General features: G+C 29.3%; 4 protein-coding genes across 6 annotated transcripts; 1 reads left to right on the forward strand and 3 right to left on the reverse strand.

The window, feature by feature from the left end:
* Positions 1-2,232: 2,232 nt before the first annotated feature.
* LOC132949452 (polymerase delta-interacting protein 2-like) lies at positions 2,233-4,684 on the reverse strand. Its single transcript, XM_061020347.1, is given in 9 exon segments — positions 2,233-2,402; positions 2,495-2,582; positions 2,933-3,138; positions 3,210-3,332; positions 3,334-3,374; positions 3,552-3,729; positions 3,797-3,875; positions 4,003-4,158; positions 4,474-4,684. Coding segments are annotated over 9 exon segments (945 nt in total). The 5' UTR covers positions 4,533-4,684; the 3' UTR covers positions 2,233-2,387.
* A 2,749-nt stretch (positions 4,685-7,433) lies between these two features.
* LOC132949248 (bromodomain-containing protein homolog) lies at positions 7,434-15,142 on the reverse strand. 2 transcript variants are annotated; one of them, XM_061020032.1, is made up of 18 exons: positions 14,889-15,141; positions 13,836-14,077; positions 13,554-13,774; positions 13,364-13,491; positions 13,102-13,282; positions 12,848-13,029; positions 12,629-12,770; positions 12,352-12,556; positions 11,468-11,657; positions 10,991-11,183; positions 10,699-10,817; positions 10,318-10,627; positions 9,898-10,249; positions 9,088-9,235; positions 8,842-8,957; positions 8,303-8,556; positions 8,102-8,241; positions 7,434-7,983 (listed from the first exon to the last, which is right to left on the reverse strand). In XM_061020032.1, the coding sequence occupies exons 2-18, from the start codon at positions 14,053-14,055 to the stop codon at positions 7,797-7,799; spliced, it is 3,288 nt and encodes a 1,095-aa protein (XP_060876015.1). In that variant the 5' UTR covers positions 14,056-14,077; positions 14,889-15,141; the 3' UTR covers positions 7,434-7,796. The 2 variants fall into 2 exon arrangements, with proteins under 2 accessions (XP_060876015.1, XP_060876016.1); XM_061020033.1 differs by having other exon boundaries at positions 7,815-7,983; positions 8,157-8,241; positions 14,889-15,142.
* Positions 15,143-37,362: 22,220 nt separating this feature from the next.
* On the forward strand, positions 37,363-214,863 carry LOC132949210 (orexin receptor type 2-like). The gene is made up of 8 exons (XM_061019974.1): positions 37,363-37,633; positions 62,438-62,739; positions 64,689-64,848; positions 172,015-172,162; positions 181,438-181,695; positions 183,683-183,824; positions 208,762-208,874; positions 213,539-214,863. Exons 1-8 carry the CDS (start codon positions 37,604-37,606, stop codon positions 213,712-213,714), a joined length of 1,329 nt encoding a protein of 442 aa, XP_060875957.1. The 5' UTR covers positions 37,363-37,603; the 3' UTR covers positions 213,715-214,863.
* Positions 80,354-81,847, reverse strand: LOC132948805 (uncharacterized). 2 transcript variants are annotated; one of them, XM_061019454.1, is made up of 5 exons: positions 81,257-81,847; positions 81,082-81,159; positions 80,892-81,020; positions 80,774-80,830; positions 80,354-80,697 (listed from the first exon to the last, which is right to left on the reverse strand). In XM_061019454.1, the coding sequence occupies exons 1-5, from the start codon at positions 81,312-81,314 to the stop codon at positions 80,678-80,680; spliced, it is 342 nt and encodes a 113-aa protein (XP_060875437.1). In that variant the 5' UTR covers positions 81,315-81,847; the 3' UTR covers positions 80,354-80,677. The 2 variants fall into 2 exon arrangements, with proteins under 2 accessions (XP_060875437.1, XP_060875436.1); XM_061019453.1 differs by lacking the exon at positions 81,257-81,847 and having other exon boundaries at positions 81,082-81,235.
* Positions 214,864-253,468: the final 38,605 nt, after the last annotated feature.

Consider the following 253,468-nt stretch of genomic DNA (forward strand, 5'->3'; position numbering starts at 1 on the left):
GTACCTAACCTAACCTCGCCGTGTCAGGACGAAAACCGCGGAAAGTATCCGATTCCCTCCGGTTTTCAACTCCTCGGCACGGTTTGAAGGAGGACGCACGCAGACGCGGCAATGTCGGGATTCCAGCGCAAAAACCGCGTAAAGTATCGCCATGGTGCGGTCCGCCGATACTCTCAGGTTTTGTAAATTTTACTTGAACCAGTTGAACCTATATAAGATTTCGAACAAAACGAACAGAAGAAAAGCTCCAAGTGATATCACAAATTCAAAATCACGATTTTTGATTGAATTGGCTGATTATGAGAACAATTTTTCACGTAATATATATAAGGGCAATGCTTACCGAAAAGCAGCGAGTGCTTCAGCTAAGCACGGTAAACGTATAAGTTTGGCGAGGAAGCACAAAAACTAGATGGAATTGGTGATAAAATATCCAAGAAAATGATTGAGTTTTTAGAAACTAGAAAATTGAAAAAACTGGATAATATAAGAAGTGATGAAAATTATTAATATTCCTAAGCAATCGTAGTTATTTGTTTTAATTGCTTGTAGATCAATACTTTAACTAGTTTGAGACGTTTAAGTGCTTAAGTGCTTTCCCTTTTTCACGACATATAGGTTTTTGGGTGTTGACTGTTGGGTCATCCACAAAGATTATAACAAAATTACCCATTTCCATTTGTTACTTCATTAGTAGTAGTAATTATTACTAATTAGTAAACATGAAATATGATTTTTTTTTTTTATAAGAAACAAAATATGAACCACATACGTACATAACATTTGATAGATAATTTGTGATTTTAACGAATTTTGTAAAAATTTTACTTTTAAACACTCATAAAAAAATATTGTGGATTACGTTAAACTTTTTTTTATTTATATTAATAATTAATAATTATTATTATGAGAAACTTGTTATAAATTTTTAAGTTTTCTTACAAAACAAAAAATTTAAAATTCTTCATGCTCAATCAAAATATTTTGAAAACTTAATCGTGATGTATGGACAATTGTCATATAAACATTTCGTGACAATTTAAACTTTTAAGTAGATAACAAAAAATATTTGTTTTAGAGCTTAACAAAAAACCAGTCAAAAACTGGTTTTGTGTAAAAGTTCTGTTTTTCTTAATTTTTTTTTGTTTTTTCCAACATTTTTGAAAATACTGGGATTTCTTCCAACCTCCCTCCTTAAAAAAGTAACAACTAGATTCACTTTCATACCAGATGCTACAATTTAATAGAAAGATGATGACAGACAAAAAAAAAACACATCATTGTAAAATCAATAAAATTCAGAATCTTATGACCATAGGCGTATGCATAGGTTAATGATCAACAGATATTAAAAAAATTTGGAGATATTTTATTTTGTTTTGTGTAATATGTTGCTTGATTGTATTTGACATTTTTATACATCTACAATGATCGATAAATATTTTAACTGAACAATAAAATACATATAACTATATAAGTATAGCATGAGAAAACAGATTAGGTAATTAACATTATATTTTATAATTGTAACAGTTTAAAATCAGTTAATAATTATTACAAAGAAAAAATCATAAAAAATTATGATCAGTAACCAGCATTATCAATGAACTTTATAAATAGTATTTATGATATATTAAAATATGCATAATGACCAATCCTGAAAAACATGAATAAACTATTTAAGTATGTAGAAATTATCTAGTTATATAAAACATAAGTAATTGTTTCTAAATTTGACAATTTAATCAAATAATAAGTGGGTATTATAAATATTCAAAAAAGATACTCTGTTAAAATGTATAAAATATGTTTGTAATTTAACACAACTTTGAGCTATTAAGGTCCACACACTGCAGTGGTGGCGGTAAAATTCTTTTGTTTTGGCGGTGTTGGTAAGTTATGTCCGAACACATTTTACCGCTAGCGCTACAACTACAGTGTACGAGGAACTTGATTAATTAAAATATTCAATTGTGGCTGAACTATGGTAGGCCAATAACCTGATTTGGCGATTTCAACATTCAAGAAGACCAAAAATGTATAAATTAAAATTATTTTAAATGTTGGCAACTGACAAGAATGTTTAGCTTTCTGCACATTCTGAGATGGAATTAAAACTGTGCCGATGAATCTGATAAATATGCATTTAAATGAAACAGCTGGTTTTCATACTGTGATCAGTTTACAGAATTTAGAATAAAAAAATTATATATTTATATATATATAAACAAATTGTTTTTACAAATATTTATGCAATTTATTTATTTCTTCAATGTTTGAATAACTATTACACATAGTTCAGCAATAGGTATGTGATCTTCAGGACGATTGTCCACACAGGGAAGATGAAATAGTCACCAGTGGCTTAAGAATGGATCACCCAACATTTAACGGTCTAGAAACTAATATTGAGAATTTTTTAAACAAAACTAATTTCAATAAATACAATAACTATAATCATTTGAAATTTTTCTTATACAGTATTAAATGTAACCTTATCATCTGGTTTGCTCTCTAGAGAAAATGGAGGTATTCGACAATCAAATAAATGTCCATCTTCACGTTCCATTCGAAATGTTCCCCTAAAAATAACAAAATCAATTATAAATTTTGTTTAAATACAAAGTATATTGGCATATTGTATACATTAGTAACTAGTGGTTGGTAAAATCTAAATTCTTAATACGAATTCTATTGTCTATTCAGTTGCTTAGTTAGAGATGCGGGAAAAAAAGTTGTTATGAATTTTGCAAAAAAAAATGAATACATGGTCCATGACCACTACGAATCCGGGTGATCACCCATCCGGGAACTAGTGGCAGCAGACGTAACTTACTTTTATGTGTCAATCATGTTGCATGGTTCATTGTAGCCAACGCGCAAAGTCACACATATATAATATTATATTATTAAGTTTAAATAAACAACTAACCACATGTGTCCACTAGGAGCTTGTAAGCTAACATGACTACTGTATTGAAATGCTGGTGATTTTTTCGAGAGCAGAGGTTCTTGGCCCACTACTCCTCTTCCACGTACAGTTTCTAATGTTCCAGATAAACTAAATATTCTCCAATGTCTTTCTCTAAGTTGAACGCTTTGTTCACCTAAATTTTCTAATCGTATACAATATCTCCACTAAACATAAATTAATCAACTGATTATTACTAAATAACGCACATGAATAAAAGCTTCCACATATAACTTACCCAGTACACAGAATTGGTTTGTGATTCTCTATAACCCATGTAGAATGGTATTACTGTGATCCTAACATTTTCTGTAGTTTCTTTATGAACATCTGACAACTCCAGCCAAGGATGATTTTTTTTTTTGCCACGATCTCAATGTCTCCTGTGCCCCAAATGGTGGATCTACATCGAAACAAGATTGTATAGATAATATTAAATAAATTAAAAACTTGAAATGTATTTTAAAATCATTAATTGATAGAAAGATTAACAACTCTACCAGTGTCCAGTACAAACCATAATTCAAGTTCTCAAAATAAATTTACCTATAATAACAATAATACCGTAATAATCATTTACCTTTATTAGGATTATACATGAGGAATTTATCAAAAAGTTCATGTTGTAACGGTTGTTTTTCAGTTGCTGTGTATGGAAGTATATCTTCTTGAGCTACATAATCTAGACCAGGTATCGCATACAAGCTACGACTGGTATCCTGATTTCCGAGAAAAGTAACGGCTTCTGTTTGTGCCCTCTAAAAAATATTATAAAAATAATAAGCTGTTAATGCTAATTTGGATAAGTATTTTTAACTAAATTACAATAAATGGACAATCTCTTTCATCTATCAAAGTTTGATAATATGTGTGTGTCTTTCCTTTAACATCTTTTCCTGCCGCACTAAAATAAAAAAAAATAAAAATTTATTTTAGCTTTTATCATATTATACTACAATAATAACCTAGTGGTTAGTCATACAATTGTTAGTAAATGCACAAATCTAGTTATATATTATATTAAGTATTACTTTTCTGCTTTGATGACAACATCACGGTCGTATACTCTGGCTAACCACGGAAACAATATCACCCCTCTATATCCAAATATCTGGTGAAAAAACAACTGACCAGTTTCATATTTTTCAATAGGCTTTGGTGTATTTAACTGACCCACTTCTACTAATCTAATAATAACATAACCATCCACAATATCAATTAGGAACACATTTTCTATTACAATTTATATACAAGTCACAGGCTAATATTTATCAAATTGTAGACTGCAATGACAAACTTAAGTAAAACAAAATTATTTAGTGTAAAATATTTCAAACTTTTAAAATAAAATTAGGCTTTTAAATGTATAATGCAGTCTTCAAACAAAGAGGTACTGAATTATCATTTATCATTATAGTACAGAACAATGGTATTAGTAGTGTTGTACAGTATAGTATTATGTACATATTATATATTATATATTTAAAGAAAAATTATATTACCTAACATAATAACGTTTACATAAACACAATATATTGCTTCTTCCAAAATGTTTAAACATTTTTTTTTTTTTTTTAATATAAACTAAAACACTTGGGTAATTACTAATTAGTAGTTACTAATGTTACTAAATTTATTAATTTACAAAATAAAATATTATACCTAATATACAATTTTTAGCGGATAATGGATATTATGCAGTTGTATACACATAGATAATATTATCACATAATATAATGTGATGATCACGATTTAAGATATACTTATCGTGGTAATGATATTAATATATTATCATATAAAACGGATCACTACCTTTTGTTCCATAATAATTTGTTCCAATATTGATATCACACTTTTGAGGACTTTTGTTCCACAAAATATTTGTTCTAGGTACTCATAAAGGCCTCATAATATATAGACCCATAAAGGATTAAGGTTCTACTAGATCCAGTTGATCAAGATGTATCTAAAGAACCTTCTTTATAGACGTCCTTGCTAGAACAGTACCGGATCTAGGGAATTTGACGTCCTGGGCTAGTAAAAATGCAGTGCCCTTACCCTTACGTAAGTCGTGGTATAGGCCCATAGGGTGTGCTAAGTGTCAACACAAAACAAGATGATTCAATAGGTACAAATCAAAAAGTATATTAGATTCTGAGCGAAGCGATGAATGTATTGATTTTATAATGATGTGTTTTTTTTTTTTTTTTGTGTCTGTCACAAGGACAGTAAAAATGCTTGGATTTTCTTCAACATTAACTTTTCTGATCGGAATGTGAATCTAGTTGGTACTTTGAGGGGATCAAAAGTAAACATTTCCCAGTAATTTTCAAAAACAACATGAAAAACAAAAGAAAAATTAAGGATAAACGGGAATTTTTACGCAAAATCTATTTTCGAGAAAATCGACTTTGGTTTTTGATGCAACTCTAAAACAAATGACCGTTGGTACATGAAATTTTGACTGAATGTTTATATTAGCATTTTCTATACACCATAACATTTTTCAAATATTTTGACTTATTTTGAGCTGTTTACGGACATTTTCAGTTTCCATTTATTTTAGTTTTTTTTTCTATAAATATCAATAAAATTTTATTTGTTGGTTAAAAAAGCTTGAAAATTTAAAAGAAGGATCCTAGGTTATTGTTTCAAGGCAGATAAAAAAATTTGAAAAATTCTTATATTTTTACATTTGATATTTACTCGATTTGTCATGCAATAATTTTTTATTTTGTTGTAATTGAAAAACGAATGACTGTAAATACTTGAAAATTTCACTGAATGTTTATATTATCATTTTCTATACACCATATAATTTTAAAAATAATTTGACTCTTTTTGAACTGTTTATGGACATTATCAGTTTTCAATTTTAGATTCTGAGCTTACTTACCACATTACTCACTACTCAGTAGGTACCCCTAGTAGGTACATATATTATTTTAGATTTCTATTAGCGGGAGATTGATGATCCAACAGTCTATAGTTACCTACTCCAAAAACTAAAATCGATTTTGCCGAATGCCAATTTTGCGTAAAATTCCCGTTTTCCCTTAATTTTTTTTTTTGTTTTTCCCGGTACTTTAAAAGACCACTTGGAATTTTAAATTTTGACCCCTCGAATGCACCAACTAGGTTCACTTAATTTCCCATCAAACAAATTACTGAAGTTGAAAATCGAAGCATTATTTCGACTACTTATCGTGTACATACATACAAAATTATAATTAAACATAACGCACATAGTAAAATCAATATATTCATTGCTCCGCTCAGAATCTAAAATTATTAATAATTTATAAATAAAAATTGATTTTTTATTAATTATTAGTAGGTATAATTTGTGCACGACTGGTGAGCCTAATTTTAAAAGATTTATTTATAAATCTATACCAGTCTTTATGATTATTAATTGTTAGTTGTTACTTCATTATCGATAATGATAATTCGCAATCCGCAATCAAATGATTCATGGAAGGCCGCACCGGGATAATCGGTTCATCCCGGTGTGGTGAAAATGTATAATTTTAAACTGGTTTAGCGGTTTAGACTCTAGCCTGGTGAATTTCTTAGTAAGCTGAATAAGCTGATCTTATGTTGTAAATCATGGCTGCTGACGCATAGAAGTCCGTTGGGCGGCGAGTTATCTGTTGAACTCGGTGGGCCGCGTAAAATTTGGTCCAGCTTAGTAATATATGAGTATAAGACCGAAAATATTTGAATACACCGAACTTTGAACAATAAAAATAAATATTAAATATTACGTCTTATTGAAAAATGAGCTGTTAACATTTCTAGTGCTGGATAAAATCCCAGAACTCGATGGGCTACTCGATACCTTGACTGTCCGGCGCTGGTTGTATAGAATAATATGGATAGAATTAAAGGCCCCAAGCCACCATACACGTCACATGATCAATTTAATTATGTCAATAATTATTCAACAATTATATTTTCAATAATTCAATATAATATTATAGATTAAGTTCTTTTCAATTTATGATATACATTCAGAAATACTAACTCTATTTACAGATGTATTGGCTTATGTATAAAAGAATTATACACAAGAAGTAACAACTAACAAGTTGTCACTGGTGTAGTGGTGTCGCTGTTGTCAATCGTTCATTAAACTGGGTACGACCCCAGCTGACCATATTATAATTATTATTATCATCATTATTCGGTATTAGTTCAGTTTAGCGATGGCACAGATTATGTATCTCTGATTCTGTTGCTTAATTTATTCTACATATTATGTACTTCATACCCTTTGGCGTTTATAATTTAAATAAAATAATTGCATGTAAGGGAAAATAAATGTTTTAAATACATATAAATATTAAATATACATTATATTGCTTGTAAGTTATTTAAGGAGATTATAAAAATTTGAAAGGGCTAAGCTTCCCCAATCACCATAACTATAGATTTTACTTATAAAATAATTAAACAACAATTTTGTTGAAATAAATACTAAATATTTTTTATTCATTAATTTATTAACTATTTTTTAGTTATACTACTATAGAAAAAAAAAGTAAATAAACAAATTATTATGTAAAAATCCACGGTTAACATTTTCTTGTATGCCTTTAAATATAGTCTATGGTTAAATTTTTTTAAACAAGGTTATTATTCTTATTTTATATTTTTATTACATTGCTTTTTATTGGTATATTTATTTAAAAACAATGTTAATAGTAAAATTAAAATGTCTTTTGTTATAGTAATATAAAAAGAATAATGGAAATTATGTTCTAAAATAATTAACAGTGCAACATGCACAAAACTGAAAAATTAACATAAATAATAGTGTATATTATGTTCTACTTGAACGTCTTAAATTAGAAGATGGAATTATTGGATCAGTTTTATAAACAAGAGCTTCCATATACGCTTTACGCACAGATTTGCGATCTGCTGGTTTTTTTGATTCTGTTAGCTTAATGTCATCTAGTTCTTGAGTAACACCAAGTGGCTCTAGTTTGTTACGAGGTAACCATTGCCTAGTAAAGTATATTAAAATCAATTTTAGACTTGTAGCACAGTAATAACAAACAATAACCATGATATATACAATACACATAATATATTTATTATACCTATAAACTATCATAATCTTACCATGTACGTTTTGAATCAAAAAACAATACTAAATATACAAGTTCTTTGTAATTACTTGCTAAATTTAATACTTCTGACGGAGGACTTGGAACAGGTATGCCATTATGCAAGTGTCCTGGTGGCATATTTGGGTCAATTATCTAGAAAAAAAAAAATTAGAAATACTTAAAACTTAATATATTGTATTTTATTAAGTATTACCAATGCTGGATACCATGGATACCCTCTACACTTAGCCCAAACCAATTGTAATTGTGCAAATTCATCTTTTTTTCCTCTTTTCTTTTGTTCCTTTTCTGATTCTGAATCTGATGAACTTCCCGATGAGCTACTACCATCACCATCAGTAGATGATCCACTTCCAGTAGTAGTACTAGAATTAGAACCAGATTCAGAACCTAAATAGCTTGATTCTTCATCTGATGGAGAATCATCCTCTGTATCAGTTCTCTTACCTAGTAATTTAATAGTGATTACTAAGTGATCAACAAAAAGTAAATTTAAAGCAAATATAAAAAAATGTAAGTTATAAATATTAATTTAATTTAATTCAAAGTTTATACATGTATAGAGATTGTGTATTAAAATAAAAAAATGCAATTGGATAATATAAAGTAATAAGTTCTAATAAAGTAATAACTTCAATACATTTATACTTTTAGTATATAATACTACAATGATCTCCTCTCATAATAAGCAATACACATATTATTTACAACTTATTAAAAACCACAACTCACTAGATCTGTATGCTTTGAAACTTTCAAAATTAGTTGATTGTCTTGTACGTCTAATAAGGGGAGGTGTAGTTAAAGGGTCTGTTGATGATTTCTTACGAGTAGAATTTCTAGAGGTTCTATAAAAATAAGTTAATAATAAATTATTAACTAATGATATTTTAAAATAATCTGCGTTAAGATAATAATATTGATAGTCTTAATATGAAGTCCTTATTACATAAAATAATAATTTTTAATTTTTCTTACGTGACCGGAGATGTTGATTTTGACGGAGTTTCTGGTTTTTTAAAAACAAACTGTTCACTTAGTTGATCATTTTTTTTTTTGGAATTCCTTTTTAAACATGTTTTTTCTACTTCCGTCTTTTCTTGTTCATCAACATCCTCAGTTTCATCTAATAATTATAAATAATAACATTGAACATATTATAAAATTATATTATAGATCTATTTTTGGCTCATGTGTATCACGATGATTCTGGTCTGATTTACTTACAATTATACTTAAAATCAAGTAAATTCCTAATTTTATTGTAAAGTAATAAATCAGTAAGGGGATAGTTGAATGGAAAATTAATTTTTTCTCCTAAATCCTTATATACTTATTATTTTGTTTGAAAAAAATGTGCTTCAGGAAATGTATTATTGAAATTGATTTATTTTTGATTATTAGTTGAGAGTTGATATATTTATTTGCATTTTGAGAGATGTATAATCAAGTGTTTTTTTAAAGTGATATTTTAGAATTTTATTTCATTATATAAGGGAATTTTTTGATGAATTAGAACTTTTTCATCTTTTTAACATCCTTATTTGTTTTATTAATATAATTATTTTTAAGTAATTAAGTATAATGTTGTATGAATCTGTTTTAAAAACTTAAACAAAGTAAAAGACATATGTTTTAAAATGACTTAAAAAATAAAAAAATAATATAGAAATACATGTACCTATTATGTTATTATTAATAATATCACACTGTGTGATCATAACGAAATAACTTTACTAATCAAATGTGTTGAAAAAATGTTGCTTTATTAAATAATCATAAAATTACCATTTTCACATTTTTTTCCTTCTAGTTCGATTTTAGCTCTAAGCTTGGTCAATTCTGTTTTAATCAGACGAGCTCTTTTATTTTGTCGACCACCTCTGCACTTATCGGCCAACTGCAGCAGTTTACACATACGATCATCATCACCCATAGTATTAGATGGGTTGCATATCTCTTTCAATTCATGATCAAACTCTGCGCTCTTGTCATCTTTGACTTCTTCATTTGTTTTAGCAGTACATTTTAAAGCTGTAGTTTCTTCAACTTCTTTACTGACTTCAGCTAAGGTCATTGAAATAGGATCTAGATCTAAAATCTTCAGATCTCGTTTGGCAGTTCTTAAAACTGTTCCACCCTAAACAAAAATATATATATATTATTTTAAGCATATTATAACAAAAATAAACTGAATTATAAACTCACTTGGTCTCTCATCTTTATGCCAGCTTTATAAAATATAGTTTCTTTTGAATTATATGCTAAACAGTTTGATACCATCAAGTTGAAATCATTCTCAAACCCTTCAAGGCTATTATATTCAGAATTTTTTATTTTTAATTCCATTGTTAGTAAATCCATTGGATGTTTCACAATATCTCCATAATCAGGGACTTCATTTTGATCAACAGGTTCAATAAATATTTGGCCTGTGTCTTTTACAATTAACTGCTGTAATACTGAATGTAAGAAAGCATGAAATGGCCATAGAGATTTTAGTGTATGCTGTTCACATCTTAGGAAAAAAATGTAATATTGTTAGACAAACTAACAAAATAAAATTGTTAAGGATTATTTAATACTTACACTTTGATATTTTCTTTTTTCAAACGTTCTCTTTTACGTATCAGTTCACAAAGTAAGCGAACTCTTTCTAAGTCCTGACGAAGAGCTTGCCAATATTTTAATTGTCGATATAGTTCATTCTAAAAATGTAATAAATGAATAAAATTGTAGACATATAAGGTATAAATATTTAGAATTGAGAAAAATATGTTTGTAGATATAATATAAATATATAATAATTATTAAACTAATTTTTCTTAAGACATAATTTGTATTAATAATTTTTAATTAAATATATCAGTATAGCATATACAAGATCGTCTTCATTTCCGTTTGATGCAATTGGCTCTTCGCGTCGTGATACATTAGAATGCTGACTAGTTTGTAAACGTCTTAAAAGTGGAACTCCATTCCTAAACTGCCGTTTTAATGTCCAATAAGCGATTAGTCGTTGTACAAACTGGCCTTTTTTGGGCACTGACAGTAAATTTGCTATTTCAGTAACTCTAAACAAAATTGAAGTAGTTTGAGAAGTATTATAATGTATAATGTAATAATATATTATACTCTATTTCATATAAGAGTAACCTCAGGCATCATACTTCTGCATATGGCGGTGGCAATGAGTAGGATTAATATGTGCCGAGTGCTCACAAGAGTGTCATTTTATTAATTTAACAAAAACCTAGCATACATTTTGTACATAAATTTTCAATCAGCGGAAATGAAAAAAATTGTATGCCACCCAAGGTTACTGTTACATACGTGAGACAGAGTACAGAAATATTACCTTTCGGGTGGTATCGTAGGTATGGATATGACTGGTGCAGCAGAACGTTTTTTAGCTAAAACTCGTCTGGCATTATTTAATTTTTCTCCAGGTGATTGTCGTCCTCTGTTTTCAGCTAGATAATCCACTGGTGCATGTGCATCGCAAAACGCAATTTTTTGAACTAAAACTGTACCTGGTTCAGCATCTCCTAAAAATTTTAATTAATATTTATATAAGTGGTAGTCATGTATTCGTTAAATGGTATGGGTTATGAATAATAGAGGAAAGATTAGCCAGTGCCCAGATATGATTAGAGCACTAGACACTAACAGACGAGCGAGGGCCTCTATCAGCGACAATAGCGCCCAGCTGTGTGAACGCAGTCTCCCATAACAAGTAGTGTGGCTGTATACAATGTAACCGGTGGGGCCAATGAGGGGGTAGATTGTGGCCACCTTAGCCAGACTGTTACGCATGCACTCTTCACATTATTTTATGTATTTATGCATATGTGTGAAAACACACTTCCCACGCATCAACTTGGGTGACGGCAGCAACCGTCTTTATCGAGTATTGACAGTAGTGGCAGCACCGGACACAGTATTAAACGACAATGACTATAATAGCTTATAACATATTAATATTTAAGTGACGCGCAACCATTCTAGCGTTTGTTTACCAAAAGTATTTAATGTCCAATTCCAATATAAATATTTTAAATTAAGTAAACGAGTAATTCAAAATAGTACCAATATAAAGTAAACTAATATATTTTAATTTCTGAAATTTACAAGTAAAGTGGGGCCTCACTAGCCTCACCCCCAAAACCGCCACCGATAAATATTATAATTTGCAAAATAGAAACCTTGAAAGAATTTAAAAAAAAATCAATGTACTATTACCGATATTAGAAATATCATTAGATATAGTCTCCATTTTCATATATAAGCCAGCTTGTTGAGCACATGTGACATGAAATGCGGCATAGCAACTTGATTTGTGGCATTGGATACATGCTCCTACACCACGTTGTTTACAAATATAACATGTAAGTTTCCATCTAGCAGTAGGAATTGTTTCAACGCTATCTATTGGTTCTAAAAAAACCTAAAGGACACAAATTTAGTAAGTAAATACTGTTTTAATAAATTAATCAGATCAGTTTTAAGTGTGACTTACAGTATTTGCAAACCTAACTTCTGGTATCCATAACGCACACACAACATGAGCCCATAGCCCACGATCAGTCTGTTTGAATGCACCACAATTGTTGGGGCATAATACACAGTCAACCATACACGATGGTGAGTGCAGGCATCGCCTTCATACAATAATTATGCATTTTTAACGATAAGTTATTAAATTTAATATCAAACTTATTTAAAATTTTTAACTTACCGACAAAGCCATTGTCCCTCAGGTATATATGGAACACCATAACAATCTTGATGGACAGCAAGATTGCACATATCACAAAATAGGATAACGTTTGAATTTTGGCATTCACCATCAAGACAAATAGAACAAACAGCTTCATCGTCAATGACTGCTAAACTACTATCAACTTCTTTGTTCATTTGCTGTACAAATAAATTAAATAATAAATTACTAATACCTAAAATTGTGTTCAATAATATAAACAAACCACTTACTACAAGAAAATAAGATTCTTTCTCTAAACGGTCCATTAACAGCTCAAAGGACTCAATTGATATCCCTGCTAGGCCTGAAGATTCCCTGCGTTCATTCATAATTTGCAGCCAAGCAGCATCTTCTTCATCCATATCATATTCTACCTCAGTATCCAATTCTTCAACCGACTTTTCAATGAATCTAAATAAATGAATAAATACATTTTTCAAATTTGTTTATAAAAAATATAATAATGAATAATAAATCTTATTTTTAATGAACCTTATGTATGAATTGGGCATAGATGGAGCTTGAAGTATATCGTAATTGTCAATTTCTTTAAATGCAGCTTGAGGTAAGTTTTTAACAGCTTCTTTACTTTTTGATAAAGAAGAAAGTATTGCAGCTGTCTAAAAATCAAATAATATATTTGACACTACATAATTATAAATTAGATTATATAAAGACTTACTTTGAAGGGGATTTTAATATCTTTTTTTTGTTTTAAGTAATCATCTTTTGATATTATTGGTAAATATTCATCAGCACTAAATCGTATCACTTTGTGATCAGCAACTTCAACTTCACATAAAGATTTTGATAAATGAACAGGTGTTACAGGTTCTACCACTTCAGGTTGAGATACTCTCGAAAGTGTTGTAAATGTTACTCGCCTTCCTTTCTTTTTTTTACCTACATTATTAAATTATTAGTTACAACTTACAATCATCCTTAAGAAGATTTTTGTTTATACTTTTAGCTTTACTGACGACTGGAGTAACAATAGTTTGTTTGTTTGGTGCAACTATGTCTAATGGAGGTATAGGACTCGAGTGTTGAATGTGAGCAAGGTGATATTGAAAACCAGTCATGCTTGAGTATACTTTGTCACAATCAGCTACTGGACATTCGTATGGAGGTGGCTTCAGGCTACGTAGCTGACGACAATATTGGAGTACATCAAAGTCTCCCATTTTGGTTTTTCCCCTAACACAACTGCATCAAATAGAATATGAAAATTACACAATATCTACTTACAGGCATGAGTCTATAGAAAAAAGAACAGTTTTAAAGAATTTCTCCAAGTGCCCAAATTCCAAGTTGACATTTTTTTTTTTGTACACAGTCAGCCGGTGACTTTTCATACAGCGGTGTTAAAGAAGAAGGTTAGAATGTTTCAGAGATTGAACTATTGGAGCTGCCAGAGTAATCTATGATTTATGAACAATTTAGATGAAAAACTAAGTTCTACATTTTTCCTATATTCTGTCCATCAATTAGGTACTCTTTGATTCGCAAAAAAAAAAAAAAAAATGATGGGGAAGTTCAAGACTGTGAAATAAATTACTTGAGATTTTAACTTTAAAATGTCTTGTTCAGAATTTTACTCGTTCCCGACTTATAATTACTAATTACAAATATGTTGGAACGATAAATATACCAATATGTAATGTTCTTTATACTTATGATTAAATACAAAAAAAAAATGTCTGTAATAAAAATGAGTTACTTATTAATAAGGGTAATTTATTTAGTTTAATTTTTTGTCACGTAAAAATATAATAGCTGGTAATTTTGTGTAAGATTATAAATAAAAAAAAGTTTTAGGTATTTATAACAAAAAATATGAAGTATTTTCGTTTGTCCAGTTTTCACCCAAAAAATACATGGTAAGCTTAGGCATGCCCCCAAAACCCCCTTGCTGGCATAGTAAACAAACATAAAATACAAAATATAAAGTTATATTGTTGTGTACACTAAATACTAAGTAGTATAGACATAATATTACAGTAATAAGGGAACTTACCACAAAATATTTCTAATGGTAAACCGTTGACAAATAAATCACTACATATTATACGAGCATTTAAAATCAGTATCTATAAAGTAAGATGACTAATATCATCATAATATTACGTTACACTAAAAAGTACTTTAAAAAAACGTTACAACGCGCCATATTTCCATAATAGTTATTAGCTTAATACTATTATGTTTAATATTGCGTTAAAATAACAAACATCATAATATTATCATGCATTCTACGTTCAGTACTTCAGTGTTGTTGGTTGTTATTATCATCATTATCATTTTATCAATTGAAATTGGCGGTTAAACAATGGTTGAACCAATAATTTTATTATAATCTATGGATTAAATGCATAATTAGTTACTTATGAGTTATTATAATAATTAATATTATGGCGTTGAATAATAATACCGGTTATATTATTAAAATATTACTTATCTGCTTAGATCATATACGATCATATTATGATCTAAGCTTATCTGCAAGTAGGTACCTAGCACATATATTATATACTAATACATTAGTATTTATCAGCTGTGGTACCTAGTAACTATACCATTGATAAAAGATTAACTGGTAACTACTTATTTTTTACAACTACATAACAAATACATTATGACGGGTTGGGTTCGGAAAAAAGCACCGCAAACCATAGGGCACACCTACCAGAAAACAATTATGCACAATAATGCAATGCAGAATGCTGATTATATACTAGTATAACTGTATATTAAGTATATTATAATATAATAATTGTAAAGTATAGTAAGCCATATGAATGCTATTAAATTTATTTTAATTTGCGCACATTTGAGCATTTCTTTAATTATTTCATAGAATTTATTCTTATTTACGAAGTAAGTGAAAGTTAGTAAAGGTCCCCACACTGTAGCGAAATCGGTGGCGGTGGTGGTGGCGGTTAAATGCAGCCGGACACAATTTACCGTCATACTGGCGGCACCACCAACTGGCAAGACAATAGAATTTTATGCATTGTGTGGCGACCTTAATACTCATAAAATACTTATGTTAACACCCGTTACACCCGTTACACCAGAGCTACCCGACCGCACAGACCCATCACCCATGCCACTATTCTCCCCAGTGGTAGAGCAATAACAGATTACCTTTGCAAGATAATATTTAAAAATGATTCCGAACGAAACATATGAGTAGGTATAGAACGAATAGTCAGGTCAATGGACGTTATATTAATGAAATAAATCGGAAAGTTGCGAAACTTGGCAGAAATGTTGCTTATAGTCTCCTGATTGACAATAAAAAATTCTTCACCCTTTCAATGTACGTGTCCGCCATCCTGGGTTATATATGCGATTTTAAAGTTTTTTCTCAATCATCTATAAAAATATTATTTTTTAAGCAATATTAACTCTATACAAAAATACAATATAGGTGATAAAATTTTTAACATAGTATATGATCTTATTATTTTTTCTTTGTGTTGAATAATTAATCAAATTATTTCAACCGCGCTTCTAAATATTGAGCAGCGCACGCTTTAATGGCTCAAAACACGAGTCAAAATATTTTTAGTAATTATTGATAAAATAAACACATGGTGTAAATTTGAAGTACCTATCTAAAGTTATTCGTTTTTGAATTACAACAAAATAAGAAAATCGGTAGGTAGGTACATGAGAAAACGAGTGAATTAACAATGCTGTAAAATTTGAACTTCAAACGCTCATAAAAATTGTATTTTACTTTATTGTAGACATTTTTTTTTTTGATTAAAGTAGATATTTCGAGGAATCTTGTACTACATTTTAAAATCTTAGATTTAAAAAGAAAAATGTTTATGAATTTCTAATTCATAACTTTTAGATGCTTATAAGAAAAAATTGTGACTGGATTTTTAATATGTTTTAAATTTCATTGTAACAATATATTAGGAGCCTTGTATTAAATTTTCAAGCTTTTTGACCCAATGAATACAATTTTATTGACATTTATAGAAAAAAAAAACTAAAAAAATGGAAATTTTAAAAGCCCGTTTACAGCTCAAAATATTTTGAAAATTTTACCGTGTATAGAAAATGCCAACATTCAGTGAAAATGTCATGGATCTACGGTCATTAGTTTTAGAGTTACACCAAAAACCAAAATCTGTCGAAAACCGATTTTGTGTAAATATTCTCATTTTTCCTTAATTTTTGTTAAGTTTTTCCAGGTCTTTTGAAAACAACTTAGAGTTTTCAATTTTTTTTAGCCGAATAATAAATTATTTAATATAAATTATACTAATAAAAATATTTCAGTAGTATTTGGTAAATTATTATTTATTTTTTAAGAGAAGCTTTACGTATTCGTTTTAATTAAATAAAAAAATATTATTTACAAAATTACATCACAGGAGTGGTTGCCGTGCGCATTAGCTTACGTTAGGACGTTACCTATAGAATATAGAATAGAGGTCTTAGGACTAAGCTTGAATTTTTTCGTAACTGTGCCTTTAATCTAAATTGTGACTTATTATTTTTGTCTGAAACTTGGCTAAATAGCGACATTAATAATGTTGAGCTTGGTCTTGTAGATTATAACTTATTTAGAGTGGATAGAATATCTAATTTAACTGTAAGAGGTGGTGGAGTTTTATTGGCTACTAGGAAACATCTAAATTGCAAATTATTAAATTTTGACATTATTCAATGTATTGATCAAGTGTTTGTATTACTTTCTTATAATAATATTAACATACTTCTAGGTTGCGTTTATTTCCCACCAAACTCCAAAATCGAATTATATAATAAGCATTGTGATATAATAGAAAAGTTTTTATTAAAAAACTCTATTAAAAATTTTTTAATTATTGGTGATTTTAATGTAAATGAATTTTCATTCACTGATTATACTTTATTTAGAAATCCTATATCCACTACACTTGTTAATTTTTATATCGATTACTTAAATTTAAAGCAGGTTAATAACATTACTAATAGTCACAATGGTATTCTAGACTTGATATTTTCAAACTCTACTGTTGATTCTATGCATGCCTCTAATTGTTCATTAATACCTTTAATTGATTCATATCATCCACCTTTAGAATTTATTTCTCACTTTCCAACACCAAATATTTATTTCCAAACTATTTCTCCTGTAATTTTCAATTTTAATTCCTGCAATTTTAATGACATTCATGCTTTTTTGTCTCATATAGATATTATGGATAATATAACTACCTTGAATTTAGAAAATGCTATATTGAAATTCCATGAAATAATTAATCATTCTTTTGATTTATTAGTTCCAATGATAACTTTAGATCTTAATACTGATCATAACGTTTCTTGGTCAAATTATAATTTAAGAAAAATTATTAAATTAAAAAAATTAGCGCATAAAAAATATAAAATTTCAAATTCTTTATCTGATTATTCTATTTTTTCTAATTTACGCAAGGAATGTAAACAACTATCTAAACAACTTCAATTAAATTACATACTTAAGATTGAAAATAACATTAATATTAATATAAAATCATTTTGGAAATATATTCAATCTCTCAAATCAAATAAATCCAATATTCCAATGTCAATGTTTTTTTATAATACAACTGCTCATAATATAGAAGAAATCTCTCAATTATTTGCTAATCATTTCTCCTCTGTTTACTCTAAAAATAAATTGCCTGATGATATTCTTGAATCTCTTAATGTTAATATGCATGATATAAATATTAACTCAATGTACATTTCTGAGGATGAAATTGCTGATTATTTAATATCTATTGATGATAAATCATCTACTGGTCCCGATGGTATTCCACCGATTTTCCTAAAAAAATGCTTTTCAGTGTTAGTCAAGCCATTGCACTACTTATTTAATCTCTCTTTATCAACTGGTGTTTTTCCCACCTTTTGGAAAAAATCATTTGTAACACCTATACATAAATCTGGGAGTAAGAATGATATCTGTAATTATCGGCCAATCTCTAAACTTTCTGCTATACCTAAAGTATTTGAAGCTATTATTTCTAAAAAACTGTCCAGTATATTATTAAATTATATTAGTCCCGCTCAGCATGGTTTCTTAATGAAGCACTCGATTTTCACCAATTTACTATTGTATCAAAATTTTCTAACTAATGCTTTAGATCAAGGTCTTCAAGTTGACACCATATACACTGATTTTCAGAAGGCTTTTGACAAAGTTGATCATATTTTACTTTATTATAAATTAAAATCATTTGGTATAGATGGAAACTTTCTTAAATGGCTATATTCGTACCTCACAAATAGAACTCAAGCCGTCAAAATCTCATTTCACTCATCACAAAATTTTCAGGTCTCTTCTGGTGTCCCTCAAGGTTCCCATTTAGGTCCTCTACTGTTTCTAATTTTCATTGATGATTTACCACATTATATATTAGATAACTCTAACATAGCACATATTTTATTATTTGCTGATGATGCCAAAATTTTTTGCAAGATAAATTCTGTAGCTGATCAAATAAATCTTCAATCAATATTAGATAAGTTTGTTATTTGGAGTAAAAATAATTATTTACCATTAAATATTAATAAGTGTAATGTAATTTCTTTTACCCGTAGAGCTAATCCTCTTTTGAATCAGTATATAATTAATGAGTGTTCCTTATCAAGAGTTAATTCAATCAAAGATTTGGGAATTCACTTTGATAGTGATCTTGGCTTCAAATTGAATCATAAATCAATCCTCAACAAATCATATAAGATGTTAGGTTTCTTAAATAGAAATACTAAAGAATTTAAAAATCCTAGATGCTTAAAATTACTTTATACTTCTTTAGTTAGATCTAACCTTGAATTTGGCTCCCTTGTTTGGTCGCAAAATCTAACAACATTTTACTCTGAACTTGATAATGTTCAAAACAAGTTTCTCAAAAATATTTCATATAAACTAAATCTTCCTTTCTCCAGAGACTCAATTATACCAATTCAGGTATCATTGGATCTTGATAGTCTTTCTCTGAGACGGAATCTTACAGATATAATGTTTATTTTTGACATTATTAATGGTTTTGTTCTTTGTCCTGAATTATTAGCAATGATTGGTTTCCGAATTCCTCGTCTTTATACGCGAATTCTAGATTTATTTGTTATTCCACATTATAGAACTAATAGTGGAGCCTTCTCTTTTCTACCAAGAGCTCTTAGGTTAGCCAATTTAATCTCCCACCATCTTGATTTTTTTAATTCTACTCGTGTTAATTTTAAACTAAATACTGTATTGCTTCTAAAAAAACCACATTTTATCTAATTATTATTATTACTTAATATTGTTACTTGTCGTATACATTTATTATTAGTCATTTATTTTTAATTTTAAAACATTATTTAAATTTTTGTATTTTTATTACCTACTTAATTTATATGTATTTTGATTGTTGTCATATTGTTATATTATATACTTTGTAAAGGGCTATTGCCCGTTGAATATATTCAATAAATAAATAAATAAATAAATATAGGTGGACAAAGTTTAAAACGTTATACGCTCATACTGCCTACAACTATAATGTACGATATACCTACTATATAGTACACACACATTACACAGGATATATAGGTAATATATATTATTATAATTTACAATGTAACTATAATATCAAACATGTTATTATTTATTATTATACTTTGAAACACATTATGGATGTTTAGGGGATAATGATTACTCGCCACTCGGGCTTATGTATATGAAAAGGGTGAATAAAGATACGACCTAATGGTCTGTAAGTTGGGGGTATTCAAATAATAAAATGTAATATAATCAAAGTTATTACATTTTAACGCACAAAACGTCAGTCGTTAACAAGAAATAAATACATTTCCTGAAAACATCTCGTTGTTTATATTAATGTTCAAAAAAAGTTTTGATCACGATGGAACTGTCATTCACTGTTCAGATTTAGTCGTTAAATGGCGAGCTATACTTTATGATTGGTATATAATTTAATATTAAATACATAAAATGCAACGTCAATAATTTGTTATTTAATTGGTACCCTTCATATATTGTGTTATTTCTTAAACTATATATTCTCCACCTCCTTAGACTAGGGTGGTCAGATTAAATTAAAAGAAATCCGGGACGATACATTTTAACTTGACCTAATCGTTTAATCTAACTTTTAAGGTTTTTATTTTTTATACCAACGTCAGGCAAAAAATAACGGACAAGAATTGGTACCAATTCTATTGATTTATGATTTGAACCATCAACTAAAACCGAGATAAATTTGGCAGAACGCAATTCTTTAACGATATTATCAACAATATACGGACTAATAACGTTTACAATTATTTCTCTGGTTTTTGTTTTAGCACGTGTACATTTTTTGTCATTTAATAATTGACGAATCAAATCTGAAGTGCATGTCATTGATCGGAAACTCTGATTATGAATTACCGTATGATATGCGAAAGTAGCTTCACGAGCTAACGCGAAATCATTTTTATCAGGAATTAGTTTAGAAAAGAAGTTTGAAACTTTACCAGACTGCAGTGATGCTCTGGAGGCCAATTTGTGTTTTTGACTTTTAAGGTGATCATTAATATCTGATCGTCCACCATGGCTAACAGAGAAGGTTCCTTGACAAGTTGTACACTGCACGTTAAAATCATCATTATGTTTTTGTTTTTTAATGAATGGAAATTCTTTTTGTAAATTTTCATTAAAGTGGCATAGTCTTTTTGGTGCCATAATTTAAACGAAAAGAACACAAATAAAACAAGATTAATCGAACGTCTGTCGGGCGCGAATTGAAGTGAACGAATACTGACAGACCTGACTATTTTTGACTAGTGTTAAATATAAAATGTATTAGCATGGTGTTTATAAAACTATTTGATTATAGTTATAGTAATAACATGGTATAAAATATTTCGACGACATTATAATAATTGATAACAATAAGTATTATACGTTTATAAAACCATGTATAATGTTTATAAATAGATTTCTATACAAAAATAATAATCCGAATGCTGTCATAATAAGACTCGCACCCACCATAGTACAGTATACACCAGCTGCAGAGTGCGCGGGCCATATATATTATAATATATAGTTTATTTTTATATATCCGTGGTGCGGGCCTATATGCGTATTTGTATAATTGTGTGTGATTATTATTATCAACAAATAATTTAAAACAAGTTAAATTCCGGGACATTATTATGTTGATAGCTAAATCCGGTAACAACACCTTGTCCCGAAAAACTTTTTCGGGACACCGGGACATGAGTTCCTAAACCGGTAACGTCCCGGATTTTCCGGGACGAATGGCCACCCTACCTTAGACCCTTACTGAAATCAAAAATGAATATAAACACCAAACTGCTAATTTATAAGTCATTACTCAGGCCACTATGGACCTATGGCGTTCAATTATGGGGTGCCGCTAAACCCTCAAACACCCGTACAATTCAAGCCTTTCAGTCAATATGCCTTCGACTAGTTACATCTACACCCTGGTACTTAACCAACAATAATCTCCACAAAGATCTCAAAATCCAAAATCTCAACCAATTCTCCAAACTATACTACACCAGACTCCACAACAAATTTCAACAACACACAAATCCACTAATTTCTAAATTATCAACTAACACACTCCCTGGTAACCCGCGCCGTAGACTTAAAAGGCAATGGTGTAGAGATCTTTTTTAGTAAACGAGCTAAATGAGTGCTGGAGGTCGCTACCAGGTAATACCTTCAATCCTCAAATTAATTACTTATTATTTATTATTATTTTTTTTCTCTCTCTTTTCATTGTTATTCCTGTCACTTATAGGGTGTTACCACTGGGTACCTTCCCTAATCTTATTATCATATCATTCTTACTCATCACTCATCAAACCTATTTATTATATTTGAACATATTGTATAGATTGTAGATTAATTCAAAAAAAAAAAAAAAACTATATATTATTATGTATGATTTCAATAAGAATAGAAAGTTCACTTTTTTTATGTAATATATTTGAGCATGAAATTCCTATATAGTGTAGAAAATTTGTAATATGTAGTATTGTAGCTGTAATTTTGAAGACATACATTAATTTATTATTGAAACGAAGTTTTTTATGGCACAATGCGGGGCTAGCCGGGAAAAAACGTTCCTGACGAAATACTATAATTTATAATATATTAACAGTTATTTTAGCCAAAACATCTCATTTGTATTCCATCATACTGATCGATATAGTAATGCGATAATACTTTTTAAAACAGATTTGAATTCGTTATTATGTCTACTTGAGATTGGTCAGTCCACTTTTCAAAATTTTACACCACCCCTCCCCCAAGTTCTAAAAATTTAGCTTGAATATTTTGAAATTTCGGAATTTTCAAACGTTGATTATTCGGAATTTATTCAGAATTTAAATCAGAAATCTTAAAATGTGGACTGACCGATCTCAAATAGACATTTTAACGAATTCAGATCAATTTTCTGAAATATTATCGCATTATTAGATCAATCGGTAGGACGGAACAAAAAAAAAAGCAGGAGCGGTAAGTTTTAGTGACGGTCCGCGAGATAGATTGATTATAATAATTATCTTGCATATATTGATAATATAATTATTGATGATACATCACTGCACAACGTACATTATGCATTTTTAAATATTATAATTAATAAAATATATATGTGATAAGTATACAATATATATAAGTATTGAATTGTGCGTGGGTAATATATTATTTTTTGTCACGCCTGCACCGAAAGTTTGGTTTTCGATTGTGGTTGAAGCGTTGGAAAGCGTCCTTTTTCCCTCCAGCGGGCGGTAAAGTGGGAATCCCTAATAGTGCCGGGCGGTAAAGTGGAAATCCCAAAAAGTGCTACGCACACATTTCACGCGCGACGTGCGTATACCCTGCACAAACAGTCACTGAAATCTATACCACGGTCGTCGGTTCCTTGGAAATTATAAACTTTTGGTTACATCTCATAATGATATTATAACCTCCATGCGTGACGCTTAAAATAAATAAAACCAAATCTTTTCTTTCGTGAAATAAATTGCTGTCGTATAATATTATAGTCTAGTTGTTGCATAGATCCCTGAATTACCTTTGCCGTTATCGATGAATGCAGAGGCGTGACAAAAAATAGTATGTGTGGCTCGTGCGGAAAGGCAATTTCAGTTTTGGGCTTACAATCCAGCAGAATCTACAACGAGAGATGACACCACTATCGATGCAGTATTTTCAAGATATTTGGAAAAAATTATATCACAAACATACGTATCATATTTCAGTTATCACAGGCCTGTAATTTCGATTATTGAATATGATTAATATAATAGTAATTAAATAGTAATAATAATAGTTTTCATTTTCATTTATTTTTCACAGTTACTTATTGATATTATTTACTTTTATATTTTGAATGGTTCCACTAAAATGTATTTGTAATCCATAATATTTGTTGGAAAAGAAACTTCGTTTTTACCGGGTGTCCCATGACAGCACTCACTTTTTTTATACACATTAGGTACATTTATTATAAAATTTTATAATATATTATGTATAAGTAGTAATTAAGTACTACTATTACGTTATTCTAATTTTTAATTATTTATAAGACAAAATCGGCTTGGATATTATCTACTCATAAATAAAATTACATTTTTTTTAGATATTTTAGAAACGTTTCAATTTTAAATCATATGCCTATATTACATTTGTACAAGCAGTTGGTAATTATTTCTGAGGGATATAAAAAAAAAATCATCAAATTCCATACGGATATATAAATATAAATATTATGCATTTTTCTAATATTATGGGCCTGGGAATTAGCTACACTGCACATCAAGATGGACATGTGGGATATTGAATTTACTTTCATTATAATATGTGCCATAACTTATAAGTATGTATTTGTGTGACAGTTTTAAATTAGGAATTTAATATTTATTCTATCGTCGAGGGGCATAAAATATAAATGAGATGAGAATCACAGAGTTTAAAACTTTATAGTAAACATTTCTAAAATAGGTAAGTGGCTATTTAGTTGTTGGCGTTTTTGCACAGTGTAAACACAAGTTACAAACTATACATATTACATATTTTAGTTTACGTATGTCAATAATTGTAAGTTCTAATATTATACATAATTGTTAATTGTTTTGTATGTAAAATTAATCTTTTCGATAGGTACTGAATTAAATGCTATAAGGTCGAGTACAGATAGTTCTTCTGAAAAGTTCAACTACATACTATTCTAACATTATTTTGTTTGTTTGCTGCAAAAATTTATATAATTATGAAAACGTTGCAATTATTGTGCCGTTGCTATTTGGTATATAGCCATTTTTAGATTATCGTCATTTATACTAAAGGTATATAAATAATAATAATAATAATAGTATTATTGTTCGGCTCCTTAGGGCATTATAAGTGTAATATTATGAATGTGTTGTACCTGTTGCCCGGCGACACAGTAAAATGTAATATGGCTTACGTGTAAGTGAGCATGAATGCAAAACGATAATATCGCCGACGTGTGCTATTATATTATATTATGCGCTTGTAAAATATATGTATATCAAGCACATTGTATTTAAATATAATATCGTACCGATCTCGCGGTCGGTATTGTGCCGATCGTATTTTTTTTATTCAAATGGAAAATTTCCGTCGAGTGTTAGGGTAAAATTATGTTAAAATGATTGTTCGAGCGTAATCGGACTTTTGTGTTTTTGAAAAGATTATTCACGTTACACACTCGCACACGCACAGTATATTATAATATATAGGATGATTCGCATTAGGAATGCTCCCCCGATTTTTACTTTAATGATGGATTTATATTTTAATTTTAATTTTTGGAATTTTGGAATTTACTTAAATTTACCATATTTTAAAATAAATACAAACACTTTTTTATGTCACTTAAATTATCTAAAATGCTAAAATGTAGTGATGGGTAGGTTAAGGACCTATAATAATCACTTGGTGATAGTACATAATATAACATTTATCATCATTTATGAAATTAAAAAAAAAAAAACGAATGAGCAATTTGTTTTAATCATATGAAGGCTCGAAAAGTATGTTTTTAACTTTTAAGTACTTATACAATGTTAGATATTGTTTTAAATAAATTTAGTAAAATCGTAAAGTAGGTACCTAGTAAAAAGTAGTAAAGTAGTAAGGTACTACCAAGTAGTAAAATAATAATCATATTATTATTGTCATAATTTTTTTTTATTAACTTCTAGAATCAGACTTTTTCTATTATCATTATTTAATGATTTAATTTCTGTGTTTAAGAGGGCCTCCACCGCCTTTAGGCAATAGGGCCAAGTTTCACGCTACGCAACTGCCTTGTACGTTGTGTTCCAATATTTCGTACATATATTATAAATAAATTATAGTATTATAATAATATTTATATATACATATGCTATATTATACCACTGTGAACAAAGAGGCTCAAATGGTCGGATGAATGCATTATTTATTTATTTATCAAGGAAATCCTGTTTTGTACGACGATTATAAATTCGGCAGAAATTATGATAATTACATATTTTATACAATTACATGTTAGATAATTGGACGAGTAGTTCTGAACAACGATTCCCCGGAATTCAACAATATTGTAAGTATAATAGGTTAGATTAACCTACCGGGTAACCAACCTATTATAATAAAAATGTAACTTAAATAACATTATAACTTCAGCGTTTGATTTAAACGAACCCCAGCCCTGGCTCCAGTGCTCCGGCAATAAAACATTATGTATTGTATGTATAATATACCGCCATGTGCCTGTGTATATCTACATCAGTGGCGATGAGTATACGCACTTAAGGTAGTGCATTTTTTAATCACCAACAATTTTGAGAGGTAAAATGATATTACCCAGTAAAATGAATACTATATATATTACCTATATATAGTTATGTTAGGTAGGTACCATATTAGGTATAAGTAGTTTATTATTTTACATCGATTATCGATATGTTTATAACAATATAACATTTAGTTCTAGCATAGAAAATACTCGTATTAAATATAAATAGCTTCGAGTGTAATACTTAATCCGGTGGCTGGCAGTTGTCCGAATAATGATAAAGACCGATAAGAGTGGTTGTACGGTGGTTAACCTGTGGTTACCCTGTGACCAACTTGAGGTGGTGTTGCACAGCAAGTCGGGGGATATTTTCGATTTGCGGAGCGGAGCGACGGCGCCGAGGAGCGTAGCGACGAGTGCCGCTAGCATGGCATCATTGTACGATGTTTTTTCAAATTGGTGTCACTGGAATATGCTGGTATATGCTGGTATGGTATTGTGGTATAAACTGCCTTATCATTTTTCGGACAACTGCCCCCAACCCTACTTAATCGGATGTAATACGTCATTATAATATAATATGCAAGCCAATAAGGCATGATACCAGGGTGTAAAGAAGTTGGTCTATAAATTATAGCATACCGGCTGTAATCAAACAAGTTTTTTCACACAAAAAAATGTATATATACATTATTATTTTACCACCACATTCAATTCAAAATTCTTATAATATATTATAATTTATGATCAATAATTTTAGGGTAATATGATTTAATTAGTAATATTAACTATGAGTACCTACTATAATGTATACTCGTACCATTCAAAACCAGCTACGAATTGGGATGGATTGTTTATTTTATTTTGTATTAAAATTAAAAATATTATTTCAAGTTATTCAACTCTATAATGGTAAGCCTTAAAGCCTCTATATACCTAATATACCTATATAGGTACTTTTGAACTTTGAATAAAGAGAATTATTCATTTTTCGTATAATACGCCGTGTGAAACATTCAGAAGTGCTTGCAAGTTCAAGAAAACTGACAAAAAAACCGCTTTTCTATCGTTTTATTGTAGTCAGTAGTATTATACTTAAGTATTATAACCATGGGGGGGCTCAAAAAGGGGGGCTAAGGGGTTCAAACACTCCCTATGGACACTTTATTAATATAATATATGTACTTACATATAATTATAATAATTTATTGGGAACAAATCTAGCTTAACACCCACGCTAATTTTTTTGTTCGGTGTTTTACGCATTCGTACAACTCAATATTTTACCACGCGTTTGGAAATTTTTTGTTTTACTGAACCTTTTTTTTTCAATTTGTTTTGTTTTAACGTACCTATATATAGTTTAGCATGCTGAAAACGATGTGGAAGTCTGAATTTGGCGGCCAGACTTATTTTAAAGTTATAGGCTTTTATATAGCTAATTAATTTTTTTTAAGTATATAGGTACAACCGGCGTAGTCACTCGCTAGTGCGCTCACTCGTACAATTAAAATCGAAAACATCCCTTATATAAAACCACCATGGGTGGGTGTCAGATTTATTTGTGCGTCATAATTTGTAAAAAGTTTATTTACCTAGTGGTCCAAAAAAAAAAAATAAATTTATAACGCTAAATTTAACAAAAATTTTGTTTGAAAAAAAAATTTCCAACCCCCTCCCTCCATCCAAAATTCCTGAGCACGGCTCTGATTATAACACGTATACAGATCCACCAGAGTTGATTTTATATAAAAACAGAAAACGACAAGAGGTGAATAACTAGAACACGTCGTAATATTATTTATACAATTATTTATATAATATATTTTATCTATTTTATAGGTAATAAATAAATAATAATATTTACATAGTATGTATATTTTTCTAAAAACCACTGGTGGTTTTTTTGGACAAAAAGTCCTCTGCATGCCTATGCCTACAGTACCTACACTTTATTATCGGAAGACATGTCTTGCTTTTTGTAGATAACTCAAATAACATTATTTACGGCATAACATATTATGGAATACTTGTAAAAAATAACTTGTAAACCTTCGTAGATAATTGTAATTTTACGAACACATGTTTAAAGTTTGAAGTTTTTACTACACATTTCCCCAAAAAACATTGAACACAACGACGCTGTGTGTGGCGAAAAATCGAGCTGGTCAGATATATTATTAGGTAATTATCATTATGTATCCGTTATTCTGTCACCGTGATTTGTTCAGCTAGTGTGTGGAAGACCTTTGAGCTTATTTAGGTATTATTGTATTAATGTATTATAAACTTCAAACTATTTTTTAAAAATTATTTAATACTTAAGTATTTTATTAAAATAACGTGAATTAAAAAACAAATTACGGAGGATTATAACAACATTACTGCTTTTGGCATTTTCGGTCAAACGCTATATTGTATAAATTATATTGTTCGCTCACAATCCTAACTTCATCGCCTATCTACCACCCCACTATTTTGTATATGTATTAACGCATTGTTAAGCTGAAAAAAACAAGAACTAAATTGTATGGAATTTGTACAATTTATACATTTTCTGAACGAGTGTTTACTAGAAACTATATTAATTTTTGTTCTGTACTAAATATTTTATTGGGCATTTAGGCATAATATTGTATTCTAGGAAAATATTCTAGGAAAATATGGTTAATAAACGTTACAATATTAGGCTTATTATTTATTACTAAAGAAGTAATTATTTATTATAATATAAGATGTATATTGTATATATTTGACTTTCATATAAATAAAAATGTACCCATGCATTAATTATTTAAGAATTATTTACATTTATTCTTCTGATTTTAGTTATTTTTATTAGCTATTACAATTATATATTTTATCAAGTAGTTTTTCGTATTATCGTATTCTAAGAAGAAACTCAAACTAACTTATTTTTGAAATTTAGTTATTTCTTAACTTTTAAGTGTTATATATTATTATGACACATAAAATGTATATTTAGAATTTTAAATAATATATTGTTGATCATATTATTATTTATAGATAGATTTGTCGTAGGAAAAAGGAAATGCAACTCAATTCTTTATGACAGCAAAAAGAAAAAATACGACTTATATTTAAGAGTTACTGTTTGAAATGTCACAGCCGACATCACGTGTTCCAGGTACCTTGTCTAAATAACTTTCACAATATTTTAGCATACCAAGTATAAATATTCCTAGTTTTTCATTTAACTTTTTAAACATGGAAAACTATGGAAAAATATTAATGATTTTTATTTTCATTGTAGATAATTATTAATATATAAATTCCAACTACATAATGGTTGACTAAATAATTCTCTTATAGTGTATTAAGTATAACTTATTAATCCTTACTCGTCTCTAAATAAAATACGGAAATACTTGTTTTTATGTCGCATGAAGAAAATAAATTAAATTTGAATGATTTATGATAAATTAAATAGTTATTACGTAAATGAATTTATTATTGTAAACGGATGTCGTAAAAGACACGTTACATAAATGTGTTTAAAAATTAAAGAAGCAAGTTTAATGAAGAGTTTTTATTTTATTTGTAAAAATAGCGTATTAGTTGTATACAAAGAATGTGAAATGTATGTAAAACACATAATATAGGTCGTTAAAGGCAGGCGGGAACTATATTCAAGTCTGGGATTGCAATTCATATCCTGAAAGTCTTAATTATTTTTGAATAAGATAACTAGAACAATTTGTCTTCCTACACTCGAATTTAATTTACGTATCATTGTATCAATTATTCGGAGTGTACACGATTACATGAAATATTTTAAACAACAATAAGTATATAATATATGTCAAAGAAAATATTATTTAATAAAAAGAAAATACCTCTTTTAAAAGTACTAAATAAATAATTTCAAGCACTTTTTTTTTGAATTTATAGTTGCGTTTATTATTATTTATTATAGGTAATTTTTTTAAAATTATTATTAGGTTTAAGGCTTTGACGACTGTAGGGTTGGTACAGTAGGGTTGGAACGGTTGGTTAGGAACACGTGTATGTGTGGTGTTTTTGCGCACTACGAACCAGGGTGGTCACCCATCCGAGAACTAGTGGCAGATGCCGTTGCTTACTCTCAACCACGTAGCGTGATTGATTTCAGCCACTGCATCACGCCGAGTCACACTTAGGTAATTTATAATATAAGTTTTTAATAGCTAAAGCTTAAAATTAATGTTATGTTCACAAAAAGTTTTAAATTTTTTGAAATATTTGAAAAAAAATATTATTGTCAATATGTGTTGCATTTATATTACGTTCTTGAAGAAATCAAAATTTCTCCGTTAAAATGGCTCAATAGTAAAATCCAATAGTAAAAACCTGGAATCTCTGGAATCTCTGGAATCTCTTAGACTGATTGCATAGTACAGCAAGTGCCTATATTAAGTAGTAATAGTACCTAAACTCACTTACCCATAGTGTAGTTATAATATTAAACCACTAACTAGGATCGAAATCTGACACTGCATTTAATTTATTGTGAGTTGTGACTACTGATTAGGAAAGATATTGACGACAACATTATCTGTGTTTTGTCAGAAGCTTAATAATCTATCGATTTTAAAAGGGTTTTCATAATTTAAAAATATTATTTATATATAGTAGTGGTATATTTAAATATCAAAATATTTAAAATATTTAAGAAAAACTTGCCCAAATACAGATATTTTACTTTTGCTCTTTTACTCTTGCTAAGGTGCTAAAAACTATTGAAATTTAATTTAATATTAGTTACGTATATTTCACCACTGTGTATAAATTAATTTAATTTGTATTCTTCTGCCCACACAGCAATTAATACCTATATAAATGGAATATTTATATATTTAATTCAACTAATTCTCATACTTACGTTCAAATTTATTGGTTTGAACTTGAAACCTCAAGTTAGGTTAGTACTTTATCACTATTAATTTACCTGAAATAATAATAACACTATGTTAATCATTTCAAATTCATTCAATTTAATTAACTAGGTAAGTACTATTTTTTATTCCACCTCAAGGAGTCAAAGTACTAATATAAAAAGAAAAATATCTCTTAAATTAGATTCTACTAAAAACATTTCCCATTTCATTTATGTTGTGACAAATCATAATTTTGTTTGTAAGTATTCAGACGACAATAAAAGTATTAATATTCAAGTCTTGTTAAAGTAATAAATATTATCTACTTTATTTTTACTTTATAGTTTATAGCTAGCTAAAGTAAATACCTAAACTATCACTTACCTCCAATTATTTGCAAAAAATTGGATTATTGAAAACAGCCAATACAGGAAATAAATATCTAATATACTAGTATGGTTAATTATGTTTAAAATTATAACATAATTAAAAAAAAACAATTTTAGGTACTAGACAATACACAGTTTAATAGTGGTAATACCTAATAACTTTTATAACTTATTATATTAAACGATATAATTTATAAATTATTAACCAGAACCCCCCTTATTTATAAATATATAATCTTATTCACGATCGTTAATTTCAAATCTATATTTTTTTCTGATTGGGTTCAGAATAACAAATATTTCTCAGTTAAAGGTGGATGTTGATGAAATTATAATATTTATCATTTGATAATACTGAAATTATAATGTAACGGTTGTATTGGATCTATGGAAAATTAGAATGTGTTAGGACAATCAGTTAACATGAAGTGGTGGGTTGGTGGTGGTTGAGTCGGACTGGTCAGCGATGATGACATATTGTACCTACCTATTATTTTTAACATATTATAAAATAATCAAAATTATTTTCTAAAATATAATTAGAGATTTTAAAAACGTAGATAATGTAAAATGTTTTATTTTTGAAGTTTCGTTTTAATGTTAAAGTTGAACATTTAAATATTTGTATTAACATTTATTACTAGGCAGGTAATAGATTACAAATTACAATACATTAAAATCTGTTCAAAATTGATACTATGCTTTTTGGGTTTTGTTACCTTATGCATACAATTGCTAATTGTAAAAATAAAATTAGGTTAGGTTTATCTAACTGACATACAAAGGAGCTAGTCAAGATAATTTATACATATGTGATACTTGTAAAGTAAATAAAAAATTAATTTTAGTTCAAGTAATTCATTCAATTGATTTTAAGTAGATAATTACTATCAGTTATTAAGTAGGAACATTGTTTGGTATTGAGATTTTACATTCTATATTGTAGATTAAAATATGGGTAGTAGAGGCGTGTTAACTGCGGGGGAGACGGGTCCCAAAGGGTCCATGACGATGTTAATATATTTTTAATGAGATTATAAAAAATGATTATAAAATATGTAACTTACAGCTTTGTGTTGGGAATTATGTGCCCAATAAATTTAAATTATTCACAACTTGTTTCTGTACGTATAGGTACACTATAGTATTTTATTCCGGTCAAAAATGTTTTTCCCAAGCAATATTTTGTTGCTAATTTTTTGTGTTATAAAATGTACCTAAAACACTAACACACACCCATACTATTTTAACAGTTGACTGTTTTTGGCCTTCTAAATCAGTAGTCTCTTAAAGTCATTAAAACATTCAAGTCTTAACATTAAAATAAAATTTAAAAAAGTGGGAAAGCAGTAAATTGCTCTGCTGTACAGTAGGTCATAGGTGTTGAGACATTGAGTGTACTTCGTCATTGAGTAAGTCACTGTAATGTATGTGTTAAATATGAATTCAATGATTAATAATAGCATACGAAAAACGATGATAAGCGTAGACAGTCTATATTACTTTGTATATTTTATGATTTATTTATATTGCTATTATATTAATTTATTTTACAACTACCTATGTATATTGTATATTACCCACGGCGTTCACGGCTACTTAAAAGTATAACAAAAATATTGTGAAAATGATATGGTTAATAAATAATTTAAGAAATATACTCATGTCAGGAAATTCTCAAAAATAATATTTTGAAAAAAGTTATTACGTCCTAAATTAATTTACTAAAAAAAAATTGATATTTAAAAAATTATAAAAAAAAAAATATTTAACTTAGATAAATTTTTTTACTATCAAAATTGTTCTTATAATCAGATTTACAAATTGGCTATTTTGAATTTTTCCAAAAAAATTTAAATCAAATTTAAAAGTTTTATTTTAATTGTTACAAAATAAAAATCATTTTTTTATATTATATGTATAATTTATAGTCACTCGCGCTAAGTGTCTATAAATTATATACACAAACAAAATTTGAAAATATTGATTAGAACAAAAGTTATTTCATCTGTCAGGTCTTCATATTACAAGACGTGTTACAAGTGTTACAACCTGTATAAAACCGAGATTGGTACGCGGTTATGATTTTAATATTATTATTTTACGTTCAAAGTACAAAAGCTCTCGTTCTACTTTTAACAATTTCAGGGAAAGAGGGTGGGGGTCCCAGACCCATGGAAACCCACAGTTAGGGTCTAGGGGTTAAGTATGAATTAAACCAAGTCTTATCATCTGTTTTCGTGTATAAATAATACATTTATTGGGGGAAAAAATGTCAATGGGTGAGTGTTTAAACACTGCTACGCCATCACTGGACTCTACCATACTAAATAATATTAATGTTTTTTAATTTTAGTAAATTCACATAGTAACATAATATTTTTAGCTATATTTTTAATAATTAAAAACTTCAGTTGACTCATTTGACTTTTCAGAAAAAATGTTATCATAAAAATATAACTCAATCGCGGGTTTGAATCCAAAAGGTTCTATGTGTAAATTTGAAATTTTTCAGAAAAGCCAATTTAAATGTGTTTATATATTTTTCAGCTTATAATTATTTGATTTGGACGTATAAGTTATCAAAACCTTTTAAATTAAATCAGAATTTGAATTATCTCAACAGTTATTGAGAAGAAATTTGGTAATCAAAAAATAATATAATATTTACATAGAACCTTTTGGATCCAAACCCGCGCAATATCTCTGTGCGATTGTGTAGTTCTTTTTAAATTATCTTCAAGTATATTATTTTCACTGCAATCCCCTTCATTAAGAATTGGTAAGATATTTAAAGTACTTTGTACATTTATAACTGGCAATGGAGTAATCCTTGATTTATTTACGTTGGTCAATGCCTGCAACAACAAATGATCACCTGCATAATGGTCAGACACACGAGGAACTTTGTATGCGTTTTTACCTAAAAGAAAAATTGTATCATACATAAATTCAAAATAAACTAAAAAAAAAATTACTGGTTCTGTGTAAAAATTACTGTTTTCCTTAATTTTATTTTTATTTTTCCCGGTTATTTTGAAAAGTACTAGGAATTTATTACTTTCTCCAAAAGTATCAACTAGATATTTTACCTTACAGCTTATAACCAGAAAACACTTTAAAAGTTGAAAATCGAAGTATTTTTACTGCTCCTAAAGGTTAGGTTACCTCGTTATCTCGTTGCAAATGTTAATACATTCATCACTACGTTCCTCTCGGAATCTAAATTGCAGTATATTAAATTTTTTCTTTATATATATATATATATATATATATTTCCAAAGGAAAGACAAAGGAACGAATTCTTTTTTTTTTTAGGAACAAGGAACGGAACGAATTCCTTTTAAAAAAAAGAACGAGGAACGGAACGAATTCCTTTTTATAAGTACTTGCCAAACACTGATAACAGCAAATAGAGTACTTATAGGTATAGACTATATAGTTGTATAAGAGTATACGTTTAGTTTTTAAAACTTACATACAGTCCTTAAAAGGTTTCAGCTTATATAAAATATAATTAGGTAGTGTTTATATTCAGTATGATATTTTTCATTTTTTTATATGAAATTGCCTCTTAGTAATAATAGCCAATAGGTACCTATTTAAAATTAAATATTCCAGTTTACCAGGTTGATTTAATATCTAAGTTGTAGGTATCTACTATCTACATCAAGGGTATCTAGAATACCGATAAGTCGATTTAAATTGATTTTGAATTAAGTGTTTGTAAATTGTAATGTTAATTAGAGAATTAAAGAAATTAATTTTTTTATTTTTCTAAAATAGTAAAATTAAAAGGTTCGTCATTACAAGATACCTAAGTGCCTAGTGAAAATTACTGTATATAGTTGTAATGATTTTATTTGAACACTAAAATAAATAAGTAAATATCAGTTTTTATAATAATATTAAAACTATATGTTTCTGTCTATTGCAACATTTTTAAATGTAGGTATTTTGATATGTGTAATTTGAATAATTTGCATTTGGTGTCCTTAGTATAAATATATAATATATACTATTAATTGTAATAATACAAATATTTTATAATTAAAGGTATTATTGTGTATATTATAGTATTATTAAATAATTTAATGATACCTAGTAGTCAGTACTTATATGTATTTACTATTTTTCAACATTACTACTACATAGCTATACTTCCGGATATAACTAATTAGGTATACAATGTTTATTTCGTTTCTTACGGTTATAATAAAATGACAACATTCTATCATATACCTACTATCTTATTTGGTAGGTATTAATATTATACTATATTATTATAATATACTATTGTGGGTGTTGGTGTATTCATCCCTCGTACTAAATATTACTATGATGTTTATAATATATATTATATCTATACACTATTATTCGTTTTGTGTCATGGTAATAAGACACGATATATCTGTAAATATTGAAATACCTAGTTATTGCCTTTCAAAACTATATTAGTTATTTCCCGTGGCTTCGTTCGCATATCAGTAGTTTTGTCATGATTAGTGATCAGACTTTGGTGGCCGAGGGGGCACAACAAATTTTTAAATTGTAAAACCAATTTTTTTTAGACATGAAAATACATTCATTTTTTATGTTACAAAATTCACAATGGTAGGAATATTTTTTAATTATGATCAAAAAGTATAATTATTGTCAAAACAATAAAAATACTTTTTTCCCATCCATTATACAAGGTAAACAACATACAAATTGTAAAACTATTAACTAATTAATAATAAATGTTTTGAGTTTCTGACAAAATTTAAATTATTTTAACAAGTCGTAAAATATCTAAAAACGTTTTTGAAATGTTAATCGGTAATTTGATATTTTCAGTCGATACAACCAGATGATGAACATAATATTATATGATATTTACTAATTAATAAATGCGTAACTAAAAAAATTACAATTAATTAAAATCTATTTTAGGTACTGCAGGGTACACACCGCATGACTTTTTTTTATCCTGGCATGATTTTGTTGGGGGCACAGTCTGCCGGGGGGGGGGGGGGGCAGTGCCATACGCCTATGTTAGTGATCACGAGTATGTAAGGTAAAAACAAAGTATCCTATGTCCTTTAAATTGGCTTTAGCCGTGCAAACGTAACAGACATTATAGTTATACAGGTTCATTCGCACTTAATATAATAATATTATGAGATATTCATCATTATTATGTGTCATTAATCATGATTCCTCCCTGTACCTATATTGGATAAGTGTTTTTCACTAAACAATTAATAATTATTACTATAATTATACCTAGGTACCGAAACAGTTTTAAAAAAAGCGGTTTGCATAGTGAATGCGCGCGCCGGAGCAGTTTGATACACGCGATCGGGCGCGGTGCCGTGGCGGATGGAAGTAAACAAAAACGACGGCGCGTTCGAAAATCTTCGGGGATCGTACACGTTGCCCGCGTAAAAGCGCATTCGTACGTTGCCGGCGCGCGTGCGACTACCGTCGTTGTGTCGGGTTATCCGCGATTACATGTTTGTTTTTCCAATACTATTGTGTTTATTCGTTGTGTGGTTCGAAATTCATCTTCTTCCCGACTTTTAACATTCATTAACATGTTGTCAGTCAAGATATTGTGTTGATTATTTTACATCAGCTGCTCACCCAATGGATATTAGATCGACGTATTCACTTACGGTAAGGAAAAATAAACGTATTTTAAAAAAAAAAAATTTTCCAGTCCGGCATTCTGTATAGCATGAATTAAGTTAACTTAATTACATATTTTATATACTATATATAATTTATATTTTATGTTTTTTTTCTACGATACACCATTTGCTTAAAACTTTACAACAATACAATATAATAATATACCTACATAAAATAATTATAATTAAATGGATTGGCTTTCTTTTGAAGCATTCCTATTGTGTTTAAAGTATAGAGAGATCATTCATAACAATAAAATAAATAAAATTGACTATTTTGTAAGTACACAAGTGTTTTTTATTTAACGGCTAATAAATAATTTAGAAATTCGTTAGGAAAATATAACTTTTTGGTAATCCAAATTAAATATACTTTATTAGAAACGTTTTGACATGTGCATTTTATTCTTACAGAATATAGTTAATTAATGTTATTTTATACACATTGTGTATAATAATCATAATTTGTTAATTCTAAATATTCAGTATTCGTATGACCGAATATTATTTTGAATTTATTTTATTCTTAATTATTTATGATATTTGAATAAAAATTAGTTATTTCCTTACATATTAAATTGTAAGATAGATATTGCTTGCGTAAATGCTCAACAACTAACAATTTCATCATATGTTTATTTACCTACGCCATATTATTATGTTATTAGGTACTAGTTATATCTGCATGTTCTTGATATTATAGGTACAATCATTGATTATAATATAATCAATGGTATAAGTTATACCACAGATAAGATGCATTATAGATTATACATTGTAAAATAGGATTCTTATCCGTTATAAAAAAATAATAATAATAATAGATACCTGCCAAGTAGTATTAATTAACAATCCCGTATTCATTTTAAATCTGAGATTTAGTAAAATAGTATTAGGTACCTATAGGTGCTGATTTTAAACTATTCATCAGTGTGGCAGTGTTGGGGGGAATTATTATAGAAATTACTTAGTATTAATAGGTCATTAAATTACATTATTCGTTATTTGGAGATAAAATACTGAAGTTCCTATTCACTATAGTTACTAAAAAAAAAAATGTATGTGATTATTTTATTTTTTTTAAAGAATGGAACTTCTTTACTTTTCAGTAACAAATAAAAAAAAATAAGGGAATTTATCTAATTTTTTATCACTTGTTAATCGAAAACCAACGAAAGTATAAATAGTGTACACTTATAACTGCGTAAGTATAATTTAAGCAAAAACAAAATTATTTAGAGAAGAGTTAATTAAATAAAGTACATCGCAAAATGGAAATAAATATGTTATTCAAATCATCGAAAGTTGAACTGTGACGTGTTATAATTTAAAACAATAATAACTGTACCCATTATTGACATTATTATTTTTTTTCAATTAATTACATTTTTTTTTTACATTATCGATACCTACTCGAAGCGGTAACGCCTTTATTTTCTAGTAATTACTTATTAGTTATTATTAATAATTTCCATTACATTTATACTATCAAATTTTGCTACCTATATACATTATATAATAAAAACATAAGAGCGGCGTGATTAATTTAAAGGGGGGCGGGGCATAAGGGTTAACCTAACCTAACCTATGCCCTATCATGTTTTGGGACGACGACATATATTCTAAAAATGTAACTAAAAAAATATACTGTGAGTGAGGGGGCTAAACCAAATTCCGGGGGGGCTTAGTCCTCTAGCCCCCCATTCTACAACTATATTAATAAGGTATTATAATATGAGTGGGGCTAAGTAAAATCATAATTGCATATAATCTTTAATGTTGTTGAACAGTTGTAGATAGTTTAAAGTTGTCGTAAGACGTTAGGGGCGGGAGAGGGTGGCTAATTATTTACAAAGACCAACAATATAATTTTGTATTACATTCATTTTTTTTCTTATATTGAAACAGATACTTATAATAATATTATTTTATTAAATGTGATTAATTAATGAAGATGTATTTATTTGTTTGTATTATATTTTACAATAATTTTTGCTATAATACGAGATTTAAAATCTATATTATTTAAAAGTATTAAAGTGTAGAACAATTATTATAAGTAGGTACCTATATTATCTTAATATTATAATGGTTATATTGCATTATTGCCTTATTATTTTCAGGCTTTCAGCACATTTTCCATCAATAAAACAACTGTTTTTCAATATTGGGGAATAGGGTTGGGCAGATATGTTTAAACGATTTTAAGTCTACCTATGAATTTCTCAGCCGTATTGATACGCTTCTTTGCGGAAAAGCTTCGTTAAAATGTGTGGGCATGTCCGTATGTAGCCGAACCGATTGACAGTGTTATTGCCACTAGGTATTGTAATAGCTTATATACATAATACATTTCGATAACTGCAGCTTTCGATATATATTATCTTATATCTTTTAATTTAATGTCATTTTTATTTTATTTTAAGTATTAATAACACAATATTTTGTTATAAAACGTAGGTATAATAATATAACTATCAATATTCAATTGATAATCAACAATCTTAATACAAATTATTATATAAGATACAAAAATATTTATAAAGAGGCTTAGTCTATTTCCACTAATGAATTTATGGGTATGATATGTAAAATATTTGTATAACAATTCCTTACTCTCTCGTAGGAGGGAAGTAAAGACCCTCCCCAAATGGTCAAATACAATTATGCCTATAGTATTTATTGTATAATAATAAAAATATAATACAATTTTATTTTTAACTTAAATAAATAATATCTAAATTCTAAATTACTTTTAAATAAACATAATTTAATTTGATGTATATTTTGGAGAGAGGTATTATATTATTATATACGTAAGCTAGGTATTGTATATCCACCTATTTCATCTTTTATTGTTTTTCTTTTGTTTTTGTTGTTTATATGTTTTTTAATTTCATATAAGAATATTAGAAGTCATCATAAAATCACGTACGGGGGACGGAGTGGCCGACCCGAGTTCGATTCCTCGGCCATGGGCGGGCATTTTTTTTCGGACAAGTCACGGTCTCCGGAGAACAAGTTCCGCCATCCCCCACCCGGGCATGGCAGATACCTACGGGTGCCCACTTGAAAATCTGCCAAAAAAAACTACACACACGTGTTTACAAACAAACAGTATCCTCCTCTACAAATAAAACAAACAAACAGCTAATGGCCATAGTTGCCGGGCTTAATGATCAAAAAAAAAAAATCACGTACTGACTGATATTTTGATTAAATTGTTTTTTACTCTATATTTCATTCTTTAAAATGTCTTGAACATTGGGTATTACATTTTTAAATTTTATCTAATTATTAAATAGAAACTAGATGTGTAATCAAATATAGGAGTGTGTAGGATAGCCGCTACTGAGTGCGGGACTGATAAAAATTATGGTGGTTTTCTTCACTATTTTTAAACAGTAGTTGGTAGTTTTTACATACTTAATAACACTTTGAAAATATACATATTGAAAAAATTACATTTGTAATGTGCCATCCAAAATCAAATCCGACTTAGATCATGCAATTTCACAATGTTTCACCAAAAAAAAAAATCTTTTGTTTAAGATGAAAAATTATACTAATTAGTAATTATCAAAAAAGTTTTCTAAGTTAACAGTAATTAAAAAGTTGCTATGGTAAGTTCTTTAAACATATTTATTGTATCGAGTCTTTGATTTAAAATGTTAAATTCAATTTTATAATACCTACCTTTTTAATAAATTATATACAATATACATAAATATTAATTAGTATTCACTGTAGAGAGTACATATTATATAAGTTAAATTCGTTTTTTTTAACTGAAGAGTGTTCAGTGGGACTAAAAATAAATTATTGATATATTGGGAGAAATAATGCGAGTTAAAGAGCAAAGTATTTCATGGGAGCATGTAATGTAAAATAAAAAAAATACAGCTTAAGCAAAACTAATGTGTTTAATTCAGTTTAAGTGGTTGATAATTATAAAAAATGTATATAATGTAACAAGATTAGTGTAGGTACCTAAATTCAAAAATATATTGGAAAAGTTACTAATTACTAAATACAGTTAAATCGATACTTTTAAGTATCAAACATCAATAGCTAAAAAAAGTATTATATAAGTATTATTATATTTGGTTTATGCACTATCGTCGCATAAAGTTAATAATAATTACTAAAAATAGTAGGTAAATAATTGGTTTGGAATTTTTAGGGGACGCTCTTAGTATTTAAAAAGTTCATACGCAAATTGTATAACTGTGTAAATGTTTGATTTTTATGATTTTTAAACGTTTCAAGATTAATTACAAAATATTGGCTTAGCCTTAACCAATGTAAGACTTGTAAATTCCCATTATATTATCAGAAATAGAATCAAATAATTGGCGCAATTAACATATATATTATAAAGTATTAATATACAATATATTACATAGTATAGGTATAAGGTAGGTAATACGTCTGTCATCATATTATATCAATATTTTAATAATTAATTTTATTTTTCATGCAATTATATCAATTACGATCATTATAATTAGTTGTAGTCAATTAAATATGTGAGTAAAATTATCGTAAAAGAAATTAAATGGAAGTATGTAAAGTAGTACATATTTTATTAAAATGTTCAAACATAGTTATTCATATTAATTGTTTAAGTTAAATTGTAATATACATTTATTTTTTAAAGTGAGATTCTTTATCTCCTTGAATAAACTTGATTTTTGGTGTACGGATAAATGTAAATATAAATATAAATTAAATAGAGATGACATAGTTTAAAATTTGTAATGGATTACAATTACCTATAATACCTATGAGTAATACAATGTTTATTTTATAAGATTCTTTAATTCTTATGTTTATTGCGTAATATTTGTTTTCTTTCTCAGACCCACCCGTTGCATGGATAAGCTTTCAATTAAAATCGTTTTATTTGATTTTTGATCAGTTATCTTAGAGTAAAATTACCTATTAAAAAAAATTATAGAAGATAATAGTTTTGAGGGTTTGACATGTCGGTTTTATATTTTATTATTATTTGGCTACGTATTCAAATTTAAAAATAAAAATAATATTTTGTAAATGTATATGATGTTTAAATTGTTTTGAGTAAATATTTAGACAAACCGATATGTCTACTCTCAAAAATATTATTCTCTATCATTTTTATAATGGGCGATTTTACTCTAAGATTACTCAATATCATAAACAATTATTTTGCTTAAATTCGTTTTGTCTATATTGCACAAGGGCCAGAGAGAGAAAACAAACAGTGCACTGACATCTTCTTAAATTTACTGACAGTTAAACTGTTTATACCTACTTGTATTGATAAAGTTATTCAAAATTATGTGTGTTAAACATTTTTAATGCAATTTTATTTGTATTATAAATTTAAATAAATTTAAAATTTACTTATTTTTACATTAATCCTATCATTTTGAAGGCCTATACCAAACTTTAAGTCTTCACAAATCAATATATATATCTTATATTTTCTAAGGCTTGAAACCGATTGAAAAAATTTTATTTTCGATTTTGTATACCAGTTTTTAATTTTTCCGATTTTGGTTTCTGAATGCACCAACTAGATACACTTTCCCATCGAACAAGATACTGTTGAAGAAAATCGAAGTAGTTTTACTGCCCCTAACCGTGATAACAGACACAAAAAAACATACATCATTGTAAAATCAATACATTCATCGTTCCACTGAGAATTAAAAAAAAAAACACATCATTGTAAAATCATTAATCAATACATTCATCACTCCGTTCAGAATCTAAAATATTTTCGATAAAATATCATCATGTTTTACTGTCGAAATTTTAGTTATGTTGTACCCCTGTCTTAATGTTTCCAAGTTTTAAATTATTTTGCCAATATTCTTGACTATTGAAATTTTGGTTGTGCAAACGAAACTGACTATGTTAAATTGTGATGATTATTGATTACCATCAACTAATCTTTAGCTGATGATCAGTGATCAACAAGATTATTGTATTTGACAAATTAATTTGCCTGGGAAATGTATGTACATATTATTGCATTATGTCTTAGAAATAATATTTTTGAACATTGTGGAAATCGATAAAATAATCGGTAGTATACACTTACAAACTTACTGAACAATTATAATGTACAACTATCGATAAATGAATTAATAATCTATAGGTATACTAAGGGAGGCAATTTGATGAGTAGACAGTTTGGGTGTACTTAAATTGCTTCCGAAAACACTCGAAGGCAATTCGAGTGAAAAAAGGTCATTTCCAATATTTGGGGGTCAATTCAAGGGTCACCCATTATATAACATATATATTATATTATTATATATTATACAGTAAACAGCAAACTCTCGATTATTCGTATATATATATTATATTATATATTTGTGAAAATATAAATGTAAATGTTATAATATTATAATATATTACAATTAAATGAATGTTTGCACAACGTGTACCTATTTATCTAATTTTCTTTCAATACTATTTAATATTACATAATATATATATTTTTTAGTAATATAATAATAGCATTTTTGTTTCAATATATTATATTTTGCGTATTAACCGCGGAATTATCGCTTATCCGTGGTTGCCGTGCTACTTAATCTGCGGAAAATCGAGAGTTTACTAAAGCTAAAGAGTTTGTATGTTTGAACGTGCTAATCTCAGAAACAACTGTACTGATTTCAAATAAAGTTATATCAATAGATTCCTTGAGACTAGGAGGATGCTTCAAGCTTATAATTTCAACGTCTATAGGTGCTATATATATGGGACCCAATTCCAGGGGCGGATTGGCGATTTTTTTCAGCCCGGGAAATATGAATAAAACCGGCCCTGCACCGCAAATGTAACCCCTCCTCCCAAAAAATGGTCATAATTTTACTCAAATTTAAAAATTTGTTTAGTTTCACCCCTAAATTAGTAAAGTATGTAATAGATACCTATGGCTAGTTTATAGGCTCAAATATTACTCGACCAATGTTGATGAAAGTTTCAAAGATTGTTCTTAGAGATATCAAGAAAGTTTAGGTAATGGTTTGAACTACGTTTGAAATTATACCAGGACACCAGGTGCTATATTTAAACAAACACAGGCGGATTGCCCATCATCTCGATCGAATAAGTTCCCAAAGTGAGGTACACTGATGCCGATTTTCATGTGAATTGAGGTACACCGATATAGTGCTGTATTTTATGTTTGTTCATTTTTTCTCGGAATTGGAGGTAATAATTCATTTTATAACAATCCATACTAAAAGAATTGTTTTATTTACAGATTTTAAATTTGTTTATATTATTGCAGTAGTTTTGTCCTCGAAGTCTTAATCAACAACTATGTTTAGACACTTGTATTATGATTTTTATAAATGCACTAAACATTTAGCTTAAACATTAATTATTATTTTATGAGTTATGACATATTATATGTCTTGTTTATTAACATACTAATATTAATACCCTTACAGTATTTTAAAATTTTAACCAATAAAATAAAATAAAAGTTGTTAATAAAGTATCAATCTATATTCTATATCTTCAGGATATTTATCATAAAACTAGTTAGTAAATCACATTATGCTAAATAATTTTAATATCCAAGATTTTATAAATTATAAGTTATAACTCATATAAAGTTAAAACATTTGCATACACCGGGGGGGGGGGGGGGTGCCGGGTGCCTACCTAGACACCTCCTTACATTTTGTAATTAGGGCACTAAAAGTTTAGCCCCTGAGCCAAGAGCTCGTATTTTACTTGTTGTTATATACTATATAAAAATATTATTTTTCCTAAAATATGTCATAAAAGAATGAATAGTAAATTATTCCATGTTATTATGAATATTGTAGGCCTAAAGTACAACATTTTATAATTGCATGGAAAAATCATCTTTTATAATAGAAGAAGTACCAATGTACCAAAAATTGTACCATCAAATCTAGTATTTACTGAAAAAAATAATGGCAATTTAGATTTAGTAATAATTAAATTCAATTATTTAAGTACCTGCCTAGTTAGGTGTCTGTCATTATACATTTTTTATTATAAATTGTTATTATTATTATTATTATTATATATTATATAAAAATTAATAATAAATTAAATGAATACCTAAAAATTCACAATAGTTGTCTCGTTAGGAATGGGTCCAAAAATTCTGCAGTCACCACCGGGTTTTTAATTTATATTAACTAATTAGATTATTATAAATGTATAATCACATGCCTATGGCTAAAAAGTACGCTTATTTTTTTATTCGTAAAATCATAAATTTATAACGATCTAATTAATTAATATAATTACATAAATTACACATTTTATAGACATACCTTATTATTAATTATAGATTATAGTAAACTTTTCATTGTTATTTTAGATCTTGAAAAAAACATTAAACAGTAATAAGATAGGTAGTATGTATTGAGAACAACAGTATCAAGTATATATATTGGTATCTATATTATTTTTTTCTTAATTCATGAGTCACAATGATTCACAATAAATCATCAACTGTACTGAAATGCTTTCATATCTTGGTGACGAGTTCACAATATTTCAGTTTTTTTTTTTTTATGACATCATAATCTTTCTAATAATCTATAAAAGTAATGATTTCAAAACTACTAAAAAGTTTTTTAAAATGTATGTTGATATCATTCTTTAGTTTCTTTCATGAAATGTTGTTGTCGTAGAATTATAGTCAAGTTGTTGCATAAATCCCTGCATTACCTTTGCCGTGATCGATGAATGCAGAGGCGTGACAAAAAATAGTATGTGTGGCTCGTGTGGGAAGGCAATTTCAGTCTTGGGCAAAATGCGGCCCTCGCTCACGATTGAAATCGCTCACCTCCCGCCCTTGACACACAATATAGGTACTATTTCAATTCGAACCAGTAGTTATTGAGATTAGTGCGTTAAAACAAACTCTTCAGCTTTATAATATTAGTATAGATTTTATCATTATATTAAATTATTGTACCTATTTAGTATTTAGTATATATAGTTTGAATTAGATATTTACCTACATAATATTGTATATCATATACATTATTATCCTTATTAGCTGTGCACTGCGCGTGTTGCTATAAGAACATCCATTTAAAATTTAATTTGAATATAACTCTTGGATAATTTTCTTGCACGTGCACTGATCCACTGATAACTTTTGTTATTCTGTACGATATTTAGGAAAATATTTAGAAACAATATTTGTCTGTTGTTAAATTAATTTTACATTAGTTTATTGGCAAAATGATACATTGTTTGGATTTATCGATTGCCATTTTCCCGTTCCCATTATCCGACAATTTATTGTTTTGCGATACATTCAGCGGATGCATCATATTGTGATTGTACACGCATATTGCCATATTGGTTTAGTAATTTTATTTACGTGTCTTAATATTACACGTTTGATGTGAATTGAATGTTCGGTTTTAATTTGTTGCACGAAAACAATGTAGGTAGAACATTCCGAAAAACGATAAACGTGGGCCATTTCACAAAAAAAAACCAAGCATACAACAGTAAAGTAGTTTTCTTAGGCTATATCAGATAGGGAAAGAAGAATTAATTTTTTATGTATAAATATAGACAAATGAGACAATTACATCCAATCATAATAACAATTTTATTATCTGTAACCAATGGCAACTATTTAAATACAAAAAATAATTTTTATTTGTGTGAGCCGCAACAAAATTCATGTGTCAGCCAGTGTTTGGCAAGTCCTTATAAAAAGGAATTCGTTTCGTTCCTCGTTCCTTAAAAAAAAGAATTCGTTCCTCTGTCGTTCCTTTGGAAAATAAACGAGTTCCTTTTTTAGTTCCATATAAAATAAAAATTCTTATTTAATCACTTAAGTTTTTTTTTCATATATATACATACTTCTTTCGTTTTTAATTATAATATATTATAACTACAAGTAGGTACATATTTTAAAATTCTATTTTGAGATTTTCTTCAAAATTAAATTGTTGGCTAACGTATGTCGATTGTCTTAACGTCGATACTCGATAACGATCACTAATTAGCAATATGCATTATACACATTAAAAAAATTCATCTTAATTTCAATTATTTACATAATTATCTGTGTAAATTATTGGAACTAGAAAGGAACGAACAATTTTGTTATTTTACCTTGAAAAAAAGAACTAGTTCATTTTCTCGTTCTTTTTTTATAAAAAGGAATTCGTTCATCGTGCCCTTCTTTAAAAAGGAATTCATTCCAGGAATCCGTTCCTTTTGGAACTCGTTCCTTCCAAACACTGGTATGAGCCACTCTATAGTGACCTATATGAGTTGAAATACGATGCTACAAACCCTCACCGAGTCTCAAGGAATCTATTGACATCATTTTTATTGAAAACAGTTCTGTAGTTTTTGAGTAGAGCCAGTAGAAGACGAACAAACAAACATTCATTTTTATATATTAGATGAGATTGTAAATTATGAATTTTAGACCTTGGGCCTATTAGCGTGTGTTTAAAATTATATTTTTAGAGATAATAGAATTTTGATATAGGTAATATATTAAAAATGTATACCAACGCTACAAAGAACTATGATTGTTTTCGGGTTTTAGTCGTTCTTATAATAATATTCGATGTCTTAGCAAGATTTCTGGACAAACGATGAGGTTAATTAAATTATATCATTATTATCCCATTTCTAGATCCCATTTTACTCGGATTACGTGAGTATTAAGCCTAATGATTTCCCCTAAAATATGCACATCGTCATTATAAACTAAATTAATATTTTGAGTTTAATTATTTTAGTTATAATCTGTGCGAGTCTTTTTGATAGTAAAATGCTTATGCGCTGTATACATATAAAATACCTTATACCACAACATTACAACTTTACAAATCGTCATAATTTGAATCAATATACTTGCACGAAACGCCTAATGACTAATATAATATTATCGTAACTTAAGACTTGTCAATCAATATTTTGATTTTTAATCTTAACCTTTTGTTTTCTGAGAAATTAGATATTTAAATCCTGTTTAAAGAAAATATTTTATATTATATAATATAAATAATTTAATATCATGGTTAGATCTTATATTAAACGATGGTGTTCCACAAGACAGTATTTTATCCCCTATTCTATACTCAGTTCAGGTTAAGATTGAACCACGTCGCGCAAGCAGACTGAGCCGCCGAACAGTACCTGACACCATGCGATGGCTATGCGTTCTGTGATTGGCCGATAGTCATCACCGGCCGTCGTCGATCGTCGGCGTCGGTGCTGGCCGCCGTGCATACGCTCCTACCGGTGTCTGGAATGCGTGAAAAAAATGTGTTTTGGTCGAGCGAGCGGTTCAATCTTAATCTGAACAGAGTATATAATATAACAATTATGTTTCAGACCAACCAGCCACACTTAATACGTCAGTAGCTGACTATGCTGAAGACAAAGCAATAATTTCCATCAGCAATGATCTCTCACTGCCTCTACATAATATCTGCAAAATAACCTTGTCCATATGGAAAACTGGTTTACCAAATCGAGTTTTAAAGTTAATCAAAGAAAATGTATAATATATAATACACTACCTTCACCCTCAGACAGGATCCGTGTCCTAATGTTTCTCTACATGGTACTCCCATTCTTTGCTCTCCTATACTGTTAAATATCTTAGTTTAACACTCGATCAAATACTTACTTGGGTCCACCCTATAAGAACTAAAATACTAGCTCTAAATAATTACCTATGCATGCTAACAACTGTATTATACAATAATAAATATACCTCCACGGGCATCTAACTTATAATATGGACATACGGTCTGCAGTTATGGGGTAATGCAAAAAAATCAAACATTAACAAAATTCAAGCATTTCAAAACATTGCTCTAAGAAAGTTAACAAATGCACCTCCCTACGTCTCAATTTTTTCCCTACATTTAGACCTAAAACTAAAAAAATAAATAATGAATCTAAAAGTTTCTATAAAAGATTCCACAACCACTTAAGTACTCGAATCCTCTTATCAATAATTTGGCCTCCACTGCCATACCTGGTAATTATCCAAGATCTTGCACTTTAGGCGCTTTAGTGGTGTCGTGATTTGTTATATAATACAAAATATACAAGTTCCATAAAAATAAAAATGTCTTAAAACTTATGAATATTGTAATTATTGGTTAGGTTAAGTTAAATTTTATATTATTTATTTATTTATTTTTTTTTATTGCACTTAAGCCCGGTGACTATGGCCATTAGCTGTTGTAGTGGATTATGAATTATGGTTGGTAAGGTTGGTATGGTAAGGTGTTGTAACAATTTCTAAGGTAGGCAAGCAAACACGTGTACCTATGTGTGGCAAGGTTTTTACTACTTCGAACCCAGGTGGTCGCCCATCCGGGAGCTAGTAGCAGCGGGTGCTACTTACTTTCAGTCGCATTCCGCGACTGGTAGCAGCCAACGCACCGCACCAAGCCACTAAATTCTATATTATATATATTGTATATTGTATATATAATTCTATATTAGTATTAAATTACATAATTTATTATTTGAGTAAATATAAATTTGAGCAATAATAATAATTGTACACCTATTACAATGAATCTACATGATGTTTGTACGCAATAAAGTATGCATTAATTAGGCACTTGACGTTTACACATATATATGTATTTTGCAATTAAAAAAGTAAATATATTTACATATTTTGTTTGATTTCGTTATACTCTTAAATGAGTTAATTTTTCTAAATAATGTGTGATGTTAACCGACTAAGATTTTTGTACTTAATCATGGTTTTTTATCAATTTGATACTAGGTACTTAAATAATCTTCAACTTTGATATTTTACTCATTACATCCATTGCATATTTTCATAGTCAATACCAATTTGTAAAAAAATATGAGACGTATAAAACGGCTTACGCAATACAAATTCATCATTAGAAAAGAGTAAGTTCTTAGAAAACGTGCGTAATTTTACGTATAAAGTAATGATTGGAAGATATATAATATTATGATGTACCTCAATACGCGCAGTTCGTTTTTAGGATAGCCTCAGAGTCATAACCTCATGCACTATTCGTTTTATTATAGTATTATAGTATTTTATAATATAAGTCAACACCAAAACGAGTAACGACTCAAAGAGAAAATACGTGATTTGTTCATAGTAGATTATTTTTTCCAAAGTTTTCAAATTTATATCAAACCCTTTTTACGCGACTACCTGTGGAGTGCGCGTTATAAATTGTGTACATATATAGGAACACGTCATCTGTAGGGTCGGGTTTGTTATCTTAGTTTTCTGCAAGTTTTCAATTGATTATTTTATATTGATACTTACGTGAAAGGGTTTTTATTTTTTATGGTATAATAATATCTATAGTTTTATTAAATCTATATTAAATGTATAAAGTATCACTGGTTTAGCAAATTCTCGTGGACCCTGCAGAAATGTCTCAATAATGTTATGATAAAAAGAAAAAATATAAATTTAATAGTATATTATAATTTATTGGTAATATAGTAGGTTAGGTTAGGTAATAATAAAATAGGTAATACAAATAATATATGGTTCACTCAAGATATTATAAAATGTTTTTTTGTAAATTAATTTCATTAAGTAATTTATTTATTTATTTATTTATTTTTAACATTTATTAAAAGATATACAATCTGCAATATTATTTACAATGAGCATATTAGCGGAATTTACAATGACTGTGACAGCGTGAGGGGAGTAGCTACGTGAAGTCGACGTGAAGTTTTTAAGTAATTTATTTACAATTGAATTACCCGTAATAGATACAATTATTAAATATAGGTATAGTAGGTAGGACAGGTAAGTAGTGTTTATTATTTTAATATTATACCTATTTAAATATGATATTTCATACAATTAAACAACATTTAAAACGTTTTAATAAATTCATCTAGTACATTTTACCTTTATTGAATATTGAATATTGATCGTACACAATATGAACTGCTAAGGCCAATAGTTTAAACATATTTTATTTATTTATTATTTTTTTTAAAGAAATAAAACCTCGGAAACTGTTGCAATTATATGGTCTGACAGTGGTTTAAATTATTACTTTATTACTTATTACTAGCTGACCCCGTGCACTTCGTTGACCGTTAAAAATGCCTACTCTGTGTGATTCAAACTTTGATAATTGAAAGCTTCAAGCTATCATTGCTTAGGCTCTACGTGGATCAGCCAGTCAGTCGATCAGGACACGTTTGATTATATTATATTGTAGCTAGGAAGCCCAGCGTTGCCCGTGAGACTGTCTTGTGATTATGGCATTATGCTAGTAGTATATTATCAGATAAAAGACAGATTAGATTGCGGACACCGTAGGGTGCGTACGTAAATGTAGAATTTAACTCTAAAGTATCAAAGTTTTATCAAGTTTATCGTTTTTACATAATCCAACAGATGACACCACCGGTTTATTCCTATTTTACCCCTATTTCCACCCCCTTCAAGTTTTATTTTTGCAACAAAAAATAGCCTATGCAAATAAACAAACGCTGTCTCTTTATATAATAAAGTAAGATTACATTGTATACTTATTATAAATTATAATACCTTCTTAAACTATAAAATTTTTTAAATAGATAATTGAATTATCATTATGAATAGGGTTTGGATATTGATAATATTGATTGGACTGTTGTTGGATAGTCTCCCGTGTAGATTATTGAATTATTCTACTAAACATATTTTTATAAAATGTCTAAATACATTAAATTAATTTTTTTAGTATACATAATAATATAATATTATGTACAATGTAATAGATTACTTAATTGTAGTATTATCCGGTGTGGTATCTTTGAGAAAGGGAATGAAGTAGCTCGGTCTATCTGGGCCCTATAGCTATATATAATTTGGGTGAATGCTGTACTTTAATCTTGCTGCTTCGTATGGTACCTAGTAAACTATTTTATCTGAATTTTAGGGAATATGTAATCAAATATATTTTGAAATATACCCAAATATTTTGAGTAGTAACTTTTGGGGTCACTAAACGTTAACACATTATTATGCATAAACAACCGAAAACTCGTTTGTATATACATCAAGAACCCATCAAATGACATATACTTTGACATTATTACTAGGAACAGAATATTAGTATGATACAAGAATGATGGTATATGGCTATTTATATACCTACTTTATATTTTAATTAAGTTAGTGCTTTAATACTGTAAACACGAATTTGTTTGCAATGTGTTTATATAACATAAACCGTTACAAACTTTTTCAATTTATCACAATAAATTCTGTAAAAGTTAGATATACTACTAAGTACTAGTCGTAATTATATTATTTTCCTATAAAAGTAAAATATTATAAATTTTAAATTATTAATGATTATTTTGCAATTGTTTGTTTTCTTCATATTAAATTAATTAAACGAATTTATTATACATTATATTTTATAGATTGTGTTTGTATTGATGAATGTTTAAACCTTAACATCTATATACTGTTAAGTGTGAATAAATCTGCTCACTGTTAATGAAATGGCCCAGATCCGTTATAAAAGATTTTGAAACTTCCCAAAACCACCCTAACCTTTTAATCAATAACCTGGCATTCGATAATTCACCAGAAAATTTCACTGTCAGTTGAAACGGAAGTGGTGAATGGACCATTTGTCATAAATAAATACAGTCAATATAAGTTCTATTAATGGGTGGTTTTCTTCGTTTATTAAGCTACTCATATTTATTAATATATTTTTGAACAGTTTATTTTTATCTCAATTTTTGTTTAATGTTTATTGAGTCTATTGTACAATAATGATTTGGGTCAACTGAATTTAAGATAGACCACTTATAAGACCAAAAAAATCATTGGTTTGGTGTATTGAAACGGTTTGGTTGATCTTATTTTTATTTTAACAAACCAAACATTTTAATTTTATAACACAAAACTAAAACATGTATGTACATTTATTTACAATACTGTTATTTTTTTTTCATTTGAGCAAAGGTTTCAATAATTTTGTCAAAATTAAATTTTTTTAGCCGTACAATTTTCAATACATAATATTACCAAGTTGGACAATCTGTCTGTAGCTATTGTAGACCAGAAGTAGATTTTTAATAATTTCAGTCTATTAAAAATTCCTACAGCCTATAACTTACCAATGAACACGACTCATTGGTAAGTTATAGGCGATACTGCGATAGTGTTTAATAAATTGTACACAAAGTAGAAAAATTTGGGTAGCTTGAAACTTGAAATCAAGTCATTATAAATCATATATTTTTAAACATAATTGGTAGAAATATCCACACGATCCTTATTTAAGTGATAATAAACAGAGATAAATCTATATGTGTAAAATCCAAATACCACTTAATCGCTCACTCGCTCATTGCTACATTTCAAAAACTACAAACGTACGAATCTGGTAATTTGGAAAAGTTTTTGATATTGATAAATTTAGGAAATGGTTTGAACAAGGAGAATAAACGATACTATCTTAATAATTCTTAAATCGTAAAATACTAATATTATTATACAAATTTATTTTAAAAAATAGTAGATCATAAAACTTTTTTATAATCTTATAATTTATAAGATACCTACATACTAAGAATTAAGATGGACTGTATAAGGACATATGGGGGGGGGGGGCGATAACCTCCCATCAAATACGTGCCTGATAAATGGTTGCCATTGGTGACTCGGGCGTTCAGGTACAGGTATATTAATCAAATTGTCGCGCTTATGGTCTGGAATAAAGAAATTACGTACATATATTTGGATATAAGATGTACGTAATTTCTTTCGTCGCCCAGGTGCGTGAAAACTTTATCGGCCACGACTCAGGTTTGTTATCTCGCTGCCGCGTCATCCATAATAATTATAACAAATAGTATAAGTTACAACAATGCATTTTTAAATATGTGTAATAATAATAACACGTGCGTATAAGAGATAAAAATTAATTTTTAATTTGTATAATGATTATGTATTTAAAAAAAAGTGTACCTATAATACAATGATAGGTACACAAATTAGGTAATTTATATATTTTGTTTAATCCGGACTTTCATTAATTCGGACAACCTAGAGCCCCAATTAGTCCGAATTAATGAGGTTCTGCTGTAATAACAATAATAATTTTACAAACAAAATTAAAATTAAGATGAAGACTTAATTTTTCATAACATTTTCCTCAAAAAATACCTATGGTAGGTACTTATAATGATGGTACATTTTTTATTCCAAGAACCGTCGAATTATTAGATTATTGACGTGATATATTTATAATAACTATAAATTATAAATTATTATTATTTGGGTGGCAGCGATATAACAAACCTGAGTGGCGAGGCGATACATTTTTCACATGATTGGTCAGGGATATAAAAAGTCGGTAGGTACCGAAAATAATTAACATTGATCATTTTAAAATCTAATCAGGTGACAGGTTTATTGTTGTATAATTTTTTTACATTCGTATAAAATATAATAGCATTTGGAAACCCTTTTTTTGAAATATATTTTTAATGACCAAGTATAAAATACAAAATCACTGATGATCGTAGTTATTTCAAGGTTATTAATTGTTTTAAAAATATTTGATATGTTAAAAACGGGGCCCCTTAGTTGCGTCCTGTAAAAAGGTATACACGAATTGCGTCCCAGTATATTGGTTAGATAGGTAGTAGAATTTTTATTTCGTTTACAGGGATTCTTCGTGGTTATTAACTATAAGGGAGTTTGGGCTCTGATATTATGACCTATTTTTTGACTGACGTTTTGATTTATATTATTAATCATTATTATTATTATTGACCAACATTTTGATATTGATTTTATTATATTATGGATTATATTGATTTTGATTAGATTTAAGTGATTCAACGTTTATAAATTTTTTTTATTACATTTGATAAACACATTTTTGATTATATTTATTATTTGTATTTTGTTAGTTGTCTAAGAACCCCTGATTAAAATACACGAATTGCGTCCTGGATTTTTCAGTACACAATTATTCGTGTATACCCTTTTTACGGGACGCAACTCATGTGCTCCCCTATTTATTTCAACCCCATCCTGATCAGAATGGAGTTGAAATAAATAGTATACCTACTAATGCACTTATTACTTAATATACTTGAAAAATGAAAATCGTAGTGTGATCGTGAAATAACTAATCGTTTTGTGAAAATTTGTTTTTTTATTTAAAGATACCCTCAAGTGCAGTAGCCAGTGAGATTGATACACCGTTACAAATTCACATATGACATATTACATGATACACCTACATAACTTACCTATTAATGATAATATATAATTTGTTGAGTAAATTATCAACGACAACGACAGGAAAATATTATAGACATTTCCTGAGCAATTTAAGATTGTCCCAAGGGTTTGGGTAATGTTATAAAAGTGTAAATATACTAAATATGATATTTTCTTTATACGACAATACGACACTCACAATTAATCCTTATAATTTATAAACTATAATAGCCGTGTGTCAGTTTAATTCGATTGTTCACTATTAACCCTCAAAAGTCAGTCAAAAGAACATTTATTTAATCAATTGGCCAAAATTGAATTAATTTAAATTAATCAATGCTCTTTTGCACAACTAAGCGACATCGACAGTGTATTTCCTCGATTTGGAATATTATAAAAAAATGAAATAAAATAACAATTTTCCTTCCTCGGTCAAAATTTTCACATGCTATAAATTAATTTTAGATAGCGTTTTGACGTTTACTAATTATACATAAAAAAGAAACCAATTGAATTATTCAACGAAAACATATATTTGTGCTAAATTAATACAATTTACAGTTGGTACCTATAATTATTTCAAATATTTTTGTATATACAGGATAATATATGATAATATACCTCTAACAATTTAATAATGTGTAAGTGATACAAATTATTATTTGAACATTTCATTTTACTTCGAAATTGTTGTACAATTATTTCATACATTTTATACATATCATTGGTACATCTTCGACAGAGTATCGAGATAATTAAAAAAAATATTGTTGTGGATTGTACCTATATAGTCTATATAGTATATTCTATATTATAGCAGCATCTACAATGGCACAACAACAATTATTGTTTAGAACTATACGTGCAGCACAATAATCGCCTGAAGAATTTTTTAGTACGTTTCCAAAATGAACGGCTCTTATAGGTTTGACCTCCGTGTTCGTGGTTACCACCTTGTCCGTTATTGTATCCTGCAGTTTCACATAGATGCCTGGAATCGCTACATTGAGTTCGGTCAGGGTTTTCAACTCCATCGGTACTAATTGTGGCAGACGGCACTTGGATTGCCGTTTCGAGTGTCATAAACATAATGTTTGGCATGGAAAAATAGACTTTGGTATGTCGACTTGCAGTGTAATAGCTCGCACGACTCTTGGCCACGTTCAAATCCATGTCGTTCAGTGTAATTATTGAAGATATGATAAAGGATCGGCTCCTAGGTTTGACCGTGTTCGTGGTTACCACTTGGTCCTTTATTGCAGCAACCGTATCCTGCAGATCCACACAAGTGACCGGCACCACCACATTGAGATCGGGTAGGGATTTCGACTTAGTTGGGACTGTCATGGCGGACGAAGCTTGAATTTTCGTTTCGGCAGTTTTAGGTATCATTAGCATTATATTTGGCATCAAAAAGTACGGCCTAGTTAATGCGTGGGCACGTCCCTTGTTCGAATTCATGTGATTTATTGTAATTGAAGACATCATAGTACGAAAGTTATATTAAATTATAGTTGATTCGTTACACAGAAAAAAACTCGAGATTAAAGACGAATAAATCATAGTTTAATACTAGCTCACCATTCCCTTGGATACGAGATTGATACGGAGCGTCTGTTCGTGACGTCCCGTGTCGTAAATACCAATGCGTTGTGTATTGTTATGATTCGTTTATTATATAACCAATAAGTAATGTTTACAATGATCGGGGCAAGTTATCCCGGGCCGCGCGGCAGGCTTAAGGAAGCGGCCGCGGCGGGCGGGTTCGGGCCTGAAGAGGCGCGAGCAAAACAATAGTCGGGACTTGCCTATACGTTTCGTAGAAGTAATACAATAATAGGGGAGAGTAGAAACCGTCCGTGCACGGACTCGAGCAAGTCGTGTGGGTTCGGTTCTTCCTCGCGGCGAAACTCGAATAAGCTCGCCGTAGGGGGGAACGAAGTACTACTTGTCGGCTTGCTGAATAGTCGATTGGCCAAGTTACGTCGCGAAGTCGGTTCCCGGCGTGTCTTGGTATTCGTCCAACGGTGTGACTGGACTCGATTGAACGGGTGGACTGTCAGTAATGGATCGCCGGAGTATAATTATATTATACGCTGCCGTCGGTGGGTCAATCAGGTCCTGGTGTGGCGGCTATCCGTTGTCGTCGATCGCTGGATGTACACGGTAGGCTTGGCGTCGTCGGTCCGTGAAGTGGCGCTTATTAGCCAGGTATGCCGGGTACTGTTGAGTCTCGGCGGTATCGGGCGATCACGTTAGATCGGTGCGTTCAGGGTGCGTCGTCGTGGACTGGTTAGGTCGGATCAGCTTCGCCGGTGTCGTTCAGGTCGGTGTTGCTGCTGCGTTGATAGTCTTCGGGTCTTCAGGTCTTCGGGTCTTCTATAGTGCTTGTTGACTTGTAGAAGATATGTTGAAGACTGGTGTGGTGGATGATTTGACCTTTGCTTTGCTTTGCTTTGCTTTGGGAGGGGTGGCTATGCCGTTTACTATTCCAGGCTTGTGCCTCTACTAGTGGATGGATTTTGGGGTTGATTGGTAGGTTCAGTTATGTTAGTCAGTCCAATTTAATGGGTATGGTTTGAGTAAACGTTTGGTGGTTGGAGGGGAGTGGGTTTTACCTAAGAGGCGGATATGATCGTATTCGGAAAAAGAGTTTTTGTAGAACATTGTTTTTGATTGAGAGCAAATGGAATTTTGAATAGATTTGAAGTTGGCTGATTTTAAAAGGGCCGAGTTTCTAACGATAGTGGGCATACCGGTTATCGTGCGTATGCCGATGTTTTGGACGGATTCAATACGTCTCCAATGGGAGGGGCCGATAAAGGGTGCCCAGGAAGAGCCAGCATATGTAAGTATAGGGGTCACGTAGAGTTTAAGTATGTTAAGTTTTGTTTTCAGCGGAACGGGACTGGTACGGTTAAGTAAGGGGTAAAGCATACCACGGACGCGGGTAGCTTTTTTGGTTACGTCTTGAATGTGTTGGTTGAATGTAAGTTTACGTCCAATCGTGACGCCTAAGTATTTGGCCTGTTTTGACCAGTTAACGGGTTGGTTATCGATGGTTAGAGGTGGAATGTGGGTTGTATTAGAACGCCCGAAGAGGACGCCTACTGTTTTGGTCGGGTTTATTTTGATTCGCCACCTGTGGAACCAGTTGGACGCGAGGTTGAGTTGGTGTTGTAGTTGTATGGTTGCACGTTTGGGGTTTTTGTTACTAGTGAAGAACATCGTGTCGTCAGCGAAGAGTGAGAGGTTGGCTTTAGGAGTCGTTGGAATGTCGTTAATGTACGTCAAGTATAGCGTCGGTGAGAGACAGGAGCCCTGAGGGACTCCTGCGAGTACGTGTCTGGTAGTAGAGAAGGAGTGTTCGATTTTAGTGGTAAAAGTACGGTCGGTGAGAAAGGATTGGATGATTTTTACGATTTCTAACGAGATGTTGAGTTTGGAGAGTTTGTAGAGTAGGCCTTCGTGCCAGACGCGGTCGAAGGCTTTCTCCACGTCGAGGAAGACGGAAGCAGTGTTTAAGTCGTTGTTAAAGTTTTCGCTCAGTTGGTGGGTGAGTTTGGTCAGTTGTAGTGTGGTCGAGTGTTCGGGTCTGAAGGCGAACTGTTCGGGACGGATTTTGTTTTTGAGTTTGTCTTGTAGGTGGGTGAGGATGAGTCGTTCGTAAATTTTGGACAGGGAGGAGAGGAGGGCGATTGGTCTATAGTTTTCGGGTTGTTTATGGTCTTTGCCAGGTTTGGGAATGGAGATGATGACTGCTTTTTTCCAGGCAAGGGGAAAGTAGCAGATTCTGAAGGCGCTGTTGATGATCCGAGTAAGGGACAGTATAATGTTGTTTGGTAGGAATTTAAGAGCCGTGTTGGTGATGAGGTCGTCACCTGGGGCTTTCTTTTTGCGAAGGTTGCGAATTATGTCTTGTATCTGGCCGGGAGTGGTAAAGAGGTTAGATCGGGTGATGTCAAGGCCTTGTAGGTACTGGGAGTGAGCGGTTACGTCTGGTAAGTCGGGGCCGGGGTTTGTTTGAAATTGACGTTCGAGCGAGTCGGCTATCAGCTCTGCTCGTTCGTTGGCCGGAAAAACTAGGCCGTCGGGGCCGGTTAGTGGGTGAGATGCTGGACGTTTGTGTAAGAGACATTTGTTGAGTTTGTATATTGAACCGTCTTGGTGGTCTAGTGAGTTAAGAAAGATGTCCCATTGGTCAGTGTTGTGCGTTGCGAGTAAGGTACGTATGAGAGATATTTTGGCGTTTAGTTGTCGTTTAATTGTCGGGTCGCGGTTTATTTGCCATTCGCGGCGTATACGGTTTTTGTCTTGTATTTCCAGTTTAATGTAGTCTGGTACTACAGTGGACGGGTGTTTGCGTGTCGGTACGTATACGCTGGATTCAACCGCTTGTTGGATATGTTTTGTGAGGTTTTCGATTGCCAGGTCGATAGACTCACGGTCGTTGGTCGGTTGAGTGATGATTTGACCGGTGAACTGTCCCGGTATATATACTATTTGTTTCCCTTTGTTGTCCTGTGATTGGTCGAGGATGGTTGCTTTGATAAGCAATAACCACACCTCGACCCGTTGGTGTTCGCTTTGTTAATGTGGTTCTTGTTTGTTATTTCCGTGAAATTTTCCTGTTGGTAAACTACTTATTCTAATATGTCGCGTCTATTACTTGTGTCGCATTATGTTGCCATACTGTTGTGTTTGGTGGTCCTGAAAAGGACCACTTTAATACAGTGACGGTTTATCCCGTTACAAGATTTTATATTATGCTTACTATGTCTGGAATATATTTTAATTCAAATTGAGCCAGTTAATTAAATACGAGAATATACAGAGGGATTTACCAGCATGCTTACCCTCATTTTTTCCTTTAATAATAAATGTATTCAAATTTTAATTTTAAATATGCTCATATACATAGACCATATTATTTTAAATTGTATAGATTTTTATATCATTTAAGAAGTGTCCCGTGGCGATACACACTTCTTTTTTTCAAATGAGACCAACATTTTTTACTGTTAATTGTTAGGCATATGATTTTTTTATACCTATTACTTTTACTGATTATTAAACTTTACATTACAATAATTAATATTAATCACCTGTACGTTTTATAGCTTAGTCGGCGTACAGGTCTTTCTTTAGAGTGAAATTATATTCTCCTGAATTTCAAAACTACCATCACACATATTATTGTTATAATAATAATGTTACGATTGCGCTGTGTAATGTTTGATAGGGTCGAACGATATTATACATTCCTTATCCATAAACTATCTACCATAGTTATAAATAATTGTGATACCTATTTTATTTTTGGCGTCCAAAATGTAGGTACTATAATAAGTCTATATGACACAAAGGCATACGCAGTTTTGTTAAAGGGGGCGAACTTATTTGTATTCCTTTCCCCGTATTAGGTATATGGTTAACATAATATAATACGTATATCCATACAGGATGATTGACCCCCAACTGAAAAAAAGAATTTAATTTACAATTAAAATAATAAGGTTTAGTTGATTTAGCCACTGGGAAATAAAAAAAAGCTATTTAATTCATATTAAATATAAAAATTTTTTTAAAAATACTTATTTTACCAAACCGATGTCTGCAACAAAAAATTTTTAAAAAGTATCTTTATTTTATAAAGCTTTTGGAATAAAGGCACTTTATAAATGCTGAGTGTTGCCAAAAATGTTTCTCTGAGCTAATCATAGACCTGATTGTCGAATTCCTTTGGGGTTTACTTCTTGAACGTTTAATGAAAAGTTGTAAAAAATAAGTGATAAACTTTTCTTTAAAATTTTACAATTCAATTTATTTTGACCAACAATTGTATTTAATTCTTGGTCGTTAGTCGTTAGTTATCGCATTAATTCTTTAATTTTATTTTTTTGCACCTCAGCCTAAATGATACAAATATTTTTAAATAAAATAATTTATGTAGTAAGTATATTTAGTATTTTTAATTAGGTACTTATATTATGTAATGTACCTATTAATTTTTAAGCTATAATAATAATCTGTTTTTAATGAGGAGATGAAATTGACAGTTAAATTAAAATCTATATATTTATCTCTCAATTTCTATAATTTTACAATCATCATATGTGGGATAATACATATATCCCAATTATGAATAATGATGATTTTCTGAATAGTAAAATAGCCAAATAGGTACTGTTTGTTCTCATGAGTATTCAAATTCATAATAATATATACCTAACTTATTGATCAATTAATCCGTTAAAATAAAAAATTTGAAATACTTTTTTATCTCGCAGAGGGTTTTTTTTTATGCATTTAGATAAAATATATACAGTGTTTCCATTGTTCACGTCATTCACAAAAGTATGCAAGTACGAAATTCACCATAATATTAAGCTTTGCTTATTGTCTATTTGTGTTACAGTTACATTTGGTATTTCTTTAAACAAATCACTTTATTTTACAGTCAAAGAGTATATGAGATGACCTACTTGAAAAACAATTAACCAGTTAATTCATCTGTTTGTGATATAGGCTGGATCAGACACAATGTGGGTGAGATGGACGTTGATTACAATGATCGCGTTTTTAACGACAGGCGTGGCCGAAGGACACGTCAACTTGACAATTCGACGGGAAACAACTATGTCGTCGTTTGTGAAGGATAACGACACCGAGTACGATGAAATGGCCAACTATACCGATGAGGAATATCACAATTATCTGGTCGACTACATAACACCCCGAAAATCCGAATGGGTATTTATAGTCATGCACTCTATGGTTTTCGTGGTTGGACTTATCGGAAACGCTTTAGTCTGCGTGGCCGTCTACAGGTAAGACACGTCATAATATTTCTGAGTGGATAAGAATTACAATCATAGAAAAAATATTAATGTTATTATATTACTATACTCAATTGAATTAACATTGCAAGACTGCAAGGGTATTGAAAAAAAAACTGAACGGAAATAATTTATTTCAACTGTGAGGTATGGACTGTAAAGTATATGAACAATCAAAATATTATGCCTTTTCCCAGTTGTCTTTATTTTTTTCGCCTTCTTCTTGGTTATATTATTATGTCGAATTTAAATAAAAAAAGATACCTAATGAACATTTTTCGTATTTTAATTATTAATAATAATCAGTAATGGATTTTTAACTGGTGTTGTATTAGTATTTTAATATTAGTTATCAATATTTGTCATAAATTAAATTATAGACAAAGTAATAAACACAAAATATAATAATAATTAATAACATAATGATATGTCATACATATTTATTTATTTCAAACCAAAATCTAAAAAAAACGTAGTAAACCTTTTTATATAACGTCTCACTGTTTATTTAGGTAAGTACTCGATCAAAATCTCTATTTCCTACTTACAAATAAATATTATTTTTTTTTCGACACGGCCACTTAACATTAATTTTTATTCCATAGGTACTTGCTATGTGTAGGTATTTGTAATTTATTATAAATAGGTATATAGATACACAATTTATTCTGCACTAATTTCCTTTGTCACCCCACATTAAATATTACGATGTAATTTTGGACGGAAAGTTAACTTGATCATATCATCTACAAATTATAACAAGGTTAACAAAGATCAGAGCTAGGATAGTATTATATTATTATAGTCATTCAATTGTATTGCCCTAAGCAACATTAATTCTTATAATTTTATGTTGTATTAATACTTAAATCCATGTTAATTGTACACAAACCTATTGTAAATTGTAATTTGAACATTTTTATAGTATCTGTATAATTTTTATTGTTATATCTAAGTTATAACTATATGTCCTTATCATTAAAATCGGGTAACATGAGGTAACGGGAAAACTTTCAAAAAATTAATAATATAAAAATTAATAAAAACAAAAATTTGAAATTATAATTTAGGATTAATGATAAAATGGTTATTATAAATACGTAATTTTACACTCGTGCTGGTCTCAGCAAAACTCCTAGAGAGAGTCGTATTTTTTTTTGGTATGTGAAACGATAACTTAGATGTTCTTGATAATTGATATGGTCATTAGAATCTTAGATGAAGCTTACTTGCTGATTGTATTGGCATTATACGTTAATTGTATAATTTATCATTTGCATTGCAAACGGAAATTATTCAAATATTTTAAGTATGCTTAAATTTCTATAAAACAACCATATAAATATTAAATAGACAATTGTAGTTATCGTAATAAGTACGACTTTTATTCGAAGTACCTATTTAACAAAAATCATCTAAAATAAACGTTTCAATGTTTTAGCAATATTTTAATGGAAAATCAAAAACAATTTTTGTTTGAAAATAAAATCAATAGATATTTAATAAACTATTCTACTTATATTTTAAATCAAAAAATAATTACTATTACCTACATTGTTTAGATAAAATTATTATTACATACATTTTTACCCGATAAAGTGTAAGATATGTATTTTTCATTTCAGATGCAACTTTCTATTTTTATTTTTATAATTTAGTTGTATGAAACTTAATTATTAGTATCAAATATCAATAATTGGCTCTCGGCACAACATAAATTATCTAGATTTTATTGTTGTTAAAATAGCGTTGATGAATACGTTAAAACACAATTGTACATTTATAACATACTTCAAACACATAACTTATAACTATATATACAGTGTATGTGTGGACAACAAATTATGTCTAGTTTTTTTTAAATGTTTTATCTATAATCGAATTTAAACATAATTGGTTCTTTAAATTTCTTTTGATATTATTTACGCTACATTTTTTAGGAATCGAACAATGCGAACTGTAACGAACTATTTCATCGTTAACTTGGCGGTGGCTGACTTTTTAGTGATTTTAATCTGCTTGCCGCCAACTGTGGTGTGGGATGTCACAGAAACATGGTTCATGGGCACTGTAGCTTGCAAAATGGTTTTGTACTTTCAGGTCAGTGTTTTTTATTATCATTCTCACATACCTAATTAGTTTGGTTTTGTATCAGTGGTTAGGTTGAAGATATTTTATTCGTTGGAGAAAACCGAACTATATAAATATAAAATATAAATCAACGTCGTTCTTTTATTGGTAAAACGGTATATTTTTAATGAAGAGCTTTTTAGACAATAGCATTTTAACGATAAAGCCTTGAATAAATTATAAAAAAAAATCACCGAATTTAATTAAGCTTAAGCTCTTCATACTTTGTATTTCAATTATTTGTATGCGTATTTTAGATGCATTTTGTGTTTAAATTGACACAATAGTTTGTTTATTCATTACTATCTGAAACAACGGTTCCTATCTATTTGTGTACATACTGACTTATAGAGGCATGACTGCATGAGCTTTTAAGATGATATTCGTTACAATGAGATCCATTTAAGGTTTTAGAGAATTATTTGTTTCACATTGACATAATGTATATTTTATACATACAGTAAAACTTAATTTAAATTAATTACATTATGTACAAAGTTTTAATATTTCAGTAGCGTATACCCTTTGATGTATAAGGCTTAACCATGTAGAATTATTGGACACAATTTTTATTAAAAAATGTAGTTAATGTAGTTTATTGACTAGATATTGTGTTATATAATTAATTTATTATAACAATAAACGAATTTGAAAATGTACAACTATACTTAACTATACTCTATTTCAGTGGTTTTGAACCTTATTGGATTAGCTTCCTACCTATTTTTAGTTATTATTTATTTTTGCAATCTATATAGCTATGTATCAAAAAAAAAAAAAGTAAAAAAATAAAAAGCTGGTTGATAAATATTTAGTGTTATATATGTGTAAAAACGGACAAAAATTGAAGTCATTTATTATTATTATTATTATTACGTATTTAAGTTAATTGTATTTGCTTTGCTAAAATGTATTTAAGTTAATCGTTGCTATATACAAACTTTTTTTTTTAATAAAAATTTTAAATACGTATATCGTAACCTATACTATATTATAATAGCTTGTTATAGTACCTATAATCAAGAATGATCAGTATTTAAATTTCCAATTAATGTATTTGAAAACAAATTGTATATTTATTTTTCATATAATTAATTTTTAAGTTATTAAATTATTTATAAAAATTATATAAATTGTTCATTGTTCAAGTTTGAATTTTGTCCACTAATGAAAATATAATGAAAAGAGGAATTTAACTTTTTTTGTTTTTGGCAGAAACAGCTAGGCCATGCTCAAACCTGGGAACCAGGTAATTTTGGTGGAAATCAGGTGTAGTCTCCTCCTTATTGCACCAGTATATGATGTAATTTAATTTTGGTAAATATTCTTAATTTATACTACATCTATTAGGTAGTAAATTTATTTTTGTTTGTTAGAATACTAAAAATTTGAATGATCTTAATAATACATAATACGTTAATATTTGACTGGTTATTTGTGGATTTTAACTATTACTCAACTTTTCAAAATAGGGCAAGAATCAACTTCATTATTCCTCATTATATTTTTTCACATTATGTCAATTGTGTTTTGGTTCTTTTGTTGATAATCTTCTTTAAGTAGGTACTTATAATATTATTTTCCATTGAATTAATTGTCATAATTATGTCATTTATTTGGAATACGATTTCTTTAGTTTGTTTTCAATAATATATAACATCCATGGACCATGATGACGTTATCAATGTAGTATAACTGTATAAGAACAAATATTTGATAAGTTTTATATTAGTTTTATTATTTCTATTACTCCATATTTGTTTTATTCAAATAAATTTGTTATTAAATAAATAAATAAACGATGTGCATAATATTATTATGAATATGACTTATGAGTTATTATCTCTTTATTATAAAAAAGTTTTAAAAATATTATTCAGTGATATATAATAATTGTCATAGGCCAAAAAAAATGTTCAAATAATAATTAAAAAAAATAATAATACCTAATAATATTATTATGAGTATAAAAATTAAAAAAAGCATTATAAATATCAAATATTTGAGAGGGTCGGAAAATCTATGGTTGTTGGTAATCATAACGAAAAAGGGGCGAAGATTCTTATTATCTTATATTATTACAACTAAATTCAGTTAATAGTTAGAAATATATTTGTCCTTACACCTGACGAGTGCTGGCGTAATATGCATCAATATTTTGATTAAAAAAAATGTAAAATACTTTATAATGTATATGAATGACTATATTTATATGAAATTAGTAACTATATATAATATATGGAACTTAAAATATTTAGTTATTAAAAAATTTAGAAAGTAAAAAATTTCCTATTTTTATTTTTATTTTTTCCGGCTGTTTGTTCAATACATATAGGCTCTTTAAACACATAGGGATAAGTACATAACGACAGTTTTTCATCATTTTTACCACGCCGATTATATGAATAATTAAATTTCAAGTACTTACATGCGTGTACACATTATATTATCAAACACTTCGCGAATGCACGAACATATTACTTAACCGACTAAAACAGCTTATGTTCTTGTTTAATGCTTTAATAGGTAATTGATGATTATTAGTGCGAGCATGCATTATTTGAATAATCAGACTCACGCAGATTTAGGCAGGTCCTATGAAATATACAACCAAAACTTGTTACGTGTCTTTTATGCAGAGAGAAAACTTTGAATACTGTCATAACCAATAAATTATAATAGGTCAAATTATATTATTCTGTTGATTATTTGAATATTATTAATATAGTTCACGGGGTTTCAAATAAACACAATATATTTACTCGAAAGGCATTTTCACAGAGTAAATTAGTATTATCATTGATTATTAATACGAATAATATAATATATCATAATCAATGACGGTAGGTAAGTGGCATTGTTCTTTTCAAGACAGTATGTTTCAAATTTGATTCTATAGAGTTCACTAAATGGCGGCCAAAATTTTATCCATCGCGCATATATTATCGTATACAAAAAAGTCTATAAATTTAAATAATATGTACTAACGTAAAATTAATGTACGAAAACAAATTACATACAAGACTATATCGAGTTAATTTATTTGAAAGGATCTAAAACTATATCAGAGGTTACTAAAAAAAATTGTCATATTTAAAAGCCAGCATTTAGTTCTATAATATATTAACTATAGCTGAGTATCCCGGCTTCGCCCGTGTGCAATTTTTTTTTCGGAAAATCCTATATATATATAGCATATACGCTATAGAGGTGTATCTCGGTTTGAGTGTATATTAGTTTATCTCAGTTTTAATGTACTTACCTCAGTTCATGGACTAATAGGCTTCAGTATATCTAGCTTCGTAAAATAATTTTACCTAGATGGGCAATTACAAGTCGTGAATTGGATTTAGCACTTATTGCCACATTTTTTTAACGTGGTTTAAACTACTTACTTTTTAAACTTTTTCGATATCTTTAAAAAAATCTTTGAAATTTTTTCAAATTCATTAGAGTAGTTTTTGACTATTTAAAATACACACATAGGTACATTAGGAACACAAGATATAGTTTCTTTAATCAAGGCCATGCAAACGTGACGATTTGATGCATGTCTGTACCTGATCGGCCTGAGTAACCAATGGCAACCATTTTTGCTTATATATATATAAAAACAAAATAAATACTTTTTTCTAATATTACTATTATAATCTGCAATCAATGGCAGCCATTTATAAACAAAAAAAAGTTTCAAATTCCACCGTGAATCTCAAGATCCCTGTTTGACCACCTCTTTTAAATACGAATATGCTCAACGAGGATGCTCAACAGTGTATATTACTTTTCTTGTAACCATTGATATATTAATTTAAAAAATGTCGTTTTTTATTAAATTACGTACAATAATATACGAAATTAAATTTTATATTTTATACAATTGTATATATAATTTATATCATAATATTGTCATTGTTTTTATAATATCAAGAGTTTGATTTGTATAGTGTCTACCCAAAATTTCGTAACATTGACGTATGCATTGACATTTTTAACTGAAGGGTTGGCATGAATAGAATCAAGTATAACAAAGATGTAACTAAATAATGTTTATCTACAATTTATGTTCTATGAATGTGTGCCCTACAGCAAATAGCAATTTATGACTAATGTATCTCACTTTATTCGTGTATGAATTTATTACAAAAGTTAGGAAAGGGAAATTTTTCTCAAGAGACAAAAAAATCCAAAAGATTCGTAACCTTAGGGCTTATACAAATAAAAACACTTCGTAAAAATTAAAATATTTTTGCGCCATAAGATTTTTAAAATATTCTATACATATTACATATATATACTTATAGCAAACCGAGTTTCACTGGCTTGTACCGAGACGAGAGCACAGCCGTCAGCCACACAATTGGAAATTTCTATTTATGCATTCTCTAAAGTTTGTAAGTTTTATTGTATTTCAGATTAAAAAAGAGTACAATTATGATTTAGTAAAACAGTTTCATTAACAGTTGGTGTAATAAATAAAATATTATGTAGTTTATTAAATTATCAATTCTAAGTAGAATTTACCTAAGACCTACATATTATACTGTTAATTTAAATATGTTTATTTGTAAAATGTTTAAATCAAATAAACAGATAATTTTGTCCACTGAAGTCCACTGAAGCAGAAAATGACAAAAAGTTATTTTATTTTAACTTTATATTCATATTTTAATTTATATTGTTGTTTTATTTTATTTAAGAAGACTAAGGTCTTAAGACTATAAATTATTTTACCTACTCAAATGAGTTTTATTATGTTTAATAACAACGCATATTGATGATAATTGAAAATTATTTTTTCTTGTTCAAATATATTGTTGTATTAATATTTACTAAATATTTAAAAATTAATCTTCAAAATACTGGCGAAGATTTTGGAGTGAATTGGAAAAATGAGGGGAGGGGGTGGACTTCACACGCGTATTTTAAGCTGATTAATTTTTAAATCGATAGCTTCCAAAATGATCAGCTTAATAATTTCCATAAGACCTATCGTATTTGTTTTATCCTACATAGTCATATACTTATATTGCGTCTTTTTTTTTATATAATATGACTATAGACTTCTAAAATATGATGATGATCATGTCTGATGCATAACTGCATAAGAGAGTTTTGCAGCGTTTGTGTTCAGAAAATCACATCTGTTACAAAAGAGGTATATTAAGGTCCGTCGTTAAACCGTAACTTTTGGTCAGGAATTGCAATTCAACGATGTTTGCATGACGTAAACGTTTAAGCTATTACACATGAGTACTTGACACACGAATACACATATACCTAATATCATTAAAGCACAGACTTCACGAATCAATTCACGACTATTGTAATCACGACGAATGCTTGAAACTTTCTCGTGATTATTAAGTATTTGCTTATCTTAATGAATTTGGCATAAATTCTGTAATTACATTTTTCGTATTTATAATACAGCTGACATGATTGGATAATACATTTCTTTATATAATTTATATGTTAGCGTTTAAAATATAACACGATGATTAACGTATAATAATATGGTAGTGCCTTAGGTACCTAGTGGTATTCGCAGAATTTATATTAAAAATGACTAACATTATTATGCTTGAAAAAAAATATATAGGTATCTGCAGGTATATACTATTAAATACTTCTTTCAGATAAATTAAATTGTATGATGATTCTCAATAATTATTTGATAGGATTAAGTAGGTACCTACTATTTTGTAACGTCATAAACTTATAAACATAAAGATTTTATAAAATCAAATTGATTATATTATATAATTTAATCAAAATTAATATCTTGTTTATTCATAGGTTACTAAAAAAAAAAAAATTCAACAAGTTTACTTTCACAAGTTTAATTCACGTGAATCAAGTTCCTATATATTATGTTTTCTATGATTTTTTTTTGTGTGGGTACTTATTATTTTTTACAAGAACAAGGTCCAAGTATATAGTTGATGGCTAACACAGTACACGTCATAGCAAAATATGGTAAAATAAATTGAGCTTCTTTTATAACACCATACATTATACGTCGTTACTACAACTGTTTTACATTTTTTCCCGTAAATATAATTCATTGAGTATAATATTTTTTACTATTTATATGTCTATTTTACCTTTAGAAGTATCTCTACTTTATACATTTCTTTGTTAGAAATGTTATACGAATTGGATGAGTATTACTGCAGATACTCTTGGAACAGTAATATATATAATATATATTGTTCCAAGAGTATAATTTTATTTAATTAACCTACAATTTTAGATTATAAAGTTTAAACATTTTAACTTTAAATTAATTGATTGTTAAGATTTCTACTTTTCATTTCACCAATGGCTGATTTATATAGTTATATTTCTATGTATATTTTACATATAAGTTTATTACAATGAATAATCAAATTCAATCGAAAATTAATGACATGATTGCCGAACGGAATATAAAATACGGCTTGCATTGATCAAAGCAGCATTGTATAATGATGTATTAATGCATTATACCGATTACCGAATAAACAAGTCTGAATGCGATGGAAATAAGAAATACATCAGTTAAAAGAATTCTGATCAATTTAATGTAGACTTTAATATATTGTAATAATTTCAACGCAATTTAAAATTTTATAGTTTTGTTCTTCATAAAAATAATTTACTATTAACGATTTTGAACGATTATTGAATATTGCATATAATTTAGGTATAGTGTATAATATGCTTAATATTACGTGATTGGCTTATTCAAATGTAAAATCATCAATACCTTGATAGGTAGTAACGGATTTATTTTTTCGATATTTTAAAAATAGTGTTATGACTATAAAATATATAATAATATCCACGATTAACCTTGTATTAAAATCAATTTTTCAGTTTTAAGAATACAATTTTTAAAAAAAAATGTCATAATTATTTGTTAAAATATTCAATTTAACCAAAATCCTTATAAAAACATCTGAATAATAATACACACGTTATTGTTAGAATTGTGTTTGGTTAACCTTGTTTTCAAAAGTCTGAGAATAAAAATTGTTCAGCAATAAAATAAGAAAAAATAATATCATTCAAATATTCTATATTTAGCCGAAAAAGTAGTTATATTTGTGAAAAGTTTCATCCCTGGTACCAAACTAGTAAGTGGTAATTTCGAATCTTTAGTTTTACAAATCATTCTTTGAAATAGGTACAACAAAATAATTAAAAAGTATTTCAGTAAAAATTGGCTGCGTAACACACGCTATGCTAATTGTCAAGTTTCACCTTAAAAAAAGTAAAACTTCATATCTATCAGTTTCGCACAATGTGTAGGTTACCTACCCGGTTATATTTGACTTGACAATGAGTTTTGGAATAAATATACCAGAACACAAATGTGCGGGCAAAAGACAAAATATCTATTATATTGTATTTTCACATGTTTTTTACTCACAACTTTTTGCATTCTTACATTTCTTAATTATTATGAGTTAGGTATAACTATAATTTTTTTTTTCGTAGCTTTCATTATTTTGTCATAATCTTGTTTAGCGAACTGTGCATCAGAAACATATTTGTATTTCTAATATCGCCTATATGTCAAACAAAAAGTAAAATAAATGATTAAATATTTATTTAGCAAATTGAAAATGTAGTTTTAAATTACTTGAATAGTAAACATTTACCAATTTAATAGTCTACTAGTATAATTTAATCGATACCTATAGATAAAATAAAGTAATACAATTGAATTAGGTTGGTAACTTAAAAGGTGTAAAGGTACGTTTTCCCTGCAGCCTCTGGACACGGCGGCGTCTAGCGACACTTCCGGTCCGGACATAAGTCGGCGTTTGACGCGGTCATCATGTTCCACTATTTGACGCTGAAGAGAAACCACAACTTAAAGAAACGTTTTCCTGTAGGGTCAGACAGTGGAACAGCACGGCGATTAGACACCAACTGTATGTCCCTGAACGATGTTGAAGCTAGACATCCGTGGAGAAGACGTTGCAGGAAAAACATATTATCTTTAAAGAATTTAAGATAAATACTCGAGATGGGTAGACCTAAGAAATTAGAGGAGAAATTAAAAATTGTGGATTGTCATAATTTATAATGGACGGTTAAAAGCTTTGTTAATGTTGTTATTGAATTTCGATTTTTTATAAATTGTTTCGTATTATACTGCTTACAACTATATTTTGTAAATAACGACGGGATTAATAATGAGTCATATGAATTCGTGCCATTGAATTGTTAAACAATATTATATTTAAAAGGAATTCATTTTATACACAATATGTTTCTAAATATACGAGTCCATTTTAACCAAATATTAATCATTATATACAGGGTTAATTAATTCATATACTTCTAATAGTTATTTTTAATAACGACATCAAATATAATATCTTGATGAAAAAAAAATCCAAACATAATAATGTGTATCATATTTTTATATATTTTTAAATTGGGTTTTGGGCTTATAATATTATTTTGGTGGTTGTAACAATGGTCTGTTTAATTGAATATGTAAATTACTACTAGACAATGAGCTATATGAAATCAGCAATCTAGAAGTAAATTAATTTGTATACCTATAAGGAGAAGAATGGTGTAGTGGTGTTTTTACAATTAACACTGATAACTATGTAATTATATTGGTATGGATAGAGACTCTTACATAAGTAAATTGCTTTAAAAAACAATTAAGTATATACTAAAATATGCTCTAAAAACCTTTTATGTATTGAACAATTAATTATTTTCATTTTATTTAATTATTTAAACATGGCCGTCAGTCGAAAATACATCTTTAAACTCGGTAACAAAACTTTGTTACCGGCTTCTCGTCGGTTGTTCTATGTCTTCACAAGTGTGTACACAACTACACAAGTGAACAAGAGAGACGGCTGTTGACTACACGAAGTTTTTATATAATTTATAATAACGGAATGTGGTCAATATAATATTGATCGTTATTTGTTATCGTCGGAAAATACGAGCAATATCGCGGAAAATACTATCAATTAACTTTTCTACGATAACGCGTTCAACTTGATGCCATTGGCGCGTATGCAATTGAACATCATAAATCGAAAACGTGCGTATGATATAAGTGGCGTACAATACATCACGCACAAATGCACAATATAACGAGCCTACGAGCGACGTAAGACGTTTTAAGAAGTAAAGTTTGTTGTTGAATAAATTTGATTTTAAATTACATTTTCAGTTTTCTAAAAACACTTAAAAATTAAATATTGCTAAAATATGCTCAAAAAAAGCAAGATAGTACATAAATATGCAAAATCAGCATCTAATCAGCAAAAACCTTAAAATATCCAAAATTAAATGTTGGATTTAGATTCCCAAACATGATTTTTATTTGACTGCTATTGAACCATCCAAAAAAACCATGCAAACTTGATTATAAAATACAATACCTGTATGTTATTGAAAATACAAATTATCGTTTCAATAGTGATTTAACTGATATGATTGATTTTTACATTCTTATAGAATATTATTAGTGTTGTATGATTGTATCAGTAAAAATCTAAAAACAATTTTTTTAAATAAAAATTTGCTTTTTTATTTTATGTTTGCAGTTATTTATGTTGCAATATTGAAATATATAAATCATCGTATTCATAAATCTTGAGACTATGACATACACAATTAAATGATTTCAAAAAAAAAAAACATTGCAAAAAAAGTCTGTCCAATGAATTACTTAAGGTACCTACGTTTCGTTGTAGTGAATAGACGGTCAGTGGAACAGAACGTCGGATTTTGTCGATGATGGTGGTACGGTAGTAGTTCTGACCAGGCAAATAATGTTTTTATTGTTATGATGTTTGAATGTATTTTATACTGTCATTATAAATTGGTATTAATTAAATATAATTCTATCTTCAATCTTCATACAAACACGTTATATCCAATAGGGCTGTTGATATTCAAAAACTCAATTTTTAAAAATAATACATCGTCGTGTCGTTGATAAGGAAAAACCTCCTGACATAACTAAATTTTTTAGTTGACAAAAAACGTATTTATAAATTACCTATTTACCTAACTATTATTCCATTTAACTAAAAAATACTCAAATAGTGTTCATGAAATGAAATTTGTTTACATTATTATAATAATTATGATATTTTATACAATTTTTAAATAAAAAATTTAAAAACCACAGGAGATTTGTAGGTATTCAAGGTAGGTCACTTGTTACGAATATGATATCAACATTTTCACATGTGAGGTTATGTATTTTATATTTCATTAATGATAAAATAAAGATACAATATAGGTGTTTTTTTATAATAAATCTGAATTTTTTCTAAATTCAAAGGTACAAAAACCTCAATTCGCAAACTCTGCATAGGAGGTTTTTATTCGTCAATGACGTCATTCACAACGTTTACAAAATAATTCTGCTTAAAAACTCTTATTATCGAACGATCTTTTTGAGAATCCTCGTAAACGATTTTTAAGAGATAATGGATAGCAATTAAATTACTAAAGGTATTAATATGATTCGAAATCTCCACCGGGAGCCGTTAACCATCAAATAGATTATATTTACTTTATTTTTTTGAAATAATATCCCATATTTTACTTATTTTATTTTATTTGCATACATAGTTGTAAAGATTTTCCATGTCCCTATAAATGTCACTGTAATTATTCATTGCTTAATATACTTTTATTTACCATGCCGTTTTTTAGGAAATACATTTTTATCATTTACTTTACGGTTGAAAAAGTTATTGGAACAGTGTTGTTGCCAAAAAATAAATAAACTACGGAAAAAAATTAAATAAGTTGTGGTATATTTCAGGTCAATTATTTTTATTGATTACAAGGGGATAGAAATTAAATATAATGTTGTAATTATTATAACTTAAACACAAAAAAATAACATTTTAACTTAAATTCATTACTATTAAATAATAACTATAATGAGTTAGAAATCATATGTACCTATATTTGAGCATATTTTTTGTTAAAAAGTTGTTTTCTCTTGACTTTAATCCAAAAATTGGATTTATTATTATACTACATTCATAAAGAAATATGATTTAACTAAGCGACAAACGGTAATTATCAAAATTTATTTTAAACACTCAAAAAAATATTTTCATCAATAAAATAAATAATATGTATTTACTTAATGATTTATGTATTTAGAAGCCATTTAGTAATAATTATAAAAAAAAAATTTCCCCCTATGAAATAATTTAAGTTTATCATCAATTATATTCTTTTAATATGATGGTTTAAGTACATCTATAGTACCTATTGTTATTGATTAATGTGATAAATTAATAACTCTACATATATGTCTACATGTGTACCTAATTGCAAAGTGTATAAATAAAATTAAAATACAGCATACAATTTTGTATAAAGTTTTTATATAGGTATACCTAGCCTATTATTATATTATATATTTTAATATAAGTCAATATAATGTTACAAATAATTTATTAATTTACTTAGAAAACACAATAGCTATGCATAAGAATTTTAAGTCTTTGGCGTTATTAAATGAATTAATTAATTAGTACTTCACCAATTCGTATAATATAGTTAAAATTATTTTAAGATTGCAAGAAGTAAACATTTATACATTTTATGTATTTGTTAATGTATAATAAAACGAAAGAAACCCGTCAAGTGCTATAAATTATAATATTACACTACCTACAATTAATTAAGAATTAACTTTATTCTGTAAACGGTAGAAAATTTTTAATAATAATACAATTAGGTATTAGAACTATAATAACAGCTTGATAAAAATAACATGCAGTTTTTATGATCACAATTTATACACCTTAAGTTTATATTATATCCGAGGAATACGTTCATAGTTAAAATACAACAAAATATACATTTTTGAGTTTTCAGCTGAATCACTTATATCCAATGAAAACATAACGGTGTACTGTGTATAATTATTTAACAAGTTTATGTAAATGCAACGTTTTATATTATATTATTATTATTAGACATTTTTTATATTCATGTCATCAGTAGCTGGTAGTACCTATACATACTGAACATAATTTTATTTAATTGATTGTGATATTATACCATAACACTTACTAAAAGGTAAATTGCTTGTCCAATGTGTATAGTGTGTTATCGTATACACGCAAATTGTGCAACCATTAATTCCATTTTCCGACATGATGAATCGTGTTATTAAAAAATGAACCACGAACACAAAATATTATCGAAAACGTGTATCAAATTTATATTAGTCCATAATATTGAAAACCATTTACCGACATCGAATTGCATTAACGCCATGTCAAAAAGGGTGTAACGCTTTGCATTTGTAAATATAATATAATAAACTCACTTTGGTACAGTTCTGAATAAAGCTTTGGCAGTGTGCCGGTGTTGTATATTAAGTGTAGTATGGGACAACGGACAGACTGAAATTTCCGGTGCGCAATTTTATTTTTTGTATAGTTCATTTATACGACCATATATACGATAATAGATAGTAAGTAATGTACCTGGGAATACACTGTAGGATAACCATTTTTATTTTCACAATTTTACAACATGTTAAATACAAATTTGCTCCAATAAATTACTTAAATAATAATTACAATAGGAAATTAAACAGGACAATCTATTATAACAATGAAGCTATTATTATAACTATTTCCCATGTAAATAAACATTTAGTTGTTTTAAAAATTGCATTAAAAGTTTATCAAAAGTTTTATAAAAGATTATTTAACAATTTTTTTTTAATTAGTTTATTAATATCTTCAATAAATATTGATAGTAGTATCTATATGCATGATTATATCTATAAATCATATATCTATATATATTTTTTTTTCTCAAAATTCTATATTATGCCATCTGTTTCAATTAAAACAATAAGCTTAAGTGGTAAAAATAATAAATAATGACATAGAAAAAGAAGACAGAGAGAAGAAGCCTTCCAGTGGTGATACTTCAATGTGAGACATATATACAAATAATATAATAAGTATAATCATAGGCGTGCGCAGGAATTTTTCACAGGGTGTGCAGAATTATTTTAGTAGGGGTTACTTGACCTACTACAAATCAGTAAGATAAATATTGTGTCTATATTATAATAATTAGTTTATAATAAATTTTAATTTTAAAATAAAATTACTATTAGTCTACATAGGTATTACATATTATTATTTATTACATATAAAACTAAATGTACTTAATATACAATAGTCAATAGCATTTACATTTATAATGGTAATCTTCTTTGGATTGGTGTCAGTGTTTTAAACTCATCAATAATTTCCTCCATATCTAAAGAGTTTACAATTTCTTGTTCAATAAAAATTGTTAGTAAGGCATCTAACCTTTGTTGAGCCATTGTACTGCGTAATTTATTTTTAACTATTGCCATTTTTGAAAAAGCTCTTTCACAAGAGCAACTAGTGACTGGTATGGTAGTAAATTCTTGTAAAACTTTATATATATTTTCAAAAGTTCTCATTCGGTCTGTTCCATCCTTAGTTATCCAACTCAACCACTGAGTTATTGTGCTATTATTGCTTCCTCTTGGTATGTCATCTATTTGTGTAAACAGTCTGACTTCAGAATCGAGTTGATCAAAAGATAAACTAAATGTATCAGAAATAGTTTGAATATGTTCCTTTTCTATTTCTAGTTTTAATAAGTTACCAACACTATCAATTAAATTTAATGTATCTTGACTGAAACGAACTTTGATGCCATTTAACATTTTATCAATAACACTGTTGTATACAGTTATCTTCATTTCGTCTTTTGTATTTTCAAAAAAATGCTGCGAATGATGTTCAGAATCTACTTTAGTTGATACTTTACGCCTTTTTACTTCAGGTATGGATACATCAATTTTAGTACAAGCCATTTTAGTTTCATCAAAAATTGTATTAAATGTGTTGTCTGATCTCATTGTTTGAAGAGAGTTTTGCAAGGCAGTGATTAGTGTAACTGCTGTATGTAAATCCAAGTTAGGTGATTGTAATGTGGCACTAACTTTGTTTACTAAATTTAGAATAGGGCTTAACATATACATAGCAAAAATAAATTTAAAAGTTTTCAAAGAATAAATGAGACCTTTTGTTTTGGCTCTTACATCTGGAAGATTTGTTGAGTCTGATATTTCCTCCAAAGCTTTTAATATTGCTTCATAATTATGTTTAATTGCCTCAATTGCTTCAGAACGGCATGCCCACCTTGTAGTTGACAGTGTCTTCAATGTTTTTAACTTTATATTCATTGAAGTTGAAATTTTCTCTAATATAGCATGACGTACACAACTACCTTCAATTAAATTATAAACTAATTGAATGGTACCAAAAAAATCAAATGTCACACGATTTTCTTTTCCAATGGAATCTACTAACACAAGGTTTAAGCAATGCCCATAACAATGAACATAGAAAAGTTTTGAATTCATCTCTTTACATTTAGCTTGGACGCCTGCTACATGACCAGACATTGTAGAAGCACCGTCGAAGCAAACCGATAACACATTATGCCATTCAATACCTATATTGTTCAATACATCACATAATTCCAAAAAAATAGTCTGAGCATCTCCATGTAATAATCTTCTTAAACAAAAAAATCTTTCAACTAGTCTTTTTTTCTCTGATGAATAATATCGGATAACAAAAGACATTTGCTCATTGTGACCAACATCACTAGTTTCGTCCGCGATGATTGAAACTTTTTTTCCACAAAGTTCAGTAGAAATTTTCCTACGGATAATATTACAAATTGATAAAATTAGGTCATTTTGGATATGGTTACTCGTATATAACGCATTCCGAGGCCCATTATCTAAATGATCTTTTAATACTGGATCATATTTTTTAAGCAAATTGACTAATTCTAAAAACAGCCCTTGGTGTAATTCTGAACTTTTTTCAATATGTCCACGAAATGGACGGCCACCTAATCCTAAGCATAAAGTAACATCAATAAGACGATACATTATTTGTCTGTTATGCAATTTTTGTTTCTCTTTTTGAGCAAGCTGAATTTCATTACTTTTGTCTATCAGAACATCTATTGATTTACAGTTTAAAAAATAACTCATTGAAGTAGTACTGTTTATATGGGACATGGAAAGCTGATGTGTTCTAAACTTATTAGTTCCTAAACGCCAATTATTAAAACCCAAATGTGAGAAGGTCTTATCTAATTGTCCATTATTTTTTCCATTAGAGTGTAAAAAAACTCTACAGCTGAAACAATAAGCACGATCTAGTTTAACACTGTATTCCAGCCAGCTGAAACTCTTAAACCATTCTTTATGAAATTGCCTTTGAGTGTTTGACATTTTGGTTCTTGGATAGTTTTCAAGAATTGGTTGATAAGGACCTCTTTTTATACGATCAGATAATTCAATTTTATTAGAAGGCAATGGAGTTGCTGGATCTAGAGGATGTAGGAGAGTACAATTGGGCTGGTTAGATGGTAAGAGCATACGACAATCTGAAAGTAATAGTATATATATATATTTGTAAATTATAACACAATTAAAACATTGATACAAGCTAAAACTTTAACTACATCTACATGGCACAATATTAGTAATACAGCAGTGGTTAATAGCAATGTACATTAAAAAATACATTTTACAGAATAAATTATAAATTATTATTATAAATTTGCTTATAATTATAATGTTTTAAATTATAATGTAACTAAAACATTGAATATTGGTACAACAAAAAATAATAACTGGCTACATAACACAATATTTAGGATATACAGCGGTGGTGATTAGTGATTACTGATTACTTATTAGTTACACACATTAGAACATGAACCAGGGACCTGTTAAACAACACCAAAACAATAAAATTACATTTAACATTTATTTCATAGAATTTATTAGATTGAAAGTACATACCTATATTTGAATTGTTTAAGTCTGATTCTTTCTCTATAGTATTATCTAATGTATTATCTAAAATAAAAATTGTATTTCATTGACTGTATCAGTAAAACTGTTTTCTTTAATATCTTACTTAAATCATTGACTTTTGGTGATTGATCAGACATCAACAACGAGGCATCCGGGTAGTCTGTAATTTTATCAATAGACATTGGATCATCTGGATCATTTGTAGGCGCATTAATATAAGAAAATGTATTATCTAAAATAAAAAAATTATTTTATTGACTGTATCAGTAAAACTGTTTTCTTCAATATCTTACATAAATAATTGACTTTCGGTGATTGTTCACACATCAACAACGGGTTGTCTGTATTTTTATCAATAGACATTGGATCATCTGGATCATTTGTAGGCGCATTAATATGAGAAAATGTATTATTTAAAATGAAAATTGTAATTAAATGCATTTAGTATTTTCATAAAATTTTTCTTACCTTGTTTTTCTTTATGTTTGAAAAAATTCAACAATGTATTTTGTTTTTTTGAAGCCATACCAATTATAATATAATATCAAATATTACGACTTACGATTTAAGAATTAAGATTCAGTAATTCGAATATTAATCAATAATCATAGACATGTCTATGATATTATATAATATATTATTGACGTTTTGTTATTAACATTATTTTATTAATTGAAAACCAGATAACTGATGTGATAAACACAAAAAATTGGAGGGAAACACTATCAATCAAAAATTCTTCTACCCGAATTCGTAGTTAAATCTTTGAACACGGTCATGAACATGAACATAATACCAAATAATACCACAATAGATATTAGATATAATATTATTATTAGGTATTGCGTTATCTCGATGAACGGAGTATCTATAATTATTATTCGTGTAATTACATAATAATGTTATATATTTATATACCTATGTATATATTATATAATATGATACAGAATAAATTATACCGACTCTCAATAATCAGTTTTAAATAATTAAAAACAATGTTTCATAACAAATTAAAGTATGCACACATTATTGCAGGGTGTGCAGCTGCACACCCTGCACACCCCGTGCGCACGCCTATGAGTATAATGTAGCATAATATATATATACTACATTTATTAAATACTATAATATATTAAAAACAATACAATATTCTGTTTTATAAAATATCTATATTTTTTTAATTTCTATATATTATATAATTATATTTGTAAAACACATATTTTTAGCTATTAATACATATATAACACGATAGCTTGATATTATTAATTAGAATTTTGATGTAAGTAAATTTTTTTCCTTATTTTAATATTATATAAAATGTGATAATATTTTTATTTTCGAGATATGATTTAAAATATTAAGTTATAGGTATTTTTTCTATTATAAGAAAAATATTTAATTAATTTTCGATGACAAGTATCATAAGGTACTACAAGTTTACAACCTATTCTATATTAGATTCAAAAACTTGGAAATAACTTTAGGTACTACTGTTGAAATAGAAATAGAATTTAAAACGAAATAAACTAAAAACTAATAAAAGCTATACAAATTTAGTAGGTAACGTCTTTTAAAAATCATATTTCAAATATTAGATATTATAGTCAAGATAAATATTAGTTATATTGGTTGCGCATCGAAACTTTGTATCGCAAGTGAACAATTATAAATATATAATGTAAATTTAGATTAATCAAAATATATATATTTTTTTTTTTTTGGTAGAAAACAATTTGACCTAATTTTTTTATTTTATAAATTGTTTTCACGCTTCAGATAATTATGTCCAACATCACTTTTTTACCAAGTGCAAGCCACCCATTATTATATACACGAATATTAGCAGAATAACAGTATAATGTTTATTTTCCCGAAAATGTTAATGGTCGATTACTCGAATAATAGATGTTCACTTATTTCCTATAATAATCACTGCCGTTTCAGTAAATTTAGTAAATAAATTAACGGTATTCGTTTGTAACTGGTACACCTACCTATAAATATTTACTTAACCAGCGTTCAAATATACATGTGCACATTCAACTTCGTTAAGTTCATATTTTCATGTTTTGTACTATTGCCTATAATAATGATAAATTACGGAATAACACTCAGCCAAATATGAACTATCATTGAAGTTGCAGTTGAAACATGAAGTTCACATTTTATTTATTTTATCATTTACGATTCACATTGGGTTTATTTGTTTATTATAATTATACAAACAATTGATATAAAGTTAATTTATTTATCTCGTAAGTATAATGGAAATTGTTTGGTCAATGATAACCCAAGTATATAGTATATACTTTAAAATTTTTAATTTAAAATCTCTGAAAGGTTCATGGATGTGGAAACAGTAATACAAGGGAACATTGGTACAAAGATATAAGTGTTCTTTTGTTTTGGCCTGATCTAATGATTATTTTAATTTGTAAGAGTAATATTATTGTCAATTATTTTAAATCCATAATAAATGGCAAATAGTTTTGAAGCTTATAAAGAAATCATATCGTATACGCCAACCCACGTTTATTTTTGAACTTTAAACTTTTTATTTTTATCCGAAATACTTAAAAACAGTTAGAGAATTCAAAAATAACACAACCAAAGTAATAGATATCGGAAATAACAGTACGACACCTAATTATAGAATATAGCTATTTAAAATTTTTGTGATCTGTAATTTTAATTTGTTCTTGTTTTAATTCAAAAACAGCCTTCTAATCTACGTGATAATTACACAGTATATTATTAAACATTTTTAGATTCTGAGCGAAGCGATGAATGTATTGATTCTACAATGATGTGTGTTTTTTTTTTTATTTTTGTGTCTGTCATCACCTTTTAGGACAGTAAAAGTGTTTGGATTTTCTTCAACAGTAACTTTTCTGATAGGAAAGTGAATCTAGTTGGTACTTTGGGGGGTCAAAAGTAAAAATTTCCCAGTAGTTTTCAAAAACGACGTGAAAAACAAAAGAAAAATTAAGGAAAAACGGGAATTACGCAAAATCTGTTTTTGAGAAAATCGATTTTGGTTTTTGGTGTAACTCTAAAACAAATGACCGTAGCGACATGAAATTTTGGCTGAATGTTTATATTAGCATTTTCTATACACCATAAAATTTACAAAATATTTTGACTCTTTTTGAGCTGTTTACGGCTATTGTCAGTTTTCAATTTTTTTAGTTTTTTTTTCTATAAATATCAATAAAATGTTATCTGTTGAGTAAAAAAGCTTGAAAATGTAATAGAAGGCTCCTAGGTTATTGTTTCAAAGGCAGATGAAAAAAATTAAAAATCCTTAGTCACAGTTTTTAATTATAAGCATTTAAAGTTCAAATTTTGACAAAATACGGAAAAATCACGAAAAATAGCAAATTATTTTGATGAGAATTCATAAAAATTTTTCTTTTTAAATCTAAGATTTGAAAATGTAATATAAGATTACTCATAAGTTTGTCTACCTTTATCAAAAAAAAAAATGTCTAGAAGAAACTTAAATTAAATTTTTATGAGCGTCTGAAATTTATATTTTTACAACATTTGATATTTACTCGATTTCCCATGTAACAATTTTCTTATTTTATTGTAATTAAAAAACGAATGACTGTAGATACTTGAAAATTTCACTGAATGTTTATATTAGCATTTTCTATACACCATAAAATGTTGAAAATATTTTGACTCTTTTTGAGCTGTTTACGGACATTGTCAGTTTTCAATTTTTTTAGTTTTTTTTTCTATAAATATCAATAAATTTTTATTTGTTGGGTAAAAAAACGTGAAAATTTAATATAAGGCTCCTGATATATCGTTCTAATAGCAGTTGAAAAATATTAAAAATACATAGGCACAATTTTTTTTTATAAGCATTTAAAGTTCAAATTTTGACAACATTTATCAAATTTATAATTTATTAATTATTTTGTAGTTAAAAATTTATAAATTTTTAACTTTTATGGCTAAGGATTGAAAATTTAAAACAAGGCTCCACGTAAATAGGTTATATATAAATTACTTTATTCACAATAATATCATCAAATATACTTGGTAAAATCATAGGCTGACTGACCGTTTTCGCTCAGAATCGTTTTTCTTATACAATGATATTATATCATTGAATTCAAATTTAACACCATCCATTACAGTGACCCACTTGTAACCTACCGTACAGCAGAGCGACATCCACTTATCCACCTTTTTTATCTTGATTATTTTGTATATCAAAATTAAAGAAATTTTTTTTATTCAGTAATTAGTTGTTTGGCAATACAAAGCCATTTCATTATTTCTATTATACTTCCATTCCCTATTAAAATTGCTATTTAAAAATAATTAGTGATAACAATGAGATTTTTTATTTAAATGTATTGAAATATACCTAAATCATTTATAAAATATTATATCTGGTAGTTTTAAAGTGCACATCGATCAGAGAAAAATGATTGTTAATTTAATCTGGCGTTTCTTAAAAGAAGTATGGTATGATCCATTTCTTCATATTTTTTTTTAACATTTGATTATTATTATTAAGTATTAACTATCAAAAATACACTAACTAACTAATATAGACAAAGGAGTTAGGTGGGAGAGCACTTGTAGACTTCAGTGGTTGTCTTAAAATTTGCTAATAATGATAAACCATTACATTTAAAAACGATTTCATATGGAAATCTGTTTATATAAAACTGTAAATTAGTTTGCTATTTGATTCTAATCGAAGTGAGAAATTCGTTTCACATTTATGTTCATTTTTCATTTTCTGTTAACATTATTTTGGTACAACGTTTCATCTAGTATTTACCTCAGAGTACCTCTATAGTTCGGCAATTGCGTATTCTAGAGTTTTGGTTTTTATTAGAGTTCTGCTTAAGGTTAATTTTAGAGTTCAATGATTTATCGTTGTTAGACCCTGAACCATGTCTAGATTTTTTTACGTCGTTACCCTCAAAAACAACTATGTTAATTGAAAATATACTTGTCCAAAGTACAGTAAATTTATAATCTATATGTGCTGCAATAAAAACTGACTGAGATTTTTTGCTGCGTGGAAAAGTGTTCGCCAAAAAACACTGATCTTTAACCATTTAACCCGAAACGGGTGTAACGAGACAGTTATAATCTTGTTCAAACTTAAATTATCTTTTGTATGTATATTGAATATTATCCAAGCCATTGTGTACACAGTACACTTTATTATTAATAGAAGAAAATTCAATATAAACTTCTAAATATTATTAATTAGAACTTTAATGGTCAAGACTAAGTTACCATTTGATGATAATCCCTGACACATATTCAAACAGACAAATTACCAATAAATTAAAAGCCATGTTAGTGTTCCTTACTTGATATAACTTATTTTACCGCGTTCGTTCATAGTTCGTCGGTACTCAGTAGCATTCACTTCGTATATTTATTTAATTATAACCCAATGTTAAATAATGTGTAGGAATATTTTGAGGCTGGAAAGTCAGGTTAGAGTGGAATATTCGGTATATTAAACCACGAGGCGGCAATATTGATATTAATTAGGCATTATTTATGTTAGTGTGTTGTTCTTTAAAGTTTTTGTTAATAATATCGTAAATTCTTTTGCATGTATGTAAAGAAAATTAAATTATCTTTAGTGCTTAAATTTGTGTAAGTGCCTATCTAGGAGTATATTAAATAATATTTCGTCTGTATAGATTCTATACTATATAACGTTAAACATATTATATCAGTTTTTAAACTGTCTACATCATAATGTTCAATAATATTATCGAGTAGTAGTATTACTACTAGTAGTACACTAATTTAATATACTATGACAAAAGGCATTGTAATGTTTGTAATATTGAGCTGATGTAAAGCAATATGAATTGTCTATACTTTTAATCTAATTTCATATGGGTAGGTTCATTAACGATAAACAAGTTAGGAAAATTCACTCAGCGAACGCCATAAATTCCTAGTTTGACGTATTTTAATTTTTAATGCAACGCAATAAACTATAATTTCATTCACAATGTTGAAAGAATTTGGCAAGCTTTGTAATATTCAAGTACCTATTTTTTAATATTTTTATTACGAATCTATGTATATTAAATACTCATATTTTGATATTTTTTAATATTTTTTAATATTGGCTAGAACTGTTCACTTTGAATAGAATTGTAATATAATTATTTATTTATATGAGTTAAATGTATTTCTATTTTATTGTTTTGAATAGGTAATGAATATTAATATTAAAATGAAAAAATGAATAACAACAATCGTAACTATAGTTACCATAATATATATATATAATTTATATAATATGTAGGTATTTGTAACTACCGATAGATGGACACAACGGGGATATAAGGTGTTCTAAACTTAATACTTATGTATAGAAACCTAAAACTCAATAAGCTTATAGATTTTAAAATACTAAGTTTGTTTGTTTGTAGGTACTTAATATCATATAGGTAATCGATACCAAAAACCTTTGAAACAATTTAATTGTGTTCTAAGAAATATCTTTTTAACTACCTACCTATCTGTAAGATAGTTTTTAAAACTGCAGTTAATATTTTATTACGTCAGTAAAATTATGGAAGTTCTGAAATTATATTTATGCCATGTAATGTGGCAGTAAAAAATATTTGAACCAATAAAATGGCTGATTTGTTTATACAAATGAAAAATTCCGTTAAAAATTATTGGTAGGTATATTATGTCTTATGAATTTTTCTATTATGACAATAGAACCAATAAAAAATAAGTAGTTATAATTATAGAAAAACATTTCATGTTATACATTTTATATGAGTTGTATAAACATTTAAAGTTCATAAAAATCAATTTAGCGATGTAAAATTATATTTAACAGAATTTTAGTATTGTCTCACTGCTGTGTACAAAACGTTATAAAAAAGGTGGATAAGTGGATGTCGCTCTGCTGTACAGTAGGTTACAAGTGGGTCACTGTAATGGATAGTGTTAAATTTGAATTCAATGATATAATATCATTGTATAAGAAAAACGATTCTGAGCGAAAACGGTCAGTCAGCCTATGATATTGCCAAGTATATTTGATGATATTATTGTGAATAAAGTAATTTATATATAACCTATTTACGTGGAGCCTTGTTTTAAATTTACAATCCTTAGCCATAAAAGTTAAACATTCTATACATTTTTAACTACAAAATAATTAATAAATTATAAATTTGATAAATGTTGTCAACATTTGAAATTTAAATGCTTATAAAAAAAAATTGTGCCTATGTATTTTTAATATTTTTCAACTGCTATTAGAACGATATATCAGGAGCCTTATATTAAATTTTCATGCTTTTTTACCCAACAAAAATATTTTTATTGATATTTATAGAAAAAAAAACTAAAAAAATTTTAAAAAAACTCACAATGTCCGTAAACCGCTCAAAAAGAGTCAAAATATTTTCAAAGTTGTATGGTGTATAGAAAATGCTAATATAAACATTCAGTGGAATTTTCAAGTATCTACAATCATTCGTTTTTTAATTACAATAAAATAAGAAAATTGTTACATGAGAAATCGAGTGAAAATCAAATGTTGTAAAAATATAAATTTCAGACGCTCATAAAAATTTAATTTAAGTTTCTTGTAGACATTTTTTTTTGATAAAGGAAGACAAACTTATGACTTATGAGTAATCTTATATCACATTTTAAAATTTTAGATTTAAAAAGAAAAAGGTGGATAAGTGGATGTCGCTCTGCTGTACGGTAGGTTACAAGTGGGTCACTGTAATGGATGGTGTTAAATTTGAATTCAATGATATAATATCATTGTATAAGAAAAACGATTCTGAGCGAAAACGGTCAGTCAGCCTATGATTTTACCAAGTATATTTGATGATATTATTGTGAATAAAGTAATTTATATATAACCTATTTACGTGGAGCCTTGTTTTAAATTTTCAATCCTTAGCCATAAAAGTTAAAAATTTATAAATTTTTAACTACAAAATAATTAATAAATTATAAATTTGATAAATGTTGTCAAAATTTGAACTTTAAATGCTTATAAAAAAAAATTGTGCCTATGTATTTTTAATATTTTTCAACTGCTATTAGAACGATATATCAGGAGCCTTATATTAAATTTTCACGTTTTTTTACCCAACAAATAAAAATTTATTGATATTTATAGAAAAAAAAACTAAAAAAATTGAAAACTGACAATGTCCGTAAACAGCTCAAAAAGAGTCAAAATATTTTCAACATTTTATGGTGTATAGAAAATGCTAATATAAACATTCAGTGAAATTTTCAAGTATCTACAGTCATTCGTTTTTTAATTACAATAAAATAAGAAAATTGTTACATGGGAAATCGAGTAAATATCAAATGTTGTAAAAATATAAATTTCAGACGCTCATAAAAATTTAATTTAAGTTTCTTCTAGACATTTTTTTTTTTGATAAAGGTAGACAAACTTATGAGTAATCTTATATTACATTTTCAAATCTTAGATTTAAAAAGAAAAATTTTTATGAATTCTCATCAAAATAATTTGCTATTTTTCGTGATTTTTCCGTATTTTGTCAAAATTTGAACTTCAAATGCTTATAATTAAAAACTGTGACTAAGGATTTTTAATTTTTTTCATCTGCCTTTGAAACAATAACCTAGGAGCCTTCTATTACATTTTCAAGCTTTTTTACTCAACAGATAACATTTTATTGATATTTATAGAAAAAAAAACTAAAAAAATTGAAAACTGACAATGGCCGTAAACAGCTCAAAAAGAGTCAAAATATTTTGTAAATTTTATGGTGTATAGAAAATGCTAATATAAACATTCAGCCAAAATTTCATGTCGCTACGGTCATTTGTTTTAGAGTTACACCAAAAACCAAAATCGATTTTCTCAAAAACAGATTTTGCGTAATTCCCGTTTTTCCTTAATTTTTCTTTTGTTTTTCACGTCGTTTTTGAAAACTACTGGGAAATTTTTACTTTTGACCCCCCAAAGTACCAACTAGATTCACTTTCCTATCAGAAAAGTTACTGTTGAAGAAAATCCAAGCACTTTTACTGTCCTAAAAGGTGATGACAGACAAAAAAAAAAAAAAATAAAAAATAAAAAAAAAAACACACATCATTGTAAAATCAATACATTCATCGCTTTGCTCAGAATCTAAAACGGTTGCAATAATATTATTTATTACTATAGGCATTGTTGTAATGTGTGACCTATAAATATAATAATACCGTCAGAACCATTTTTAATCGACTTTTAATGTATTTTAAAATATTATGTACACTCTCACACACACATATTAATGAATTGTTATTATTAAAATGTTTAAACTTTTATTTTTTTGGTTTGAAATTCGTATTACTTATACATTACTTATATTTGTATATATCTACTATATAGTACGAGTGTTATAAATTCGTATTAAAAAAATAAAATAATAACTCATAACTTTATTTTTGACGCAAAACCACATTGGTTGTATTCTGCACTTATACAACATAAAAATATATAAATATTAAACTACAAATATTTTAGTACTATGTCACACTTTGAAATATTGCAATTTTTCAAATCACCATTATCATTATTTATAATTTGATTCTTATTATAAATCATAAATTAATGTTCATAATATAAATTTGAAATGAAAAACATTTAAACAAGCTTGTTAATCGAATATACTTTACTTACTTATACTCTATGCTAAATAGAGTATAGTTCATGAATTTCTTTAATTCATTTTTTATTTTCAAATGAACTTGAATAGGTACTTGATGTGTTCCATTACATTAGTAAACAACTTTATTAGTTTATAATATTGTTAAGTTTTATTTATTGTTTTTATGAAAAAACTAAATAAAACATAATTAATTATATCTCAACTCAGTCTTGTATAATTAATATATATTTTTGTTATTAATTGTGCAAGTCATATTATAAAGTCGATAGATAAGTAATTCAAAATATGCTGATACAGTTATTTAATAAAACTTTTAAAATAAGTGTCAATGAGAGAGAACAATTAACAAATAATAATAACATAAAACAGGGTAAATCTATCTGCTGTACAGTAGATTTTGGAAAATGGAGATGAAGGAAAAATGATGAACGGGAAAGGCTATTCCGGAAGGAAAATATATCAAGCATAATCAGAAACCGAAGACTTCGGTGGGCTGTACATGCTTTGAAAAGCCGGAATCAACTCATAAGAATGGTCATAGATGAGAACCCAGTTAGGAAAATACGACTGGAGACACCCAGATTTAGGTGGGAAGATGTTATGAAAAAAGACGTGGAGGCACTGAATGGAGGACTGGATTGGAACGCACGAGCGGCTGATAGGGAAGGCTGTAGAATTATATATGTGATGGCATGGTCTGAATGGCCGACAAACCCAAGAAGAAGAAGTATAGTAGATTTTGAGTTTACCTGGTCATTGAATACTACCCCCCCCCCCCTGGGTAAAGCCTCTCATCGTTATAGGATGTATGATTAAAATAATAAATTATATTATGTATAATTGTTGAAATTATTGTCGTTTATATATTTTTAGTACCTGTACCATATGTTATTTGATGTCTTCACTAGGTGTTCCCCGATTCAGTGTCTGACATGTTGTGAAAGGTGTGGTGTTGAAACATCTATTTGCTTGTTTCATTTCAGGTCGAAATGATCAGTTCCTCTTTCGGAGGTATTAAATATTGTCGGTAGTTGTATTTATATAGTTGGTTTTTTGATCCAATATGATTATTCGGGGATCTGACCGTTTCGTGTACAAACCAACTACCGAGGGTCCTTTGACGTGTTCGTTTTAGAGATGACTTAGGTATATTACCTATATTTATTTATTTTTAGCTGTAGAAATTATGTAATAAGCTCATGTTCAAGGAAAAATCATGTTTACATCGTGCACTTTGAAGTTTAAATTTAAATAACTTGAACACATTTATACAATTAAGTAACAGTATGTCATGCGATTTCAACTTCAATCATTCAACTTACGTGACTTAGCGTAGTTCTATATTATACGGCCATAATTTACTCACTGTGCTATTCAACTCGACTTAATTAATTATGAATTTATGATACAGATATTATATTTACAGTTATACATAATATTAACCCGGTAACTCCCACATCTGATTTGGTATTAAATCATAAGGAATTATGTAAATAACTATTTTTTCTACAGTAAAAAAAATAAACATTTTCCCTTTTTTAAACCGCGAAATTATTTTATAAATAAAATTATTTTATGTATATTTTTTATCATTATAATAATTACAATTTTTTTTTAATTACTCGGTATAGTTGATCCTAATACTTCCATATTTGTATTATAGGTATATCTACTCTAATGTTGTAACAATATTAATATCATCGTTTTAATTAACTTATTATAATAATAATTTGGATTATTTATGTGATTTTAACCTATAAATACCAACCAATATGAAGGGTGCAGGGGAAAAACGGTAGTAGTCCATTTTTTTCGATTTTGATTTTATGGTTTGATTCGATATCAAATATGGAGTAATATCGACAGTTGAAATCGATTCAGTGAAAAAATCTTTCAGTCCATAGTTATTAAATGGAAAAGATTAGGTATACTGGTGAAGAAAGATTTTAGTTCATGCGGTTGTGGGGAAAACAGATTGAAGTCCAGTTCCGAAATATATTATTTTATTTTATCTTTTTCCTTTCTACTGTACCTACTGCAATAATAATATGACGTATTCTTGATAATTTTGTTATTTATAATAATAACAAAATTATTGTAACATGACGTATTTCCCAGTAACGCGTTTCGTATAATACACAATATACGATAATATTGCGAGATAGCATTATTATTATTAGTTTTCACATTATCTCGTTACTCAAAAAGATCGTTTTGATCTCGTGAAAATGGTTTTTCCAATTAGAGGCCACTCTTACTTGGAGTGTGACCGAAATATGAGCTTGGTAAATTGTAACTCCTTCACCGAAACACCAGATGACTGTCGAGAGGTTTTGTTAACCAGTAGAACAAAACCTTCGCCCTTCACTGTAATTGATTGTGAAAAAGATATAATATTCCAAAACTGGACGGAGCACTTGCAATCACACTATTCCAAAAAAAAGTTTTGTTTTGATAAAGTAGAATCTTCGTACAGTACAATGTTACATTTTATTAATCGAACATATTATTATAATACTTGATAATACAAAATTGAATATGATTTAAATGGATCTGACGATGATAATAATACTTATATGTATAGAGAAATACTCAATTATATTAAGTATTCAAATTTTTTTTTTTTTTTTTTTTTTTTTTTTTTTCAAGTATTCAAATGACATTTTAATTCGTCTAGGTATTTTATATAAGTTTAATTATAAATGCAAAACACATTATTAACAGAGTGGTAATTTGTATACACAATTTTTATTACGAATCAAATTGTTGAGTAAATTTGTTTTGGTGTTTATTATATTGGTGAAACACGTTTGAACACTTTTACCCTGCCGTTTATCCGAAATCCGCAAAATGTCAGAAGACAGTTTTTTTTTCTAAAACAGTAACACGTTTAAGCACTAAAAGATAAAAGACCTACTTATTGTACTACTTATTATTTAGAGTATATATTATATACCTATATACTAAATATATGTGTATAAGCTATTCTATATATAAATATAAATGACAAATTGTTACTAAATATCTTGTTATGTAAATTGCAACTAAATTTTAAACATAAAAATATGTTAAAACACCATGACATAATAAATACAAATAATTCACTTGGAACTTAGAAGTCAGAAAATAAAAAAAATATATATGAGAACATTGTGTTTATATAATGAACATTATAGGTAAGTACATATAAAAACAGTCGTAAAACTATTTTTGTTAGTTAACTATAACAATGAATAATATTACAGAATCATATTCGTAGAACAATACTCAAGGGAATAGCGGAATACCTATAAGGTGTAAAGACAAAATGTAATAGTTAAATCGAATTAAAAAAAAAATGATATATATATATAAAATAAAAGATTGTAGATTGTAGATTGAAATTATATGTATAATACATATAATTTGTAATTTGATGGGAATAATTCCTTTATAATATTTTCACTGCATCTGTTCTGATATAGTAATAACTAATAAGTAATATTTATAAAATTAATACTTTTGAAGTTGATACTGAATTACATAGATGATTAAATCCCTACAAATTCACTGGGGTAAAAATAATATAGATTCAAAAACCGCATTCATACTGATGCTGTATTCAATTTAATAAAATAAAGTGAATAAAAAAAAACACAAATTTTGACTAAAATATTATGTATGTTATGTACATGTGTATTACATTTGAAAAATCACCTTGTTCCTAAAATATATAATACAATCACTGTACCTAATATAGTATTATAATGATATATGTATTATGTTATGTATAATACCTATATGATATAATATGAATATACCATATTATTGATTAAAAATACTAGTATTTATAATCAATGGTTATACCTATATTCCGATCATTATCTTGAACTTTTACAGTATGCAATTTGGTTGGAAGGTCAGTCGTTATAATCATAAATAGTTGAGTTACATATTTTTTATCGTAGTTTTTTCAAGGCGCATTTCACCAAAGACCCATACCTTTATTATTTCAATACGCTCGAAGACACTTACTCTCCATTCAGTAAGGAAAAAATAACTCACAAATTAAATACTATATAAAAATAAAAACTGGTCAAACGTGAATAGTTATTGGAATCTGTCGATTATTGATCAAATTGAAATAGCTCAGCATTTTAATAATTTATAATACAAACAAAAATATTATATATTTTGTAATTTAAACGCATAATTGCATTGTATTATATATCTTAGTTTGGCTCTTTTGTAACTTTAAAATAGGCAATTTATGATCCACAAAATAAAAATAGACGCAAATAAGGAATAATCATCGAAATACTGCAAAGGTCAGGTCAAAGAGACAATGTATGGTTTTCAAATCAAGTGTACACCAAGATGTGTTTATTATTTGTTAATTTTTAAATAATAAAACCAAACGATTAATGGTAATAATAATATCGGCCTTATATTTGGAAAATGCATATTGAGAGTTGTACCTATATAGTTAAACCATAGTTAAACCAAACAATAGTGTTATTGGTATGTATGCATAATAATATAAGTTACCATGTCTGCAGCGAGTAGGCCACTGTTTCTCTAAAAAAAATATAATAATTAAAGCCATAAATAATTTACCTATATATTTCTAGACTGGAAACTTTACACAAACACTATAACATACTACTATAATTTGGTTTGTAAACTTGGCCAATAACCATGGATATATCGATAGTGGATACCTATTTTATAATGTTTTCGCAATTTTGTTGTGTTCCTATTGTTTTGTTACCTAATGAAAGCTAAATAAATGTATAATGCCAACATGCAATTGGTAAACATTTAAAATTAACAAAAACTGTTTTATTTATTTTTATAGGTGACCAAAGGCGAGTTACAAGTCCCGTATTTTATGCAAGTTTGAGCGCCAGCTTATTATTCTCGTGTAGATAGGATAGACAAAGGTTAAAACATTTTACAAATAAATGTATTGGAAGAAGTCAACCAATAAATAAGCCAACCTGTTTTCCAGATATAACGTCTACCAAATGGGGTTACATAAAAATAAAGAAATGTTGTTTATCATTGCCAATCTTTACCAGATATCTGTGAGGCCATAAATAGTAACACTCTATAGGCGTTCCGAATTCCAATTGATACGTTAGAACCACTATACAAAGAAAACAAACCAATAAAATAGATTTATGAGCGAATTGTAGGTAAGCGGTGAAAAGAGCTATCAAAATTAAGAACAGTGTTTAAAATGGATGTTTACGTTGTTTCGATTTTGGAACGTTTAAAAAAAAGTATCCCCGTTTAATTAGACTGAAAACAATAAATCCCGCCAATACTTTGAGTCATTAAAATTGTTATTTAAATATTGTTATTTTATCTCTGGACTGTTTAAACACGATTAGGTTAATGATTATTGTTTTTATTTTATTTTTAGAAAAAACAATTATTAATATTATACCTATATTACAATATTATTAAAAATTGATTTTTAATTAATTATTGTTTAATAATTTTAATTTTGTAAAGTTAGTTGGGAATGTTTTCGTTTATACGATGTGGCTTAACGTAGCCATATAAAACATTGTGAAACACTTCTGTGAAGTTACCGCGAACAACTATGGAATTTGATTACAATATGTACGATGTACCAACTACCTCACCTATATATCATCTAGATTTAAAGCGAGCTACCTAGTACATAGATTACCGTTAATAACATTTACCAGATAAACCCAGCTTACTGATCAATATGCAACATACATACATATAAATTCGTGTATTGTTAGGCCAATAGATTTATGATAAGTACAATTCGGTCAGTGAAAATTAGGTAATTTATGTAAAATTAAAATAAGTCCGTAAGTCGAAGATTAACGACTCATTGCATACGAAAAACGATTCTGAGCTAAAACGGTCTGTCAGCCAATGTTTTTAAGTATATTTTATTTTGCTATTTGTAATTTATTTTTGTATTAGTAATACGCGTGGGGGGTAAGATGAACTAATATTTGCCAACAACAAATCATATACATTAAATAATAATTATCAATTATTAATTATTGTAATATTACCTACGGTTAATAATGACGTATAACTGTATAAGTCAATTATATATTATATAATTCTGATACCTTAGAATGACATGATTATATGAATATGTTTCTCGTAGCTTAAAATTTTATATTGTGTATAGTAAATAATAGTATTCGTTACACGAAAAGTTTCAATTCCTTTCAAATAATATATTTTGTTCTAATCCCAAATACCTAGAATCGTTATTTTTCGTTTTAATATCAAATTTTATCAACATTTGAATTTCAACTGTCTATACAAAACCAAGGTGCATATATATTTTTGAGATACTTATGTTTTTGTAAGAACAACTTATGATAACTAACCAACCGTGAATCAAAATGTTAAGCCTTAGTTTTTGATATTTTTTTTTCTGTTTGTAGGGGGGGAGGAATACGGTTGGAACGGTTGGTTGAAACACGTTTGTATGTGTGGCAAGGATTTGTAGCTAAAAATTCTGGGTGGTCACCCATCCGAGAGCTAGCAACACCGGCCGATACGTACACTCAGAGTGTTTCCGCAGTTGAGTGTACGGACCGCACCGCACCAAGTCACTTTTGATATTTTTAAGTTGCTGTAAGAAAAACTTATGTGGGATTTTGTATTTCATTTTCAAGCTTTATTCTCCAGTACAAAAAATATGTTAACCTACAAAAACTGAAAGTCAGAAAAAAGGTATTTGTAGGAAAGCATTCAATACAGTACATACCTAATATAGTATTTTAAATTTACTCAAAATGTTACTTACTTGAAAATGTATTTTAATACCAATACTCAATTTATTTACAATACTGTCTGCAAGTGTGCAACAATATTGAAATAACTATAAAAATATGTATTATGATAAGGCATAGATGTAGCCATGTAGGTTATGGTAATTGATAAGATACCTTTATGAATAAAGATTTCGGATGCTGTGCTTCTATAAAAAAAATATAAGAAATGAATTAAAAATAATGTAACAGACATTTTTAAGAATGATTAAAATGCATTAAAAAGGTTACTAAATTTATGTCTACATTTTTAACAGTTTTTCAAATATAGTATAAACATATAATATAGGTAATTAATGATATAATACATTATTATTTCTAGGTGCATAGGTAATTGTTTTCTAGTTTTACTGATTAGTTATTACTTATTGCCTATTGGTATTACATATGACGATGATTAATCGATTCTGAGTGAAGCTTGAAATTTATTGATGACAGAATATGTAAGTACCTACTTGTATAGGGAATATGAAGGATAATTTACCTTCAAAATTTGATAATATTATTTATGTTTTTAAAGCATTTTCGTATATATTTCCTTTCTGTAATACACATCTAGTTTTATTTTTATTTTGTTCTTTTAAATAATCAAACTATTAAATATTAAGATATCTATAATATTATAAATTATAATCTTAAATTATGACCCCGTGTTTGTATAAAAAATATAGTTTAAATACAAGATTTTTTTGTTTAAGATGTACCTATAGTTGTAGAAATTGTAGATACAGATTATAATATACATTATTTAGTCGACTTATTATACTTGAAAATTATTGTGATTAGTTTTTTTTATTCCACTGAATAATGCCACAGTGACTATCCTAGAAAATATATGTGTTTCCGGGGAACCTACCTGCACTCTAAAAACTATTTCATGGGAGTTTAACCAATAAAAGCTGTTTTTGTGCTAACAAAATTACCATTTAAACGATCGCCTAAATGCCAACATTAATTCCGTACGTGTTCTACAATTGTTGGTATAACATCACAAGCATGGACCATAAGTTAGCCACCAATGGCTAAATGCAATAATATAATAATACATAATTAATACTTAATATATAGAGTGTACGTATATTATCAGCAAGAAGATTTTACAGTCTATAATGTTATTAAAAATCGTAAAATACTCCAGACACGCCTATTGTGGCTTTTATGTTGGCTTAAGATTTGTATAAGTTTTGTATCAAAAATTGCGATCAAACAAAGCTTAGTAAAATAAATGAAACGAATAAAATTAATATATTTACATTATACGCCTATATTCCATATCAGCGTTTCTCAACCTGTGGTACTCATACCAGTAGTGCAGGTACTCGGAAAGCTCATAGGTGGAACTCGAAGAAAATCTCCCTTTATAAAAAAAAATGCAACGGAATATGGGTCATTATTTACATTAAATATTATTTAGTTTATTTGATATCAATAATAATATAAATACCTAATAATTTTACGTATTTCATTTTCTTTTTGTGCATTAAATGCTTATATTGTCATAAGTGTGTAGTTCCTAATAAAATAAAATTCCATACATGTAAAATGACGTAGGTATACATTTCTGATACTAATAAAAAAAAAAGGTTATTTGGTCAAGTACTCAAGTGGTACATGAAAATGTTCAAACTGTGTTGGTGGTATGCGGATATACGAAGGCTGAAAACCTCTGTTCTATCTTCTATATAAATTATAAACTAATGATTGCGGAAGGAACCTACCATAATTTTTATAGGAAAATATAATAGCTTTATTTTTAAAATCAATGATTATTCTGAATAATTTATGTGGTTCATATGAATCTCGGTGGTACAATTACTACTCCTTTCTATTGCTGCATAAGGCGTATAAATCGTTCTGATCCATAGCCATTATTTTCGTTTTTTTCAAAAATCGTTTGATTACATCTGTGTTGTTGACTCTTGACTATAGTGTACGGTGTACATAATTTATATATGTGTTTGTATAGATACATACACAGGATGATTTTTTTTAACAGCCGACACTCGTTATTTGAAACACTAGAAACATTAATGTTTTTTTTTACACAACTTTAAGTAATTTCAAAACAATTTTTTTGACGTAATAATTATAATTTTTTGTTACCATTTTGTATCGTTTTGTGTTTAAATGACAACATACATTTTTAATTTTCTAATCTAATGCTGAATATTTTTCTTAGAATTTCGATTTAATAAAACTATATTTTAAATGAGTATGTACTAGGTAGTTGGGTAATTATTATTGCTAGTATTTTATGTTCTGACGAGAACTACTGTGGAGTGTTGTGTTAGAGTGGTCCCCCCCAAAAAAAATGTTGGGCTATTACTCCACTCATTAAAACTTAGAATACTTATAACTTGTATAATAGTTAAATGTAATAAGTTATAATCAATTAAATACTCGTTTAAAATTCGATTTTTACACATTAACATTCTCAGAAAAATACCTCTGCTTCGGAATATAAAATTAAACATGCATGTTGTTATTCGAAAAGTAAAAACATAAAAAAATGATACAAAAATGATTGGTAGAATATATAACTTTTTTTCAAAAATGTCGTTTTTTTATGATTATTCAAATTATTTTTTAAAAATATTTTCAAAAACGTCAATATATTATCTGGAGATAATTTTTATCAAAAGTCTATAAAAATTAATTTTAATCGAGTTATACATGGTTAAATTTTTTTTTGGGTTTTGTGCTATTTACTTTTTGTATAAGAGCAAGTGAGACAAAATATATTTAATAACTATATGATATATTCGTATTTAATTTCCTATAGGATTAACGTAACCTTAGTTTATTTCGAATGAAAAAAATGGTGAAGTGTATGTAAATCAATCGATGAATTATTATAATATGCAACTAAAACTGAAAACCACAATACTATACTATACCAGTGGATAATAATTGTTATTTGTTTTCAATGGATAAAATATGTATATAATCTAGGTACTAGTTAACAACTTACTGTTGGTGACCTTGTTGTTATTCTGGATTTATTTTAATATTGTTTAGAGACGTCTATAATATTATACTATGGCCACTAGGTATTTCAATATTATTATGCTATACCTACTTAATAATGACCATTACGACGACGAATAAAATAATATAACTAGAATTAAAATCGACTGCATAAGATTTTGGATAATCTTCAGTTGTGTACCTACGTCAAAAATCACGAAGGTTAGGCTACGGTGATAAATAATAACCAAGCGAGTTGTGCGAAAATGACGTTCACACCATATACCTAATATAATACAGTATAGTACAGTTATATACTTATACATATATAATATACATAGTAGTATAATATTATAATATTATAACTATGCCATAAACAAACGCACAGTGGTGACCTTAAAATAAATATGATTTGTTCGATTGAGTAGGTATATATTATTTATTAAGTAAGTTCCTGCGTCTTATCCGAATAACTGCACAGTATATAATATTTCTAATCCTAACATTGTTCGGAAAACTATGCTCGTTTTATTTTTCAAGAGCTTTATTACGATAGTCTTTTAACAACACGTCGACACACACGTCTGAACTGACGTAAACGCCTCCATCACGTAATGGTTTGAATTTCAAAAATAATTCTAAGATTGTACTGCGGATGTAGCTTGGCTTTTAATTTCACTTGAAGCATTTTATAAATCGTATAGTGTACAAATGTAGGTATTTGGGACCTAGCCTAACCAAACTTCTTTATGCGTATTTCGTTGTTTTTTCTCGTGTATCCGAATTTTAAGTCTTAATTGCAAAACAAAACGAAAAAGCAGTTAGTAGGTACACTGAAGACTGAAATGTGCGCGCGTAAGGAGGTTTTTAATTCAAAAGTATTATTTAAGTAATTTTTTTTGTGTAATTGCTTTTTGAGCTGTCCCAGGTGGCTGAACACACAAAGAACTTCTAGAAAATTTTACGTTGTCGGAAACACGGAAGATCAAATTAGTTTTCGAACGCTAAAATATTAGATTGTTTTGGATATGATATCTCTGAAACCGCGTACAATGATGACAATTTGGGACAGGGATCGATGAGTTACAAAACAAATATTCTCAACAATATTCAAATTTAGATTAATTAATTATTAACGACATACGGATTATGCGGCCGCTATGTAATTTATATGGTAATCAATTCGTATGAGTAAAATATATTTTCTTTAAATTCGATAAACTAAGGTACTAGCACCATGACTGGTTACTGTCGTCGGGTCATTGTGGACTAGTTCAGTTGATGGTTTATCGCGCTGTGTGTATAATACATACAAGGTATAGCTAGGTACAGTCAAAACAATTCAGACTACGATTTCAAACAATATTTATATATTAACAACGTCGATGATATTAACAATATCATTGACGAAATACGACAAAATACTATGGATGACATAATATAGACACACGTGATTTCGGAGTGTTGTGGTGGCATACTGTGGGCATACCTACCTCTGAGCAACGGTAATATCTGAACACTTTGCAGAGTTAAGTAACGACAAGCAGCCGATGAGCTTTAAATAACGATTTTACTTAAACTATGGTATTAATTCTTCATAGCTCACTTATATAAATACATGCTTTAAATTCTGGCTAAATTTAGAATTTAAAACAACGATAATGGTCACGTTGCATAAAAACATAGAATAATACATATAATATTGTAACCGATGCGCATTAAGTATTTATGACTTAACTACGATAAAGTAGTAACTATAGGTAATCGTATAAACTATATAAACACACAACGCTTATAGGAGATAATTATTATATGCATGTAATATAATAACACTACCAACTAACTTATTATGGGATCACAAATTTCTTAAAGTACTACTCCGTAATGGGATTTCTTGAATTATATCGGATACAATATCAACAGATAATGTACAAATATTTATAAAATCTTTTTGTGGATTTGTATTGTGTGTATAAAACTTTACCGGGCGTGTGTGTTATAGGTGTACCTATCTAATAAACCTAATTTTAACCTAATGCGTCTCGATGTGAATTCACTGGAAATAATGTCAAAACTTTCTATTTCTAACGAAAGTTTTGGCCAGAGCTACTAGTATTTTAGAAGTAAAAGTTAATGTGTAATGCGAAAATTATATTTGGATGTTCTGCTGTGCAGTGACGTGCACAGCAACCTGTAGCCGTTTAGCACGAAGCAAAATAAATTATCAATTCAATTTTGATTTCGAAAAAATATGGTCATATTATGTAGTCGGTGCCTATGCTAATAGTATTTCAATTGCAAAAATTTAATATACACAATTATTAAATAATATGAGATATGAGTTCACTGTTGTTTATAAATGAACGATTTGATAATTATTGACTATTAATTGATTACAAATCCGCTTATCAGTTATAAAATATCAAACAAAATGTCGCTTGTAAATTACCTATTCCTATAACTCAGTTTTTACAGATTTTAGACAAAACCAATAATTAGGTATAGTATTCTTAATTTAAATTTGGGTGAACCAAAAATTGGTTTAAAGTTTAAATTAATTTAAACGATGGTGTTATATTTACCTATACTTATAGTAATAATTTAGTATACACATGATATATCAACAATATTAGGTAATTGACAAGCCCAAATATGATGAGCTGCCATCCTTTATTTATATTTTATTCATAGTTTTAAACATTAATTGAATTTCGTTAATAAATTAATGTTCGTGTAATGGATATTGTTCAAACACTTAAATAAGGCGTACAATTCAAAATAAATATTATTAGTTCCTTAGTTATAATTTAATATTATTATGGATTTATAAAGAAATACACTGTTTATTGATGTACAAATATCCAATATGTAAAGCAACTTAAATGTAAGTATTGTAATCACTGCAAAATCTTAATGATAAGAAGTACCAGCGTACAGCCACTAGAGTCTAGAAGGGGTTTCTAAGTACCTATAATTTGATTAGTTTTAAAACCAATCAAAACATCGTTAAAAGTAAGTAATATATTAAAAAGTTATATCATTGTACATATTAGGAATTCGGATGATAAACTTAACCACTGTTTAAACAAATTCATGAGATTACTTTATCATTGTATTTCCTTAAATACAATATAAATTTTAGTTATTTGAGTTTTTATACTATGTATTAACAATTTTACTATGCAATTTAATTTTATGGCAGATATCTTACGGATAAAGAATTAAAATGAAAAACCTACATGAAAACTATGCTTTTTATATATATTGGACATTGGTTTACTATAACACTATAACGATTATTATTAAGATTAATGTTCCATATACATTTTTATTACTTTCATACGTTTCTTTACGATCATCGATTAATTTAATATGTTAATAATTTATATTAGTATTGTATTAAACCACTTGTAATCAAACATTTTTTATAGTATATTTAACGTATCATAGAACTATTAATTTATGGAAAGATCCATTTTAGTCCAGCTAATATTATTATTGTTATATTACCCATTAATGTTTTAAAAATGTGGTCATATTTGATTCACTTATAGTTGATTAATCGTATTATGAAACACATTTAAACTCCGTTACAAGTAATTAAAAAAAAAAAGAAATTTTTTTTTTAATTATATAATACCACTTACATGATATATAGGTATGATTTACTGTGCATAAAGTACCTATATAGGTAGATTATCAAGACAATTTTAAACGAATAAAAAAATAATATATATATATTGCTATATTTATTCTCACTAAGTTAAATTTTTCTATTTATCAGTTTGGTCAAAGATTCTAATCATATTTAATTCCATTTAATGGAATTCAGATTATTTTTTGCGTGCATATTTTATGAAATATACAATACATATTATAAACAAGTACCTATAGATAATATTAGCGAAATATGTGAGAACACAGATTAAAAATACAGTAATCAATAAGTAATTAGGTAGGTACTTGAAAAACGTATTTCGACAACAACTCTATCGTATTGTTTTATATTTCCAAAATAGTGTTTCGTAGCGGGAAAAAAGTTAATAAATATTATGTTAGTATGAGCACCGCGGACGGATAATAATATTGTGTGGATTAAACACAAATTAAAGTTGAAATTTAATAAATAATGAGGTCATTTTTAGAATGAATTTTATCTTTATGTAATGCGCGCATGGTAAAATACAAAATGAATTGAAATAATGAATTTTGACTTCATATCAATTGTATTACCTATAGAATATTACCTATAGCTATATTGCCTATGTGTACTGTGTGCTCGCTTTAAGTCAATAACAATAACAACGTTACATGTGATATGTATTTTGTCGGAACTGTCTGATTGGGTTTTAGATGATTCGAACGAAAGTCAACCGTTCAGGACTGTTGTGTGTGCGCGCGAGTGAGAAGATCGGGGGCGCGTTAGTTTGTGAATAAAATCTAAAATTGGATTTGACGTTTCCAGTTCGAACTTTTATTGGTTAAATTATTTGTACACGCTGTTGGATGGAAACCGATTGTTCGGTCTATTATGTTTTCGGTACGGAGACATGTAACGGACCTAATAGGATATTCACCCAACGATATTATACCATTTCTGTTGTGTGCATTGCGTTTATCGCATTATATTTCATTGATCCATTTATACAATTATCATACGCCAGACCATAATATTCTATAGTGTTCTACTGTATAGATCACGCTGCGTAAGTCGTACAACGAGTATTATGTGTTAAATAAACTATATGCGCAACAATAATAATATTATTTCCGAAACAATTATGTTCACTTTGATCCGCAGCTATCATGTATATTGACATGGAAACGAAAACTTTATCGGTAAAACTTTATTGTTGTAAGGCGCCTAATGCAATCGGACAAAAGCGGCTCACTTCGTTGTGTAACGATAATTTAAACCACCTCAGTTGTTTAAAATAAAATTAACTCGAATGGATTCTGGAAGAAATAAGAAACAGACAGATATTATAATAATATTATTTACACCACTGTTATACCGTTTCATCTTTAAAATTTTCATTTTTTAGATTCTGAGCGAAGCGATGAATGTATTGATTTTACAATGATGTGTGTTTTTTTTTAAATTTTTTTTGTGTCTGTCATCACCTTTTAGGGCTGTAAAAGTGCTTGGATTTTCTTAAACTTGGAGGATCAAAAGTAAAAATTTCTCAGTAGTTTTCAAACGCGACGTGAAAAACAAAAGAAAAATTAAGGAAAAACGGGAATTTTTACGCAAAATCTGTTTTAGAGAAAATCGATTTTGGTTTTTTGCAACTTTAAAACAAATTACCGTACGTACATGACATTTTTACTGAATGTTTATATTAGCATTTTCTATACACCATAACATTTTCCAAATATTTTGACTTATTTTGAGCTGTTTACGGACATTTTCAGTTTCCATTTTTTTAAGTTTTTTTTTCTATAAATATCAATAAAATTTTATTTGTTCGGTAAAAAAGCTTGAAAATTTAATAGAAGGCTCCTAGGTTATTGTTTCAAAGGCAGATGAAAAAAAAAATTAAAAATCATTAGTCACAGTTTTTATTTATAAGCATTTTAAAGAAATCTTGACAAAATACGGAAAAATCACGAAAATTAGCAAATTATTTTGAGTTGAGAATTCATAAAATTTTTTCTTTTTAAATTTAAGATTTGAAAATGTAATACAAGATTATCCATAAGTTTGTCTACCTTTATCAAAAAAAAATGTTTACAAGAAAGTCAAATTAAATTTTTATGAGCGTTTGAAATTCATATTTTTACAACATTTGATATTCACTCGATATCTCACGTAACGATTTTCTTATATTGTTGTAATTAAAAAACGTATGACATTTAGATACTAGAAATTTTCACTGAATGTTTATATTAGCATTTTTTATACACGATAAAATTTTGAAAATAATTTGACTATTTTTGAGCTGTTTACGGACATATTGTCAGTTTTAAATTTTTTTAGTTTTTTTTTCTATAAATATCAATAAAATTTTATTTGTAGGGTAAAAAAGCGTGAAAATATAATATAAGTCTCTTGATATAACGTTCTAATAGCAGTTGAAAAATATTAAAAATACATAGGCACAATTTTTTTTTATAAGCATTTAAAGTTCAAATCTTGACAAAATGTATCAAATTTATAATTTGATAATTATTTTGTATTTAAAAATTTATAAAATGTTCAATTTTTATAGCTAAGGATTGAAAATGTAAAACAAGGATCCACGTAAATAGGTTTTTATAAATTACTTTATTCACAATAATATCATCAAATATACTTGGTAACATCACAGGCTGACTGATCGTTTTCGCTCAGAATCGTTTTTCTTATACAATGATATTATGTCATTGAATTCAAATTTAACACCATCCATTACAGCGACCCACTTGTAACCTACTGTACAGCAGAGCGACATCCACTTACCCACTTTTTTTTTAAATTGAAAACAAAATGGTCTACAACTTTAGTAAGTACCTATACTTTAATCGTAATAGAGCAATATATGACGTAGAACTATAACAACTAAACTCTTGTAATAATCATGATGCTACTGTATTCAAATGTATTATTTTAATACGAACTAGAAATAAATCTCAATTATAGGTCCGTAGGTTTATGATAAACCCATCAAACCATTTTCCGTTTATCATACGTATAATACCTTCGTGATTCTTTTTCTTAGGTCTGCGGTAATTTATATAAATGTTTTGTACATTTAATTTTATTTGATAAATATTAGTTTAAAATTATTTTCATACCTTATATACCATGATGTCCATATTATAATATCGATTGAATAAATCTGAAATAAAATATTATTTATACGTTTATGAGCATAAAATGCTTAACTCGCATAACAAAACGTTTCAAAAATCTAACTTTTGATAATCAGAATAGATTTGATTTGCTTCTTTGGACGTTTCATCGCAAAAAATAAATTGAAATTCTAAAATGTCAACTTTCCCATTGCATAAACGTGCATGACTTTTACGGTTCTTACTCCTTGGTCATATAGTGATCATAATTTATTTTTTCTTTTATGCGGTTTCTTCGAATATGATATCTATCCATCGAAGACGGATATTACACAGGATAATCGGTTGTACAAAAATTACATTTCGTTCATGTATATATATATATATATATATATATATATATATGCACATATGCGTCCTATCATTTTAAAAATCAACAATTGCCGTTTTCATTGATATGATATGGTAAATGATATGAAAAATCCAAATAGATCATAAAAAAAAAATATCTAAAAATTATCAAACATGCCATAAAAAAAATAAAAAAATAATTTTCAATGATTCCCAGACTGTCATGTGATTTGATTTTGTACTTTATTTTATCTAACCGAAAACATTTTATGAACCACTGTCTAAGAGTTATGCAATTATCTATAACTTGGTAACTGGTAAGTTTTGGTCCGATTTTTTTTTCATTTTTTTTTTCATTTTTATTGAGTATAGGATCTTTCTTCATAAGGTGGGAATACCAGTTAAATAATTTATGAAATATAGTCAGCACAGAGCAGATGCGTTAGATTTTTATGGTCAGCAGTGAAAGGGTTAAGATCCCTAATTTCATATTATTTTATATATTATATTATAAATAATTAAAGAAAAATCTGATGTTTTCCCAATCAATAAATATATGTAAATATTAAGCTCTTTGTGATAAAACTGTGTTCTGTACACGTAAACGTGTCGCGGTAATCACAATAGATACTAGAGGTATTTACTTCCAAATTGTTACTGCATTTTACGGAATGTTAAGTATTCGCCGATTATAATATAATAGTTGCATAACATAATATATTTAGTATTCCTGCGTTTGTATATTCTCCGCATATTACAATAACATATTTATTATAATATATTATTCTATTTTGTTCCGACCAATATAATAATATTATATTACAATAATACGGTCGGGCGAGCTTACGCATTGACGACGTGTCGTATCACCGTGCCATAAATCAGTTTAATGTTTTGTTTAAACCGCACCGAATAAACACGTCCAGGCATTGGTGAGCGCACGGGTGCAGCGGCGAATGCTGCTTTCGCTGCACCTGACAATTTATTTTGGATTTAGTGGGCTGGTCGATATTTATTTAAAAGGTACACATAGAATGAATAATTTTAAACATATTAAGTTTATAATTCAATTAAAATATAAGTGTTCAATGTTATTGAAATGAAAAAATGATAATACTATTTTATCAATGCAAGTCTAAACATAGATGGGTATTATTGGAGAAATTCGACGTACACACTAGATTACAGTCTACAGATACAGACACAACCACAATGACAATTATAGTACATTAACCATTTGTGTTTATATAGATTATTATAATATTATGAACTTGTAAAATATTAAATGTTAACACAGCGGTGCTAAACAGAATTCCGGGGGGGGGGGGGGGGGGTAGGCTATATAAAGGAAATAAGTGGGCTGCTTATTGTTCTTTAGGGCTGGTTAAAAATGTATGCTGCGCCAAAACCCTGCACGCGCCTATGCGTCCAGATGGATGCGTCGGCTGAAATTCGGCTCACACGTGTGCGCGATCTTGAGCATTGCGGTTTTTCGTCTGTTTTTCGACACGCATTTTGTACAAAACAATACGTCCTGCAGCCACAGAACACACGCCGCGCCGTGCCCACACACACAATGCGCGTACAGGGTTTAGTGGTCGTAACGCATTTGTAAAAATACTCTCGGCAAACCTTCGAGTTTAACACCTAACCCTTGTTTTGTTAAAAAACCAACAAAAAAACCATACGCGATTAATGCGGGTCCGGGCACAATGCGCGCGTTTTTAAAAATATTTTTTAACGAGCTTTTTTTTTACGTGCCTTAATCGTTTTTGATTTCGGGAACTGTTGTTGTTGTTGTTTGTTTATTTATTAAGTACGCGCGTGTTCAACTGCGCAACACGAACGGGGATAATGGGTGTGTAGGTTTACCTTTACCTATACCTACCTTTAAAAATTAAATCCGGGCATTCGCGACGACGAATACAAAATAGAAACTTATACCATATATAATATATATTATTATCATCGTTGACATTCCGTTTCCGATGAACGCGATCGCGCAGACGGCCGAATTTCGTGAGCAGATCGCGTTTCACGTACACGACGACTGCATCCGTACATTTATTATTATATCGACTGGTCTCGTCGACGGATGAACGTTTGTTATGCGTTTATGTTAGAGCGCACTCGTTGCCTCCTATAGTCTATGTATGCACGGAGACGATTATTTATTCGGTAATACTGTTCAACACAATTGCTGTTCATAATCGTTTCTATTGTTGGCTGTCGGGTAAATAAACACCGCGCCAATCGCAATGTCGTTTACCGAACGACATTCTAAGTCGCTTGTGTTTAGTGACAAAACGGTCGTATGACTGAAAATTAATCAAAATTGTTTACAAATACACAAATAATAAGATTGAGTAGGTACTCGATTTGTATCACGCGCGAGATTAAAATAATAATATCGACTTGCTTTTTTGTTTTTATTTATTTCAAACATCGACTCCGCATACCTTTACAGCCAATCGTAAAGCTTTATAGTCTGTAGTGAAACGTTAAAATCTCTGAACGAAATCCTTATATGCTCGCTGTATAGGTATTTTATGTATTTTTGTTTTTTTTTTATTAAAGCTGCACTCCACTGTTATATTATTATACAAATCTTTTTGAAGGTTTTGGATCCTCTGAATCGGATGATCAGATACGAACGCTGATACATTGAAACTGTGTATACGTATATTATTATAATGTATTTTATATCTCTTGCACAGGTATATTATCATCGCTTTCATCCGAATATACAATATGTATCTACATATTATATACCTACCACTGCGGTGGATTCCACTATCGATTTTCTTGTCAGGCAAAAGACTGAAGAAAAAAGTATTATAAATATTCATAGGATTCAATGGTTGTGATTGATTCGTGAAAGGCTTACCCCGTTTTATAAATACAACGTTCATATAATAGGTACCTTTTTTTAACAGAAATTGTTTCTTTAGTCTTAAATAATACTATAAATATTTAACTTATCAATTGCCAAATCAGTATATAGTAAAAGAAAACTAAGTAAAGACTAAGGAGCAATTAATAATTATATTTAGCGAAGAGCGGGGCAATGCTTTACACCCCTATCACGGGACTGCCTCTGCGCTGTGCAGTTAATACGATTAATGATCATTAATAGAGTCTCGAGACTCTGGGAAATCCAACAAAATGTTTTAAACGATAACTTTACTCATCAGCAATATTAAAACGATGTAATACAGATGGTAATATTTTTAATAAAATACATATCCAAACAGATTATATACGCATGCGCATAGTTTTAAAACAAAAGTGTTTAATTTTAATGTATATATTATGCAATATCGAAGATACTTGTAATGTGGAAACTTTGTCGGATTCATTATATAAAATGTGTATTATATAACAGGGACAGGGTCATCTACATTTGTGTCACTATAAGTCAGTGCCCAATAGTTTTGGGTTGGGATTATATCGTGTTCTACTTGTATAAAACGCTCAGGGAATTTGTAACTCAGAATTTTGACAACTCAGTATTATAATATAATAATATAATATAATAAACGTATTTACTATTTACCGGTTGAAAATCAGGACTTTATCTCATCAACGATCTAATTTTATTTAGGTGTTTTTATTTTTTTTTTTAGGTTTTTACCTATTCTGTAGGGACTTTTAATATAAAAAAATGCGAAGCAGAACATTATTTTGACCTACCTATTACACAATTTTAAACATCTAGAAGGATAAGCAATGACATAATATTATAATATCTTTTGATAAATATTAATTCATCTCAAGTTATATTCTTATTTCTTATATTTGTTTTAGGTAATCGTTATTTTTAATTTCACTCACAATAAAAAATAATGATTACCTAAAATAGATATAAGAAATAAGAATATTCAATATAACTAGAGATGAATTAATATTTATCACCATTGGAGTATACATCGGCTTGTTTATAATAATGTGAGGTATTATTATGTTGATATTTGTCGATGCTATAGGTATACATGACGTCGATAACAAAGTTATAGGCATGCTTGTTAATTGTTATAGTCGCACATCGATTATCTGGTCCGAATCAATACAACCGTCAAACTGATCAAAGTATTAAAATGTATAGTATTACGTAGGTAAAATCATGGCTAAATATTTAGGTATGATCGCAACTTTGTGATACCCCCACACCGACCCCATCGCCAAGCCCAATTCATAAAAGCAGGATCGTCGCAAGCAACCACGGTCATGCGCTACTTTAGGGCGGCAAAATTAAACAAATATCGGTAGGTAAAGAAGAGCGGCGTGGCATCACGATTTTCGGTTTAGGGCGGAAAATATCTTACGGCGGGCTTGCATAAAAGTATACAAATTATTCGTAAATTATATGCGAGTCTTCTATAATTATAAGATACCCGCGCCCACACTTTCACACGAACCGGTCGCTTCATAAAATATATAGTTATTCACGCCGCCACCGAGTCTGCAGACGTGTTATCCATTAAGCAGCTGATGCACCGCACACGTTTGATGTAATAATAATATAATACGCGGTATAACTATATTATTACAGCATAATAAAGACGTCACAGTCGATGAACATTGTACGAACATCACGTCGTGTTCGTCGTGATAATATACGGCCGCGTGCAGTGCCATGTAGGCCATACGAGCAGGCTAATAATTTAGCTCTCCTGAATATTGTTACACATCTCGATATTAACAATAATAATAATATATATTATACAAAGTGCCTACACAGGTATATTGTACGTGTAATATCGAATGACCATTGTTGGATAAATGTTATAGTGTTATTGCGACAAAACAGCTGCTTTCGGCGTTGCCTAGACCCGCAAAGAACCGGATTACTGGACTAACAGGATACACCCGAAAACCAACACACGGTAACTGCGGTATAATATTAAATATAATTGTATTATTATAGCATGACCGACCGCACAGCTAGTACACGGCCAGGACTCGGGGGGGGGGGGGGGGGGGGGTCTTTACAATATTGTGCGCGACAAAAAAGGCGGAGATTATGTTAAGTCCTTGTACACAATTCCCGTACCAATTGTTTCACTCGGGATTTTATGACCATACGCTTAAGTGCACAGGTAGTTTATTTTTTGGTTTTAGACTTCCTCTGACACATATTATAAAATATTTTTATCATAACTTTCTGCGAACTCTTTTTCGGATATAATATTATGATGTAGGTACCCGACATGGCCGAAAAGTTCTGTGTGTAGCGTGGCTTTGACGTCTCTATTATTATTATAAAGAAGCGGTATTTATTTTATATTATATAATATACTATATTGCACTCTCATATCTCGGTCAATTAATCTAATTTTTTAAGTGAAATGTGTTTCATGACATTTTTAATTTTTTTTAAAACGGAGTTTTTCTTGGGGTTTTTTATTCAATGTTTTCTGTGACGATTTAGTAATTTTACCATGAATTCTGATACATAATTTTTTATGGCAACTTCGACTATGATGTATCATTTTATTTTTTTTTTAGTAAAAATATAATGCAACATTTAAATCTGTACATAGTACTACAAATTGGCTGACATATATAATTATAGACACAGTCACACAGTCACACAGATAACAAAGATGAGTGAGGTTGTTCAGTTATAGGACCCAATTTAGTGTTTATTATATATATTTTATTGTTATTTTTTTTTCTTAGTGCAGGATCAATAAGATCATGACACCGATGTCTTTTGAGACGACGAGGAGGGATGTCAACTGTAATAGAGTATTACTCTGATGTGAAGATTAGTGGATTTGGGTGGTGGGATAATCTGGAATAGTGGTTTTTTGTGGGCTTTTGCTAAATGATCGATAGTCTCAATACTTAGGTCCTATATATTTATAATGTGTTCAGAAACGAACCAAGGAGCAGAGTGATTTGATGTAGGTAGTCTTATTGATTGGGAAGGCTGTATTGTTTTTAATTGGGTAGGTTTGGCAAAATCCCATAGAATATAAATTTAAAGTTTAAATTAATGGGGATAAATCTCTTTCACTATTCACTACTTTTGTTTGAACATAAACACTTTAAAATAAAATTATATTGCTTCAATACTATATGTATACAATATAAGACAAAATTGTCGAAAAATATTTGGTTTCTAACAATGATACTAAAAAAATAGGTTATAATAAAAAAAAATAAAAATCCGAAACAATCCCCTAATTATAATAAATGTAGGTACCTACATTAAACTGTATATAAACATATTTGTTTGAATCTGATTGTTCGCTATTATAATAATGGTCCTATTCAAATAAAAAAACAGATCTAAAGTCTAGATGGTTGGTATATGTGTGCAATAAACAATTTTCGAAGAAATGTCAAGTTTTAACATAGAACCATTCAACTCCGCGCAGAACCATTTTGACGGTGATTTAATTGTTTTCATATTTGATATCGTAGTATACCATTATCCTGTGAATTGTTATCGACAGGTTTCCGTATCAACAATCAGGTCTCTGTGGTTTTCTGTCTATCTTTCATTTTTTTTGTATGCTCTCTGTGTTTATAGCTCGCCAAAAAAAAAACATATGTATATTTTTTGCGCGTTTATATTAACGAGGAAGTAATTTGAGTTATTGTAATAATTACGTTGTGAAATATGGTTTATACCTACTGAGACCGGTGACACTATATGTCACTACCATACATACTAACGATATGCATTATACATGCACATGTATGAAATATTTCGATAATAATAATGTATTCAGCACGTGCACCTTCATCTATATTTTTGTCACCGCGAAATTATGTATTTATCTTAAACACATTGTAACGCTGTAGTTATTATAATATCATATATTTCATAGTAAAATAATAGTATGTATATTTATGCAAATATAACAGCGCATATAATATTATACAGTGTGTCCCAAAAGTGCCGTATCACCCTAATTATCATTATCTCCGTGGCAAATCAATATATTATTATTTAAATTTTGTTTTTCAACTGTAATCAATAATAAATGTATATGGGTAAGCCATTAAATGTATAGTAGTAAAAAGCAGCCGACTGATGATTTAAAAGTTGAATGTGCATTGGCGGGTGAGCCGAATTTTTCACTATAGTGTTGAATTTGGAATCAAAATATGATTAGAAAAATAACTATATTGGTATTGTTTCAACGTGATTTAAGTTCATAAAAATCAACAGAAAAAATTGAAAAATTATATGTTGAATATACCAATTCAATAATTTATTTAAAAGCGTTAAGCATATTTGAAATGTTGTGAGCTTTTATATTGCATCTGAATAAAAAAAATATCATTGTAAAACCAATACATGTTTTACTATTTTTGTCAGAATCTAAAAAAATTGGTACATTCATAGAAAATGTGCTATGCAACGTTATGTTGTTAATCTGTATTAATCACTATAGAATTTTTCATTACACTATAAGTAAATTCTGTAAAATTGGATTTTTCCTCAAATTTGTTTTACAATTTCTGAAACGCTTGACGTATTGTGCGCAGGTTGTATTAAAAGGACGACTTCTCAATTATTTTTTATATTTTATAAAGCGCGAATGTACAGGGCACATCTTCGTAGTCAGACATTAGACAAATTATTACACTATAGTCTATTATATTATAGTGGTTATAGCGATATAATGTTTAATATTTTTCTCAATATGCTTATCTATTTGCAGTTAACTAAAATTAAAAACACAATAATTTCAGTATTATGTAGATTGTAAGTACACAACCGAGTTACGCTATAATTATTAGGTAGCACAACAATGTATAATTATTATGTAAATCTCGAAATTTGGTACTTTTATTCAATGTGATAATACTATAATAGTAATAATAATTTGTTTAACACACAAAAAATACTTTTATGATTGTTGACTGTTGAGTTATAAATGTATAAAAATAAACAAAATAACCATTGCAGATTACAGTCGAGTGCCTGAAATCATAAAATAGTTATTATTATAACGGTCGTGCACAAATTCTGATTATTTTCATATAATGAATAAACAATATACATTGTAATATATGGTACTATAATACACTTAGTTTACAAGCTAAAACTATTATTAATAATTAAACATAAATGGCGAATGGGTTATTACAATAATAACTTTGCATATTGCTTTCACTAATCACTAAATATTTAATCCAAAAACAGACATTTTCTCGAAATATGGTATCCATATTAAATTTATGATTTTATTTTTCGCTTCGAAATTGCTTTATTTGTAAAGGATTATCTAATCGTCAATAATGTTTTTTTGAAATTTACTACCTAGTTATGTTGATGGTTTATTGTATGTCTAAATTGTATCAATGGTTTTGTAGTTCTATGATTCTGATTGTATTTTTTTTCAACTTAATATAAAATACTATCGTCACATAATAACATAATATACCTAAGGCGTTATAGTTTTTAGTAAAATGGATAGTTTGCAATGTTGGATAATAACAATTTACAATAAATTGCATTTTTTCTCATTTGTATCATATTATGCTATAATAATTTTTAAATTGTTCAGTTTTTGTTAAAAATATTGTATTTTATTCAGATTATTTGCATGATACATACCTAGCAGTGAGCTTTCGAATATTTCACGGACATCCGCGGCGCGTGTTATATTTTGTAAAATTATTTTGTAGGACTACTATTTAGTATGTTATCCTTAGTTTCCATATATTAATAATTTATAAGAAAAACTTATACTAAAAAGCTTATACTAAAAACTATATAACAATTGTAATTCAATTTAGATATTAGATACATGAAAATGTTAAAAAAATCATTTGGTTACCAGTTTACTGGAAAAGATTTACTTTTTAATTTGAATACAAGAAGTTTGTATCGCCACAGGATAGTCTTAAATGGTATAAAAACGTAAATAATTAAGAATATGGTCCGTAAGTAGGTACACATTTAAAAATTCCAAAAATCAGAATTTGAGTTAAACGATTATTAAAATAAAAAATAAAAAGCGGGTAAGTGAATGTCTCTCTGCTGTACAGTGGTGAAATACAGATTTATCATTGAGTTTAAATTTAACACATTCGTTATGGATATAATAGTGATATACCCAATGACAAGGTTCACTCGACCCCTAACCTAACTATATACTGTACAGCATATATTATAGTGATTATCTACTTTTCGGTTAATTATTATTGGTTGAAATGTTTTCTGTTCAATAAAATATGACTTGCATTAAAATTCTTTCTTGTAGAAAGAAATGGGCCTCCGAAATCAACTTGCCCCGAGGTCGTGACTCTCCCTCACTTGCCCCCCTTAATCTGGAATTGAACATTATATGACCAACAACATATTATGACTAATCAATATAGTCATACGCGCACCCCGGTCCTACAGGGAAGTTCTTATGACCACACATGACCGTGTGTGTCAATTGACTAGGTATTCAGTATATTGTTGTTATCGACGTACGCAGCTGATAATATATCGTCGGAGATTTATTCCTCAATGTTTTGTTTAATGTTGTGCCGTTTTCAACGTATTTTCGTTTGCATTGTATTGCATTTTCCGGTGGTTTTGCCATTTCACTTTAGAAGTGGATTTAATTGCAACGCATTTGTGTCTAAAAACGTTCTTACACCTATACAGTAGTACAACGTTACTATTATCTAAATGGTAAATGATTGTAAGGCGATCGGTTTCGTATTCGATACACATTATTGATTACGTACAACAATAGTCGGACATAATAGTAAACGGTCCATCGATTTTGTTGTTTTTAAATACTCTGCCTGAAAAAAAAAAATAATAAGGAATGTATAATATAGATTAAATTGGTACAAATTACAAAATAAATATAGTAACAATAATGATAACAACAATAGTTTATATAATTAAATGTTTTCATCCAACTTATCTATAAAAAAATAATTTAAACACACGGAGAAAAAAAAACGTATGGAGGTTATTTAAACCCCGATGGTAAATTACCACCAGTAATCTTACCAACAACGCACAGCTTTTAAACTGCAAATGCCCACCTTGTCTCCCATTCTAAAAGAAAAATGACTCCATTGTTTAGATTTAGAACTGAACGAACGTACAAGCCTGCAGACTATCCTTATACAGCATGTATTTATTATATCGTATTATATGTGGTCCACATTTTAGGCTAAAGTAATGTAAAAATGTTTTCCACAGGTAAATAATATTATGTTATATACAGTAGATACCATTATTTTATAATGACATTCAAGGGACCAGTAAAAATTGGCCATAATAACCGATAATGTACAATTTCAATGTCTGTCAACTGATTTTTCGTTTTTAAATCCTTATTCTATTATTAATTCTCGAGCCTTCATAATTTGGTCATATATTATGTTGGAAATTGTAGTGTAATATACATAAGTCAGATTTTTTTCACCTTTTTTAAACGAAAAATTACGTTTTTTTTAAATCCTGAATTGCATTCGTTTGCTCAATTTGTTTCAATACAACACGTCATTTAAACAAAACTTAATCGGACGTTGACTACGATCGAGTACGGCAAAACTACAAAACAACGATACAATTAACTATATTTATTATATTTATTATCTTTTCCTATATTTACCTTCGATCAATATGATGCAGTCATTATAGATCAAATATTTTTCTAAAATGCCTAACCAAATCCGCACTAGCATTTTTTTTTTCTTTTGAACAAAAGTTGTATTTACAATCTGAATTTACAAGTAGTACGATAAGTAAATGGGATGTGGGTTGATTGGCGGAAGGGAGAAGTCACCCAATGGTGGCACCCCGTGGTCACACAAGAATTATATTATAAACGTCATAATAACTGATACAAATTACTACATACAATGAGTTTATTTTTTCGAGATCTTACAGTCACCATAACCTGTGTTATAAACGGTTTTTTCTGTATTAAATATTTTATATGTATTCAATTTATAAATAAACTCCAAAACGTCAAAATATGCCAACAAATGTAGGTATTTACTATTTACTAAAAAAAGTTATTATTTTTATGTTAAAAATGTTGAGAGAATTGTTGTTATGTACTTAAAAACCACACGCATTATATCGTATACGATCAACTGAAAAGTAAATATTACAATTCATATTCCAATTCGAGCACTAGACGATACACAGATGGAGTGTGTAAAAAAAAATGAGATAATACTAAGAGTTGATTTATTTATCTATAACAATTACAGTAATTTGTAGTACTTAGTAGTAGTAGGTACCCATACTAACTATATAGCTATACTGTAATTTCGAAAGCGGGTTACGCGTTCAAAACATTTCTCACAAAACTGTTTCATTAACCCTGACGTCTACGATGATCGAAATCGATTAGAACATCTTAAGCAAGTATGTAATTTCCCAAACGTATATTTTCAAGTTATGTAAATAATTATAATGAAACCATCTTCACAAATGCATACGTGCGTATGGCGTATGTGCTTATTAATATTGGATGATATTTGATTTGAAAAAAATGACAGTCGGTGCTCTGTTCAATAATATGTTATGTGCAAATGTAAACAAAAATATTTCTTTTGATGTTTAAAGTAACGCAGTGAATCTTTAATTTTACCGCATCGTACGGTGGAAATGTGTCAAACCTTCCGGACCGGCGAACACCACTTTATGCGTAGGTACCTACGACGACGGTTGTACGTGTCTACGGAAAACAAGGTAAAGTTTATTGTTGGATAGTGATCATCTTGAATTTTTAAATGCGAGACTGTTTGAACGTTGATAATTACAATTATACGGTTGGTGTAATGGTGCATGCAGATCACGCAATATATTATTTTGATAAGAAAAAAAAAACGTCCCAAAAAACAATTTAAAAAGTTAAAAAAAAAAACAAAAACTCCTGCCGGCAACTGACGGGAGCATTTTAGAAAAGGATAATTCTGGAATGTGCTCAGTATAAATAGGCAGTATATATTATTTCCACCGAAAACAAAAATACTAACTGAAAATTTAAATAATAATATAATATAAGTGTGGCGTAACGTTATGTAATATTTTTAATTTGCAGTATGGGAACAGAGATGTTCACCTTTTACTTTAAGTCATCGAGTCTGTAAAAACACAGTTGACTACACAATTATTATTTATAGTTAAAATGTTTTAATAACGCTTTGCGTACATTGCTTACAGACTTTACTCCACACTCCACAGTAGACAGTTTTGTAATAGCAAACGCGTATTCGCTGAATGGTTGGAATTGCTTTAATTGTATATTATCGGTGAACCTTTTTCATAAGTTCATGGCAACCACTACATATATACAAGACGGATCGCTCACCATTCGTCCATTGTGTTATAATATTTTATTATTATTTAAATGTGATTCTCTCAACGTATCAATAGCAATTTGGCAAACATTATTCTCATCTATTGAAATGCATTTTTAGATTCTAAAAGGAGCGGATATTGACTTTATTTCAATGTATTTTTTACTCTACAGAAATAACTTTTCACAACTTACTAATATACAGTGCTCAAAAGGTTTTTAATATTCTATTGTCGTCTCTCTGTATAATATATTAAAAATTAAAGAAGCATATGGTTTCTATTTTTATATTGTTCTTTTTACATTTCCCATTATTTTTGAACAAATGTGCAGCATTTTAATATATTTATCAATGAATTTTTTTTTAACATTTTTACGTTTTGTCGGTAGAATAGTTAATTATTTCTCTTAAATTTAACAGAGTCATAATCATTGAAATTCTATACAAAATTGATAAAACCAATGATTGTTATGAATCATTCATCATTTTGTGTATAAAAAAACATTCATTTGACTGGAAGAAATTTGACTCAATTTTCTTTTTGTATTAGTTATTATATAAGTTACACAAATGATTCTTTCTTTTCATACTTTAAGTATGAAGTATAAAATTACTGTTTTAATGTAATTTCTCGAAAAAAAAAAAAATAAAAAAAAAATATATAATATACATTTTATATAATATCAAAAGCAAGAGTTAATGATATTATATTAATATTATACTCTACTAGAAGATAAAACAGTACGTACTTAGAAAATATAATGTATTATATTGGTATCTACTATGTACAGTGTACACGTTGATAATGTTATTTAAGAAAAAAATGTAAATTTTCTTAATCTCGTTTTTTGCTTTTGAACTGCACAGCATTTTATTATGAACAGAAAAAAAGCCACTGTCAAAGTAGCTGTTTCTACTCTTAAATAGAGGACGGGGGGACTTGTCATCGGATTATCTGTCTTGCGCTGCAGTCTAGATGGTCGGTACTCGATAGTATGTAAATTTTATCGCCAAGACAAATAACAAAATATTTACCTAATAGATATTGGAATGCCAAGCAAGTAAACAAAAAAAAAAACTGATCCGATCGAATTAGAGACGCTGCTGTGGTCTGCAATTGAATAATGTATAATTTATCACAAGGTGGTTATTTTAACTGTGAACACTCATCAATATTCATTTTGACAATTAGACAAATGTTTATCACGCGATTTCTCAGGTTTTTAAAAACTGTTAAATTACGGCTTATATTTTTGTCATCGTAATCGAAACCAGAATACCATTTAATGAACATATTGTCGTATTAAATACCTATCTATCAATTAATATTAGTTAAATGTAGGGATTTAAAATTTGGATATGAAAAGTTGAAACCAATTTTTTTTATGCATTACAAACATAAAGTTATCTTTCTTAAGAACTGGATATTGATATTGTTAAGTATTCAATATCTTTAGGTAGGCACCTACATTAAAAGGTTAATAGAAAATATAAACGATTCTGATTCTCAGTGACACAAACAATTGGAAAATATTACAGGTCATATTACAGATTATAGATTACATTATTCATTATAATATCTATATCATAGGTTTATCTTTCAATAACACAAAAGCTTAACAAGGTATTGAATTTTTAAATGTATCACTCTGTATATATGTACAACTTAGCCTGGCTAGTACCGTATATTATATATTATATTATATATACACCTACATAATATGACAGAGTGATAATAATAGTAATGATATAGTTCATGACTAATAACGTTCAACCACGCCGGGTAGATAACCAAAAGCTTAGTTCAAACTTCGGGTTGATGGATGTTCATATATTTTTGTTTTTATTTTTTGGATCACTTCCGTGTAAGTCCATCCACAACTGTCAGCAGCGACAATGACGACGACTACGACGACAAGACACGCCATCGCCACAGATATTATCTTTCACGCCACGCGTATAGAGTTTTGGCGTTTGACAAAATTAATCTAACTGCACATTTTCCGTATTTCATTATGTGTGAGGTTGTTTCGTTTAAGTGTAATTGTGAAAAACGTTTACCTACCGCAAAATTATCGGCCAATGTTTTTGTTCTATTTTATGCTATGATGAGTTATTTTGTAGTACCTATCTATAGTATCTATATCACTATACGCTTTTTACAGGTCTTTTTCAATGGGCATCCAATATTTTTGATCTCGATTATTTTCAAGCCGAATACTTTTCTGTTAACGTTGATGATATAAATATTACGAGTAGAAACTCACTGCACTCAGATAATTGTAAAAGGTAAGATGTGCGGAGCAGAAGATGAGCGAAACGCGAGTGGGATGATACTTCTGCACTACTTTTATCCAAACTTGAGATATTGTAAGTTGTGACTGATAATAAATTATCTTAACTTTTTTAGAGAAATGTACCTATTACGCACGAAATAAAATATATTGCGGTTGCTATATAGGTAAGAAGAAAAAAAAAAATACTAGAATACAAATTTAATTTCTTAATGCGCCTTGGATGTTATCTCTATAGTATTATTATTTGTAATTACTTCAGATTTTATTAAAATGTCTCAAACAAAAACCACAAAAGTTAACTAAAAAGGAGTTCACGTGTCTTACAGTTGAAAAAAAATACCCCTACTGTGATAATATATGCAGCTCCTCCGTACTTAGAATTTTAAAATATTTCAACGTCCTTATATAACGAATTCGGTGTCTCCAAAGTGATATTATGCTTTTATTTTACTACATTTATATCAATAAAAATACGGTTTCGTGACGAGTTTCTTTAGTTGACAGACAGCAGTCTCTACATTGTATGATTTTCCGATTAAAACGCTCCAAGTTACGTTGCAGATAATAATTCATCGTCTCTGTATGCCTCGGGGGCACTCGAGTATACTATTATATATCATATATTTATATAAATAGGAATTTACGCGATTGGTCCGCCACGAAGAGAATTTTCTTTTTCTCTTTCCTGACGTCGTCGGTGCTGCGTACAATTGTATTTTGCATTATGTATGTATAAAGTATAATACTTTATGTGGAAGGTTTTTCATTTTTACATTGAAATTAAAAATATGTCATTTTATCTCCCAGATAGCTCAAACACTCTGTAAAATATGACCGATTGTAGTCCAAATTGGAATGCAGTGAATAGCAATTGAAATTTTATCACTGGTGTGAAAATGCGTATAATATTGTTTTAGGGGTCGGGTGTTCTGCATATAAAAATGTTTCTTGGACGCAGCTGGAAGAAGATATAAAATATAAATAATTTTTTGACCCGATAATGCATGTGTAGGTATTTTTACCATATTGCTACGAGTTTCGACAATAGTCAACGGTCAACGCTCAGCGGTAGGGTTTCCGTATACATCGAGATCCGGTGAATTGTGCACACAATCTTCGTGATCTTATTGTAATATGATTATTCATTCGTCATTTCGTGTATTATTTAGATATACTATACTAGTGGCTATAAGCCTCTTCAAGTTTTTAAGAAAATTTAAAAATTTTTTCTATGGTCTATGAAAGTTACTTCAATTACAAATTTGAATAGTCGTACAGGAACCGAAACCTAAAATAAAATCTCGAAATCAGTATGCTTAACGTCTTACAGAAGACCCTATAGTTAAACCAACTCCGTATAAACACATTATCAGCCCCCTCCTAAGGAAAAATCCTTACTACGCCACTGCGATATAAAGAAAGATAGTAGGAAGTGTTTAATCAAGATTGAATTAAAGGGGGAAGGGGTTGGTTAAAATCAACCAATAAAATATTATATCGTACCGATATTTAACCTTTTCGAAAAACTCCAGTTAACGCCTTTGCGAACTATATGACAATATATTTATTTTTTTGAGATATTAATACATTTTATGTAAACGTCATCCTGCCTAGATAAATCAAATTATCAACGAATATTTATTTTAACATCGTTTAATTTTGGTGTACATACCTAAGTGCATGTTAAGAGCAGAACGATTTTAACGATTTGTTCGACTTAGGTGGTCGACGTGTTCTTATATCCATTCCTCTACCGATTCCAATGAAATCAGTACCCTATAAATCCGTGAAGCTTTTAATATACTACTGAATCGCAAACTATATAATGGACCGACTTAAATTCAAAATTCAAAAGCAGCCGCTGCGAACGTTTCTTGACACCTCGTGAGTAAAAAAGCCGCTTAGTTTCGGAAAAGACATGGAATAAGCAATTTCCTTATGAAATATGCAAACGTGTAGTAGGTTCCATGAAAATGGGTGACAATGAATATAAAGCCAAGATTACTGCAAATTAAGTTTATTTTAAAATGTATTATGGGCTATGAAATTATATGTATATAATACCTATAATCAGTTCACGTGGTTATAGCATATAATAATATAATGTGTAGACGATTAGATTTTTTGTTAGATTTTCTTTTAGCCAATTTCCCTTTTAGTTTTCTTAAAATGACGGATAGAATTCTATTAAAATATATTATATATAATATATATAGGTGTGTGTACATGTGTAATGTGTGTGGTGTTTATTTTCAGCTTAATAATGTATACATATTTTTTTTAATCATAAATACAAGACCTTGACTGCATTGGTCATTGGCCGCTATTAGTGAGTTACGTATAGGTTTTTAGTATATTATAGAATATAATTATTTTTTTTATTCAACATCGAATTAAGTAAGTAAGTACTATAGTAACAATATATAAAAATATAAATATTAAAAGTTAAAAGTGAACTACTATGCAGTGCTGCATTTTGAAAACGCAATTTTATATTATACTTGCTGCAGTATAACCAGACTTTGCCTGGGAAAAAATGAACAAACATAAAATACGGTTCTATATTGGTCACTACGGTGTATCTCGGTTTTAGTGTACTTAAGTTCACCGGCAAATCGGCATTGGTGCAGTACTTCGGTTTGTGAATTATTCGACCGAAATTGGATATATCACTTGATATATTTTTAAACGTAGTTCAAGCTACTCTCTAAACTCTCCTGATTTATATAAGAACAATATCTGAAATTTTCGTAAAAATCAGTCCAGTAGTTTTTGAGTCTGTAAACTACGTACATAAAGACATTGCCTTGTATTGCACATTTGAATGACAGACAATAAATTATAACAATAATTGTTTTTCTTTAATTAAAAAAATTCTATAGCGATGCACATGGAAGGTCAGATGGTCTATAAAAAATTATTCGATTTTCGTGAGCAAAAAGAAATCCACGTGCAAGCCATTCCGACCAAGTGGCCATGTGCAGGCCATGTAGTGGGTCATCTGGTATATGTGCGTGGACCGATAACGTATACAGGGATACAGAGATTACCTACTGCGCCTGTACAACTTCACTCTACGGATACTTCAGCGATAAGCCAAGGAAACGCGCTTGTCAAAGTACTTACACATCGTACATCGCGTGTACGCAGTATAATACAATATAATGTGCCCATTGCTATATTATGCGTACCTACTGCTATTGTGATCGTTATCGAACATGGCCAATTGCATGTGAGTTGTGACACAGAGGTATTCGGTAAATATATACATAATAATATACATATTATATATTACGTATAGGTATAGCGTTGTACGCGTGTTTAAGTGTGAGCGAGCTCGTAGGACTTTTGGCGCGACCGCGTGTCAAAAATGAAAGTAATTCGTTAGAGAACGCCGTTTGAAAAGGGTCCAACTACTTGTATATATATATATATATATCGTATATTACATGGGCCGTGGTATGTAATATGTTATACGACTGTTGTACATAATAATATTATGTATGCCGTGCGTTTACTCGGATATTCCGGCGATCGGTTTAAATGTGTCAAATGTTTCGTCGTCGTTTCGAACGGCTAAAAAATTTTCTCACACCGCTTGAAAAAGTGAAAAACAGCTCACGTAACTTGTATATTATTATTATAAACAAACGAATTCACGTGGTCGAGGGAAAAAATCGAGTTTTTAAATTGTGTGTGACTAGAACTGCACGTGCTGAAGTTTAGAGGACGCTGTATACCTACCAACAGTCGACAATTTACCGTTTCCGCGGTATCTATTACGGGCGTGTACGACCTCGATCCGTCTTAGTGGACACAGAAAACTCAACACATATATAATTGTCAAATCAAAGAAACGAGAAATAATTTAATTTAAAAAGACTTTTTTTTTTTAATCTATACGTATTTTAGTTTTAAAGAAGGGTAGGTATAATCCGGATATGATATTGATATTGACTTATCGTCAATTGTTGTATCAAAGCATTATCAAACCATATTATGAGGCGCGTCAGCTTGGCACATCTAAATTAAAATTTCGAAGTCAAACCGTACATATTGAAAATATATTGGTCATATACAATTTCTGTTTATATGTCTAGGTAACAATTTTAATATAATATATCCGGTGGAGTTCTTGTTTGTATACGTGGCATTTCCTAAGTCCGTCCGAAAATATAAACACCACGTCACCGCGTCTCTGTTATTTAAGTGTCATCCTGCAGGTATCACAGTCATGATGCACAGTGCACGACGGCCGGAAGTAAACTGGAGAAAGTAAGTGCCAAATTGTTTTTCTCCTCGTTTCACGGCAGTATAAGTAACATTACATTTCATACAGAGGTATCATTTTAGATGCATAATTGCAGTGCACGGAACCGTTAGTTATGTGCATCGCTTTACATCATCTAGGATACGGTCATTTTGTGTGTTTTTACTAATTTTTGGATGTTTATCAAGTGCCACCGTTTTTTTTTTTACAGAATTCAACCTTCAGTCGCACTCTTTTTTACAATGTAAATCATTTAAGTATTTTATAATTTCATGACCGGGCAATTATTGTTCTTCTATACTGTTCGGTTTCTAAGAACTTTATTGAACATTTGAATATATAGCAGTTTGATTATTATTATTTTTTTTATTTTATGAGTATTTCCTCTAAAATATAATTTAGTCGGTAGTTGTACCTGTAAAACTATATTTAAATATTCTATATACTTTGAATAATCAAAATAACTTATTATAATTTTTCAAACTTATACAACACTATTTCTGGTGGATTCATTGTTTGGAAGGAACGAGAAAATGAACGAGTTCTCTTTTTTAAGGAAAAATAACAACATTTTCCGTTCCTTTCTAGTTCCAATAATTTACACAGATATGTAAATAATTGAAATTAATAAATAAAATATGTTTTTTTAAATGTGTATTATGTACATTGCCAATTAGTGATCGTTATCGAGTATTGACGTTAATCGTTACTCATTATAGACAATTTATAGTCAATAGTCATAAGTCACATTATTAATATTTCTTATAGTTATAAGTTATAATTTATAAAGAAATGAGTACCTTTTTCTTTTTTTTTTTTTTTATATTAAAAATACATAATTATAATCTCTACACATTTGGTACAATAAACAATTTTGATTAAAAATAATATAACTAGCGAGACTAACAGATATTGGGAGGGCACTCAGTAGTGACACCCGAAAATGAATACCTATATAAAATATAATTATTATTATAACAATAAACAATAAGACAGTGGACATGCTCGGCCAATAATTTAATTTTGAAGAAAATTTCAAAATATAATTATAAAATAGTAAAATATGCACCTACTTGTATTATTATAGTTAAAAATTAAAGAAGTATGCATATGAATAAAAAAAACATTAATGATTAAATAAGAATTTTTATGTTACCTATTTGTAACTAAAAAATGAACGACAAAGGATCGATTTTTTTTTTTAAGGAACAAGGAACGGAAAGAATTCCTTTTTATAAGGGACTTGATAAACACTGCTGGTGATTATATTATACTATAGAGTCAAATATAATATTATATAGTTTTGAGTTGTTTCTAAATCATATAATACGGTTTATTAATTGTAAGATTTATTTTCAGTATTATTTTATTGATCACCCCTGACGTTCAAAAGGTTCGCGATGAAACAAAATGTAATTACGATGCGACAACAGTGGAGTTGACTTAGGCGTAGACGTTACCTGCGTAGGTACATAATATATAATCTAGGTGCCTCTTATACATTGGAAATATTTTCGTTGGTATAAATTATATATACCTCTTTCGACCATATAGCGTAGTAAAAAATTTAATAAACAATATTATTATAGCTTAACTATAGGTTTCCTTTCTCACGACTAACGATGTTAACGTATCAGAAAGTAAAAACATACAGTAATGCACAATACGGTATATATATCAACATTTGATTTCAGTTAAATAATATATAGGTAACACGTCACATTACAGCAGTTGCAGTAATACATAATATCTGTATCAAAACTCAACTGGATCATGTTGGTTGTTACATTTGTTTTTGGTATACAACACTGAAATTTAATATGCAGACATGTACAACACACTATGTAAATCAATTGTAATATATCAGGAAAATGTCATACTTTAATTTCAATATATACTATAAATGTATATAGTCGCAATGATATTCAACTTCTTTTTAAATGTATTTCAAATAGGAATTTGAATGACTGAATGAAAAAGTATTTAAATATGTGGGACGTAGGTATTTAAATATGTTCTATAATGAATATGAATGTTTAAATATAAGTATACCTATACGTAAACATATTTAAATTACTTACTTGTCTATGAGAGAATATTCTTTAGTAAGATTATTTTTATTGGTTTATATTTTTTTTAAACAAAGACATCAGACACATCTTTATACAATTTAGCATACTTGGAGTTTTTCATAATATTTTGTTTAAAATATAAAAAGAGTATTTAAATACTTGACAGATACGAATGTAACTGAAACATAATAGTATTATATTATTCAATGTTAAGGATTGGCGTGAATCGAAATTATGTTATAGGTTACAATAGATTATATAGTGAAACGTCGAGTCCTGTTATAAGTCCATAGACGTTAGTATAATTATGATGTATATGTATAACATTATACAATATGATGTGAATAGATTACGCGGTCGGGTGGTTAAGAGACTCGTCGAACGATTTATCGATTGCGTATACCGTGGTCGTATTATTGCACGTACGAGATATAAAATGTACTTAAAGCCACGGCCAATGCATAGCGTATATGGAGAATGTATTATGCGTTTGAATTTAGTGATATTCCACTGAATCGGTCGTGTCGTAAAGATACCGACGTACCGTATACAATTCATTGTTGTACCTGGTGAGTTTATATTATTTTTCGACCTATGATTTTTTGCACGATAATAATATACATGATATAGGTACCTCCTACTACATAATATAATATTATGTTAGTGCGGTGAATATTACAATAATATTTTTCTGGCTGTCGCCCGTTACCTAAAAATACGGGAAAAAGTCAAAATAAAAAACCAACTTAAATACACGCCGTGGCAAAGGAATTATGCGTCTACTACTTTTCTCGAAACGAAATATATTTTATCGCCGTGTTCGCTTTAATCTAAACGGTCGTTAATTATGGGATAACGAGAAACAAGAGACAGTGTATTACTATTATTACGAATATTATATATATACAGTATAAATTAACGAGAGGGTAGAAGAATATTTTTCAAAGGACATCGTGCCTTGACTTAATGCAAACCACGTTCGTCGTATGTTCGGGTTTTTTTTCAGGATTTAATACTATAATTACTTTTATACCATAAACAGGCACACGCGTTTATTATAATATGATACGATAACCAATTTTAATCCAATATTATAATTTATAATGTTAGCCCTGGTTTGTATTTTTCTTGATATTCAGCCACTCGTTTTATTGAAAAAAAAATAGGTACTCAGCCCGCAGTGACACGGGCTAACATATTAACCTGCAGACTGGAAAATAGTGACTGATGATGAACTTATAGTAATAAATATTTGAAAAAATCGTTCTTCGATACATATTATTATAATAAATAATGTAACATAATATAATATATATTGTATATACACGACGTACCTATAGGAATTATTTCTGTTTTCGAAATAATCGTATACATATATAATATCATAATTCACATTTTTTACATATTCTCGATGTCTGTAGGTATGCACTTTGCAGCCAATACGTACTATATTATGTACATAGACTTTCATCACGGACAAATTTGATGGATTCATAAACTGTTAATATTTTAAAATATTACGATTAAGCGGACGCACACAACCTGCGCATAGTGTTTATTTAAGTTTTAACCAGGCAGAGCTCAATAAAATATTTACAGCCGATTCTGCGGTATTCTAACAAAGTACATTAAACATATTATGTAAGTTAACAACAATGTTCATCGAACAATCCTCGTTATTCTGCATCCATAATAATGTTTTAAAATAATGTTATTTCTTATATACAGAATACTTTCAATAATTTTATGAATGATTGGAATAATAGAAACCTGATGCTAATTATTAATTAGACTATAATATTATCTTTATCTTTATAAACTTGAGATACCGAGCTCGATTTACATAGGTCAAGAAAAATTGTTGACGTAACTACGTAAGTAACGAATTATATAAATATAAATTTACGGTAAATAAGAATGCTGCAAATATTATATTATGGACCAAGACACTCCGTTTCATTATAAATTTGATGAAATTGTAGATCATCATCTTCATTCTATACATATTTCAAAGATAACATATTCATGATAATGAGCTAATATAATATACCTATCAACAGCACTAGACAAATATTTAAAAAAACAAAACATTATTCCGTTGCCTACTCTAATGTGTTACGTTTATATTATTATGTGACATACAGTTAGAAGAAATTAATATGATCGCAAAGTGTTAGGATACTTCCAAAACCATTTTTGATTTTTTATATGGGACGTTGAGCTCTATAATATAATTGGTAGGTATAATCAATTTTATGTTTAGCCTTACACCAACACCGTGCACGAAAGTTTGAAAATCGGTTATAATTATATCCGTTATACCAATGGAACTGTTTATACGATGTATGGGCTACATTAGTTTTGAAAATATTAATTGTTTTAAAATGTTCTAAACTATAGCCTATAGATGTAGGATGTCTGAGATAAAAAAATAGTATTATTCTATTATAGTTAATATTTATCCGTAAATCACGTGTCATTGAAAGTATAATATGTAGTGTGTATACTATATACATATACTTTGAAATATTGAAGTAATCATACCTACAAAGAAAATTATCCCAATAATATTATACATTATTATAAAAATAATTGGTAGAATCACATACTATTATCATTGACCTTGCATGTATCACATGTATAGGCATTCAATATTAAGACGTTAAAAATACTAAATAGAACCAAAAAAAAAAAAAAAAATGGCTATACTATCTATTTGAAAATAATATTGCATCAACTATAAAACATGAAAATATGAATAAAAATAATCGACGGTGAAAATTAAAAAATTCCAAGGTTCACTGACTAGTTGCAGTAACTAAAATAAAATGAGATTTTCTGTTATGGTCCTACCGTAAAGATTTTTTCCAGTTTTTTGAACTTTTACTTTTTACTATTTATACTGTCGACAAACCCTTATGTAAACGTAATTTGAACATCATTCACGCTGCCGAATCTATGTGAATACACTAAGTATCAGTAATGACCAATGAGTTAATATTATATTGATAATATACTATCAGAGCCATGAAAATGTGTGAATATTTTAATAACGCGTTAGCCGCACAATACAGACCAGTTGGTATAATATAAATCGGATATGTTCGATCTGTGTGTGTTGGCTGTTTTGTACGTGCCTGTGTAATTATTACGCAACGCCTATTTTATTGAATTTAATCGAACATCGGCGTATTTTCGACTGTCTCAAAATTTTTGAATTGCACATCTCCAACAACACGAGTAACAACAACAGCAATATTATAATGGTTTCAAATGTTTTCCGTTTCTTGATTCCGTTGGCATTGGTATGTTCGAATACGTATTTCGTAATAATTCATCGTCAAGGTAGAAGCACGCCGCACTAATTGATGGTTTGCGCAATTAGTGGTTCTCGCGTTGCGTATACATTATCGGCTGGGTGATATTATTATTATTATTGTGCGACGAGGAAGAAGCTGCCATTAATTTTGTGCTGCAAGTCGGAAATACACACGTTGGTATGTTTTTGACAGGGTGCATACAGAAAAAAAACGAAATCTTTGTCGCAATATTTACGGATATTAAACATTTGGGCTGAGCGTGACGCGTATAATGAGCGCTTTGTAGGAATATTATATAAGTCCAATTAAAATATTTCTATTGAAAAAGTTTAAAATCGGGTTTAACAATAAAAAAAATGGATTCATCTAAAATTAATAAGTTTTACCTCTCGAATAATGATGGCACTATTGTCCCCAGAGTCTTAAACACCCGCCCCTAATGCTAAATATTTAGAAGATAATAAATACTATAACAGTGGCGTATAAACAGAGGGGGATTAACCATTAGTCATTAAACTGCTAAAATCACTATAGTGCTTGTGTATAGTACATACAAGGGAACACACATGAGAGAAGAACAATGTCATATTATGCGTATAGGACTCGTGCAACTGCAGATTAAAAAACAAAAACATTAAAGTACAATAAAAATATATACGTAAATTAATGTACACGTTTTTTTATATTTCACGTTAACTGTTTAAATACCGTCATATTTTTCCAATAAGAATGGGCCCCCAACGGCTATAAATTTCTTAGGGCATCATGCAGTTGGGCTTAAACCACCACCTGATATCATAATACTCACAAACGTACGATAATATACAATACGGACATACGGTATATAATTACGATGCGGTGTGGTTTGTGTAAAATAAATCAACTGCTTAGGTTAGGTTAGGTGTATGTATAAAGTGGATTTTCATAACATGTATATAATTATTGAGCAGCGATCCCGGTACAGAGTAGAACCAGAACGCTTAACAATATATCGTCCAAAATCCCAGGAATGTTTTCCGATGGTATCGAAGTATCCAACACAATGGTGGATAAACTTTATGTTAACTCGTAACTAGTGTTCGTAACAATTACCTGTCTCACCATAATTCTCATGCCCCACAATATTATATCACCCCGTAGTCGTTCCGGGACCAAAAATAATGTTAAAAGGCTGGGCGTTTTATTATGATGCACTTATAGTTAACCTTTTATGAAAATTATTACTAGGTGAGAAAAAACAGAACTTAATAGTACGTATTTTGTAGCTATATATACTTGTTTTTTGAGTAAAGCGTTTTGTTAAACAATAAATACTAAGTTACAGACACCACGTCACTTTAAGATAATTATAAAAAAAAAAGAAAGAAATAAGACAATTCATAATAATATACGATATCACAATATTTTCACGTGCAAGACACTATTTGTATACAAGTGTTTGTTATTTGAAATACGTGTTTAAAAAAAAAAAACAAAACAGTTATTAACAAAAAAAACTGCGAAAGTCGCTTTGTTATAACAATATAGTACCTAGATTTCGATTATACATCGTTAGTTATTGAGTAGGTTACTGTAATGGATGTGTTAAATTTTATTTCTACGATAAATCATTACATACAGGAAAACGATTCTGACCGGAGTCGGAGTGTCAGCTTCTAGGTACTCCAAAGATATTAATTTATCATTTATTATAATGACTAATGACACGTTAAACTAATATTTTCCAAAAACATCGCATATATTATACTTATACATTAGTTATTTTAATAATATTACATCATACATTGTAGCACAGCGGTGTAAATAGCTGTGTGATATAAATGTTTAAAATTAGATACCTAGTCAAAATATTTTTTTATATTTTTATTTATTTATTTGATTAAGAGGACTGGCTGGTCTATCAATGCTCAATTGTGACATAATAGTACATATATATATACATATGGTACACATGGGACATACGGATTATATGGTATATACCAATTACCGTACATTGTATAGCAGTTGAAAAATAGTTATGTATGGTAACGTAGTAGTAACGGAAATCTTCAAGTTTTTACGAATTACAATTTATAATTTTTGAATTACACTAAAATAAAAAGCATTGGAATTGTTAATTTATGTTTGAATATCTAATTTTGTAAAAATTTAAAATTCATACGCTCATAAAGAAGGGATTATGACTCTACGCGACTGCGCTAAACTTATTTTTTTATTTCCACCAAAGAAAACTTATGAGGAATCTTGTATTACTTTTTGTAGCCATTATAGATATTATAACAAATAATTTACGGTTAGGTAAATTTTCGGTATTACGCTTATTTAGCTAGTTTTGATTTATTATGTTCACGAGAATAATTAATTCCAGTACGTCTACAACACGTTTTATTTTTTTAAAAATTTGGATTTAATGAAAATCCAATGAATCCTGTGACAACAACGGCCACGGTGCAGGTTCAATTCATCTTATAATTGCTTGATATACCACGAACAAATCGCTGCAGTCCTCATATTATATTATTATTATAATATAAAAACGAAAGGGAATTTCATATAAAACGATAAATAAAGTTGTGTGCGCAGTAGTTGCCTCGACGGCTGTCATGGCGGGTGTGCAATCATTGTGGATATTACACGGTGGTTTTTACGATTACTAGTAAAATTATTTATTTATTTTAAATACGAGCTGTATACAATTTCCAACATATAAAATATTTAGGGATGGAAATCGGCGCCAGTGGGCTATGTGTGTGTGTGTGTGTGTGTGTGTGTGTGTGTGTGTGTGTGAACCTTTTATTTTAATATAATGTAGATTGAATAGTACATACCTACCTATATTATATATTTAATATTTATAATATTAGATTCTGAGTGAAGCGATGAATGTATTGATTTTACAACGATGATGATGTCGGGGCAGTAAAAACGGTTCGATTTTTTTTCCGTCTGTCAACACCATTAATATATTTATATATATATATATTTAAGCTGACGTGAATATTTACGCAACGGTGATGTCCACACAATAAGTTAAATTGAATTCACAGGCACTGCAATTGAAATGGATCAGTGTTTGACCACACATTTCCAACTCATACATTTTTCAAATAATATTATATTATTTGTATGCAAAAATGCACAATGTCTGATATATGTGTCCGAGGTCTGTGCGCGTGAAATTCAATAGTAAGTATATAGGCAGTTGGACGATTTAGTGAAACAATTGAACACTGCAGCAGTCATGGAAAGGTATATAATACTAATAGAAGTGTTCCTAAATATATTTACACTTAACGGTTTTTACATAGGTTTGGCATTGTGGGCTTTTCAATCTAATTAAGTCATCACCTAGCTGGCAAGCTGTCTAACGTCTGTCTATATGGCGGGGTTACAACAGCCATCACCCATCATGGGGATATACTGAGAATATATAAACGATCGGTATATAGTTTATTATATACCTACCTTAACGGGCTTAATTTACGTTTACATCGAAAAATAATATTTCCTCATCACCGCGTATATTGGTTACATTATATTATGTGTGTGAGGTCTAAAATATGAAATGAAAAGAATAAAGCTATGCGTCGGCGAGAAGGAAAATCCGACGGTGGCGTATATGAGGGTAATATTGAAAATAACTGTTCGTATTCATCACATTGTTCACCGAAGTAATTTCAGGTTATCGCATAATCGTGGTTTTCACACGGACTCAAACGCACACACATATATATTATACCTTAAATTCACGATACTAAGCGAACAGTGATTATAATATTACAAATAAATAAATATGTATCCATAAAATAAGATAAGGGTATTAAGTATTTGTCATCTCAAGTATTTTTTTTTTTATATTGGATTAAGGCTTTGACAACTGAGGGCCATCAGCCTGTAAGGTGGCAGGGTTGGTACGGTTAAGTTGGAACGGTTGGTACGGTTGAAAACACAAGGCAAGGTTTTTGCGCACTACGAACCCGTGTGGTCACCCACCTGGGAACTAGCGGCAGCGGCCGTTACTTACTCTCAGTCACTTTGCGTGAAAATAAAAGAATATAAGCATTGCCCATTGGTCTTCTACTTTCAGGTTCTCTATGATGGTAACTTAGAGCTTCTAATAAGGTAGGTATCTGAAATGTTTCCGTTACCATTTTTTGTATATTTATTAAATCGTTTTTCACAATAGCCTGACCAATCTGGTGTGTAGGATAATACTTGTGGAGCCTTTTGAGTTTTGGCTGCTGCTAATATCGTTTAACATAATGTACTGTAGTAGTCGGGGCTCTGTGAGATCGACTTTACTGTAAATTCGAGGTCCTGTGAGTCTGCTCTCTTTATGGTCTATCTCGAATCGTCATTGACCTAGCCAATGGTATAAAAAGTCCATATTCATCAATAGCCGGTCTATATTGACCACGTAGGAAGTTTCATAGAACCATATTACTTATTTTGTGAAATTCGTTCACAGATTTACTTGTTGTCATATGAATACATCAAGAGAAAAAAATGGTTCAACTGGTGGATTTAAAAGTACCTTTTCCTTTGGGATCGAATGCTAGGGATAGGTCATTATTTCTGATGTAATCATGTAAAAACTTCCCTTTTGCGTTACTTGTATCATATTCACAATCTTCATGATGCCTATTTAAATAAAATAAATATAATATACATGATAAGACACGGATAACAGTTGTATAGATACCTAAGAAATGAGTTATGCAAAAATAGAACAAAACATTATAATGGGTAAATTACTATAATATTACTTGTACGCGTGTACTATAATACAAAATGGAACTTTTCTCGTCGTTGGCACACCATATTTGTTATATACGACGTATACTAAAGTGGGGGGGGGGGGGGGGTGAGTTTTAATACCTAACTGTTCAATTTTGAATAATATTTTATTTTGTTTTTATTTCTAAATCGTTTGTTACTTAGATTTATTGTGACCGCACAATGAGACAGTTCTGCGTACGACATTACACGTCGCCGTCTGTCCGGTTCACGTGATCGTAATATAAATCAAACGCACGGGGCCAAAAAACGTGTAGGTCATTTTTAACGCAAACGTAATAATAACGATGGCACATCCGGCTCAAAGATTTATGTTTGCACCCGGCATGGATATTTTCCAGCCAGTATTATACACTTAGGTACAACATAAACATAACAATATATACACAATGCACATACATCACGTATGCACATAACAACAATAATATATTATAACATATTATATCCGTAACCCGTCAACTTACCTCACTGTTCAGCACAAAAAAAATCGAGGTTTTAATTTTTGTTTACTTGCTATCGGATTTACAGGCTTACAGCTGCCGCTCACTACTCCCTGTTTTGCCTCGTTTGTGTTGTTTTTGTGCGCGTCAAAATTTTAGATTTATTGAGCTTATATTTTTATGTACAACATAATAATATGCGTTTGTGAATGTTACAGATTTTTATACCATTTTATGGAGTGTCTTTTGGTGATAAAAACTACATTTTTTTCGAATAAATTCACAATTTTTACATTGATATTGTTAAAGCACATTTTTAAAGATTGTAATGCATCTGAATTCTAAATCCATGTCCGAACGACTGAACGAGTGGCGTATGCAATAATCCACAATGATGGTTGCACACCAAGTAAAACATAATAATTATATGTTCATAATATTCCGGTCTATTACTACTTATTATCGTCAGACATATTTTACAAACATAAAATGTTAGTACATTAATATTAATTACTAGGTGTATAATTCTCAAATGATCACAAATATCCTGAAGCCTATTGTCGTTCCTATAAATCTTCAACATTTTTTTAATAGTTATATAAACAACATATGAGGAATCTTTTAATACATTTTCAAAATTGTTGACTAAGCAAAAATATTTTTATCGATATTTACGAAAACAAATTTAAAATTTAAAATGCCTATAAAAAGCTCAAAATTAAAGAGCCAAAATATTTTAAAAATAATACCATATGGAAAATGTTAAGTATTTAGAACAATAATTGGTTTTTGAATTAAGTATAAGAAAATAAGAAAATCAATTTTGTTGAAAACTAGTTTTACGTGAAAAAATCCCGTTTTTCCATATTTTTTTTTTTTTTTCACGGCTACTTTGAAGAGCACTGGGAATTTTTAATTTTGACCTAAATGTACCAACTTCATTAATTTCCTTACAAGAAAATATATGGAAACTGAAAATCAATGCTTCTTTCTACTATACGTCTATACAACACGTATAGATACACAATATATATATAAATCATTGTAAAATCAATACATTCTTCGCTCCCCTAAGAATCTAAAATGTGACAGTTTGAAGTTAAAAAAGCCCGTTACAGTATATGGAAAAAATATATTTTTAACCGATAGATTGACTTTATACTGTGAATTTGTGTAGAATGTATAAAAATATCAGTAGATCAAAAAATTTCGTATACAGCAATATTTCAAATGAGATAGACATTAAAATTGGTTATCAAAAATTTTAAATAATAAAAAAAAATACAGCTTTTATTGATTAAAATTCTATTATTAAGTCTGAATTCAATTATTATTATTTATGTTCCACTCTTGTCACGGAAAATATTTCCTTAAATTATTTGAACAATGATCTTTAGATATTACAGATATTTTGTGTCAATAAACAGTGTAGCATAATTAATATTCTTTATGAAGGCTAAGGAAGCATAATATATAAAGATATGAAAAAATTTTAATTCGATCGATTCAAAGTAATCTGGTGTAATTGCATCCCATTTTGGGTTTTTGCTTGAAACAATTACAAAACTAGAAGTTCGTGGTAACAAATAATAGGTATACCCATAATATGCCGATATTATGTTTGTTTTTAATTTTTTAAATATTAAAATATACTGTGTATGTTGGATAATTGTTTAGCTACCTACTTTTTTATATGCATTACATTTTTTTTTTTACTTTTTTACATTTGAAGTCCTTTTTTAAAATATTTATACATAGCCTTAAAATTTAAATCCGAACTCTAAACTCATCAATAATAATTGTTATTATATTTATAAACGAACTTAAACTCGTTATTTAATAAGTTAATTCAAATAAATTCACATCAATTGGGTAAGTTAATACAAATTAAATTTAAAGAAAAAGGATTAAAAGTAAGAAACTATATCTTAACGTCTTTAACTTTTTTTATTCGATTATGTCCAATTAGGTTCGGACTATAATATACTATTATCTGCACAAGGCTATAAACAACAAGGTGTCGCGAAAATGTAACAATACCATTCGATCCGTTTATACAACGTGCGTGGTGGAGTTTTCCGGAAAAATCATGTGGGTACACGAATAAAATATGATTTCGCGAATTCGTAGGCACAGCCCAGCCGCGGCGTGACAGTAAATTATAATTGTGTTCAATCAACGATCAGCCGCAACAAGAGCTTTATATTAATACAACAGCTTTAAATGCTGTTTTAATGATTTTCCAATGTTGTCGACCCTTCGGATCTGAACATTTCGTCGGTCACGTGCGGTCGCTTCGCCACATGTAACGCATCTCGCTTCGATATGATTTTATATAATAATTATATTTTAAGAGTACACACTCGAAGATAATTGGAAAACGCCGTGTGTGCTATCGCCTACCGCGCTGCAACGGACACACGCCCCCTAGGTCAAGGCTGTGCCTGTCACGACTCACGAGCCTATTTACGACAGCGTAGTTGTTATTTCCGTTTCGAGTAGGTATACTACTCAACTATATACGCTCTCAATACTAAAATATTGTACAATATTGTGCACGCACACACTGGCGGATTTAGGATTTTGGTGGGTGCTACGTTGATAATATAGAGCTCCTTAGGTGCTTATCTTGAACGGCATTGGGTTAAAAACTGCAATCGTAACTGATTTTTTGCTAATACTTTACAATTAATACGTTTAGTTCTACGCGATACTTGATATCTAAGTAGTTTATAATAAAAAAAATTCAATATGCGGATCGGTGGGTGTTTCAGCTCCCAAGCACTCCCTCCCTCCTAAACCCGGCACTGCATGTACATATAATATTATATCTTATACACATAAATTATATATTATATTATATTATGTACACTCGTTGTCTAAATTATATTATTATGATAGTTGTGATTATTATTATTATTATTGTGAAAAGAAACGATAAGTACGATCTCTCGCACATAATGAAGAATATCGACTTCAAACGGTCGAATAATTTTCATATAATTTATGGTAGGAAAACGTGAGTGCCAAAGTTTAAACTCGCAACTCCTTACTCGCCATACACGTATACAGTTTTATCTTATATACCTATATATTAGGTGTATTATACAATATACATGCCTACATTCAACTAAATAATATTATGTATAATATATAATGACTATAACAGATTACCGCTGCTGGTTTTTTTATTTCGTACTTTCGTATGTGCAAATATAATCTCTCAATCAAAATCCTTACCGCAAAAAAAAAAGTAAGTTAAAGACGATAAAAACATAAATTAAACCCATAGATTTTAACCCCGGCGGAGTCGAGGAATACAGCTAACCTAATATATAAAAGTCTCGTGTCACAATGTCTGTCGTCGCAATCCTCCGAAACGGCTCAAACGATTTTAACGACATTTTTTTGTTTATTTGGTATAGGTATTAGAAGTATTTTTAACCCTTCTCACGCCCCATTTTTTAATCGCGATTTTAGTAGGATTTTGAGATTCACTGTGGGAATTTTCGTTTGAAAAATGGTTGCTATTGGTTGTGTGAGAAATAATAAGTATAGAAATTTGTATTTATTATTTGGTTGCCATTGGTTAATCGGGCAGATCAGGTGCAAGCATGCATCAAATCAAATGTTCGTTCATTGCTTACTTGATATACTGTCGCACATCGTCCGCGATCCGACGTAGTCGGATTGCCGATCAGGGAGACTAAGCTCTACCCAAAAAGAGTTAAACAATCTAAACTTTTTTAAAAACTGTAATCTATTTATGGGCAACAAACTAACAAAGTGTATGGGATCTGCTAGTATTATATAATAATATCCTAAACGACGATTGAAATTTTATATCACTTCGTTACGACTACGAGTCACCACAATTATTATTTGTTAATTTTTTGATTGCCATGGTAAATTAATTATTATTATTTAACGCGTTTAGAACTCCTTTCCCTAAACTCTAAAGCAGCACTATTTTTAAGGAAAATTTATATTTTCAGATCGAAGTCTTTACTTACACTATATAGTAGGACCAATCTTCGTTCCAAACTTAAAGCTTCCATCTATATGGAAAATGCTTTATTATTTTGATGATGATTCAGAGAGTCAGCGAGTCACTGAGTCTTAACTCTTAGGTAACAAATATTCGCCCATGTTGAAACGGCTTAATGACACATTGTTCTACATTGTCCTAAGCTATTTCGGATTAATTGATGTTTCAAATTTCAAAATCCAAGGACTCCAAAATACAGAGGTTTGAGGGTGAGAAAAACCGGATAAATTGATTTATGTAAAGGTATATACAGTATAAGTGGTTGAACTTGGCCTGACCACTACCTTGCGCTCAGATAGTAATACTACTTAGGTACAATATTATCGGTTGCGGCTATATTATCCATTATCGCATAGACGGTCTGTGGATCTCATTACAAAGTTTCTGTATTGTTCTCCCTCCGACTCGCCCACGACAAGTGGCAACCTTCGCGCACTCCAATGTCTACCACCCTCTACCCAAAATAAAATACCGCCACCCACGCCCGACATTCCGACGGTAAACTCTTCAACAAACAACAGCAGTGAAAATAATATACAAAATTCACGATGAAATAATATAACAATTGCTGGGTGCGATGGAGGTAGCTTAAATATGACAGAATATTCACCACGCCGCAACCCGTTATGGTGTATATAAATATAATATTATTATGAAGAGACATAATATGTAGGTATATGATTTCACCTCATCGTCAATGAATTCTCGAACCGTCGTATATTTATTTCATTATAATATTATCATCGTGAGATTCAATTACTTACTTGTCTAGACCAAAGATTTGTATTTTTAATAAATATATTTGTACAAAATTGATATGCCATAATATGTTTTCTAATTTATTATAATATTAATATAATATGTATCCAAGTGCAAACATTTAGATAAACAAAAAAAATTTCTTTTTTCGTAAGTTGAAAATAAATAATGTGCGAGCAACCCTATATCTATAGCTTATAGGAATTGAACAATTATTAAGCTATAAACATTCTCCAAGTTTCAAGTAATTTATTGATATAACTTTAATTGAAAACGGTTCAGTAGTTTTTGAGGCTAATAACTTCGGATGAACCAACATCCAATTTTAGTTTTAAAACAAAATTTCGCCCGTGAAAAAATCAAAAAATACAAAATTTAGATTATATAAGACGTATATCTTGGTTTTGATGTACGTACCTACACCTCAGTTCACAAATTTGCGTGACTTTGCGAACTAATTCGACTAAGATGGTGGTGGATTTGATATAGCACTTGGTATAAATTGATCGTGGTTCAAACTACTCTTCACACTTTCCGGACATCCATAGCTCATAGAAAAATTTGAAATGTTCAAAAAATCGGTGTAAAGTAGTTTTTGAGTACCTATATAATATAATAGTTACAAATATAAATTCAACTCTCATATTTGTTTTAAGATATAATTTCTTTATTCAAAACCATAAATGTGACGATTTGATTGATGTTTTTTATCTCATCTGCCAGAGTAGTTAGGTACCTAAACGAATGGCAACCATTTATAAACAACAATTTCCAAAACCTTTTTGGGCACCTCTCCGGGTTGGACTTACCGGGTCCAATTTTGAATCCAAACCATTCAAGAATCCACTCGAGCACACACAAAAAATGTCATCAAAATCGGTTGAGCCGTTTAGGAGGAGTATGACACTTACACACGGATAGATGATATATATATATATAGGTATTAAGATTATCGAAAAACTCTTTTTGTACCTTCCAAATTGTTTACTATGCACAAAAGTGCAAAACCCACGTCGGTTTTCAAATAAAGTTTGCATAGGTGTTATATATTATATGGAACCGCGATACAATCGTGTACTACGCGCTGTACCGTGTGTGCTGTGTAAAATGTCTTAGGATTAAATCTCGAAAGTCGTCATCGCCGCCCGAGATGCCGTTGTTATTGCCTAAACATATAATAATAATATTATGTAGAATCCACTTATTTATAAAATAATATATCAATGTCTATGATGTATTTGATCTGAAGTGTGTTCAGAACAAGTAGGTATACCTAAGAACTATTATAATATGCACTGGAAGGAAATGCCAGAAAATTATATTCATTGGCACATTTCACAAATTTTAGACCATCATAAAGTTGTATCCAAAGAACGTCTTCAACTCCTAGTAATGTTATTTGCACTGATGTATATAGTTTTATAATCATGATTCGATTTGTATGTCTTTCAATTTAATTTGTGTAACAACTAGTGCAAACAAGAATAGACAATTGAAACTTTAAACGGAACTTTTGATATTTGAACAGTTTAACATTTTAATACATATTATATTATATGCGTATATACATATATATACATCCCCCCTACAATTTATTTGAAACAACCTTGACCACAGCTTGTCACGGAACCGGCTTTTACCGAAACTTGAAGCCATCTACCCATGGTGAACTTAGTTGGCAGATAAAATATTGTATTGCTGTATAATATTAATAATGACATACTAGGTAATATATTATAATATAATGATAACAGCTGCGTCCGCTGTGCCTGCAGTGTGCATCTTCTGGCGGTGCAGAGGACTTACGGTCGACCGGTCGTTACATTATATTTAAACCCAGTAGGACCTGGTATATATATACGTAACTTCGCCGACACTAGTTTTTCGGTCTCCGGGCGATCCGTGGTATATATATATAATACAGGATATAGTACCTACAATATTCGATTTTGTGGCGGGGACGTCTCTTTGTCGACGATGAAAGGAGGGGGTGGTGAAAAAACAAATTACCGCACTGTCGCGACGATCCCCGAGTTAAAGCAAGAACACAGAAATTTAATAACTGCGGACGTATCGTAGCCGTCGTGTTATACAAGCGCGTCAGAATTATTCAAAAGGTTTTTGCGGGCACTCGGTGGAAAACAAACATCGGCTCAGGGAGACAGGCGTATAGTATATAGGTATATATATAATAGATACGTGTAATATAATAATAATACTAGCGGGGATGGCATCTCGAGTATTTCGTGAAACGTGAATTGCGTCGGACAGACTACAACGGGCGGGGACGCACAGAACAAAAAAATACACACGGATTTTTTATTATTTCTTTTTTGGTATATAATATCGAACAAACGAATTTCAAGGAATAATAATGTACATTTTTCGATTATTAATGTGAACAACACTGAACATCGCAGACCTCTCTTACTGGGTACGATAATGTTATTGCTATATCATTTCAGTGTTTCGCTCGAAAAATTATTTAATCGATTTAAAAAAAAATAAAAAAAGGTTGTCAGGTAAGCAACCGCTCTGCTGTGTACTGTTGTAGGTGTCAAGTGAACCTCGTAATTAAGTAGGTAACTAACGGTTGTGTTCAATCTGCATTCAATGATAAATTATTTCATACGATGAAAAACGATTATGATGGGTAACCAGAATCACACAATTATTCAAATAATAATAATACAATATTTTAACAAATAATCTTATTTTTTTATTGTTTTTCCCGATTTTTTTTAAAAATTAAGTACTCAGAAGTTTTTACCATTCATGTTTGATTCATTAAAACATAAATAAGATTTAATTTATTACCAGATACCACAAAGTTGACGATTAAGGTATTTTAAGGTATCCGTGCAAAAACGAGACAATTCCATTTTTAAAACTTTTCAAGAAACAAAAAAAACATATGGAGTTATCCGGTTTTTCTACGGAAAAAAAACCAGACAGCTCCAGTTACATTATATTCCCTATACAGGTGGTCGGATTTGTCTCATTCTTGCACAGATATACTTACTCGATATACTTACTCGTCAAATTTTTCTTAACTGAAAACAGCCAAAAACCTATTTAGGACTAAAATGGGGTTGTCTCGTTTTTGCACTGGAGAAAGTGTCTTCGGATACAAAAAAAAAATACACACATAATCGTAAAATCGATGCATTTAGCTCAGCATCTAAAAAAATCAGTTACGTTATGATATAATATTGTGTAATAATATGCGTACAAATTGTATTTTAAGATTGTATAACAAACAAAATATTTTTAAAAACATGGTCCTTTTTTGTTATTTCAAAATAATTTGAAAATGAATTAAAACAACAGCCAACATCTGGTGTTTCAAATGGATACTGCTAGTGTAAAAAAAGGTACGCAATTTGTGTTTCCGTCACTGATTGTATAAAACGGGTCGGAGGCAGTTATTAATTACTGTCACCATAATATTACAGACGTTATAGATGTTTTCTAAATAATTTTCGAAAACGTTATATGACACCAATAACTAATTAAGCCTACTAATATAATATGTACAGATAACGATCCACTTATCTCCACGATAAGAATGACGAGCGGTACAAACAGTAGGTGTCGATTGTTCATAGAGTGTACCTCGTCATTGAGTAAACCAACATTGCTAGTAATCTATTTAACTATTAATAATGAGGTAATTTAAATTAATTGTTTCCAAAAACATTGCAATATTATTGTTCTATAAATAAATGATAATTAATTATTGTAATAGCTTATATTTATGTTATAAATTATAATATATTATTATTGTTATAGTATTGCATTAGAGACTAGTACTATTATGAGTCAATACTGACTTACCATAGAACGTTGTGAATAAGTTCGTGATATAAATAGGTAATAACATATCATTATTCTAAATGTTTTGAAAAAGTCATTATGTAGGTGTATAAAATATTATAATATACGTTAAAGTTTCAAATGCCCACGAAAAATATTTGAACTTAAAATGTATATATAAAAAAATGGTGTTTATATATTTTAGATTCCGAGTGTATAGCGATAAATGTATTTATTCTACTATATATTCTACACTATAAGTATTAAAATAACAAATAGATACTGCTTATATTTTCATTATTTTTACTTTTTGTTACTGGTGAATAATTAAGAATATCGTATAATATTTAATAGTGTAATTAATTAGAGGGACTAAAGTCATAAACTAATAAATCATAATTCGTTGTCTACAACTAATAAAATAATATTATTTAATTTTGGTTTTACTAAGATATCTTGATAAAATACATCTCTGGTTAGGTGACTATATTATACAATTTTGAAATTAATTTACATTTTTATAATCAAACAACGTAAGTTAAATCAAAATGAAATGAACAAAATAACAATTCCTAGTAGGTACCATGAGTTGTATGGAAATATTTTCCGGTGCAATCATGGCAGTTATTATGGTAATAATTATATAATATATATATACTTTTAATAAATTTTACCGGAAAAAGAATTATATAAAAATACGTATATACATATATAAAAATAAAACCAGCTGCTACCTGATATTACAATTTCCATTAAAACAAAAAGTGGTTACAGAGAACGGAAATGAAAAGACTGAGGTAAATAAATATTAAATATAATAATAACAATATTCAACACCAAAGATTTTTAAATTGTTAGTTTTGTTTAGCTACACAGCGAATATGACTCGTTAAATGATCACCAACAGAACAACTATAATGCTTTTATTCATTAATTTGAGACCCAAACCGGCTCACACGCGTAAAATGTGGAATAATATTTATTACAATTAATTTTACTTTTTCTGTACAATATTATATTCGGTTAAAAGTTGTTCGTATGGTGTTTCGAGCGACTTTTCATTTCAACTTTGACGCTTACGGATTTTTTCGACAAAAGTGTTTTTGACTCATTAACACGAAACAATTAAAGGTGTGTCTGTGCGTTAGGTATGCCATTGTAAACTGTAATATATGTCTGTCTGAAAATACAACCATTGTATTTGTTTACCTCTATATTTTATAATATTCACAATGTATAATTCATAGTTCATAATATATGTATGATGATAATTATAATCTATATCATTCTGAAGATATATAAATGAATGTTTGAACTGTTATGTCATTGAAATTCTCCTAAACGGCTGGACCGATTTTTATGACATTTTTTTATGTGTGTTTGAGTGAGTCTCTGAATGGTTTAGATTCACAATTAGAGAATTAGACCCGATAGGTCCAACCCGGAAAGGTGCTCAAAATAGGGATTTTGAGATTTTAGAAATTGTTGTTTATAAATGGTTGCTATTAGTTATAGGAGAAATAATTAGTAGAATATTTTTTTTTTGTATATAAATGGTTGCCAGATGAGGTAAAATCATCCATAAAATCGTCACATTTATGGTAAGAATAAAGAAATTATATCTTAAAACAAATATAATGAGAGTTGAAATTATATTTGTAGATATTATATAGGTACTCAACAACTACTTAACCGATTTTTTAAACATTTCAAATTGTTAATATTATAATTAGAATTAGAATAAATATGGTATATACATTTTGTACAAATATATTTATTAAAAATAGGTACAAATATTTAGCGTAGACAAGGTCGGGTGGGACAGCTATATAATATATATATTTTTATTTATTATAGGGTTGCTGCTTTAGTTACAAAAAATAATATAGTTATTATGAGTGAAAATAGTTATTTTAGACCTGTTATCTTATATTTGGCGAAAACCAAGTTAGTAAAAATGGTATTCCCAACGCAAATTTTTCGACCGTTGTCTCGGCACATCATAAGCAACGTGTTAATAAAACATTCGTAATTACGCACGTACCTCGCAGGTGGTTTGCCGCAGGTGGTTTGCCTACTTGAAAATATACTGCTGGCATAATCACAAGCGTGTCTCGTGGGCAACGCCTGGCGGGATGGCTATAATATAATATAATAGAACGTGTCCCGACTGACTCCCTGACTGATCAACTTAGAGCCTAAATAATGATAGCTTAAGGCTTGCAATTTTCACTGTACCTTCGTACCACCGTGTAAGTGTACACTAAGAAAGCATCTTCCGAAATTTCCATATTAATGTGGTGCTTGTACAAGTATTTTGAGATTCAAGATGATCGATGAACATTTAGTACATTTTAAGTTTTGAACACCATACACCGAATATTAAATAATGAATTGAACAAAATTTGAATCATACAGAGTTCTTAAAGGGAAACAAAGTGTACGGGATCCAGCTAGTATAATATAAAAATGGATGTTTTTTTTGTTTGTTTGTCTTGTATAGTCAAGTTCTTAGTATATTATATACAATAATTATTTATAATGAAAAAAAAATAGTTTCAGTAAAGTACCTAATTTTAATTTTATGTTTAGCCCCACTTCTGTATTCACATCGAAATGTCCTGGGTATGCTGTTGTATACGAACAGCACAATATAACAACCAACTATAAACTAAATCATCCTAAATTAGTTTAAATATTGGTCAAGGGTTCCAAAAATGTTTGGATAAAAAACGTTTCAGTTCCGACGGTTCCATTTGGATTTCTGTTTTGTTTCGAACCAGTGTGCGACAACCGAAAGTTGCATTTTATAAAAATATGTAAGTAAATCGTCATCAAATGAGGTTTTCATTTAATTAACATTAACATGAATTCACTTATATAAAGTGTGTAAGTGAATACCGTCTGTCGGCCTATATTATATTACTAAGTATATTTTATAATATTATTGCCATTAAAATAATTTATTTTACTATTATAGTAATACAGAAGGCTAAAAATTTTAAACTTCGACCTCTCAAATGTATAGAATCGATTTATTACCAGAAACCACCCCCCTCCAATGTTGAAAATTTAAGTATTTTTTTACTACTTTTGGTTTACACAGATAAAAAAAACAACACACATTATTGTAAAATCAATACATGCATCGTTTGCTTAGAATTTAAATCCATAACAATTTAAAAATTGTTCATAATATTCTAGGAATGAGAATCAATAAACCAAAAAAACAACGCTTAACAACCAAATTTTATAAATCAAATATTAAATATTAATTTATTTAAGTAGAACTGTAATTATTTAACTTGTAACTTAAATTATAATTTATAATTGTTCTAAAATGTATTAAAATTATACCAAGTGACTATTATTGAGAGACAAAATTTGTCAAAATCGCAAAAATTTTCAAATTATTTTGTAGTTAAAAATTTATAAAATGTTCAATTTTAATAACCAAATCTTATACACTTTTTTAGGACAAGGTTTCTAATAAGTAGTTAATACTGAAACCAAATCTAAAAAAAAGGGAGAAGTAGATCTACCTACTGTAACCGCTCAAGTGTACCTCATCATTGATTAGCCTCTATAATGGATAACTTGTCAAATTCTAATTCAATGATAAATCTTTGTATACAACGAAAAACGATTCGGAGCGGAGATGGTCAAAGATTTTGATCACCAAGGATTTACCAAACAAATATTTCAATAGTATAATTGTAATTTTAATGAACGGTTGTATTTTTTTTTGTTTTATATGATTATTTTAAAAATTACCTATTTAAAATTTTAAATGTTGACTTCCCAAAAGTACCAACTTGATCCAACGCGGTTCCTATAGTTCCTACACAGAGGTTACAGTGTTATACCTATACCTACCCCATTTTTAATTGTGTATTCTATGAACTGTCATAACTTATAATATTTATATTATAAATCGAATTTTGAACAATTAGTTAATTAGTTATAAAAGTATTTGTTATTTTGATGAGTGAAAGGGAGTAGTAGAGTAACAGAGGTACCATATTATGCAAGGTGCTAGTCCACTACTCTGTTCATCTAAACTTTAAAATACGTATATAATTAATAATTTACTACTCGTTCAAAAATCGGTTTTTTTTAGAAAAATAATTTGCTTCAAGATTTACAATATGAAATGCATGTTTTCATTTAAAGATGTAAAAACTTAAAAATATATAGGTAACGACAAAAAATAGTAAAAAAAAATTTTGTTGACATTTCATGGCATTTTATTACACAAGAAAATGTTTAATACTTAAATACTTTTCAAGATAGGTGTTGACTGTTAAAATAATCAACCAGAAAAAATAGAAACATATAATATCAGCTTGAAAAACAATGTATTATATGTAGTCTCAATCAGCTTAACATAAATACATGATTTATTGTAGAATGCCAGAGGGGTAATTATATACTCGGTGGGTGTGAATAAAGAGGGGGCTTTCGGGCTTGGGTTAGCATAGCTATCTTTAAAACAATTTTAAATTAAGCCCTTAAAACAATTCAAATGAGCGATATATAGCGATACTATATTATATTAATTATACATACTTAATATCAGGGGCAGACTTAGCCGGCGGGATACCCGGAAATTTCCAGGTGGGTAGGTCCTCTGTTCAAAAATAATTAATGACTTATTAGTTATTATTATACATTTTTAATAAAATTGGTATAAATATTTTGTATTTTATTGTATCATAACGCGTGATTGTGAAATTTGTTTATATTAGGTGTTTAAGATTTTATATAGATTTTGGTTCAGCTGATAGTCCACTCCCTTCTACATCAATGCATCACTAGAAATCATTATTTATAATTAGGATGGTTTTTAAATATTAACTTCGCTATTGGATGTTTTAAAAAGAAACTAAACGAAAAAGTGATGTCGAGAAAATTAGAGAGAGAAAAAGGAAACTTAGAAAAATCAAGTTAGAGCGGTTTAAAGACCGACAAATGATTTTCATCTATTGTAATTCGGTTATCTATACTATAAACGCAAGTCCCGATTTTTTGTAACGTATACAAATCCACATGCACCGTTCAACGTAATGTCACCAAATTTTTTACTTTTATACCTGACAGTCAGGTCAGTGGCGGATCCAGAGGTAGGGCAAAGGGTGCATCTGACCCCCCCCCCCCCCAAAAAAAAAAAAATTAAGCCCTGGATCCACCACCGAGTCTGGTGAAGGTTTTAGTACCAATTTTCAAGGCTGGGCAAGTTAATGATTTTTTTAAACTCAGTTAAGTTAAGTTAATATGCACCAATAACAAAAAGTTAAAAGTTAATTTAACTATAGGTTAACTCAGTTAAGTTAAAAGTTAATACTCACTTTTTGTTAACTTTTTATTAAGTTAAAGAAAAGTTAATTTGTTTATACAACGCTAGCGTACTTAATTTTTTCCAACCCAAAACTAAATTATAGGATATAGTGTTTATACTTCATACAGTATTTCCATATAAGTTAGATTCGAATGATATTAGTTTTTAACTTTAAACAATTTACGATACATATTTTTTGACATGAAAACTAAACAGACTGAAATAGTGAAATATAATAAAATTCAAAACAAAATAAATTAACTTAACTTACTAGTTACTTCTTAAAATGAAAAATTAACTCGTTTAATTAGGATAGAAATGTAGTAAGTTAACAGTTAAGTTAATGAAAAGCCAAAAGTAATTAGGTAAGTTAAAAAGTTAAAATTAAATTAACTTTGTAACTTTACTTTAACTTATTAACTCAAGAATGTCTAGCCTTGCAACTTTTGATACTAAAAAAATAAGTATAAAGTTCTTAAAAAATTAAAAAACAAAGTTAATCTACTTACGTATAATTGCATGGGGTATTTCGGGTAATCCCGTGACCGACCTCTATAGTATCTGTATAACGTGTGGATTTCAAGCTACCTGACCTTTTTTCTTTTGTGTGTGTTATATCGACGTGTAGGTACATATGAATTGTTCCGAGAAGTAAAATTCGACAATCTAAATATACCTATACTTCTATATTCATATTATATTTACGTGCTAAATATACGCTATATGGAATCTTTGTGATGCACAGTATATTATCACAGAATAAGACAATATTATTATAGTGATATTATTGTTACATCACTGTGTTATCGTAGAGGTCGACTTACCACATCCATATGTACCTATTGGTAGTCAGAAAAAAAAGCCATGGAAAAATAATTCACGGGAAAAATTAACCACGGAAAAAAAAATCGAATAAAAATTAATAAATGTATAAAAAATTAAATTAAAGTAGGTATCAAATTATTATTATTATTTTTTTTTTTTTTGGGTAACCCGCGGCAACATAGTTCATTGGGTGTGGGGGAGGGCACTGTAGGTTTTTAAATTGGGTAGGTTGGTACACGTGTGTGTTCTGTTTTGGCAGAATTTCTAATGGGGCACCCGTAGGTTTCTGCCGTGCCCCGGGGGTGGGGGGATGGCGGCACTTGTTCTCCGGACACCGTGACTTGCCCGAAGAAAAATGCCGTCCACGGCCAAGGTATCGAACTCGGGTCGGCTGCGTTGCAGCCGACGCCTTAGTCCGCTCGGCCACTCCGTCCCCAAATTATTATTTTTAATTTTGAACATAGTTGCTCATAAAATTAAAGTTTAGGAAAAAGAATCCAATTTATTTATTTAAAAATTGTTGTTGTCAATTATACTATTAATTTTATAATAATATAAATAGTATTCTATAGTAATGATGTGTTTTTTATTTTTTTTTTTATGGATTAGGTTATCTGTCATCACCTTTTGGGACAGTAAAAGATTTACTCCTAGAATCTAGATATGTATAATGTATATTATACTTTGTACAGGGTGATTCTTTTTTAAATGTACATGTTGCAGTATGAACTACATTTATATATTGAGTTATATTATACTTACTGACATATTACTTAACCAGAAATACGGTTTGTCAGCTTAAGATATTTTAAAGTATACATTTTATATTGTTATTAATTATTATTAATACGGTAGCCGGTGAAGTTGAATTATTATTATTTGTTTATTATCATATTTGGAAAATTATTAATATATTTTTTAAAAATTTGATAATGAAAATTTCCGTTTTTCCTCGGTTATTTTTTTTGGTTTTTCCCTTGCTTTTGGAAACTTCTAGGAAATTTTAATTTTGACTTCCTTAATTCATCTACTAAATTCACTTTCCTATCAAACAAGAAACTGAAGTTGAAAATCGAACCATTTTTACTGCCACAAAAGACGATGACAAACACAAAAAAAATAAATAAAAAAACACATCATTACCCTATAGCATACTATTGCTATTATTATAAAATTAATAATATAATTGACAACAATAACAACCGACATTTTTAAATAAATGAATTGGATTATTTTCCTAAACTTTAATTTTATGACCAACTATGTTCAAAATTAAAAATAATGATTTATTACTTAAATTATATTTTTTTATACATTTATTAATTTTTATTTGACTTTATTTTCGGTGGCTTTTTTTCCTACATTCGTACCTATCATAGGCCTTCTCACTTGGGGAGGGGGAGGGATAGATCCCCCATGGTTTTTTTTGTGCCAAATCCCCCTCTCTCCCAATTGAAGAATCTTAAGTACACCACTTGTAAATATACGCTTACATGACACGGTTACGGTGGTCGCGCCACAGTGATGAATGGTGATCGCGCGCACGACGTACGTAATAGTAATAATATATATTATACATACAATATAAATTATAATATAAAAGTTTGGGTTCTGTCGCTGTGGTACAACAATACGATTGCATTTTCTTATAATATTATGGTAAATATTCACAAACAGGAACAACAACCGGAGAAAAATAGACGATTTATGTGCGGTCCGCGCGTATACGCGGCTATATAGGAGGCTGAAAAAAAAAACGCTATATGTATATTATATATGTACTATAATAGTCTATATTATGTCGAACACGATGTATGTATAAACGCTTTATAAATCAATCCATACTGTCACCACGTGTTATAAGAAAAAAAAAACGGTTTTTACATTAAATGTGGGTCAAACATCGTACAACCGTAACGCTCATAATAGGTACAACATATTTATTTGAACCGATACATTTTCAATAATCTATACGATACTATATAATACAGTAAATTATTATCATGCTATAGGTTTATGTGAAATAAAAATTTTTTTTCTTAATGGCATAAGGTAACCTAACCTAACCTACAGTGGCGTAGTCAGGGGGGATGTTCTGGGTGTTTAACCCCCCTCCCCCATTGGCAGTTTTTCCCATAATAAATGTATTATTTATAATCGAAAACTGTAGAAAACTTGGTTTATATTTATACTTACCCCCCCCCCCCCCCCTATTTCATAATCCTAGCTACGCCACCGTATACCTATGTGCGTTTAGACTTTGCTCGGACGCATGCCAGTAAACAAACAATATAAGAAAACATTACAATGATTTTGATAATTTATTTTATAATAATACATGGTATTTATTATTATTGTATAAGTGAAATGTCCACGCGCGATATCCCGAAGATTTATTTTAGTCTATTTTGAAAATCATATTTTTATAGGATGAAATAAAAAAAATGTAACAACAACATTGTAACAAAAGTACTTTAAGATTTTAACCCACTTAATAAAATAGTTTTGTCTTTTGAAAACGTGAACATCTGCAAGACAAGCTGTATACAATTGTATGATGACTAATTTGTTCGTTTATTATTTTGTTGGTAAGCTTATTTGTTTAGAAAAACATTATATTTATTTGTAAAAATATTTATGGCGAAAAGTATTATTCTATTTTTATAAATATATATCTTGATCGTAGGTGGAACTTTACACGTACTAGGTACCCAGGGTGAATGTTAAAATATCATAGACCAAGAGTGAAATATCAAGTTTAGTACTCTTATTACTTAGTCAATATCATCTTTATTTATCTTACCCCCTCCTAAAGCATTATTGATTTTCACATTCACAAGCAACTATCATAAAATAATATTAATTTGAACTATCATAACTATACAACATACCCCATTACCCAAAACATTATAAAAATTAGTTACTCACTATACGGTTCCATACGGTTGAAGGAATCAAGGAAGTCTGAAAATAAAGGAAGAGCTCTTGACTGACATGCCTAGGTTATATTATTAGTTATTACCATTATTATTCCTGTTATTATAAATGTACCTTTATATATAAATCATTAATCAATATTCATCTGACTACTCTGCTGTGATAACTGATTATAAAATAGCGCGTGTTGTATTAGCTAGTATTAGCTTTTTTCATCAGATATTTTTTCACGCCCAAGTTTTGGTTACATGATATACAATATACATGGCATAAGTCTGACGTCGTATAAACTTTAATAAAACTACGCGCATAAATCCGTAAATTATTACAAAGGATGTCAACGTCAGTTATTATAGGAACACGCACGATATAATAATATGTCATCACCTTGTCAAGCCACTATGAGCCTTATATGAAAATATTTTAGTGAAGAAAATGTTATTTATAAATGCGTGAAAAAAAAATCCTCTATTATTAATTGTCTAACAAATTAATTTGGTGAAAACGTACAATTTGTGTTACGCTCGAGACTATTGAGCTTTTTATTGTGCAGCCAACATCAAAGACGGATCCAATGGGGCCTAAAGGCTGCACTCTCCTAAGCTACATTTCTAAACAATTGTATACTGTTTAAAACAAAATTACAAAAAATTACATTATATCATCGACATTTTCTGAAAAATTTTAATCGGAAATTTATTTCTGCACTAGTTTTTGAACATAAACGTCTCGATAGAAATAAAAGTTATAATAAATTTTAAATCATTAATGATAACAGTAATAGGTTTAGCTTTTGTTGTCAATAGCAAGGGTGTTTGTATTGGTGTAAGTATAATGTATATTATAAGGTGTGTTTCGTAATAAATCGGAAAAGGAAAAATTGCTTCCCAGAAAAAAGGTCACAATCATATACTGTGTAGATAGAAGCTTGGGTATTTTTGAAACGTACATAAATTGCGTTTTGGACATTTAAAAAAAACAAACAAACCGATACATAATGGTTTTTCCAACTAATATAGTATGTATTATATTAGTTTAAAAAATCAGGAACCAAAAAGTAGACAAATATTATGAAAAAAGAATATAAGATACATAAATTATATAGGATCACGAAAAGATGATAGAATATTTCAAACAAAACAAATTCATTCAGACTTTGTGCGGGAATGCATATACATTTTTATTAGATACTTAATTATTAATTTCTAATACTACATTTTTTTTTAACCATAGAAACATAAACAGCAAAACCAATAGATATTTTCAACCTCACCAATTTTGTTAGAATTTTCATACCAGTCTCAAAAATATTGATTTTTTTTCAAAATTATCCCTATGCGTAATTTACGTATGGATAAAAAATATTGGGGCTGCAATTTACGTATAAACAAAATATTCCTGGCCGCAATTTCCGTACCACCATAAAAATATATAGCCACAATTTACATAAAAAGTTATAAAAACGGGAAGCAATTATTTACAGCGACCGGCCGATCCTAATAATTAATATAATAATAATATAATGTTCATCGAATATTATTTACACAGCATCAAAAATATTATGTTTCACATTAATTCATATCGAGTAATATAGGTATACTTCTCACATAATTATGATTTGCTTAATCCGGCTTGCAACTTGTAGCTAGCTATATGTTATTTATTTTCACTATGTCCATGTCCATTGTCCACGTTCCTGTAATTTGTCTTAGATTTGTGTCCCCATTCGAAAACAACTGTTAAATGTAGGCATGTAGCACAAATTATATTTTACTTATTCGTAGAGGATTAGGATTTAAGGGTTATAATCGTTATACTTCACCCTCGACATGACTTTGAACTTATAAGTTATAATATCGATAATACTATGATGCAAAAATTACGTGTGTTCCTGTGCAATATGTTTAGAATTAAGGCCTTGCATAATACATAGTTAATATTATATTAAATACATCACAACGAAAGACTCGTCAAAGTGTCCTTAATACCATACGCATCGAAGGTAAAGGCGTCATAAAAGATTTAATAATATGAATATTGGTTATCTTGATGGAGTAACTTCGATTAACCCATACAATGGTTTATTTGAAACTGTTAGTAATAAACCTTCATTAGTTAATGTCTGACGGGTTTGTCTGATCTGTCCTTTTGGGCAGCGATAGGCATAATGCAAAGGGGCTTATTTTAGGATCACTACCGATTACCTAATTTATTTGTTGTCACTACACAATGCTACACATGTATAGGTGAATAAAGAATTTCATTGAAAACATTTTAAATAGTTTATTATTATTTTTAAATATTTTTTTGAAAATTGCATTAAATTAAAAAAATGCAGTAGTAGTTTTTTCTTATTAATGTGTAATTTTGTAATTTTTTTATGTTAATCTACTTTTTAGATTCTGAGTGGTGCAATGAATGTATTGATTTTACAACTAAGTGTGTTATTATTATTTGTTGTGTTTGTCCATCACCTTTGGGACAGTAAAAATGCTTCAACTCTCTTCAACAGCATCTTTTCCGGTATGAAAGTGAATCTAAACAAGAATTCTCATAAATAGTTTATACTGTCAACAAAAAATCTAAAAAATATATAAACACAGTTATTTTTCACAGACAAAATATTTAATCACAATAATATCATCAAATATATTTATAGTAATATTCGTCCTGCTATCTAAACAGTTCAACACCGTTTAATCTATTATACCTACACATATATTCTTTTAAATTGTTTATTGTGTCTTAAGTACGACTTAACCTAAGTATGTCTTTTTGTCTTAACCTAAGTACCTAACCAATATATAGGTATGGGAGAGAAATACTTGAAATATTGTAGGATGGTCGATGAGCCGTCCGAATGCGGTCAATATAAAAGGAAGATTCGACGGCGACACCTCCTACTATACTTCACGTGTTAAATGGTGTAGTGAATTAGTTTGTGTATAATATGTACTTACCTAATATTATTATATAATTCACTATGGTCTATGGGTATGTGCATAGTTATATGTTTAACTGTCCTGATATCACTGAGATTGTTTTGAAATTTTATTGTATTATTGTAAAAGGGATATGTGCCATATCTGTATTTAACAATCGAAATTGGCTGGTTTTTGTACCAAATGACTCAGTTTTTTTCTTAATAATATATGCAATCAAAATTTAATTTTGATCAAAATATGGTGATTTCTTGTTGTTGCTCCAATGTCTTCATATATACATGCTTGTTAAGTAATATATACTTTAATACTATTGTAATTAAAAACTCCAACATAATTATAGGGTACACTTGACACGATCGCGAGAACTCCTTATGGAGTTTGATTGAAATTGAAGAGCGCCAATATTAGAAGCGTATACTTTGGACTTGAGAACTTTTGGTATAGTCAAAGTACGAATGAAATCTCAAAGTAGCGTAATGCTCATCACTATTTTTTTTTTGACTAATAATTTATTCTATAATATTATTAAAATGTAAGACATTATAATCTTAAGATTAAGATATAATTATAATTTCAGAATTTTTTTTCTTGGTAACGCCGGGTAGTTTGGTAAAAAATAAAAATATATTTTACAAATTCCCACAACTGCTTTAAAACATAATGTATCCCTATAGTTTTAAGACCAATATGTAATTATTACAGGCTAATGACCTCAGAAGTTGAAGTCTTTTCAACCAATAAAAAAAAAAACAATAATATAGTAAATTCAATTAATTGATTGAAATAACGTTGTAGGTACACGGCTGGTACTAGAATGTTAGATCTAGATAATGTTATTTCAAAGAAAAATGTATAACTAGATAGGATTAGCTTGACAATGAAATAAAGCAATCAGTACTAATATGAGTACTAATACAAAACAGTTAACCCTATATGGTTCATACCCGGTATCGATATTTTAATAACCCAATGTTAAATATGAATGCGTGAACATACGGCGACAAGTAAATGTATACTCGTTTGAATGGCAAAAATATATCGTACTGGCGTGGAAGATGTGTCTTGAGATTATACTGAGAGACACTGCTGCAGAGTTGTTTCCGCCATAACCCTTATATTATAAGATTATTTCAGTGTTATCCCTTCTATTTTTTTATGAGTATCAGTTGAATGAAACGTTTAGCCCGTACGATACGCCTGTCATTGGCGTGATTACAGTGGTGGATTTGGCTGTCGTATCCCACCTTGACTTTTTTTAAAAAAAAATACTGGTTCACCATATTTAAGTATGTACTTATTTAACTATAAATGTTATAATTTATAAGTAGGTATTACGTACTATAATATATTTTATAGAAATACCACAAAAAAAACCGACTCCCTAATGCTAGCTGTATATAACTAAAATAATATTATTTCGTAATAAACACTAATTGCACAAATATAATTAAATATCGCATAGCAATGCAGTTTAGCTACCAAGCGATTTTTGGAAATTATTTGATCATCATGCGTATTTCACCGAACGACGACGCAATCAGAATCGGACTTGGTTTCATATTTATAACATTTTGAAGTTATTTTGAGTATTTTACGCTTAGGTACCTACGCAGATTATTCCACGAATCTACATAAAATTTTATTAAAACTATGTAATTATATGTATGATGCATTTATACATGGAAATATATTATATAGATCACAACAGTTGCACTGAGAGGTGTGCTTATGAAATAAACCGAGATTTTTTTTTTAAGTGTGGTGGGGGTAGGGGTTAATGTTTCGACTCCCCCCCCCCCTCAACAAACATGACCAAATTACGCCATTGACGCCCGTATAGTTGTGTGTGCATTTTAGAACTGGGTTCAGGACCGTAGAATATTTGCGGAGCCCCGTAAGAACCTTGGAAAGTTTGAACGTAAGTGCGCGTATAATTTAATATAATGTGTTGTCTTATATCCCATGTAATAATGGTCACAGTAATTAATTATGGTGTGTTTTTATTGAAATATTTTATGTTGTAAATGGTTCCACTTCACTCTGGGTATGCCATTAATTTTTTTGCTTTAGTTGTTTATGTATACATTCATAAAATAATTTCAATTTCATAAAAAAAAGTGAGCAAGCAGGTATCCACTTTGCTGGTTAGCAGACTGACCTGGTATTGAGTGTATACCTCGTCATTAAGTACTGTAACTATACTACTTCACTATTATTGTACTATCGCTATGTCACATTTTAATTAAATATGATTAAATAATGACAAAATTATGATTATGATCGAAGATGCTGACATATCGTATCCTATAAGTATATTATATTAATTATGTATACACCTATTATAAATATTTATTGTACTATTAGACATTAGTAATACGGTATAAATAGGCAATAGCTTTATATAAATTTAAATGTTTTGAACATTTAATTGTGTGGGTAAGTATAGTAAAATATAATAATAGGTATAGGTACATATTTCTATTCTCTAAGAATATTTGTTAACTACAAAAAAAATAACTAAAATTGTTATTCATAGTTTAAGAATCCAATTTCGTCAAATTTTGAACTTAAAATGTTTATAAACACATTTGATAATATATTTTAGAGATTTTTGTGTTTCAGTAAGAACTACTTATAATATGGGAACCGAGTATTAAATTTTAGCCTTCGAAATAAAAGTTGAACATTTTATACATTTATACTTACAACATTTGTAAATTTTCGTAATTTAGATGAATTTTTTCAAAATAAAAAACACATTATAAAATCAAAACACTCATCTTTCCACTCAGAATATAAAATATCTCGTAGAGTAGGGTAACTCATTTTTAAATGACACTTTAATTTATTATTGTTGAATAGTTTTATTTTTCAATACCTTACATTTAACTAATATTTATGATTTTAATCAATGCCTTTTGTTACCTTATTGTAACAAAATTTAAATTGTAAATAATTTTCAAATATAAAATGTTTTTTTCCAAACATGTCAAAATAAATTAAAATTATGCTTATATAATATATTATAGGCAAACAATTACATTTTTTTTGTATGGTAGAGTTTTATTATTTTATTTTGAAAATATTAACTATATATACTATTGCAGATATATCTGCAATATAAAAATCTCAACTTAACACGAATTTATTAATAAATTGTTGTTTTTTCTGTAGGTATGTATATCATTATTTAATATATTTTTATTTTAGTTTGTAGGTATAAACGCCAATTGACTTTTTACATACCTATTGAAATAGATAATAAATAATACATAAAGATAATTATGATATAACATTAATAAAATATGTGAAATGGATATAGTTGAATGTGATATAGTTATATTTTACATATTATATTAGTTACATTAGCCATAACACTTATGCATATTATAACTAATAATTATCTTGTTAAACAATAAACATTAAACACTCAAAAATAAATACATATAATTATATAGACTTATTATGTAGGTACCGTGTATTGCAGACATTTCGTAGTTACCTATATTTTGTATTTCCCGAATTTCTCAAAAGTTGGGCTTGTGAGATAATCAATTCTATATTGCACTCATAAAACCACAAAACAGACGATGGATATAATATATTATATATATAAATGTACAGTGGTGAAATGCCATAAAACGATTTTAAATCGAATGATGTTCAAGTACTCTACGACTCTAGTGATAGAGCACATTCACTTTGAATTATGTAAGTGGAGTTTGAAAACGATAGAGTGGTTTGGTCTCTATATATATGAAATGACGATCATGAATGGATTACGAGTTACTATCTTCAGTGACCTTTATTTACACATAGGCGTGCGCAGACTTCCATTTCCGGTCGAGCCTAGAACAATTAGTGCCCTAAATAATACTTAGACAGTGTCCCCTAATCTATTTTTTAACACATCAACATACATTATAACCATTGTGAATTAATAACCGCGTTATCGGTAAGAACAAAACTAATAATAATAATGTCTCATAATATTTCGCGGCACAGCGCACATCAAAAATCTAAATATTACTATAAGCACAGTAAACACTAAATAGTAAACTACCGATTTTATTGAGGAGACAGTAGTTCACGGTCTTTCATTTGATATATAATCTTAATATTAAAGTAACTTGTTAAGACATATATGTATCTATTAACCCATTGATGTCTACATCATGTATTGTATTATACAATGTTTTTGTTGGATTAATAAAATGAGTGTATACACCATTGTGGTAGACACGAATATTTTTGATCTTATTACACTTTCACGACAAACATAATTTCCATGATCTCCACGAACATATTATTGTTCATCATTATAATTAAATATATACTCAACATTTACCATGTCCATAAAAAATGTCAGGTCAAGCCCCGTGATGCCTATGCATATACATGCCATAGTTAGGTACGTGAAATCCATTAAACCTTGTAAGTATACTGCTGTTATACGTAAACATTTTGACGCTAAGAAATTTAAATTGAAAATACAAACAAAACCAATCCAAGATCGTTCGTCTGTGTCAAATCAAACAAGGTTTGAATCATACAATAGTTGGACATTTTTACGAGCAACGAAGTGCACGGGGTCAGCTAGTTATATAATATTATAAGCCCACAGACGAAAAATGTCAACACAATATTAACATTTAAATTTTTCAATTACCTAAATGAAATATAAATAGATAAATTATCAAATCCTTTCTTTATGAACTATTAATCGATCATCATATTAATGTATGGCCTTACAGTATAGGGGACTGCTATGCTGTGTATATGTATAAAATATAATTATTTATTATACCTACCGTTGTTCATATATTTCACAACAACACATTTTGTGAATCGTTTTATGATATATAATATTATATAAAGTGTAAGCCACTGATAAATATTAATCAGTGGAAACGTATTTTAATTTTAAGCATATAAATTAAATATTTTCGTCATAATTGTTATATGTTGTTATAATCAAGGATCAGCAATTACGTTAAAAAAGTATAATAACTATTAACCACCATGATGAGTATTATATAATACATTATAATATCGTCAGCTAGGTTTCCTTATTCCTGGTAGTATTGTGAAATGCTTTGTTCCATCTTTGTGATGACTTGATTCTTATATTAATTTTTCATTAAAACTCACAACCTAATTGAAATATAATAATATATATAAAATGTATATACATTGCATTACGCCAGTAAACATCAAAGTATAGCAGTTTCTTAACGTTTATTTGATTGAATAGGGACATAGGCGCAATACTTTTAGTTTTTGACTTTGAGGGGCTATACATATTTAAATTAAACAGACCCGTGGGTGGCTCCACCCTAGTTGCGTAGCTAAATGGGAAAGGGCCCCGGGGCAGTAAATAAACTAGCCCCCCCCCCCTAACGAATATTATCTTTGTGAAAATTCAAAATATACACGTACTATTGTGGGGCCCCAGGGCATTGCCCAACTTTGACCTATGATAGCTACGCCACTACTCTGCCCCCACACTCTCTGTCTATTCAAATACCTTTAAAATACATTACCTACTTTATGTAATAATATATTTATTTCTTACCCACTTTCTTAAATTTAATATATTACAATTATACACCTAGCTATTACTAAAATGAAAAATATTTTTATTAAAATAAATTACAACATTTAAGGTACCTTCTTATATATATATTATAATTATAATTATAACCGTAGATTTGAAATTTCAAATATAAAAAAAAAACAATACTATTTAGTATTTAGTACCTATCGACTATATTCTAGATATCTAGACAAATTGAAATATTATTAGTAATGTATAGTAATGACTAATTTGTAATTTCATTATATTCTGTGGGTGGATCTGATAGTCGACATCTACTATAGAAATCACGTGAATAATGAATCGTGGTTTAAACTTTATAAAATATTTCTTTAAACAATGTTTAACTGTATTACCTAGTAGATTAGATAATCAATGAAAGATTTAATACTTAAATTAAAATACAAATTTTTGGAAGGGCTACTTTTTATATTGGTGGGGCTAAGTCCCTTCAAGTCCCCCTAATTGAATATAATAAATATCATTTAATCAATTTATAAATATGCATCTATATAATGTGTTGGCATATACATGTTAACACTGATTATATTGTATGTATATACCAATGAAATTTCATTATTATTACATTTCTCAGAACTACAATATAATAATATAATGTCGTGCCGAAAAATTGAGTAATTAATTAATTCAAAATAATTAATGAAACGTTCGTCGCGTTAAAGAATCACTCTGCACTTGGTTGGCATTTAATTATTTTTGTATTTTCAAACAATATTAAATTCTCGTCTACAACCGATTTAATTTAAACGCATTAACACTATTTTATTATAATAACGATACCGTAGTTAATTACCAGCGATGAAATGCAAAAAATGGCATTATTATGTTATACGAAAGCTCCCGTGGGTATATACGAGTCACGAGCATATTTTTCAAATCCCTTTATACACGCTTGCGCTTGCACTCACAATTTTTATTTTTTTATAGATATTCAGATCAGAATAATATACTACAACACAGACGAAATAATAAACAAACTCAATAAACTCATATTTTTATTCACGCGTATATTTTTTTATGACCATTTTAGAAACCACTTAGAACCACTTAGAACTTATAACCCTTCATAGGGTTTGCATCCCCTTAATTTAGAGATTTCAATTTATATTTCAACAAAACTATCGATCAACAACAACAACACACACAAATGGTGTAATATTTATAAGAACGGGATTTTTTTTTTTTTTTTTATAATAAAAACCTCGTTTTTTCGTCGCACGTTTTGTTATCCATAATAATATATTATAATAAACGGACGGGTGCAGAATAAATACGTGTTGCGTATGTCGAAACGGATGTCCATTAGCGCACACAAATAATTTAAACGCGTACATAATAATCGCCATGGACGTCGCACCTACCCTTTCTACCCCTCTCACTCGCCCAGCCACACGGACATCGTGCACAGTTCTCTGGAAACTGTTACAGTGCGCCTTTCGTAAAAAGCGTTACAAAATGATAATATATATAATATAAAATAATAATACCTACCATGTACAACAATAATTATTATTATCATCATCACGTGCGAGCGTGTTATATGAAGTATTATATATATATATACATATTTCACGAATTTATCAAATCGGCAAACGGTTTTGTTTCTTTTTTTATTTCGTTTTCATTCCGTTCGTTACATATTATCATATTGTTTTCGATATAAAACATACGCGCGAATAGTTTTAACTCTCCGCGTCAATGCGGACGTAAAACATAATAATAGGTACTATAATGTGTACAAAATAATATATCGTTTCGGATCGTATTACAATAACGGCGCTTGCGGTTTTCCAGATAATTCATTTCTCTATTGTTATGTGTTGCCCACAAGTGTGCACCTATGTGTATATTTAAGTACTTCACACATAAAATATTGTGGTATGTACCTACGTAAGTAGATGTGAGCTATGAACATTTCCGTGCATTGGTTGTTGCGAACTGTGTGGTGAGTAAAGAAAAATCTAAAAAAAAAAATTCCGTAGTTGTTTGAAAATCATGAAACAAACATTATTTATCAAACTAAATACGAACACGATAAGCATAACATTAATAATAAATTGCTATGTAAATATTTAAAAGCGTATTATAAATTTACAATGTTTACTTAGATGAAACAATCGTATTCAATTCTTCGAAATATTTTGAAACGCGATAAAAGTTACATTTTCTGTGCAGTTGCTGTTTTATATAAATGTGGTGACTGTTTCGAAACATTTCAATTGACATTTTAACTGTAAATAACAATTAAATAATAATATGTACACTGTACATACTACATAGGTATACACATTAATATCATATCATGATTAACAGCGTGCCAATCGCGGTTTAAGCGCATCTCAACGAAAAATTGTCTGTTCACCAATATGCCAAATAATAAGAAAAATGTATATTAATTTGTAAAACGATTGAACAAATTAATTCATTTTATCTTCTGTGCCCGTAGGAACCGTTATTAATCGACCTGCTTAGTACGTTTAAAAAAAAAGCATCCGACCTATATATATTCATCATAACAATGGACTGTGTTGTTGAAAGGATACTGCTATTTGGAACCCAGATTTTTATTGTTTCAAAACTATTTACTCGACTACTGTCTACTAAACTCCTGATACTGAAAAAAACAGAAGTAAACATTGATTTGAGTTTATGCGCATGGCGACGAATAGATGCTGTATTCATTGGATGACCATAAGTAGGAAACGATTGTTGAGCAGTAAATCATCATCAATGGTATGTGGATCTGGAATCAGATGCCAACACGCATATATTAAAAGTCCTGTAGAATTCTGGTTGGAAATAAAACTTATGTAGGAGATATGAAGCGTTATCAACAGGGAGACAGTAATAGACGAATTTTTCTCTGTATTCAATATACATAACAAACACGGTAGCGAATCTTCAGTATGGTTTTGATAGTAATACACAAATCTACAACTTAAAATGTATATGTAGATTGCATACATAGCCACAGATGAAAATCCAATTTTACGAGTGTCAGATTATTATCAAGTATATATATATATGTTATGCTTAAGCGATTTTCTAAGTCGTATGCACGAAGCGCATTGTAGGCCGTTTTACATTTAGAATAAGAAAAATTTGATATCTGAGTTCTCACTTCCGCAATCCATCAGTATATATACATTTACTTTGGCAACTATAGTTTAAAGCAAAACAACTACAGTAGTAGTTTGTTTTCGTTTAATATATATACATATAAAAGTATGTTCATAGATCGAAAAATGTGTCTAGAGAATACTTTGAAGAGGGTCGGTTTCTCGATAGTTTGTGATCGATGAAAAACTGCTCCAGTGACCATAGGAAACGTTGAAGAAATTTCTGTGGCAAACGTGGTTTAAACCGCTGTTACGGTCCGCTTAGAATCGCTTTTTAAACGCGATGATTTATGCAGGTCCTCGTGTCCGGTCTAGGTTTTTGTTTCGTACTTTATTTTTTTATACAATATAAGCCATGCGTCGCTGCTATGGTCGTAAAAAACATCTCAAAATATAAGACCCAGTCCTAAAAATTATAATATACTATTATGCTGGATAAAGGCCACCGCGAGGTGCACAGTAGTCGTGTAGGTGGATGAAAAGATTTTTTTTAGTGTGTGTGTGTGCGTATAAAATATTATATTATTATATGTTTTAACCACATATTATATGCGATCGAACCGGCATTTTATTTTCGGCGGCGGTGGCGGTGAGGTGATTTACGGTCACGTGTTGCGCGCAAAAAGGCCGGCGACTACCCTTTTTCTGCAGTGGTAATCTACACAAACTCGCCCAATATAATACAATATAACCGTCGTCCCCACATATATATGTGTACATATATAGGCTAACACGCATAAAATATAGGTATACGCAAAATATATATTACCGTCTATGCAAAACGCGTATAATTCACCGAAATATAATATTAAATATACGCCAACGTGGGGTAGCATAGGGGGGGGGGGGAGGGGTTGCATGTATGCAACAAACATTTGACGGTAAAATGTTTATATTAATACTATACGGAACGACAATAGTGTTCTAAGACCTTTTGCCTGGTCGCTCGGGACGAATCGGTAACCAAAATTCACCAAAATATGCATGAGTGGTACAAAAACGGTTTCGAGGCATAAAGACGTCGAGTTAATTTAATAATAATAATAATTTAGAGTTATTATAAGCCGGGCATGTAGTCGTTTTCGTTGCACGTACCAAAACACAGCGCTTAACGTAGCTGTATTAGGTACATATTAATTATTGTTCTCCGGTAATCCTTAAAGTCCGGTTGAAAATAATATGTATATGTAGGTACATACTTATACGCAGGAGTGCAGGACCCACGTAATAATTTAATAATTCGATTTCGTTTTCCCGGAAAATTTCAACCATTGCAAAGTTTAACCTCTGTCCTTGACAATTGAATTTAACATAATTAATTTTACAATCAAGGTGGTAATTATAACACCGTTATATTATATTATCAAATTAATATGAGTGCACTCACATGGCTATCTGTATTTAATATTAATATTATTGTTATATTATGAGTTTTTCTCGTTAAAGCCCAGCTAGTAATGTAATCTTGCCATGCGCGAATGCACGTTATAAAAACAGCAACTTGTGGTCTAAAAATATTACGATAACTTTAAACTAATAATTATTCTTAATTTTAATATTAGTATAACGTCATTATAATAATAATACTATAATATTATCATTACAAAATATATTATATAGGTAATATTACTACAGCGAGGTCGTTATATTTACTGTACAATAATAATTATATACACTGATTTGAGCTTATCTGTATTATGCACACTGTCCATATAAATGTATTATAATATCACAGATATACACTTGTGCATCGCACTATTAACTTGTATTGGATTCGTATAACGTGCAATGTAGGCATGCCGCGATTCATTGTGGTTTTCCGCAACGACTTACAATGAAGCGGCTTAGCTGTCAAATCGTAAATGAAATAGTCACACGCGTAGGACGATAAAGTTTAGTATTGAATATAAAGCCATTGTATGTACAGTGTATATTGTATAATATGTGTGTTTACGCGTTCGAAACTTGGTGGTTATATCCGCGTCCCAAATCACTTAGCTTTCAATGTCTATATATACTTATATCAGATAATATGTGTACAGTGTATACAACCATTCTTCGTGGAGGTTAGAGTTTTACGCTCGAGTTATTTATCGTTCACCGATAACACGTAGTGTACACGCTGAAGAGCTATACGGTCGAGTCGAGTAAATAATATAATATTGATATGGAAAATAATGATTTTTATTAAGAAAAAAAATATTAATACTGCGATTAAATAGTGGATAACAAATGGTACGGAATACACGAGAAGAATTACATTTTTTATTTTCACATGCAAGAAAACCAGCTTTGAAGATAAACAACTTTGTGATAAATATATTTTAAGTAGCTATAATAGTACCACGATATAGGTGAATTTAGGAGAAGTTAATATTTGAAAATGAATAATCTGATGACTGTAATCTGACAGGGATATCGATATTCATAATATGCTAGTATTACATATACAAAGTATTAAGTTATATACTGCGTGAAGCAAGCAACCGATGCACGATAAACATGCAGTTAAATTGCCTACACGGAGTGCCGTGTGAAAATAATAATAATTTTATTGCAATATTGTACTTTATCTTAGTACAATAATATGATGAACGATAAAACACTGGTTTTGTTGTTCCTTATATGAGTGATCATAATTACTGTATAATACTGTGCAGTCTAAACACTCTAAACTTATACGAATATTATCATTTATTGCAGGTTACTATTACGTGTTTAGAGTTTAAAACCTGAGAAATGTATTTGTGCGAATGGTACATATTTTATTCCGTCTAGAATAAAAAACATTAATAACTATATTTATATAGTTATAACTAATACACGATTTGTAACAAGCTGTAATATCATAATATTTTAACACTATTAAAACGATTCTGCTTATAATAAGATATAAACCTATTTTTAATCACATAATAGTTACAGACATCAAACGTGTAATTTTAGGTAATACCAATAATTAATATAATTATCGCCTATATAATATATAAAATATAAATATGTATACAAGATGAATTTTTTAACATGCCCATTGCCCCACCCCCACGTTAAATAATACTTTTATTCAAATTATGATTTTTAGAATTTTTAAGTATATTTAAATACCATATTTACAAATTCTTAATATTTTTTTGTACTGCTCATGGAGTATATTGTGGCAACACAAACTTCTATTTTTCAAATGAGCCCCCCCCCTCTCTTTTTACAATAGATTATTTAATGGGTGATTTTCTTGAAAATGTTGATGTATCTAAATCAATATTATATTAATTATAGTTTCTGAGTTATTAAAATGTTTATGCTAAGGATAATAATTCTTAAATATGTGAAGCTCTGCCGAATATTAGATTTAGTATTCGTTATATTTAGATGATTTTTACAAACTATTTATATTGATAGATCAATAGTAATTACTAACATTTTCAAGTCATCTAAATCCACATATCTACTTAACCCATTACCATTGACATATTATTATCCTTAGTACATAAAGTATATAACTCTAAAATTACTAGTTCAAATTTTGATTTAGATACATCAAAGTTCTAAAAAAAAATATCTCATCAATAATTAAAAGTGAAAAAGTTAAAAAAAGGGTTTCCTATTTGAAAAACAGACGTTTGTATTGTCACAGGATCGTCCTTAAGTTGTATGAAAAATCTAAAGTATTCGAAAATATGGTCTTCAGATGTATTTGGTTCCAAAGATAAAAATTTGAATGTATTTATAATTTAAGCATACAATAGGGGGATCATTCTTAAAAAACACTGTATATATTAGAACTCAATCGAAAAGAAAAATTTAAGAAATTTAAATATTTTTACATCATTTAAATTATAAAGGAATTGTGAAAAATGTTATATTGTAATATAATATAGTAACGCGATTATGCGAATAACTATTTTTTTATTTCATCGTAATATATCACCATTAAAGTTTAAAATCAGGCTACTACTGTTACTTGCTTACATAAAATATACATTATTTGTTTTAGCATAATATAAAATTAGGCATGTAACCAAAACGTTTAATCCTACTGCAGATATATATATATAATATACAATGAATGTTATTTAGTTCTTATAAATTATAATAGATAATAATCGCATGTATAATATTATGTGTGACGTATATTATTTGCTGATAATGTTCGAGGGAAAGACTGAAAAAGTAATATTAAATTTGGTTCGTGCTCTTAGTTATTTTATTAAAAAAAATTTAACGAAACTCGTATTTGATAAATTACGTTTATGCGACACATTATTATTATTAAAGCGTAAAGTTGGTCGATATTTCAGTCGGACCAAATATTAAAATAGTATAATATGCACATTTCAATATTTAATGAATGGGGAAGGGAGGTGGCGAATAATAATGACGATAATATTATAAAAATCATGTTAATTTATGAGGCACCTACCTACTTTTTTGAAAGATTTTTATTTTTAAATGCGTTTCCATTATTTACGCCGTGACGACCGCGCGCCTTATTGTGCAGTGTGGAATTTTATTCGCCGTAAAAACAATGACGATGATACGAAAATTTTTTTTTTATCGTATGTGTGTGTATGGGTTTTCTAACAAACCTGCGAATACCTAAGCGAATAATTTGGCAAAAATAATGAATGGTGATAAAATATGATAACATATTATATTATCAACTATAATCGTTGTTTACAATATATTGTACCTACTATACATATCCGCTGTTAACAAGTTAGATGGAATAGATGCAAATAATAATATAACGTGCGTATAATATACCAAAAGTAGAAATTACTTGATATGCTCTGCAATCACGGCCGTGATCGCTTTTTCCCGATTTCGGCCAAGAATATTGTATGCATTATGTGATGTAAATTCAAAAAGTCACCGAAATCGAAGTAATACGCCAATGTATTATTGGATGATATTAAATATTATATACTATGTAATCTTATATTTGTATAATGTTAGTGGTGACTGGTGTAGTTGGGAGCTTACCAATTGCGCTTAAAATTACCTTTTCATATACCAATTGCGCTCTAAACATTTTAGGGTTGATATACCAATTGCGCTCTAAAATGTTTAGGGTCGATAGACCAATTGCGCTTATACATTTTACACTACCTAAGGAAAACTTATTAGTCAGTTATAATTATATAATAAATTATCGACCGGAGTTATACGATTTTTACGGGGGGTTGAGATCAAGTATTTGGTGACTGAAATATAATTTATGCCGACTGTAAAAATGTCGACCCGTAATTTCTTAAAACAAACTATGTGAAGTTCCTTATTTTTGGTTTTTCTGTATAATAGGTTGTAATATTTCTGTTAATTTTATTACCTTAGCACTACTTACCGCACATGAATTAAGGGCAGCACTTAACTTATGACCTATAAGTCACGTGTTGACCCTAAGGCCTAAACTAAAATAAAATAATAGGTGGTTAAATCATAAAGTAATAAGATTTTGAGTTTAAGGTAATCATGATGTTGTATTTCACATGCGCAATTGGTATATTGACCGTAAAATATAAAGAGCGCAATTGGTGTACTAACCGTAAAATATAAGAGGCGCAATTGGTAGACTGACCCTAAAATACAAATTTTGTTTTAGGCGCAATTGGTCCATGCCCGTGTAGTTGTTCCCGGCCCGGTTTCCATTTTTCTGAATAATAAGACTTATTATTTGTACATTATATTTTATTTCCCTATTTGTAATATTGTTTTTTTCGTTTTTGTTTTTTTACACAGACCGTCTCCGTCACCGTGTCAGTAATGACGCTGACGGCGATTTCCATCGACCGTTGGTACGCCATCTGTCATCCTCTAAAGTTCAAATCTACCACCAGCCGTGCCAGAACGGCCATTATTATCATATGGATCTTGGGACTCGCCTCAGGTAATAAAATAATAAACTCTATTCGATATAAAAAGGGAGACGATGGTAGCAGGTTTAATCGGGGTGACCCGTCGTACAATACGACAGTGGTGTATAAACGAGATGATTTTTTTTATAACGTCATGACATCCATGATTGTGTCAGTCGATTTAAAAAAAAAATGTATATTCTTACATTATTAAAAAACTATGGTTGTACAATATTATATGAAAATTATATTATGAGTTATGACACGTGATTTTGTAAAAGCAATCTAATTTTCTTTTTTTTAGTCTACGTTTAATATCACTATAATCATTTTGATTTTGGATGAAGTGAGGAAGAGTGCTTAAAAGTTTCAATGTATAATAACGATCGGAAATTGAGTCTAAAAAACGTATTTCTGATGATATTTAGGTATCTTTAGTTTTCTTAAGCGGAAGGAAGAAGTTCCGGCAACAGTCAGACATATTGCATAAAATAATGACAGCAATTATTACAGTCTTAAGTATTAACCGAAGTCCCAGCTCAGAATTGAAATTTCCCATACCGATAATTTATTTTTGCTTTTAAATATTTTTCCAATACACCACTCCGATTTCTGTACGAAGTGAGTCGAATGATTAGCATTCGATTTCTATGTTATGTAGTAGGTAATAGCGGTAATACTATACCTATGTGACCATGTTTATTAAATTTTTCTATAAGCAGAATATATTTACTTTTTGAAAATTTTGACACGTAATATGTACACATAGTTATATATAAATATTGTATTACTTGTGTATTATTAACACTAGGTATACAAGTTATATAGAAAAATTGTTTTAAAAATATTAAAAAACACAAAAGTTGATAGAAAATTAGTTATTATTTTAAAAATATACAGTTCTGTAAAAATATGTAGTCTATAGAAGTATATTCTTCTTTGTAATAAAAAATTAAAAAATCATGATGTCACTTAAAAAAAAAAACAAATTAAAAAATATAAACGATAAAAAATAGTAAAAAACTTTTTAAAAATTTAAAAACTTAAAATGATGTAAAAAAAAATGTAAAAAAAACGTTTGTTGTTTTTGAAATAACGAGGGTCTTACTTTATATGTATAACCTGATATATTACACGGCTATATTGTATATTTTTGTAATAATAGTTTTTTGACGTATGGGTTGGTACGGTGCAAGAATAATATGTATTATCATGTAGTAGTGTTGAACTGTGGTAGGGTAACGTTGAAGAAGCGTGGTCGAAATTCAGTTTCTTTCAAAATGTATATATAGTGTATATGTTATCCAGAGTTTATATTATCGTTTTATTTATACGACTTACAATCACCTTGAATATTATATGGGTAGTTACATAAATAATTTTTATTCTTATTACATTTTTGTTAATGTGGACTGACTGATATCCACCATGCTGTCATCGTAAACATGTATTGTTATAAATTATAATAGAAAAAAACTAAACGAATACAATAATATGGAAATAAAAACAATTGATGTGTTTGCGTTAAATGCATAATACATACAACGATGATCAGACATCAGAGTACTCACTCGCGATTAGTTCAACACATAATTTCTTATACAGTAATAATAATGAATATACATAATTTAAAATATAAATATTTTGTAGATTTTACAGATCCTCAATTACCTACAAAATCTTTCGTGATATTGTAATAAAAAGTAATCTTTTTAATGCATTTTAAGTAATTTACAGTCATAATAAAACATGCCATTGACGTCATTCAATATTGTATAACTTTATTATAAAAACACGATAAAATATTAAAATAATGCAGATGGATCAGCTATTGTAATGCATGTTAAGGTTGAAAATTCCTAGAGATTTATGGGGGAACCGGATTGTTTTGAGAATACAAAATATAAAATTGTATATTTTTTTGCCATTTTATAATATATTATAGGGACTTAATAATTTTAAGTTATAATAATATAAAAAAAATAATTTTATTATAATAGACTATAGAGCCACGGTACCGAAATAAATATTAGCTGGTAAATATAATTGTTTCAATATTAAAAATTAATATTACTAATCTTCAACCGGATTTTCATGATGTTTGGAAGCAGTTCTGAACAAAGTATGTGTTAAGTCTTGGGTCTTACTAATTTAAATTTGGGATTTGAATGATTTAAAGATGGGATTCGAATTTATTTTTATGTAGGGATGTGACTACAACGCTGTGTAATTTTATAACCACTGAATTACTATTATTCTGAGGTATATACCCAATATGTAAGTTATAAGTGACGTGAATGTTAATACTTACGATTTACAAGTATACTAGTATACTAGTATTCATTTCAATTTTTTTTCCCATTTTTTTTTTTTTTTATTATTGAACAAAACATAATATTCACAATCTGTATTTACAAGTTATACAATAAGTAAATGTGATGGAAATTGATTTACAGGAGGGGGAAGTTGCCCATTGGCGACACCCCGAAGTTTTTCCCATTTTAACTTATTATTATATACTACATATATAAGTTACATACATGATACATCTTCCATCATTTTATATTGGCGTTTAATAAAATTACTGAATATACATATTGATATATAAGATTTCAAAAAAAAAAAAAAAAATATATGTTATTGTAAACTTAGTAGACTAAATACTGTATACCCACAAAAATACAACTAATATTGCCTACCAAACAATATATGAGTATTTAACAAATAGACATTTTTGTAAAATACCTCCACCAAACATAATTTTGATTTTAAAAGTTTGGCCTAAATCTGTTGTTAGTAATTTATTTACATATTAAATTAAAGTAGATATTTTAAATAATTAAATACCTATTTATATATTTGCGCATCGAAGAGCAGAGTGCATATTTTTCCATCTAGCATATTATTAATCATGGTTGATTTGACATTATTCAATTTAAATTTTTTTATCAACGATAATTGCACATTATAACATTCCAACGTAAATGTTCGTGAACTCACTATGCACGATTTTTTTTTGTTTTTTACTGTTTTATTTTTATTAATTATTTTTGAATGATTAAAAGAAAATTAAAATTGAATTGGTTTTTCACTTATAATTTATTTAACTATGCGTAAATGCATTTAATCATAAAATGAGGATACATAATTGAAATACGCAAATAATTATCTTCATAATTGATAGAAAGTAATTGTTTTCTTGAATTGTTCAATATAAGAGGCCATTTCTGAGATTACCTGAAATTTCCAACCCTTAAACGAGTGACGTTGACCTACAAAGTAAATATTCTATTTTTATTAATTTTTTACCTATAGGCATAATAAATTCCTAATAGTTTTTTTTTTTTTTTTAAATCTATAATTATTCTAAGTACCTACATTTTTGTATAAATCAATTTTTCTGATTTGATTTTACTTGCTGCGTATATATACGCCATTCGGTGAGTAAATCGACTGCATAATTTCGTGACGGTGGCTAACCACGTAAACGAGAAGAATACCTTTTTTTTGTAGGTTTGCTTCGTCTTCATATCCTATTGTTTTAAAAGTTTAAATTTAATAAAAGAAAAAAAGCAATAATTTACCACTAGCGAGTTATACAAAATATCCAGTGGATATACGCTGTCAGTGGGTATTTACTGTAGTCTCAAAAGTAATGAAAGAGGAAAGTTTACTGGATACCGTAATATTAATAATAACAATGGTAAAATTATTTGTATGTAAATCAATAAATTTTCAAATGTTTCCTTAATTAATTTGACACAGATAAATTTACCCGTCTCGATAATCGTCATACTTTATAGCTTAATAAATTTAAAAACATTTTCAACGGCTGAATTTTAGGGTTAATCGATCAACAGCTTGAAAAAGATTCGTTATACTCAAATCGCACATTTTTTTGGTACAACATCGTTTATAGAATGTTTTTTTCTTTCAAATATACGATACTTCTTTTCATCGTTAGTATACACAGTAAGATAAAATATAATGGGAGAAAACGTATATTTTAAATGTAAATGTAATGAAATCACCATAATATAATGTTAATAATATTTAATAGTACATTATTTCGATTGCAATCATCCATAGAGTGTGTCACCTACGATTGTTATTTATATAGAATGTAGGCACCGGTGTGTAGCCACGTACTTTTTAACTTCACATTACTACAATATACCTATAATATTAATAACACATTAACCATATATTTGTATAGTATCTATTCTGGACACAGAGATGTAATCAATAAATATAAAAATGATTGTTTCTTTGTTTTTTTTTTGTCCTCTAAAGGTTCAAAAACTACTGGACCGTTTTCAATAAATGTTGTATCTTATATCAAAAGATTCTTTGATGCTCGGAAGTTTTTTGTAGTTTATGTTTTCAACTCCTATAGATTGAGATAGGGTGGATCACATATGGACTTTGTTTTGGCACACGAAAATCGAATATTTTTCGACTATTTACAGATTACATTTTACTATTATAATTAGTAGAAATATGGCGTATAAAATATATACAAATAATTTTTAATTATATTATATTAAAATAAAATACTTGTAAACACGATTTATTACAATGATTACTTTTATTTTTTGTAATTCTGATTTGCTTTGTTAATTCTGAATATATTTTGATATACATAAAGGAGAATACCTGTAATTGGATTTATGTCAACTGAGAATACGTTGAAACTGTCTCCAGTATTTTATGTTTGCATAAAAAATATGTCCAGAACTATAAATTGAAAAATCATAAAATTAATCATTGTCATTTTGTGTTTGTATTATATTATATTTCAACTGAACCAAAACGGTAAATTATAAAAAGATAGATTAATTTTAACCCGTTGGTCGAAGTCAGGTAATACAGCTAGACGCTAGTATAATTATAACAATTCAATGTCTATTCTCAACGTGGACCTCCTTCGCTTTTTAAATTAAATTAACAACTTACACTGTATATATAAAAGTAGGCACTATCTTAGTTCAAACATATTTATACTGCATTATAATATAGATGTGTATATAACGTATGTAGGTACCGTAATTGTAAGGGCTCAGTACCAACAGTACCTTCAGTACCAACAAAAGTGCTCAGTATATGTTTAATCTGAATGAATAAAATATAACGTTTGATATAACAATATCATATTGTACATACATCGTACATGTTTAGATATAATTATCGATTTTTAATAGGAATCCGATGAAAAAAAACGTCTGATAATAACGGGATCTATGACGCTTTTTAGATCAATATAATATTGTTATTATTATTATTACAGAGCTGTCGGCCAAGTCGTAACTATACGGTTTTCGACCGGTCAGCTATATATCCGTAAAATATTAAATAATACGATGATTTCGAAGAGGAAAACGTTCGTCCCTGTAACATTATTCCGGCATATTCACGCATACCTGCAGATATTTATCGTATTAATGAATTGCCGAACCATGCGATTATAATAAATCTTAAACTAATCGTTGGACTATAATATCCATACGTTCCGTATAATCTGTTAAATTAATTACGTTGCAGATGATTGAATGGTGTTCAAATTCGTTTGAACGATTCGCGCGTGCATTTTATGTAGGTATGATAATATTGTATCTAAAAATGTATTATTCGTATACACCGCAGATGCCTGGTATATTATAGACGTAATCCACGGTGCTGATGCACATGGCGTATATCCTCCAAATGGAGTACGATACATAACATGGAATAAGTAATAACTTTAGATCGAGATAACGTGAGTTACGCAATAAAATCTATTTTATGTGTCCTCGTTTGCCCGTAAGTCATTTGTATAATTGATTTACCCGGAGTAAGTTCTCGAATGAGATGCCTGGGTATCTACAACATTGTTCCGACAGTATACCTACACACAATCATTCACAACAATCACAAGAGTTTGACAAAACTTGCACCGCTGTATTAACGGTTATAACCGCACGAACAGCGGGCAACAACGAAAGTTTAAGCTCGTAAATTTGTCCGCAAATGAATAATACGGAAAAATTAATTGTGTAAACACACTTTATGCTTCGGTAATTTATAAAAAAGAATAATACGCTTTAAGAGGATGTCAGCGCACTATTTGTTTTCTCTCCCTCACCCACGCGCAACATAGACAAAACGCATTTGCGCAGAATCGTTTTTTCTATGTTTTTAAGTAATTTCAGAGTAAAACCACCCATTACAAAAAGAAATAAAAGAATAATATTTTAGAGGGAATGACATATCGATTTTTTATATTATTGTTATTTGACTTTGTATTCAACTTTCGAAATAAACAAAAAAATGTTGTAAATTTAAATTATGTTTAAATTGTTTTGAAACAATATTTAGAGAAATCGATGTGTCATTCTCTCAAAAATATTATTTTCTATCTTCTTTTTTGTAATGAGTGATTTTACTCTAAGATTACTTAAAAACGTAGAAATAACGATTCTGCGCTAATGCATTTTGTCTATGTTGCGCGTGGGCTAGAGAGAGATAACAAATAGTGCGCTGACATCCTCTTAAACATCAGATTTCGTAAAGTTGACGAAATAAAACTATCGAAGGTTTTCATCGAGAATCGCAGAACGGCACATAAATGTTAATCAATACACTTATATTATAATAAATACGTTAACAAGGCATTTTCCATTTCGCAGAGCCTGGTTTAGTGTATTCTCCCACACCACGATTGAAAACTTTTTTATTCAGCGGTGATGGAATAATATTCGCTAGCCCCGAACATACCTATAGATAGTAAAATAATAAATACAAGATCATTTAAATGTATAATTTATGCGAGTAACTGAGGAGGAACTCAATTTTTAACATTAACATAATACCATATTTATTCAAATAAAAATAATTTGCAATTTCTTTATGGAAATATAGTCTACACCAAACAGTTGAACGATATTTATATATTTGTAACCACCACCATGTCGTAATAGTTAATATTTTTATTTTTTTTTTTAATTGGTTTTTAAGCCCGGCAACTATGGCCATTAGCTGTTTGTTTGTTTATTTGTGGGGGAGGATACTGTTGGTTGGTAAACACGTGTGTGTGTAGTTTTGGCAGATTTTCAAGTGGGCACCCGTAGGTATCTGCCATGCCCGGGTGGGGGATGGCGGCACTTGTTCTTCGGACACCGTGACTTGACCGAAGAAAAATGCCGCCCATGGCCGAGGAATCGAACTCGGGTCGACTGCGTCGCAGCCGACGCCTTAGTCCGCTTGGCCACTCCGTCCCCTAATAATAGTTAATATGTTTAATGTATTGTGTGGTGTTATTAATTGTTATAAATAAACTCATTATACTACACTGCATTTAAACATATTATAAAAAAATCCCATTCAATTTGATAATATTGGATTCACGTTATTACTCATTAGTCATTATTACATTGATAATTACTTAAATAAAGTTTTGGGTATTATATTATGAGTAAATACATATTATTGTAATAAAATAATGACAAATTATACATATAAATATTTTTGCTTTATTTTTTTTTTGGAAAAAACTAGTTATGTTTACTGTTTAGTGACTATAGTGAGAGAAAATATTTATAAAACAGCTTAAACCTGAAATGGGGTAACAAATTATAAGGGTAGAAGGTTGCTGTATAAGTATAACATATCGAGTGTACGATAAGACGCAGCATAAATCGCCTGCAAAGTCATAAAAAATACATTTAAAAATTAAATCTTTTAATACAAAACAATATATGGTTAGGTTAGGTGTTTATACTAATAAGACCTAATAAAGAACCAATCACTTTATAGGATATTTATTGAATTTTAATATTATTTTATTGCTGCAGATAAAAAATTAAAAAAATACACACAGGTATATAAATTAAGAATTCAATTTCAGTTCGTGAAATAAATTTGTGATATTAACAAGGTATGATGTTATGCAAATTACAAGCGTAATCGATAATAATTTATAACGAAATGATAATTACGTTGACGTTTTTGATAGATAGTGCCATTACAGGTACCTTTCCAAGTTCGAACTTCGTGAGTACCCTGATATTGTTAATAAAATATTAATTTTTGTACTGTAGACATTTACTTATATTCATATACGTATATGTCAAATTGTATAGATTGTACATTTTCACTATAAAATAATAATATCAAATCAAAAACACCGTATACTTAACAAAATTATACTAACGTTCAATTTAATATCCAATTAGACACCGTTACAGCTTACCTACATCAGTGTATTCAAATACCTACTATATTGTAGACAGGATGTAGTGGTCCAACAATAATTATAGGCAATAGTGTAAACTAAATTTGAAAATCATAAGAAGTAACCACTATAACAGAAACATTTCAACTATACTTAAATGTACTGAATTAATTTGTATTCAGTCCTTGTATTAACCCTAAATTACGGATACAAATAAAATATTTTTTTTTACTTTGAAATATAATTAGGAAGCACACCAAACAGCATGTATAATTATAAACAAATTATTAATTTTGTTTTTTTATGTTTGTAATTATATCACGTGTTCATACACTTTTTTCCGGTAATGGATACATTATAACTCAATTATATATATTTGGAGTCCAACATTAACCAGTAACCACTTTGAGTACCTACCTATATACATTATGAATACCAAATGACTAATGGGCCCATGTACTTGAAATACCGTGTGAACGGACCTACAAATGTATACAATATAATATTGGAACAATAAAAAATTACACTTGTCATTGTTTGTAAATACTCTCTCAGCATAGGGAGATTTTTGTTTTTTACTCATCACGCTTATTATCCCAGTACATTTTTGAGAAACATATCATTAGTTTTATATAATACATAATATGTTGAAGTGCCTACTTGTGTAACATGAGATACTTGCAGAAATAATTTACTAATTTTCTATTATTATATTTTATGATGTAGTGTTATTTTTATGGAAACTGATAAATCAAATATTCATTATTTACGCATAGATACAATTATAAATGTCCATATACAAAAATGGTTTTCTTTGAAAAAAAATATTTTATACTGATACAAAATAGTGGTTACTTACATTTTTAAATTGTATATATTTATTTATTGTGTATTGGTATAGGTACCTTATTACATTACTAGATATACAATATAAATATTATTATATTATCAACGATTATAATTTATAATGAATTTATAATGATTAATTATAGAGAAGTTAAATACTTAAATGTTAAAGTATACCGTATGTACTATATAATAATACGACAAAATAATAAAAATAGACCACGATCGTTTTAATCTGGGCTTTTCTCGCAGACGTTCCAGAGCTGTTGGTGTTGGAAGCCATCGAAAAGACGAAACGATTTTCGTCCATCTACTTGACCCAGTGCGAAGCTCTGTGGAGCCAAGAGTCTGAGACCATCTACCAGATCGCCAAGACCATCGTGCTTTACATCCTGCCCCTATTGCTCATGTCGGTCGCCTACTATCAGATTGTCCGGGTGCTGTGGAAATCCGACAACATACCCGGGCACACGGAAACTGTGCAAATGTTCAACGCCAATGCTTACAACGGTGAGTTTCGCAGTCAAACTTTTATAGAGACGTAATAGTATTATTATAGGACGAGTACCCATAAAACGATATTGCGATAGGCCGCGGAAAAACCGATCGATTTATTCTGGGCGTGTATATTGTATACCTATATTATACCCTATTACCGATATATATAATATTATAAATCGCTCATCATTTTAAAGTACCACGATTTTACGTCACAACAATAATATTGAATGAGCGAGTACCTACCTATATCGTGAAAACCCAAACTACACACATCATAATAACATTATATACGTACAGTGCAATGTATAGTTTCCGTTGTCATTCAAATCAACATAATATTTGAATATCTTTTTTATAGCAAGTCATTTTCGAAAAAAAAAAATAATAACCTTGATTAATATTATACATTCTACTTCGTTAAATTTAATGGCAACCTATTTACTCTGCAGAATAAAAATTAGATAGCATTTTTTCCTTTACCGAGAATATCGGTTTTTTTTTTTAACGATATCAATTAATTACTGATACGCCTAGAACGTTTACAGTCGTGGTCGTTTTCAAAACTGTGTAATGAAAACATCTTTCAGCTTTATGGAAATATTGAAACGCGCTTATATTATTTAATTATTATAATACTTGAATACGCTATTATTTATCGTGGAAATGGAGATGTTTTTGCATATAACAATTACTGTGTTATTGTAATATTGTAATAACAAATAAAACTTTAACACAACATTAATTAATTAAAAAAAAAAATAACCACTCGATTTATAGTTTTAAATATAGGTACTTCACTGAAACTCGTTTTATTTATTGTCATTAAAAATAATTAAGTATTCAATAAAAAATATGAACGTGTCTGGAAAACGATTTATTGCAATCGTAATACTAAACGACAATGTATAATATTTACATGGTCGAGCGCATAAAGTATTTTATAATGTTTAAAGTAAATTATTATATTTTTTAAAAGCGTGTCTACGACCCAAGCCACGGGGATCGTAGGTATACGCTTCGGCGTAGGAACTATTGAAACTTATAGGAAGCAATTATCTTTTACCCTTATAATAATTAATGGTTATCTATAGGTTTCAAAAGCGTAAGTGTAATGATAACAGTAGTTTAGGTAATCGAAAAATAGATGAACAAATTAATGTGTGCTGCAGTCGTATAATATGGTTGTCATTTTATTTTAAATTCATCAGTCTTTGCGTCATGCTTGTTATACTAACTACTTACTATAATAGTACTATACCAATATCTTATACTGTCGGGCGTCGGCCATCAGAATAATATGTTTAACTATTTAAGTATGTTTAAGTATGACATATTTGATTGGTTTTCTGTAGATACACTCAGAATGTTTCATATTTTGTATACTCCGTTCACCGAGATAAAGTGGTTGTGAACAAACCAAAACACGCGTATATCACCGCGACCATCAAAATCCCCATTCCCCACTCCAGTTGTATGCGCGGAGTAACCTCATTCTCTCGGCAAGTAGAGTACAGATTATTTAATTTAACAAAATTACCGAGTTACGCAGGTTTTTTTCGAAACTTCTTAATGCATTGTGAAAAACTACCAAGATAGAAAAAAAACTGTTTAAAATGTACAACTCGCGGTTTTTTTTTTTCAACAGAGAAAATATTATAAAGTCTCAGAAATTTTCAACGATAAAAATATTGAAAGTCTTATATCTAAGGCTCTAAGCCACGTTACATTATAAGATGCCGTTATTTATTTGTTAAGACCGCAGTCCTTTCGCAGCGCGTTTGATCGCGGTATACACGTGGTTGCCGTGTGTCACGAAATACTGTAAACCGCAATGTGAATTTCCCAAAAATGTTTGCAGATCGTAATAATCGTGCGCGTGAGCGACCGCGAATATATTATAATAAAAAAATATTAAAACTATAAGTTTTAACAAGTCAGGAAAACCACCTGAGCCAAGACGCGTACGAATTTACTCACGGGAAAGTTTATTTCACAGGGTTCAACCGGACGGCGACGGTGGGGTGTACCAGTACGATGGCTCAGATAAAAGCAAGGAGGAAAGCGGCGAAAATGTTGGTGGCAGTTGTGGTCATGTTCGCACTGTGCTTCTTTCCCGTGCACCTGATGAACTTGTTGAGGTGAAATTAATTATAAAATACTACCTACATTACCTATACAATATCATAATTATTATAATACATAATATTAGACTTACACACGTAAAGTATAATAAGAGTCATCTAACTATACACAAAAACTAAGTTACTAAAGAATTTACGCATATTTAACTTTTATTTTGTTGTGGCGTGCGTTATAATATACTATTTATAATTATTTAGTTTATTTACCTTTATGTGAAATGTATTAACGTGTACTATTAATTATTATCACTCTACAAAATTCTACTAATACCAATAATAGTTATATTGTAATAATAAATTCCATAACCGATTGGTCGTTTAAATATGAAAATAATACATTGTTTTTCTCGTGTCAGACAACATGATAATTGATACATATATTTATAACTAAACATTTAGTTGACTTACAACAAAACCGCAATAAATATATAAAACACACTGATTCATAATTAATATAATAATATAATATGTAAGTATGTCAACCATAAATTGGTTCCATGACCGCTTATTTCTATTGTATACATAGGTAGGTATATAATTAGATAATGTAGTTGTAATAATATTTTATTTATTTTATATGATAAATGCATACAAAGGTCTTTGTGTAGGTACCTACAAACAATCGTATACTGACAAACAAAGATCGGCTTTCGGATTTAATTTAAATTAAAAATTCAGATTGTTCTTAAAACGTAAATCGTAAAGTCGGTGACTTTATGAATTTCATAAAATATAATTTTGATTCTTAATTTAATTATGTTTGTCTTGTTTTGATATTGAAGTACTATTCTCTATTCGAATAAATTCTAAAGGGTTGGTTAGTTAAAAAAAAGTGGTATTTGAAATATTTAAAAGCTAAAAGTTTATAAATTTACTTTATTAACTCTAGAACACTATTATAATAGATAAATTCACCGATTCAGAACAAAAATATGCTAAATTAATTAATTTCAAAATCCACTTTTATTTATACATATTATGTTCTATAATTCAAGTTCGAAAACAAACATGTTATTGACTATTGTCTCATTATTTAACACGTGAACGACCGCATGTCAAATTGTGTATCATTCTAAAAACTGCGAGAAAATAAATTAAATTAAATTAATTTAAATATAATATAAATACAATTTTGTTTAGTAAATAGCAATTGAAAAACCAAAAATATTATCTTAAAAGTTAAAGCGAAAAACTCGAAAAACGTGTTAAATCAAACTGTATAATTCATATGATTGTTTGAAAATGCCAAGTATCAGGAAAAACTATAATTAATATAGACCGCACGTCAAGTATAGCTTTGACTTTTGACAAGGATTATTTTTAAAAAAAACCCGGTGTTAACATCCATTCGTTAACGTTTTAAAGAGTTATCTGGAACTCAAAGGTGATTAAATCAATACAAAATACAAATCAGTGATTTAATTACAAATTTGTTATTTAATAGTGATATAAAATTTTAATTTTAAATAGAACCTTTTGGTTCATAACTAAAGTGTTTGAACTTAAAACCAATAAGTCCTATTTGCATGATAATACTAATTAGTGACAAGGATAACCAAAAAGTTCTATATTTCATATTATTTATTGTGTTAATCATACTACAATATTATTAATTATTGTAAATTTAACAACAAAATAATATTGCTTTGGTATCAACTTCATAACACGTCAGAAATTTGTTTTGCTATAATTTAATTTGATTCTAAACAAAAAAGTTCCAAGTAAAAAAAATATATTAACAACAAAAAGGTTCTATCTGTAGAACTTTTTGGTTTGTAACTGACATTTTTTACGCACCTAGTCGTGTTTTTTTTTACTTTAAATTTAGCTTAGAATAAAAAACAAATTTAAGCCAGCGTATAACATCTATTAAGGGCCGTTCCTACAATGTCCGGTTAAAGTTAACCGACACTTAACCGGCCGAATTTTGCCGGTAGTAAAATCTGTTATCAGTCGGTTAGCGTTAATCGACACTTTACCGGACATTGTAAAAACGACGCTAAATTTGACAATATTTAAAAATTATTCACGACAAAAGACAATACTTTCGTAATATTATTGCTTAAAATTTAAAACTTCTCTCCTGAATTATTTGGTATTTCGAGATAATACTTTTTGGTTTTTAGACAATTATAGTTTATCTATATTGTTCTACATACGGTCAAGCGAACCGTCCAAATCGCGCTGTTCGAAAAATTACATTATGTTTCCTCTTGATTTACGTGCTTTAAATATTTAAGTCTCGCGAATTGTTGTACGGAGTAAACTTTTCGTCGGTTCTACGTTAAAATCGAATTAATATAGCGAATTGTACCTACGTTATTCTCTATATCACCGTCTTAATAATAATATAATATAAGTATTGATTTCACAATTCTATTAAAATCAACGTCATTTTAAATTGGGTACGGCTAATTGTTTCGTCAGCCACGTGACACCAAACCGTGACGATGTATTATTATATTATTACCATACTGGCATACTACTATGAGCACGAGTCTTTTTTTAGAAAAAGCCGTTCGCGAAACACATAGGATGGCCGTCCTGATTTGACTAATTAAAATGCTTTTCTCGGGACGTCGAATAATGTTTCGTCAAAGTGCCACTCGTTCTCAGAAAATCATGTATATTTCCGTGACAGTACTAAGAATTATTTAAATGATGTAATTTGCATAAAATGCGCGTATCGAAACGGCGGAATTTATTTCGAAAAGAGAAAAACGTCATGCACCGCAAAGAAAACAAATCGTAAAGGCGGCCGTTGAATATAAAAGTTATTTCCGTCTTGGATCATCGGAAATGTATACATTTGCAACTTTCAATAGTTTAAGATACAATGTTTCTATTTTATTCTTTAGAGTTGTTTTTATGAAAAATCAATACCTAATTAAAATATCCCCCTTAATACTATACAGAGTACTATATAGAACGTCTTCCCAAACAATTCAAATTGTTTTAGTTAATTAAATTAAGAATTTATTTAAATCTACTAAATATGTTAATAGATGGAGTTGGGAATTTTAGAAACCGTACATATAGATTTTTTTACTGTAACTATCAGTATTTTTTTATAAATTATTTTAATATTATCAACTACATTATATCCATACTTGATGGTAAATATAAAAAGTGGATGTCGATCTGCTGTATAGTAGGTTACAAGTGGGTCACTGCAATATTATAATGGATGGTATTAAATTTTAATTCAATGATAATATAATATCATTGTATTTGATATATTCGAAAGTCTGGGGGAAAATGTTTGAGCAAAAGAAACATTTTTGTGGATCACGAGCGAATATTAGTGAACGTTTTGAGCGGTGTGGCATATTTTGTGCAAAATTCTTGTGTGGCTATTTAAACATTTTTCCTAAAACAAAAAAAGTGTACATATTTCGTTATTGTTGATTTGTGCGGAATCAGTCAATACTATACGTATAGTCTCGAGCATCGGTCACGAGGGGAGTGTCTTGCTCTGGTCCGGAATCTCATATTTTGTTCTTAGAAGTGTGTGCGGCATCACATGAACTTAGATAACAAACCGAAACTGTGCTGTAAAGTAATTTTTTTTTTTAGTATTCAATATTCTGCATAGGTACCTACTTATGTTTTATAATATCGGAACATTATTTATAGAATTGTCCCACCACTGGTCGGTCTCGCACAACTATAATATTATGTTCACCGCGAATATACCCTCACGTGTCTTATTCTTATATCTATATGTTAAACATAATAATGTCTAAATTTGGTGCGGCGAGTATTGGTAATATTTTTACAATGAAAAATAACACAGGACTGATTGAAAATTAACAAGTTCCAAACATCTGGTATTGTCAGTTCTTAAGTTAATACCAGACACGAACACGTTTATTTTCTGATCGGTGTAACTTTTTTGGAGCTATGCATTTTCATTATAAAATAACGTTAATACACGTTGATGAACTGACGTAAGAAACACACTACAATAACGTAATTTAGGGAGTAGACAAGTTAAATGAGTAAAAACAGCTGTTATGTTAACATAAAAATCGTTAGTTGTTTTAATTTAAAAAGTAGTTGATACATTTGAACGTCGATTTTCACTTGGGATTCAATAAGTGTTGATTTTACTACGGTTCATCATAATTAAAATAGCTCTAAATGTATGGTTAAGACAAATACAGTTAAGTGATATTTTAAGATATTATAACGTAATAATAGATTAACTTTCGTCATATTTTTAATTGGGTTTTTGAATTGGTTTTAAATTGAGACTGCGTTGTTGTCGAAATAACTCCAAGAAATGGTTAGATGATTGAGATTTTTAAATGATTTTGAATTGAGACTTCGATGTGGTTAAAATAACTTCAAGATACACTACAATCGTAATTATTAAGTATAAAAAGAAAAAAACTGCGCTCTACAAGGAATCGAACCCGTAGACTATGGCTAACCCAAAGCTGGGCCAGTTAGCAACATTTTATACATTTTTAACTACAAAATAATTATTAAATTTTAAATTTTAAATTTGATAAATTTTGTCAAAATTCGAACTTTAAATTAAATTCCCATCTCAAAATAATTTGCTGATTTTCGTGATTTTTCCGTATTTTGTCAAGATTTGAACTTTAAATGCTTATAAATAAAAACTGTGAATAAGAATTTTTAATTTTTTTCATCTGCCTTTGAAATAATATACTAGGACCCTTCTATTAAATTTTCAAGCTTTTTTAACCAACAAATATAATTTTATTGATATTTATAGAAAAAAAAACTAAAAAAATAGAAACAGAAAATGTCCGTAAACAGCTCAAAATAAGTCAAAATGTTATGGTGTATAGAAAATGCTATTATAAACATTCAGTCGAAATTTCATGTACCTACAGTCATTTGTTTTAGAGTTACACCAAAAACAAAAATCGATTTTCCCGTTTTTCCTTAATTTTTCATGGCACTTTTGAAAACTACTAGGAAATTTTAATTTTGACCCCAAAGTACCAACTAGATTCACCAATTCACCTTTCCTATCAGAAAAGATAATGTTGAAAAAAATCTAAGCATTTTTACTGTCTTAAAAGTTGATAACAGACACAAAAAAAATTTAAAAAAAAAAAAAACACACATCATTGTAAAATTAATACATTCATCGTTCCACTCAGAATCTAAAATGAATACGAAATAATACGACAAGAAAAATATTTTTATCATAAAATTTTAAATTCTCAATGTTCATATTTATTATAATACATTATTATCAGGGCTATAGGTACTATTATACTAATAGTGGGCGCTTGGCAGTTTTATGGAACATTTAAATTTTAAATGAAAAAAAAAAATACAAAAGTAGGTAACTAGTTACTTATTATTTTTAACGGGTTAGATTAGATTATCTTACACATTCAATTCAACTAGTTAAGTTACAAAGTTAATATGAATTAAAACTAACTAGTTAAGTTAGAAAGTTACTTAAAAGGTAACTTTCTAACTAGTTAATGCCCCGCTTTGGGCTAACCTCTTATTACTGACTTAACGCATTAACCTACAGGAGACTAAGTGTGAATTGGGATAAAATAGGTATATCAATTAGGTAGTATAATGTTGGAAAACTAATGTACCTACACGGCTACACATTGTGTTTTTTGAAAAAAAGTAAAAACTTTCATACGTTTTAAGTACTACCTATGCCTAATACGGCCAGGGTTCAGTGTAGTACTAGGTAATAATATTTTTTTAGGGGGGAAGGACAAAGTAATAATTGTTTTCTCTAAACACTTAAAAATCTTGTGGTTTTAAATTGATTTAACAAAATGAACGTACTTTTTAAAAACAAATTATTTTTAATTTTAGTTTTAAGGTTAGGTACATTTTAATTATTCACAAATGACAAAAAAATACTTTTTAAAAAATAACACTCCGAATGTGTAATTTAACATTATTTTGGAAACAACAACAAAATGAGTTCTTAATGAATTGAACTCATAATGTAAAAAAAACATTCTCTATTTTATCAATCAAACTACCGGTATTATAAATTGTTATATTGAATATCTACAACTTCCTAAATTCAACTAATTTTGGGTGTCATTATGAATATTATTATTTCTCAACACTGTGCGAATCAACGTTTTATTGTGGTTGATATATTTTACTATATGTAGTTGATTTAACAGATACTCAACATCGTAATTTGACTGTTTGAGTTATTTAACTAGATTTAAAACTACTTTATTTTTGTTCGTGTGTGTGCAATCGTCACTTACAAAGTTAAAAGTTACCTATTATTGCGGAGAGCTGTTCTAACAGAGTAACAGACATATCGATACGGATACAATGACGGAACCGTACTTTACCCTTTGCTAAACGTAAAATATATAAATACCACGCAGGGTTCATTAAAACTTACGTTGTACACTTGTATGTATACGAACTATCGTCATGATATTAAATATGTATCATAACTTTAAACTATATTACAACGGTCGTTACATGTTACATTTGTTCGATTTAGCTCAAAAATCATAAATCACAAAAACTGCAAAAGAGTAGGTACACTTCAGAAACAAATCAAAACACATTGTCAATATACGTCGTTATCATATCACATAATATATTACGCAAATAATATATTATAATAATATTGTAATGTATAATAGTTGCTCCCTATGGTCCCTGATAATAATATACTAACGAATTATGATACTATTTTACTACTATTTTTTTACAATATCCTATGTTCTGCGATGGTACCTACCTACTTCTTTTTTCTACTTTAAATTTATTTTGTCAAAAATGTAGACTTGCGTCTAAATCGAATTTCGAACGTTAAGTTTCTGAGTTATTAATCTTTAAAATATACATAATATTAGTCTGGTTTTACATAAAATTGAAAATAGATGTAATGTGATGTTAGTTTAGTATTAATATTTATCATAATATACCTAGTAAACTATTATACTTCAACAATTTTTAAATTTTTTTTAATTCTTGTTAATTTTTTATATAGGCAGTTTTAAAATCATCATAGTTATCACCTATATCTTCTAAACTAATTAACATAAACTATTATTTTCCTTAAAATAAAATTTTAAAACTCAGAAACATTTTTTTGAATTTCGATTTATATGTATTGTTATTTCAAAAAAATCATATACCTACTCGACAATTATTATTTACAATAAAAAAGTAGTTCTTCATTTGAAACAAAATAACACTTGTACGGCCAGTAAAGCACGATTGAGCAAATACCTTTTTAGCAACACGATTGAGCATAGAATATTTTATGCGATGTTGCCACATTGAAGTGGCTGAAATTTTGAAATTTATCATTTTCACGTATTATTACACCAATATTATCATAATACCAGATTCTAGGAGTAGGTGTTTTATGGATATAAGTGAGTTATTGCAGAGTTCGCAGGTTGGTCTCGGTTCTCTTCTCATTAAGTGGACGTGCAGGGTTATATTTGTGTGGCCAATTTTTATTCGTGTCCATATCACTTGTTGTTATCTTGTACTTAACGGAGGAGTCAGGTTATGTTATATTTTGAATTATTATAATTATTTAAATAAATACTTTGTATAATAGAGTTTAAAATGGAAAATGGCAACGTAGCAGAGTTTTTTATGCTCAATCGTGTAGGTTTTCTTTTGTACTCCAATCTCCTTTGATATGCCGACAATTTGGCTCAATCGTGTCGCCAAAAAGGTGTTTTATGCCCAATCGTGTCTCAGCCATTACGGCCACAGGACACATGTTAAAAAAATATAAGTATTTGATAAATGGTCCTTAATATAACTAACAATTCCAAAAATCCAAATTTGAATAAATTCAATATTTGAGGCAAAAATTAGGTTGAGCATTGAGCATGCTTGGCGTGATTCACTCTCGTGGATGTATATAAAACCGTGGTATCAATTATCATCAAGCCATTTTATACATACATACATACATACATAGTATATTGATATACAGATGATATATGCGGGTATGGTGATAACGTTTTTTTAAAAAAAAAAAAAAAAGAACGTTACAAAAATATGATATTCACAGGCGCGGGGCTTCCAAACACCAAATCCCATCACACGAAAAGCACGAATACGCGCGTATATTACGGTATCTGTTCGTACGTAATCGGTGTTATAATAATAATACGTAGTCACTGTTTAGAGGGGGTCGGGACGTATTCCATTCGACAGATAACCGGCACCAGTTTCCGGTCCGGGACACGGAAAAAAACCGCTACCGGTGACGAGCCCGTCGATCCCGAAAACCTAATCTACCGGATTAACCGCGGCCTCGTTATTTATCGACGCCGGACGGGGCCGCGCGAATATAATATATTTTCTTACGCGCGCGCGTCGTCCGTCGTAGGCGCATACTTTTATAATACTACACTAGATAAGGAACTCGTGTACAATAATTGACATTGTTATCATTTAATTTAACATACGAAATGTATTAGGAATAACATCGTTTTTAATGGTAAAATAAAATAATAAATGTAAAATATTTATTTTTTTTAAAAACAATAACAGCTGATATGGAAATAATAAAATATAATACAACATAATACAATCATAATATTAATCTTATATTTACAATAGAAAATGCTATACAATTGTCAGCTGAACTTGGGGCTTCAACTGATGGTGGGAGTTCGCTATCTAGTAATATATAATAGAAAAACGTGGTCGACAGTCGTTGGTATATTGTCGTGGCGTAGGTGAATGTGTAGTGTGCGTGATATATGCGTAAAACGTACGTTTTATTGTCGAAAATAGGTTTAATACGTTATTATCGTTTAGGTAACGATATTGTAGACCACATCCACCCCAAAGAAACGGAATTCAATATGTTTATATATTTTATAGTAATTTAATTATTTAATGACATTTTGAAAACAAACGCACGAAAACAATTAAAATAATATATATATATTTTTTTTTATTGGTCTAGAGCCCGGCAACCATATTATGTCTTTATGGCCATTAGGAATTACTTTTGGTTAGGGTTGGAACGGTTGGTATATTTGGTTCGATTAGTTGCCAACACGTGGGTGTGTGGCAAGGTTTTTGCAACTATTAAACCGGGTGGTCACCCATCCGGGAACTAGTAGCAGTGACCGCTGCTTACCATCACTCACGTCGCGAAAGTGATTTCAGCCACCGTATCGCTCCGAGCTACATAATATATATATATATATATATAATATTTTAAATTATAATGTCTTACACTCTTATACCATGTAAGTAAACGCATAGAATTGAAAGCAATTCTATACAAAATGATGGTGTAGGCGAGTTGATTCTCTAGTTAACTTATGAAACGTATGAATTGATTTCCAGACTTCACCTTTTTTAGTGTTAACCGGAGATACCACGGAGAGGTTGAGTGACAAGTCTCTAAACATTTTAAAAGTAGGTTAAAAATACATAGGCATATTTTTTTTTATATGCATTTAAAGTTCAAATTTTGACAAAATTTATCAAATTTATAATTTAATAATTATTTTGTAGTTAAAAATTTATAAAATGTTCAACTTTTATAGCTAAGGATTGGAAATTGAAAACAAGGCTCCATGTAAATAGGTTATTTATAAATTACTTTATTCACCTTAATAACATCAAATATACTTAGTAATATCATAGGCTGACTGACCGTTTTCGCTCAGAATCGTTTTTCTTATACAATGATATTATATCATTGAATTCAAATTTAACACTATCCATTACAGTGACCCACTTGTAACCTACTGTACAGCAGAGTGACATCCACTTACCCACCTTTTTTTACTTAGTTATTAAATGTCGTCAATCAGTGTCATTTTCTTTTTCAAATACCATAGGGGACTATTCAGGGGAAGGTAAATATTTGCAACACATCGCTTTCAAAAATTGGTATCTACCAATGAGATTTTGGTTACACTCGTGCATCATTCCACTCAAATATACTTAATTTTTCCTGATTTTCTACTGATAATATACTCGTAGATCAAAAAGGGAATCAACTCGCAAACAGTCATACCTCTTACACATACATCTCGATTTAGGTAAACAGGTACCAGGGAATAAATTCGTTCGCAGCCATTAAAAATTTATACGTCTGATGAGTGAAGGTAGAATTGTGTATTATACACGGTGAGATTCTATTTCAACGATGTTTTTTTTAAAAGAACCTATATAAACTGTTCGAAATTTATTTATTTATAATTTCAATTCATTGCCCTTTTTTCACATTCACATTTGTCGGTCAATCTGCAATTCACTTTTAATTATTCTGAAGTGGAATACCTTTATGGCACAATATTAAGTACTTATTGAAGCAATATTTTTCTATTTATTACAACTTATAATTTACTCACCTATTTATGTACAATTTTGAACGCTGATAAAAAAACGATGTCCATATAATATGTATTAAACGGGACGCGAGTACATAATCGTTTGTAGAAAAGTGTTATTTGATTAAGAAATTAAGAATTTAGTTTTTATTTAAAAATCAACAGTCGATATAGAGGTTACAGTTGTTTTACAAACATGAATACAAACACTTGAGTTACATTGACAAAGAGTGGACGTAACCATGTTCGTAGGTGGGTACAAAGGGTAATTGAGCAGTTCACGTATAGTTTCTTAGTTTTTATATTGAAGATAATTGACTTATAATCAAATTTAAAAGTAACTACATTATCTATGTTCTCTCTAAACTTTTTTACAATATTTTAGTTTCAAAGCAACTTATGATAATATATAAACTGTAATATTTGACTTACTTATAAGTCATAACTCGATTTAAAATTAAAATCTCGAAAAAAATCTTTGAGAGAACAGAGCTCATAAAAGTGTAAAATTGTTTTATCATTACTTCTTTGTACCTACGTATTTTATGCTACACATTAATCACATTTTTGTATTTTTTGTTTAACCAAAATATTGGTTTTTTATTTTACTGAATGCCGCCTTGACAATTTTAGACACAATATTATAAATATAGGTAAGAACATAAAAAAAAAATCCAATTTTCAAAGGGAGGAATGGGGTGATAAATCGAATGTGGCTCTAAACGGCTCATTTGTAGTAATTTGTTCCCATTCTAGGAATTTATTTAAAACAAAATAATATTATGTTTGATCAGAAAAGCATACCATAGAATAAATCGTTACTGCAGAACGTATAATTTAATTGATTTTAGATTCTGAGCGAAGCGATGAATGTATTGATTTTACAATGATGAGTGTTTTTTTTTTTTAATTTTTTTTAATTTTTTTATTTTTTTTTTATTTTTATGTCTGTCATCACCTTTTAGGACAGTAAAAGTGCTTGGATTTTCTTCAATAGTAACTTTTCTGATAGGAAAGTGAATCTAGTTGGTACTTTGGGGGGTCAAAAGTAAAAATTTCCCAGTAGTTTTCACAAGCGACGTGAAAAACAAAAGAAAAATTAAGGAAAAACGGGAATTTTTACGCAAAATCTGTTTTCGAGAAAATCGATTTTGGTTTTTGGTGTAACTCTAAAACAAATGACCGTAGGGACATGACATTTTGACTGAATGTTTATATTAGCATTTTCTATACACCATAACATTTACAAAATATTTTGACTCTTTTTGAGCTGTTTACGGCCATTGTCAGTTTTCAATTTTTTTAGTTTTTTTTTCTATAAATATCAATACAATTTTATCTGTTGAGTAAAAAAGCTTGAAAATTTAATAGAAGGCTCCTAGGTTATTGTTTCAAAGGCAGATGAAAAAAATTAAAAATCCTTAGTCACAGTTTTTAATTATAAGCATTTAAAGTTCAAATTTTGACAAAATACGGAAAAATCACGAAAAATAGCAAATTATTTTGATGAGAATTCATAAAAATTTTTCTTTTTAAATCTAAGATTTGAAAATGTAATATAAGATTACTCATAAGTTTGTCTACCTTTATCAAAAAAAAAATGTCTAGAAGAAACTTAAATTAAATTTTTATGAGCGTCTGAAATTTATATTTTTACAACATTTGATATTTACTCGATTTCTCATGTAACAATTTTCTTATTTTATTGTAATTAAAAAACGAATGACTGTAGATACTTGAAAATTTCACTGAATGTTTATATTAGCATTTTCTATACACCATAAAATGTTGAAAATACTTTGACTCTTTTTGAGCTGTTTACGGACATTGTCAGTTTTCAATTTTTTTAGTTTTTTTTTCTATAAATATCAATAAATTTTTATTTGTTGGGTAAAAAAGCGTGAAAATTTAATATAAGGCTCCTGATATATCGTTCTAATAGCAGTTGAAAAATATTAAAAATACATAGGCACAATTTTTTTTTATAAGCATTTAAAGTTCAAATTTTGACAACATTTATCAAATTTATAATTTATTAATTATTTTGTAGTTAAAAATTTATAAATTTATAAATTTTTAACTTTTATGGCTAAGGATTGAAAATTTAAAACAAGGCTCCACGTAAATAGGTTATATATAAATTACTTTATTCACAATAATATCATCAAATATACTTGGTAAAATCATAGGCTGACTGACCGTTTTCGCTCAGAATCGTTTTTCTTATACAATGATATTATATCATTGAATTCAAATTTAACACCATCCATTACAGTGACCCACTTGTAACCTACTGTACAGCAGAGCGACATCCACTTATCCACCTTTTTTTATACGAATTTCCCTACCATTTAATGGAAGCGTATAAGGCGCGGGCGATGTTGTCCCTTCAGCATACGGTATGCCCGTAAATACGTTTCTGTCTGGCGTGATATTATTATAATTCGAAAAGTTTACCTGCAGCGGGCACGCGCATCCGTCATCGCCCACACGTAACGTACATATTGTATGTACGAAAAAGCGAAAGTAAACAGCACTATTAATGTCATTATAATATTCATCGCAGTGTTTTCAAGTTTAATTAGGACTCTCGCATATTGTATTTATCGTCCCAAAAATCGTATAATATATTATATAATATGTTTGGAGGCGAAAACCGCGTTTCGAACCTAGCTCATCATGCACACGTCATGGCGTCATTATCCGTGGGGTCATAGCAATAATAATAACGATAGTAATAATAATAATATTATGTAACAAAAACAAAATCAACCGTTTGATTAGCGTGTAACTTTTGTTTATATTATTTATGTTAGCGTTCAAATTATTGTTAAACTGGTGTAATTAAATTGTTTATGCATATTGTCTGAGTGTACGCAAACATAATGTATGGATAAATTCAAAATCAACACATTTCGAAATTAAAAGTTTTAGATTCTAATAGTGAGCTATAGCATATTTATAGGTACATAAGTACCTATACTACATAGTATATTGATTTTATAATGAAATGTTTTTTTTAGTCAGACGAATCGAAGCTTTTCAAAGTTCAAAGTCGGGAAAATTAAAGAGAGGTCCTCACTCAAATTATAATTGATTAATTAAGGTTCATGAATTCGGTCGGGGTAAACTTTGGGATTTTGGGAACTGTACATAAGCCAAGACTCGATTGAGCATAAAACACCTTTTTGGCGACACGATTGAGCCAAATTATCGGCGTATCAAAGGAAATTGGAATATAAAAGAAAACCTACACGATTGAGTATAAAAAACTCTGCAACGTTACCATTTTCCATTTTAAACTCTATTATACAAAATATTTATTTAAATAATTATAATAATTCAAAATATAACATATCAAAAAAATAACATGATTTCATAGTCAAGAATATAGTCACATTTCATAAATCTGTTTGATAATAATAATTATAATAGTTATAAAAATAATAAAATCAAAATATGCTATGGATTAAAAAAAAATACTGCATGGTTTATAAGTCAAGAACACTGATATTATTTCTATAATAATTTTGGAATTGTGTCTTAGTTTATTATCTTATATTCCCCCCCAATTTTAAGACGTCGGTACTTTATTCCTCCGGAACTAATTTATTAATCGATAACATTGTCGACAAAGCTGGGCTCAGCTAACGGCTCGCATCTTGTATTATAATAATTGGTGTAATAATACGTGAAAATAATAAATTTCAAAATTTCAGCCACTTAAATGTGGCAACATCATATAAAATATTCTATGCTCAATAGTGTTGCTAAAAAAGTATTTGCTCAATCGTGCTTTACCGCATAAGTATAAATATATACAGGTTTAATATAGTATAGTATATAGTGTATAAGGTATAACTATAGTATATAGTTATGTTAGATACGAATTCGGTATACACGAAGAGTGTTTCTGCAGTTCTTAAATGGTGTCAAACTATGTACAGTCTATGAGCACAACATATGTGATTGGTTTTGAAAAGTAAAACTATATGGGTAAGTATAAAATTAAATTCACGACTCTACGTGGATTCAAATGTTGCGTGTAGAATATTATATTGCGTTAGAGTTCACTAAAGTACCCTACCTTATGTGATAATGTAAGCTGTTTTTTTTTTTAATGTATCTGAGTATATGGTGGCATACCTAGTATAGTTTCGTGTCCAAATGTTCAATGTCCATAGAACGCAATTCAACCAAAAAAATCTTAAAATTAGTGACACTATAATATACTTATATAATATATATATATATATTTTTATTAATTCAAATTTCAAATAACATTAGCATCTAAGTCCATTAGTTCAAAATTATGTTTAAAATGTAGTATCTGTATATTATTATTATATTATATTCAGAATAAGAAAGGTACCGGGTGGCAACTGTTTTTCATCCGGCGGCGGTCAGCTGATGCTTCTCCCACCAAGTCAACCACATGGTTCGGCATTCGGAATTAAGCCACGCGCACAAGTCGGCCGCTCAGTACCTTTCTTATTATAAATAGAGTATAGGTACGCTTAACTTAAATTAAATTGTAAAATTATATTATGGTATATTATAGGTACATCAACATACTGAATCCATCATACACGTTTACAGGGTGATTGCCGACTATGTATAAAATGGCAACCAATGGTAATCGATTTAATGATTTCGTATACACCATAAAGGCATAATATTATATACATTTTTTATGTAGTTAAAGTGCCAAATAAATTATTATTTACAAATATTAGCATTATAATAATATAGTTTTGTAGTATTTGTAATTGGTATTCACAAATATCGTTACACATGCAGTATCATAAATCAATAGATACCAATAATAATAAGTGTGGCAGACATCGTGATGATGTTATCCGATATTGATAGTTATCTACGTGTGTTACAAATGGCCATCGACTAGAAGTGAATACCGTCGATTAGGGAAAAAACTGTAGGACTGTAAGTAGAATGTGACAGAATGTAAACGATTGTGAACATATTTTCGTTAATGTTAATTTCTTAATAATGACATATTATTATTCATAGCTGAATGTACCTGCTACCTATAATAGTCTATACCTACCACACGACGCGATCTGTGTGACGCTTTTCTCACGAGGGCTGTGGCAATTTTCGTGATTATATTATGTTATATTGTATGTATTACGTACTGTATATTATGTTATACTGTACGTATACGTACTGTTTATTATGATATATTGTACGTATATGTACTGTGGGACGTGAGTATGCAAATCATGGGGAGTTTTATGCAAATCACCCATTAATTATTTTGAATTTGATCGGATCGCGTCTTGCCTCCACTGTAAATCGGCACGTGTTTGCCACGAAGACAATAAACATGTACATTAAAGGTATGGAAATGTGAGTTCGGTAAATTTACTCGGTTAATATTGTACGGGTAAACGTAAATTTACATACATTTTACAGTTGTTTATTTTACCGATGAATCGAGTAATAGAGTAATAACTTTCACTTAGGCACTAATATATATAATATATAATTTAGTCTTAGAATATAATATGTTCGGATTTTATATGATTGCGAGTTTATACGAGTATACGACTATACATTCCGTACTTGCACAATATTATTTTAAGGTTTCCCGATAAACAATAATTATTAGGGATATGAAATAAAAATGAAAAAAAAATATTGATAAACATTAAACACACATAAGACCCTCCTTGCTTTGATTTAATTATTACTGAAATAGCACTTCAACTTCCTGAAAATTACATTAACCCTCGCACAGTCTCACATACATAATATACTCAAATATACGCAGTCTCTCTTACTTCATATTACAATGGAAACTTATTGTTACTTACATAGTTATTGTCTTATTTCCTAAACTTGATAAACCAGTTGAAAATTCTTTCTCATATCGCCCTATCAGCTCATAGTAATTACTACCATTTTTCTCAAATTCTAACGTCTTCACAAACGCATGATTCACATTATCAACTAAGAACAGACACTATCTGACACTCAATAAGGATTCCGTAACTCCCTTTCAACTATCCATGGTTACATCGATTAATATTGATTGCATCTGCTTCACATTAGAAAAAAAATTACCTACTACCCAATAGTGTTCTTCGATGTTGCTCAAGCTTTTGACCATGTCTGGCCTCCTATTTAAGTTAAAATACATACCAACTCCCCTTACTTCTTACTCTTTTCTTATTTTACATACATTTCACCGGTAAGGCGATAAATTCCGCATATAGGTCCATATGTAAAATTATATGTACGCAAGACGGACGCAGCTCTATCTATATCTTATAATATAATTTATAACTCTTCCGATATTTTGACCAAAAAAACCGACACACAGCACCGCGATAATAGTATTTGCATAACATTATAATATATTAGGTGTGATACAATACTCATAAAGGTGTGCTTTGTAAGCATTTATTTGGCATGTATGTTGTTTTTTTCCTCACGGGAGAATCGTACGCTGACTTGCACTATACGCTGCACGAGTGATAAAGTTTGGCTTTTGTGCACGCTCGGGGCTTAAAACGATTTGTTGACAAAACAAAAGACCAATACGCGCTGTAGGGATTAAATATTGTTATATACTAACGTCTCCAAGGTAACGGCGACTAGCTGTATACAATATATTATATATTTATATACGAACGAACGAAGGAAATAGCCGGGCACAAAGAATCGGAATTGAAATGGTAGGTAGCATTCGGATTCATATGAATTGAGTCCCAATAAAACTATGTACAACGAACTGAATCCTGTAAAATTTAAAATACACTACTAATCGAGTCCTGCATGTTTTAATAGTAAATCCCGCCAAACTTTGGAAAAAAAATGTTCCTTACCATTTTTTTTTACAGATTTAAGACTATTTGTAAGAAAAATTGTATAGGTATATATATGGTTGAGATTAGTGTTTGTTTTGTATGTCATTTTAACATCGACCGCTGCCAGGATCGTTTTAAACGATTTGCGATGGTTAGTAAATGGTATACAATAATGTAAAAAATTCAACGGAAATATTTCGAATAAAACGATAATTGTTGATAATAAAATAAATAGGTATTTTAAATAAATAGGTTCTCAGATATTATGGGCGTTTTGTACATTTGTTGTGGTACTGTGTCAATATATTATATATAATTTATTCATAATTTTATTTAATCAATGGAAATTAGTTATTCAAAATTAAAAAAAAATGAAGATACATAAATTTGTTTTATAAATCAATTTAAAACAATGTTCGAAACACGTCAAGTCCCAAAAGTTGGTTGTAATTATACATTTAGTGGGTCACGAAACGTTTTGAAAAAATGTATATTCATTGTTTGTAGTATAAAATATTTAATATTAGATATTTAGATAACTATAAAATATAATATTATAATAATATATAAAAATAAAATATATCATGTATATATATAATATATCATAATGCCAGTACCTAAATGATACAATATTTCCCATGTAACTATATTGTACATTTATTACTTTGGGTATAAATGCAGTTTAATTCCCATGTGGTTATTGAATTGTTTTATCATCATCCACGACGATTACGAGTATACCAGTGACGTTGGTATGACAACAATACGCTGCCGTACTAAAAATTATGGTAAGGATCAAAAATGAAGCAAAAAAGTGGATCATTAGTAGGTATAATATGATGTAGTATATTATAGTATGATATATGATGTAACTTGTAAGACACAACATTTAAAAATTGTTCAAAATGCGTGGTAACATATAAAGTTTGGGAACCAGTTGTATAGTAGTTTACTAAGTTATGATGTGCAAAAAACGGCTGAGTAGTGAATTGTAAAATAATATACATACAAAATTGTAAAATATGCAAAAACAAATTTTTCAATTATTTTACCAATAATAGTTTGGAAATCATATTTTTCGAGTTCTTCACACATTTATAGATACGGCTTAAAATAATTTTCTTCGTGGAGAAGACCAATTATGACAAATATATCGACTGTCAACGTCCGATGTCTTATCTATTGAAACCCAAATCAACCCATCACCAATTTTCGAACGAATACAAGAAATAGTATTTTTATAAAATGTAGAAAAATAAATTATGCGAATTGTAGACGGGTCAGGAACACATTTCCCAGTATATTTTCCTAAACATTTTTAAACGATGGATGATTTAATTTCCATAAATGTATATCAGATTCTAACATTGCTTGACATAAACCTAGAGGAAAATTTTATTGTTTATTTTGGTTTTCTAATGTATTTTTGATGAATGACTGTTTAGATTTAGCTTTTAAATTAATATTTTTTGTATGCTTGCTTGTATTTAAATGTTGTACACTTGAACTAGGTACCTGGGAAGGTAATTGTATCTATCGTCCGACCAAGATGAGATTATATAATATATTTAGTATATTTACGACAATTAGACCAATAACCCAATAATTATAGACGTTCTTTAAATAAATACCCTTTAAAATTAACAATATTATAAAAATTAAAAAATTAAAGTTTAAAATCAACAAAATTATCTAGATTCTCAAAAATCTATAAAATATGCAATTATACTATGCATTATGTTCCAAATATGCAAAAATATGTAAAAATGGTTCTATTTAATCAAGAATAAGCCAAATCGTGAACATGTCTTACAACCAATAAATTTGGACTTAAGGGAAAAAATACACACAAATGCATATACATCCTAGCCCTAATATTATATACTATTATTATTTGAGCATTCGAAGCATTATAATATGAAATATAAACATTTTATCTGATACATTCAATTATATTTTCAGTTAGTAGTAATACGTATAGGTACCTATAATATTATAATGTATACAAAACATAAAAAAACAGTTATCACGTAACTATATAAGCTGAAATATAATATAATCTTTATTTTGTTCTATAAGCTAACATCTACATAAAGAATGAAAATGATATTATACATCATTATAATAATATAATATTTGATTTATATGTTAATCTTACTGGGAATATTTTATGAGAACTTCAATTTTTAAATTTATTTCATATATGACTTATGACAAATAAATAAAAAAACAATAGTTAGCATCATCACTTCATAATGGTATGGACAAAATTCATTACTGTCCGTTTTTCCCACCAATTTTCCGTTTTTCGTAAAGATTATAATATAAGAGACCGCTCGAGTAGTGTACTTTCACACTCTGAAAATGTATGTCAACATTGTCAAGATGTCCATTAATGTTATCGTTGTGCATTGCATTTCAATTCAGATTCAAAGTCACCGTTTTCGTTCATAAATAAATTTATATTTAAGTATACCTGCTTTATTGTGGGCGCGTGTGGTCGTATTATCGAGGGATAAAAACGATTTACGTAAAAGCATATATGCTGTAGGTTTATACCTATAAGTGTATCAAGTATTATACGGCTGCAGTAGGTATGCGCATTTGACATAATTTGTTGCTGTTATCGACAGACCAACAATCAACTTGGACCGGACTCTTAATATTTTACCCGGTGGAAAAATGGCCGGCCGAAAACTCGATTTCCCGTGATCCTGTTGGACCACGTAATCGAATTTCGCCATCAAAAAAGTCGATTTAGATACCTTCACCTATATGTAGGTACTTACTTGTGACGATACTAACAGTGATTGATTTTTAAAATTCAATAACATTCCATTACATAATATTATCATATATAGTTAGGTAAACGATAAAATATAGGTATATATTCAATATTGTGATTTCGTTAACTGAAGTTATTGATTCAAATTTTAAGGTGCACCCATGATTTTTTTTTCCATAAATGTTTATGTTGTCGTGGTGTCGTGGTGTCGCGGTGGTAGAACGATTTCAAAATGGGTGCGTATAGTGTTTAATATTATGTTGAATATGTTTATGTTATTATATTTCAGTATTGTCTGAAATGGTTAAATAGCGGGAAGACCAACCTGGCGAATTTCGGCATATATTAGAGAGTGTGTATATAACGCGCTAATGGATATAATAGTATATATTTATACGCATATAATTAATTTCATTTTGCCAATTTAATTCGGTTAATTTCCCGTCAACAACGGCAGCAGGACATTATTGTTATAATATGGAGCGGAAACGTCTGCGAATATCCACCCCGTCCTATGAACAGATCAATGGCGAGTGCCATATATATAACATTATGCCAGTTTCGGTGTTTGGCGTGAGCGAGCGAGGGTGCAGGGTTCAGACGTTTAATGTACGTGGTCGGCAGGATTGAGGCAAAGAAAACTGGGACAATCGGGCATTAAGAATAATAATTATTAGAGAGGCGAAGGGATTCCACTTTGTGAAATCTAAAACCGGATATTAATTAAAAGCCTATTATACCCAACGTGATCCGTGCAAACTTCCAACTATGTATCTATGATATAGAATTAATAATACATTACGTTTTGCATTGGGAACGTACCTATTAATATTTAGACCACCTGTTCCTTTGAGGGGTAACCGTTGTTAGTAAAATAAAATTGTATCAATTATTTTATTTTTTTTTATCTAGAATGATACTATTTAATAGTTTTTATTTTTCATTTAGGGTAGGGGGGGGGAATAAACTCCCTTTAAAATCCTTCATCGAATCTATTCATTTCACGTCCAGCGTGGAAAAACACGCGATTCGGCCATCCCTCGCATTCTCTCCACCCGTTGCGATCTTAGTATCTTACACATTTCAATCTCGAAATTATATCGTGCGGACAGTCATCGTATATACAATATACTCATCACACATGCATACGGTGCATACTTTATTGGACACCGTACGTACAATATTCGGATATGCCCAGCCCGCACTATTTAAATGTTTGAAATTTTTTTGAGCTTACAATTATAGTACACCTTTGTTCTTACGATAGGTGTACTATGATACCCGCGAAAAAATTCGAGCCTCAAAATAAAACTTTCTACGGGTGGGTTTGGAACACTTTTCTCCCCCCCCCCCCTCCAACATACTCACACACATGTCCATTGTCCATGGACACCGTGCGATAGCGTACCATACGATAATACTCCACCACATGATTTTTGTTGTTGTTGTTGTTGTTGTAGTTATACCCTTTATTGCGTATATATTATATACATATATTGATATATGTATAATAATATATGTGTTATGTACTTATGTCTATAAAAGTATACATTATGATGGGTGCGTGTGTTATACATATATACATAAACTGTTATGTACATATACTTACGCTGTAGCTCGCGTGACATAACTCTTGACGGGGTCTGTGAAAAGGAGGGTCGGTGGTGAGGTCGAAGAATTATAGCGACGACATTTCGATTTGACGAGCCCATTGACTTAATATATTATTATACGACTAATAAAAACGACGAATAAAATATTCAGGACGGTTATAAAACGACGCTATTTTACTGCGTGTAATGATTGGTTAGATGATGATGAGTGTTTTTATTTCGCATGACGTCGTTTCCCCCGCCCACTGGAGCTTTTTTTTTATGTACACATGCATGTACGCCGTTGAGTTAATCCGAGATTAAATGCTGCCGATGTGCGTTTTGTTTTCGGTAAGAGCAGGGAGAAGAAAATTCAATATTATAATATATATTAACACGAAATTGGTCTTTTTCAGAAAAACGTGTGCAACACATTATTGTAAGGGCTCGTCCAATGTTGATGTGCGTGTGTACATCATGAATGTGCCAAGACCTATAAAATATTAAAAAATCATGTCATCGTGTGACAAAAATTAATAAATTACTCTTACATAGTTACATAATAAGAAACCATGTGTTACGATATATAATAATAAGTAGTATTATTACATGACATTGATACATATTTAATATTATGCTTTGCGTGTATTTTTCATTAAAATTCCATTGAAATAGCTTAACTTACCTTTTTTTACCGCACATACGTCTTATACCTATATTTTATGATGTATATTTCACTATTTCTTTGTAAAATTTGTATAACATACGACAACTCTATTATGGCACAACGATTGACTGGTGTCTGGTAAGAAAAAAATTAATAATATGTCAAGTAACAATAACACGTCTAAGACTCGATATTTAGGTATACTTTTAGTATATTGTATACGATTTAGTGTCAAATTTTGCTGATATATTTTGTTTTAATATTATTCTAATTTAATATTAATTGTAAGATATAGGTAGGTAGCCATTGCAGCAATAATTATATTGTTGTGTTTGGTAACTGGTAAGCAAATATTTTTGGGGCCGCAGATTGGAATTATATAGATTACTGCCCATTTGGGATATAAACGACGACAACCGTCCTGGGGCTTAAGAGTTCAGAATCTAGTGAGGACCCTTGATTTCGAGATTACTTTGCTTTTTTTATAGTATCCCCTGCATCAATTCCTTAGTTTTATTTTACTTCTGGACAGTAAAACTATATAATATATTATATACACCCAATGTCCCTGACCTATAACATCTTAAATACTCAGTCTAGAAAGTTTTAATATACCAGATTTGTAACACATTAGTGCATTATGCATTGGATTTATACTTGCTGTATATTGTTTACATCGGAAATGGTACTTTTACATTAAAAATGGAATTAGATTTTCTTGAAGGAAATAATACGGTGAAAAACACAATATGGTTTAACACAATTGTGTATTTATATCCCACTTTTAAATCCCACACAAAAAGGGCGTGTTTAGATGAAAAGCAATAGTTACCAGTCGTTCGATAAGTCGATTCGATGTAACGATCAACGATGTGTAATATATAATTTATGAAAATAGAAAAAATATGTTTTGCATTAACGATTTTCATAATATAGTCAAATATTACCAATAGTGAAGGGTGCCACTGTAATCATTATTATAATCATTAATAATCAACTACAAACTGCTAATTTCTTAAAAAATTTAAAAAAATACAAATCACTTAACAATTCCAAATTCAGACTTATAATTGTAACTCTGTAATATTTTAATGTTTTATCGTAGGTGCGTATTGAATTAGTTTGCAATGCATAATTTAAATAACACTTATGTTCGAATGCATTAGGTACGATAACTACGAAATAAATGGTGTATTACAGTTTTGATAAATCGTTTATTTGGATTTAAATCAAACCCAAGTAGTAGAACTATACAGTCAAGTTTCGATAACTCGAACCTCGGATTTGTTCTACCACTTGAAGTGTTTTTAGTTGTATTGTAACTTGTGTTTGAGGTATACTAATAACTCCAAAATGCATAAATCGAGTTTATTTTTATTCCTCTTGAAATCCGAGTTACTAATGCTCAATTGTATATAATTTTATAAATACAAATATATAAGAATAAGAATGTAAGGTATGTTTTAAATATCTATGACGATACCGAAAATAATACATAGTTTAATAGTTGATAATATAGTAAATGTTATTAATTATATTTTTTGACGTGTGATAAAAATATTACATAATATACGATTTACGAGTAGTACCTACCAATATTGGTGAGTAGTGACACGGTTATTTATAATACAATACAATAATACATAACTATTAGTTACTACAATATATTTATCAAAGAAACATTATTTTCGTGATATTTATTTTAATAAGACGGATGTTCGGTGAATCTGTATTCTGTATACATTTACGTACATTTAATGTGAATTGCTTTGATATAAGATATTTATTTAAAAAAGTCATAATATAATATGAAAATTAAGTTGTTACCGTTAGGATAGACTGGCTTAATATGAAATACTATAGGGCAATATGACACTTTGATATTTCGATAAGAAATACTGATATTTAAAATCCTAGGACTCTTCAATTACATGTCTTACATGTCTAATAACAAGGTTACCTGACCTATCTTAGCCCATGTTTATAACCCCTTATGTATGATTATGTTAGCTCTAACCTTAAAACAAAATTGGTATACAAAATTGTATTTTGTGTGATATACTTATTACCTACACATTTTTTTTCCAATCTAAATATTTCATTTTTAGATTTTAAATTTTGTCATACTTAAGATTGTATATCTAGTTGCATTAAAAAACTTAAATGAAATTTGTATTTCTTATAGCAAAGTTACATACCAATACCTAGTATACATTTATTAAGCTTTGTTATTTACTGTTTAATGTTATTTAACTATGTGACTTTAATACTATATAATAATATATATTGGTGTTCAGTTGTTATAATTAAAATACTGCACAGCTAGTTGAAATTATACAATGAATTTTAAAAATTTCTTTTTTTACCATAGTATGGTTGCCTATACAAACATGTGTATGTAATTTTACCTGAGCACCTGGGTAAAATTACATGGTTCATATTTTTTTTAAAGTCAACTCAATTTTTAATTTTTATAATATAATAAACGTATTATTTAACTGTATACATGTGTATAGCTATAGTATTAGTACAAATACATATATGCAGATATATTTTCTGGTGTTAACTAACAATACTATTCTTTAAATTACCATTTATAAAATATAATATACTCGCTATATACGTATTTAGTTAATACAAAAAATATGATAACTATTTGATAGCATAGTACAGGCATTAAGCTTATATCATAATAAATAATAATTTACAACAAACGTATTTCTGTCGATTAATAGATTTACGGTGGGCATTCAACAGTCGCAGGCAACAGCTCTAGTTTCAAATTTAAGTCATTGGCTGTGCTACGCCAACAGCGCAGTGAACCCGTTGATATACAATTTCATGAGCGGTAAGTTGAATTCTTGAACAAAAAAAAAATTATTTTTAAAAAAAATAGTTTATAACAGTTCATGTAATTGGAAATGGATAATATGTTTTTTTTTGTCTTTTATTTATTTATTACTTTCGATTTTCCAACGGAAACCTACTTTTAATACCTGTACTGGTTTTACATTTTGAAATGGATACCTTTTTTTTTATTAAAACTAAATCTACAATATATCGTCGGCTTCCTGCCAAAACTAGGTAACGGCATATTTCACTATTTTGAGATAATGGCGCTATCTAGTGTTAAACATTATTTTCAAAAAATTTGAAAGAGGCGTCTTAAGTGAGATTCCTACTCTAACCTGTCACAAACTTACAGTTTCTTATTTTCACTAACGGCGAAGGACATAAATATAAAGTGTTAAAAGTCATTAATGGTTTAGTGAGTTTTGGCATAAACAAGATCAATGAAATATTGAGAGCCAAAATTCACTATCGGTAAAAATAAAAATGTAAAATCACAGAATGACTGGTAGACGTGTGGTATACTGGTATAGAACTGTTAAACCCTTATACAGACCTTTTAAGTCTATGATTAACCCCCCAATATAATTGTGATAAACACCAGGTGCTTAGCACCCCCAAAATTCATATTAGCCCCCCAAATTGTTGTTGACTATAATATTATGCCATAGATATTTGAATACATTTATTTCTAAAACCTTATAATTTTCATAATCATAATACATAGGTACTTATCAGAATAATAATATAGATAAAAAGTCTATTATGCTATAAGTAATTGTTTATATTAAGATCAATGCGAAGGTGTATAAAATTAAGTTGTATGAATGTAGGGGATATGAGGGGCAAAGCCCCCCACTGATCACTTTCACCGACATACATCTAGCACCCCCATACATTTAACCCAAATTGCGCCTATGTTGGTTTGCACTATAAATAAAAGATTGTACTTCCTGGTTTGCACTTAAATTTGTTACTTTTGTAAGAGTAATATTATTATTATTTTATACTATTAACCACTAATAATTATTTTCACTACTGAGTATTGATGTCATTATGTTTAAAGTCGTACATTAAAGTTATTAAAAGGTCTTGGAAATTATTTTTATAATTATTTTATACATAAGTTGCAATTTCTTTAAAGTTGTAAATCACTTACATAAATGTATTTGTTATTTTCTTTTTATATAATTTTGTATTTTGTATTTTTTCTAATTTATGAGATATGTTATTATGACAATAATTTTAAGATAAAACATATCTATTAATAATTTATTCCATTTTTATTTATCATGATAAACACAACAATAATTGTGTTAATAATAAAAAAAATTCACACTTAAGCAAATAATTTGATAATTGACATAAGTACAATTCTAATGATGATAATCTGACTATGTCCAATAAGCAAAATATTTAATATTAAACCGATATAGATTTCTTCCAGCCAAAACAAATAGTAAAAATCATTTTCATATTCAGAAAACTCATTAACGGTTAAAATATTTACATACAATACTTTACCAATAAAAAAACAGTGTTATATTAAATATTTCGAAAAAAATCCAATATATTTTAATGCAGTAATACAAGCAGATTTTATTAAAAAAAAAAACTATGTAAATATCTTAAAAATTAAAGATTTTTAGGGGTTGAGACCAAAAATGTTCTTTTTTAAAAACTTCAAAGTCGTTTACTGAACAATTACTATTTTGCCGTTATCGAGTTTTGGTAGGAAGCCGACGATATATAAAACACTAAATATATACCTACCATAGTAGTGGACCATAAAGTGATTCAAGGATGGTGGGTGCTTTTTGATATTATGAAGCTACAAAAATAGGCAGTTCAAAGTTGTATGATCAGTACAGCCAGCTGTCATACGAGAATATAGCTGGTGCCACCTCAAAAATTAAATAAAACAAATACATTCATAATTTTTTCAACGACATATTATAGTATTATATCAATTAATATATATTTATTATTTAATCATTAAGATTTAGTACATTTATACTACCATAACTCTCAAATTAAAAAAAAAAACTTTGTTTAAAAATTACCCATTAAATCCTAACTGATACCAGTACCTATCTACAAAATTATATTATAATAATATATGACAAGTTATTTAACGGGTTCGTAAATTTGTATAATGTTCCTTTATACGTTATATAAATAGTATTGTTAAAATCTTATGCTTTAAAATATTATTTCAACAGGGACAATATTATATAGGTACTTGATCAGTTGAGTAACATATATATACAGTGTGGTGCAGGGTGGACCACCCACCCCGCTATAACATTTTAAGGTTTACAAACACTGAAAAACTGATAAACACAGTGAACCACTAAATATTTTCTGTATAATACGAAATAGTACCGAGTTCAGTTTATACTGTAGATATAAGCGAAGTACACAAAATATAAACTGCACCTGTTCAACACGGTGAGTGGCCGTTATATTCGGTAAAATACGATTGCGAACAGAATTTTAAGTAATTCGATTGAGAACGCTCAATTTATATTTTTTCCAAAATTGCCATAGGTTAGGTACCTATTTGATAATTTATAGAACGATTGAGTATGATATTTAGTACCTACTGGTCTAGATAAATAGTGAAAATAAACTTCGAAATACGTATATAAAAAGTTTAAAGACCTAGAAAAATGACTCAAGTCGATTTTTGTTCCACAATTTTTAAGCCATGAAGTTGTCGAAGATGCGTTTTGAGAGGTAATAAGCAAAGGTAGAACAAATAGTAAAAAAAGAGAATTTCTAAAAAAAATAAAAAGACGAAATGGTTAACATTAAAAAATAAATATTATAATTAGTGATACAAGATTCGGTTAATATATTAAAATATTTAGAATATTATAGGCAAAGAATATCCAGAAATGGACATAATATATTAAGTAGCTTAATACAATTTATTATTTATACAGCCGTATTTTTTATAAGATTTTAATTATTATAATTTATGAATATGATCTATGACTGAACATTTTTATTACACATTTTGATTATTTTATATAATAATATATATATTTATAATGACTTATTTTAACAGTATATATTATTATTATTTTTCGTTATACTAAGCATTTTCTGTTTAAAAAAAAAATGCAACGTGCTAAATCGCTTGGTAGTCAATTTAAGGATATGGCAACGTTGCGCGTAAATTCATTCTTAATCTATCAGATTTTTGGGTACGCATTCAATTTTTATACATTTTAAGTGTTTTTAATCGTTCAGCCAAACAATTATAACATTATAAATAGGTGGATTGCCTTTTCACGTGCACATGAGCATATGTTGCGATACGAAATGAGGATATAATATATAATATTATATGATATACTACACGTTTAATCCGACTTGGCTCGGGAAAAAATGAACAGTTGATATAAAATACTGCGTTAATCGGTGTATTTCGGTTTTAGTGTAATTCGATTCAAGACATTTTTGGGCTAGGTAAATTGGATCCGCGATAATTTGGATACATTTTTAAAGCGGTAAGTTGAGTCCCGAGTAAAAAAAACGGGGAATTGTAAATTCCACCCGATGTGAACAGGTAAAAAGAAGATCTATGGTAAATTTCGCCCGCGAAAAAATCCGAGTAAAAAAAGGTACATGTAAATTCCGCCCGTATAAAATACATATTTTTAAACTAAGCGTTTCGACCAGTACTGTTCGCTACGTGGCGTGTTATAGTATTTGGAAATTATTACAAAATGTTCGAACAATCGTACCTATCAGACGACAATCGTTAATCATTTCTATTTTACGATTTTTATTAATTATATATGACTTACATGTGGTAATTATTGATTATGATTATATTTTGACTAATATTAGGTACTATTTTTACAGTTTTTATTAATTTTATATGAACCTTGTAGTAATTATTGACTTAATATGTTAAATATATATTTATTTAAATGTTTAATCTATTAATTAATCTATGTTATTTCTCATATTATTATTATTATTAAAAACTAGGTATTTTGTAAAAACTTTATTAAGTAATAAGAACTTTTTACTCATAGGCAGGATGTGTTTATTAATTATAATTTTACCAATCCCGGGCATTTTAGCTCTTGGTAAATTTCCGAACGTGGTAAGACTATATATCTATATAAAGGCGATTGATCATGAAATAATAAAGGCAAGTGTAAACACACACAGAAAGCTCCCCTGCTGTTATTGTGTTTTGGCATGGTTACCTATTTACCTCGAAAACTATTGAATGGAAATAAAAAATAAAAACGATTTTTTAAAAATTATTCGTATTAAATAAAAGTGTGGCAAAGAAAAAAAAATACGAACATTTTAAGTGTAAATAAATTATTTGTAAATTTCATCATAGTATATTTTCAACATTTCCAAAAAAAAAAAAGTTAAAACTTTTCGGAATAATAATTGTCTTGCATTAAATGGATCACTCTGTATATTATAATAATAAAATATATTCCGAGGTCTCGTACGGTCCTGGGAGGCCACATTCCGTGGTATCATAATATAGGTGGCGAGGAGAGTAGATGATGGCTATTGGACGAGACGGTGCTGCCGCCCCAGAACTGAATCCAAATAATTATAACCGATAAGAAAATAATAATAAACTGTCGTATACTAATCATCGGGTTTTCCATTTTTCAGGCAAGTACCGTAACGAATTCAAACGGTTGTTCCTCTGCTGGGGCTCGAACAGACAGAATCGCCTGCGCCGGGGAGCACACACGTCCCGGAGTGGCACGTACATTTGCCGTTTCACGATGACCACGATGAAGGCAGACAACGTGAGCTTCGGACTGACGCCTGAAGACATTCAGTGAATATAATACTATATAATGGTGACACGACGGAGACGAGACTATACATAATAATATCATTATTATCGCTCGGAGGCAACCTATTTTTTAAAATTTTTTTTCGTCTTCTTATTTTGGCTTCGGCGATATATAATATATTGTAGGTATGTGTGTTTGTGTGTGTGTAAACATATATATTATATATAAAAATACGATTTGGGGTCAACTTAGGCCCATTTATATATTATATATGACGACGAGTTTCTATATACGTGTGCATAGAAAAAAAAAATACGTGCTGGCGAGTGCACTAGGAATTATCGATATAATATAATATATATCAGTCGTACGTGTCCGGCGGTCTACTATCATTCCCCCTCCCCCTAAATGTATACCTATCCCCTTGACAAAAGTCTGACGGCTGTTTCCTAGAGAATACAACGCATATATATATAATATATGTATTTACATTTTATTCAGGTCTTCTGCCACGATTTCAAATATAACGTTTTTAATATATTTGAGTTTTTCTATACTACATACAGGGTGATTCACCGAACAAAATCACCCCCATTTTTCCGCTTAACAATAAATTTGTCAAAATCTGATTTTTGGAACATTTTAATATACGTACCAGCTACTTTACGACTATGTGTTCAAACTCTTGAGATTTTTGTACTACTTATAACGATAGTGTTCTGTGGTGATACAAATTTCTGTTTTTAAAATGAGAACCCCCCCAATTTTTACTGTAAATTATTTAGTATATGATTTTTTTTTTTAAATTTTTATGTTATCCTTACAGGAGACTTCTTAAGTAGTACCAAAAATATCAACAATTCGAAAATGTGGTATTTATAAGTATATTATTTAGACATTGCAAAACTCATATTTGAATAACTGGATTATGCATAAAACAGTAGGACGAACATGCTCGGTGAATTACCATGTATATACTTTCAATACTATATATTATATTGTTATGATTATACTTTAATACTACCTATACAATAGAAGTATAATATACTAATATACTATACGATATTCTTTTCACGTTTATTCATAGTGTGTTGATTATTAATTTATTATTGTATAACGCGTAGGTATGTATATATTATAATAGTTAGTATATTATATTATTTTGTATTTCATAATACATAATATTAAATTAACTGTATGTTTCATTTTTTTTTCTTATTATTATAATAATAATTTGCGATATTGGCTACAATTTTCAGAACCACCTCACAGATGGCAATGTCATACATTATAATATTACATTTTATGATGCAGTATAACTCAACAGAAATCATAGAATATTACAATGTACCTATACGGTGATACGCGAGGGAGGTTAATTACAAACGCTCGAGTTCAACACTTCAGCAGTCGTAATAATATATTTCTATCCATTATAATATATTAACCACGACGTATATAACCGGTCAAATACCATGTGGCATTGTGTAATATTATATTGCTTAGATGTTGCGTACCTATATCGGTTGACGATTAATGTAAGTATGTACGGGTACCAGGTTAGCTTTCCGTGCCAAGGTAAGGGAGGGGGGAAATGTTCCCTAGGGTGTAAAATATTGAAACATTTTAAAGGGCGGCAAATCTGTAAACATGTATGTTTAATAGGGACGCAAAATATTATTTCCCCGAGGCGCCAGTTAGCACGGCACTGGTAGCCCGTGGTAGGTTCAGTGTTTCCCGAGAAACACAGTATCCAATATGATTTTTACTGACGCCGTTTCGATCAGAAGACCATTATGGGAAACACCGTGTATAATTATTGAACAGCTTGTTAGTACTAAGTCGTGTTGGAAAAGCAGACACGTCTTGTATAATATTGCCGACACCTGTTTGAACGTTTCATTCGTTATAAATATTACGCTCGCGTGACGGGTTGACTTAATTATAATATAATATTATACATTTACATTCTACGTACGGCGGCGCCTAATAAGTTATAGCTATAGTATAATATTATTATAGTCAACGGTATTGTACCGTACCTGTTTAATTTAAGTCATGTAATAATCGAATCGAATATATGATAAACGAAGACATAATTACACCTAGCTATTTATGAATATAATATTGCTGCCGCGTCAACATTTTCAAAACTATGTGCCATATAATATTATTTGTAATATTTTATTGTTGCATAGAAATGTATACTAAGTGACACGGGTGTTCACTTACCGCTTTTCTATAGGTGTATTGGTTTATTTACTACGTTTTTTGATTTATGGTGGTATCCCAACTTGTCCCCCTGGTCCCCACTGGTATTTTTGCATGAATGTAAAATGTCCACCCCTAGAAAAAATATCATATCCCTCCAGTGCAACAATGCGAAATTAAATGTTCTGGCTTTTTTTTTATTTAATACTGTAGGGTAATTATAATAATTTTTCTCCTAGAATTCGTGATTTATATAGATTATAAAAAGGACAGAAAGTCGTTTCATATTTTTCAAAACAAACAAAACAACCTAACGTCCTGCAAATTCCTCCATTCGTTTCAGCATGTTGGTCCTTGGACTAAAGTACCTACAATAATGCAGTATTATTAATTAATTCATCTCCCGAGTTTAATATAATATAATATAATACATAAGTATACAATTCACTGCTGCCTGCCACCACCGCCGTGGTGTGATTGTAATAATATACAATACCTACCTACCCCGAAACCATGATAACAATAATTTAATGTTGACGTCATGTTGTACATTATTTGACTAGCCGACAGACCCAAACATATTTATAAATAATAGATAACCAAGTACTAACTAACATACTAAACAATTAAATAATATACTATTGTAACACAATGATGTAAAATGTGCAAGCAAGCCGGTAATATAGTGATAATGCAATATTTTTACCGGACAAATATAACAGACGTTATTATTATATGTCTGTACGGTTTTCTATACCATTAGTATAGTATGATTCCCGTCCATACTCGTGTCCGGGTAACCGTTATTTTATATTGCATAATAGTTCCGCTCGCCTTACCGACCTCGCGATGAACGCGTTTTTCTAATCGATTAACATTTTTATCCATGCCCTCGCAATTTTCTGTTATAGATGATCTTCCATACAATCATACGTATTAATTAGTTTCTCAGGTGACCCGTCAAATGTATATTTTTCTAAAACCATTATATGATGTGCGTCGTCTTGGCACCCATAAATCGACAAACCCCTCCTAACATATCTCAATTTTTTGTACCCATTTGAACCCTCACTAAAAATGTTTGTACTCCTCTCCCTTTTACGCAAAACCAAATCCCCCGTCCGGGTGCTGAACGACGTCGTATTGGCACACAGCGTCTTTATTAGATACGCAGTGCTTGGTGTATTTCAATATCTTTGTTTTTCGGTTTACCTAAATGTAATAACTCATCGATGGTAGTAATTACTAGTGGTGGGTCGTTACTGCTGTGTTCGGTACAATGCAACGATTACATCGGTGGAACGAGTAGAAACGAGTACATTTATCGTTCCACGTTCGTTTCATCGGTACATTCAGTTCAAAGTTACCAACTACAAAATGGTCCCCATCAGGGTATACCGACATCGAGTCTTTACCGAATACCGATTACCGACGGTGGTCGAATAGTTACGAGTTGTCACGATTATAGACGTGTAATATAATATATTGTATGATTAATATAATATAATGTTGATATTTTTAAACAGTAATTATTAAATACTATTATTTAATTTTGAATTTTTATACATATAAATATTTTAGGCTTAGGCAAGTATCTAAATTAATTTTGGAAGTTCCAGTTTATTTATTTTATTATTATTTTTTTTTCGAGGGTAAAGTGAAGTGATTTTTTTTATATTTATATTTTATAATTATATCTGCTGAAAATAAATATGTTTTTTTTAATCGGTAATTTATTGTAATTGTACCAATTGGAATAATATTAAAACGGTGGTAATATTTGATTAGTCATTTTAAATGTATATTATATAATATATATAGTAAAATAGTGTTGTATAGTGGCCTACGAAGCATATACGTTCATAAATATCCATTGCAAAATCACGTTTTTGATATAGCATCAATCTACTCCATTAATGTATAGAACTACTTAAACTAAAACTGCTGACCAAATATGAACATTAGTTTAAGTTATTTTATTATTTTTTTTGTCTGTCATGAGCTCGAGCAAAATAAAACGCTATAGTTTTGGGAGCAACATTAACGTCTTCAAATGTATATAGAGGTTATGTAAGTGGAATCGAATACATAATGTTAATATCATACACTTATAAAGACCAATGTCTCAGTTTCATAAAAATTTTAAATGCTGTTTAATTAATACTGTTATTAAAATACAAAATTAGTTTTTTTTTTATTTATTATTTTAGTTCATTTTTTGGTACGTACGAATACCTACTATTATTAAATTACAACAAAATAACTAAAGTTTCAGTGAAGTTAAAGTTAAGTTCCACATAAGTTTTTTTTATTTTAGTTAAGTTACTACAGTTAAGTTCCATATATGTGTGTAATAAAGTTAAGTTGGAACTTAACTTTAATTTGACCGGAACTTGGCTTTTATAAAACCGGAATTTCGGTGGAACTTAACTTTAATAATACTTATATGGAATCTAAACTTAACTTTATAAAAACTTATGTGGAACTTAACTTTAATTTGACTGGAACTTAACTTTAATTTAGCTGGAACTTAACTTTAATAGGTAATACAACTTTCAAATTAAAGTTAAGTTCCACCGAAGTTCCGGTTTTATAAAAGCCAAGTTCCGGTCAAATTAAAGTTAAGTTTCGCATACGTTTTTATTAAAGTTGGGTTCCATATAAGTATTATTAAAGTTAAGTTCCACTGAAGTTCCGGTTTTATAAAAGCTAAGTTCCGGTCAAATTAAAGTTAAGTTCCAACTTAACTTTATTACACGCATATATGGAACTTAACTTTAATTTGAAGGTTTTTTTTATTAAAGGTGAGTTCCATATGAGTATTAGGAAAGTTAAGTTCCAGCCAAGTTAAAGTGTAGTTCCATATAAGTTTTTTTTACTTAAGTCAAGTTCCAGCGTAGTTAAGTCAAGTATTATTAATGTTAGGTTCCAGTCAGATAAACTTCGCTGGAACTTGACTACTTTAATAAAAACCTATTTGGAACTTACTTTTAATTTGACTGGAACTTAACTGTAATAAAACTGGAACTCCAGTGGAACTTAACTTTAATAACAAAGAATCTGAAAAACACCAAGTACTGCGTATTCAATAAATACGCTGTGTGCCAGTATGACGTCGTTACTGCACCCGGACGGGGGATTTGCTTTTACGTAAAAGGGAGAGGAGTACAAACATTTTTAGGGAGGATTCAAATGGGTACAAATTCGGTACAAAAAATTGAGGTCGGTGCGGAATCGATCGGTTGACTTCTGGTGGTTCTGGGTGTCCGAAATCGATCGGTTGACTTCTGGTGGTTCCGGGTGCCAGGACGACGTCGTTACAGCACCCGGACGGAGGATTTGGATTTGCGTAAAAGGGAGAGGGGTACAAATTTTTTTATGGAGGGTACAAATGGATGTAAATCGGGTACAAAACAATTCGATATGTTAGGGATGGTTTTGAAGATTTATGGGTGATGCCAAGACGACGCACCTCATATACGTACAATAATAAATTAGTCGGTCAATATTTTTGGACGAAATAAATTAATAATTTAATATTATCGTTTGTTTTGATAAAACGAACAACTGATGAAATAATTAAATGTTTGTATGACGCTTTTAAAATAAATTTAAAAGGATCAGTATAAAAATAAGTATGTACATTTTTTTTTAAACAGATTTTTGTTCCCAAAATGGCCTAACATAAAATAATTCAAAACAAAAAGTTCTAAATCAATAAAATATTATCACCTGACCCTTTTATCAGCTTCCAGGATCCGGAATACGTCTATATTAATTTATTATTACTTTTGGATTTTAGACGCTTGTAGCGGTATTATCTATATGTATTATGTATACCTACGGTATTTTATTATATAGAAACGTCATAAAAGGGGACGTCAAATCGCACGGACGATTTTCTACATTTTTCTGTACCCTGCGCTCGGTTTTAATCTTCGTCGTTGCTAACAGGTACGCAGACCGAAGTCGAGCTTAACTTCAGATTTTGTATTAAATATTGTACCAAACCACACCTATTATTATTATAATAAGCGACTTATGAATGAATGCATGTTGGATTTTAATAATAATATCACTACATGACGTATACCTACCGTATAATAATAAAAATCATAAAATACGATTCGTTATAACACGTACCTATATTTTTAGTTATTGAACATTATATTTTATCACGTATGCATAAATACATGCCTATATCGCGTATAAATAATAAACACAATAATATTATACGTACTCACCTACACTTGTAATATTATACACTCAGAAAAATAATTGGTCGGCATTTCTATGATAAATGTGCGCCTCTGTGTGTGTGTGTGTGTGTGTGTGTGTGTGTGTGTGTGTGTGTGTGTGTGTGTGTGTGTGTGTGTGTGTGTGTGTGTGTGTGTGTGTGTGTGTGTGTGCGTGCGTATGTGTGGGAATCGGTAATAATAAATTGACTTTACAAATAATTATCAAACCATATTTTTAAATGTATATAATGCAACACTATTATACATACATTCTAATGACATGCATGCTGGCAGTGACTTCATAAAATGTATTTTAATTTGTATTAGTTATTAATTTGCCCAAATATGTGTCCCACCTAAAAAAAAATTCACCACTCATCATGTAATTGTTTTTTTCTTTCTAGTCACTAAATTGTAAGTGGCTTTGGGTGTTAATATTTAAGGACCATTATTATTATTGTTAAAGGTTATTATATATAATTGTAATTATTATAATTATTTTTTGTTTGTGCATTAAACTTTCTCAATTATTGGTGTTTCCTAAACTAAATACCTAGTTGTTTTTGTGTTTACCTATCATAATACAATATGTTTTTAACTTTTAACAACAACTCATCAACAACACATAATTAGTAAAGCTAATAACTAACCCGTCTTACTTAAACCATTTTTTTGGCTACAAATTGTGAGGTGCATGTCCCTAGCACCCCCACTTCCGAATTTTGGATTCAAACCAAGAGCTTTCGGTTGTGCTATGTTTGTGCTGGATTGTTCTAGAATTGTTTGTGTTGCATCCCTTAGGAGTTATAAGGACAGTCGTTTCGCTAGCACCCCACAATCGTTATCCTGAAGGGTTTCAGCACAAACGATGGAATTCGAGAAAAATCCAATACAAACGTAGCACAAACGGTCATTGGTTTGAATCCAAAATTTGGAAGTGGGGGTGCCAGGGAAATGATCCTAAAATTTCGTATTTTAGTCGCGCAGTATATTAGCTAATACATATATACATTTTTTTTTATATTTCATCAATCATGGAGAAAATCAGCCTCAGGTACAAGTAATGTATAAGATATTTAAAAAAACAGTGTTTGAGGTAGGTACCTATTACTAAAAAGTAAAAGTTCGTATATTTCATAATAAATAAGTAGTTCCTAATAGGTAATAAACTCTTGGAAACCGACTACAATGCTATTTATTTCCATTACTCAATTTATAGCTGCAGTTTGAACTAAAAGTGACGGAATGATAAGTAAATAATATCATTCATATACATGTGGTTCAGAACAGATAGACATTAGATACTTGCCTGATAATATTATTATTTGTAATCGTATAATAATTAAAATGTATCTGCAGTTCTAATTGAAATGGATCTAATATGACCTGTAAACCACATTGTTTCGATTAAATAAAGATTAGTAATAATTCGAATATACGTATATATAAAAGGGCATAAAGGTTGTTCAGAAATTGTAAGAATTGATTCGTAGAAATCGAAGATTTCGATTTTTAATCCTCATAATACAGAAAAAGCATTCGATCATTCTGTGTAGGTGCTATATAGATAATATATATGAAATACACGTTTTAAAAACTTTTGATTGATTTTGGAACTTTTTTCTTTTTCTTTTGCACATTAAGCACAGTAGTTTTTGCCGACAAGTTGCACTGAAAACGATTTCACATAATATACTCCCGAAAAATAATCACACCGAATTAAATTACCGCCGACGAGCCGTCATCGTTTTTTATGTTGTTGTGACATTCACGAAAACTACAGCTGTTCGTTTGAATATAAATACAATTATAATGTAGGTAATAAAAGTATGTAACCATAGTGATCCATCATCTGCAGTTTCAAAACCTTCTGAATTTATAAAAAAAATTAATGTACGACTTTGTAGTATCATCACCGTTGAAACCACGATGGACCGAAAACTTCGTTGGCGACGGTTTCGTACATTTTTTTCTGAATATAATACGAGATTCATAATATCGTAATTCACGTAATATAATATAGATTTATAGGCATGCACACAGGGCCGGATTGGCCCGGCGAGTTACCGAGTAGACCGCGACAATTTTGGGCCGTTAAGTCATGAGGGGTCGCGCTGACTGAAAATATGTTAAAGAATTAAAAGTTGAAGAGATGGAGATTATAAAATAAAAAAAACTATGCACGGAATAAGAACGTACTCAAGAGCTGCCAGTTTGTAAGTGTGCTGGTTAAGTACGGAAACTCATTGGACCAAATTTGTCCAATCCGGCCCTGCGATGCACATTTCTTCTTTGACCATCAACTACTACAAGGCTATTATCTAGGCCCTCTAGTTCACACCATATTTATTTATATTATATTAGTAATAGTTCATATACTTTGATTTTTCAAATAGGATATTAGTTAAAATTTACAAAAAGTCAGATTGCTTCATATAGATTTTCTGGGGCAAGGCGGTTTTCACCCAAAAACGTACCCTTCCCTTTTAAACCGATTCGCTTTTCGATCAAATTCAAAAAAAGTCGATTCTCTTTTCGGCTAAAACCGTACCCTTTCCTTTTCGGCCGATTCACTTTTCGGCTAAAACAAAAAGTTCAATAATAATAAATATTATTAGCGTTAGGTCTTTATGTTATACTTATAGAAAATTATTAAATATATAAATTATTATACCTAAGTCGTGTAAAAAAATATATATTATAATATAAAATTGCCGTCACTAATTAATATCGTGTTGTCATTAATTAATATGATAGCAATGTGTATAATATAAGATATTAAACAATAAAATAATATTATATGATATTTGTAAAATTATCTATATATATATATATAAATTAATGTTTGTCTGTGTGTGTGTGTGTGTGTGTGTGTGTCCTTTATGCATTCCTAACGGCTGGACCGATGTTGATGACATTTGTTACAGAGATAGATAAAACCTCTGGGTGCAGAAGATAGGCTACATTTTGTCGCGAAAAAAGGTAAATAAGAGGTTAGACCTGGGGAAGTTCTCAAACAGGGATTTTGAGATTACTATTATTATTATTATTATATGTTGTTTATAAATTTAAAAATGTCTGGACCAACAATGCTCAGATAGGGATTTTGAGATTTCCGATGGAATTTTTGCTTATAAATGGTTGCTATGGGGTTTAAAGCTATTGTAATAATAATATATTGTTTATTTAGAGATGGAATTTTTAATGGACAACGTAGTGCACGGGAGCTGGTTGCAAATATAATTTTGAAAATTATATTTGCAATAATTTTACAAGAATTTTATAACAGTTATATATTATTTTACTTTTAGATTCTGAGCGGGGCGAAAGAATGTATTGGTTTTACAATGATGTATGTGTGTTTTTTTCTGTCTGTCAGCAACATTTCGGATAGTACCTAATAAGCATGCTTCAATTTTTGAGATCAGCATTTTTTTTGATAGAAATGTGAACCTAGTTGGTACTTTTGGGAGGTTAAAATTGAAAATTCCAAGTAGTTTTAGAAAGCGTCAAGAAAAACTACCGACAATTTACGAAAAACCGCTAAAATTAGGATTTTAATTTCTAACGATTTGTTTATCACCATAGGTAGCTACGAATAAAAAATAATAATATTATAAGGCTACTAACAGAATCATTTTTCGTATACAATGGTTTATCATTGTATTCAAATATAACACATCCATTACAACTACTGTACAGCAGAGCAGGACCCACTCATATATACACTCATTATACACTGTATAATTATAACTATTATGTTTGATAATTTGATCATATTACCTATTATAATTATTATTATTTGTTTATATATTTTGTAATACAACTTATAAGGTATACAACCAATATTTAATAGTGGCGATCCATACACTAAACAGCGGAAACGCTCAGAGTGGTATCGGCCGTTGTTGCTAGCTCCCGGATGGGTGACCACCCGGAATTTTTAGTAACAAATCCTTGCCACACATACTAACGTGTTTCAACCGACCGTTCACCCCTACAAACAACCTATAAACAAAAAATAGCAAACGGACAGTTGCCGGGCTAAAGCTCAAAAAAATAAAAATAAAAATGAAAAAATATTTAATCATTTTCTATAAGACGTATAACATAAAGATTTAAAGTATTAATATTAACTATTATTGAACTTTCTGTTTTGGCCGAAAAGAGAATCGACCTTTTTTGAATTTGGTCGAAAAGGGAAGGGTACGTTTTTGGTCAAAAACGTCGATGCCTGATTTTCTGGTATTTCTGGAAATTTCATTTTTGGCTTATCTAAAATTTGAAAAATTTTGTGCTTGGTTGTCATATTTTGTACATTGCACAATGGAGGTTCAGTCTTTACCATCGGATACCCAAGATAAATTACTTATTCTGAGCATCTTTAATTACTTGTTCCAAATGGTTTAAACTAATGAGATTCGAGCATTTGACCTGAGATTGACGGAGTGCAATATTTCTCGTAATTGGTTTTCCGTAACTTTTCTCAGTATTGTTCCATAGATAATTAATGCATTAATGCAGTATATGCATCTATATATCTGCGTATATCATCGACCATAGTGATGCAAACAGTAAGTAATTCACTATAGTTGTTGAGTTGATTGCATTCCAAGCTACTTTGTTAACTTCCTCATCACCTTTCATATTGCAATGATGCGAAAAAGGCGATCAGTTTATATATATCTATATTCTATATTATGTAAATTAAATATCTTTATATATATAATTCTACTGAACGTGTGTTGTGATTGAACTCCTCCTAAACGGTTTGACCGATTTGAATGAATTTTTTTGTATGCGTTTGGGTGACGCCCCGGATGGTTTAGATTCACAAATCATCCCCCTGGGTTCAACCAGGGGATGTGCTCAAACAGTGATTTAGATATTTACGGTGGAAATTTTTGTTTATAAATGGTTGCCATGGGTTTTAAAGCTATTATAATAATAATTATTGGTTTCCGTTAAATCAGTGTATTCATTCAATGCATTAAATTTTTTGTACGCTGTGTTTTGATATCACATGTATCGCAATCACGTAAATATTGAGCGTATTATACTCGCATATAATTATAAAGTTACGTACAAACAACACGGGGTCTGCGATCTATAGCAGGTAGATTGCCTACCTGATAATTTACTGCTACGAATAAGATTTTTTATTCCAGACAACAGAAAAGTTAAGATAAATGTTGAACACCATACACCGAATATTAAATAACGAATTGAACAAAGTTTGAGTCATATAGAGTTGGTACATTTAACGGGAAACGAAGTGCACGAGATCAGCTAGTATCTCTATATTATATTAAAAATGTTTGTATATTAATTTATCTTCCACATAATATAATTTCCATGGCAACCGCATAAATGAACTATAGTTGTTATTAATATTTCATCTTTCACATGTTTTAAATTACAGATATTAAATCTTTAGATGCAAATGAGTCGTTGGGCCCCTGGTCTTGACCCTTATTGAGGGTTTTGATGAGCGAACACTACTGTGAACACTCAAGTAATATGTATATAATCGGACATAGAGCCAAAACTGTGATAGCTAGAGCAGGATCGATTGGGCCCCGGGACACCTTACACTTAGTGGGCCCCATTTCAACATTAACTTCAAAATAATCATTACATATTAACTACTTTATATTATTGTATACTTTTTTACTATATAAAAAATATATAGGTTGTATCATATGTCATTGTACGCGGGGGGTTTTTTTTTAACAATTATGAATTGATGATATGGAATTTAATTAAAACAAAAAAAGACGTGTTTCTTTATTTTTAACAGGCATTTTTTTACAAAATTTTCAAAATGTTTAAACACGCAGTTGTACCAATAACAAAATCGATTTATTTTTTTAAAAATGGCAACCCCTATTTTTTTTTTTTTTGATGGATTATGAAAAAACTTTTTTTTTTAATATTTTGACAATCAAATGATCAACTTTGGTTCGCTAGGTTATTAACTATGGTCCTCTAAATTTTAGTTTAATATGCATTAATACTTTTAACTGAAATACCTAATTTATAAGAGCTAAATATTTTTTTCTTATAACTACCTTTTTGTATATTTAAATAGTTAAATCGGTAATCTAAAATGCTCGAAAAAAAAAAAATAAACATAAACAAAATTCTTGACAAACATAGTTAATTATTTATGGTAATTTTCCGTGGTATAAAATGGAGAATAATTGTATTTTATAATTATTAATAATACTATACCTACTTACTTAAATAATAATTTTTTTTTTTGAAAACTGTATTGGACGCGTTAAAAAAAATATTTTGGGGATAAAGATGGGCTCCCAAATTCAATGGGCCCCTGGACCCTTTGCCCTCCTCCCCATAATCCAGGCTTGAGCTAGAGACTTGATATGTTCATGATGCTTTCGAATCCCCATGTAAGGGTATACAAAAGGGTTTTGTAAAATATGCATTTAATAAAGGTATCAAAAATGTTTTTAACATAGATTGGGTTTTTGGGCTGGATAGGTACTTACATGATAACATTTTTCTGACTGATTTTTCGTTAGGTTTTCGTTGTGATGGTTACTTATTAACAAATATTTATGATTCGTAGATTTTCATTTTAGAAAAAAAATATCGAGTCGCGTGGTATGGTTTTTTGTTTATAAATGGTCGCCACTGGTTACAGATTATAATAGTACCTAATAGGTATGTAGTAGAGTTTAATATTTTGTTGTTTTTAACATTATGGTTACACGGAAAGATCGTGTAAATACATGACGTATCAAATTGTCGCGTTTATATGGCCTTGATTAAAGAAACTATAGCTTAAAACCAAATGAATGTTTGTAGCTTATATTTAATTACTCAAAAACGACTCAACTAATTTTAACGAAAATCTCAAGAGATTGTTCTTAGAAATATCAGAAAAAGTTTAGGAAGTAGTTTGAACCACGCTAAAAAATATACTTAAGTGCTAAATACAAACCACGACTTGCGGTTACCTATCTAGGTCGAATTATTTCACAAAGCGAGGTATACACCGACGCCGATTTGCCTTTTAACTGAGGTAAGTACACTAAAACTGAGATATATCTATATAGAATTATATTTTATATTATATCATTTTTTTTTGGTAGAAAACTTTTAAATCCGTATTTACAAAAACATGCTGGGTGCTGCAGTTATTCACATATTTGTTTGCATGACGAGATATTTGTTCTAAAAGCTTTCGAAAACGAACACACTGAATGTAAGCATCTACCGTGTAGTTATAACACACACATAATGTATATATACTTACATAGATGTATAACTACAATAGGTATAAAGATGCTATATATGTTTACACTTTACTGCAATATTAACAATCAAAAGAATCAGACAAGAGGAAGTAAATGCACATATTATACCTAATATTGATTAGTGCGTGGAGCTACTGCAGTATGTACATATACATCACACACCCATATATAAATATATATTATGCTTATTTTACTTAAATCCGTACCAGCGGAACAGCCATTGTCTGTTAGCATTTTCAGTTAATTCAAAATATGACGACGTAGTCAATTAAGATTTACTGTAGAAACAATGTTAGGTATACAGGCTAATTCACCAAGGATGCTCACCCCATTTTTTCTTCAATAATGCAGTTATTCAAAATCTGATTTTTTAATTTTTAAATATACTTAAAACCGTGTTTTCAAATTCTTGAGATTTTTTGTTACTATTTAATAAGTGTCCTGTGGAAATACAAACTTCTTTTTTTCAAATGAGAATTTTCCTATCCAATAATAAATTATACATTAGATTAGTTCAAAAAAATTTATTCATTTGAAAATTTGATCTTTGACTATATTTAAAAATTCCAAAAATCAGAATTTTAATAAATTTATTATTAAAGGAAAAAATGGTGGTGAGCATGCTTGGTGAATCACCCTGTATATACCTACACCATGCTCATATGATTTTAGAACATTATAATACCAATTTATTTTTAATTATTATTTTTGAAATTTGAATACAATTTTCACGTCGCAACAAATAAATTGTTGATTATCTTATTCGTTATAGTATATAATATTATATGTACAAAATCTACACAAAGGATAATATACAAATTATGTATAGATAGATACCTACAAGGCTAAAAAAATACAAATTAAATATAATATAATAGCGATTTTATACTTTATCGTACAATTTATCATAAAATATAGTAATTAAAGGTGGTCGATACTTAACAAATAAACTTTAGCTGGGGATACATACGAATTTATTATTGCATCGTAATAATTATTATTTTAATTAATCATTATAATATATTATTATAAACCGCAATATAACTAAACATTCATTAATTATTTTCTGGTGTATCATAAACTATGCGTCCGATCTTCGTATGAATAAAATTTATTAAATTCACTGTAGTGGCTGTACTGAATACAAGCACAAATTATCACAATCCGTTGAAATATAATATACATGATTCTTTTTCGTCATACACATATTATAACATTTTCGGTAGCAACTATAATTATTATAGTGTGTGATTTTTAGTCATATAATATTTTCAGTTTCCCACGGGTCGTAAGTAATGAAAATTATGAAATAGCATCCTATACATTTGCATAATAATATATTAATCGTAATATAAAATACCTACTGAAATATGTACCTTATACGTACGCCATTTTTTTTTCAATGGTTCCAAACGGTTTTCCGGCGCACGTCGACACGGCGCACAATTTGTTCGTGAACGATTTATCTGGCAAACGGGTTCTTTTTATTGTTATTTTTTTTTCCAATCATTATCGTTTAATTTTACTCTTTGTTTTTTTACGTGCGTGAACCGTCGACGATCAGGAGCAAAGGACGTGACGGGAGAACGTAAAAGGCCGATTGATTCTCTTGAATATATTATTATATTATATCATATCATCGGGCTTATATATATTATACACTATACGTATAAGATTATACGTGTCAACCATTCGTGTTCATCGAAGTACTGACGTATTATAGCAGTATATAATATACGAGTAGGTATATAAGGACGAAGACGTGGCGTACGCTGGTAACGGTGTCAAAAACAATACACATGATATAAAGTCGTGTGGATATTTGATATATTTTACAACACCTACATACCTATTATAGAAGTTGATTATTTTACCGTGAACCTGGCAATATTATGGAAAATACAAGAAATTAAATTTTTATAAGTCTAATTTTATGTATGATTACCTACTGATAGTTTTATAACTGTAAATTAATACTTTTATGTACTTATACATAATAGTACTCCATGTTCTTATTTAAAAAAAAATATAAATTAATTTAAGAATTCCTTGTACCCATTTCTTAAGGTATGCTAGGCTTAAGGTATAACTTTACGATAAAAGGATCACCCTGAATTGAAATCATATTTAGTTTTTTTTTTTTTATTTATTAATTAATTTACGGAATAAAAATTCCTTATTTAGTACAGCACACAACAATAATACAATAATTTAACATAATTAACAGTAGCAATGGCCAAAAAAAAAAAAAAAAAATACAGCAAAATTACAGGTACGATAAATATCTATAATTATTAGTAATTAGGACACAACTAAAATTACATACATGATATAACAAAATAAATAAAAAGATACTACAAGATCAATAACACCATATTAAAGTGAATTAAGAAAGGCGGGGTCCTCGTTACCCAAACGCATCATGCGGTCAATTGGTTTGTTCCTACCGTAATTGGTGCAATGGAAAGGTACTTTAAAAGGAACTCGAGACCTTGTGGAACGATGTGGAACTTTAAAGTTTACTTGTGCGAGCAGTGAAGGGGCATTTATAGAACCATCGATTAACTTTCCCAAAAAGCCTAGGTTAGCTTTAACACGTCTGTTTCCACGAATATCTATATCTACATACCTGTACATTTATCGTTATCTGTACTTCTCAAATATTATCAACCTCATTAAAATTTTAATTAAACACCCATCTTATTTTTATCCAGCTTTGTACATCGTTCGACCAGTCGCATTAGAGTACGCCGTTGCCACCTTGCGATGGGTATAAAAGGACAAGGCACAGGTCGAACCGATACCATTCACTGCCTTTTCGGCGCCGGAGCAAGACCTACTCAGGCAGACTTGCACGGCACGAAAGGTAGTCTCTCTCCCGGACTCAACGTGCGGTATATATTCAATCCATGGTGCAATAGTCAGAGTTATTCCGGCATTGTACCCGATTGATATATAAGGACCACTCATAATACAATAGTCGGAGTAATTCTGGCATTGAATTGTCTAATACCGCGCGTTCGAGTCCCAGTATAGTAAAATCATACCCTTTTTTTTTGTAATCTGTGTGTCACTTTACGAGTGATTATTTAAAACCAATATATTCTTCTTTTTCTCTTATAATATCAATCGTATTGTGTTATTTTTTTTAAACACCAAACGTTCTACGAACAAACCAAACAACGCCTGTCTGCTAAGGATGTGAGGTTAAGTGTGTGCAATACTGGAGTATAGTCATGAGAAGAATGGACAATTTTTAGCATGTATGCTGCGGACGACAAAAAGCGCCTTTGAATTCGCTCTAAGTGGCAAGAATCAACTACCACAAACGGGTCCCAGAGCACAGACGCATACTCTAGTAAGCTTCGGACTAAAGAGCAATAGACAGTCTTGAGAGATCCAGATCGATTAGTGAGAACCTACCTGGGAGCGATTTTCAAATGCCTCGAGGACAAAATTATGAAATACAATTAAGTTTGAAACGGCGGAACGCCCTGGCCGGAAGCCATATTGTTCATCAACTAGTATAGAGTCAACCGAAGGCTGAATGGATTTCAGTACTAAGTGTTCAAAGAGCTTGGCAATATGACTAAGAATCGAGATGGGCCGATAATTCACGACGTCAGATTTGTAACCAGGTTTGAACAACAGGGATGACTGAACTGATCTTTAGCATAGATGGGAAAATTCCACCGTCCATTGAGCGCCTAAAGAGTAACCATAGAGTAAAGCAGAGGACAGATCTGATGTTATACAAAAAAGTCCCAGATAAACCATCAGGGCCAACGGAGTTTACATTTTTAGTGCAGCTAACTCATTCTCGACATCATCAACACTAAAGCGGCAGTCAGAAGACAAAATATGCTGCGCAAATGGAATTACGGGCAGACTACTTATAGAGGAAGGCACATAGACTGAGTTAAAGTAAAATGAGAAAATACTAGAGATGGATTGTGGATCTGAGACACTTTGATCACTGAGGTGGACAGCGTTGGGAATACCATTGGTAGACCTTTGTTTACGCACCAAGTCCCAAAATAAACGAGGATTAAGTTTAAGCATGTTTTCAGTGTTATACAGAAACGTTTTATAGCATTTTTTATAATAATACTTATACTGAGCACTCAGGTTAGAGAACTTGTTATAGTCGACAGGGCTGTGCGATGCTTTGTATTTAGCATGCATTTTCTTCTTGGCAAAAACAATATTCTTAAGATTTTTAGAGAACCAGGATGGAAATTTAGAAGGTTTGAAAACAACTAAAGGAACAAAACTTGTAACACAGAAATGCAATGCATCGTACAATGCACTTGTAGCAGAATCAACGTCAGTTGTTGTTAAGGTTTCTAACCAGTTAAACGATGATAAAGAAAAGTTTTTTGGGGTTTTTTTCAACACCATATCTGGAAGTGGAAGGAACGTGCACACCAATAAGAGGAGGACTGATAGATGAACACGAAGATATCAGTTTTTTGGAGAGGTGCTTTAAATCATCTCGGGAGCAAGACAACCCCAAAAACGTTTGATCATTACTCCATCGGGCCAGAATACAGGATCGAGAACAATATCCAGCTTCTCCGCAGGCAGGCGCACATGGAATGAAGAGTATGATGGGTGCCTTGTAACCATTTTGTTGATGGTCACGTCTGTGTAACCATTAAACAATTCAGATTCTAGTAGGGCAGTTGTAACACATGGATCAAGCCTCGAGACAAATATATCAATATGCTTACGCATCGGCACTGATGACAGCTTGGAAGATGAGCTCTTTAGAGAACCAACAATGAATTTTGGCTTTACGGACGAAGATAGACTGGCAGTCAATTGGTTTGCGGTCTGAGTTGAACGAGTATCCGCATCCAAACTAGGGCGCACAACAACTGGTAAATTAACGGGTTGAGCACTAGATTTGGGAATTGAGGCACTAGTTGCCGCATTGAGACGGTTGAGCTTATCATGTAACTTAGAGTTACTAAGTGCCACGGATTTGAGCTCCTCGACCACGGATTGGAGAATATCATCAACATTTATTGAGTTTCCAGGCGAAAGCGTTACAGCGGGTTAGAAGTAGAAACTTTTAAAAACGTTGACATGTCATCACTTAATTTCACACCAGCAGGCAGAGATTGTGTTACAATGTAGTCGACTAGCATGCTTTTAGTCCACTTATTTAACTCGGCAGAAAGAAGATCATTGTTTTGCATCATAACGCGTTCTCGTCAACTGATGAGAAGATATGCGAATAAACAAAAGAACAAGTAAGGCGCCTTAAACAATAGTAGATAGGCCAAATAATGTGCACCCGTTGCGGACAACAACGATAGGTGGTGGCCTTGACATGTGCCGGATTCTAATTAAGAAATAGCAGCCATGGGTCGTTACTGCTTATCGAAAGTCGATAAGATTCAGCCGTAATTAGCTGATAGTATAAACTTATATTAAAATATATTACCTTTCAACGACGTATACAAATTAATAAACAAATTACTGTGAGTGAAAAATAAAGAAAAAATATTAAGCGTACTGACTCAAAAACGACACCAGTCAACGAACGCATTTTTATGGATTATGTGAACTACAGAACGCAAAAAACGGGTAATTAGTTTCGGAGGAAACATAAAAACAAGCACAGAGCGCAACACAGCTTTTAGTATTGACACATAATATTATCGGTACAAGTAAATAAAATCGTAGATATGTGACTAACACGGGCAACGACGGACTTTCCAGCTTATGTATAATATAATATAATATAATATAGAATAAACATGAAACGTTTCACCCCAGGGATTGTTCCCCAAAATAGTTATTTTATTGATAAATATTTTAAAAAATCTTTAATGCATCACAGAGGTCAGAGATTCGTAGTCATTATACTTAGTGCTTATTGGCTTACCTAAATTCAAAATCCGGGAAATTCAGTTTTGTATTTCTTAAAAATCCTAGATATAAATTAATCTTTTCAATTTTCGGCAGAACTCATAAAATTCGTGTGTATACTGTATAGATTAAAATTATTGATTTTCATTACTTAACGAAATATTGTATACCACCTAGTACCTATAATTATAAATTATCATTACATTGCCCATATATATATATATTCTTTTTTATATTAAATTACGATAGTAATAATATGTCAATATTATAATCATAACAGTTATATAATTTCGTCCATGCGTGTTAATAAGGAGAACGCTGCGAGCCATAAACCGCGATAATAATATTATAATATATTTCAGTGTAATACAATATTGATAGGTATATAATCTGTCGTGGTTGCCACACGTTCAAAGATCCGTGTAATTGCAATGATTGTGTGATTTCGATTAAATGTAATATATAGCATACCCTTAGCTCGTTAAAGCTCCTAAATAATATATATTGTACATGTTATTATTATTATTATAATTTAAACTTCGAACAGCTGCAACGGTCCGTTTTATTTATAACGAAAATAATAGTTATTCCCTCTGCGGTACAGCGCTCATCGTCCCTTATTATTGTATAAATGTGATGGACACGCACGCAGATCGTTCATATTGCTTTATGTACAAAAAAAAATATATATATACAATATACCATGTAATTATATAGACGATGAACAACAATAACTCGTATTATGATCTTATTATTATATTATATGAGGTACCTAAGTGCCTTTTATCGCGGTGTAAATATTGGACTTTCGGAGATCGTACTCGATCACGTCCGCCAATGTACAAATCCCCGTTGTATCGAATACATTGCTGTAAGTCTTAATGTGAGCGGCCACATTTCACGGCTTATACATCTTTGCACACTATTATATTTATCTGTAATATTATTTACTCGTATATAATAATATGTACTAAACAGCAATATTTTTTTACTGGAATGTGATTTTTTTTATTGAGTGTCAGTAATTTTCTTTATTTATAGCTGTTTGCAGTATTGGAAACAATATGTACATTTGTTTATTTTATTGATTTTACGATGATGTGTGATTTTTTTTGTGTGCACCTACACAATTTATAGTAGAAAAAAGGCTTGGATTTTAAACATTGGGGGATGGGGTATAGTTTCTGGTAGAAAATTGGATGTAGTTGGTACATACTTTTGAGAAGTGAAAATGGAAAATTCTAAGTATTTTCAAAATAATCGGGAAAAACAAACAAAAATTGTATAATAGAAAATCTATGTGTGTTATCGAAGTTAACGACTTACAATACTGTTATAACATAAATTAAATTCCATTTATTGATAAAAATGCATTAACGGTAGGTACATCAAATTACCTAATATAAGCTGATGAGTAAAGATTTTTAAAAGATACAATAATGTATAGTAATTAATTATTATTATTGTACATCGGAAGGAGCCGAGCTGGTTGGATGCTCAAACCCGAATTATAATGCCACTGCGTTGTAGACAATAATCATCGAATTACCCACGGTCTATTATATTAATATACATAATATTTCCCAGTACATTAACAAAACGTGTACAGACGAGTTTACATTTTTTGTACATTAAAACTATGATAAATACGTCAAAGTGTTGATGAGGACGCGACGTGGCGTCATGCGATAGGTACCGAAGTTTTTTATATAAAATATTACGACCGTTTAAGTACCCATTTCGTGCGTGTACTGTGATAATAATCGTTCTGCTTGTGGTTGGAATTATTTATACGCATTAGCCTCGATACTATAAAAAATACTAAGTATGATGACCCGATGACGGATAATAATAATATTTATAATTCGTTCGGCCTCGGGGAAACGATAACTTCCACCGTCTAGATTCATGACCATCGTTGAATTGAATAAAATTATCACTCTGAGATTTTTTTCGTATGACGGCGTTCTGCGTGAGTCCTGTACGGGATTATATATTATAATATTTTGGTTAGTGGTTACTGGTTAGTCCTGTCGGGTCACCCTCTCCGGCTTACAAAAAGTCGCAGAACCCATCGAAAATTTCCAAACTGTTTCGCTAAATAGCATTAAGTCCCATAATGTCCCAGAATCGCGATTATAAACGACAAGTTGTTCTCGCCACCTACATAAGAAAGTAAGGGGATCGCAGTACCCAATTTCCCCTCCCCACTTGCACTACTACTAGTTATTTCCTATAATAACAGTTAGCATGGTTTTAGTCAATTATTTTGCTTGAGAATATGAAATTAAATAAAGTTTAAACCTAAAAAATTATTACTAAAATGAAAAAATCAGAAAAAATAATTGTAATAACTCTATTTATATATTAGAACATTATTAAATTACCCAAATAACTATGGACTTAACCATCACAATATGAATTTTAGTAGGTACTACTTTATAAATAATCAAATACTGCACCTACTGCAATAAAAAAATAGATTTATACGGACATTCAGTAAACCCTTCAAAAACCGTTTTAGACGCATTTTAGGTAGGACATCAACAAAGAATGATATTATAATTTTCATAGATAATATAAGAATGGATAGGACATGCCTATACCAGTTTCATATGGGGCCGTGTGCTTTTTTGGGGAAGAGAGAACGTAAAGAGAGAAAGACGATATGGGGCTTTTTTTAAGGTTATGTCCAAAAACTGTTCTTACAATATTTGTCAATTTTAAATTTGTATTTTGATTGTTGTGCCTGAAAATGGAAATTGGAACACTCAAATTACTCTAAACTTTGAGTACATAATTAATTGTAATCAGAATATAGAATAATATGGATCGTTCGTTATTACTAATTAATCATTAATGTTATTTACTACCATTTATCAATTATCATATCAATATTGGCCCCATATAACATTAAAAACGTATCACTAAATTTTCTAGTGATAAGTTCTTATGTCCTATCCATTTTTATATTATCTATGATAATTTCACCATAGTAATATGCATGAAGTGTTACGGTAAAAGACGTTAAGCTAATGCAAATGTTATTTTCCAGTAAATAACGTTAATAGGTTCATTAGTATTGAATAATAATACCTATAAGGTTATTAACTGGATGTTACGTTAATTCATACCATATTATTGGTTAATTATATTTAACTTAAATTCAACGTTTTATTTTTAGACAGAGATCCATGACATTTAGCATTTCGAATAACATATTTTCCAAGCTGCCCGACAGCCGATAGGAGTACTTATTGATTTTATACATAATTTAGAGTGACATCTTCGGTAACATTGCGTGCTCATTAGTCATTTAACTGTTATAGTTTGCTATAATTATCTATGTGTTATCGTTTTTTTATCAGCTGATTTAAGTATACGCTCTGCAGCTAAACAAATTTTCTTTGCGTAGCTTTATAAATTATAGTTGAGACCTAGTGTGTTTAAATCTAAGAAAAACATTTTTGGTACCTAAAATTGCACAATTCGGAAATTTAGAATACAAATATTTAAAATGTATTCAGGGTACATAATAATTCATAAAAGTGATAACTCTTAATAGTTATTAATGTTGTGATCTTTTGCTTGTTTTACTAAACATTTATCTGATTTAAGTATTCAACCCTTTATTCCTTAATATTTCCTGACGCGTTTATCAACTAAAATAAATAAAACAATATTACAAAACAATACAATTATATTAATTATAAGTTATCACATTATAATAGGTAAGCAAACCTTGCGGCTGTTGATCATTTAATATCAGTATATCACTATCATTTTCAATGATCCTTCAGGCTGATGAAGAGCTGCCGTGTGTTAAAAACTACTTTTTGTCACTTGGTTTATGATTACTAAATCTGATATTAAAGTATTTAATTAATTTTTCATGTCAATTTCATTCATATTTCTACGTATGTGTGGAGACGTAGACTGTAGAAATAGACTGAGACAAATATACCTTATACAAGTTTCACATGGATAAAGGTTTAGCTGTAGGTAAGTAATAAAGGTATAACCAATCGTTATCGGCGATAGAATTATAACCATACAAGTATAATACCTGAACGAGAAAAAAAGAATAATATACAATATATAATTGAGTATCAGGCGGCATAAACAAGAAATATACCAATTATTGAGTCATTGACTGAGAAACGAAAAATATACTAATTGAGTCCTAGGATTATTTTTGAGTAAAATATAAAATCAACCTTACGATTTGAATATCCACCAAGTTTATCCATACATTGTTACTAATAAGTTAACCTAACATATAAGAAATTAAATTTACCTTTTTCAATTATCTACATTTATTTATTTATAAATTATAAGCAATAGTAACAACTAAATTACCTATAATTACCTATATAAACCTATACGTAATATATTACACACATTAATACAATTTAACAAAATGCACTTAAAAAAAATCATTTTCAACCAAGCATGTAGAATTTTTTGTTACAGACAGTCAGTAAAAATAGAAAGGAAGATGATTTTTTAAAGTTTGACGAGACTCAATTAGTGTGTATCTTAAATCCACCAGGGACTCAGTTCGTTTCAAACAATTGTATTGAGACTTAGTTCGTTTGTACTTTGCAGCTAATCATAGCAGGTAAATACAAACTAATTAAATTTATTAAATGACAAAGCCCTAAGGGCCTCAGATAAGAACAGACATTATAATTTATAAGCACGCTCAATGACGAGTGCCTTTTAAGTCTAATACTAACATAAATTACCACAATACCACATGATAGCTACAATTTCTAAAATATTAGACATTTTTGGGAAGCACAAAGTTCACAAAACAAAGCTTAAAATTTAAAATAAGTATTTATATAGATATATATATTTAAATAGCATTTTCCATTTTGTATGGAAATTAACATTAATTACTTCTATTATTTAGATATTTTATTTATTTACTAGGTGTCCCGCCCGGCATTGCCTGTGCCAAAGATTTGTTTCATATAAATTGTAAGTTAAATGTATATGCCATATTTCTACTAATTAATAATTATACCTAATAGAAGTATAATAATATGTAACTAATGGCCACCCTATACATCAATTTAAAAACATTTTCTATTTTCGTGAGCTGTTTTAAAAATGCATGTGTTAGCTAGGTACCTTTTAGCATTGATTATAATATAATCAATGCTTTTAGCTACCTATGTATATTGTATAGAAATTGAGAAAATATACCATAAACACCCTCCAAGTATCAACGGATTTATTGAATACAGTCCAGTAGTTTTCGAGTCTATTAACTTCAGATGAACCAACGTGGACTAAAAATATAGTGACCAAATATCATATTATAAGTGAAAATTATAATAACAGTTATATTATAATATGTAACCAGTGGCAACCATTTATGTAGAAAAAAATAATACTAATTTCGACTACTTCTATATTATAACATTTAACCACTGGTAACCATTTATAAACAGTGCTTAATAACAAATAATTTAATTTATTTTAACACAACATAGGTAGAGTAGCACTGCACGTACTATGGTTTCAAATTTATATTCTAAGTTATAAATGGATATTATATAATATGAACTTTTGATTAATTAACAATGTTTAAATAATACTACCTATATAATGTTTTTTTCATATAAATAAGGAAATATTTTAACACAGACGTTTAACGACTACATTAACAATGAAGTACAATTTTGACAATTTTATTTCAAATATTACTACTGTTAATGTAGATTTTGAAAACAGTTAACAAATAAGTAATAAAAATGGTTATGATTTATTAACATAATTTCAAATTAACTCTGTGAATACCAAAATTATCCAAAAGGTATTAATTGTTGACTATAATAAACAAAAAATCAAATAAATAAATATAAGTCTTGTAAATATATTATAACTTATAAGTGTAACATAAGTCGTAAATGTATCCATATATAATACAATATATAATTTATTATATTCTGTATTCTGGAACACAGTTGTTAAATTATTATTTGAATCTATAATCGATTAGAATGTTAGTTTAACAATTAATATAATACTTACTAGAAAAAATACTTTTTAAGAGTATTCAAATACAGATACCTGTTTTGAAAAGTATGTAAAATACACGTATTCAAGTGATTAAAAAGTAATTGAATACTTTTGCTCAAGTAGGTACTTAATGAGAATTTATCATAGCTGATCTGAGTTCCAAAAATTGAACTTTAGATTTATAGTTTTTTTAAAAATACTTGAAATCCTAACTTCATCAATATTAGTCTTATCGACTTGAAGTCTTTAAGATACAACGCAGTCAAGCCTTTTAAATTGTTTGATATGTTTTTCAAATTTGTATTATATCGAAAACGTGAATCATTCAATATTGGTCGTATCGACTTAAAGTCTTCAAGATTCAACGCAGCCAAGCCTTGAAATCAAATTTATATTCTCAAAAAAGTATCGACATTAAGAATAACAAAAGAAAATTTCACGCCAAATTAATTTTTGAATAATTTAAATTTTGAACACATTTTTGAATTTATCATGTATTAAAAACTAAAAAACCCAACCAACTGTACCAACATTCCCTACTAATTCGTATAATTAGTATACCAATATAAAAATTAATTTATGTAGGTATTCTATGAACAATTTCTATTTCCATATTCAAATATTATTGAATAATTCAAAAAAACTTCAAAATAAATATTTATAAAGGCAAATGCCTCTTTTACAAAATAAATTTAACTGTAGGATTACATATTACAAAATACAAACTAAAATGCCCAGATTCTTAAACAAAAAAAACTATTTATAATATTTAGTTCATTAATGATAAGGATTATTCAACGGTACCCGATTGTCAATGTTTAAAAAATTTGGCTAGGGATTAAATCATTAAAAAAAAAATTGAAGGAAGGTGTTGGCGCCCGCAGGCAACTGCCTTTTAGGAAACCAAAAAAATAATTTGAAAAATTTTACAGAAGAAAAATACATTTCAAAGTTCAAACTAAAATGCCCAGAATATTAAACAGAAAAAACTATTTAAATTATTTATTTCATTAAACAAGGATTATTCAAGACGTACCAGATTGTCAATGTTTAAAAAATTTGGCTAGAGGTTAAATCATAAAAAAAAAATTGAAGGAGGGTGTTGGCGCCCGCAGGCAAATGCATTTTAGGAAACCAAAAAAAAATTTTGAAAAAATTTAACTGTAGGAATACACATTACAAAGTACAAACTAAAATGCCCAGAATCTTAAACAGCAAAAACTATTCAAAATATTTAGTTCATTAAAGAATGATTATTCATAGGGCACCAAGTGATCAATTTTCAAGTCAATACAAAATATTCAACTAGAGTTACATAACTAGAAAAAAAAAATTGAAGAAGGGTGTTGGCGCCTGCAGGCAAATGGATTTTAGAAAACAAAAAAAAATTTGGAAAAAATTATACAGAAGAAAAATACATTTCATAGTTCAAACTAAAATACCCAGAATATTAAACAGAAAAAACTATTTATAATATTTATTTCATTAAACAAGGATTATTCAAGAGGTGCCAGATTGCCAATGTTTAAAATATTTGGCTTGAGGTTAAAACATAAAAAAAAATTGAAGGAGGGTGTTGGCGCCCGCAGGCAAATGCATTTTAGGAAACAAAAAAAAAATTTTGAAAAAAATTAACTGTAGGAATGCACATTACAAAGTACAAACTAAAATGCACAGATTCTTAAACAAAAAAACTATTTAAAATATTGAGTTCATTAAAGATAAGGAACAAGAGGTACCAGATTGTCAATGTTTAAAATATTTGGCTAGAGGTTAAAACATAAAAAAAAATTGAAGGAAGGTGTTGGCGCCCGCAGGCAAATGCAATTTAGGAAACCAAAAAAAAATTTTGAAAAAATTTAACAGTAGGAATACACATTACAAAGTACAAACTAAAATGCCCAGATTCTTAAACAAAAAAAACTATTTAAAATATTTAGTTCATTAAAGATAAGGATTATACAAGAGGTACCAGCTTGCCAATGATTTAAATATTTGGCTAGAGGTTAAATCATAAAAAAAAGAATTGAAGGAGGGTGTTGGCGCCCGCAGGCAACTGCCTTTTAGGAAACCGAAAAAATTTTTTGAAAAAATTTTACAGAAGAAAAATACATTTCAAACTTCAAACTAAAATGCCCAGATTCTTAAACAAAAAAAACTATTTAAAATATTTAGTTTATTAAAGAATGATTATTCATAGGGCACCAAGTTATCAATTTTCAAGTCAATACAAATATTCAACTAGAGTTACATAACTAGAAAAAAAAAATTGAAGGAGGGTGTTGGCACCCGCAGGCAACTGCCTTTGAGGAATCCAAAAAAAAAATTTGAAAAAATTTAATTGTAGAAATACACATAACAATGTACAAACTAAAATGCCCAGATTCTCAAACAAAAAAAAACTATTTAAAATATTTAGTTCATTAAAGATAAGGATTATACAAGGGGTACCCGATTGTCAATGTTTAAAATATTTGGCTAGAGTTTAAAACATAAAGAAAAATTGAAGGAGGGGGTTGGCGCCCGCAGGCAACTACCTTTTAGGAGACCAAAAAAACATTTTGAATAAATTTAACTGTATGATTACATATTACAAAATACAAACTAAAATGCCCAGATTCTTAAACAAAAAAAACTATTTAAAATATTTAGTTCATTAAAGATAAGGATTATTCAAGGGTACCCGATTGTCAATGTTTAAAAAATTTGGCTAGAGGTTAAAACATAAAAAAAAATTGAAGGAGGGTGTTGGCGCCCGCAGGCAAATGCATTTTAGGAAACCAAAAAAAAATTTTGAAAAAATTTAACAGTAGGAATACACATTACAAAGTACAAACTAAAATGCCCAGAATATTAAACAGAAAAAACTATTTACAATATTTAGTTCATTAAAGATAAGGATTATACAAGAGGTACCAGCTTGCCAATGATTTAAATATTTGGCTAGAGGTTAAATCCTAAAAAAAAAATTGAAGGAGGGTGTTGGCGCCCGCAGGCAAATGCATTTTATAAAACAAAAAAATATTTTGAAAAAAATTAACTGTAGGAATGCACATTACAAAGTACAAACTAAAATGCACAGATTCTTAAACAAAAAAACTATTTAAAATATTTAGTTCATTAAAGATAAGGATTATACAAGAGGTACCAGATTGTCAATGTTTAAAATATTTGGCTAGAGGTTAAAACATAAAAAAAAATTGAAGGAAGGTGTTGGCGCCCGCAGGCAAATGCATTTTAGGAAACCAAAAAAACATTTTGAATAAATTTAACTGTATGATTACATATTACAAAATACAAACTAAAATGCCCAGATTCTTAAACAAAAAAAACTATTTAAAATATTTAGTTCATTAAAGGTTTTTGAAAAAATTTTACAGAAGAAAAATACATTTCAAACTTCAAACTAAAATGCCCAGATTCTTAAACAAAAAAAACTATTTAAAATATTTAGTTCATTAAAGATAAGGATTATACAAGGGGTACCCGATTGTCAATGTTTAAAATATTTGGCTAGAGTTTAAAACATAAAAATAAATTGAAGGAGGGGGTTGGCGCCCGCAGACAACTGCCTTTTAGGAAACCAAAAAAACATTTTGAATAAATTTAACTGTATGATTACATATTACAAAATACAAACTAAAATGCCCAGATTCTTATACAAAAAAAACTATTTAAAATATTTAGTTCATTAAAGATAAGGATTATTCAAGGGTACCCGATTGTCAATGTTTAAAAAATTTGGCTAGAGGTTAAAACATAAAAAAAAATTGAAGGAGGGTGTTGGCGCCCGCAGGCAAATGCATTTTATAAAACAAAAAAAAAAATTTGGAAAAAATTATACAGAAGAAAAATACATTTCAGAGTTCAAACTAAAATACCCAGAATATTAAACAGAAAAAACTATTTACAATATTTATTTCATTATACAAGGATTATTCAAGAGGTACCAGATTGTCAATGTTTATAAAATTTGCTAGAGGTTAAAACATAAATAAAAGGGTCCTGCACGGACTTTACCATGTGATTGTAATTTATAAAGGACTTAAAATGTTTAATTTAAAATAATATTGTGTTTGGTGGGTGGGTCTACAGTCAATATTAAATTACAAACTATAAATTCTAAATGCAAATAAAAACATAGTCAGATATCTGTTTTAGTCTTTGTAAATATGTGCGGAAAAAAGTTAGATTTAGTACAATGTAAAAAAATGTGGAAAGGAAACCCTGAGAATTCTTTGACAATAGGATATTAAAAAAAAAACCATATATTAAATTAAAACTATTGATTTTATACATTTTCTATTTACAAAAACTCATAAGTATTGAAAACCTTATAAAACCCTAATAAAATAATATTTTGTTATATTTTAAAATACATTTTATAATTTGTTGTGGTAAAAAAATAATTATTTAATGTTGGCTGTATTTAAGTTTTTAATAACTATACTGGTACAATTCTTGCTGACAGTCTTTAAGACCGTGTTAAAAACTATGATAATTAGTTAACATCTAATTTCCTGCCCTATCCTAACCTAACCTAACCTAACCAAATTAATAATATTTAAATATTTTCTTTCATTGTTATGTTTACTATATCGAATACCTTGATAGTTAGTAGGAAAAGATCATCGCAAAGCTCACGACCGGTGATGATAGTCGTCTATCATTACCATAGCTTCAACTAACCATAGGTTTACCTAACTAACCTTCTTATGACTTATTAGGACACTTTGAATAAAAAGATCCTGATTTGCAGGTTGCTGAACTTAAGTGTTTGATTATCAAGTTGATCCTTAGATTGTTGACACCTTAATACATGCTATGGATGAATCCCATAGATAATAAAGATATGGATAGTCCACGCCTATGTAAATACATTTGAGGCCGCGTTCCCGTGGAAGGCAATTGAGGCTCCTTTATATTGATAGTCGATACTCGATATAGGTATACTTTATTTGGCCTCAATTGTTCCCCTCGAAGACCGCTGATAAGACCATTATGTTATATCTTTATTATCTATGATGGAGCCATACCCAGCTCACTCGTGTAAACAATTTGAAGCAGTAGCGCATACATACAGCACTTGCCCCCAGACTGAATGAGCCGGACGGTATTTTAATACCGCCACGAACGGACATTCTACAGTTTGTCGCGGCATATACCCTCCACCACCGCCGCAGTGAATCACGAGGTATATATTGTCTTTACGCGTCCACCGTTACTGAGCATCGCCGTCCGAGCCGAGTCAGCCAGTTCCATCCGACCAACGTACGACCACCAACGGAACAGATTGTAGAAGGTCCAACACCGTTCGCCGTTTTTTTTTTATCAGCATACAGCCATCCGAGCCAAGTCACTGCTGAAGCCGCCCAGCTGTTCATGCCGGTAATAATTATATTACCGTGCTACTGATCCCGTCATAATGAACACCCGACCAAAAACCGTGAGTTTTATGTTCACGCCTTCCCCCCCCCCCCATGTTTTATGTGATCCTTTATTAAACTATTTTATCTGTACACTCGTAAGAGTATAATTAATTAATTCAAAAGAAATACTGTACAACAAATTATTAAAATTGTGTCTGTATGAAAAATAATAAGTTTTTGAGAATAAACGCAACAACAATTCAACCAAAAACACCCTGCGTTTAATTTTCATTATAATATCCACCTTCATATTCTCTATGCAAAAAGTAAATTTAAGACAAATTTGTAAATCAATGCACAGTCTCTCTATTGTACCTACTAATATTTGTGATTTCATTAATTTTCAGTATTTTGTATAATTAGATTGGGAAAACATAAGACAATAACATCTACACAAGACTGAGACTAACACAATCATACTTTGATAAAAGTATATGATATAAGTACCTTCTATATTTGAATTAATCGTTTTTTTTCCCGGTACTTTATTGGTGGACGGCACTTTAACAACGGTCCCTCAACCTACTGAGGCAATCTTGAGGCATTTCCTTTTAGGGAATTAATTAAATCTTCAAACATAACTCTTAATTCAAGAGTTTGTAACTAATACAATCATAATATAATATGAGTAGAGTACATTTCGTAATATTTTTTTATAATATTTACTGTTAGTGAAATATTAAGTTTGTATTTCTAATATAATATATTATGTTATGATATTTATGGACGACACTTGCACCATGGCCCCTCGATATAGTAATGTGGCGACCTGGCACATCTCTTTTAGATAAATGATTAAATACTTAATCAAGTCTTCCAATTTACTAAACATTTATATTTTGTAGATGATTTGAAGAAAAATTTAAAATTGAAGAGAGACTGTGTGAATTAACAAAATTTGTGGTATGAAATGTTTATTTGAACACCTATTATAATAATATTATATTGAACTTAAGTTAATTTTTTATAATGTACTATAGTAAACATTTGAACATTTATTACAATATACGTATATTATACACAGATTTCAAGTATGATTTTTTTTAGTTTTTTTTTTAAAAGTTACCTACCTACTACAATACAAGACACTTTATTTTTATATTTTGAAGCAATATATGTTTTGGATTATTTAGATCTATATAAACTAAATTTCAGACCCATAGTTTAGTATTTAAAGTTTGTATGAACAAAGTCGTGGAACCAAATTTTATTAGACTCAACTAGAATGTTGTAGTTAAATTAAACTATAATAAGTATGTGGAATAACAGTACCTAACCTTCTATGATAATTTGTTATGAATATAATATTTTAAGTAATAGCTCAAATTTAGCACTTTTACGGTACTTAATACATTTTCCTAATATTTTAACAGAAATTATGGAGCTAAAAATATAGAAATACCTATATTATGTCACGGTCCATAGTTCATAGTTTTGTTTCATTTATAATAATAATGCTTTTTAATATACTTTTTCATAAATTAATATTTATTACAGTTGGCTTTTATGATTTGTTTGAACTATTAGTACGTATTTTTTTGGGGAGATCCCTATTATTACAACACCGTTACCAATATGCGGTTTTTTTTTTGGGTTAATTAATATAATTGCATGTTTTCATGATTTCTTCGTATTTATGCTTATTTTCTTTAAATGTTTTTATATTTTCGGTTCATCCGTTACCTACCTACATACCTACCTACCAAGTGTGTAAATAAAGAATTTTTTTTGTAAACCAATTAGAATTATAATTTATTAATTTAAAAAATTTTTAATAAAAACGTTTTCATTCAGTATTTTTTGAATTTTAAGTGCATATTTTTGAATATTCCAGTGCATATATTTGCCTGTTTTTAGTGCATACATGCAGGCAAATATTTAACACTTTTTCATTGCATTAAATTCACAGCCCTGCTAATTACTTTTACTTCCAATCATAATACCTACCACAGTTAATGTTAAATGTCAAATTGTCAACAATCAACTGCTTCTTCAACTTGATAACACTAAGAGGATGTCAGATTTTTAGCGCACCATTTATTTCTCTCTCTGACCCAATCATTTTAGTGTTTTCTTAATCGTACATTTGGTATGCTACAAGTGGGTCAAAGATGGAAAACAAATAGTGCGCTGACATTCCAACCGGCAACAAGTTTACACGAGTGAGCTGGGTATGGCTCCATCATAATAGGACATAATGGTCTTATCAGCGGGCTTCGAGGGGAACAATAAATTGAGGCCAAATAAAGGCTGCATACAAATTGCGGTCACGCCAATTTAGGTAATATCTTAGTTGCGGTCATAGCTTATCAAAGCTGTCTATAATGCACACAGCGTATATATGTGGGAACACCACTACTTATCTGTAATGTTTATAAATAAAATAGATTAAATTGTATACTCCGATAGTTTCGAATATTTGAGATATCCACCGTCATTATGGGCTGAATGTTCGTCGTCCATAACACGAACAACCACTGCATGCGAAAGTTTTCATTCAAAGCTCAATAGCATGTTTTACCACTCTCATCCTAATATTTTTATATTTATTGACGCTTTAAATGAAATTCAAACGAATGGCTATTTAAAAATGAATTGTACAAAAACCAGTCGTGTTAATAAAATTTCAATAGAAAAAGAGCATTTTTTAGCGCAACAAATACAATATTGTGAAGAAGGTGAAATACATCGGCTTGAATATCTAAAGTCAATTTCCTTTAAATGTATACCTACAAAATTTTAAAATTTTAAATTATTATTGTTATTATACTGTTATATACATATTATATTTTGACACAAGTTTACTATTATATACTATATTTTGACACAAGTTTAACCACGTAATTTAAACATAAGTATCAACATTTTTAACCATATCTACACAAAAAATAAAAGTGTAGACAGTCCTAAGTATGTAACCTTTTTGATTGGTGACCGCAACTAGTATGTAACCTTTTTGAAGGGTGACCGCAACTAGTATGTAATTTTTGATTATGACCGCAACTAGTAGGTACACACCGCAAATAAAGTATACTTATATCGAGTATCGACTATCGACTATCAATATAAAGGAGCCTCAATTGCCTTCCCCTCCGGGAACGCGGCCTCAAATGTATTTAACATAGGCGTGGACTATCCATATATATTTATTATCTATGGGCTTCATCCATAACATGGATTAAGGTGTCAACAATCAAAGAATCAACTTGATAATTAAACACTTAAGTTCGGCAATCTGCAACTCAGGATCTTTTTATTCAAAGTGTCCTTATGAGTCATAAGAAGGTTAGTTATGTAAACCTATGGTTAATTGAAGCCAAAGAGTCAATAGGGCCTTTGCAATTCAAGATCTTTTCCTACGTATTCGGCATTGTTAACATAACTATTCTACCTTTACACTTTTTCTTCCCCCGCCTCTCACAGCTATATACAGGTTCAGCCACTCTCATTCCACACCTCCATATGATCGGTATTCTGTCTATCCATCTCTTCGTCAGTCTTCTCGCCCATCATTTCTCCGTTAAATTAACTTCTATAGCCACTCTCACTATCTCTTATCATACAGTGACCGAACCACCTAAACCTATTCTCTCTTGTTTTCACTACAATATGTACACTACCCTACACTACCCTTAATTAATTAATTTCTTATTCTATCCTCTTTTGTACCTTAACACCTTACTTATTATTCTCATATCTGCTACTCTCACTCCGCTTACCTACCCTAACCTTACATTTCTTTTTCATCTTTCCCTTTCATACACCAAACATTCTGAAATCCTGTTGACCCATTTCCTTATCTTCGCCATATCACACACTTCCTAATTCCTATTCACTCAGTCTCTAGTTACCTACAAGTCATCGTACTTGATTATCGGTGAAAATATTTAAATATCATTGAGCGAATTCCCTACTCGAAAGAATTGCTTAAAAAAATATCATACCTCACCAATTTTTTAATTTTAAACACGACTTAATTGATAGCCCGAATAGTGTTATACCAGTATAATTACAATACAAATATTGAAAATTTTCGGGCAATACATCCCCTGATCAATTAACTATAATAAAAAAAACCTACTGAGAAATAAGAAAATACATACCCCGTGACGGAATCAAAATCTGCTACGAAACTTAGTCTTCGAAACACTGAAACGTTCACACATTTCAATCTGCTTATGATATATTACTCCCAGTTTGAAAATGTTCACTGACGAATACCATTTCTGAAATAACACGCATCGTATGCAGTAAAATGTTCTACAATATTCTAATGACCTATGCGTTACAGTCTACAGATATTATATAAACCTACCAATAAATACCTAATATTAATTTTTATTGCACAGAGTTTGTATTTTTAAATGTTGTATTCAAGGATTTATTAGTTTTATTTTTATACCTAACAAAAATTACATTTATTCACAAGTCAGTTATCAACTAGAACTCGACTACGAGTAAGACAGCGTTTGGATTGTTCGGACTGGCGTATAATTTATTATTATTATACATTGCGCCTTTGGTAGGCAGTAGTAAACGTATAATATGCTTCTACGTTACTTAGTTAACAGATTTTCCGCGACAGTAAATATTTAATTCAAGTCTAAAAAGTAAATGTAAGACCAAAATAATATAAAAACAAACTTACGCATAAACATCGACTCTTCCAGTGAAACCTAGCTGTACTGCAGCACACGCTGTTGTCGAAGAAACAGCTATCTCCATCTCTCTCTACATCTCGCTAATTGAAACTTATCTAGTATACAATATTAGTATATTTATGATCTGTAATATATTCTGGTGTTCGATGAAAAAGATTGAAATAAGATAAAAATACATATTTTTTTGGTTTTGAATATGAAAGCTGTGAGATGATCGATATGAATTTTGTGAGAAATCTAGAGGTACTAGAAAACTGAGACGAGTGTGTTGAATGAAATAAATTAAAAAATTGATTAACATAACAATCGCTTAAAAATTAATTTAATTCAAATAATGAGATGAACCTTATTAGATCATTTAATTTTTCCAGAACAAGCCCCCAGTTGTTGGTCGCATGCCAATTTTAACCATTTACTAGACCACAAGTTTATAGACATTCTATAATGCATTCTGCTGCCAGTTGTTGCCCTAGACACTGTTGGGGAAATTATATTTCTTTAGTAACTAAATTACGATACGAATTATAAGTTACGTAGGTACTTGTCCAATACTCGACTACCAGAATTTAAATTAAAGAATGTGATATACCTAGGTAACATATCGATCGATTCTAAAACAGAAACTTAACCTAGGTACGAATAATATCACAATATCAAATAGTGAAATGTGAAAATTTGAAGAAAATTTCCTATAGGTATATCCCGTAAAACCCCCAAAATAAAACTGAGGTGTTCTCTTAAAACCCAAAATATATTTAATGCCCGTATCCCGTATGCATAGAAAATGTATGTTTCACAATTAACGAAAACTAAAACTATCGTGACGGAACTGAATTACGAAGAACGTATAAAACAAAAATAATCGTCACCGAGTGATAGGTATAATCTGGTATGTACTTACGAATAATATTAAATAACATTAATCATTATGTATTTTCTTATTTTGTTAGGTAGGTATAAAAACCTACCTTCCTACTTATAAAAGCATTACCTAATCATTGATTTAAAATTTTAAAAAATATTCTACTATAACAATAAATTAACAGTTGTAGGCAAAGTATTATAATTTAAGGTATTTTTCATAATATCCTAATTTTTGTACACCTATAACAACTGGATTTTAAAAACTACTCTACGTCTAGCGGGTATATAAATTTGTCTGACAATAAATATTTACATTAGGTCTACCGCGTCAACGGAGTAGTAGGACAAAACTTACGTAATTATTTATTCTTCCGGCGAAACGCGGTCCCTTTGAGTGTATAATATTGTCTAGTGTCAGAACTGTGCGTCTCCGCCAAGCAAAATGCAGCGCGCGTCTTCATATCTCCGATCCAAAAGTTCAGTCTGGAAGTATTGAGATTAATGACATTTATAAAAATAGGCACCTAGCTTAATAACCAGAATGGAACGAAATATGTGAGTACGTATTGGAATCGCTGTTCGTCTCAAACGATTGTCATTTGCCATAGATTATTTATAATTATAACCTAACCGTCCCAATCATAGAAAATATATATTATATGGTCCTAATCGATGGATGATGGATATTTTTACATTATCTTCAAAAAAACATTTATTTGTTTCTACTAGACGCAAATGCGGTAAATTGAATTCAAATTTATAATATAGATAACGGTTTTTTTACTTGGTAACCATTTATTTATTACTTGGTTTATAAACAAATTCTAATTGATATAAAATAGTAATTATCAAGGTGGATATATATATATATATATCCACCTTGGTAATTATATAAAAATAGTTTTATTGAGCCCAATATTTAAAAATAATGTTTCAAATAAAATAATAAAAAAAAATTAAGAAATACCTATTAATTAATATGTATTACCTAAATAACAAAATAACTAAATAAAGTCGTGTTTTTTTTAAACATTTTCACGTCCCCCCCCCCCCCTTACGAAATTGTGTCACTCCTCCTTAGAGTGGTGCGCCCCTTAGGTTAAGAGCCCTTGAAATAGTGCATGTTAAAAAATCAGCCATATCCTCCCCCCCCACCCCTTGACAAAATCATTTGACTCATTTAGCTACTTTATGAATTAAGAACGATACATTGAACGTACAAAACTGTACCTACCTACATAATAGTTATCAACCTATTAACCCATCAATAATATTATATTTTTTATTGTGTACACTAATCGATTGGTATATACAAAATAACGTTAAGTTATAAATAGGACTTGGATTTAAATGCATTAAAAATAAGAAAAATGCCTTAAAAATACGATTTAATGCACTTATATTACAAAGCTTAATAAAATGGCCAGAAAAATTAAAAGTCCAATTTAAACGAATATAAAATAGAATTTAGATATAGGTAGTATATTCGTTATATTTTGAGTTTCATTATAGCACATCAGTCGATCAGATGCTATTTAATATTTTAAAATAAAAAAATTCGACAGTAATTCCATATTGGCAAGTGTTGTTTTCTATAACTGAAGACTGAAGTTATAGTATCGAACATAATGGGTACGTAAAAAAATAGAAATATAAGAAAAAAAATTACCTTTATTTAATTGTATTTAATTTTTTTCTAATAGGTTTTTTATAAAATTGACTTTATCCCATATAAATTATCTAATTTCATTTTTCAATTCGTTGATAATATATGAAACGAATTCTTTGCTTGGAAAGCCCTGTTTTAGAAAATTCAGAAAATGTAGTTTATATTTAAATATTATAAATAATAATTTCTGATGCATCGATGCGGAAGAGTGAGGGGGTGGACTATCAGCCGAACCAAAATCTAACATTTTAAACACTTAATATAAACAATTTTTCACACACGCGTCATGGTATGAAAATAAAAAAATATTTATAATTCATATTTATACCGATTTTCTACCGAAAAAATAAATTACTTTAATCTAAATATTATTTGTTAGTTAACGATATCTTTGCTCAGAATCGTTTGTTCGTTTTGTATTTTAATAATTTATACGTGGATATATTATTATTACTAATAATTATAGTAGTTTTGTTTGTTTTATTTCATTAATTTATTTAGTACTATACCAATAAATTATATTATATTAATTAATAATTTTTAAAACATTGTGTTCAAAAAAATAAAAAAAAAATGTGATTTTAATTAGAGTCTTGTAATGTACCTACCTATATTTAAAAAATAAATAAATATAATAATAACTGTTGAACTTTTAGGGACATAATAGGTAACACATTCGTGTATGTAGTATTACACTATTTATATAGGTATATTTATATACCTATACGAGTATATGAGTAGGTATATTATTCATAAGTGCGCACACGTCAGGATAGGCAGTTGACCATTCCGTGAATATATTTTTATGTGTACATGGTTATACATCCCTAATCCCTATGATATAGAATATAGATATTAGGCGAACAATATAAGTTAAGTATGTGACACTAAATTAATAGTTACCTATAACTTATAACGTTGTATTTGGAAAAAAAAATTACCAGTTATTAATTAAAATTGTATCTTATGACTATTATCAGTTATAACTGTTATAAGTCATAACATAATATATTTCTATAAATTAAACCAAAATATTTATATATTTATATTAAGTATCCTGTATAGGTATGAACCTATTAATTATAATTATTCTACAAACAGGGACTGGAAAAACGACGACGGCGTTTATATCTCGCGTATTTTATACATTTCTAGTCCGGAACTAAAATATGCGCCTACAACACTTGGATAGCACATTTTTCGTGACATTAAATATTTGTTTTAAGTCTTAAAAGTAAATTTAAGCCCCAAAATAATATAAAAACAAACTTACTTTAATTATCGACTCCTTCGGCGGAATCCGTGACGTGTGTGAACTGCGACGCCCATGAGGAAACGCTCCAGAATACAGCCAGAACTTAGAATATTGTGATTTATGAAAAATAAAATTATACGAAACGCAGTAAGTTTTTTGCTCATATCTTCTTTGCTTATTGAAATTTTAGAATTTTTAATCGACTGTGTCTTCTGCAACGACTTTGAGATTTGCCATAGATTAAATAAATAAATGATAGATATCATACTAGGTACG

The sequence above is a fragment of the Metopolophium dirhodum genome, chromosome 7 (genome assembly GCF_019925205.1).
Source record: "Metopolophium dirhodum isolate CAU chromosome 7, ASM1992520v1, whole genome shotgun sequence".
In the NCBI taxonomy this organism is placed as follows: domain Eukaryota; kingdom Metazoa; phylum Arthropoda; class Insecta; order Hemiptera; family Aphididae; genus Metopolophium; species Metopolophium dirhodum.

Bases quoted from the DNA above. Each gene is read 5' to 3' on its own strand.
- LOC132949248 (XM_061020032.1), bottom strand. From the start codon at position 14,055: ATGGGAGACTTTGATGTACTCCAATATTGTCGTCAGCTACGTAGCCTG. The intron at 8,958-9,087 runs GTAAGAAAAATT...TTATTTTTATAG, and splicing joins AAATCAACATCTCCGGTCAC to AACCTCTAGAAATTCTACTC. The intron at 8,242-8,302 runs GTAATACTTAAT...TTTTTTTTCTAG, and splicing joins ATCCATGGTATCCAGCATTG to ATAATTGACCCAAATATGCC.
- LOC132949210 (XM_061019974.1), top strand. From the start codon at position 37,604: ATGGATATTAGATCGACGTATTCACTTACG. The intron at 172,163-181,437 runs GTAATAAAATAA...CTTTTCTCGCAG, and splicing joins GATCTTGGGACTCGCCTCAG to ACGTTCCAGAGCTGTTGGTG. The intron at 183,825-208,761 runs GTGAAATTAATT...GTCGATTAATAG, and splicing joins CACCTGATGAACTTGTTGAG to ATTTACGGTGGGCATTCAAC.
- LOC132948805 (XM_061019453.1), bottom strand. From the start codon at position 81,229: ATGCATTTAATTACAATTTTCATTTTAAATAATACATTTTCTCATATT. The intron at 81,021-81,081 runs GTAAGATATTGA...TTTTTATTTTAG, and splicing joins ACCGAAAGTCAATTATTTAT to ATAATACATTTTCTTATATT. The intron at 80,831-80,891 runs GTAAGATATTAA...TTTTTATTTTAG, and splicing joins ACCAAAAGTCAATGATTTAA to ATAATACATTAGATAATACT.